General features: G+C 40.6%; 13 protein-coding genes across 23 annotated transcripts; 7 read left to right on the forward strand and 6 right to left on the reverse strand.

The window, feature by feature from the left end:
- Nucleotides 1-4,752: 4,752 nt before the first annotated feature.
- LOC106650231 lies at nt 4,753-116,725 on the forward strand. The gene is made up of 11 exons (XM_014368153.2): nt 4,753-5,257; nt 46,914-47,011; nt 93,029-93,260; nt 96,723-97,234; nt 97,310-97,468; nt 98,347-98,441; nt 98,629-98,747; nt 103,720-103,888; nt 104,099-104,253; nt 108,971-109,081; nt 115,200-116,725. Exons 3-10 carry the CDS (start codon nt 93,194-93,196, stop codon nt 109,069-109,071), a joined length of 1,377 nt encoding a protein of 458 aa, XP_014223639.1. The 5' UTR covers nt 4,753-5,257; nt 46,914-47,011; nt 93,029-93,193; the 3' UTR covers nt 109,072-109,081; nt 115,200-116,725.
- Nucleotides 53,025-53,991, forward strand: LOC106650616. Of its 2 annotated transcripts, none has more exons than XM_014368745.2 (2): nt 53,025-53,344; nt 53,416-53,991. In XM_014368745.2, the coding sequence occupies exons 1-2, from the start codon at nt 53,258-53,260 to the stop codon at nt 53,770-53,772; spliced, it is 444 nt and encodes a 147-aa protein (XP_014224231.1). In that variant the 5' UTR covers nt 53,025-53,257; the 3' UTR covers nt 53,773-53,991. The 2 variants fall into 2 exon arrangements, with proteins under 2 accessions (XP_014224231.1, XP_014224232.1); XM_014368746.2 differs by having other exon boundaries at nt 53,432-53,991.
- A 5,035-nt stretch (nt 116,726-121,760) lies between the features above and the next one.
- LOC106650232 (sodium channel protein Nach-like) lies at nt 121,761-128,865 on the forward strand. Its single transcript, XM_014368154.2, has 11 exons — nt 121,761-122,005; nt 122,561-122,703; nt 122,781-122,844; nt 123,717-123,894; nt 123,965-124,110; nt 124,172-124,310; nt 124,389-124,671; nt 126,547-126,600; nt 126,684-126,873; nt 126,966-127,072; nt 128,196-128,865. The coding sequence occupies exons 1-11, from the start codon at nt 121,761-121,763 to the stop codon at nt 128,501-128,503; spliced, it is 1,857 nt and encodes a 618-aa protein (XP_014223640.2). The 3' UTR covers nt 128,504-128,865.
- Nucleotides 128,866-130,691: 1,826 nt separating this feature from the next.
- On the forward strand, nt 130,692-137,992 carry LOC106650615 (ecdysteroid-regulated 16 kDa protein-like). 3 transcript variants are annotated; one of them, XM_014368742.2, is made up of 4 exons: nt 130,692-130,978; nt 136,998-137,240; nt 137,325-137,635; nt 137,722-137,992. In XM_014368742.2, exons 2-4 carry the CDS (start codon nt 137,156-137,158, stop codon nt 137,812-137,814), a joined length of 489 nt encoding a protein of 162 aa, XP_014224228.1. In that variant the 5' UTR covers nt 130,692-130,978; nt 136,998-137,155; the 3' UTR covers nt 137,815-137,992. The 3 variants fall into 3 exon arrangements, with proteins under 3 accessions (XP_014224228.1, XP_014224230.1, XP_014224229.1); XM_014368744.1 differs by lacking the exon at nt 130,692-130,978 and adding an exon at nt 133,536-133,597; XM_014368743.2 differs by lacking the exon at nt 130,692-130,978 and adding an exon at nt 133,545-133,711.
- Nucleotides 135,401-136,431, forward strand: LOC106650233 (epididymal secretory protein E1-like). The gene is made up of 3 exons (XM_014368155.2): nt 135,401-135,864; nt 135,957-136,264; nt 136,351-136,431. The coding sequence occupies exons 1-3, from the start codon at nt 135,780-135,782 to the stop codon at nt 136,429-136,431; spliced, it is 474 nt and encodes a 157-aa protein (XP_014223641.1). The 5' UTR covers nt 135,401-135,779.
- Nucleotides 137,993-146,733: 8,741 nt separating the features above from the next.
- On the reverse strand, nt 146,734-149,494 carry LOC106650235 (IQ and ubiquitin-like domain-containing protein). The gene is made up of 6 exons (XM_023461609.1): nt 149,121-149,494; nt 148,321-148,476; nt 147,904-148,248; nt 147,486-147,828; nt 147,179-147,387; nt 146,734-147,070 (listed from the first exon to the last, which is right to left on the reverse strand). The coding sequence occupies exons 1-6, from the start codon at nt 149,492-149,494 to the stop codon at nt 146,734-146,736; spliced, it is 1,764 nt and encodes a 587-aa protein (XP_023317377.1).
- Nucleotides 149,495-153,906: 4,412 nt separating this feature from the next.
- Nucleotides 153,907-156,428, reverse strand: LOC106650236 (IQ and ubiquitin-like domain-containing protein). The gene is made up of 5 exons (XM_014368157.1): nt 156,214-156,428; nt 155,890-156,117; nt 154,829-155,346; nt 154,202-154,757; nt 153,907-154,015 (listed from the first exon to the last, which is right to left on the reverse strand). The coding sequence occupies exons 1-5, from the start codon at nt 156,426-156,428 to the stop codon at nt 153,907-153,909; spliced, it is 1,626 nt and encodes a 541-aa protein (XP_014223643.1).
- Nucleotides 156,429-156,562: 134 nt separating this feature from the next.
- Nucleotides 156,563-160,491, reverse strand: LOC106650371 (N-alpha-acetyltransferase 35, NatC auxiliary subunit). The gene is made up of 10 exons (XM_014368329.2): nt 160,112-160,491; nt 159,917-159,978; nt 159,304-159,842; nt 159,040-159,232; nt 158,794-158,975; nt 158,389-158,721; nt 157,930-158,322; nt 157,678-157,851; nt 157,494-157,607; nt 156,563-157,414 (listed from the first exon to the last, which is right to left on the reverse strand). Exons 1-10 carry the CDS (start codon nt 160,168-160,170, stop codon nt 157,274-157,276), a joined length of 2,190 nt encoding a protein of 729 aa, XP_014223815.1. The 5' UTR covers nt 160,171-160,491; the 3' UTR covers nt 156,563-157,273.
- Nucleotides 160,492-160,651: 160 nt separating this feature from the next.
- LOC106650358 (probable methylthioribulose-1-phosphate dehydratase) lies at nt 160,652-162,287 on the forward strand. Of its 2 annotated transcripts, XM_014368307.2 has the most exons (6): nt 160,652-160,716; nt 160,781-160,961; nt 161,022-161,116; nt 161,339-161,607; nt 161,666-161,867; nt 161,935-162,287. In XM_014368307.2, the coding sequence occupies exons 2-6, from the start codon at nt 160,914-160,916 to the stop codon at nt 162,053-162,055; spliced, it is 735 nt and encodes a 244-aa protein (XP_014223793.1). In that variant the 5' UTR covers nt 160,652-160,716; nt 160,781-160,913; the 3' UTR covers nt 162,056-162,287. The 2 variants fall into 2 exon arrangements, with proteins under 2 accessions (XP_014223793.1, XP_023317361.1); XM_023461593.1 differs by having other exon boundaries at nt 160,665-160,961.
- A 74-nt stretch (nt 162,288-162,361) lies between these two features.
- LOC106650357 (CWF19-like protein 1) lies at nt 162,362-164,596 on the reverse strand. The gene is made up of 4 exons (XM_014368306.2): nt 163,715-164,596; nt 163,148-163,637; nt 162,928-163,065; nt 162,362-162,700 (listed from the first exon to the last, which is right to left on the reverse strand). Exons 1-4 carry the CDS (start codon nt 164,326-164,328, stop codon nt 162,404-162,406), a joined length of 1,539 nt encoding a protein of 512 aa, XP_014223792.1. The 5' UTR covers nt 164,329-164,596; the 3' UTR covers nt 162,362-162,403.
- A 515-nt stretch (nt 164,597-165,111) lies between these two features.
- On the reverse strand, nt 165,112-166,758 carry LOC106650430 (smad nuclear-interacting protein 1). The gene is made up of 2 exons (XM_014368416.2): nt 166,332-166,758; nt 165,112-165,782 (listed from the first exon to the last, which is right to left on the reverse strand). Exons 1-2 carry the CDS (start codon nt 166,623-166,625, stop codon nt 165,210-165,212), a joined length of 867 nt encoding a protein of 288 aa, XP_014223902.1. The 5' UTR covers nt 166,626-166,758; the 3' UTR covers nt 165,112-165,209.
- Nucleotides 166,759-168,426: 1,668 nt separating this feature from the next.
- Nucleotides 168,427-172,109, forward strand: LOC106650421. 6 transcript variants are annotated; one of them, XM_014368401.2, is made up of 4 exons: nt 168,427-168,660; nt 169,549-169,698; nt 171,086-171,213; nt 171,285-172,109. In XM_014368401.2, the coding sequence occupies exons 2-4, from the start codon at nt 169,666-169,668 to the stop codon at nt 171,517-171,519; spliced, it is 396 nt and encodes a 131-aa protein (XP_014223887.1). In that variant the 5' UTR covers nt 168,427-168,660; nt 169,549-169,665; the 3' UTR covers nt 171,520-172,109. The 6 variants fall into 6 exon arrangements, with proteins under 6 accessions (XP_014223887.1, XP_014223892.1, XP_014223889.1 ...); XM_014368403.2 differs by lacking the exon at nt 168,427-168,660 and adding an exon at nt 168,742-168,759; XM_014368402.2 differs by lacking the exon at nt 168,427-168,660 and adding an exon at nt 168,825-168,977.
- Nucleotides 172,110-178,686: 6,577 nt separating this feature from the next.
- LOC106650338 (protein single-minded) lies at nt 178,687-205,682 on the reverse strand. Of its 2 annotated transcripts, none has more exons than XM_014368275.2 (6): nt 205,412-205,682; nt 186,556-187,194; nt 184,620-185,005; nt 183,302-183,510; nt 183,109-183,215; nt 178,687-180,958 (listed from the first exon to the last, which is right to left on the reverse strand). In XM_014368275.2, exons 2-6 carry the CDS (start codon nt 187,076-187,078, stop codon nt 179,403-179,405), a joined length of 2,781 nt encoding a protein of 926 aa, XP_014223761.1. In that variant the 5' UTR covers nt 187,079-187,194; nt 205,412-205,682; the 3' UTR covers nt 178,687-179,402. The 2 variants fall into 2 exon arrangements, with proteins under 2 accessions (XP_014223761.1, XP_014223760.1); XM_014368274.2 differs by lacking the exon at nt 205,412-205,682 and adding an exon at nt 188,368-188,697.
- Nucleotides 205,683-209,253: the final 3,571 nt, after the last annotated feature.

A 209,253-nucleotide genomic window follows, 5' to 3' on the forward strand; every position in this document is an offset into this window, starting at 1 on the left:
GGATGTTGACGTAGAAAATACTTGAAGCTCGACTGTATACGAGATGCCTATTTTAAATTACATCTCAAACAATTTAACATAAGTTTAGTTATTTTCTAATTTCGAAAAATGTTATTATTTGAATAAAGAAAACCTTACGTAATAATGTTTACATTTTTTTATAAGTGTTCAACAATCAAATTATTTGAAAATTGTATCTCACGCAGTTCGATTGTACAAAGAAAAGGAACTAGTATGAATTTTACGGGTTTAAAACCATAGTATACAAAGATAAACCTATTGGATAAGAGACATGTTGATTCGAAGTTTTTTACAAAGTTTCGCGGTAATTAGACATTCATGAGCAGTTGATTATTTATTGTAATGAGATGTGCTTTTCTGGTATAAATTGACAACGTTTTTTTTTTTTTACTACATGTAAAGTGTTTTTATCTACTATATTTTTTTTATTCAAATAATTATTTTAGAAAAGTAATTTAAATTGAATTCTTTTCTTTGATAAAAAAATATCTCTTACACATTATATACGAGTAAAATTATGTTTTTTACCAAACTAAAATTTTTATAAACAAGCTCGTGTGTTCAATATTCATATAATGATCATAATTAATGTATGCGAGAAAAATAATTGTTGAAAATCGACACTATGAAAATATGTTTGTGAATACTTAATAATACTTGAAAATATTAAGCTTGCATAAGGAAATGACAAACGCTTTAATATTAGGAACATAACAATATCGAATCCTAGTTTTCACAACTTGAATTACTAATTATTTCAAATAAAAAATTATTTTCAACAGTACCTGAAATAAATGTGATATATTGAGCTTGACATGATAAAAATGTGTTAAAAGAAATATTTGATGTACTTACAGAGTTAAATTTATGTGTGCGAGTGCGCTAAATTGTAAACAATATTATTTACCAGTTTTATAAAGTGCCACAATTCATAAGAAATCAGTAACAATTAAACGATTACTATATTATTAAAATGTTGGAATAAAATCTTGTTCATTCGTTTTATCAAACCCTGAACGTGATTAAAGAGGCTTCTGAATTCAAGAGGTTCCAAAAAGTACATTCAGCATTAATGTCTATTTTCGATAAATTTTATACAATTACGTCTAAAATAATATAATTTAAATTGAAAAAGAGCCAAGCCGAGGAAAAATTTCGAATAATAATTCAATGGCCAATGTTAGTTTTAGATGTATGCGTAGGTTTTTTAAAAAAACTTTGAAGCCTCCACTCGTCGAATATCTGTTTTTATATTTTAACTAAAGGCAAAAATTGGTTAAAATTTTAGTTTACTCAATACAATTTTGAATTAGCACAAAGCGTATGAATACTTTTTTTGCGCATGACATCTCTATCTGTACCAACGCCCTCTCTGGACCACTGATTGAGGTTTTCACAGAAAATGTTGTATATTATATTGAGTGTATACATATATAAAAATTAATAAAGATGGGTTCACTGTTATCGACAATACATCTCCACAATAAAAGTATTGCAATCGAATTTATCTCAAAATCTATCAATTGCGCATTGGCAAATCAAATAAATTAATTATTAAATTTCAATAAAGATCCATTCCTTACCTTTAAGTGCAAGGAAGGTGTAATCAGTTTATGCAAAAAACGAATAAAATATAAAGTGACATGAATACAAATGGGTTTTTTATTTTTTTGCTTTCAAATTTCTGCTTATGAAGTATTACGAATATGCAATTATCAGGTACTTCGATTCTGATACTCCAATCGGAAGTTCACAAAATGGTATCGCGCGAGAAGTTTCCACGCATGCTGTAATATGCACAATTAAAGGGTTATAAGTATAATACGCAGGGAAATCGAGAAATTCGAAGTACGCCACTGCAATCTGCGTTTACTTCAACGCAGATAGAACTTCAAGCTCGAACAAGTGGAAATCTTCCTGCTCTATAGCTACACCTTTATTGCTTATGTTTATTGCTATCACCCCCTGTGGCCTCCTCTCGTTCTCTCTCTCTCTGCATCGTTCCATCCCCTTTATCATCCCGATCTCAGAGATTCTTGGTGGCATGGCATTGTTGCCGCGCGCGCGCGCGCAGACACATAATCGCGACCCGGCGCATCGGCACTGGCACATTTGCTTACACGTCTTTTGTGGAACTTCGCCATGAGCATTTGCGAGAACTCCAAGAAGTGAGGTACTGTAATTGTAAGTGAATAGCGAGGATTTTCGAAGAAGTACCGTTTCGAGAATATCGCGAAGCCGCATCGTTCCCATATGGTTTATTGGATTTTTCGACCATCGATTGTACTTGAATCGAGAGTTTGAGTTATCTCTTTGAAGTTTTTTATAACGTTTATTTTCTCATGAGTGGAAAATGTGTCGTTTCGGCTTGTATACAAGCTTTAATAAATTAAAAGAGAGAGAGAGAGAGAGAGAGCTGAAAGAAAAAAAACGCAATCAATTGGATGTGTCCGTATCTACAAATAGCGTAGATACGGTTTAGAAATATTTTTTGCTCGCGCTCGGTCTGGCTAGTAATCTAAATCTATACGTACATTGAAAAAGCTTATCCGATTGCGCCTACAGCGTCCGAAAAATACCATGATAAAGAATGACACGAATCGCAGAACGAGCGGGTATCCCGACCTCGCTCGCTATGCGATTCAGAAAATCCCATATATAATGCGGCCAACAAGTTTTTCCAGGCAAGCCGTCGAAGCTATACGTACGTATACATCTATACATGGACGCAGGGACCTATACATGTATACGTGTAGGTATACGATTTGAAATCGTAAAATCGTGCGCGAACTCTCGTCGAAGCCTGGCAATGTGGGAGAGAAAGAGAGAGTGAAAAAAAAAAGAGGAGGTCGACGAAGAAAGCCCGGAGGAAAAAAAAGGAGAGGTGAAAGAATGAAAAAAACTTGCATATACAGCAGGAGCCGAGAAGCATAGCGTTGGGATTGCGACGCCGAACTATATCGGCTCTCGGCTGCGATATCCCTTTTATCCCATGGAGCTCGGGAGTGCGTATAAGAACGGGCAGTGGTGGCGGCGGCGGCTGCGAGAAAATTGAAAATGCCCAGCATACCCGAACGAGAAGGGATTTCGGTCACCGGCAACAACTCTCGCACCCACGCACACACACACACACACACACACACACACACATGCGAGCGGATATAGGACTTACCGCACCGCTGCGCATCTTACGATGTATATATTTGCCAGACGATATACTTGGCGATTTTTGCGAGACTTTAGGAATACTTTGCCGGCTTGAATTGAATTAATGCGGCGCGCGCCAACCGAGGCCTTGCTTCCAGCCAGTCGTCATTCAGTTTGGTCGGTATATGACGCGAGCAGATTTGGATTTTTGTATAATACCGATTCAACTGGCGTGCGCGGATTTGAGATTAGTTTTCGAGGCGCGATCATTTTATTGAAAAAGATAAAAACGAACGGTATGAATATGGTTGATGAAAAAAGCTTCGTTCGAGGTTTCAGCCGAGCTTTATATACGCATTGATTAAAACTATCGATTTATTTTTCATTCGAGCTCGCGCGAGGACCCGCTGCATAAAGCTCTCCTGCGCACACGACAGCGATTAACGGATTGAGAAAAAAAAAGTGACCGGGGATATTTCTCGCGAGTCGAAGAGCACACCGAGCTACGGCAAAGAAGTTATTTCAAGAGACGAGAGCAAACTCGAGGATAGGAATAGGCGTGGCTGCAGTTAGTGCGGGGGAGCCTCGGCGCTGTATACACCGTCGCTCTATACGTACACGCTTGAATCTCTGTCAGTTGCGAATGCAGCGTGTGCGTATATAATGCACGTTTGTATTGGTGCAGTGCGCGCGAGGCAGTTTCGCTCCGACGAAGACGAAAGACTCCTCGAACTGCGAGGACACATCGGCTTTCTCTCGATCTCGGCGGGCCATTTCGAGCTTTACAGCGCGATCTCGTGCCTCGATAAAATAACCCGAGCGCAGTTCTCGTAGTCTCGCGCGACGATGGCCCTGAATATAGGTGTAAATTTTGCGAAAATTCAGGACTCGGTTTTTTAAGCAAGTTTTCATTTTTCATTCAATTTTGTACCATTCCTCATGTCGCGAAAAAGTTGTCCGTTTTTTAACAAAAATAGAAAAAAATTTGTAGCGTCGTGAAAATTCGTATTCGAAGAAACAAGGCGAATAAAAGAATTCAAAGAGTCAAAAAGTGTAGTCACTAAAGTTGACTACTCGAATGAAATTACATCAATGACGTCGCTTAATATAATATATATCAGCTGCACATAATGTGATACGCAGCGTCACAAGAGGGAAACGCGCGAGAAGAGTGAACTGGGCGAAAAGTCGGCCACGAAAAGGGGGTTAGGAGCCGAGAAGAGAGAGAGAGAGAGAGAGAGAGAGATGGAGACGCCGCCGCGTGCGTGCAAAGCTCGACGTACAGAGTGCGGTGCACGGCGCGCGCCAGCTGCACACGACGACGGCTCAGTCACCGCCCGATGCTCGGCGCGTACGGTTGCCAAGCCAGCGGATACGCGCTTATACCCTATCCATACTCGCCCGTTGTCGCACGTTGCAGACGCACGAGATTGGGCTGCAGGCCGCGTGTCGCATACATATAACGCTTCATTCCCTCTCGATGACGAGCCGAATTTTCGAATGATGACAAATGTCCATGACTCGCAGCAGATACAATTTTTTGCTCTCTCTCTTTGGCTCGTACGACGACCGAAAACGTTGGGATAGCGCGTAAATTTTACCGCGAATCGTTCCAACGATTTACAAGAAATAAAAGCGAATGATTGCCATTTGTGCGTGACCGATTCGAGTTATTGCAATAAAATTGCCCCGCTTAAGCTTCGGTTGTACGAAGCGATACCATGACGTGATATTTCGATATTGTTGTTCGACAAAAATGTGAGCTCTCTCGATTGATGCGTAGAATTATCGTGTACTAGCTGTGCGAACAAGTGCGGTAAATTGGTGTGGTGCACATGCAAAACAAAAAATAAACAGCCTGACGAACATGACTCGAGGACGAGGAAACTAACTTTGAACCGATAAAAGAAAGCCAAGAGAATCGAGAGAAAAGTAAAAGGCAGCAGAATCCGGATACATGTAATCGAGCCGCAACGCAAAGCAACGGTTCAAGGTGTAGTCTGCTCCGGACATCGACCAGCTATACTGCCGCTTCCGAAACTCACGAGTAGTAGTGCAGCCTGTTTATACCGAGTGCAAAGGTACAGCGGTGAGTTAATCTTTGCATATAATTATGTGTAAACAAAACACCGGTACATTTTTTTCTGCCCCTTTTTTTCGCTCGTCCGTTTCCGTTCGTTAGATTAACGTTTCGAGTGAAGGGCAAGTTAGTTTTCGGAACTTGGGAATGCTCGTGTAGCGTTTCTTGCTGCTGCTGCTGCTGTGCATATACCTCGGGATGTATACATTCAGCAGCTTGGGGCGCATCTAGCAAAACTTTAGCCTTTTCTTTTTTTGCAGAGCGACGATATGCTTCGTACCTTCACTCTCTCTCTCTCTCTCTCTCTCTCTTTCCTTCTCTCTTTTTAAATATATACGTATATATATATTTTTTTAAGAAAACTTTCTTATCGAGACTTTTTCAACGGTAATGCTTAAAGTTTTTCCATTCTTATATGTGTTTGGCGTGTTATGGTTAGAGCTTGATTTTATCGCGATAGTTTTTGGCCACGTTCGAAGTTTGAATTCCAAAATTTCAGTTTGTCCAACGTTATCGATAATTTCGCTTTATTTGGTATCTGGAGAAGTATGAAGCAGCATGGTAAAATTCGTACGAAAAAATGATTCTAAAGCATTCGTCGGCGAGTTTACCATCATGGATCTCCCTATGTATGCTTAGACAACAATCGCACGCGTGGATATGTACGAGCGTACGTCTACGAATCCAATCATTCGTACTGTGGTCTCAGAGCGAGAGGGAGAGTCTGAACACAAACTCACACGACGCAATTGCACAATGCAACGAATTGTCGCAGCCGCGCTTGTGGATTGTCGAAACGTGCGCGAAATAGAAAATGCGCTTTTCACGGGGTCGGCCCTCGCACGCGCCGGGCTAAAAAATTTCGTCGTTGAACGTAAAAATTTTAAGCTGACAAAATAAAGTACGGCTCGAGGGCCGCGGACCATTTTACACCGCAAGTAAGAAACGTTTATTATTATTATTATTATTATTATCATTATCATCATTATTATATGGCTGGGCATTATACCGAAACTTGATGAAAATAAAAAGTTTTTCATCGTGCGAGTACGAGAGCCCTGGGTTATATAGCTGCGAGAGCTGCTACTGCCAGGCGGGTGTAACGAAGAAAAGAGCTTAAAATCAAAATTGTTGTTAACATCGTGGTGTAACGCCGAGGAATGATTCGGCAAACGCGCGCGATTACATTCATAATTCTAATAATTAAGCTCAAGCAGTCTCTGGGTAAATATGAAACAACTGCATTATTCCAAATTAAATAGCAGGACTTCGACGCAGGCATAGTTTAAGCCAAACTTTGCCAGGCTCGAACTCGCGTCGAGTCCCGCGCGCAGAATTCTATGTAATTTTGCGTCGCGAAAACTGTACAGCGCGGTTGTCGAAGCGCGCCTAACAATACGGATAGTGGCGAGAGGCAAAATCTCTCTCGCGCAATTTTGAAATTTACCAGCAGTTATAAACTCGACTGCTAGTTTATCCGTCTAATAAAACATTTTGCCAGCCATACAACTTGCTCAATAATGCCTGCATGTTTGACCAAAATATTTTGCCCCCGTGATAAAATGGCTTCTTCGCGTTACGGATATTTGCTTGCATCGAGTGCGTGTAAGTTTCCGTTTTTAGAGATTTTTCGCGTAAAATACATCGTTGTTTGAATTTCATCGTTTACGGCAATCGATATAGCCGGCGTTATGTACGAATGAGGAAAAAAAGGCGCAGTCGCGTCGTGTACGCGCGGGCTATAGGAGAAAAACCGAAAATGCACCCGTTGTACAATTTTCGCCTTTTCAAAAATCCATCAAGTTGCTCGAGGCAAAGAGGCAAATAAAACAAGCAAAAACGTTGAATTTATAGATTACAAGCGTGTGCGCGAGAGAGGGTGTACACGTACTGCCTCGATGCATTTACTTAATGCTCGAGTGGAAATATAACCACACGCGCGTACGCCGGCCCCGTTGTCACAAAATACGAGTCTATATTTATAAATTCAACGTGACAATGTATTTCATTCGCAGCTCTCGGCGCTCGACCTTTTTTTTTGCATCCCCTTGAAAATGAACGTCGCCAACGCGCTTGTAATTTGCAGATTTATATGACTTTTTCGTATACTTTATCCGGTTGTTGGCTTTTTTTTTTACTCTCTTCGACACTGCTGCGTGCGCCGCGCGCCCTTGCGCACGTTATAATTCGAACTGATTTTTCGTCGTCCGAAGTTTTATTTGGCAATGCGAAAAAAGAGCAAGTAGGGAAGAAAGAAAGAGAAGAAAATCGAACAAATGTCTCCGCTAGACAGAAAGGCGAGCAACAGCGAGAGAGCCGAGGAGGAAAACACATATTCACCGTCGTTAAATTGTGCTTTGAACAGTGGAAAGGCAATCGCTTGGGCGACTGGCTAGTAATAGATCGTTCAGCGAATTCCGAAAAGGATGTCGCGTACCTATATCTTGGCTCGCTTTCCAGGATGTATTTATCCTGCTGCTGCCACCATTGTTGTTGATGTTTTTTTTCTCCCTACACTTTTCTTTTTTGTCATTCTACAACTCACGCGTGTGAATGAAAAAAACTTTTTCTCTTATTTTTATACACACGATCCCGCTGTAAACGTACATAGTCAATTTATTTCTTTAGAAATATATATTTTTCGTAGAATTGCAGGCTGTCATTGTAAAAAAACCATTATCTCTCTCTCTCTCATTTTTGTAAAAAATAAAAAAGGCACGCAAGTCCGGGCGAGAAAGTTATATATTTTTTGCCTTTCTCTTTCTTCGATCAAATGTGCAATGGTCATTGACTTTTAAGATTGTAGAAATGGTACTGCATCGTAAGAAAAGATAACGTTTACGAGTGATTTTCAACTACCACTCGTCGAGCTTTTCACTTACTGTGCCTTGCTTCGAACTTGGGTCGCGATTACGATCTAAAAGTGCTCGAGAACACCTCGTTGATTTCTATATGCCAGCATCAATCTTAAGCAGCAGCTGCTCAAACGCACGGCCTCGTGATAGTAATGATTATGGATTAGGCCCTCGAGCGCTCTACGAAGCATTAACATTTGCATTTGATTTACACACATTGAGCAGCCCCAGACTTGTGTATATGTGTGGTACGTAAGTACAGGTCAGTCGCGTCTATATACATCCCTGCTAAATCCAAGTCGATGTCGCTACTAATTTGCGCGAAACTTGTATATGCATCTGCGAGTCCTTTGAACTCGCCTCCCCGTCGTGGCCCTGTGTGGTGGCGCTCTGGATGCTCCTCTCAGCGTCCGAAGAGTTGAGCTCTTTAATTACAGCTGATGCCGAGCCGTGTGAAAGCATCGATGTACGGGCCAGTCGAGAGTCATCCTAAGATTTAGTTTCGTCCTGTGTATGGTTAATTCTCCAGAAATTTACTTAATTTTAAAATGAAAAAAGCTCAGTTTTTTAAATTTTTAGTACGAACTAGTTTATGTAAAGCCTTAAAATAAAAATTATCGTGAATCTAAGACCTAAAATTTCGTTGTTTTCAAAATATGTTGAGTTTTATGCTTAATACAACGTCATTCTTACGGAGATTATACTAATGAGAGTCACAAATCATTACATTGATTGAGTTAAAAAATTGATGAATAAACAACATTTTTCAAACAGCCCAAAATTAGGTAAAGAATTAGTTGTCAACAGAAGTAGCAATTTCATTGAGATAGCTAAAAAATTGTGTAGAATAAAGATAAATACAGCAATATTGAATGAATGATTGATATAGTTTTGTTTTACTCGCACTAGTTTAAAAATGTAGCATAGGGACACGCAACAAGCATTCTTATAGAGTACATTAAGAAATAAAAATTCAATTTTTAATTTCAATAAAGCTTAAAAGTTGATAATGCAACTCTGAGCCCCTATGAGTATACGAAAATATCATATAAAGCTTTTAAATTTTTCAGGATGTTCATTTTTTAATTTATACATCATGGCCATTTTTTGGTTGCACCGCACGGTTGACGCGATACAGGCCATATGCAGTACGTTGACGCACGAGCAGGTCAGCCTACCTCGTGCACACGATGCCGAGTCAGCTTTTAGGTAGCTGGAAACTGCGAACGTGCGTTTGAATTATATAATCGGTGGCGCAGCTCCAGCCGAGAACTTGAGATATATAAGTGAGTTTGAAAAACGATTCAGGGTGAAAAGAGCTAAAATTACGCGCTTCGGCACAGTAAGTGCAAACGATTTAATACGAACACACGCTTTCTAGCACGCAGAGAGAGAGAGAGAGAGAGGGTTTCTCTCGGCAATAATGCGATATTTCATTTTGCTTTAATGAAGCCACATAAAGAACATCTTCACGTGACGACGGCGGCGGCGGCGGCAGCAACGAAAAAACCCCGCACGCTGGACGCGAAAAATGCTTTCGTTAATTACGCCAGCAGTAACTGCTGCAGCGCACCAAGCTGTGCTTCGCACCGAGTGACTCGACACCCGCGCAACACATATACAACACCGAGCATACACGGTATACATACAAGCACAGCCATGCGCAAAAATAACCTACGTTCACATGCGCTCGTCCGCGATATGAATCGGGGCGCATTTTTCTTGCACGCCTTTTTTTTTAATTCAAAAAATTGAAGCCATAAATTTTGTATAGATTAAAAAAAAGGAAGCGGCGATATCCGATTTCGGTGAAAGTAGTCGATCGAATCATAAAGTTTCGAGTTGCGCGCGCAAACACACACACATACACACAGGGCATTTCGATCATGAAGATTTATGGAAAAATCGTGACAATGTATGTGTGCACACGAGCGAGCTGGCACATATAAAGAGCCAATATCTCACGATTTATTCGAGCGTGGCATAAAGTGGCTAACTAACTTTTCGAGGCGCGAATCTTTCGCAACAAGGCGTATCCATCTCACCACGGTATGTATTGACGCAGTCTCTCGGCGTCGTCGTCGTCTTATTTTCACGAAATTACCTCAGCTGTGCGGCGGCTACTTTCCACTGGAAGTTTTACCAATAATCCGATGAAAATCTCATTAGAAGCCGCTTCCGCTCGCTCGTTCTATAACTTCTTGTTACGAGTCATTGGGGTAATTGTTCCGCGACCGCATTCTGATAGCGGTGGCGCGCGGGGGCAAAATATAGAAGCCACTGACGCGCGATGCTTTTATGCCTTTTTAGCGAAGAATATTCAGCCGCTGCTTCTTTTTTTCGATCATCGTATACGCGCGCCTACGATGTCTATACGTATACCGCAGTCAAGCTTTTTTTTCATTCATTCGGCAGCTGCTCGCTCGCGTATAGCGTCTATCTGCACAGAGTAATACAGCAGCGCCAAAGCGAAAAAGAATCATTTCCAAAGAAAAATTCAATTGTAATTCGTGCAGCTGAGCTTTTTATTTAGTCCACGAGTCTCTAACAAAGATCAAATGGTTAGATAAAAGTTTAATTGATTCCGTGACGCTCTCTGTACCGGCCGACTGTGCGAACGCGAGATCGTCGCATGCAGATAGGCAAATCTGCTCAATTAACAATGGTGGATTTTTTGCACCAGTTTGTTTGATATATACATCTATATATCGGCGGGGGGNGGGGGGGGGAATAGCGAGTTCAAAGCGAAAAAAGCCCGGGCCCCTCGTCGCGACGGAAACAAAATGTATTATCTGCCGCGCACTATCGAGAGGAGAGGAGACGCGCGGCGCGATCCGCTGAAGCTATTCAAAAGCTGCAGACGTACGCTACGCGAAAATTCGATTACTTCTCGCGAGCACACGTGCGATTAAACTTTCATCGAGTCGAGATAAAATTGATAGGGATTTTCTGGTTTAATGTAGATGAAATATCTATTATACGGCACGGGGGTGCTGCTCGGCAAGTTTCAAAGAAACTTCTCAGCTGAGCGCTGCTCGGTGCGCGGCACACGTTGCGCCAAACATCAACACGAAAGCGGGAGAGAAAGAGAAATTCTGCGTTTGTCTTGGTAGTCCCTGTACTCGCGAGCGGAGAAATGAACGCCTAGTCTCCCCGCCACTATACTCTCTCGAGTTAGCGCTAGACGACGACCACTATACATACCGACGTCTGAACTTGCTTAGAGATGTAAATTCCTTGGTAAAATACCAATGTCAATATAATCGAATTCCCCGTCTTCGGCAAGTTGCCCCGCTTTCTAACCGTGAACCTTTCCATACGTATAGACTCACGCACATATACACACATACACTAGAGCAGTATGAGAGAGAGAGGCGGTATTTTGAAATTTGACTTACAATTTCCTTTCGCTGGACCGGAATAACCGTGCGCGGCGGCGGTGCCCTCCTGCCAACGAGTAATTAGTTTATCGAATCTCGGGCGCGCGCTGACTGTATGCTTGGTTGGCCAATCGGAATGTACAACCGCCGCACAGACGATGTCACGGCTAACTGCTACAGTGTGCCGCCCGACGACATCGCAACGTACGTATACGATACATGCCACGCCGCGCCACTGTTGACACGAGAGCTTCGCCTACTACCTGCAACAGTTACCTCACAAAGTGATATCCTTAAGCTATGTAGCGTTGATTAAAACCGTATATGGCTTTGATCGGTAAAAATCAAATTTACAACTGCTGCTGCTGCTGCTGCTGCGGTGTGCCGTTTCCTGCGCGCGTTTGAAAAAGTAATGACCAGCGGTTTCATCGTACGTGATGAAATTAAAAATCGATTGGACAGCAGCGCTAAAAAAGCGGATTTTTTTCATCAATTCTTTAAACGAAAAAGGGCTTCCTTAATTCATGCGACTCGAAGTCGTATCGGTATACCCGATAATTCCATCACCAAATTTTTCCAATTGCATCAAGTTTCATCCGTTACACTAAAGTTTAACTATACTCTCGTCAATCGAGTAAATAAGTTAAGCGCATCAATTTGCATTAAAATAGATTCGATTTAAAGGAGCTCGATAAATATCGTGCATGGAACTTCTCTACAATCAATCGATCACGGCCCGAGAGTCTTTTGTCAATAACAGTTATATTTTCAGGTGTCACAGGCACGGCGATATAAATATACAGGGCTCGAGATAGAAAAAACTTGTCCGAAGCCAAGTCATCCAGTAAAAAGATAACTGCTCGGTAGCTGCTCGTTGATTTTTCCTTCTCGCGCTCTCTTTCTCTTTCTCTCTCAAAGTAGTAAAGAATCGTGCTTCACGCTCGAACGATATCAATCCATAAAGAACTTTGGAAGCAAGGGCTTGGACGCGGAGAGGGCGAGAAACGATCGAGTAAAAAAAAAAGGCCAGCAGGAGCGAATTGACCCGCATACACTATAGTTTGAGGAACATTCGTCATTACTGCACACGAGCTGGGGAGCCCCCGAGTCGGAGAAAAAGCCATTAAACTCGAAATTTTCCAACATTCGTCACGCTTTGGCTTAAGAGCAAGAACTTGTTTGCGCCTGTGCGAGCGAGTCCGTGTGTGGCTATGCATATGTGTGTGTGTGTATGTGTGTGCGTGGATTATAACACTGAAACTTATGTAGCGGCATCAACGAAATCCAAATATATTGGCTTGATCTGAGCCACCGTCCTCTCGAGACGAGTACGATCGAGAAACTCATTGGAAATACATTTGACAATGTCGCTCGAGCGCTCCGAAATTTTTCATCAATTTCTTCTCACCAATTTTTGTGTGTAATGTACGAACGATCCTGACCCAATGTATAAATGCGATATGCGAACGAAACTCGATATCGCGCAAAAGTTTTCAGCTCTGTACTATGGGCGGCGAGAAACTTTACGGAGTACTTTTACGCTTGCACCTAATGTCATCGCTTTTTGGTCAAGTCCCAATAGATGCCATAACTTTAATAAAATTCGACTTTGTCACTCGATACATAAACCATAAATTTTCGACGGTTGAATTATTTAATTTTTCCTGTCCCGAGTCACTAAATTTCACAGGCTAAACACTTTGTCGAACAATTACAACAGCATTGAAGCTTAAAAGATTTTGGTATATGTACATAAAATACGTTGGAAAGCTTCCTATTTTTTATAATTCCGTGTAATTGTATTTAATTCGATGTAACATTTTTTTCAGTCGTTTATAGGTCACAGTATTTTAAAGGAATTCTTGCATTATATCCTGCGCATTGGAGCCACATTTGATCAAACGAATTTGCAATTAAATTTGACTACACTCGTGGGCCCCGGTAAACAATATTCACGATAGCATCGTAAAACCGTATTTTCGTTGTGAAAAAATTCACAATGGTTTGCTGGCAGCGCCACGCTGATCCAGAAAATTAATTTAATGCATTGTTTCCCGAATTAATTGACATATTTCGCTCTCTTACTCGCGAAAGCAAAAAAGCAATCCTGCTCGAATGCGAGCATTTCGAAAAACGATTGTAATTTGTCTGCGGCAAACAAAAGAAATTAAAAAAAAGCGCAACAGCAAATAGCTTAGAGTACGCTGCCTGGTTTGGCCCGGCCGGTATAAAGAAAAATTATCACCACGCACCATACTGTTATTCTTATTCGCCGTTTAGCTGTCATTGTCGCCGGTCGCTCCTTTTTCGTTCCCGTTTCGCTTCACCACTGCGCGTTCCTCTATTTTTGCAATTCTGTATGTAGTAGCACGTATTGTGTGTGTGTATGTGTGTGTGTGTAGCATGCACTCCTTTTCCTTTCAACAGCGGTGGCTTGTTTTCGCTCGTGCCTTACTCGGCGATGAATGCGGCGCTGGGGCTGCCGCTGCACTTCGCGGTGTTTTCCTCCCGCGGCGTCGAAAACTCACTCGCGCAAGTACTTTTCTCCCTTTCGACATAGCTACTAGCTCTACCACTCTTCGTCTTCTTCCTCCTTTTTTCTCCCTATTTTTTTCTTCTCTTCTTTTTTTTTTTTTTTTACTTTCTTCTGTTGAAACTTTTGCTCGCGGCCCTTCCGATTTCCATTCTCGGTTGCCTACACATGCACACACCTACACACACGTATACACACTGCACGCGGGTGTACTTCTTCTCTGTCTCTCGCGCCCTGACTGAATTTCTCGACTTCTAGCGAAGAGATGCATCTTTTTTCGGGCTTGGTGGTACAATTGTAGGAGTTTCGAGTCGATCGCAAACGTATGCCACGGGAGATAAGAGATTTTGTCGACTATGACCTGATTTGGTTAGTAAAAATGACCAGCAAGTAGTAGTTTCGCTGCTTTTCGTCTTAACATGCAAATGTCCTTACGGTCGTCGTTCATAATTAACAACTGTAAAGTACATACAAACAACAATGAGTCGTGGTAAACCGGCGAGGCAAATTTCACTTTGACTCGCTGCTTCTACACTAATGCGATCGGCTAGCTCTTGCCCTCCATCATGCGGCAAATATTGCGTTAAAACGTTTTTGCCCCTCTCGCCCAGTTTACTAAATATATATACGCGCGGGTCCATGCAGTATGTACGCGGGAGCATAGTAGCTCGCAGGATATTTTGCGAGGGCATATCTGCGTTATGTGCATGAGCTGTATAGATATAGGTGAATGTACGTGCTTGACCCCAAAAAGAGGGACACTTTATACCGTGAGAAAGGAAGGGAGAGCAGAGCTCGAGACGTCGTTTGTTTTTATATAGAAAAAGTGCGCTGTATAACGCGAGTGGAGGCGTTGTAGCGGCGTTGGGCTACTGCTTTTGCTGTCGGATGCTAAAAACCATTTCTGTCCTCTTTCTCTCTCTCTCTCTCTCTCTCTCTCTCTCCCTCTCTCTCTTTCTCTTTTACGAGAACGTGTTCGCACTTTAAAAGTATCGCGCGCGTTACGAGCAAATATGCGGCAAAGTAGTAAATCGCGCATTTCGATGGGATTTGCATAATTCCAGCTGTTTGTTCTTGCTTATAAAACGCGCGGCTCGCTGATGACCCGCTTTGCATGCGTCCCTTCTGTAATCCACCTGTAATTTCGCCGTCTGATCGGATTTTATTCGTTTCGATGATGACGTTCGTTTTTTGATTCTGCATAATACTCGACTTGCGCGATACCCTTTATGCAAATGCATCGTTTACGAAAGTTTGTAATTGGTGTGAGTGTACTCGTGCGAGTGACTTTTTTGTGCCTTCCAGACGCTTTTTTGTTATGCTCGCAATGAAAGAGCTAGTAGCGTTCTTTTTGTTTCAAAATGTCAAGTTCACTCTGTGTGCTGTCTACCTTTTATAATTGTTGAATATGAAATTCTACAGTGAGAAATAGCCAAAAAATTATTGTACTTTTCACTGTTCAAAAAAATTAGAGAAAGAGTTTGTAACGGCAAGCAGGATCTTGAAAAAACAATGTGATATGGTACGGTAAAACCGTCAAATTTAAAGGCTGAGCGAGTGAAACGAATTGAACATATTACAAAATTATAGACTTTATTTAATCCCATTGAGTTATAATCTGCCTCTGATATCCCGTTACGCGAGTAGAAAAATACTCACTTTTCGTACGATAAGGATTAGCGTATTTCAAAAACGAACCGAAAGCCTCAACTACCTTTTCTTCTTTTTCTTTCCTTTTTTTTTTCGTTCTCGCAAAGAAGTTCGTTAGAGGTATAAGCGCGCGCGTCTGTTGCTCCGGGGGTAGTGGAAGATTACGCGCAGGGCCAGACGAAAGCACGATACTTTTGCTCTACGGCTACGCATATAAAAGTAAATTTTATAGACAATTCAGCTTCTTGATATGCCATTTGTATGTATTTTCCATTATAGTAGCGCGGGTATAAGGTGTCCGACAATGAAATGTATCGAATAGGTAGTGCAGGACGTCTGACTGTACACTTTGCCGTACTACTAGCACGAGCACATTCGCGAGCGATCGTGATGCACCTTTTTTTGCTTCGAGTTACAAGAAAATGATCGCAGTTTTTTCAGCGGCACCTAGTTTTTTTTCTTCATTTTGTTACGGTGAAAGCCTTGGTAAATTTACTATAACAAGTATTAAAAGAGCTTGGAAGTAAATATCACATGCAAAATTCAGCCAAGGTGCATATTATCCGTGTATCGCATAATTAAAAGATTAAGCAGCGATGAGAAGGTTAAATTCATAAGCCATTAGTGACATAAATTCACGCAAGTGTCACGCGCGATATAAGTCGCTATTGTGTTGTTCCGTGGCTACGCTGCCGCTGCAGCTACATTATATACCCACCGAGCGCATGCATTATTTTTTTTTTTTTTTACGATATAAGTACACTTTGGAGGTAGAGTTAAAATGTGAGATATTTTCGACTAAACGGTCCTGAGTTTAACTGTAACCGCGCGGAGCGCGAGAGCTGCCTCTTGCTTCGCCAGCAGATAATTGATGAGAAATGGTAGCTCGAGCTCGTCGGGGGAGGATTTACATATTAAATTTCTTTGGTCGTCGTGGACCCACGGAGTAGTAGCGAAAAAAAAAGTAGATGACATTCATTTATGTTGATTTTATGCTATGCGCATTTTGCCTTTGCACCCGGCCACGGCCAGATGCGATGAACAAGCTCATGACGTGTAGCGTGTAGTAGTTGCCGCTCAACTCCATTGCTCGCGCGGAAAGTTATAATAACAATTTTCTTGTAGTTTCGTGGTTGCATCTGCAGGTTATCCCCGATAAATGGGCCGGGTATTGAGTTACACGCACGGCAAACGTTTGAGGGAGTGCGCGCATAATATGTGCATGCTTACGTTCAAAAATCAAACTTTACGGTCGCGTCAAAGGTATTATTCAAATTGATTATGCTTCTAGTTCAGCGCTTGTTAACGATATTATTTAATAATTTGCATTATTTATACTGTACATGTAAAGTATCCATAAACATCGATGAAATTTTTCAATCTAAGCTTACCAAAATTCACGATAATAGAACTATTCGTTACTTTCTATACCTACACGTTGATCGTAGCGATTGGCTGGTTACACGGGGAATCGTTGCATGACAAGTACCTGCGCCCATAAGAGCATAGTGAGCGAGTTGACTCTCGAGTACATGGCAGCGATTCCGGTTGTCCTTGACGACTGTTGAAAGCTCGAGAGAGAGAGAGAGAGAGAGAGAGAGAGAGAGTAAAGGGGGTAATAGAGTTTACGGCTTCTTGAAATTGTACACCGCTTCCTCCTTTGGGTTACATTGTTCTACGTAGGTATATCTACGAGGTTTGTCTGCCAAGGTATTACATATGCTCTAAGCAAAGCCAGTGTACATAGACACACATCCATGCTACAGTGTGGGCGCACGTCTAGCAACAGCGTATGTATGAACAGCTCCAGCTGCAACCATGCACCTTATACACACACACATTCTGTAGAGTATAGGGCTTGTGACTGCGAATGGACATCAATCGTTGTTTGCTTTATAATGTGTCTACATAACATATGTATTTGCTATGAGCCCTTCGTTGTTTGTTATGTTGTTATGATTTCTAACGACAAATTGTTTTCACTAGTACACTATATGCAGTATTATTTCCATTTTATAATGGTTTTATCGACATTACAAGAATTTGTGTAATTAACAAAGTAAGAGCTTTCCTATTTTACGTATAGTAATTTTTAGACTTCTGATTCACTAACTGACATATTTTTCTGTTTTACATTTATATGATATGTAATATCCTCTCTTAAAAAAGTGATGAACTTAAAAAGCGCATCCAAAAGTTACTATTACATTTTATCGAACAGACAGTGCTCAAGGAAATTTTTTAGTAGAGGTTCGTACTAACGAGGCGATTCACTGCATATTTTTTTTGAGCTTATAAAAAAGAATACATAACTGAGACTGATAACTTCGTATTCTGTACGATTTTCTTCTGACAGACTATAACGTATTTCATTATTTAATAGTATTTAAACGAAAAAAATAAATTCCTTTTTTTTTGGTATAAGCTAATTGACGATAAATTGGCTGTGGTTTTCAATATTTACTTAATCTTTATGCCGTTGCTGAATTTTAATATTTAATATTTAATATTTAATATTTATTATTTAAGGCTAAGGACTTAAGTCCAACGTAGCCCAAGGCAACAATACAGTCTCCCGGTTAGCAACGCGAGACACGGGCACGAAATGATGAATTTTACACGTATTCCAGAGGAAACGATGGTACCCGATCACAGCGACTTTTCAAGTATAATCTTATAGTAATAAAGGCTATCATATAGTTCTTACTGGTACTTTCTACTGTAGAGGGGTAAAATCTAAATCGAGCAATGAGTGGATCAATTTAGACGAGGCCAAGACACGCCGAAGATTGGAAAAGTCGATTAAGTACGTGGCCGCGTCATTAGCGGTACTTGTGCGACTTTTGGAAGCTCGCGAAATTGGCAAAAAAGGGAACTTCATTAATCACTCGTTCGGCTGAATGGGCAAAGCTTTAATTCTTGATTAAAGTGCTATTTCATCGCGGCCCGAATAGCTGCAGGCAGAGCCTCGAGTAGCCGAGCTTACTTACTGATCCGCAATTCCGTTTGGCTTTTGAAGATTTTCTCTCGACGAGCGCATGCACGCGAATAGTTGAGCTCGTTACATAATATGTATCTGTGGCTGGCTCTGTTTTAGGCGTATCTATGTACAGCCGGCAAACTGCACTGCGTCGAAGCGAGTCTCGGGGGCTATAGTAACTCTGCCCACGCGTACGTATACGTATGTATGTCGCGCGTGTACGTACGTGCATTGTCCCTGTGTTTACTAGTTAACCCGATGCTCGGCTGAGCAAAGTGTGCCCTCCCTACTTGGGAGAATAACCACAGTGATAGTGGCTTCCATAATACACGATGAAAAGCTCACCGATGTGTTACATGTTTAATTATCGAATGGACACACAAGAGGAGAGATTGCACGAGTTTGTCCTATGTGCGAGTTAGAGCGAGAGCGAGAGGGAGGGAAGGAAGCGCCGTGAGCTCTGGCCCGCGACTTTGTCCAGCTTGCCAACTCTCTTTGCATGCGACAGATACTTTTACGTACACGTGTACGCGCGCGTGAGGCAAACTAACTGGCTTACGGTATATCTATGAGGCGCCGCTCGAAAGTACTTGAAACTTATTGGGATAGTCCGTCCCCGAAGCGATTGTCTAACGATTGTATAGAGTTCCGAGTGATTATGGACTGTATTTGTGCACGTGTAAATCTGAGTAGTCGCGTTCCTCTGCGTACAAAAGATTCGTTCGAATCGGGACTTTCGAGTTGTTCGTAATCGATTGTGAAAGTATCGCGAGCAATAACCATGAATTATGACATTGTTGTGTGTGTATTCGTCGAACGCATTGCTGGCTCGTTTTTATTTATTCGGGAAAAATTGTTTGCGCCTTAAACACGCCACGTACGAATAACTACTACACTTATGCATTCCGATTCGATAAATCAATTTTTCAATAATGCGGTTCATAAATTATCCATAAGTTGCGCGAAATTCTCTCTGCTCGGGGTCTCTCTCTCTCTTTCATCGCAAACGATACCAATTGATCACAAGCTGCTGCAATTGTTATCCCATCGATTAATGGTGAAAATATACGAGGCTAAAAGACCGAATAATAATAAAAAAAATATATCCTTCGCCGTGAGTTATAATCGGTGTATTGCTCCGTTCGGTATTATTAACCTTCGCGGTTACAGAGGCGGCGGTTCACGACAACTGGCCTCTCTACTTGAAAGCGCGCGGGATACGCGTCGTGCTGTGTGCGTATTACATTTATATATTGCGCGCAATGTAAAGCAGAGCTGCGAGAGAGCGAAAAAGAGGAAGGTTTATATACCTATAGGAAAACGGAAATTCAGTATAAAAAATAAAAAGAGCCGGCCCTCTTTTATGTACGCGTGCGGCGAACAACAATGAACGCTTGGCAATGCGATCTCGTTGATTGCAAAAGCACGCGCATATTTATTACGTTGAGAGTTACGGCGATACACGCCCACTCGACGCGCGACTGAAATATAATAAAAAATAAAAAAAAAAAGTAAAGAAAAAACACAACGACAACAACAACGCGCTCGAGAGAGAGAGAGAGAGAGAACGAAACAGCTAAGAGTATTATATATGTGTACGTAGGAAATCAGCGCTTGAGCACATAGCTCGGTGACATAAATAATCGGAAAAAATAAAAATTCTTTGTCTGCTGAACGGGGCTGATTCAATATACATAAAACAGAAGAGTGCGTGTATATGGACCACTATCGCGGTAACACGAGGTAGAGAGAGAGAGAGAGAGAAAGGAAGAGAACGATATACACGACAACACACTGGTTTATCTGGGCTTGCCTATATGTGCTCGCGAAAGACGAATTATAACCATTGGACCTATATATCGCGCGTGTATACGCGCGCACTAAGCTCCTATATATTTTTGCCCTTTGCCTCGACGACGACGCACAAACCTGTGCGGGTGTAGCCAGTGCTACGCTGCGTTATGCGCTCGTTTCTCTCTCTCTCTCTCTCTCTCTCTCTCTCTCTCGCAGCAAGTACATGCATATAATACTCGCGCGTGGAAATCTTTTCCATCTCTACCGTTTGTTGGTATTTCTCTTTTTTTTTCTTTTATTCGGAACAAGGAATTTCATATAAGCGTCCTGTTATTAGCGCTTGAGATGTTTATATTTTCCCCGGCTAGGCCAACGGGAGATTTATTAAAAAATATCACTCGTTGCCGAGCATTAATATCTTTTTTACTTTGTGATTCAATCTTGCATTTCCTTTAATTAACTTTGCTATCCATGTTTTATGAACGAAGAAGCTAAATTATCAATATTCATCCCCGTGAAAGATAAAATAAATAAACTCAAGGTCTGCAAAAGGTTAGCACAAGTCTTTTTTATTTGAATTAACATGAGTTGACTTTCTTGGAGTTTGTATGAAAAAATTAATAATATTCTGAGCCGATCATCACGGACAAATGTTGTTAATCATTCATACAAAAAAAAAGCTACAAGCACGCAACTATGTATGCATTGTGGCTAAAGCTTAAATCTACATTTAATCCTTTTCAACGCTTGAGATCACAGTTTCCTTTCGAACCTTTTCCCCGTACACGTATGTACTATGCTAGTCGCGAGCAATCCATTACACATCCACTTTGTTTGTTTATCTCTTCAAACCTCCTACCCCTCCACCCGACTACTGTTACGCCTCTCTTTATCTTGTCCATTGCCGCGTTTGACCGGAATACACCTAACTTATCTCAAGCTGTTAACGTACTGAACTTTTGGAAACGGGCCAGATTTTCGGCTGTACGTGTGCGTGTGTGTATGTAGGTGCTGCCTGTCCACCACTGATGCCTGCAGCCTCCTCACTCGGTATCATAACAGTTCAATTCTCAAACAGTAGCGTCGTTTCGGTGCTGTATGTACACGGGTAAAGTTTAGGTTTTTTTATACAGTCAAAATAAAAGAGGCTACAAACTCTTTAGGTATAAAAATACGTCCAATATAAACAGGAAAACGGAAATTGATGTAGACGCAAGCCCATATCAATAATTTGGCGCTGATTTCGATAGATACAGCTCTGCTTCTCAGCTTTTTTAATTTACTTGCGCCATCGTTGCTTTTAGGAAATGAAAGTTTTCCGTTCGAGCATTATAACGATGAAAATATCGTGATAGCGTACTTTTCTTTGAGGTATATCAAATTCGAGAGTATCAGCTCGTGGTCCAGCCGTGTATGCCGGTACGTTTACTCGCACTACTGCGTTCGATTTATATACGAGGCGCGATCACTCGTTGGGCGAGTAATGCAGTCTCGTATGCGACTTTCTTTTGCCGTATCACCGAGAAAATTGGCCGCAAAAATTGCTCCAAGTCAATTTCTCGTAAAAGTGCTGCACTGCTATTTTAACAAAAAAATGTAACTTCGAAAATCGCATCGGGTAACTGCTTGGAAAACATGGTGCTCTATTACGCTCAGTTTGCATTGACGAATGAATTCAACGTATAAATTTCAGTAAAATTAAGTTTTTCTGTTTGTGACGCACACATCAGTGTTACGACAAAGATCCAGTCGATTGTCGAAATTGATTTCTCGTTATGAAGTCGTTGCGCCGATTAATAATTGAAAATCGGGTCAGAGGGCAGACCAGGGCGAGTTTTATTTACGTCTCGTTGCTGCTCACGACTGGCTGATGCACGAGCTTTGTCGCGCGCACGGATAAGGATAGAAGCAGCTTTGAATAACGCAGAAAGTCGAGGGAGGCGAGTAAACAATAAGAGGCTGCCGTAGTTTTGCCCGAGGATTAAATGGCTGACATCGTGTATAATGCAGCTAGCTGGCCCTGCTGCGCTGCTGCTACACAAAAGCGTGACACCGAGCTGAGTCTTAACGAAGCGAATTACTATACTGAGACACGTAAAATTTCACTGTGGAGCTTTTACACGCGTTCCTTTGGAATATTTAGAGCCTCAAAGTAGTCTGAGGATGCGTAATATAAGCAGATTTTCGAACTTATCAATGGATAGATCTCGAGGTTTTGCTCTCCGAGGAGCTTGGAAGAAAATGTTCTCAATAGCCAAGCAAATGGCATAATAAATGCTCTCGCAAAGGAGCTTCGTATACATAGATTTTAAGCATAACGTATCTAATGTATATGCGCTAAGGCTCGGGAGTGGACGTCGAGACAGGCGAAAATTCATCATAAGTATGCTCTAATAGCTTTTTCGTGTTTTGTAATATTGAAGATGAGTGGTTTGCAACTCCCACCTTCTTTTCATTTATATAATACAAAAGAAAAGGCTGTAGAAATTTTTTCTCAGCGGCCTTTAGCAAAATCATGATCGAATATGGATGGAAGCCACTCACAAAGTAATCACAGTGCGCTCACGTACAAAGGCAGTCTATTTTCAAGCTAGCTTTTTGAGTTCGATAAATACTTTACAGAAAGTTTTGCAATTTCAACTGAAGATACACTTGTTACGTTTCGCGATGTGATTAATATTACACTCAAAAACATTGATTTAGCATTTTATCGTGTACAACCTTGCAATAGCGTGTACTAATCGGCATAGTGAGATAAAATAATTCTGCATACATCGTTGATTAATATGTAAATTTCATTTCAATACATCAACAAACAGCTAATTTTGCACATGCTGCTTAAAATCTTGAGAATTCATGATTTTCGACTCCGTAATCATGAAAATTTTATTCGTATATCCATTGACCTGAGTATGCAAGTAAAATAAATGGGTAGCTAGACACAAGAGACCAAAAATTTTCCTTGCTAACACTTACCCGTACATCTTCTAAGCGTTTTGTGCCGTTTTTTTATTCATTGAGAACGAGCCAAGGCCAGCGAAGATACATAGCTGGTGCTGCTTATGTACGATCTCCTTCGTCCGTTTTCTATACATATTACCTAGTGAACTCAAGGAATCCAATTCAGAGATTACTCTGGTCTACTTCGACTCTAGCCATCATCTTATTTCAAAAATATTTCCGCTGTCGGTTTTTCGCCAGCAGCCAATCGAGTGCGACTATTTCGATCGTTGATCGCCCAGATGATTCTTTGCGGATGTAACATTTCGCTGGAGCCAAGTGTTATTGTAACAGTAACCATTACGTTTTTATATATTTTATAAATGGCCTTAATACGAGCTGTGAGCCTTAATCAATGTAATCCTGTATGCGCGGGAAAGCAAAAAAGTCGCTCGCTCCATCGAACTATCGTAAAAGTATAGTGCGTAGCGCGCATATAAATTGAAAGTAATACAAATTCACTTCAAAAAACTCGCGAATTGAAAAGTGCAAGTAAACATTTTCTAACTCGCAACATTTTCCAACGAAGAGTAGGTATATCTTATCGAAGCTTGATGTGGGAAGAGTGAGGGAGAAAGAGAAGGGGAAAGATGCGAATTTATGAGTAATCGAAATACGACCGCGTGTAAAGTAAAAAAAATGTGACAGATCAGCAGATCTACATTGCGTGAGCGCGCAAAGGTGTTGAAAAAAACTACGAGACAAAGGAGCAAAGAAAAAAGGGGGATGGATAAAATAAAAAAAAATCTTTTTACAGGTAATCCCGGGAGCTCTTTGACGACTGTATTTCATTTGAAATCCCTTGGCAGATAAAATACGTATTTATAGCCAATAGATGTAGATACGTGTATATATATGTATGGATTGAAAGGAGAACTATAGCCAATGTAATATAGCTCTTTCTCTATGCTATTGTATTTATGGACGAAGCATATCCTGAGCTGCCACCGTCGCTCGTTGTACTCGTAAATCGATAACAGTTTTGGTTATGTCGCTGAGATTTTTTTCACCTATCAGAAGTAACGAATAGCTTTTGTCGCCTGTACACTGCAGCTTCGCGCAAAAAAGTCAAAATGTCCGCACAATTATTTCAAAATCACTAATCGATAACGCGCTTTGATTTTTGAACTTGACTTCATTCAAAGTTTATAAACTTTCGCATTCATTTTTAAAAAAAGCAAGAAAATTTTCATCAGCTATTTTATAATAGTTAATATCGTGAGCTTTTTTAAGAGTATAGCTGTTGAGTTAGGTTTGCTACTAACACCAGTAAAATATAAAGTGAAGTTATTATAGTTAAAATTTACAATTAACTCAAATCTATAATCAAACTGATTAATCTTTGGAAAGTTATTTACAATATACGTAAAATTTTCGAGTGTTTTGTTGATTCATCACATATTATCTTAATCAATAATAGGTAAATTTTTGGCACATAAAAACGGTATTTTTTTTTACTTTTTTTACTACAAGTTCACAGCTAATATGTGCAATGTAGATTAGCGAGAAGTTCAACCAAAAGTTACCCGGATGTTCGATGAATTCTAATAGGGATCAAGTTGCTTTGATTAATCATGACATTTGCGCTGGACGAAATCTACCAACTGGAATAAAAGAACCGTTAGTTGCAAAATAAATATTCACGGTGTGCAGTGTTGATTTCGATCCTGTACATAGGCTATTTATTCAGGTGATTTTGGGAACGTTTATACATTGGCTTTTTTTCGACAGTTCTCTGTAGAGCAATTAAGTCCTAATTAAGTATTATATTCTATTTGAATACATCGCCTTTGATTAAGGAGCAAAAAAAGATTCTGCCACAGGGCCATTAGGTTATACACTTTAAGGGACGTTAAGATAAAGTGTGAAAGTACACGTATATAATTCATTAAATATGCATAGCCAGTGTAGGAGTTAGAGAGATTACCCGGTAACATTAGTAGTGCATAAACGTTAGTGCGGTTCGTTTGTATGTGTGCCGCTGCTCTTCACTCGTGACTAATATCCATGGAATTAAGCTCTCATTCGATTAGAGCTGCGGGCTTCGCTGCGCAACGTATGATACAATTTCCCAATCCGTTTTTGGGGTGTATCCATGCCCGCGTGTACTGTCGAGCGTTTCGATGAGCGATAGACGGAAAAAAATGGGCCAAGACGAACTCAGGCTCACGTTGCACGATTCAAAATTTTTTTCTCTAGAAATATTTTTAAAATTAAAGTTGAAGACATTGCTTTACAAGATTTAGCCGAAAAAAAAATGGGTCAGTTTGTTCAAAGATTTCCCTGGGGTGGTTTACATCATGGGAGCTAGTGCTCTTTTACTTTTGCTGTCACCAGGGTTAGCGCACACAAGTCTCTTGCAGTTTTCTTTTACTACAAATCTTTCTTGAAGGCCAGTTCTGTCGCATTTTATTAAAATATACATGAAAAATAACCGTTTATCCAACTGAAAATCTTCCTTTTTGGTAGCTGTTTGCAACAATTTTATATCAAGTTGATAATTAAAAATCGTCGATTTATAAACTGTACACACTCTCTTGTTAAAAACAAACATCTTTTCTCCCTCTATCTTTCTCTCTTTTTCTTTTGCATTCGCGAAACAGCAATCTAAACTCTGTAATAGGTACTCCGATAGACAGAGTAAACTTGAGAACTGGGGCCTGTTAATATATAAGCTATTTTCAAGCTTATCGGCTTTTTTCTTGGAAGGAAAGGGAAAGAGAGAGAGAGAGATTCCTTGGAAAGTCGTATATAAAAAAGGAGGGAGTAGAGAGTCTATACGGGTGATCGTACAAAGTTCCGCTTTAAGTTTTTTAAGCTTCTAGCCGATTGGTGCCGGCTGCGCTGCGCATAAGAGCCGTATAAGTGCGCAGCAGCGAAATAAAGCATGTAACAAGTGCTGGGAAAGGAAAACTTTTAGAATCCAAATTCTCCGTGTTGTGTGTTTATATATAAGATGACTTATCTTTTCACATAAGCTGGTATATGCATAATACCAAGAGTCAAAGTAGAATAGCTTAAAAAATAGTAATTTATAACAAAATGTTGTGAATATAAGGAAGCGAGCTTTATGAGACCATCCGTCACCGCGTCTAGACGTTTATGAGCATAATTTTATTCAGCCCCGGCTAGCGCAGTGCAACCCCTCGCGCGTCATGTTCATCCTGTGCGTGCCTATGATATTATTATTATTATTATTATTATTATTATCTTTATTGTTATACGCATTTTGTAATTCGTATTTTGAACTTTCGGGTAGAAAAGGAGAGAGGAGCTGGCCTAGCTGGTGTAATGAATTTGCAGCTACTCATGACTCAGTTCTTATTCATTGTGTGCTTGACTCGCACTTTTTTTTCTATTGCTTAACATTTGGAAAGCTCGTGGAAGAAATCATGCGGCTTAAATGTTTAAAGGGGGTATAGGGAGAAACTTTTCTCGTTAGACTTTTCTTCTTCTAGACATTTTTAATCTCGAAAAATACAAGCTTGGCCCATCCATCTGCAGCAGCGCGAGGCTTCTGTCGACGACTGCGCAGATTTGCATCGCGAAAACTTAGCCCGCGCTCGCGACAAAAACAAGTCCTTCTATGCACTGTGCGGTCCGCAAGTACCCGAGGCTCGAGAGTATATTGCCTCGCGCGCACTTGAAAATATATAAAGAAGAAAAAAAACGGGAGAAGTAAAAATATATTTCCAAGCCAAGTAGCTGTTGCTGCAGCTCTCGAAGAAAGGAAACTTGAATATTCTTCATTGGCTCACGTTGCTGCTGCTGCTGCCCTGGGATTCGCGAGCGCAAGTACTCGATTATGGCACGAGCCACGGTGAATCTCAATAGAGCCAGGACTCGCGCGACTCGCTGCTGCTGCTGCTGCTTCTTCTTCCTCTTTTCCATCCTTTTTTTTTCTCTCTTTCTTCTTCTCCTTTTGCTCTTCTTTCAGGCTAAAAGTAGAGTATCGCGCCAAGGCGGATACTACGTGTTTCTGCCAAGGCAGTATAGATACGCTCTGAGAATACAAAAGAGCACGTTTTTCCCAGGGTTCGGCTTACGCGGCGCGATCGCGAAGCCAGGGTGTGTTCATCGAGCGAAACTGGAGACAACCGCGAGAGTACACGCGTTAGAATCGCACGTTGGATTCGAGCTCCGAGCGTGAGCGTCTATAGATACGCTCTATGTATGAAAGACCACGCGACGAGCATACGAATTTGATTTATTTAAATTATATGTATCCGAGAGATGCGTTCAAGTGAAAATAAGGAAATAGTATATGGGCCCGTTCGTGTCTAATAGAAAACGCCATTTAAAAATGGTCGAAGCTCAAATACTTTCGATCTTATTTTATAATAGAAATCTTACCCTCGTCGTGCTCTCATTTCAAGGTTAATCAAAAACGTCGAATACTGGAAAGCTTGGGAATTGAAGTATTTTTCCATTTCCGTGGAAGAAAAAAAATCAAGCAAGCAGAAACGCGCGCGCGCCACTGCACGTAAACAGTCATAAATAGACCGTGCGCATGGAACAGAATGGTATAATTAGTCACCGGGACCAATTAAAATGAGCTATCGAGCGAGCTACTTGAAAATCCGCTAATTGCGTCGCGCATATGCTGCAGTGCACGCAATGCTGCACCACGAGGGATTACCACGTGCTGCTGCTGCCGCTCCCTCGATGTGCGGTATCGATAAGTCTATATAGTTCAAATCCAGGCGAAACAAATGATTTATGACAATGCAGTTGGTGCGCGCGTGGCGCTGGCTGTGGCGCTGCTGGTTCTTCTGTTGCTGCTGCTGCTACTGCTTCTTTTGGCCGATTTATGCCGAATTATTCAAGCCTTTTGTATGCGAAGATTGTATACAACGCTGTCGTTGAATAATGCCGAGATATTTCAATTTATTACGCGGGCAAAAAGAGGAACTCGTGTGTACACGCGGCCGCCTGCATTTTTCATGATATATAGCTGCGCATATAAGCGAGTCCGGAGATCGAGATTATTCGATGATTTTAATCATCGCGAGCGAATCAAATATTGATTTTGTATACATTATATAAATCCAATAAAGGCTATTCTTAACGGCTCATCAGTTTTCTGCAAAGAAAGTTCAGCTCTATCTCATTCTCACTCTTACTCGGTCTATATACATCTCGCTGGCATTTCAATCAGCTCGAATTCCGAACGTTTGGCCACGTACCCATATATCTATATGGGTACATACAGTCTCGCGTCATAAAGTCGCCTGCGAGCCCGATAAAGTCTTGTGTGCTCATCCGTCCGGAAGAGAATCGTCCAAGACAGGCCCGTTAGCGGCGGCGACGGCGCTGCGCAGAGTATGAGAGAAAAAAAAGGAAGCCCCGCTGTATATAAGCTCGCCTGCGAAGAATAAGTGGAGCGTCGAACTGCCAGCGACAACTTGGCCATTTATTGCTGCTCGATATGTATGACTGCGTGGTCGCGTATAATTTTTTATATATATCTGGGTAAGCGACGCATAAATGCGTATTCTCCAAAGACGAACGTACTTTTTTTATCCATGTTGTCAAACTTGGTCGGTCTTGTAATTTACATTCTAAGCTCAAACTTAAATTATAAACATTTGCGTTGATTTAACTCTAAATGATGCATATGAATTTTAATGGTCTTTTAAACGATTGATTGAGTGCACACTGTGAGCACATCGACTTAAACCTTACTAAACTTTTAGAATAATTAATCTCCCATTGCAAGTCGATAAATCATTCCCGAACATAAGCTTATATAAACTAGCGAGTAATTTGAAAGCAATGAATATTCACGTATGCAATATTACGATATTAAAGTTTACATTTGCAAGAGCCGAGGCATTACCGCGTAACGTCACGATCATGTTTTGCTTTTTATTTCCACCAAGTAATTACAATTTCATAATTGCCGCGAGTTCGAGCATAATAACGGCATGATCATCCTGGATTATTCTAAATCGCATTTTTAATAACACGGGATACGCAACTATGCCGGTCTATATATACTTTGTTTGTTTTTTGATCAAGAGCCCTAACGGTCATCGTCGTTACCTCGTCTGTAGAAGGTAATTTTCTAGGGATTAAACAAGCTATCGTAAAGTCCTATGAAGGATATAAATCACCCGCGCTTACACTTTTATCGATTTTAAAGGTTCAGACTTGAAATTGAATTTACATGGGACACGCTACATTTAATACAAGCTTGAATACATGCACTTTGCTTATTAATTTTGGAAAATTGAAAACAAATCAATCCAGTTCTTTGTTCTGTTTTGCATTCGAGTGTAAATGATTTAAATCTCAAGGAAATTTTCGTACCCCATAATGTATTAGGAGCAACAATATATTTTAAAAGGTCCAAAATGAGTTGAATAATCACTTAACTTTTATAATGTCATAAAATCTCAACGCTAAGTTACAGTCTCAAATTAATTCAAATAAGCTCTAGCACATAAACTTGTTCATTATCAAGCCAGGGTTTTAAGTAAAGAGCTTTTTGTGAAATTTTTATAATTGCACTTTACTTTAAAAGCCAAATGGTTAATCAAAATTTAATCTAAGATGTATAAGGAAATATATCTGATTAGTAAACAAAACGTAATAATCTATTTTACCTAAGCTCTTATTTACATTCCAGGCATATCTTTCAGTCAATTGAAACCACTAAAACTTTGTTGGAGCTGCGTATACATGAACCGGCCAACTGAAGCTAGAGAATCAACTGTCGTAAACTATTTTCCATTTCGGCAAAAAGCAAGAGCAAACATGCAAAAGTTCGATATTTATATCTATTGAGTTTCTCCAACTCTCCAGCGCGGAGTAGTGGTTCATTCATTTTTTCGTAAATCGTAAGAATATGTATCTAGGCCATAAGCACGGATTTCTCGTATGGGTAACCTATGTAAAAAAGAAGTAAATATTTTTTTCGGCGATGGAATTCTAGTTTGAGCCCTTGGGGCTTTACTGACATCTTTCTTTGGGTATGCACCGATAACACCCAAGGTTATAAGTAAATAAACCGCAACACGTTTGAAATCGGAATTTATCTCTAGTGAAAATATAGAAAACAGTATAAACTTTAATTGTCTTGAAAATTCAATGGTGTGAAAATATCGATTTCTAATTTGAATTTGTAATGTGAGCTAAGAGTTGCAAAAAACTAATAAAACTTCAAGTAATTAAATATTTTGTAATCTTCAAACTTCTAAGCAGAATTAGCCGTTTCTTTCATAGCAAAAACAATTAAGCGTATAAATTTCAACAATTCGAGATAGACAATATATTTTTGTTTCTACGTGATACTTTTGAGCTTGACAAACTTCGTCAAGACACATTGAAGAATGAAGCAAAAAGTTCATTATTCTAGACAGAATCGCGGGCAAAAACTTTTAGTACGTCTGAAAACGTAAACACCGGGAGCGTCTTGCGGGAATCCCCGCTCCAGACTATACACATGTATACATCCTGTAGTTGTGTACGCGCGCACGTTTGATAAAAACAACTGGCGAATACAAAAAATGGCGTAATTTTTCTGCTTCCTCGGTCCGTCTTTTGGTGAAAAAGTCTTCTCACGTTTTTCGTCGCGCTATATATACACACGCGCTCGTCTGTGTATAGAGTTGTTGTAGCAGCTCGTCTCGTTGTTCCTTTGTCCGTTTTGCGGTTACAGAGCCCGGCTCGAAGAATCGCTGATGCAGAAACAGGAGTTTCCGGCGCTGCAACAGCGAAGAGCACAGGAGCCAATCAGCAATCAGTTGATTGTACTTTCGGATATTGCCGCGCGCGTACATAGCTAAAGCTTTATTGATTAAAACTTTGCATTTGCATAAAGTTAACACAAGTAACTAATTAATATTCGATACCATATCTATGCCGCTGTGTATGCGGCAGTTACAGCTCGTTCACTTATTTTATGAATTGCTATGCTGCTATTGTTAGTTATTATGCGAGCAGGTAACTATTAAATTTATAATTTGAGAGCTCAATTTTAGGTGTGAAATTTATAGGCAGCCCTATTATTTGGTAGTGAGTTCGATACAGGTAGAATGTTTTTGTTGTACGTAAACGGCTTAAATTAACTTTGCTTTAATTCTGTAAACGCGATACAAAAAAATTGATCCATATTTAAACTTTTTTCTTTCCATTTTTGGGTATCTTAAGATTTAGACAAATAAGTAAGTAGACAAATAAAATTATTAAAAATTTTAAATTATATCACACATCTAGGGGTCACAAGAGGGTACAGCAATGGTGTCAAAATAATTATTTAATTGTGATACACAAAAAAAGTTTACATAATAATTTATGAACTATACGTTCGTTTCTATTTGAACTCAACATTTTCGATAAGAAAATAAATTCATAGAGTTAATAAGTAATAGTATTGACTGAATTCTAATTCGATATTTACTGGATGTGATAAATTTTCTAATTAATTTCAAAACTTGATGTAAAAATAAGAAAATGTCATGAACGTTTGACAAAAAGGTAATTAACTTACTAATTATAGATTAAAAGAAAAATCTACACCGTGATCCCTTTGAAGTTCAAACAAATTACTTCATTAGTCTCTTCAATCATGTATAATAAAGGACAAGTATTTTTCGATTAACGATACTACTTTATCTGCAACAAAATGGCGTAAGAAAAAGGACAAATGTTCGTGCGATAATCCAATGTAAATCGAAGTGCGTTGAAACAGATTTTTAGTAGTTATGCGCACCCTGAAAGAGAATATTATTTGATTTTAAACCTCAATGCAAGAGACCTTTCCATCACACTTTCAGCCCATATTTAATCAAGTTTAATTATATTCTTTAGCCTGAATTCTCATGTAATTTATCACTCAGTAAGCTCATTAGCTCGTTCAAACACAAGCACATGTTTAATAATATTTGAGCGTATTACGAGGTCCTTCAGTTCGAAGTATTTATTGATTTACATATTGTTTTATTTGTTCTCATAATGGATTTTACACAATACCTCGTTGAAAGTTAGATTTAGATCGAATTGCAGATGAATTTCTATATACTATTGTTTGCATTGCACGCACTTTCATGTGTACACGCATCGGAGGCTGTATAAGCTCAAAAGAAAGGAGAGCTGAAACTTGTACGGATCGCATTATCATCGCCTTGGGATGTAAACGTGTATTTTCACTACTTTGAAAATTTCATAGTAACAGCGAAACAAGACTCGATCTCATGTTTAGTGTATACACGCAGTAAACATTTTTGATGGATCTGAGTTTCCAAAATTTTCGAATCTTCGCCGCTATCAATCTGCAGCGAAGCATCATCAATTAAGGCTCCCGGTACACGGCCTTACCACCTCCCTCCTTTTTGGTATCGCTATCATAATTCGCCTCTCTGTAGCTACTTTCTTGGAACAGGTCGCGAGAGAGATAATCCACAGTATCTTCTGTGCTGCCTCCCTCAGCCATTCTCTTCCTTTTGGTGTATATGAGCGCAACACAGCGTATATAGCCAAGGGTAGAAACTTTGTTCAAGTAGTGTTATAAGCCTTCGGGTGTATATGTACGTACAGCAAGCGATCGAATAGATTTCAAGTATTTATCGCTGCCTAGTCGCAAGAGTAAATCCTTAAGTATACACGTGAGCTATGTAGGTGCAGCGCGTACATTGCAGCTGTTGGTACATGGCGCAGCAGAATTAGGACCGAACGCGAAAAGAGAAAGAGAGAGAGAGTTTATCTGTTGAGTTAAGAGCTCAAGGCGTCAAGATATGTATAGGTATATATGTTGGCGTCGTCCGGGGCGCGAGAGGAAGATTTAGCGCCGCTGACAAGCCGTAGACTCCGGAGTCTTTAAGTTGTTAGAGAGCGAAAAGTTACATGTGTTGGGAGAGTTTTGAAAAGTATCGCACACCGACGTACGTTACGCCACGGCCGAGTTTAGTCTGTGAATGTGACGAAATTGGTTGGAAAACAAATGGGAGCACGAGAATAGGAGTAGCTAAATTTATGCGATATTTTTAGTGATATTATCTCTTTGCCAGGATTTGTCGGGTAATTTATCATTTCGAATAGCAAAAACAATTGAGACAAAGTGAGATGAGCATGTATCGATATTTGGCTGGCAAATACAAATTAATAATAGTAAATAATGCACCGAGAATAAAGCATCGATATTTATGGTAATTCAAAGCCCCTACTGGCACTGGATAAACTCGGGTGTTTATAGGATATTTATACACATAACCCAGCTGAGTTATTAAATAGCTCGTCCAGTACATACACGCTAAACCCAAAAGAGTAATTTTCGAACCTCAAAAGAGTAATCTGCGCGAATTACTCTTTTAAAAAGAGTAATCTAACGCAGATTACTCCTTTCACTTTCACGCTAGAACTAAAAAGAGTAATCTACGCACGTTACTCTTTTTTGAAAAATGCCGAGTGGGCAATTACTCTTTTTGGTAAAGATTACTTCGCGCATAAGAATATTGCGCGCAGATTACGGTCTTTGAATATTAAAGAATATTTTTTATTGTATATTGATTCTCGTAGCCAGTGAATGAAAGGTTTCAAAAAAGTTTGCTTAAATTTAGCTTTAATCAATTCGTTTTTAACATATTAAAGGCTATTATTCAGATCGATTATAATAGTAAATGTTTTTCTTTATCGAATAGAAGTTTTGCAGAATGTTTTACTTTCGACTTTCTTTAATAAAATAAGGGAAGAAAAATACACGATGCACCAGTCAATGAAGCTTTTTTACCTTTTTTTAGTAATCTGCGTTAGATTACTCTTTTTAAAAGAGTGATTCGCGCAGATTACTCTTTTTAGTTCTAGCGTGAAAGTGAAAGGAGTAATCTGCGTTAGATTACTCTTTTTAAAAGAGTAATTCGCGCAGATTACTCTTTTGAGGTTCGAAAATTACTCTTTTGGGTTTAGCGTGTATGAACGATTCTCAGTACATTTGAAAGTCCAACATTTTTTTTCTAATGACGTGAAAAACTTGTTCTTGATGCCATACATGTTCCCAAAGAGACCGTCAATAGGCCTTTTTCAGAGGCCTCAAGTTTTTCTGGAATTCAACGTTACTTTTAATCCTACAAAAATACCTTCCTTTGATGAAGAAAGTGCTGGAGAGCTTCTTTTACTGAAAATTATCAAAACTTTTCGAAAAAAATTACATTAAAAGAGTCTGAGCACTCTGGAAACTTGCAAAAAAACCTGAAGATTGAAATCGAATCGAATTTGATCTGAACTTTCATCCCCATTTTTGTATAAACTAACAATAAGCATGAGTTTTGGAAAAATGTAAGCTTTAGGACCCGTATTACTTTCAAAACAATAAGATTTCTTGGACATGTATGACATCCATAAAACAAGTTTTTCATATGCCAGCGGAAAAAATTTTTTGCCCCTCGATTTCACAGAGAATCGGCCATATAAACGCACATCTGAGGGGGTCAAAAGCGCTGCGCATTTTAGTCGTTACGTTATATACACAGGCAGGTACGCGTGCACGAGCCTGAATAGATATTATGTCCTATAGGCGTAGTCGCGACACGCGGGTCATCATATCGCGCATCCATATATAAGAAGTCGTTCATGCGTGCTTTAGGCTTTGCCCGCACACACGTACAGCCATTACACAGCAACTGTGCCTACATATAAACGCCTTTACAATAATACTGCGCCGAGGATTCGTTTGCCTACATGAGGGCTTACTCGATTTACCAAATACATATTGTATGCGGCGGTCGGCCGCATCTATATTCTATATCTATTTCGAGGGCGAAATAACGTTTGATGATATAAATCATGACTGACTGCTACGCCAGAGAGAGAGAGAGAGAGAGAGAGAGCTCGTTTATAATATACGCCTGCGTTGGACTTATCGTCGGCAATGATTGTTAATGTCTTGCGCCTGCGAGTGTTACCCCCACCTGCAGACGCGAGCTTTCCAGGCAGAGGCTTTCTGCGTTTGAATTTATTAATTGACTGAACGCGCGTAATTACAACTGTTTGTTATCTTTCGATTTCTAATTAAAAATTACTCGTGATTTATTAATACAACGCGTGTTTTCGGTAACAGCAACCGACTTACAATTACACGCGCAAATAATTATGGGAAAAATTTATAATAAAAATTCTATTAACTTTCTCGTTCAACTTTGTGAATTCTTTATCAAAATTGTGGCTTTTTCACCTTATAATGCCACGAGACGGGATATGTATGTAATAAATTTCAGTGGCACTTCGTATACAATTGCAGTTTCCGCTTGCATTTTTTCCTGTGCTCCTGCGATCCGAAATAATGCAAGGCTACACGATCTGGCATTTCATCTCATAAATAAATTTCCATTTCCGTTGTGACATCTCCACCTGAGTTGCTTAAAATTTAACGAAGAAAAAAGTCGAATGTCCTCTGGTGAATCGGAGTATATGAAAGTGTGTGAGCGTGAGTGTGTGTGTGTGTTGCTCTTTGACCTTTGCTTTGCAAAGTTCATACCTCTGGCATTTTCGTAACATAAGAAAAAATGTAGGAAGAAGAATTTAGAAAACTTCAGCTTGTGCATTTTACATAAAGAATGAACCCGCGTCATTGTCCAATATGTCAGTATTTGTTTACCATGTATTTATTTTTAATCGACGACAAGCATTAAAAAAACTTCAAAAGGTTTAGAATCACGTGATCCACGCTGATAAATTGAGTCTTTTTTTATGCATGACCCTACTTGAACCCGATGAGAGTATTTTTGAAAAAATAATGTTTTTCGATAACTCATATGTTTCACGATCGAAGAGTTTTATCTTTAACCCAGTTCGAGTAACCATATTTATGTGCATTCTATAAACGTATCTTATGTCGCTTATTCATGCACTTCAGAAGAATATCTGCCATCTTATTTCAGAATCATACTAGCCTTTCCTTTTCCATGCTGCGTGTGCCCAAGAAGTCTTTTTTCCACTAAAAATAAAAATAAACTTATGCAACAATTATAGTGTAGATTTTTTTGCAATTAAAAAATTGGCTCGAAACAAAATGTGAGTTCACCCGCTTTAGCCCTCTGTAAGCAATATTGCAAAATTACCAAATTGCGAATTCGAAACAGGCCGACTTCTTTACACTAACTCCTCTTCTAAACAGATGATTAAAATTAGTCTCAAGCTGTCAATAGAGAAATAAACCATTTTGTTATAACCACTACACTCGTAATCGTGCGCAACTACACGTCTAATAGCATGTTACTGCGAAACAACGTTTACGACCACAGCGCTTAAAAACTCTTCACCCTAAAACCTCATTATTTTTGAAAGAAAAGATTATGCAAATTAGATATTTCGTCAGCTTTTAACTCAATGTTTCTTATTTTCTGCTTCTTGGATACTCGGCTATAACTAAAACTTTGAATCTAGAATCTTGAATCATGAAAAATTTTTTCTCATAGATTTCGACTCATTTAAATTTATTCGAAATAGGTTTATCAATAACTAATAATGGTTAAATAATCAAAATTACACCAAGAGAGGCATTTCTTAATTTGAAAAAAGGTACTTATTTTCCATTTGAATTTCAACCGTACACACGTCAACGCGACCTTTTCTAGCGCTAAGGGATTCTCATTTCAACTCGAAGCAAATTTACCTTCCAGTCCTTTCAGTGCACACTTTGCAGAGAGAGAGAAAGAGAGAGACTAGTAGTACACTTGGCATATGTAGGGCTTTATTCCTAAATCTGTAGGTACCTGACGCTGGTTAATTAACAGGCCGCGTATAAGGCTTCTCTTTTAAACACTGCTAATGTGCTGTAGCGCACTGTGCAAACCATGTACAACAAAAATGTATAAGCTTGGCCTTTTTTAACGTCCCTACGTTCCATAGAAAATTTTGACTGGGAAAATTTTACGCCAGTGAAAACGAGGTCGTCATTAGTTATTGAGTTGGCGTGACGAAACCTCGCAGATTTCATTTATTGTACAAATTTTCAATAAAAGCTTTTACAGTTGAATCTATGATTATAGAAAAAAATTTTGAAAATTGATCAAAGAAATTCATAGGCCTTGGATAAATTACCGGCTTAGCTCACGGCCTGAGGGACAAAGAATGATGGCTAGAGAGGGACAAGTAATTGGAGACTGGGTTTAGTACTAAATAAAACCGTGTATTGCATATCATATTGGAAGTGGCTAGATAAAATAGTTATTCATACAAGTCTTGACATGCGAAGTAATCAAGGCATAATCGTTACAATTTTACCCGAAATTGGATAAATACCCGATTTTTAATCCTTTTCAGAATATTCGAATAAACATACGAGAAAAATTTGCTCCTTGATAATTAATTCACTGTTAGTAACTTGAGTTATAGGAAAAAAGAACAAGAAGTTGCAAGTCAGGCATAAAAAAGGAAAATTGACTTTAAGACGCCATAAAAAATTATAGACGACAATCTGGGTTCCAATTAACGAACTTAGTGTCCTAAAAATTTAAATTTCTTAAAAATCAGTGGTGAAAGGAATCGTAAGATCTTAAAATCTTACGATTAAGATTGAAAACATACATTAGTCCATTAGGAATGATAGATGTATCCATTAGTCCCCAGAACTTAGGATGCAACACCCGGTGATACATGGATATCACATGTCAATTACAAAGATAGTACAATGTAGGATAGTTTCGTACTCCATGACTACTCCTATAGCTCGTTATGACCATGCGCAACGTTTGCAGCACATACATTATTTGCAGTACAAAATAGGAGACTTTGGTTTCTCTGCTACTAACAACTTGTTTTGGCTCATGCAACATACCATACAATTTAAGAGGTCCTGGTGCACTTCTCTTTACCAAGGAAATCACGCTAAACTTAATTGTAACAACGATCGTCACTGCAACAGCGCAGTTCCACGCAAATTTAATAATTAAATTGGATTATATTCATCGATATAAATACTATCTCTGCCATTGCTCGTTCCCAAAGGCCTTCAATGTTCGCAATCCTCAGTTACAAATTTACTTGAACAATAATATAGCAAAACACTAGCTAGTTATTTACCATCATATCGTCGTATTTATCAATCCAACGATGGTTTGGAGCAATAATTCGTAACAATGAAACTATTTATGTGGAGCTTACCTACGCGTACTGGAAAAGTTATAATTTTACCCTCAGTTTCAATTTTAAACTTCGTGATTATCAAAAAATTTTGCTGAGAAATATTTATATAATAGGGGTTTCATTAACTTGAAGTTAAAACGCAAAATAGAATTATATATATTTATCGCCATTGCAGTTTTATATAACGCATTCAGCAGTCGAGTTGATTGAAGAATAATATTTTGAAACGACTAATTTATATATTTAACGCAACGAGAGCATCTACATTGTACGCGCAGAGTCGCGCCCTTCCGAAAGCACTGCGCTAATAATCATTAGTTGTAGTCGCGTCAAAGTGACGTTTTCTCTCAATACACTCGCGTAAATATATATATAGAGCAACTTTAATGCAAAGTTAATTTATGTCTATCGCTTGAATTCGCTTGTCTCGCGCGCGCGCGCGCACGGGTCCGAATTATAATTAGCTTGCCGGCTACACGCGCACAAACATTATCCTCCCAAGCGCGCGCACCGTGTTAATTAATAATTCAATCGCATTTTCTAACTTATTTATATATTTTATGTAATAGAAATCATTATGGACAATAAAGCGCGTGCGCGCCACGCCACTGCGAATAAAATGATCCAATTTAATCGCGTGCACGCGCGCGGTGCTCTCGGTAATAGAATAGCGAGTGTTTGCGCATGTAACATAAACAATAAGTCGCTCTGGCCCTCTTGTAGTCGAGGGCGGATACACAAATTTCGCGGTTAACGCCACAACGTCAAGCCTAGGGCACTGCGCGTCGACTCGACCGGGTGATTTACGAGCTTCAACGTCGACAAATGTGCTCGAATCTAAATTTCATCGTTTACTCCAGCTGCTTCGAACGCACGGCATACATTACCCACGCCCTTGCGTTAAAAAATACGTATATTATCTATAATTTTTTATGTATAACATGCTTACGTGTATTTGCGGGAAAGTGAAAGTAAAAATTTTCTCTCTGTGACCTCAGAAAATGTAAATCCAATGCAGCTTGGCTTACATTTGACTTTTCTGTACATGCACATTGATACGGAAGCTCGAAGACCGTCAGAGAAGTGTACATAAAAATTTCTGTATGACATGTACACTTACAGAGCGTACGTTGTACATCAGCTATGTGCGCGGAGTAAGGGCACATTTACACATACGTGAGCATGAAAAATATCCTCGGTAAAAAAATCCGCCAACTTTCGCAGCATTATGTGGCTGCATGAAGGAAAGAGTGCGATAATATTAACGACGCCTTGAGAAGCGGAGTAATGCGTACGCGCATAGGTCCATAGTTTACGATGGTAGCGTGGAAAATCAAGGAAAATATTATAATTATCGTTGCCTATTAATTTTCACCAAGGAAAAACGAAGCACAGGTGAGCTCGAGTAGCCGGAGAAGCAGGTCGTTGTAAATTTAAACTCTCATTTCGAATTCAATTTTAGTAAAAGTACACCGCGTTCCGCCACGGCTAGAGATGTTGTATATGCAAAACTTTCTTCCGTACTACTCGACTTATAATATTCCGATTTTTACGCGCTTAGCCTTGTTTACCGTGGACTTTATTTTTATGCATACAGATATATTTACTCTTGGCACACTGTTGATGCATAGTTCTGTAGTGCTGTAACTGGAATATAGTACGGAACTAGAGTTGGAGTATTCATCATCTATACATGCGTAGGGGGCATGAGAATTTTTCAAGAGTTGAATTTTCTGAAAAAATATCGTATTCAACATTTTTGAGCGACGTACACAGAGCAAAATGTTCGTGTAATTTTTTTTCGAAACATCCCATTTTCCACACTCAAGCTCTCGGGCATTTTCCATGTGAAGTGCGCTACCCCCGTTGCTGCAATATAGCATGTATAAATATATACATCACGGCTCTCACCCGTGGGAATTGAAGTCGCGTCATAGTTAATGGCATTAAAAAATCGCTCAGGAAATAGTCGTGTTGTCGCAGAGCACAATCAATTTCCATACAAATACTCAAGATACCGCGTGGAAGTCTAGCGGCATCAGTCACAAATGTATAACTGTAATTCACCGACTCGCCGCGTATTAATATCATATACATATAAACTTGAAGCGGGTCGTGGAAGAAAGGAATAGAATACCTATGTATATCCGCATTCACACACAGAGGTACACTTGGAAAATTAACCGAAGAGGTACTCTATTTGCAAATAAGCTCTTGCTGTTATACCTATGGAGTACGCGAGCGACCTGCTTAAAGAGAGAGAGAGAGAGAGAGAAAATCTTTCTCTTCTGGTATATCGCCGTGTGTGTGCGTCAGTCGCAGGTTCACGCACACATACGAGTTATAATTTCCAGCCTTTATTTAAACGCCGCGGCGCAGTGCAGTATATAGTATACCACGCTGCGAATATTAGGGTCGCTGTTGCTGTTGCTGCTGCTCATGCCTGTTTCGTTCTGCCACTCGGAGCGAATGATTTATGCGGTAAACTAGAGAGTTAGATAGGCGTTTTGTTCGCCATTCCCAGACACTTGCACCTTCTATATACGCCGCGCTGCACACACACATAAACTAGGTGCGTGTGTAAGCCACTGCTGCACGCTCTCTCTCCCTCTCTCTGTATGTATGTCAATCTCATATACAGTCTCAAATGCTCGTCGCGGCGCTCGCTTTCTTCGTATTTTCTCGCGCGCGCGCCGAGTGAAAATTACCCTCGCGCGGAGTCAAGAAAAAAGACGGCTACTCGTTTAATCTGTATAGTCTGCCGTGCGCTATATAACTATTTCCTTTCTCAAAGCTCTCGGTTCTGTTTACTTGCGTGAAATGTGCACTTTGCCGCGCCATCTAGCAGCATTACTACTTTGCGTGCCGAGCTTATTCTTCTTCGCGCTTTTCGAGATGTTATCACTAGGATTTAACGACCCTTGTACAACTGCCGCAGCCGCCACCGTCGCTGCTGCTGCTGCTGCGCAGTGTCTCGACGCTCGAGGAAACGAGAGCAAAGCAAGAGAGAGAGAGAGAGATATCGCGATGAAAAATGCGTATTTATGCTTTAGAAAATAAAAGCAGATGCAGCGGCAATAGGACGACGCTCGTGCTTGCAAAATATCCTAGGATCAAAAACAAATTCGATGCGCGTAGCTGTACATTCGAAAGAGGAAAAAAAATCTAGGTAATTTTACGATATGCCTCTGTAAAAAGGAATAATGCACACGCGAGTATGAAAAATAAATATTGTTCTCGCGCACGCCTCTATAAATTATTAGATGCTTTCTTCTCTGCGTATCGTCCCCTACATTTTCTCACGATCTCACTTTTAGCGATGCATCATTATGAATAAAGTATCGAGGCATTGAAAAATGTATGCGTGACCTGAAAAAAAGGTCCTCTCTATGTTTAGTCTCGGGGCAAGTCGAATCTAGCTTTTAAATCAAAAAAATGCAAAACGAGCGGCAGTGAACTACTTTCGCGAGCTTCTATTCCGATTGTAATACGAACGCACACTCACGAGCTTGCGAGAGGGCTTTCGTATTCTCTGTGTGCTCCATAAGCACGAAATTCCTGTACATTTATTTCGCCGCATGTATATGAAAGATATACACTTCTGAAGGACCTGACGAAGCGGCGGTGCTTAGCGACGCGTGTCACGCTCCTCTGACATAATGTGTGACGCGTTACACGGAGACTTGAACACGTGTTCGCGACTGCTTATATACGAACCTGTGTACATATACACGTCGCTGTATTGTATTACAAACTTACGCGCGTGGCAGCAACCCTGCCGAATAAGCAAGCAGAAAAGCAGCAAAGAAACGAGGCATTTACGGCTGCACTGTGAGAGAGAGAGAGAGAGAGAGATGCCAAACAGACACTGGGAAGAAAAAAACTAGTCAAAAATATCTTGCAATGTGAACAACTCGCTAGTTGCAAGATCTATAACCGCCTTACATACATTATGATGTGCACAACTCGTGTGTTGTGATAATGTAGCTGTATACTACTAGACCTTTTCTTACATTATCTGAACCGAATTTCAACTCTTCGTCTATTATTTTGAACTTACTTCTTGAAAAAGAAGAGGAAAATGTTGTTGGATATAGCCAGCGCACAAGTTATAATTTTATCGAATTGTCGCGCTCTGGTTTAACAACGTCGATGAAATTCATTTGAATATTTCGGGTATCGATTTTAGATATAGGGCACACTCAAATAGATATATGCAGAGTACGTTTATACTCTATATAGCGAACGTATAAAGGATTGTTAGAGTCACAGTAAACAAGATTAGCAGACTTTATATCTGCTGCTCGCGGTTTGCATTCGTCAAAATTTTTGTTTTCGCGCTCGCGCGCATACTGCACCGCATCGATATCTTTTACTAATTGGTCGCGTTAGCTAGTCATTATGGATGCCCAGTCGACCGGCCACGCGCGACAGGATCGTTAGTTTTAATTGGATAAAATTGAATTTAGTGCTATGTTTTGGCTTAAATCCTCTTTGACTAACAACTTCGAGCAGCCGCTAGTCCGCCAAGTTTCTAATATTGTTTGTTAAGAGAAATTAAAGCTCGCTTGCGACATAACATAACTTTACAGGCAACGCGAATTAGAATCTTTTTTTTTTTTTGATTTTACGAGCGTAATACGATTAAAAGGATTTTTCCTCTCGATGTGTGAAATCGCTCGTGTCTGCTTACACACTCCGCAGGCAACGTATGGACAGTAGCGATGTCAGCGCATCCTTGTGCGATCGATCAATTACAAGTCAGCGGAGCTGTAACCCATCGGTATAAACAATAAGAGAAGCGTGTTACACGCACGTGTTTATCATTCGCTCAAGCTCGTTTATATATACACAGAAACGTATGTGCGTGGGTGCATGTTTGTGTTTGTTCATCGTCGGAAATGTGCTCGCGCTCGATGCAAGAGAAAATCCGGTTGAAAGCATAACACCGCGAACGCGACAACGATCCATTTGAACGATTGCTTTGGCTTCGAGTGCTACTGCCAGCTTCTGTACTTTTGCGCGCGCTCGCCTGTGTATGTATGCGCGCGCGTGTGTGTTTACAAACAGTTACGTGGATGTTGAAGTTTCTCCGGAATCTATATATACACGTATATATGATGGAGCTTAGAGGTTTCAATTTAAATTAATATTTCGAGTCTGCCTGTAAGCGATAAAAGTTCATTGGTAAGACTTCATGATCGAATGTATGTTAGGCAATATTTAAGGGTAGCGAGATAAAAGCTTTCGCGATAGCATGCAGGTATATGCATATTCGAAGCCTTCAGCTGAGGAAATCTAAATATTGTACTTGGCATGATGTAACGTTATTTTTTTTGCTGACGTCGATCTCGAGATCTAGGCACTCTCTTTCCTTCTTTTGGCAAACATATCCTTACGATATTATGTTGACATTATAATTCATTTTTAACGAGGCGTCTGACAACATCGACTTCGTACCACTCGTAATTCGTGTACTTACACATGATTACATGAACTCGATTAAGAGTGAATTTCTCTTGAATTTTTTCTCGTAAACATACATTTATTAATTTAATTTATAATTTTACGTTGGGTATGCAAGAAGAAATAGCGAATTTACAAAGAAGCCATGCCTATGCAATACATTATACCAAACAGCGAGACTCCTGTAGAAGCAAATAGTTGCAGCGAACACAGGCAGCAGTTTTCAAGTCAGCTTCGACGCGAATGTGTACAAGAACGAAAGGGAGATACAGACAGAAAACGAGATGTTCTATATATATTCGTGGCAGTAAAAAACAGCGTACGGAATTAACTTTACGATCCCACGACAAGGAGCGTCGCGTGTCCAAGAAATGCGAGGGAAATATATATAATGGAGATGAAAAAAGGGAAAAAGAAAGTAGCAGAGCTGCAATGAAACAAAAAAGAGGAGTTGCAGGCAGGCAACGTCAGGTACAGAGGCCGAGTATCGCGAACACGCAGCAGCGCTACACGTCTGTAATTGTCAAGTAGCAGCTTTATGACGACTACAAACACTTGGCATGTCCAGATGTTGTATGTATGTATGTATATAGGTACACGTCTGTGTGCACGAGTATATATATACCGCGTCAAAGCCCTTATCGACGTGTCACATACAAATCATTCGATCCAGCTCACGTTGTATATACACCACACACGGCACGCAAGCGCCAGATTATAGTGGATGATGTGCCGAGGTACGTATGTACACATACACAGAGATCTCGTGACGTCCCGGCCTCAAACGCCACATGAGGATCTTTGGCGCAGCCAAGATATTCCACTCGATTTCCTTAAGAATTCGAGAGCTTGCATGTGACAAGTTGATTTTTTATCGCGAGATTTTCATCTTTAATCACATTTTTTTAGAGCAAGCTGCTACAAGCCGATCACTTTATAAGTACCTCCATGAGGAAAACAATTTTGGTGAATTTTAGAAAAAACATAAAATGCGTCGAATAAGAAGGATCAAATAATAAGAAAAATTAGTTCAAAAACTACGCGATTAACTGCTGTCGCGTTTTGAGTGGGGTTAAATTTACGGCGAAATGCATCTGAACAGTCTTGATATTTAGTTAGGAGCTCTAGGACGTAATCCAAACTTTCAGCTGGATATAATTTTGTTGTTTGCCAACTACACCCTGTACTACTTTACAGGAAAGTTAATGAGCCATAACGCGAGGTAGTAACTCAGCAATTATTCCCAAAAACTTCTTGAACTTGAAAAGACAAAAAAAGGGAAGGTTAATTTTGATAAACAACTGCAACGTCTAAATAGCTCAGAAACGTAGATTCGAGTGGGTATCAAACCATTGTAGAAATTTCCGAATATTCGAATTCGTTATTAGCCATGTAGAGATCAAAGCCAAGAGGGTCAGTATCAGCGGCAACTAAATTAACTTGTCCCTAAGCCAGCCAATTATCTTCGCCTTTCCTGTAATTGTACCGACAAAGCCCCGAGCCTGTGCTATTCGGAATAATTACAAACGCTTTGATATCAGCTCCGTTACCTCGACACTATGTATGTTCTATTGAGTGCCCCCAAAGTAATGAATTTCTCGCGCTAAAAGTACAATTAAAAAGGGAGCGATGATTTTTTTCCAATCATCTGTGCACTTATTACGTGAATGAATACTCATTACTACTTCGTTAACTTTATATATTTGAAAATGAAAAATTCATAGTAATAATCGAAGTGGTCTGTGTATTTTTTTTCATTGCAGAACATTTGTGCGATCCTTAGGTTCGCGACGCTGAGCTATACATGACACCTTGTGATAAAATCGCATAACGGTCCGTGTGGGCTATTAGTATTTCAGTTATACAGCAGCGCTTATGCGTATGAATTTTAGTACACGCGCAGAGTACAGCACGTTTGGGAGGTATCGAAGCTCGTACGCGTGCATTTCCGCGTGCTTGCAATGCACATGATACAGGTATTATAACGGCGTGTTTTACGCGGGCTGTTTTGCCCAAAACTGATATTTCCCGGCTTTATATTTCGATATATTATCCTTTATTCCTTGCCAAGGCAGCTCACGATCTCTTGCCTTATCCCCCCTCACGTATAATTGAGATTTTATCACTGTCTGCGAACTAATACCCGCGCGGCGGGCCCCCGCGTCTAGCTCGTTGGTAAGCTACTAAAAACACACCATACAATACCGAGGCTCTTTTGATGCAAAATGTTATTACAGTCAGCCTGAGAATAAGGCTAGAATTCATAATGTATACTGCACGAGCGAAGGGGGGGGGGTGCGTGGGCGAAGGCGCTGTATATCATAATGACGTGCGCGAGTTACATCGGGCGCGAGCGCGAACGGAAAATTGTTTTTCTTTGCTACTCGCGCGCAGCTCATGGGCGTGTTATTATAATACGCGTACGGATGACCCGAGAGGATTTCTTGCCCCGTTATTAGTCTTTACGATACGCAGCTGCAACTTTATATTTTTGCATTATATGGCACCTGTTATAAGCGCGCGCGTATTTAGAGGTGTATATAATGTAGCCAATGAGCTCGCCTGCAGATGTGAATTACGCCATGAGTCAAAAGTTTACGATACTATATTAAAAGCGTTTTCATTAGCTGATATTAAAATTTATAATATGTATTATTATTATCATTATTGTTATTTATTGACAAAAAATTCCTTTCCTCATATAATAATTACAAAAAGAACCTATAAAGATCATGTATGCCCGTACAAAGGGTTGGTCATATAAATGGTATATTTCAAATTAAAAATATATAAAATAATACAAATAAAAATATGAAAGTACATAAAAAAAAATATTTACTCCAGGCCATTCCAAAAGCCCAATAAACATAAAAAATACTTGAAATACGTGACATAATCAACATTAACTTTTTATCTTTTGTTTCAGTTATTTATACTTCATCAATAGGGTGCAAGGGACAGTGCAAGAGGAACATTTTCAAATGATGACTTTCAAAAGCAGATTGAGTTTTTCCAAGGAAATCGGTGAGTTATTTTCTTTTATCATTGTTATTATATACACACACGATCGTGAACAAGAAAATATGAAAACCATATAATACTTATAAATAAAACGATCTGTTTAGGACTTTGCGTGGCGCAATATAATGCAAGTTATATCTTTAGCGAGAGCACGAGCGCATAATCCCAAACGCGCAGCCCCAGAAATCCCCAAGAGATATTCCTCCGATGCATCTCGTGTATATTTCCGAGCTTTTGAATCGCGCCGCGTGTACAGCAAACGCAAATACATAACGAACTACGTACTTGCGCAGTTAACTTTGCCATACCATCAATTCTTTACACTGGCAATAAGTATAAGTTTGTGTTGCGCGCTCGACAACATCTTCCTCGCTCGCTGCACATTAGAAAGAGAGAGAGAGAGAGAGAGAGAGAGAGAGACTCAAGATTATTTCCTCCATAAAATCTCTCGACACTACCTCTCGACTGTCGCGCGAGCTAGGGGGGGCTCAGCGACGACGAGCTTTTCTTGCGCAATACGGCAAATGTATGTAGCTAGAGTAATTGTTACGCTAAGGTAATAATGCAAGAATCATCGCTACTGAGCTTCGCGCGGCGAATCATTTGCAAGGGTGCGCAATGGATGTCGAGCGGCTGCTATGACTTTTGGCAAAGGTCGTTATTAGCTAGGTGGCGTCGTAAAATGTCGCGCGCTACTACCGTGATACTTTTGCTGAAAAAGCATACCCCAAGCACATGATATGCAGATATTTCGTTGCAAGCTCTCTCTCTCTCTCGACGTTTTATGGCGCGATATATGCACGCTGCAATATATATATTGCGCCATGCCGTACTTGCCGCGCTCCACAATGTTATGCCAGTGTTATTATATAGGCACTCGAGACCTCTCGAGTGATGCGAGATAAGGTGGCGGTACTTTTTGCTCGCTTCTACGCGCGTTCCCATGCAGTCTGCAACGAGAATCATCGTGTTATTGGACCAAAAAAAAAAAAAAGAATCAAGGTTTTTTTCCCCTCTTGCTACACTCGGAATATTGACGAACTCAAAGCTTTCTGATAAAGAAACAATTCCAGACGACGACGGTGACGATGTGCTGCTGCTGCTGCTGCTGCTGCTGCTGTAAGCCGTTACATAAAAGGAATCCAATAATACGCCGCTCGCTCGCGCGCACATCAAAGCTGCCTCTCTGACTCTCTGCAAGTTCGCTTATTACCTATGCGTGCACACGCGTGTTACTCGTACATACATGTACATAGGTACATACTTCGCCTCGTCGCGAGCTATCTCGTTGGCGCGCGCGCGAGCGCGAGAATCACGCGCTCGCTCATTGGAAATTCGTGCGGCCGAGCTTATCTCTGCGGAAATTTACCTCGATTTAGAGCTCGCGCACTAACGCACACCGCAGCGTACCCACACATACGCAAACTCGCAAGTTGAGGCTGTTATAGGCTCCGCGCGCGGCGCCTCCTAGTATATACCGCTACTGTTGACGTCGTCGTCGTCGTCTTCGCATCGACGTCGTGTCGTGAATTCCGTATTATATGGATGAGGATGATAGCTGCTTGAGACGATATACAAGAGAGAAGTCGGCCGAGCTTTCCATAATTCAAGCTTAACTATATATCGATCCTTCGCTCGCGATGTCGTTATACTCTCGATTAAAGCCTTATGTGCGCCAGGCAGAATTTTACTCCGTGTTCGCGAGGTGCATTTGGCAACGGCTCCGCACTCGGCTTTTTCTTCGAGATAGCTCCGCAAAGTTGATCCGCTTACTCGGGCGTCACGTGTGTGACTTTTTATTTACTCGATATTCACTCGTGCGTAAATATATACATAAAAACTTTCATTTTATTATTATTTCTATAGCCGTATACATGCGCACGAGTCAATTAGTAGTTCGATCGCGATCGTGCATGAAATATCCGATTATCCCAAGAGCGTATGTAGCGAGCTAAAATTGAGTATAGGTCAAGCTGGTAAACACGGGCAACGCGAGTATGGAGCTCCAAGCTGCGGCAGAATTAATAGATATTTTCCGTATGAACTATCGTTGAGGCAGCGTTGCCTTTAACGGGAGGTATAGTATTTTTCGCAAAAATTTTCGATTCCTCTTTTTATTGTCTTATTCGATTCTATATACATTCAAGAGTATTCAGTTAAAATTTTAAGCCAATCGGAGCAAAATTACCCAAGATATTGCCATTTTAACGCACGTGCAAAAAGGAAGAAGGACTGGACCTCAAAATCTTTAAACGCGTTTCCTGAACAATAGCATTTTCAAAGACGGTGTACATCATATCTCAAAAACTTATTGACCGATCTTTTTGAAATTTTACACCGTTATTTATTAACTATTTTACAAGGTAGTGGCGTTGAGATATTTTCATTTTTGGGAAAATTTTCATTTTTTTTTCAACAATTTTCCGAGAAAAAAAAGTGTACTTTTTCGATTTTTTTCCCATTTTTTCAACTTCAAAATCACGCCAAATTTTCAAAAATGAAAATATTTTTAAAAACTCTACGTCAGTACCTTCAGAATCCTCTAAACTAATAAAAAAATGTCATTAGGCTTGTTTCTGATGATTCTGCGAGGAGTTGTCGTGTACACCGCATTTTTCGACGTGTTTTCTTCAAACCGATGCCCCAGGCTCATTTTTCAATATTTTTCAACTAAAATTTAGTTGAGTACTCTTGAAGGGATGCTTTTTAGTGTACAAATCGATATTACTACATTTTCATCACTAGATTTCGAAAAATAAATCTCAAAAATGAGCTAAAATAACTAAAAATTAACTATACCCCCCCCCCCTTAAGTATACTAAGGCTGAAACGATCACGGTCTGGCGGAATTTGAGTAATAAGCAATATAATTCTAAAGAAAATACTGACTTTCTCCCTCAGCTCCTCCGCATAAAAAGTAAAAGCCGCTCACGACTGTATCGTATATTTTTTCCAACGCTAATGAGGTGAGCTTACGTATATACGATTTCGCCTGCTTATATTTGCTCATTTTCTGTGTTTTTACTTAACAATCAGTCGCATAGGCTTATTTTGCGTTTTGAAATTGTGAAGCTTCCTCAAGAAAGTTTTTCCTATTGCAATATTGTCATTACATCCATCGACATCAAATTAGTTTGAGATGTAATTATTTTTTCCATGAACTTAAAATTAATGATAACATGGTTTTTTTAACGAGAAAAATGAGTTACCCCCGTTTAACACAACAATACGTTTTTTAAAGTATTTAGGGAGTAAAAAAATTATTCATTGTGTGTCGAAGATCTTCACAGGTACCTACTTAAAAGTGTGCTCTGAATATAAACGTTTTCTACACTCTTTAAAAATGTTGATATACTCACGCTAGCCAGTTAGAGGCTTTTAACTTTTATAATAAAATACTTTTTCAAACTTATCTGCGCACGGACTTTATTCTCTACATTTCTCTTTCTGCTGATGAGCGAGCGCAACCGCTTGTATATAAATTCTTAGTTAAAGTAAGTACATTATTACAATATGTACATATATATCTTACATGCTCATGGTATAGCTTTATGCGTAAACACTTTGCGCATTATTCGCGTATATGCACGCGTGAAAATAGAAGCAACCGAGCTTAAACATGTTCAACTCTTGCCGGAGATAAACAAAGCAACTGCGAAAAGAAAATACATCTCGTATGCCGAAATTACCATTTCGCTGCTAGTATTGTTACAAGAAAATCTTTTGTAATGTATTTCTCTTTGAGCAAGTATTTTTTTAATGCAAAAGCTGTTTCCTCCGACCGCTTCGGCAGTCGGGGATCTTCTGTTTTTTTTTTTTTTTTTGTATAAAAATAACTGTAACGGAGATGTTTTTGCGATGTTGAAGATCAAAAGCGATTTGGTCGCGAGGTTGCTCGAGCTAAAGTATTCGTGCAATAAATACGCGACAAACAACGCGGGTCATTTATGCACACAAGGAAACAGAGAGATAAAAGCGCATCCGCGGGCCAAAGAAGTACGCCCGTATAGAGCTAGCGCGAGTCGTTGCAGAAGGAGTTTTTTGTTATTTCGCAGATAGCGAAATGACTAACGTGTATAGGTACGCAGTCATACGCGTATCTAGACGCACTTTTACCGCGCTCGCGCGTATACCTAAAGCAGATATAGCACAATTGGGCTAGAAGTTCATTAGAATTTCCATTAGACTCGCGTCGTGACGTTCGTTCGCGAGACTCCGCTGCAGTCCGGGGGAGGGCAAAGTCGTATACGAGTATAACTGCGCTTACCGTCTATGCTGCACCTACACACACACACGCGCGCAGAGTCACTCACGTACGAGTCAGTTGCTTAATTCATTCGTTATACAGTTGCGCGAATGCGTGTGCCAGCGACGCCGCTGCAAACCTCCCTTCCTCTTTCGCCCAATGAATATAAATTCTAGCGACATTAATACTATTCAAAAGCTCACCCTTCCCCTAGCTAGAGAGACTGAGAGAGAGAGAGAAAGACTTAATCCTTGCATATATACATATCGGATGCAAAACAAGAGACTGCACACGTACGTACATACGTGTACGGCGTATCTGCTTTGTATGTGGTTGTATTTATGTATATATGTGTACTTGCATTACGAAGAAGCTGCTCCCGTGCGTCTGCTGGAGCTTTCCAGTTTTATCGCGTACAAGTATATGTGCGTGCGAGTGCAAAACTTGTCTTTTGTAAGTCAAATGCACTACTCGTTTTTTTTTTTTTTTGGCTCGCATGCGTACGTCAGTACCGGGGCGCTGTACAACTGCTTTTCCTATACGTATAATAAGTGAATGCTGCACGAGAACGCGCACGAATGTATATTCCAAAGCTACTGCATACATTGTCGCTGCGCTGCACTTTCTTTTATGCTTGTATGCATGCGCACTTGCTGCACTACTGCTGCTGCTGCTTTTCCACGACACGAGCAAGCCCGAGTGATAAAATAAACAGCAGCAAAAGAAATGCCGATTCTTTCATTACTCAATTATTGCGGTACATTTTCGCCTGGTATGTGCGAGCTATGACTTGTATGACGTTTGACGTATTTTGAATGAATTAATTGAAAGCTTCACTTGACAGCAAACAAACGATTGCCACTCGTATTTTATGCGCATATTTATTTGCTTTTCTGAAATGTTTATAACACTAGATTTTATATAAAAACATTGCTCATTGCTCAACTTTTTTCATTCTGCTCTTTTGTTATTAAAAATTATTCTCGAATTTTAATATCACAGATACCTTCATAACTTGACTTTATTTTTGGTTCTATTTTTGAAAGTAGGTAAAAAAAGGGAGAAAAAAACCTCAAGTACGAATTTTTCATGCGTACATGACAATCTTTATATACTATGCGTATCGTGCGAGCGGGGACTTTACTTTCGAAAAATAATTTGAATATTATGTTAATATTAAGCTACTACATATTTTCGCTGCTAGAGCTCTGTTTCGTCTGAAAAATTATTCTTGCAAACATTTTTCAAAGCTCCGTGTGTATCTTTGAAAAAAATTCCCTTTTCTTAGTCTTTTGTTCTCTCTTACTCTCTCCTTACTTTTCGTAAACAACAGTTCAATTTTACCGGTACAACCTCTTGTTGACTTAAATCGGCCTTATAAGCACGTGAAAAGCCTTCGTCAAAATAACTAGCCAAATGGGTCGATGGCCGGAGCATAGAAAGGTATAATTGCTAAATGGAAGATCGTTCGCTCCACTGTGCGGCGTAACAACGCATTGCTTCTCATTAAAATCTTGCATTGAATTTAGCCTCGTAACAGCAGTGGCAGCAGCAGCAGCAGCATCTATATATTATCTCAAATGCACGTGGCCGGATGAAGTAGGCATTAGCTGGCACTATTTACGCGTACGTGCGTGCATATACACGAGTCGCGGAGGAGTGTGTCATCGCCTCAGAAAGGATATAATTTATTAACAAGCCACAAAAGAGGCTCGGGCGAGAAACAATGTGAGGCTCCGACTTGGAATCCCTCTTTACGCGTCTCTAGTCTCTCTCTCACTCTCGTACTCGTCGTGTAATTTAACCATTATTTTCGAGTGAAGCTACTGCGAAGCTGCTGCTGTACTGCACTGATGATGATGATGATGCAACTACAGCACTCCCTTGCAGTTTCCCGCTACCACAGTGTACTAGTGCACGTGAAGCATATGTGAAGAGTAGATTTTCCACGCACGAGAGACGCTAAAAGACTTTCTTATTTACATATAGGTATACGCTTGCACATGAGCGAGCTCGCAGTATATTTATATAGATCATGCGAACGGAGTCACTTGACAATTCAGCCTTGCAATACCCCCAGCGGATTACACGTAAATATATATAATAACGTAGATTGTGCCCGGCCATTGTTAGTTCCAATTTTATTATTAACCATTGTTAGTTTCAATATTGCACAGGCTTTTGTTTACTAAACCACTTGATTCTGCGGAGAGAAACGCTTACACCGAGCGCCAGCGTTGCGATGATGCAACATCATAGCCAACGCTACGACCACAACGCCAGCGCAGACTGCCCGGTCTGTCCCAACACGGTCGAAAACGCAGAGCACGTTTTCTTCAATTGCATCCGATTTGAGGAGGGAAGAGAAAAGCTCTATCGCCAGCTTCAAGAAGTTGCCAGGCCAGAAAATATCGTCCAGCTCATGCTAGCAGACGAAAAAAACTGGCTCGCGGTAGCCACCTTCGCCCATTCTGTCATAACAAGTCTGAGAACCGAAGAGATGACCAGAAGAAGATGACCGGACGACGCGGCATGAAGAAGACGAAATAACAAACAGTGCAAACGTGACGAGCTCGGTGCACCAGCCCAGCCTCTCCCCGCGAAGTAATGCCCAACGGCGGTCCCGCGGGGGTCAAACAGGGGCTGAAGGAGATGTCGATGGGCCTTTCATTCTTCTTGTTTTATACACCATATATTTCTTTCTCCACCTTTTGTCTTACATAACATATGTAGCAAAAGCCCGCAAATGTATTGTAATACATTTTTATTTAAATAAACTGAGCCCATCGCTCCCATCAAAAAAAAAAAAAAAAAAAAAAAGCGTTGCGATGAATTTGTCTTTATGCATATCCTATGCTACGATAATATGCCGATGTTCGTCTCCATTCCGATGTTGAAACGAATCCTGTCCAGCTGTAAATAGAATGGAGCCTCGTAGTAACAAAAAGTTATACATTCATGCGAAATTTGCAGCAGTTAGAAAGTACGGAATTTGTTCTATTTTTTTAAGTACATCTCGGTACAGAAAGATGATTATCTGAGACTTGCGATTTAATTGAAGATATGAAATTCACTCACAATGTAAATGATATACAATGTAAACGGTATAAACTCGGCATTTTAAAGTGAGAAATGAAAAAAATTGAAAATTTAAATCAATATAGTCAACGCCAGACCTTGTTTGAAAAATGAAAAACGCCTCGCTGTACCCTCACTTTTATCCTCTTTTTTCTTTCTCAATTATCTTTTCTCCCTTTCTCTTTCTTTTTTTTCGTCGATGCACTAATACATACGAAATCAGTTGCCATACCGCCATCCACACATATTTTTACCTCTGGAAGATTCAATAAAAGGCGAGAGCGAAAGATGAGAAAGAAAGGGCAAAATTAGTATGCCCGCGCGGCGTGCAAAAAAGTCGATCGACAAAAATTAAATTCTGAGTCAGAGTTATAATGGCCAAACTGCGACAGAATTAAGAATCATGAAGGGACTAGATTTTTATTTTCTAATACAATGTGCGTTTTGCTGCCGCAGCTATAATTTGGAAATTGAAACAATGGAAAATGATGAAAACAAAATATAAAACGATCGAGAAACAATTCGAGTTGTATCACTATATTTTGATTGCTTATAATGGAAGGATAAACACGTTAAAAATGATCACGATGTCTTTTCATAAAACATAAAAATATTCGGCTTATACTACTTTAAAACAATTACATGGTCAGTTATTATACCAGAGAGTATGAACTAGACGGCTGATTTTTCGACGAAAGAAATGAATATTCGTAATGCTCAAGTAAGCAAACAAATTAGAAGCGATTACAACTACATCCAATTCGTTTCGTAGATTTTAAACTCAAAAAATATATATACATACAAAGGTGTATGTATGGGTGATTTCCGCTGGGACTATGCGCCTGACTTTAGAGATAGAAACCAAAAGTACGATTGGGTATGATAATGACCCGAGCCATTTCTGCTGGGATGAGAGAGATAGAGGACGATTTTCCGGATAATTTATTGTTATATACGATTTTGCGTAATTAAATTGCTTAATTAAGTAGCTATCTAATTTTGGTTTCACGCACATTTACATCGAGAGAGTTAGAGATAGAGCTAATGCAAGGCTGGAAAATTATGCGTTTCCAACATTTGATTAAGTCTCGCATGGTTGTAAGTGACACAATATATTACTTTTATTCACACGGAACAGCAAAAATATGCTGGCACAAATACATGGTATCGAAAAAAGAATAATTAAAGCTGTTCACTTATGCAGAGTAGAATTGTATAACCTATTTTTTCGGAAATTTGTTTTCTTTCGTAATTTAGATATTTGTAGCGAAGAGTCTCAAAAGTGCATAGTTCCACCATAAAAAGGGTAACACAATGATCTTTTACATGCTAAAACACGATTGTACATATTATTTCTAATGCAATGTTGAGGTTTGAAATTACACTTTGGCGCACGACTTCGAATTACTTTGCTTACAATACTTTCCTCAAGTCATTGCAAAAGCGAGGCAAGCGGTGGCGAATCTTTTTCAATTTTTGCTCGCTTATTTGAGACATCAGAGCTCGAGCTTTTGCATCATCATTGAGAGAAGGCGCGCTCGTTTTTGAAGTCTTACCCCAACGTACCCACCATCGCACGTAAAAAAGTTTTACCTTAAATATGCTTATACCATCGTACACGTATATGTACACGGATTTCTTTATATAAAAAGAGGAAAAGAGCGCAGCGTTGAAAATGTATGCTATTATGACGTTGTCGTTGTTTTTCCCTCTACCGTGCACCAAAATTCGTAAAACGTTGGAAGGAATTTAATTTTTCTTTTCTAAAGTTTGAAAAAATTGGTTTCTAAACTTTTATGGAGCGAATAATTTTTGAACTACAGTTTTGGCTTACGCACTATTTGAAATAAAACTTATTTAGGCTTGTTAAGCTTAGAGGATAAACTCGTAAAAACAAACATCATAATCGCAACTTACTAGTAAATTTAGTACCTAGGAAGTGAAAAAATAGAAAATCTCAGATTACGTGATTTCAGCCGAGACTTCATTCTTTTAGATTATACCTTTTCATGCGACTATATTCAACTCTCGCGTGTTAAATCCCTGACCTCTGATTTGTAAAAAGCAGATCTTTTTATTCTTAAAGCCAAAAAGACCACTATAGTGAGATATAATAGTGAACATTTAAAAGTCAACCTTGTCAAGAGTATTAAAAGTACTTTAATATCATATCTGTAAATGCTGCAAGCAAGCAAGTTAATAAAAAAGATTTATCCAATTTTAGCAAATAACCGCACTTTCATAATAATGAAAAACTAGGACTCTCAGATGTAATATTAAGTTGCTCTATTACGATTCAAGAACAAGAAAATCATAACATGAAAAGTACTCAGGTATGACTTAATTAAATAAGTAATCTGCAAAAGATACCAATATCGAAGCACATCCCCGCATAAGACAATCGATCGGGCGTTTCTCAGGCAAGAGGCCATAATTGTAAATCGTAATGCCATTTTTCCGCTGTCAAAGAAGAGAAACAAAGACACTCCTTCTTTTATAGGCTGATCGTTAAAGCAGGAGGATTCAAGTGGATACCAACGCGTGGATGGCAACGGGTGCCAGTTTTATATTTTTTCGCTTTCTTGCTATTGCACGATATCATCTCTCTTTTTCTCTTCCCACTATAATATGTTCCGCTATTTTTTTTTCGTAGTGCGTTACTCTTATCGCTTAAAAAAGTTATCGGAAAAAGCTTATTTATGATTATAAAGAAACCGGTAACTGCACGTATATTTTTCGTTCAAAAACAGAAGAAAAACTTTCCACGTGGCATATATAATCCAGGCTACGGTATACAGTTTATCGTCTGTTTTCAGAGCCAGTGATGGATTCGAATGAATCTTCGATGCGCGTGCATAGCAACGATTGAATGAGAGGAAGAAAATTTACTGCAGTACGTATAAATTTTCTAAAACGTGGTACTTTCATTATTTTTGTGCAGAATTAGCAGTGGCCACTGGTAAGCTAAGACTCGATGGCTCCTATTTTTTACGAATGTATCAATCTTTATGGTATTTATATACTCGACGTATGACAAGCATCGAAGTGTGAATTGCGTTAAACCAAAGCGTACAGCTCCCGGTATTATAGCGGCGTTGATGTGTATGCATAAGAGAAACTACGCTAGCTCGCTTGCTCCGCAGCCCCGAGGATGTGGTAAGCTGCAGATAGGTTGCCTTTAACGAGGCTTTTCGTGCGCAGATATATATATTGGCAAATGATAGAGGGAACGGAGAAGTCGATATTATGGAGCGGGAAAAGCTCGCGAGGTGGGCTATACGTAGCACAGTTTCCCCGCAGAGTTAAGTGCTTCTACGTGTCTCTCGCTTATAGGTTCGGCGCTATCGCGTATGGCTTTATTGCGCAGACCTATCCTCTACGATTCTATTATTTACCATACATTTTTTATACGCACGTTCGCCGAGTCATACTTTACAGATTGGCTAACACGGCTCGAGGAAAGTGCTGATTTTTGCCCAATTTCGAAGGCAATTCGAGATTATGAGCGCCACGGACGACTCACCCGATTTGAATTGCGCCGAACATTCGAGCGGCTAGGTGGAATCACTAATTCAAACGAAACAGTGGTAAGGATTATTGCGGGAGAATGGGGTGGATATTTGACTTTCTCGACGACGTTGAAACATTTCCCGTCTCTTTCCGCGAGTTGGGAGGGCGAGTTTTTTTTCATCCCTTCATCGTTCGATTTATTTGTCTTACAAATATATACAGCTCGCGAGAAATAGATAAAGTGGACTGCGGGTCGCAGTCTAGAGAGCTCGTGCGAGATATTTCATTAAAGAATGGAAATTGAAGGAGTAAGATTCCAATCTCTCGATAGGTTTTTGCATAATTTTTAATTTGCATATTCGGCATACATAATGAATCGGTTCCCGAGCCATCTTTTAATTATCCTCAATTGCATTAAGGCGCGCGTAATTCCATCGAGTACTAATAGGAGAAAAAAAGATGTCTACTGCCTCATCTGTCTATATGCACGCGTAAAATCAACTCGAGTCCTATACTAAGCTGTGTAGGCCCCGAGAGCTACCTGCCACAGAATTCATAGAGAAAAGAGCAATTTGCAAAAGTAGTCAACGCCGGGACAATAGCAATTCTTTTTCCGCGTTAGGATTTCTTTGCACGAGTTTTTATGTTATACGTATAAATACAGTGCCTCGGTGCAGTGTGAGTGAGGGTCGTCACGCAATAAAATAAAAACCAACCTGGCTATAGTAGCGCATGTAGCGGGGGCGATATTTTCCGGATAAGTTTTTTTTTGTTACCTAGTTGCAGTGCTATTAGAGATACTTTTTATCTGAGGCAGGCCTTGATTACTTATCCGCAACAAATAAAAAGTTTCGATTTCAAGGACTGATGTACTCACGAATTTTGCCTCCGACAAATGAACGAATTTAATTTAAAAAATCGATGTACTTTCTCATTAGATGCTTGTTTCGCCGAAAAGAAATATTTTGTGTAAGTAAGTTTTGAAGAGGAAAACATTTTCGAGAAAAAAGTATCCAGCTGGAGTAAAAATGACAAACAGTTTTATTATTCGAGAAAACAGGAGCGCCGTCACGTAGCTTCATTTGAGATCTGCCCTATATATATACGGTGGCAGAAAGGTGGTAAACGCTAGGCAGCTAGGGAGCAGCTAGGGAGCAGTGGCCTAGAACAAGAACAACGTGGCGAGAAGAGGACAGGGTATAAGGGATATATAGCGATAAGCCGGGCGCATACGTATAGGTGGGATTTCAAGCCTTGAGAATACAGCCAATCTAGGCGGGGGCGATGAAACCTTCTGCGGTGCAGCAGCACTGCGAATTTTATTGCTCGACTCGTGAATCTCAACATGCCAGAGAGCAACGCAGAGAGAAAGGGCGAGAGAGAGAGAGAGAGAGAGAGAGAGAGAGGGTTTTATCTCGAACGAGATTGAGCTGCAGTTTGAGAGCTGCGAGCAATACACGTCCTCGCAAGGCCATTTTTAGCCATTTTCCCACACCTCTCCACCCCTTCTTGCGTTAGTTTTTTTTCCTTTCTCTCTTTCTCTCTCTCTCTCTCGCTTGACAAGTTTCTTTACTACGTGAAAGCTTGCACAAAATTGTAATTGAATGACATTTTTGTCTTTGAATCTTGAATTACACGGCCTGGCCTTTTGTCGAATAATCAGCGAGATCCTTAGCTTGATGAAATGCGTGAACGCGCGCAATAGCAGCAGTAGCTGAAAAACATTTTTCACTCGAGACTGCTTTATTGTACAAGCCTTGGCGTGTGTATATCCGTTCGTCAGAATTTTTCGAAATAAAAAAAAAAGGGAAAAAAACGTCGTACTTACGCATTCGCATTACGACTCGTAAATACACACACTCGACGCAGCGGTGTGCGGCTCGAGCTATCCATCTCGGTGATGATGGCACATAGAGACCGACGTATTCACCGTTCATATATATATGAACTACCGAGGCTTTTTCGGCGAAATATTTTCCCTCTCTTCTTCGCTCATTTTCTCTTTCTATTTCTTTATTTGCAGCAAAAAGAAAAAGGTAAAAAAAATATGTAAAGGTATTCGTAATGAGTGAAAACTGGGTAAAGATCGTTTCTCGTTCTTTGCTCGTTGATTTTTTAATTACCTTACAAGTGTAAGAGGCTTAACGTTGAGGTTCAGAACAACACCTGAGCGTATATCCACGATATATATTATGACGCTTGCCACTCTTAACGTATTATTGTTATGCATGTCTTGGCTCATTACAATTAGTCACCCTTGTTATCGATCATAATTTCCGTAGACTGACACTTTTCGTTATTCTCGATTCAAAAACTTATTAGCTTCAGCTAATGTCACAAATACGTTATAATGAAAGTATCCAATTTGTTGGAGTCGATGCTCGATAGAGTAGTGCGGCTAACTCATCGTCGCACATAATGCGAGCACAATGGATGCTCTAAAATTCGAAAATTCCAGCGTTGAGCCGTAGTGGCGTATATTACTCACTAGCAATAAATATATTACGATGAATCTTGAATTCCGTTTATGCGTTCTCCTATACCGCTGGAGCTTGCACGAGCTGCGGCCACATGCACGCGCATAGCTATGGTATGTACTCAACAATAAATGCGTACATTTATATACGTGTTCGTAAGAGCAGGTGGTTGCTGCCAGCTGTAAGTGTAGTGTCCGTATGGCATTGTGCCTGTCCAAGTCCAGGCGAGTTTCTTTGACTGACGTTTGAATGGGCTATCGTATAATCGCGCGAATTTAATTAAAAGTGATATTAATAACAGCGAGCAATTAGTTACAAGGCCTGCACCTTCGCGCTCGCGAATCGCATACGTGCTGGCGCAGTGATCTTGCTTCGCGCCTAAGTTATTAATTACCCTAAAGTGTACGCAATATGAAAAAGGGCCGCATTGTAGGCGCACACTGCGTACGCATCTACTCGCGTATGTAATACCTAGATAATGGATTAAGTGTGTAAACGGTGAATGTTCGAGCGAGATGTGATATTTTTGTGAAAATGTTATCGAGGCATTCTATGCCGCTGCGAAGAGGAGGGATCAATATCAACCGTGAGACAGCGATGATTTATTTTCCCTTTTACCCGTACACAATCGCTAGTTGGCGCATTGCTTTTTATTTTTACAACGCGTTGAAAATAAAGCTGCAACGTGCGTGTAATGGAAAAAAAACTATGTCAAAAAAATCGATAATATTCTCCTTTCTGCGTGCGCAAGCAAGTGCGCACGTAGCGCGCACTCTCGATAATGTCGATGGTGGATGCTTACGGTCAGCGCGAGAGAAACTTTAATTCCATTTCGATATACTTTTGTGAACGAATCGCGCGACATTCAAATGTCCGAAGTTATGTCGACCAAAACGGCCGACGCATTAGATGTGTTTGCCAAGCGACTATATAGATATGTATGGACAAGAGAGCCGCGTCAGATTTCATTAAAAGCTTATCTGATTGCGATATGTAGACGCATACGAGTCGGAGCTATTAAAGGACTCGCGGCAGCTTAATGCCGTTCCGCACCTGCCGCGATCTTTACAAGCCATTTGTCATAACTCATACCTCATCTTTCCTCTCTTAAAATAATGATGGACCTGAAAGTGAAACCATTTTATACGGCCTCTGATCGGTCGACTAACTTTTGACTCGAATCGGAATTGAATAAAACGACATCTGTAGTCAAAATATCAACTATTTCAAAGGGTGACTGAAAAGCTGATGCGCACGAAGCGCGTTTAAAAGTTACTAAGTAGTATCATTATAAATAACCATCATAAATCCCTAATAATTGATATAAGATCTTTGAATAATTTAACGATTATTCGTATACATACTCGCTTAAGCAATCGTGGATCAAGTGGTAGCATAGTTACATTTCAACTTTGAATTCACTGGGTCTTTATAAATCCTCACCGACGTAAATGTATATTTGTGTATGCGCGCGTGCGTGTATGTGTGTGTATGTGTATTCACTCATTCAATCCCCCTCGGTGTGACACGCTTAATTCTCAAGGTAATTAGCCATTCAATTCGCTTTCGACGGGATGTTTGCTCGATTACGACCTGAATTTTCAGCCTATTCATTTGTCGCTTCAGGGCCACTTCGATTTGTTTGACATCGTGTGGGACGTGGACTACATCTCGTGCACCAAATAACTATTATTGGGCTAGTTTATTATTCAAAGATTATTACTAATTCTCAATCGCCATAATTAATTTGGAAAATTTCATATCCCGGTAAGGTATTTAGTCAGTGGAATATTGCGTGAACAGTAAGTTTATTTCGAAATTCGCTCTATTGAGGATAGCATTTGCTTTTAAACTTTTAATTAGACGATCTAAAAGAGACAAATTTTCTAGAACGATTGTATGAGAATATGTTATATTTAAAACTTGAAGTTATGAAATTGTATTGTCAGTGTCAGAATTAATTCCCTTTTTCACTGTCATAAGCATTGAAATAATTTCTTGCTGACAAGTAATATGTTGTATAAACGGTCAAAAAATGCAGTATCAAAAACGAAAATGTTATGCATAGGCGGGTGTAATATACTAGTGACTATATTTATTATACATTACGAAAAATTTTCTTTTAAAAAATGTGAAAAAGTGCTTATGGCGCCCTTATTAATTTGGAATTAATATAAAATTCACATAGATCTGGTATGGAGCTTTTAAACGATGCACCAGGGTCTCTTTCAGTAAAACTGATAAAACAGATACAATTTATTAGGCCGTTCACTGATTTTTTCGTGTGAGTAATTTACATTTAACTCTAAGTTCGGTTTCCTTTTGAGCATGAAAACAGTTATTTTGTAGACGTACATTGAATAAAATTATATTTAATGTTTGTGAGGATTAAAAGTTTCAGATTATATAAGCAACAAGTCTTGAATAGTCAGTGAAATTAAATAGCTTGATTAAAAATGCTATTTCAAAGTAAATAAGAACAAAACTGCAGGCAGAATCTCAAAAATACAAATCTGATCTAGTTCTCTTAGGCTCAAAGAACAAAGCTAGAAGTAGGTTTCTCATTTGTCAGATTGTCCCCCGGTGTCACTATTCTCTCTCACTGTACATGGCGAGGCTCGCGTGCAATATCCGACTCTTGGCACAGGCCATTACAAAGAAGAGTCTTATTACCGCGCGCAGTGTCTCCAATTCAATTTAATTTTCGAGCTGATGCACCTTTTTTATCCTTTGAGCACTTACACAAAAATTCTCATAGCCTCTCACATACGTATAAGGAGAGAATTAGCCATCTCCGGGGGTTAATTCTTTCCAAGCGAGCCATTGGGACAGGTGTTTATCAGCTCACGGGCTTTTCGTTGCCCGTGAAACTCAAGCCAGTTATAAGTTTCCGACATCTTTTTTCACCTCATAATGAAACCTGACGTTTTATAAAAACAAGCGTGAAACTTGCCACTTTCATTTGAATAGTTTGACCTCGACTTTTTAATATACGAGCGCACTGAATCTTTCTCAAGCGCGAGAGCTTAAAAAATTCTAATTACGATAAAGTATGCTAAAATAATAATCAACGTTTGAATGCAAGTTAAAGTCGATCTTTGTCGAATTAACACTCGTTTAATGTGCTATTTTGCCAAGAGTCTCGAGTGCAATAAAAATATCGTTGCGCAACTGCTGTCGCCTTTTTGCTTGGTCGCACAGATATAGGATCGAGCATGCCGTGCGCACGATGTCGAATGCTTCCAACGCAAAACCGTAATCCTAATGGCCAAACAATTTTTCGTGTACTTTCAACTATAAAAACCCGAGAATCGCATCCAATTTATCGTTTGTAGAAGAGTGAGGTAAAGAAACAAACGAATGAAAATGAAAGTTCAAGTTTTCAATTTCACGTGGATAGTTACTTTTTTGTTTCTTCCGCCTATAGCTGATACGCGCAGCTGTTGCGATGATCCATTGTTAATAACAGATAGACGGGCTATAAAGAACTAAACGAAAATCGACATTAATGTCGATAGAGGGGAAAAAATAAAGCAAAGTCCTCGGCAGCCATGGATGCGCATGCAGAAAGGCACAATGCATATTCATGCGATATACAGCCCCGGCTAAACTCGGAATTCGTCATCGCCGCGACTTGGAGCGAGGGATTTCATGCAAATGAAACGCAAGATTAGCGAGTTGAGCCTGATGTTGGCCTTCGTATATATATATATCCCCGCTTAGAGCCTCCCTACTTCCCGTTGCGAGATAATTAGAATCGTTGAAGTATTCGTTTGTGATATACGCGCCGGAGACACCTGGGCAGATTTTCCTCGTTCGGGCGGGGGAGCTTTGACTTTGTTGATAACTTCACATATATAAATGTATGCGGCGCGAAAGTATGACACTCCAGAGACCAACGGGGGGATAGCGAGAACCTTTTAACTGGTCTAAATTGTTTCAAATTGTCATTTGATTTTCTCTCCCTGGCTGTTGCGCGGATGGCGTGTTCCAAGCGCGCCATATACGTAGCTTACATTTATTTTAATCAAATGCACGCTGCTGCTGCTGCTGCCTGCGTCATTTATTTTTACATTTATCGTATTTTCATATACACCCTTCGCTCGTGAATATATTTTTCAATTTGGCTCACACGCATCGAACAATTTTGTACCGAATTTCGCAAAGTGTTTTTTTTCTCTCTCTCTCTTTCTTTCAGCTAGCTCTCGGTGTGCACTGGCGCAAGTGTGTAAAACCATTTTCTGGAAAATAGAAGTGATGCGCGTAAATGGTAAAGGACAAGGGAGAGCCTTTGCAACGGAGCAGGTGAGGTTAAGAGAGAAAGAAAGCACAAAAGAAGCACGAGTAAGAGATAGCGACTTTCCGTCGACTGGCAGCTTTAGTCGAAAGGAGAGAAAGGGCGAGTGAGAGAGACGTGAGCGAACAAAACGAGTCTTAAAATGGTAACACATATACGCGAGTATTCTTCTTTCTCCTGATACTAATCGTAAAAGCCAATACCAACTTGACCTGGATGTATATAATGTATGTGTACGCGCGATTGTTTGTACGGTATGTGCTTGCGGTTTAATTTCTAGGTGTCATTCATAAGTGTATACACGGCTTCTCAGCTAAAGCTCGCGCAATATTATACATGTTACGGGCTAGCTGGTATGCATACACACTTGATCGCTATAATCATTCTCCGAGTGCGCAAATAAAGGTCAAAGTTGGGTAGAAATTAGTTGCGAACTTTAGCGAAACTTGTATCCATCAGAGCGACTTGACATTTATTAATATTGTTTTCAACACATGTCGGGCCATTCTTTATTTTTTATCAACTATTAGACGCATGACGCTTTTAATTCAGTCCCTGGATTTCTTCTTCCGTTACTTCTGTCTCGCAGACGTAGACCTTTAGGTACAACTGCAACATAAATTATTGAAAATTCATCGAATTTCAGTGACTCGAGACGCCAGATTTCAAAATTCAACATACCCTGCACAAGGTTTCAGTCATTTCGTCAACATGTTTATTACCATTTTGAAATTGCTCGGTTGATTTTCGACAGTATTCTTCATAGTTGTCACAAGTAATATTATTCTAGAGCAGAAAATAATCGTTAATCATTAATTTTTCATTGTGCAGGTTAAATTTGATATAATAATAATGATATATTACTTCTTTGATTGTATCTCTCACATGCTCATCGAGATATTTTCCAAGATCAAAAGATGCCTGCAAGTTGCAAAAATGTTATTAGTTACGTTATAACAGGAACATCCATATTTTTTACTTCGAGAAATTTTTACTGTGGGAAACAAATAGTATATTTTGTAAATCCCTCAGCCTAATAGTATATTTTACACTTAGGGAGTGAAAAACTGGAAAGTCTCAAAGCACGTGTAATTAATCATCCGAGGCGAAGACGAGGCTGATAATCACGTGCTCTGAGACTTCCTTTTTTCGCTACATAGGTGCAAGTACAATTTTTTGTGAATCCCTGGCCTAAAGTAACATTTTCATTATTATTTCATTCATTCATTATTTTATTATAAATTCATTCGTAAAAAAATACGTAGGAGCATGCACACATATGAGCAATTCTCCAAATGAAACGCATTTTTCGAGGTAGAATCGCGACAAATTTTTTTTTCAACCTACGCGGATACGGACCCCCGGGAAATGTTTTTGGGGGTCCTAGGAACATGTAACCACGTAGGAACCATTGAAATTTCAATAGTGCTTATTTTTATAGCTACTTTTGTGATTTAGAGGACGAAAAATCATGTTTTCTCGTAAATACGGCTAATTACTCAATTTCTAAGTCGCTGAAAAAGTATCAAAACTCATCTAAAAAAAATAACTGGCTACTGTGTTCGATAGGAAATTTTCTCAGCTTTCCAATGGTGGTATCAGATTTTCCGATAAGTCGCACATTCACCGAGAAAATCGCCATCAAACATGCCAAGCTAAATATCTCGAAAAACTCGGTACGGAAAAAGTGATCTTTGAGGTTTAATTTCGATTTTTCCTCGTGAAAATGAAATTTATCGAAAAATCTGACTGCACCATGAGAAAGCTGAGGAAATTTTCTATCGAAAGCATATCTTCATTTATTTTTTGAGTCGAATTACAATGTTATACATGGGAATTTCTTTTACGTTGTTCGCTGTTTTCTGTTTCCGAGCTGATTCAGCGCGATCGCGAGGTTTTCGGCTCGCTACAATCAAAACTGGCTCGTAATTCCACTGAAAAAATAAATGAAGATATGCTTTCGATAGAAAATTTCCTCAGCTTTCTCATGGTGCAGTCAGATTTTTCGATAAATTTCATTTTCACGAGGAAAAATCGAAATTAAACCTCAAAGATCACTTTTTCCGTACCGGGTTTTTCGAGATATTTAGCTTGGCATGTTTGATAGCGATTTTCTCGGGGAATGTGCGACGTATCGGAAAATCTGATACCATCATTGTAAAGCTGAGAAAATTTCCTATCGAACACAGTAGCCAGTTATTTTTTTTAGATGAGTTTTGATACTTTTTCAGCGACTTAGAAATTGAGTAATTAGCCGTATTTATAAGAAAACATGATTTTTCGTCCTCTAAATCACAAAAGTAGCTATAAAAATAAGCACTATTGAAATTTCAATGGTTCTTACGTGGTTACATGTTCCTAGGACCCCCAAAAACATTTCCCGGGGGTCCGTATCCGCGTAGATTGAAAAAAAAATTTGCCCCGATTCTACCTCGAAAAATGCGTTTCATTTGGAGAATTGCTCATATATGCGAGCATGTATTTGTGTGAGCGCGTACACTTACGAAGAGGCAGCACTAGTATATACACGTGAAAAAGGCATGTGATCATATGTACACGCAAAGCCTGAACTCTTCATTATTTATACGACGAATTTTAAATTATCTTTTTCCGCCGACGAAAAAATTTTTTTTCGTTTCATACGTGATTCATAATTTTATTAGATTTTACTTTTGTCACAAGCTCGAAATTGTCTTTCCTATAAAAATTTATTCTTATTCGGCATCACTCTGGGAAAACAGTTCTAGGAAGCCTTCTTGATAAAAACTGTCCGAATTTATAGAGAAACAAAAAATTGCCAAAAGAGTCTGAGCACTTCAGACGCTTATGATTATTATATGGAAGGAAACATAAAAGTCAAAATCTAATCAAGAAAAATTCATAGAGCTTCCTTACAATTTTAACTGATACCTTCTACATTTTTTAAAGGGTATGTAAATCTAACGATTTGGAAAAATCAGACAAAATTGAAACATGGGTACAAACGGCTATTTGTAGCTATTTTTCGTCTTTTTGGCCTTTTCTACGCTTTTTACATAATTTTTTGATGTACTCTGACTTCTTACAAAAACTCCAGGAGGTATTAGCTGACATCGTAAGGTAGCTCTGTGAATTTTATGGTGATGAAAGTCTGGATCAAGCTTGATAACAGATCGACTTTTATGCTCTTCTCTATAATAGTTCTCGTAAAATGCTCAGACGCTCTAAGAGTTTTTTTTACAGGTTGTTGCAATTTTTAGTAAAAAAATCTCTGAATAAGAATTTTTTTAAAATAGTTACAATGATTTTCGGAAAAAAGCCAACTTTGGGCCTCTGAAAAAGAGCGATTCACGATCCACCAAATTCTTCTAAAATTTGGGAACATGTATGGCATCATAAAAAACAAGTTTTTCATATCAGCGGAAAAAAAAATTTTTGTCATTAGATTTTACTGAAAATCGACCAAATACATGTATGAGAGACGATAAAGATCTATATGGAGTGTCAATCAGTCCCTCGATAATACAGTAAAAGTTCTAATGTAAAGTTACTGTAGGAGAGTAGTTTAAGGAGGCTGTAGCGATGCAAGGTGGTTCTGCATTAGAACGCTACATGCGCAAGGCTGTATGCGTTACGCAGCGCACAGCGTTAGCATGACAGAACATAAGGAAAATGCGTTAGACTCTTCATATCTTTTGAAAATGATTGGAAACACCCATTTATAATTATATCATTCGAAAGCAAATAAGAATTCCTATAACTTATATTAATTTTATTAACTTCTAAAGTGATTTGAGCTCGCAGTACACTAAAAACTGCCCCTTTCCATATTATTAAAGGTTAAATGGCCAAAAATTTGAATTTCATTATTTCCCAAATTTGCATGGAAACCCCAAATTTTTTTTACCAAAAATCTTGTGATTTCATGAACTATCATTGGTTAAAATTTCACTTCGATCTAAAGTTGTTTTCATTTTCGCTACAGCCTACTTAAGTTTAAATATAAAATACAAGTTGGCATCTGTTATCAAATTATGTGAGTGTTTGTTTTAACTATTTTATCTCACGGCTCTCAACGGGACAATAATTAAATCCATTGTGCAAAAGATTTTATAACAGTTACAATGATAACCTACAATTTTTGTGTTAACTTACCGATGAAAATTGAAAAGTGATCGCCAAAACGAAAAGTATAGCAACCAAAACGACAGCTTGACGACTCATGATGCTCCTGCTGCTATCGCGGTAAAACTAAAATAAAAGAATCAACGTTAATATTGGTAAAAATAGAATGATTCTTTTGCTTGCTAGCTTCCTTGAAAATATCTGCAAAGCAACTGATGAACTAATTACTTCCGAACCTGACACTTTTATAGCGTGTGACGTAAAGTCAGTAAAAATGCCACTAACTAACACGTGCAAATCATGATCGATAGAGAACGTTTACCGCATGCCACGATGCTATTGTTTTTTTTTTATTGCCTCAGGCTAACTTTACACAGTCAAGATTTTTTTTCGTAAACACGTGTTTTTTAACGAAACGATTATTATACGTTTGTTCTACGCATTTAATCAATCAGCCTCGCAAACGAATCAAAAGTTATTTATTTTTATCATTTGGTAAATAGCGAGTCACGTTACATGCAGACAAAAAAACTGTTTTTAGATGTCTATATTATTTTTGTAATATAAAGGCAGTTATTTCTACGAACTATTTTATCGAAAAAATAACTCTCTGCTTCTGCAGTGCACAATTTTCCAAACGTAACAATTTTAATTCGCACAACGAAACGTTTTTATTGAAAAATTCATAAACTTTTATGAAACTATAAATCTTAATTTAATTTATAAAAGTTTTATAAATTGATTAGAAATCCAAGAGAATATTTTCATATTCCGATATTCAATTCTATTATTTCACACACATATGATTTAACTTGAATAATTTCATTTGTTTTATTTGTAATTCCACACGTCGTTATTTTATTTGTCTCTACCTACGAGAACGACAATCAGTTTGTTTTGCTCGTATTGATGAGAGCTGAGAATATTTACAATAACGATGATTGATTAAAATCGATCACTTCTCAATTGAAATTCAAGGTACTGCGTTTGCGCATGATCATTCAAATGCTATGAGCGAGTAGTTACATCGATTCGAGCATTTGAATGAACTATTTATTCGTAGCAAAAAAAGCACTGACTAACCTGCAAAGACGTCAAATGAATATTTCTAGACTCTTCGTTCCTATATGTACTCTTCGATTAAGAAAAGAGTATATATATGCAGTGAATAGATATGATAAGAGATTGTAAAATATTTTTACCATACGCGATTATAAATTCAATGGCTAAATTTATCTACTCTACTCAACTTCAATTAGTAATGCGGTATACCAACAAATGTTACGAAATAAAACGTTGAAATCGTTTATTTGTGCTCAATGCAGAAAATATTTCAATTTCAAGAATCACCGTACACTGTATCAATGATTTTTCGTCATGTTAGAACAAAATATTAATTTAGAGATAAGCTACATAATTTCGATTAATATTCCAATAATAGCCGTGCAATTATTACGTTAAATCTTTATTCGCACAATAATAACAACATAGCTTATCGTCGTTCAATAAAGCAAGTGCGAGAATTACAAAATGAAAAATTTCCAAACAGTAAGCACATTTATATGAATTAAAGTTAAAGCGAGCGCAGCAAGCCACGTCTGTATATACATTCAATATCGCTCGCGCTCACGCACAATTGAATGAAATTTCCACTTAGCAAACTTTGGTGCGCTCGCGAACGCGCGCGGCCAACTTTTCACCTATCCACCATGGGCGATATATTGACGCATCGACCTTCCAATATCCACGCCGTATCATTTCACTCGTGCTCGGCGCAGAGACCCTTTGACTGCCGAGCGAGAGTCCGATTAAACGATTGGTAGTGCGGCTGTAATCACGTTATATCCCGGAGCGCTCGTCACTTTTTTCGGGGCCGCGGCCGAGAAAAAACGTCGAACGAGAGAAGCTCGCTTCGATACTCTCTCTCTCTCTCCTAATGCGGCGGAACTTTATTAATCTGCAGAGTGCGAGAGATAATCTTTATCACTCGAATGAAAAAAGAAAGGAAAAAAGGAACTCGGTGCTCTGCATAAAGGATGCACAATGGGAAAACAGAAAAAGTAACAGGGCCTCGGGACAATAAAATACGATTGATGGCCGCTCGGTAAGAAATCAGCAGATGTGTGTGGGTGTGTGCATGTGGCTCTGCAACGAGATGCACACGCGAAAGTGTTGATATATACTCGAGAGTCTCTCAAAACCATTAAGGAAGTGCAAGATGCAACTCATCGGCTTTCTCTTTCTCTCTTCTACTGCACACCAGAGTATGCGCAAAAGAATATTTCCCTGGACGAATCGCGTACAGTCTATAACTTTGTTCTTTCTCTCTCTCTCTCTCTCTCTCGGCAGCTCGTTCTTCCTCGCACTCGGTCTACTTTCTCGTTTCTCACTGTTATTGCCTTGGGAGCAAACGAATGGGTCATTCCATTTCTAAAGGCTTTCTCTCTCTCTCTCAGTCTCTCTTTTTTCCTCCCTCTCTCTTTCTCTACCTTTTTCTTTATACTGCAAGTACAGCGCATCTGTCTACAATCCAAGCAACTTCATGGGGGCTAGCTGCTGCTCGGTGGCGCTCGCGCAATAAAAGCAGTAAGCGTTGAGACGTTAACCTATCTCGGCGCAAGAGTGCATGTACGCGTATAAGACTCTCGAATCTGAAGCACTGAAAGTTTATGGTTTTAAAAAAGCCATAGGACTTCTTGGGGGCGGCTGCTGCTGCTGCATCGACAACAGAAGTTTTTACACGTCGCGGCGAGGAAAGGAGAAAAAAGCTCGCTCGCGCGCGTGAGAGAGAAAGAGAGGCCTGCGGCGCACTTGAAGCAGCTCGAAGCACACACACACACTTCCGAATCGACTTTTAACTTTGCCTCATAGCTATGAGGCTGTCTTCATTTTTCTTCTTTATTGTTCTTTTTTTCTTCGCTTCGACTTACTTCTTTTCGCGCCTGCACACATGCAGCAGCGAAACGCGTAGAGCGAAGTCGAAGTGCGCTACGAAAATTCACTCTCTCGTGTACGCGCTATATTCGAGCGTCGTATCTTACTTTAAAGTAAAGTGCAAAGAATGAAACGATAGTACAAGCTGTTAGTAGTAGTTTAAATTCATATTTCAGCTGGCAAGCTATAAAATATGGCGATTTTATACGTAAAGAATTGCAGAAAAATTTGTTCGTGGCGCAAGTTGTGTTTCGAAACTTGCACCGGTTTTATAGCTTTACGAGGATTAAAAAGCTCGCTAATATCCACGAGGTACCAAGTTTTCTGCGCCCAATGCATAAGCTTTGATTTATTTTTCGGTATCGCGTGAAACTATCGTCATTGAGACGGCGACGCGTTGCTGCTACTCACTCATACTTCCGTCCATCCATCCATCCATCCACCCATTCATCCATCCTTGCCATGTTCTTGTCTTATCGAGTCTTCTCGGGTCTGTCTGTCTCTATATTTTTCTCTCTCATTCGAGGATGATGGGTAAACGCCACGGGCGAATCTAAACTCTCCTCTTGCTTCTATATATCTCATGGCCTCTTTACCTTCTGATAAACCTAAACCGCGCAAGCATCGTCCTAACAATGCACGAGTGATCTGGTACGACTGCTACCGTTAATGCAATGACATGGCCGCCCAAGGAAAAGAGAGGCAAAGCTTACTTCAAGAACTACTGGCTAGAGTAACGTATTAAGATTCCTCGAAAGTTCAAAAGGGAGACTTTTGTTCTTGCTGTTCCTCTCCCTCTCTCGCTTTCTTTCTCTCTTTCTGACCCATCTTCGCTTTTATGCAAGAGTTTGCGGATTCTTATAAAAGAAGTTTAATTTACCAAAGCTCGGAGCGCGACAGGAGCAGTGACGGGGACCAGGCGGTGATGTCCGCACTCTGCAACGTATGGACGACCAAGAACATCTATGGGAAAGTGCTTTTTTGCATCGCGCGCAGAAAGTGGATTTTGTTTTACGCCAAGTTTCCAACTTCCTCGAGAAGCTTACTTTTTACTTTTCGATACTTTCTTCTTAAAAAGTCAGTCCCTTATCGCTACTTGTTCTGTTTATCAGCCATTGCAATTTCCGCCTTCACTTAATACATCTCCGCAACTTACACGCCGAACATATGAAAAACTTTGAAATTAGTAACCTCAATATTTCACATGATTGAGTGTATTGCCGACTATTGCATTGTAGTAATTTCATCAATTCATACAGTCGCATTATATCTTGGTTCTCAATAGATGGATACAATATGCACATTTGGTTGAAGCATACTGATATTAATTAGCCTGATTAAAGCAAGTCTGAAGCACATACCGTGTTACATGTATATTAGCTTTATATGGAAGGATATATATCTGTGCGCAACCTCCAGAGCTTTGAGACAATTAAAGTTCCAAATTTTACGCGTTCAATGGTACTCGCTTCAAACTGAGAAACTTTAAATATTTTCCCAGGAGCTATCAATAAAAGTCACAGCGCGTAACGAATAAGAGTTCGTAGGAAGTTGACTCGATGTACTCTGAGCTTCTCTTCATATCAAACGAGTAGCAATTACTTATTTTACAAGTATCGAGAATTTAAAAACTCACACTTTTAATCACTCGGTCATATTTTATTGGTAAACATATGCACGCGCTAAAATAAGCAAAAAGAGGATTAGGCAAAAGTTGGTCCAAAAGCTCGCCTCGACACGTATGCGTGGCTGTAATAACACAGCTAAAAGGGAAACATGCCACGCACGTACACTATAGCGCGGTGCTGCAGGTGAAATCGCGCTCGAGGTATATACTTTACGATGGTAAGCAGCTGCAGAAGCGAAACCGCACGAATTTCGCGTGCGGCGCAGAATCATATCTAGCTTGTTGATCGGTGCATCTTTTTACCGTGTCGGGTATACTCGTTGGTGGTGTATATGAATATATTTACGCGTGTACGCGCGCGCAGAGGCAGACAGGCGCGGCGGCGGTGCACGCATTTGATATCCATAATTTGTCCCCAAGCGCGTATTACACGTACTTTGGAGCTGAGCTGCATGCGCGCACGCACTCACACACACACACACACACACACACATACGAAGCGAAGGGAAGGCTTTCGCGCGCGCACAGCTCGTTATATTCCACACACGATTTTCTCGTAAATTCGACATTAGTTCCGGACTCGACGCTTCTTGCGTCAAAACCTTTACCCTCGTCCTCGCGCAATATAGGTGATCTTTGCTTTACCCCCACATACACATACACAGACACGTACATATATGCACGCGCGGGGAGACTGCAGCTGATTATGCCAAGTTTGCCGAGCTAGAGGGAGAGAGAGAGATAGAGAGAAGCGGAGTATGCAGCGCTTCATCCGCTTAGCTTATAAGCACGCACTCCTGGCTTATGTGCATGTGTGCGCTCGCAATCGATTTCTCTCTCTCTCTGTTGCAGCTGCGTCGAGGGCGCCGCGCGCGCGCTGCATCGCAAACGCGTCGTAGTCGTCGCACTTGCCGTTTTTGGATTATATCTCGGTGATTATGCGCGGAATAAGAATGCAGAGCGAGATGCGCGCGCCTGAGTATATAAACCCGCCTGGCTGATTCAATTCTGCCGCGATGTAACGGGACGTAGCTCGTAAAATTTCCGATCGTCAATCGAGGAAAAATTTCGAATTTTCTTACATTATTCCCTCTCCTATCTTTGGGAACGTATCACGATGCTTCGAGTGGCACCCATCCGTATTTTTATACGCTGATAAGCTTAGCGGTGCGCTTATCATAATCACCCGGGCGTTGTATTCTTGGTATATATCTATCTGTAGCCGCAGCGAAATCTACCTAGGCCACCACGAGACTTGCGTATGGACACTAAATCCGTCATCACGCGGAGTAGCACGAAAATACACTCTATATATTCATCGTACCAACGATATTTCAACTCTCTCTCTTTCTCTCTCTCTCTCTCTCTCGCAGTGTAGGCCACTGCTTCCACGCGCGGTCGAAATCTCGGGGTTGCGCGTCGGCGGCGCGTATACTCTCTCGGTTTTCGCGCGCGTGCCAGGACTGTCAAAGCGACTCAGCCTCTCCTCCGCTGTATAGCACCGCAGAGCGCAGCCACACAGGTGTAAATGTACATAGCGCTTGTATGTATTCATATACAGACGCGCGGGCCAACTATAGATCCTGACACGTGGCGAGCATTTTTTCGTTGCGGTTTTACGCGAGCGCGCGACTGTGACGTTGCAGCATGGGAGCCCCTGCAAGGCAGCAGAATTTTGGCAGAAAAAAAATAGCGCGCGACTTCGGACGAGCGGTATATATGCTCGATATTTCACGAGCCGTCGATCGAGTTTTGCATTATGCGCCGTCACGCGAATATATCGAAGGCGAAATTCGCCGAAATGCATGAAATTGAAATAATCTACCTGTCAGCAATTATGCATTTATACCCCGACCAGAATTATAAGCAATATGCTCGTATCGAGATTCAGCCGCCTATAAATAAAACCTCGAATTAGAATGAATGAATTTATTTATTTGCCTATCTCCAGAGATGAGATTTCAAGAATGGAAACCTGAATTATAGATATATTCGTTGCGCGAGTTATATGACAATGGAGGCTTGTAAATAAATTATTGACTCTTCCTAACGTGCCAGATAAAAACACCGGGGGTATAGGTACGCAGAAATATTAAAGCTCTGCCAAGGAACATAAAGAAGAACTTATTGAGCCTTTTATTACTATGGCCTTACTCTCTCCTCCTGGCGTTGCAGCACCTTGCCTTCTCTACTCTAACGAAGCGATGATATCGGTGATTTTCCCTTTACCCGGCGTATCAAGTGCCGTTCAACTTTATACCCGGGCGAGAGGCAATCGCTTTTAATGACTATAATAGGTATCAGAGCAGTTGACGCCGCTGTTGACGCGACCAAAAGTTATTAATTTGGGACACGAGCTTCTTTTTGACTTTGTGCTCGCCTTTTTGGCTTTAAACTTACTTTGTAGCTGGATCATTATCGAGCGAGCCGGCAGAGTCTCTCCTCCTCTTTATATCTCACAGTTTTTAATTGAAAATTTTTAATTCTGCAACAATTTTAATATTTACTTTCAATACGCGGGCTCGCTTGACACTGGCCCTCGTGGGCCGAACTTTGTTATGTATTTCGCGCGCGCGTACGCAGAGGAATATCGCAATTTCACGCGCACTAAGTTGATGAATTGTTGCCAGTAATTTGCAAAAGTTTTCCATTTGCGACCACGAACTCGTGATTACGTTTTAATAACAAAATAAAACTTTAAATTACACGGCGCCTGCGCCACCAGTTTATCAAAATGTTGGCTGCTGCGAGCATCGGCGATTTTTAAATACGCGCACTTGTGCTTCTCGCACAAGCGCGCCACGCGTAAAAACTTTCGAAACATTTTATAATAAGCAAAGCTGCTGCGCGTCAAATTTCTGAAGGGTCAAAATGTGCAGAGCGTGCATCGTTTTGAGCACGACGCTTCAAAGTTATCTTGGTCGAGAGCTCGCAAAAGAGAGCTATCCACCTATTGGGTGACACCCTCCGATGGTCCAAGGGCGCCTGCACCAAATAACCCACTGCGAGCGGAGCTTTCAGCTCATATTAGACGCGGTAATTGTGTACGTCGGACTATACCAGGGAGATGGCAACGCCTTAGGTTAGTTGTTCGAGCGATCTCTACAGGTCAACCGGCAGTAGTGGTAGTAGTATATATAGTAGGTAGTAGAAGCAGTACTGCAAGAAAAGAGAATGAAATTCTTTAGCGCTGGCAGAAAACAATGAGTGGCGCGCGAGGAGCGGCTATATCTCTCTACGAGTAGGATGAAACTTATATAAGCTCGACTGCATGGGGTTTTATACTACGTTTCGGTGCTGTGCGCACTCGTTCGTTTTTATCAAATCGCAAGTCTGCGATTTTTACTCTTGGCTCTCATATTTCACGGGGCTTAAAATTATTATTCTTTTTTGGGGAGGAGGTTTTATAATGCTTCTTAATTAAATCTATTTGAAGTGTATGGCGATCGATTTGAAAAGTTGTTTTTTCTACGCCTACTTTTGTATTTATATTTTCGTTTTAACTTTCTCGGTCGTTTTCTTTCTACTAAATTAAACACGCAATGTGCATACATTTAATTTTCATTAAGCACTATGCGACATCCTGCACCTTGTTGCTCCACCAACGAAAGCAAAAAAAAATTGTTTCTTTCGCGTAAAACTTCTCCTAATCTATTTTGCGATTCCTCCTGGGGAAATAAGGAAAAGAGGCTAAAGCGGAAAAATTATTGACTTAAAATGCGCCAAAAAAGACGACACTTTTTTTCAATCTTACTTTCGGAATTCATTTCTTTAACAAACTTTTTTTTCTCATAATTTATCCTTTCAACGGAAAATTTAATTCCCTAACAAGTTTTTAGACTTGAGGAATAATTTTTATTCGAAGTACCTTATTTGCAAAGAAATCAATTGACTACTTTAGTACTTGATGAGTTTCAGTAAATCAATAATTCAAGCAAAACAAAAAACTTTTACACGTATAGATCGAAAATCGAAGGAAGCCCCTCGTTAAGAAATATTGTGTTTACCCATAAAACGCAGCCGTATCATCGATAAATTACGTAGAATAGATAATAATAAACAAGCAAATGTAACAAGTCCATACACTGCGGGAAAACTGCCACAAAATTGAAACGTTACTTATAAGCAAGTAGCGCGTTTCATAGAGCAGCATGCGCGGAAGGGTAAATATTTTTTCTTTCGTACCGCGAGCAATTTTTCGCTAAAACAGACGGATATGAGAGTAATACAGTAACAGTTTCAGGTATGCAAGCATAGTCCCGCCGAAAAAGAGATAAGACGTCGAAAAGTAAATTCCGAAAGAAAAAGAGCGAGAAAACTTTGTCGCGGAGTTTCATTTTGACGAAAAAAAAAAAAAAGAAACTCCACTCTGCTACAAGGGAGCCGAGAGAGAAAGAGAGAGAGACATACGCGGCCTCGTCTGCATATATCCACATAAAAATCTACTATGCCGCTAGTGCATACAGTTATAAGATTCAATCTATATACGCCGGCTCTCTCGAAAAAAAGAAGGAGGGAAAAACTTTCCCAGCCATCTGCAACTCACCGCGTACTAAAGTCAACAACGCACGCCTGGATATATATACTTTATTATTTTTTTTTTTCTATCACAAGCGCTCTCAAGGCGCTGCAGAGACATATGGTTTCATCACGCAATCTTCTCCGTTGCAATCGTCGATCTTAATTCCGCGCGTGCGCCGCGCGCCCGAGCTGCGGTGGCACTGGCACAGGCGGTGAATGGTGAAGTCATAAATTTCATTGACTCGGAAGGAAAATTTTTTCCCAAGATCGGAGGAGCCCCCCCGGTATGAAGCGAAAAACGAGCGTATGACATAGGGTTTTCGCAAATCAATGTGGCGTTTCGTCCTTGTCCTCGTCGCTGCAAGTAGCGGAACTTTTATGGATAACGCGATGCTTTTACACGGAGTAAAGGAGTTTTTTTTTGGTGCGTTTTAAGTTACCAAGCGGAAATATTTTTCAATGTTGGCTTCGAAACTTGTCTCTACCCGTGCGTGAAGAATTGATTAAATTGATTCATATGGTGATTAATTCATTTTTTTCAAGATGAATTAAAAACTTATCGCGTTGAATTTTGTTTTTGCCTTTCGAAAATACTCTTGTTCAACAATAGAAAATGATGGATTATGAATTACAAAGCGTTTTTCTTATAAAAAATTTAAAAAGCAATCTTAGTTAAGATGCTCTCGGTCTCAATACGAACCAATTTCAGTAAAAATAAGAATGAAATATCGATATTTCCTATGACACAATACGAGAGCTGATCGAATATAGTCAAAAAACGGAATCTCGGACGCGTCCATCCTATTTCGCGTTTATATATCCGCAAGATTTTTTTCACCTCTAACATATCAAATATGGCCGAGTAGATATGAATCTCGTTTGCGCGCAAGAATTTGTTTTTCGCGCAAAAGGGCGACTAAAATCTCGATGAATATAGAACGTAATAACTAGTGGTTTGACCGAGCGTGAGTTTAAAAGCTCTCGAATATCGTGGACAAAATACGTGGGGCCGAATTTTTTTTCTTATAAAATAGATGCACGCCTGGACAGAGATATCCTCGGGCACTAGTCTATACATATATGTGCGTTTCTCATCATTTTTATCTTAATATACAAAATAAATTTTTTTTCCTCTCGCTGCTTCACCGATACGAGCTACTTTGAGCAAGATTCGCCTGCTCGGCTCTTCCTCTTTTTTACATCGAGCGTAGTACGCTCGCATGTACGTATCGAAGCTTGTAAGGTCTCTTCATCTTGCTCTATCGCGCTCGACTTGACACTTGGCATCAATACATTTTGCGCGGGAAAACTTATGTCTAGCGCAGACGGAGGCGGCCACACGTACACACGTTCTCGTCGCTGCAGCTGTTCTCGCTGATACTGCTGCTTTTGTTATTTTCCACCGGGAATGACTCGCGATATATTCGATTGCTTTCTCGGGGGAATCATATTCGCTCGCTCGCTCGCGCACATGTACTGTCTGCGCCGCGTACACCAGCGAAATGGAGCTGGGATATCAAGCTCGTAAAAAAGTACATTACGCTCAGTCTCAACTGTATTTTTGTCGTGGCGTTTAGATCGCGTATATACACTATATACATAGCGCAGCGCCGCACCGTATGGCCCTTTCATATAATATGTAAGCTGCTGCCGCTCCTTGGGTGTCTGCGCTTTGAGCGATTTCGTTCGTAAAAATTTTTACGGCAATGACACTTGGAATATTATTATAACGCTGCACGCGTGCGGCGAAGGAACAAAAGAGAGGGAGAGAGAGAGGGAAATTACATTACACACGCTGCTATAAGTACTCAAACAATACAACGGAAAGTCGATAAAATTCAACTTTGAATGAACAGAAGTAGCAGCAGCGGCGGTGGCGACTGGCGCGCGCCAAAGCCAGCAATTTAACGATCGTCTCTTTGGCAATAAACAGCGTGAGAAACGCTTTTCCCTCGCGTGGCAGAGAATGCGAGAGAAACATGCTGGCACGCCCAAGCGCGCCTTGCAACACCGAGAGAGAGCGAGAGGCAAAGTGAGACCCCTCAAACCCTTTTCGTCTCACCCTCACCTTCCGCGCGTCAGACTTACTTCCATCTTATACGTACGTACCTATATATCTCTATGCACCGTTAGCAATTAAACTTTACCTTTGCCATGAGGTAGCGAGAATTGCAATGCTATGTGCGTATTGTATTATTGTGCTCACTTTTACGGTGTAGGTATGTATGCATAGTCACCTGTGCAGGCAGCTTTGTACCTCCGAATTCTGTCAACTGTGCAGCTTGCTTTAATCAATGTTTTGTCGCGCGCTAAAATCTGCCCTAATTTTTTCTTCCTCCTAACTAATATACTGAGATAAGTTCACAGCGGTAGACATTTTGATGTTTCGTTTGATTCCTTCCCTACGACGTAATCATCACTAAACGACTTTTTTTTCTTTTTGCTTTTGAAATTTTTCTCTTCTCATTTTCAAGGCATGGTGAATTCCCCACGGTAAATGTATATTGTAAGCACCGGCAGTCAGGACCTGTAAGAACGCAATGTGTAAAGCTTCTTATATTGTTTCTCTTTTATTCCTTTGCAGATGAAGTCGTACAAAATTGCCTATTTAAATTGAGAGTCTACGTATGTGGTTGGGGAGTCGATTACATTGCGAAAAGAAATTTACGAAAGCGCAAGTATTAATGTAAAATTTGCCTAAATGTTTGTTATTCGTGTGAGAATTCGACAATGTCCAGATCAATGTCATGGTTCGATTTATCCGACGTTTTTCTATAACTATATAAGCGTAGATGTACCTTTTGGTCGTTTCCGATCGATGCACACGGCATACAAAGATGCAGTTCACCTCTCGATTGAATTTCCAGCGTGGCTGTCACCGAGTGTTTCTGGCGTAGACAACGTTTGGCTTTTAGCTTTGCGCTGCAGCGAGGTCGATTAACTCACCACATGGGATAGACAGTGGATAGTCGCGCACCAAAGCTTCATCCGCGCTTAATTCGTTCTTTACTTCGTTTGAAGTTTTCTCGACCCCCGAGCAAAATAACAACTTTTTTTTAGAAAAAAAAACAAACGAAGCAAAAAAAAATGCAGAAAAACTCTCGGAGCTTGCGCAGCGACTGTCAAAACGTTAACCGCATTAATATATAGATGGCAAACGACGCAGCGTTAAATTTTGGCCTCGGAGAAGTTGCCCGAAAACCGCCAGAAGCTTCCAGGAGCTTTCTCAAGGTACAAGTCATCCTCATCCGTTGTACTAAGATGCGTAAAGGAAATTTTGCAAAATTGCTGAAACAAGAGCGAGAAACAATCGTCTTATGGCAGCAACTTTGAATAGGGCGCGGAATAGTCACGTTTAAGCTGTCGGTACAAGTGCGCGAGGCCGCGAAATCCGAAGCTCCGCAGCAATCGTTACACCCGGCACCATCGTCTAAAGATCCTTTAAAGTCTTGTTCAGCGATGAAACTAAGCTCCGAGCGACGCCGCAACAAAGACGACATCGTTAAACACGCGATACCGTTGTCAAGTTCCACTTGTACCGTCTGCGAAAGTAACAAGTTTGTTTTTTGGTTTTCTTTCGATTTCCACGGTTAATGTAATTGTCAATTTTAGCCCAGGTTAATAATGCGCAAAGCTCTCTGATTTCTTCGACAAACTCGTGTGTTTGCAGTAACGCACGGGAGGGAGGTTTCCAAACGAACTTTACCAAATCATCAAATAATTAAAACAATCAAAGAAATAAAAAAGAAGCCGCTGCAAGGGAATGGGTAAGGTTGGATAAGCACTCGTAAATGCATTATCAAGTTGAGAAAATAAGCTCACGTGCCAGACGCCCTGTACGCCATTTGAGATCTTATTCACTTAGTTATGCCACGCTGCTGCTGCTGCTGCTGCCTGTGCTACGTGTATAAACAAGAAGGTACCGCGTCACGTGTGTTATTGCTCCAGTCGTAAATTGAAACAGCCAATTACAAGTTACTTTCGCCCGAGCATCGCGCGCGCGCAGTTTTGTTGTCGCGTGCGTATAGCCAACGACACAGCGTACAGGCCCCCACGAGTGCGTGCGACGTTCAAAGTTTTAGCATTAAAAAGGACTACCAAGCCCTAGGTACAATATATATAAGCGTAAAACGCAACGAGCGCGATAACTTATTTTTCATCAAGTTCGTTGTGATTCGTGTTTGTCACGTCGGCGCTGTGTGTGTGTGTGCGAATTCACCGGCAAATTTTTCAAATATTCTCGTTACGCTAAAAAACTGCGTACGAGGATGCAGCTCTTGAACGAAATCCAAGTCGATGTAACGATTGCGGATCTATGTAATATATAAAGGGCCTAAGAAATAAATTTTCCAACAAATTGTGGGCTCTGAGCAAAAATGTGCAGCTGGTCCTTGCAGGAAAAGATATACACTTCCTGGAAATACCCAATAATCGGATGGTTCCTAATAAATCCCGGGGTTGGCTTTCTCGCTCTCTCTCTCTCCCTTTCTTCGTTGCTCTGCGCTCACGGAAAATCTCTTCTCTATAAAGCTCGAGCTCTTTACAGTCCAGCAAGCCACATCGTTGTCGCACACCTCGGCGACTGTGGCAACTGCTCTCTTTTTCTCCTTCGTCTCTCTTACTTTTGCACTGGCCAGTTGCCAGCCACCCTCTCGTTCTCTCACCGCCGAGGATCTGTTCTTTCCTCTCTTTCTCTCTCTCTCTCTATATATACGTATAAGACAATACTCTTTGCCACGAACTTCATCGTGAAAAGATCCGACGAACTCGGTGTGCACTTAGTACTTGCTGCACCAACGTCGCCGCGCTCCACATATATACCTATAGGGACACAAGATGCCTCCACTCTCATTCGATCGATGACCTCAATTTTCCGGAAATGTTCGAATGTAAGCGCTGCCTATATATATTTATACGTAGCCGTCGCTGCGAAGAAAGAAGTAAAGGGAAAGGAAGAGAAGTGGATGTGAATGTGTGTGTGTATGTGTGTACTTGCGCGTTTCAGCAGGATCGTTTATGCAGATTAAACGCGAAAAGAGTCATTAACATGATGTCTCTCTTTCAAAAAAAAAAAAAAAAATGAGCTAGTGAATTGTGAGGAAAATAGCGTTTCCCAACTATCGATATTACGTAAACCGATGACTGAATATTCACAAAATGAAGTAAGCTAGACCTGCATGTGAGGTTATTTTCCTCCATCGTTACCTTCGGTCAAACTTCGAATTTAACTAACTCAATTTAGCCGTCCTCAAAATTATTATTTTATTAGCAAAGCGTAACTGAATGCAAGCTAATTCGATAATAAATAAAAGAAACGTCCAAACTGAAGTTGATTCCTTTAACGAAGTTTATACGAACTTTTATTCAAACTGTCAAGCACTTGTGGCTTAATATAAAGACGTAGCTCTTTCAGCCAAGGCAGATTATATTAATTACACCAAACAATACAAAATACGAAGCTCATTATTAGAGTAGGACGACGTGGACTACTACGACTACGAAGGACGAGGCAATTCTATAGATATATAGAGAGAAAGAGAGAGAGAGAGTACGCCAAAGTATGTACCAGTACTAGGACGTTAAATGAAATAACCGCAGAGTCCATCAAGTGCAGCTGTGGTGGAAGCAGCAGCGGCAGCGGCAGCGCGTCTCTTACTCAAATTAAGCAATTACTATACTCTTCCTCTTTCCGCCCATCCTCTTTCCCTTCTACTACTACTACTACTACTACTACTACTACTACTACTACTACTACTACTACTACTACTACTACTACTACTACTACTGCCACTACTACTTCTACTACTACTACTACTGCTGCTTCTACTTCTTCTTCTTCTTCTTCTACTTCTTCTTCATATAGATTACAGTGTTGGCACTGCTACGGCAGAGTCCATGTCCTTATAGTCCGTTACGAAGGATTGATTGGAAGTTGGAGGTACTTCATCCTAGTGCCCTTTCCCCGGGGCCTCGAAGTATTACGGCAACTTTTCCATTTAGCGATTATCTTGTGAGCATCTGCTTAAGACTTTTCGCACTTTTTCTCCTCGTTTTCGCTCTTTGGACTTGAACAGCTATAGAGTTATATTTGGGAATCATTAATTTAGAGCGTCCGATCCGCTGTTTCTGCATAATGATAATATTTTAATTTTAACTCAAGGATAAAAAAAAACGAAAAAAAAACATTGCTCACGAAATAAATGCAACGAGCGTGTGACGTGTTTCACGCCCACCTTGACGTATCATTATAATGGGAACAATGAAGCCTAACTGCAGCGTGTGTATACGGATGTACGTGCAGCGCGACGAGCATGCAGAGAGCATCGTCGCGGTTTGCCCCCAAGGGAAATATGCTCGAGCCATTAATGCAGCCTGACAATATAAATGTTGCCATGCGCATACATAAGTATACGTATAGGCGTGCGCGCGCTTCGGGCGCAAAGATCGAGATATCACTCGTGTACTTGTGTGCCTTTAAGAACTGTATGCATATTAGTATTAAAGAAGCTCGTTGAAATTTAAATTTTTTTTTCATTTTGTTTCACAAAATTTATGAGGCATAGGTAGTATATCACAAAAATAATTTTTCCGAGTATATTTACTCATATTGAAGATTCATTTTAGTTGAGTGTTGATGATTGTAACAAAATTATTTTAGTTTTGTTATCGAAACGAGTATTCTGCATTACTAAATTGATTATAGTTTTCAATTAATTAATTTAAGTCAGAACATTTCTGAAGACGTCAGGATTCATATACTTAAAATTGTGTTATACTGAGACATTTTTAAAATAAAAATTGGTGCTTTTTCAGCAATATTCACGATTTTTGATTCTTAAATAGTATTGAAAATATGAGAAAAACTACAATGCTGCATTGCAATTTTTAATATAAAATTAATAAAAATTACACTAAAATGTTTCAATTTTTCCCATATTTTCAGTCTGTACCCACTCGAGAATCTAAAATGGTAAATTTTACTGAAAAAAACACTTATTTTTATTTCGAAATATTCTCATTGCATAATATAACTCAAACGATAGCGAAAAGAAATTTTCGCGAGAGGTGAAAATCCCGCTTGCATTGCAGATACACGAGTAGCGTTTCGCTGCAGCACATCTGGCGCACTCGTCAGCCGAAGCGCTAGGCGCACTCGTTGAATACCGAGGCGCGCATAAATGCAGAAACATCGCGACCCGAGCTTCGCAGCGGTTATTATTTTCAAATGCCGTGTACCTAAGGCTCGATTCGAAGAGAATATCGACGATCGACTGGGCTACGCGTGTAAACGGGCTCGAATCCTCGAAGGTGCATTGCGGAGCAAAGGGTGACTGCGACTCTGACTCATTTCGTCACGACATATACATGCAAAGCAGTAGTTCGAGCTCACGTACACACTTGATTTGACTCGCGGGTTGCCTCGCTTACGCTTGCGCATAGGCAATGCGCGTGTATATAAATCGAAGCCTAAAGCGCATAATTACTCAACGCACTCCCCTGAATCACCTATACGAAATTCAACATTGTGCCATACATTATTATGTTGGTTACATTTATTGGAAAGCAGGGCGATATTGAATTATTGCTTGAACTATAAACAGTCTTTGATGCACGCGTCATATTACTTAGCATGTATACAATAATATATTTAGATTGTATAATATGATGCATTCGGCTGTGATCGGCTTTGTACGGGGTGAACCCATTTATGTGCACTCTCGAGCCTTAGTATATATAACGCAACTCTCGAGACGTGATACGCGCGCATATTATAGGTATATATATACTTGAGTGAGAGCTGCATTAAATCGACGTCCTGCATCGACGGCCAAGCTCTTGATTGAAAATAGATATTATTTAAATCCTCGAGGCGATGTACACGGTGGCCGACTAATATATAGCACATACAATTCTATCGCAAGCCCGAGCTGAAAGAATGCGACGACCGCCTGGCCATATCTTGATCACGACTACTTGAGCGCACTCGAGTACGTATATAGACGTCTATATATAATGCCGAGGAGAAAAGTATTCGCGCAGCTCATATAATATATAATAGTCACCGAGGTCACTCGTTGCTCTTGAGAGCTCCTACTGGCATCTATACATATATAAGCCGGGGCTAAAACTATTGGCAACGAAATTCTCCACCGCACGGACGATTAATTAGCTATAAAGCTAATGCCAAATTGCCTCGCCCGCTTGGCAATTCGAGCTCTACCTACCTACCTACCTCTCTCTCTCTCTCTCTCTCTCTCTCTCTCTCTCTCTCTCTCTCTCTCTCTCTCTCTCTCTCTACCTCTTTCTCTACGTTCGCTAGTCCTATGTGCGTCTGTATGTGTGCGCGTGCATTTAAACCTCGTATACAGCTAGAACGTACACACGCACACACACAGATTCGTTAGCTCGAACGAGCATTGTGATTAGTCGCGCATTTAGTAGTCGTCGTTTTCCGCGTGATGAATGGAAATCAAATGCTGTGTGCGCCTCTATATATACTCAAGTGAAACTATACGAGTGTTTTCTCGGCAAAAATAGCGAAAAATACGGAAGACTGAGAGAAAGAGCTGCGGAGGGGGTAAAATTAGAAGAAGCCGTTAAGCTGCGAAATTTGAGATCGTGTCGAGGCATTCGACTGGCAATAACGCTCCGTTGAACTCATTCCGCGCGCTTTGCTCCTGCGTTGCGCTTTCTATATATATAATACGAGTGTGTTGTCGTGCAGTTTATAGAGAAAAATATTTTAATGATCTGAGTCGCGGAGATGCGAAGATGTTCGGCGAGTTTTTTTTTTGTGTAAATCTTCGATGCTCGAGAATCTGTCGTGAACTTTGTCAATTATACTTTTTCGTTTAAAGTTAAGATAAGTGTTCGATGATTCATAACTACGTAAAGCTTGGATTTTTTCTATTACAAATCGAATGATTTCGTGAATCGTATAGCGCGCAAAATTTCGTTCAAGCAATTTAGCGCGGCTAAAATGTATCGCTGAATAGTTGCTGACCATTAAAATACCCAAAGGCTAACTTCACAACGTATTCTTGCATTAAATATGTATGGCTAAGCTCATAGTCCATTGCTCAACCAATTCAGCCAACGCTTGACATCGTAGTATATACACATGGATGTGCCCGATAGTGCAGCCAGAGGCTCTGGGAAGAACAAGCCCGAATACTGCCGCGATAGTTGTGCCCTGCGGCATACATGCATACATAGTTTTCAACTTTCGGCTGTGTAGACCCTGTACCAGTGGCTGCGACGCGCTGCTGCTCTCGAGGCTCTCTCTCTGCAGCATTAGACAACTGTCTATGTACGTGTATATTGTCAATCGAAAACTAAAATCGCTTCATACGCGTTTCACATCGCGATCGACTAGAATTATTGTCTCGAAAACTTTCCTGTAAAATATTCATTTAAATGTCAATTTTTCTGCTTCTTAGTAAAAAATTTAAATTTTATGTTGATTTTCCCACTTTTTTATTATTAATTGTGTTTTCCATCTACCTGTTATGCAACCTTTAATGCAAAAAAAAATTAATTACCAAGAGTATATAATTGAGCATCATTCTTTCGGAACTGGTCTAGTTTTGTCGTGCGATTTTATCATCATTTATCTTTACTCGCGTTTTCAGGTCACAATAAAAATCACGTTGGAAAAAATGTTACATTGTCCTTGAAATAAGTGGTAAAAGCAAATGAAAAAACGGAAACGACAAATTGTCGTGCTGCGGGCGTTATTTTATTAAATACGACACGACGCGCGCGTAAACCCAAGAGTTGGAAATATTTTCCCACGAAACTTGACTAATTCCAAGATTGCAATGGAATATGTGACATTAACCTACTGTCAGTTTCAATGCAGCTGACGTGTTCAAGCACTCGCTGGTTCGTAGTTGAAAAAATGAAAAAACTGAATCGAAATTTTGCATTATGGATGTAAAATCTCTTCTGTATCACACACTTCCTCTGAAATCAACGTTCTATATTTTGTAAAAATTTACCGTCAGTTTCCTGCAGATATGTTTAATTTTCTGACGCTTTTTTTAAAAGATTAAATTATAAATTAACACCCAGAAAATAATTTTTTACAAAATTGTTAATGTTTTTGGAACACAAAAGTTGTAAGGAATTTCGAGCACCAACTCTTCTACTGCTTAATTAATTTTACAAATAACTTAAATATATTTTTAATTAATAAAAACAGTTAACATTTGTTCTAATTTCGACAGCAAATAATTCAGCAATGTTACTAATTCAGCATGCAATCGTTATCCCAAAAATGTTACATTTTATGTCGCTGATTAGAACCCACGATTCTCCTTCGAAATTGCTCAAGTAGTTTCGCAATAAGCAACTTGTAATAAGGAATGCGAATACTCGCATAAATTCGTTATGTCAATTACATGCTTTGTCAAGTGTCTAGCGCGAAACAGCAGAAATAAATGTAACGCGCAAATAATAATGATCGTGTGCGTTCACGTACGTTTGTAATACTGAATATTTCCGTAAGAATATAACAATGAGGAACACGTATTTTTTGAATAATCATAATCCATACTTTATGATCGAAGTTAATGATCAAATTTTTATTGCAGCTGAAATTCGAAGCTATTGATCTGGATTCTAATAATTAAAAAGTATTATAAATCTGAGCGAATATCAGGTTTTATTTGGGCAACACTTTGCAATTGAAATTATTACTGTCTATACTTTATAATGCTCTTTCAAAGGTAGCATCTTTAAATTCATTTCAACGTTTAGTGTTTCAACGATCGCTTGACCAATACATTTATTGAGAGTTATTAAAAGTAAATATCCAATACGTATTAAAAATTCCTTTTCAATTTTTCTGTTCGTCTGTGCTTTTTAATTAGCTTCAGAAATATTCATTGGTTTTATCATTGGCTTATATTGATTCAAAAACTTACTCGAGCATAGATAAAAAAGGCAATCTTCGAAACGTCAAAACTCATAATATCGACTCAACACATAGAGGCAATTCAAAATCCACCTGTGTCGTTGAAATGTTGTTATTATTACTCGAATAAACTGCTTGTTTGTTCACACACATGAATAACTTTCCAATAACTCACAATTTTTAAAGCGGACAAGTATGTACTATAGCCACCTGAAAGTAATACTCAGAGTTTTTGCAACCTCAAGTTATTCAAATCAATATCAATAAGGCATTTATCCATAAAGACAATATCAACACGAAAGGCACACGAAAGAAGAAAATTTTTAGATTGACAAACACTCCATGCAAAAATGCTGAAGCGATCTTAGTAATGGTGTGAACGAAAAAAATTGGCAAACGATTTCGACGGTGTCTGAGATAATAAAGTTGCACGTCACGTATTAATTACAACAAAAAAGATTTTCTGCGCCTAAGTAAAAGATCAAAGTATCTATTTCCTAAGTTTTCAACGAAATTGAGTTTTTTCGGCTGCGATTTGATGAATGTAATTCTCAACTCAAATCTCTGTTATCAAACTCCATTATAACTATGCCACAGATTTCATCAGGGAAACTCATATTATCTGCAAAGTCACAAAAGGAAATAGATAAACAAAATATGAAAATAAGCTTTTGAAATTTTAATTAAATAAATCAAAATATATTAATCTAATGCAATTGGTTTTATCACAAATAAGTTTTTTGTCAAGTATAAAAGAAATCTTTCAAGATAATTTTTTGAATATGATCCTTGAATTTATTCATTTGCCGCATTACTATTTGAATGAATTTTTATAATTCTAATTTTAATAATGAAAATAAAAATCAGTCATGATAAAAATATAATTATCTATGAAACTGTTCAAAAAATTCTCGAAAAAAAATGTACGTCAATCTTTATATTAAAATTGATTAACACTTGAAAAAGTTGAAGTGAATGTCTATTTGTTATTTGATTTCAATTTTATCGAAGGAGGGTCTTAAAAGGACAGCTTGATTCGTTAAAAGTTTTTCAGAGTTCATTCAATTTTATTTTTCATAAACTATACAAAAAAGGAAGAAAAGCAATGTAATGGAATCCTGAATTGTGAGCTATTGTGCATATCCATTGTCCAAGCGCTAAAATTTTAAACTCTGCATAATTAACATTCAGAGGTAAAAGTGGCTACTAAAATGAACGACAATTTACTGTTATTCACTATTTAATTATACTTTTTATTGTTAACAATCCTAGCCGTGAGCAATAAATGTCGAAAATGTGCGTTTCTGCTTTGCGACGTCAAAATGCCTGTACTGTAAAAGAATTAAAAAAGCAGCACTTAATTTTTTTCAAAACTAAAACAGACCCAGAAACTGCCAAAAGAGCACAAATTGTTGATTCCCCATCTATTCCGACGGAAGACAAATTCGAAAAGTTAAAAGTGAAAAAGACGATCGCATAAGTTAGGCAGCGCGAAGGTGTGCGGCGCATGAACGGCGTTGACGGCACAAAAGTCGTTTAGCCGAATAGAAGGATTTGCTCGCGAGGTTTATCGCGCCTTTTGTCAGAGGTACCACACGGGAAAAATTTGCCAAAGCTTGATCCCCTCCGCGCGTTTCGCAGAATGGTATCCGATATATTAAGACGAGTTACGGACGTTTATCGCGGCATCGTTGGGGCCGGCTTTCGAGAAGAGAAGACATGAAAAATCGATTCGCGAGCACGAGCTTATCGTCACGGCCGCCAGTATCCGTGTATAATAAAACACGTCATAAGCAGTTCACGAGCTGCGAATGGTATATAAATTCACGAAATAGGCAACGCCGCAGGCCCCCGTTATGCATAGCGGAAATTCGGACTCGCGGCGCGTTAAGTTTGTCCAAGATTCAAATTCAGTCGTGCGCAATGTATACAACGTGAATATTATATATACAGGATAATCAGACAATCGAAAATTCCACACGTTGGTCACTTACCTCGCAGCTACCCCTCGAGGATTATGCAGGTGCAGAGAGAGGAGCGCGCGCAAAGAAGATATATATATATATACACCATCGGGGCGTAGGAATGCGATTAGCGTCGAAATATCGCCCGAGCGCGGCAGTGGCAGCAGCGGCTCAACAATCTGCATAGCTCGTACAACTTGCTTCCCAAGTTTCTCTCTCGCATGGCCAATCTGTCTGGCGCTTATGTAAACACGTATGATCAGTGGCGCGCGCTCGTATGTTTCATGAAAAACTTGCCGCGCTGCAGCCAAATTTACAGTAAAATCATTGCCCCGCTTTCGGTCTAATTTTTTGGAACTGCGGGGGATGAGTTGCCTGCGGTTAACCGCCGCTTAATCTAGGGGGCTTTTCGCCAGATGTTTATTAGCGTATAAACGTCGCATCTAGCTGCTCGAGCGCGGCGCGCATAGAGATGTATATCTTTAGAAAGTCGGTCGCGGTTTCATAGTCCGAGTGTGAGCCGGCCATCGAAGCCCCTGCGTGAAGCCGCCACCCTCCCCCGTCCGACCTGCAGTAGTACTACAGTAGTATTGCAGGCAGTAGTAGTGCGGCCGAAGCCTGTAAGCGTCAGGCAACATTTCATAGTGATAAATCGTTTCTATGGCTCGCCCGCACAGACAGGCCTTCGCGTACGAGTATATTATACGCGCATGCGTGTGCAGGCACTTCTGCCGTGACCGCAGCGCATGGAAATTATAACTTCCCATCTGTTTATTGCCCTTGTTCTTCCATAGCAGCTTTCCAAGGCCCTCGTGCGCGATCTGGTCGCGGCGGATCCTCGACTCCTGGCATTTTCAGCATTCGTCATATTGAAATATCACCTATTCGCGCGTAAAGGGCATACTTAAAAAAACTAATGCTAAAATTAAACGGAATCAACTTCAATTTATTAAATTCATTTATTGAATTATACAATACCGTTTTCCTCTATTATATGAGCTCGGTAATTTTTTTACTATTTTTAAAGCGAACTCCTGATACAAAAAGATTAGATAATAATTATTATCGAAAATAGAAAAATGTATTTCAAAATCCAATTTCGCCTTTGTACAATTTTTAAAAATAAAAGTTTATGTAGGTTATTATTCAATCTACTAAAATTTAATAAAAGCAGATACCTGTAATTATTTATGAAGCGCTTAAAACGGTAAAATGAATAGAAAATAAAACTTTACATTTGATTCTGACAATCGTTATGAAGGCATTTCATCGAACATGAAAATCTAAATACATCAGATAGTTTTGTAACAATTTACGCGATTCTAAATAATTAAACTACAATCGATTGCATATAAAAACCTGACTGTGAATTTGCCTTGTAAAAAATAAAACTACCCCCTATGTTCATTCTGTATCAAGTTTATTTTCGTTCAATATGAACGCATTTTATGGTAACCATGTATGTACTTTTTTTCAAGGCTCAAATCTTTTACTTGAAACTTGCCATTATCAATGGTTGTTTCATTTTCATAATCAAAATCGAAACGAAAAACACAAATACTTTTACAGGATATTTCGTACCTAGCGTTTTAATCTGATTCTCTGACCCTCGAGCCTAAAACGCCATGATGTATCGCTGTTGTAAAGAACCGATATATTGTTTATCGTAGAATTGTTTTGATCGTCACCAATTTGTTACCCCAGTATTGTTGTTGTTCACACAGTCGAGTTTTTCTCTCGCTATTTTTTTTTTAACGACCAGTCGTGCGTGATATTGTTTTTCTCTACCTCTCTACCTCTCTACCTCTCGGCATTCCTCTCGATACCCAAACAAGAAGACACACAGCTGCGTTAACAATGCCGAGGGAAAATGCTCTCGGGCGCATGCATGCGGGGGCTAATACAGAGTTCGCAGCGCGTCAAACCTGGCTTCGATTTTTTTTTTCATGATATAACGAGTAAACGGATGTTCGTGTGGATTGACATTTTATTAGAATTGAAATATTCAGGCTTGTCGATAATCACGTAAATAAACGTATATATACTGGCGCACTTCGACTCTCTATGAGTCGTTTGAGTGAGTTATCCGATTTTCGAATCATATGCGCGCAGGAAGCGACGGCTTACGATCATCCATTGGTGTCATATTTTTATTTATTTACCCACCGCCGACATCGTTATATACAAGAATGTATGCAATCGATAAAAGTATTACATTTATGTTATTTATCGTAAGACGCTGGCAGATTTATGATTAATCGCAATTCTCGTAACGTATTCATTAGTATGAAGGAAATCAATGTTATGCGGTTTAAAAAAAAAGGTGACCATTTTATTTTTGCAGGATGAAAAGGAGCCCAACAATGAAGAAGACACCCGAGGGCTGAGCGAGTCAAGGAGCGAGCGAGAGCCTCGAAACTAAGGCGAGAGAGAAAGAGAGAGAGAAAAATAAGGTCTTACACGGTTGCGCCAGTTTTCGCAAAGGCACGAACGATAGAGGGAATTGGAAATGAGTTTGGCGAGTACGGCCTTAGGCGCACTCGCCATACTTTCGATATTACTGGCTACGAGCACAGGTATGTAACTTTTTCCCTCTCTTTTTTGTTTGTATATCTGCGTTATAGAAAAAAAAAGAAGAAAAATCCAATGAAACGAGTGTAGACCCCAACGTACTGTAATGAATAAATACTGCACGCGTGCGTGTGCGTGTATATAAATACATGAAGTACACAGAGGCAGCTTTGATAATTGCATGCGTGTGCGGCAGTGGCAGCAGCAGCAGCAGCAGCGCCGGCAGAAGCACGTCATTACCTGATTACGCCAATATGCACGTGAAAAGGACTTTGCTGGCGCGTAGGCAAACAGTGATATTCGTGATTAAGCTCGGCTAAGGCCGGGCCCTGTCGAGTTGTAAGCTTCTCCTGTCATACGCGCTCTCTCTCTCTCTCTCTCTCTCTCTCTCTCTCTTCTGTGATACACGCTGCGACTAACTAAAATGATTAATACTACGTACACATAGACACATGTGCCTCGCACTAATCTGCATTAAAATATCGACTCGACAATTTCGGCCTTTGTTCTCGACTTGCTCGCATCTTTCATGATTAAAAACTTTTTCTCCATTTCGCCGTGCCCTATCTTTCGACGTTATTAAATTCAGTCGTCGTTGATCATCGATAGATTTCGCCGTTCTTGAAAAAAAATAGAAAAAAATTATGAATTAAATACGTCTTTATGGGCAACTCGGAAAATTATCAATAGCGATCTACCAAAAATTCGACAGCTCTTTTTCCTTTGCTTCATTTTTCAACTAATGCGGAGAGAAGGAGACGAAAATAGAGGAATAAAAAGAGTAAAAATCGATCGTATATGTGCCATATACCGCGCACGGAACAAAATTGCATCCTCGCAAGAGGTCAGTAATACCCATCCTTTGGATAGAATGGCTGTCAGAGATATGCCGAAGGCAGAAAAGAACGGCAAAATATTGCACAAACAGGATAGAGAATGAAAAATTTGCAGCGAGTCTATGCGCGCTATAAATGTGCGTACATATGTATGCTTGTACGCGATTCGTTGGGATTAAAAAATATTATTAAAAACATAACTGGCCGTGTGCGGATTCGTTCGATTTAAAAAGTATTCATACGTCCATAGCAGAAGCAGCCTGCATGTACCTATATATTATTTCATTCGTGAGTCGATAATATATAACCCGATTTTTCGCACGGCATATCCGTGATAGGACACGTTAGAATACGACAGTATATGAAATTTCAAACGGCGGCGTAGAGAGAGAGAGGGGAAACGAACGGAGAAGATCCTATATATCGATTGCACCCATTTGGACAGATCCACGTACACGCATGCAGCGCAGCAGCACCATTTTTCGCCGTATAACTTTGGAAAAGAATCGAAGCCTGAAAGATCTCGACATAAAAGTTGGGCTAGAAAATTCGGGTTAGTAGGAGAATCAGCCGAAAAAAAGCCGTCACAGATCGTTTGAGCTCTGTAACCGTAATCTCCCCATATATACCTATATACTACAAACCCGCTGCTCTATACACGATCGTTCGGAATCCAGACGACGGCTGCTGTTACTATATATACATATCGAACGAAGGGGGGCTGTAAAGCGAGAGAGAGAGAAATAAAAGCTCGCTCAAGAGGTTGCGCGCAGATTTCGTTGTAGATTTGTAAAAGCTTGGCTCGTCGAACGAGTTTCGAGTTATGGTTTCGTTGTCGGCAAGAAAAAAGAAAGCAATTTGAAAAGCTATAGGGATTAAAAGGAAAAAAAAAGAAGAAATTGAAAAATCGCAATTACCGCGGCTAGCGACATTCTTTGTTTCGTTAAACAAAGATTCAAAAATCATAGGTCGAAAAATATTGAATGGAGCACTTGAGATTGATAACTTACGCGAGCTTTGTCTCTGTTCAGCACAAAATTATCGGTCGATTGCGAGCTGGAAATATTTATGAAATTGCGTTAAGAGTGTAAACTACGTGGCGATCGCAACGTACGTAAAAAGCTGAAAATTTAACATTTATGTTACAGAAAAAAATGAGACTCCAACAAAGTTATAAAATAAAAATTGTTAATTAAAAAGTATAAAAAAAATCTAAAGCGTGTCTTTTTATCGACAATATTGTGAAAAATCGTAACTTGTTTTAGTGAAATCTTGTGAAAAAGTCGAAATATGCTCGCGGACTAACGGATTACGGTAAAAGTTTGTCGCGCACGCGGGGCGTTTCTCGCTCTTTAAGAAATAAACTTTTCACCCCAGTGCTATATATACTATTAAATTACACGAGTGTATGTGCAGTGTATACTTGGCGCGCACGCACACAGACGTACGGCGCAGAGAGAAGCAAAGTCTCTTGCTGCTCGTGAGCCAGACGAAAAAGGGCTCGCGGTTAACTTATTGAGACTTTTCTCCAGGATTAAAGCTCGCCGCCGCCTAGCTTGCAGCGGATTTATTCGCGTTTGCGCGGCGAGCTTTGAGTTATGAACTCTCTCTCTCTCTCTGCCGGCTTCAGTCAGCTGCGAAAAAGACGCGCTCAGCGCCAGCCAGTTGGTGAAACGAGTGCATGACTAAAGCCGGAAGACGCATAAGGCACTGTTGTACTTGAACACGAACGTATAATATATATACGTGTTGTTTTCTCACGCGTAACATTTTTTTGTTTACCCTTTCGATACATATATACACAAAGACAAGGCGGTTGCGTCTCCGAATCACACGCTCGAGACCAGCAGTTTTCGTTATTAAATTGTCCGAGACGTAGCAATCGAAAACTTATCCTTACAACATCGGTTGTTACGCCATTGCGCTCCACATAGGTACGGCGAGAAAAGTTTTTCTCCGCTGCAAAAACTTTAATGCATCCTCCACAATACGTTTCTTTTTCCACTCTATCTGCCCATCTCTTCACGCTGGTCAGCCATCGCCTCAGACATTACGCTATATACAGCCGATGTGCTATAGTCCCCCGTCTAGCAATTGCTTATGAGCTCAGACAGAGAAAGTGACTTTAATAAGAGCACGAGCTCGCCGAGGGTCGATCGACGACACAACAAAAGAGTCTTCGGTAGACGTCGAGGCCGTCGTCTTGAGAGCGGATCATCGGGCGCGGCTCGTCCGAACGGAACCAATGTCCTGAATCTCGCCCCCAACGAACGCGGAAACTACGAGATAGCAGTGGCTGAACTAGCGCCGCTATCGAGCCAGCCTCGAGAGTAGTAATAGTCGTATTACTTCGACTACGCATCCGGAGATTACGCTCATTGCTAAGTGCACTGCCTGCACCTCTGTGTACGTGGCAGGTTTCGATCGACTAGCCCTTCGCTCGCTCTACGTGCAGTATATGATAACTAAACTCGCATATAAACGTCTGCTTAAGTTAGTTTATTTTGATAAAAGACGAGAACGAGTCAAGTACAAATTGCCCCTTGAATAATTCAACGTACGATCAAACTCGAATTTAGCCCGCGCGACTCATCAATCATTGATCAGATTTTTTTGCTTCTCCGTCTTTAGCAGCTCTCACTTCGAAAGCTCCAATCGCAATTATCGAGGAATCGTTGGTCGAGGCGATGAAGGCCAGTGCCGCCACAGCTGTTGCCGCTGCTGCTGCTGCTGTCGATGCTCCTGCGACGACAACAACAACAACAACAACAACACAACCACCGTCGACGTGGCCGTCGTCGACGCAACAGCCGCCGCCACGACAGGAGCTATTGGTGAGCCTCAACGAAAATACCACTACGCGAGACTCCCTCGAGGAACGGGCTGGCGGTGCGATAGTCACCCCCGCGACCTCTTGGGACGATGAGCCGCTGAGTCTTCATAATCACGAGATATCGCCGTCGCCGATGAGAATCTCGACCACGAGGCTCGAGGTGACGACGGCACCCGTTGAATCAATAATCACGCCGAAAGCAACAACGTCTCCGACCAATTTAGCAATAAATAAAATTACCGGCTCGAAAACGAGAAACGAGCTCATCGACGAAAATAAATTTAAGCTGCCTACGGGTACAAACAGAGGTGTAAGTATACTTAATTATATGATTGTTATTTTTTAAATTTAAGTGATTAATAATGGCATTTTTGTCTAATAAAAGAATCAAGGATACATGGGAGGCAAAAAGCCTAACTTGCAATCGGTCCTCGGCAAATACACGCCTTATTTTGAAGATGGCCACGACGTACTCAATGTGACCTCGAGAATAGGTAGTACAGTCATGCTCGACTGCGAAATCGGAATGCTGGGCAACAAAACGGTAAGATAATTGAAATTTTATGTACATTTCGATAGTGACCGAGATTCTCCGATAAATAGTCCCGTAATTTTTAATCGGTTACATTCAGTTGTTGTTTAACGAGCATAATAGCAGTAGGGCCTTGGCAAATAATAAAAACTCAGAAGCCCCACGGAAGAAAAGTATGAAGCTAACGACAGCCAATAGTCCGGATCAAACAGTCATGAAAAGCCATCAATTACACTTAGGCCAAACAAATATTGGCAAAGTATTGCCTTTCTGAAAGGAGATGAAAAGTACTTCCCAAGCCATTTTTTTCTTTTCCGCTCTTCTGCTTTTTTCTTCTTCTTCTTATTCGCCCGGATTTTTTTATTTTTATTACGTTTTATATATCTTCTGCAGGATTCAGTCTTAGCATAAGATTCTCACTGCTCCGCGAGCAATGATAATAGAATTTGAGGGTCAATATTTACACATCCCGTTTCTCGTTTGTTTTACTTTTTATCGAGATGAGTCTGAGTAAAAAAAAAAGAAGAAGAAGAAAAAAAAATACGATGCACCAGGCGCCGCAACTATTTTCAATAAATCAGCATTCGCCCGTAGAGCTCCGGCAAGCTCGAGACGCGCGTTTAAGCGCGCATCCTTCAGCTCCCTTAATATATCTCAAAATGAGAAACATGTCGCAGCAGCTTGAACGATGCCTTTAAAATGTATTCATGAGAAACTCATGTCTCGCTCTATATCACGAATCGCGCGCGAGAGAGACTCTGACACAATTTTTATCTTTTGCCCCGAAACGCGCGCCCAGCAGCCCTGAGCACGCGGGAATAGACGAATCTCATTTATTTTTTACACTTAACTAAGTTTTTTTCTCTATTTTGCTTGTGTGTTGTTGACAGGTAACGTGGTCGTATCACAGTGCCGACGTAATACGTCTCCTAACAGTCGGTCGCAACGCTTACAGCGTCGATCAAAGGATCAGCCTTTTTTTCAGGTAAGAACCGGACTATCCATGAATCGAGGAGGGTGAAAAACGAGTAAGAAATATAGCCTCGAGCTGTGTATTACACGTAGAAACTTTTTATCGTGCATTCAAAGGGTTTTTGGCAGGACTTCAAAATACCCACAGAAGAGCCGTTGCGTGAATTACAAATAATTCGTGGCTTATGTTCGTGTTGCAGATACCCGACGAACTGGAGGTTACGAATCCAGAACGCAACGCCGCACGACTCGGGCTTGTACGAGTGCCAAGTGGCTACCTATCCACCATTGGTGAAGAAAATATATTTACTCGTCACAGGTAATTGCCGCGAGTTTGTATATGCGTATACGATTTTAATTTTCCGTGTATAACACGATGACATGCTTAATCTCTCGGAATTGCACCGGACAAATGCGATCTTGCTCGCAACTATATGTATGGATGCTATTTATTTTTTGGAGTTACTTGATAAGAACGCGAAAGCAGCGAAGCTTATTAATTTCTCAAGTTTCATGGATCGTTAGTGCACGAAAAAAAAAGGGTGAAGCAAAAGCGAGTGGCACGAGAGTCATTAAAGTCGAAATGAAAGAAAACTCTCGAGCCGTGAGCGCGTTTTCCACCATTGACGACGCGACTTATAGCCCGAAATCGAAAAAATACGCGAAGCTAGTCGCGTAGGTAGATGGTTATATAGGAAAAACGGTTGACCTCGTCGTACAGTAGACCCCGTCCTTCGACGCGAACCGAGGCCGTCGAAAATTTACATGATCGGTCCAGGCGCGCACGCGCGACGCTTTTACTATGAAATTAACGAATGAATCGAATTTTTTCACGTTAATTATGGGATTGCGCCGAGAGGATGGCACGGTGTCACGGAATGCCAGCTCGTTATACGTGTACACGAGCTTCGGTGTGACCGCAAAGCAAGACACTCGCATTGCTTGATGAAATTAAGCGCATTCCATGGTCCAGGCTTATCCTTCCTTGCGTATCCTCGACGCAAATCGCGTTTAAAGCGTACGCCAGATCAGGCCATTCTTTTTAGAGAATCTTTTCGCGCGCGTAAATCTGTAATCGCACGAATGTTTTAGCACGTTCGACCCACCAAGATGGAGAAAGAGCGAGTGAGAATGCAGCTATATATGTATAGGCCAGCTACGAATCAATAAATTCGCTCTTAATGAAAGTTTTCACGGAATTCCGGCAAAAATCCCCTCCCAATGGAAATAGCTGGAGCAGTGAAAATTCAGCGAATACCTGTAGGAAAAATTCGGCCAAATCTCTCGTGAAAAATATGTATACACGGGGGGCGCACACGCGGAGCTTGGGGGGGACAACCCGTCATGCACTATCGGGGCGTGGTAATAGGCATCACAGTTATGAATCCATTCCTCCACCTGTATGACACGTATAAAAATGGGAAAGGAAAAGTCAGGCAACGACATCCAAGCCTTACAACAATTGTCTTGAATTCTTCCGCTCTACCTTGTCAAGCGGCTCGGCGTGTGGGCGCGCGCGCGCGAAATAACTCGGTGCTGCAGCGCACGCAGCGGCGCAGAGATTGCAGCAAAGCCAGCCAAAGCACCGCAAGCACAGCCTGCCTGCCCCCCGAAAAGAAATATTCGCTCGCTCGCGCCATTCCTTGTAATCCAAAGCCATATGTGTGAGCGTGTCAGTGCGTGCAGTGCTTGCGCCAGGCGGTGCTCTATCTTGCTCCATCACTCGTGCGGGCTCGTCTTGCCTCGTGGGAGCGAGCGAGCGACGAGCGAGAGCAAAGTATAGAGGACGAGTTTTCGACGCTAGCAGCGGAGCGAGCGAGACAGAAAGGGTAATCCGATCGCAACACAGTTCAAACGGAACAAAAAGTGCAGTGGCAGTAGTAGTAGTCTGGAGCTGCGCGCGCGAGAACTTCGCCGGCCCCGTGCGGAGCCCCGAAGTTTGTCGTTTGACGAAGAGAGTATCAGGACCAAAACTCACCTGATACGCGAAGAGTGAACATTGTTACTCAGAGGCGTTCGTTCGAGCGCAAAACTCACTGAGCCGAGAATATGCCAAAAGGAAAGTCTGAAGAGAGCTTCAAGAGAGAGAGAGAGAAAGAGAGCTCGTTTGAACCTTTGATTTTTGCCCCATGCTCGCTACGATCTGTGCCGAGGAGTTCGATAGCTTCGGCCTTTTATGAACCGCTGCTGCGGCTCTCCTCGTCGATGCCAGTGAATTACGTGCGCCGTGCTCTTATACGCGACTATACGGCGACTGGGCATGACTCTTTTCCCCGTCTAACATCTTGAATATACGGAGCCTCGAATTAATATCGATTGCGCGCGCCTTCGTTTGACACACTTTCGTCTCCTATCTGACGTTCCACTGATTTTTGCCCTCATAAATGAACTTTTCAAACATAGTCAAGTTGGCATTTCTCAATAAGTCGAGTCTCCGTAGCCTATTGCCTAAAATAACGTCAGGAAAGTTTCGCAACTATGGTATATATCACGCGCAGATGGTGTCGCTGTTTATACAAGTATGTATGGAAAGCCGAGGATTCACCGGCCCGAGCAAGGCGCTATCTCGAAAATAACCGCAATAGTACGTGATCTCCTGGCCACAAAACCGCGTGCACTGTTTGGCTTGCTCTCGGCTGTACTGCACAGTATGTGCCATTCTACGCCATACAGGCGGCGCGGCGTGCGCGAGGAAGCTCGACTTGTTTTGCGAGCGCGGCCGCCTACATAGAGTCGCCTTGTTACTCTTTTCATACACGTACGTACGATGAAAACCTCAATGGCTCTATATGCGCGCGAATTTTGGACTAGATCGACGAAAACAATAATATACGCTAGAGTAGCGATTGATACTTGAAACGCGATTGTTTCTATAAAAAAAAAAAAAAAAATCGACTCGCATGCGCGTCAATTTTACACGCTAACTGCGCCATTCTATACATATTTTACGACACTCGTGTACGCGCGAGTAAGAAAAAAATGTTTTCTACGTATGAAAAATGTACGCGCACGCACACTGCGAACGAGGCGCCTATATACAGTGTGCGCGCAACAAAAAAATGATCACGTCCGTCCGGGGGCTGCACGTGTAAAAGCTTCACGCGCGCGTATTTGTATAAATGTGCAATTTTTTTGTCACTCTGTGTTTTCGTACATTGCGCAATAATACCTGCTGCAGTTGTCACGCATGTGTAACACTATGGCCTCGCCGCCATACACACGCGCATACGCACACGCGCTCGAGGGTTAATGGTGAAAAATTACCTGGAATTTTCTGGGCGTCGGACTTGAGCACGCACCTATATACTATTTTTTTTTTTTTGTTTTTTGCCAAATTCGCTGGGACATTTTATCTCGTGCGTACATATCGCGGCTGCGTAACCCTCGGGGAATAAACAAATCCGAATGCGAGGATTAAAAGGCTAAAAAACTGAGCTTTCGTCAAGCGTAAGCCAGCAGTTACAATATAACTCGAGCTTTGGGTGAAAAAATGTTTCATTGTTTTAATCGGTGCGTAACCTACACACACTTAGGGGGAAAAATCTTTTAAAAGACGAAGCAATTCGGATTTCGGATTCTTGGAGAAAAAAGTACATGCCGAAACACGCGCAAAAATCACAGAAAAAAAGTGAAGCACAAGCTTGAAGTAGGTGCAATCGATGATGAACAAGGATAGAAAAGCAAAGAATGGGCGAAGATTCAATAGTTTTTGCAGACGCGTGCGCGCCGACGCTCGCACAAGCGCAAGAACTGAAAAACGGATAAAATGGCAAAAAGGAGGAAAATAAATTTCTGCGGCTACGCCGTGATCATGTTAAGTAGGTATCCGCGATCCAATTTAAGAAGCGTACCTTCTTTTTTCCGTCTATGCGCGTAAGGCGCTGTCTCGCGAGCATTTATATATAGCCGGAGAGAAAGAGCACGGACTCTCGAGAGAGGCGCCGAGACCTTGTCTCCTCTTTCGCTCCTACAGATCGACTCCCTTTTCGTCTCAAAGGGGGTTTTTCCTCAGAAACGCCGCCGGTAAATGTGTATATGCGCGCCTACGTCCGCGTGAGCGTCTTTATTCCCTATAGCTTATTAAATTCTCAGTGCCCTATTTTATTCGTTTTCTCAGCTTTTTACAGTATATCACTTTATGTATTCCATGGAAGATTCTCAAGGGTTCGGTGAAAAAAATACGAGAGAAGAAACAAAGGTATGGAGCGAAATCGCTCGTGTATATTGTATAATACGGGTGCGGCTGAAATAAACTCCTCGCAGAAGTCACTGAAAAACGCACTCAAGACTGATTTTTCGGGGAAAAAATACGAGTCTCTCGCCCGGTGCTTTTTTCGGTGCGTTTTGATCTTTTTTCATTTTCATTCGCCCTCTTCGCTTCCTTTTGCTAGCTGACAGATTCCCAGGAAGGAATTAATTTAGTACTAACAATGAAGTTTAAATTTAGTCGTTAATAAAGCGGATTTATGCACGAAGCATATATATATAGATCGAGCGATGCAGCTCCTGCAAGGTACTGCGCGTGGACCTTGTTTGTGCGCGCGCGCGTGAGGCGCGGCAAGTACTTGATAATGGTTTTCCAGCGACTCCCTCGCTCCTCGACGAGTACTGTATATTTTTTTCTTTCTTTCTTTCTTCCTCTCTTCTCTCTCTCTCTCTTCTCAGCTGTGCAGACAGATGTAGTAATCGCCCCGAAGTTAAGTGCCATTTCAATTATAAGTTTTGTAGGGATAGAAATCAACGCAAAGGCTTCGTTCGAAATAATTGAAATCAGTTTTCATCTTCAGCTCACTGCAAGACAGGCGCATTGAGAGCTCATATAGAATTAAACAAAACAAAAAAATAAATAAATAAAAACAACTTTGCCTCGAAAAAAGTTATTCGAACGCAAAATTAGTAGAGCGGAAAATAACAGTGGATTTTGCGTTAACGTTTAGGTAATTCACGGAATGCGTACATAGTAAAAAACTACTGTGTTTTTTGTAAACTAAATTGAATGAGCAGAGTCCCAAGTTCGTGCTCGAACAAAACCAAAATTACAGCGCTACCGTTAATGTTTTACTCGTTGTCGTGGCGAGTACTTGAAAGCTCACGTGTGGGGTTGCTATTGTACGCCCGAATATAAAATTTCGTTGTCCTGTGGAGGTCTATCGATCCCCTTGGAGCTGAAATAAGAGATTTCAAAATGCGAATTCGAAACTACCCGTGATTCCGAGAGAGAAACGGCGCGAGTAGGAATAAACATCGATCGAGCATGAATCGTTAATACACATCGTAATGGTAACTTGCAGCACCAATACTAGCAATAATGGACGATTCGGGACGAATAAAGTCCGGCGAGAGGCATTTGAAAGCTGGAAGTGCGCTTCGACTTCGCTGCGAGGCTCGCGACGTACCCGAGCATCACAATGAAACTGTCATTTGGACCAGAGGCGATGAAATTCTCAGCGAGGACATTAGGTAAATATGCATCTATGCTATACCGTGATATATCTCGAGTCAGCCCTTTGAATAGATAAAGCCCTGCAGAGCACCCGCAGCATCTATATATAAAAATTTTTCGTGATCACCCTTTGACTTTGTAAATTTTGCCGTCGTCGAGTGCTCGGTGCAGGGCTTTATAAGGCCTTTTTATTTTACCCGATGGCAATTTCGTGCTTGCCTTTGCAGCGAAAACAAAACGACGGATTACATGGAGGGTCGGGAGATCCAAGTGGTGAGTAGCACCATAGTGATCGAGCGAGCCACACCACGCCACGCCGGCAACTACAGCTGCGTCGTACCTGAAAAAGCCCGAGCCACCGTGGCCGTTCACGTTCTAAACGGTGAGTGCATTACGTATACTAAGCAAGCATTATATATCACGCGTAGGCTGCGTCCTTATGCAGCTATAGCTAGAAGGAGAGAGCCAGAAGGAGGCTAATGACGTCCAGCAGCTGTAAAAGCAGCGACAAAAAGAAGCGAGAGAGGCTTTCGCGCTAGGTGGCTTAATTAAAACTCGCAAAATACGGCGGGCGGTGCGCGTTACAACGTCAAAGTCTCGCTTGTATGTTTATATTTGTCAGCGTAGGTATACTCGCGTTGTATCATTATCTCGAGAGAGCCAAACACGTCGTGGCACGTACAAGATGTAATCTTAGCCCGACTCTCAAAGTGACTACCGTGCATGGACGCGTATAAAAGCCTGTTACAGCGGTAATACACATATATACAGATCAAAGAGTCCTAGAAGCGGCGAAAATCTGGGCCTGCACGGTGTGTCTAGAGCAACTATACGTTTACTCTGGAGTCGACGTTGAAACGTACAAAAGAGCGACGCTTCGGAGAGATCACAGCTCGCGTGCGCTACACCGGAAATTTCCGCTTACGTCTGGAAGAAAAGCCCCTCGTATCTGTGGCAACGAGGACGACGTCGACGAACGAGCACCACCGTGCGCACGCATCATTCGATCGAAAGAACCACCGTATCTTTTGGTTTCTCATCTTTTTGTCCTTGTACAATAATCTTTTATACCACATAAATTTAGTTCATGCACTCCTTTTCTCTCTCTCTCTCTCTCTTTTCCTTCAACTCGTCGTAAAAAATAAAAACAAATAAATAAGTAATTAGAAGCTGGATGCGCGCGCGCGTGCCTGGCTCGAAATTATATTTACGCAGCTAAAAAGTGGACGTATTAAAGCGGGAGACAACTAGATCTAGCGAAACGAGCGCGCAATTAGTCTCGGGGAAGAATTTCACTTGTGCGCCAGCAGCGATGGCTGGACAGCGCGCTGCTGCGGGTGCGAGCCACGTAAGCGTGCGCGCGGCTACGAGAGCGATGCGCTGAGCAAAGCAACTATTACTACTGCCATGCTCCTCGTTCCTCCTCCGGTATATTTATGTAGTCGACCGCACGCTTGACCCACATTTTAATATAACATTTGCTTAGCGCGCAGAGAGTAACCCTTTTCTCTCTTTCTCTGAGCTGCGAGTCGTGTCCTCCTCGCAACTCGCGCGAGAGTCGCTCCCTTTTTCTGACATGTATAGCGCTGCGGTGCGCGCGTATACTCTTTCCTCCTCCTCCTCTTACTCCTCCTCGCTCGACTCAAAGCCAAAGGTGTGATTATAAAATTATTTATACATAGTACTTAACGACTTTGGGAAAGTCTGTTCATTTTGAAATAACGAGCTGAGCTGTTGCTGCCAGCGCGCGGCTGCATATTTTAACAAGGCCGATGCTTGGGCGCGCGCGCGCACGCCTATATATCCTCTGTATCCTCTATATCTGCTACCGTCTGTATTGCTCGCGAGCCAAGGGAGATAGACTTTCAACGATTTCAATCTCTTCCGTTGGAACTTACTCATCGATCGTCTCGATGGAAATGTATTTCCCACCCGCGCCAAAGTGGCAAAACTAAACTGTAATTAATTAACGATGAATTTATCTAATTACTCGCGAGAGCTGCCTGACGCGCCACATTCCAAGAAGTTAAAACTTTTATCGAGTTCGAGAAAATTGTATAATTGACTGAGCTTCACTGCGAACAATTATTTTCACCATCTAATCATTATAATAATACAACGTAATACATTTACTTTCGATGGGATAAATTCAATTATCAATTTGTATGGAGAAGTAAAACTAATACCGTCATTTTCCTTCGAATTCCCACAAACCATTTCCTTCAATTTATTTTTCATTTTTTTCCCCATGATTGCCACACTTTTTAGGCACTTTCGTACAATGATGCTACTATTTTACGAGTGTAATACGCTCTTACTCGAATCTCATTTCGAGTCGTTGATAGCGAGAGCTTTCGGTGCCTTTCTCCAACTCTTGCCCGAAAAAATTAAGAAAGAATAAATTAATAAAGCTATCTGGCGAAAAATTTTAATGAGCACAAAAACGCATAATCAAAAAGGCTTCGAGTAGGAGAGCGAGCGAGCACGAAATATGAGGAAAAACTCCAAAGCACGCTCGAACCTTCCTAATGCAGCAAAAAGTACTACTGGATTCGCTTTTCGGCGTACAAAAAGCGAGGACGCAATTTCTGATAATAAAAAATTAAATAAGTACATATAAGCACATTTTAATTTTACAAAAAATATTACTTATTTTTACTGTTTTTGCATCTGGGTTTAAATTTTTATCCTACTTCATGACTCACCCACTGAGTACAATTTTGAAAACTAGTGAATAATTTAGCTGGCATAAAATAAAAATAAAAACAAAAAGCCGCGTCCATTGCAGCAAAGTCGTGGAATTAATTGAAAATTTAGATGCGTACATGTGTATCATCAAATAATTATGAAAGTGCGAAATTTTGACGAATGTTAACGTTTACGTTGCCGCTTGAACTGAATGTGCGAAAAGCTAATGTGGCGAGCGAAAAATGTCAGCGCGGGAAATGGAGCTAAAAAAGTAATGTGAGGTTCTTCGTTGAGCGACTAGTCATAGAAACGAAGAAGAAGAAGAAGAAAAAGAAGAAGAAGAAACAGATGCTCGGTGCGGAAAAAGCATAAGCGTTAGATTTTTAATGACGCAGGCGAATTTGCCTAGATGCGGCGGTGGTGCTCGCTCGTGCCAGTGTACACGTTGTACTCGTGCACGTATATATACGCCCTTGAGCTTTTTGTACCTTTAATTAGCCCAGGCTCTGAACGCATTTAAGAATAGTCTAATGGTTGTTGCGACACAAATGGAATTATTGTGCTCAGCGCAGCAGCGGCAGCTTTCTTTGATGATACAATGCTGAAACGAGCACATAACAGGGCTCAAAATTAAGGTAGCTCTCTCGCCGCGCTACGGCCGGTGCGCGTGCGAGCGCAGAAAAATAAAATGATTTGGAAAAATTATAATTAAACCCGGACAGGGAGAGATAGAGAGAGATGGAGAGAAGGTTTTTGCGGTGAAAATATCATTTCTGCGCACGTTACTGCGAGCTGTAAAAAAATTCATCTCCACGAACCGAAGGTTTGTTATAAAAGCGAGTACTAGCTACCTTTGTAAATATAGTTTTTTATTATATGAAGCGTACAACATGTTCGAATTTCACTCTATTTTTTCCATAATACTTGCGGGATTAAAATTAAAAGCGCGTTATTGCCATGAAAATGTAGCAATAAAAGCTGATGAAATTCGAGTTTTTAAATTTGATATATTCAATTTATTGTGTACAATTAATGAAAAATTTTTTCATATTAGCTTTTTCATGCCAAATTTTATATTGATTTTTTATTAACCCAAGTGGCCAGCAACAATTTAAAATTAAAAATCTTCTACTTGCCTGATTTCCCTGTTAATTTTTTCACGCTTAAATCTGTACTGCTAATAAGAGCGTATAAATTTTATTCATTTTTAAAGTCCACTGATTATAAAAGAATAAGAAGAAGCACGATAGAGAAAACTTAGGAGCTACGTGGCGCGAGCGTTAAATAAATGAAAAATCATTTTGCGGCTTGAAAAGGCAGAGAAAGAGTCACACGTATTTCATGTGGCTGTGCACGTGTTACGTGCTCGCGCGCAAAAAAAAAAAAGAAAAAGAAAAAAAGGGATTCTTGACCGTACAATACTCGTGCAGTGCAGTGTGCGCGCCGGTGAAAAAGTGAACGCTGAGCTTATGAAAAGAGAAGGTGCTGAATGAAGTCAGGGGTAGAAAGAAAGAGAGTAGAAGAATGTCCCAGGATTAAGACTCGAGTGCACGAAGGATTTCGAAAATTTTTTTCTTTCTTTTGCTCGACTCGCTAAAAGAGGAACGTCGACTTGCTTTGCTCAATCTGTGTAGCTTGCTCCATATACATTTTTCTTTCGCGTGTGCGCGCACACCCACACACACACACACACTTGGCTTCTCTCCATTTTTTTCTCTTGACTCAAGGTGCATTCCCTCTGCGAGCAGATATAAGCGATGCAAGCCGATTTTTTTCTTTTCGGTAGAGATTTAGCTAGACATTATAATTTAGTAGATACGTTTTATCAAAGATTATTCGCTGGATTAATCTTAAAAAAGATGAGAATTTTTCTCATCGTTGTAACATTCAAGTTAAAATCTTAGACGCGATGTTGTAAACAGAAAAGTGTTGGTTGGCCGCAGACTTGCACACGGTATTTGAAATTTCCAAAAGGCAAATCCGCCATGTGAGAAAAATTGAAAATATTACTCGTAGATGCTTAAATGAACGTTTAGTTTTTGCTGCTCTACAAACTTACTGTGAACAAATATGGAACTAAAAATACAAAATTCTCCCAGTGTAAATTAATTTAAAAAATTATATGCAACTGGTAAAAATGTGCATTTTAATAATCCGTGAACAAACGATTCATCCAAAACGGATTATGAAATACCGGCTTTGAAGATTCTTGTTTTTGACGCAAGCCATGTTTTCTCTTCCTATTTTCTAACCATAAAATTTAATTTTTGTAAAACGTTCTATCGAAAGCACTGTGGTGATGTTGCCGAAAAAACTTCTGGGTCTGAAATTAAATTATAACAAAGAATGCCTTTTGCCGCCACGAGAGCTAAGAATTTAATCAAACAGTTTCGTATTTTATTGTGTTACAGGAGAACTGCCTGCTGCGGTGCACGACGGCAACGGAGTCTCTAGATCAGTTCTCAATCTATGGCTGATTCACTTGACAGTCAGCTACGTGTTTTCCAGATGACAATTTTAAGGTACGTTTTTTCTCTTACGTGTGCGTCTTTAATGTGTCGTCCCTCGACATTTGCATGACATGATAAATGGTAAGTGTTTTTGCATTCGAAAAAAGTCTCCAGCGTAGTAATCAAAGTAACATTATGCGTCCATTTAAATATTATGCTACATTTATTTTTCCAGTCATTTTCTGGGCTTCAAGGCACATTTGTGGCTTTATTGCGTTGAAGAAAACTTTAAATTAAAAGCCCGATCTTAATGCATGCGTCACACCTACCAAAAGATGTTACTCGTAGATGCACGCTGCTCGTGTGAAGATGAAAAAAAAAGCGTTTTAATCCTGTCGATATCGTCAACGTGGTTAAATTTAAAAAAGTCGCCACCGGTTACAGACGCCTTTACATACTCGTTTTTTTGCTCTTTAAAGCCCTAAATTCTTTTCATTTCGCAAGCTAATCCTAGTTTCAGATGAGTTTTCAGACGACTTGTATAAGAATCTTGAAGCTAGAAAACTTTCTCTTCGTTCTCACTGTCTGGGTTAACGTGAAATCTACGCAGCGTGATGGGAATAAAAAATGTGCGGACAGAATAAGGAGTGAGGCCGAGCGCTAGAGAGAGCGAGAGTAAGCAAGAAAAAAGCTGGTAGTAATAAAGTCCGCTAAGTTAAAAATTTTAACTACTCTTAATTGCCTGAATGAAAAACTAATAAAAAAAGATGAGCAGAAAACTTACAGAGCTCAGAGTCAAAAATCATTAAGAAATATTGCACATATGAGAAAACGTTGAATTGTTTAACGAAAGTATGCGTGAAGGACTTTTCGATCCGGGAGCTTTAAACAAAGACATTGAAAAAGATCGCCAACTCTTAGCGACTCGGACTACAGCGAAGCGATTTACAACGAGAAAAAATGTATCAACTAGACTTTAATATAATAATAATAATGGGTTTCTGTGAATTCAAGCGGGGTTGATCCATATTATTTCCCCGAGCCCAGGCGCGCGGCGTATTATAAAGTAAAATCTTACGTAATACTCTGTGATTGTGAAAAGAAGTTTTTGAACTGCTAATACTTCTTGAAAATATGAATTCTTCCAGCTCTCTTTCAGTGCTCGAGAGAAGAAAAATAGCGAGATTTAGCATTTTGCCCTTTTCCAAGCTCATTTATAACCTCGTAAAGTATTATACGCGCTGCACTTAGCTACGGTATATATTATAATAATAACGCGTATATAAAGACAAACCGATGCTCGTCTCGTAGCGCACCTCATCTCGATTTTGGCATTTGCCGCTAGCGAGGCAACATCAATCAAGCTCGCTGCGCGCATATACTAGATATATTATAATCTTGAATAGTTAATGTTAATCCCGTGCGTTTTTGAGTAATATGATGCAAGTTAAGTTTAATGTCACGTCACAAGCGTAGAAAAGATCCTGTGAGCGACGATACAAATGTTCCTGCGTTGTGTATCTATATTTTTCGTTTTCTGTACATATGAATCAGCCGACAGTATCGACTCGATTATCAGTCCAACTCGAACGTTATTATTTCGAGTTTTTCTCGAGTTCGCAGTGCCGCTCCAATATTCTTGATTTTAAAAAACTATACGACGTTACATTTCCACCATCAAGAGTGAATTCGGCAATTGCTTTTTCTCGCGAGCGCTGCGTCGATATGAATTCGTTAAATTAACACGTATCACGGAGCTACATGCCAGGCGTTTACAGCCAAACGATCCTAATAAATACGAGAAAATCGAGTTAAAGTCGGGGCTCGTCTGTAAGCAATTTAGAAAATCTAATTCGGTATAATCTCTGAGGGATGTCGACTCGCGTACAGGCACATGCACGTACATATGAGCGCCGTAAAAAGTTCCGCTGCAGCCGCAGCGAGCTCAGGCAGTAGTCGCGTATTACGACGAGCAAGTTCGCAGTAGCGCACACGTAACGAGCTCGACTGTGCTGGGTAGCGCCGGCAAGAGTTATCGCAATAATGTATAGTATATCGCCTGTCACGTTTATGCAAGCGAGCTAGCGGAGTTGCGGCGATAAGGGCGCGCACGAATTTGATATTTCATACATGCTTTCGGGAGTCATCCGCGCCCCGCGTACATTACACGCGGTCTATATACTATATTACGGTGTACCGGGGGCCAGACGAGCAGCGGCGCACGATAGTTTCGATTGAATTATTGATTCGTAATCCCGTGCTCCAGCGCAGCCGTGCTGCAGTGCATCGCTCGCAATTACACGCGTGCGCGCCCCGGAGCAGACGCACATACGCGCAGAAATATTGCTCGTGTATACGCGTACAACAACGCGCCGGCTGGCAGGCGACGGAAGCGATCGCAAGATTCACCGATCGGACGACTTATGTACGTCGTTTGTCGTATATTTACGGCCAGATAGCAGTTGGTTGCATGTGCATTGGCCAAGTTTGCGACGCGCACGCATGCGTGTTATACTTTCGTCGCGCAGTGCACGGCTATACGGCTTCTTTTTATTGTGCTTTTCGAAAGCTGCAGCACACGCTCGGATTGCTTGATTATCAGCCCCATTCGGCATTTCAGCCTCGGCCTTCGTTGTTGCGCGCTCTGCTGCTGTTTATGTATTTATCTCCGTCGTGTATCCTGTTTTGTGGATTTACCGCCAATTCTCCTCCCCGATTCGCTCCCCGATACAAAGTTTATTTAAAATTCGCCTCGTTATTTTATTTGCATTTTTAAAGCTTTGCGCTAATTTGCAATCTCTGATTAGCCGATGAAAGCCGCGCGCGCGCGATCGGCGGATTCGAATTTGGAGCGTGCCCTCGCGGCGCGCAAATTGAGTTATTTTTATTTAGAGCGAAAATTGAGTGAGAAAAGTTGACGCGAAAAGTTCCTCGACGTATACATTATACACTCGTGCGCGCGCGGCTGCGGAGTAATAAATTATTCCGATTTGTATTCCGCACTGAATACGAGATGTGTGTGTAGTGAGTATGCAAGCCCAAGCCGAGCCGGGAGGAAAATGCACCAGCGCGCGGGCAGGCAGCTGGCTACGGAGCAGAGCGCGGCGCGCTACTTTTGTGACGGCTGGGAAAAAAGAGGAAGAAATATAAGAAGCGTCAGTAATCAATCATCGGCGCGCAGCGAGTCTTTCCAGCTAGCCTGACCGCGCCTAGCCACAAATCGATCGATCATTCGCAATAAATGTGTATGCACTCGCGCACCAGCTAACGCCTTAAGATTTTTCATTCTAATGAAATTTCTCGCGGCTCGAGCTTTGCGTATACATACATTACATTTCCTCGAAATCGCAATTATACACTGCAAATAAATTCTCACTCGCTAAAGTAAATAATTGCCTTTTAAAGCTGAAAAAGTATAACAAGAAAAAATTAACCGATACAAACATTCAATTATATATGGAGGAAAAACTCGAGCCAAACAAGGATAGTATTTTTTGCCCTCCTTTAGTTTCATCGATACGTTTCCGGGCGCGCGCGTCCTTCAGCATGTATCGCAGCTCAAACTTATACACGCTGGATGCACCGGGTACACATACACGCATACATACATAAGCTCGGGTGCCCCCGTACGTACGTGTGTATAGCAAAAAGTGAAAATCAAAAGCTGATCTTCGTTAACTGGCATTAGCGTGTAATCTGCCCCAAGCACAAATATACGTGCGCGAACCTAACGAGAATCGGATCAATAATTAAATCTCGTTTCGATCGATCACTGCTTTCTCGCGCTATCCTCACTCGTGCAATATAGCCGACGTACATGCCGTAATAATCGAGAACTCATCTTTATAGACAAATAAAACAGTTCGATAAATCAAGAGCTCGTTCTCTTCCTCCCTCTCTCTCTGTACTCGAGTGGTGCATTATATAGTGCTTTCGGCGGTGCGTGGCTTGTACACGTACGCAAGATCGCGCTGATCCGTCTGCGTTGTATCGGCATCAAGCTCGTACCAGCAGCGCCAATGGAACAAATAAAATAGTGCAACGATGTTGCTTAATGCGCCTCGTTGAATATCAATGAAACGAAATATTGTAAAACGACAAGTACGGGATACTGTTAATTGGAACGATCGTGTGCACGAGCTGAATAAATGCGAATAAGAAGCCGTGTCGCTTGTGTTATTTCCGTTGCTTCGTTCAATCTGATTTTACAACGTTCGTTAGGTGCAACTCTTGCTGTTGACTGTAAGGAATCAAAAGACTCGACGCAGACAACGTTCATTCTTTTGAAAGCTCCCTGAAAACTATTCCATTTGTTATTCCATCAAATATTTGCTCTCGCTCGAGAGCCCACTTTCGAGTTCAGACTTGCGACGAGCTTTTCGAGAATCACACACACACCCACACACATACACACATTTTTTTCTCTTGTTAAAACTCGAATGCGGTCATTACGGAAAAAAATCACACCTCGATATCCCTTTGAGCTAGCCGAGGGCAAAATTTGCCTACTCTCTCTTCTCTCTCTCTCGGACGCGTCTGCACTCGATCAAAAGAAGCGTGTTGCGTGGTGCGCGTGCTGGGCGAAAAATACGAAACCGCAATCAAGCAAGAATGAGCATCGAGCTATTTTAATCCAAACGGAGCTTGACCCAATATTGTTTTATCCGACACTCGATTTTTTGTCGCGCGCGCGCGTAACGTGTACTATACCTAGCAGCCCTTCTTGTTTTTCCTCCTCGGCAGCGGAGCAGTAGGCCAACAGTAGGAGCGGTCTTGCGCGCAGTTTCCGATTTTAGGCTATGATTGCTTTTATTTCGCTCCCCCCGATGGACGTATAATCGAGTTCGCGGAAATCAATTTCACCGAGGCATCGAATCTTTATGCATGAAACGTATAGCGCTGCATATACACATTCTGTATAACCCAGTAATACCCAGTACAGTAGTAGTAGAAGTCGTAGTAGTAGTAGTAGTAGTAGTATCTGTACGAGTGTGTGTAACTGTAACGAATAAAAAGCGAGCGAGAGAGGATGCGACAAAAAACAAAACAACGAATGGCAAAAAAGACCCTCTATTTCCGGCGAAATAGATGAAACAGTATCGATGACACAGCAGGAGCTATATAGCCCCCTGCCCGCATCCTCTTTTTTTCCTTTCTCTCGCGCGCGCGCCTGCTCTCGTACCCTTTTTTTATCTTTCTTTTTCATCTTTCCGTTGAATCTCGCGGTCGGCAAAATTTAAATATCTATTATACTCATAGCCGTGTATGCACGGCGAGATACTGCGCTGTGTGCATTGCTGCCCGCCACTGCAGTCGCACACACATTCGCATGCATACGTACTTCCGCTCTCGTGCGAAATTGGTTACAACTTTCGTCTCTATTTTCTTCGCGCGCTTTCATGACTCTACGCCGCGCGGTGCGTTGCATGCGCGCCTCTATATACCTTTGCTGTTTGTTTTTTTACTTTGCGCTATCTATATATTTCTATCTGTATACTGGGTGATTTCGCTGGTAGCAGCGCAGGCTGCTGCTGCTGCTGCTGCGGCAACTCGATTGAAATTCATGCTCGACGTTACTTTTTCTTTTTTTACTTTTTTCACGTCACAGATAAGTACGGAATTCTACTGGGATAAATTAAAAAGTTTTATTTTAAATACAATGCGTATTTGAAGCCGGGCGTATCGAATGAGACTCAGCTTTATACAGTTCGCCCGATAAAGTCCGCCATTGAATGATCCGAGTGTAATTCTTTTGATCTTGTAATTTATTACGAAAAAAAGAACGATCTCTTTTCAACTCGGCAATGAAGTTCGAGTTAATTTCATTTCTCCGGTGAAACTTTTCTAATTACATTATTTGCAAACGAGGTTGTTTATACAGTTAAAGCCGCAAGACAAGCTTCACTTCGGAAAGAATTTTTGCTTGTCGGGGCAAACTTGACAGCTAACCTGGATATTTTCAGCTTATGGAATGAATAAAGTCGCGACTACCACCGCTTCAATCGCCCAAGAAAATTCTTCAACGAATTTTTAAATACCCTCACGCTGGATGTCTCGCTTTTTCGAAACTGTGCTTGCAGAATATTTACAATAATATAATTGGATTAAAAATTGCAATGACTCGGTGTGAAATCATCAGAACTCAATTTTTATATGCATGAATATATTTTTGGTCGTTTTCTTTTTCCAGATCCCAGCCGTCTACTTCAAGACTTGATAAAAATCTTCATTCACTTCCTGACTGTTTTATAATCGGCCCAGTGCGGGATGTCTCGTGAACTTCTCTCATTGTGAAAAACGACGAACATTCCTGAAGATTGAGATTTTGCAAGGTGAAAATATTCAAATTACAACGTGAAAGCTATCATGATGAAACAAAAAAATTCTAGAGTCAAAAGTGAATACAACGCGCCAAGTATTTAATAACTTTTTACATTGTGTTCCATATGAAATTCATTAGTAAATTGCCAAGTTTCTTTCAAATTGAAAAGTGATCGCTTGTTCCACGTTGATATGACGAGAATAAAAAAATCAGCGACGATAAATGAATAAACACTAGTGCTCGATTTGGATTCGAAAATTGAAAATTCATGATGGGAATAAAAACGAACGACGATTTGTTGCTTCGCATATCGGTTCGCGTAGCACACGCGTGGCTGCTAAATTCATGAATACCGAAGCATCAGAAAAAATTTCTGTTAGCAGCGCAAAAACGATATACACGACTAAATGGCACTGCTGCGGCAGTAAAACTAACAAAAACTACGCACCGGTGGTAAGCGATCTCGATGGCACACGTTAAAATAGCGTATGATATTTTCAATATCAACCGCATACTGTAGCTGGCTTTATTTCCGCAGCAAAGGTCGCGGCATTAAACACGTCGCATATTTCATGATCCGAAGGAGTGTATAATATAATGGCTCGGTGCAAGCTACGCCTAGGCTTTATAATACACGCGTACGCACGCGGAGCTCATACGCGCGTCTGGCGAGATTAGCCGAGTGCAGGCGAAACCGAGCATCGATTAGGCTTATCTAATTAATCAAGCCGAGCGCAAAGCGCACAGGCTTAAATACCACTTGTCAAAAACGCTCATACGGATCCGAAACAGTATAGGCGAATCGATCACGAGTGATTTGGCTTTACGAGACCCGTATATAGCCGCAAACTAATAGTCGGAATTAGCCCCCGGCACCGGGCTATATACCGACTTTTATGACTATTTCGCGCTTGATTTTGTAAAAGCCTCGGCAATCGCTTGTAGGCTCGACTCCCGCTCACATATTTATTTCGCGAGTATATCCTTTTATTTCGGCACGTAAGCCCTTGTATATAGCTATATCGTGGCCGTAACGCGCACCTGCACTCACGCCCGAATACAGCTCAACTCCATTATTCTCCTGTTACCGAGTCGCTCACTGCGAACGGCTACAAATGGACTGCTCATTATTTATGGCTACATGTACAATTCACGAATTGTTATTTCATTCTGATTTGAAAATATTATACGCTAATATACGATACATTTTATATGGTATTGATTTGGAGAAAATAAACGACAAAATTATAATGAATATAGAAGAGCAAAAAGAACTGTATTCATAATCCTTCGTTTTTTTTTTTTGAAAATTTTAAGAACTAAATGATACCAGGTAAAAATTTCCATATTAATTATACGTTTTTCTGGCAATTTTATTTTTTACAGTTTTAAAATTTTCAAACGATACTTGGGACGAAAAATTGTAAATATAAAAAAAGTTGTTATTTACATAGATTCATGAAAATCTCGAATAAAATTGATATTCATTATCTATAAATAATCTTTATCTAAAAATAAACTTATTTTTAATCTTGTTAATTTTTTAGAGTTAAAATGTTAATAAACTGAAACACTCACTGTCATAAGTTGTGATGTACGAAAACGTATCATAAATATTTATACCAAGGAATGTAATTTAATGAAACAATGTGACGATAAAGCGTATAAAGTGTAAAGTACGTTCGTTTGTATGAACAATCTAGAAAACATAAATTTGAACATTAACGTAACAAGCAGTTGAAGAATATTGCCAAACTATACATACATATGATATATATATATTTTTATATGTAAATAAGGTTCCTTCTTGTTAACTTCTGATACACTAGTGAAAGCGATGTGAACTAATAGTAAGGAAAATAAGTCGAAAAAATTTTACGAATTTTTGAGAATCTCAAATTTATAAATATGTAAATTCAACCTTACATTTTAATTGACGCGCGCACGTGCCCTGCAAAAAAAGCAGCAAACGCACGACACCAATTTGTTGACCTCGCGCGCGTAACTTATATGAAAGCTGCCGCCTACGAGAAACTCGTCATAATTGAAAACTCGCGAGAAGTCGCGAAATTACGTCACATTTTGCCACGAGCTGAAAATCGACAACTTAAATAAATGCATATACGCGTGCATGTACCACTTCTCTCCCTCTCTTTCCGTCTATCCTTGTCTGCTTGAAGAAACTTTGCTCGAACGAAGGAGGACGTCGTGCGAGCGGGAAGCACACACCCCCACGACGACCTTTTGTAAAGATAAACAAACCAGGTTATCGACGTTAGAGTTGCAATTAAAGATGCACCCGCGCGCGCGCGGCAGTTAATATAAATTATGAGTACGAAACTTGATATTGTACCGGTGTACATATACATAAATGACTTGTCTTAATTTCAGCCAAGTTGGGGACGAGTGCGCGCATATCTATATACATAGAAAGCTGTAACTTTGCAGCAGATACGCGAGCTATTTTCATAATTAAGTTGAGTCTTGTTTCGCTTCGCCTATATCCACCGATCCTATATCGCGTAAATAATATTCCAGACAGAGAACGAGATGAAAAAGAAAAGCCGACTGAGCTCGATTCCGAGATTTCGTGTATCGAAAAATAAAACGCAGTGCGCGCTTAATACCCGGGGAGGCTGCCGCGTGTGTGCGTTTGTTACATTCGGGCGCGCAAACTCAACTGTGTGTCGATACCAGAAGCAGAGTCTCTTCGCTTGACGTGCACTGTACCATATATATTATATACATATAGATATATTTTAACTCGAACACATGGCACGCGGTACTGCGCTACATTTATATAGCTATAACACACGTACACCCCCGAACAGTCATTCAGTGTAAATAAGCGCACAATTGGATTTTATATAAAGGCGGCAGGCGTTCGTTACCCTCCTTATATACATACACACCCACACACGCACACAATTTCTTGAGCGTGTGTATATACATCCATGATGTCCTGATTGGTTTGATATCGTTCGCAGAAAGATTTTTTTGTTTCTTTTATGGTTCTGTCCTTATTTTCACAGAACTATCGACACGCTCTGTGTACATAAACTTTCATGTACCAGAGAAATTCGATTTTCAAAGTGTACATACTGCAGAACAGTTGAATTTTCCAAACAGATATTGAAATAGTTGTAATGTTTTTGCTTCAATCGAATAGCTCGATAATACAAATAGTCCAGTCAAATTATTCTACTTTAGAAGTAATTTACTTTAATTTGAGCCCGCCTAGATATTCTTACGGTGTCTGTAAGTCCCTGTTATTGTTATTGACAATTGAGGCGTTTTTAATAAACAAATAAACCGATTCCAATGTTACATATATCAAATTGAAGGTCTTGCAAAGACCTACAAATTTTGTTTGCAACTTTTTTTCATACAATGTACGGTTTTCAATCTGTAGCCGAAAAACCGATTTTCCTACTTTCAAAGGGCCCAATTGTTTCAATTCCAACCGACTCAACTGTGGCATTTGTTATTACTTCATTCCTACCATCGAACCGTAACGAATCCCGGTGAGAAACGCCGGTTGCGAATTTTTTCACTTTTAACGTACAGTCAGATCTAATTGGACTGGACTAAAAGTTTGATTCAAAAATATTTATGTTCGATTTCGCTGCAATAGTTTGAGCAAATTATTAGTACATTTCGACTTTGTGCACGACGTTTTCGCTCCGTTTACTATTTATAAATGGCAATGATTCTCAAGATCACTAAAAGTCGATCGGTAATTTCGAGAAATAATCAGTTATCAAATTGTTATTACGAAAATTTAAATGGCGTAACGAATAAAAGGTTAAACTATCAAAATTTTATATTATTGTTAAAAGTTTGTTTGGAGAACAATCGTATCACTTGTATTTAATATATCACTGTTGCAACAAAACTTACTGGAAATTTTCATAGTACTCTGTAAAAAACCAAATACATAAACATGAATGTGTAACTATTTTAAAATTGCGAGATGTAAAAATGCATTTTATTGAAAATATACAAGAATAAATTGATCTACAACCATAGATAAAGTGTCACATTTTATTTAGTAGTTTTGAAAGTGAATCATTATCCTTAATTTTTCTGAGTTAGTCTGTTGTTTTACAATTTAAAAAAGGTATTTTGTTTTTTCATCTGCACGCAGAAGTGAAGAGGATCGCATTTGTAAAATTAGAAAAAAATTTCCTTCATTTTTAATTTTTTTTTAACTGTACGCAAACCTTTTATAGCATTCGACAAACCTCACAAGTAAGAAGTGCTTTTTCCATTTAAATTTCAATACAGTGAAAGAACACGAGAATTAAACTACTACCCAGATTTTAAATGTAATGAGTAGAGCAAACGAAAGTATCAAGGAAACTCTTGGAGTTTTGTTTTTTTTACCAGATAAAATCATTACAATTAGACTCGTTTAAATAGAAAAGCAATTTAAATTTTTTCTTTCTCAGTCAAGCAAGTTTCAAAAGACGCCTGATTACAATTCATATGATGCACGTTAATGGTATAAACTGAATATAAGAAATTGCGCACTAAAGATAAGAAGGGGTAGGAAGAAAATTCTGCTGACAATGTGCATTGTTGTATAGGTCGTCAAGGACCTGTAAAAGAAATAGATAAAAAAGACATCAAAATATAAAGCGAATGAAAATGTTCGATTGAAGTTTCCATATAAAAGACGTAGAATTCATGTTATTTCTCAATTGACAAATGCGTTGAAGTTCACTTTCGTGTGTGTACATGTGAGCGGACGAAGCGCGCGTATGTGTAAAAGCAGAATAGACAGATTGGCAAGGGTATGGAAATCCGATCGAAAAAGATGCTCCTTCAAATTGGAATGAAATCGCAAATACCTAGCGAGCTCGTGGAAAAGTCTCAAATTTCTAAGGTAAGAGATCAGCTTTATTTGAAGACTTTCTGAATTTTGAGAGCAGAGAATCGAATTTTTCTTTCAAGCAGCAATTACACTATTTCATTTTGCAGTTACGGCGAGCAAAAGAAAAGACGTACGCTTATTTTATCCAACTCACGCTATACACTTTGATCATTTTGAATCTTCTTTGTTTTCTCTCAGCCGAAAGCTCGCGATGCACGATATACATTCTTTGGCCTTTGGCCCTAAACACACATATATGAGTAACTTTTACGGCATCACGTTATAAACGTCTCCATCGTATGATTGCAGCCCCGCGTGCATATGCATCGCGCAGAAAGTCTATTTACCTGTGCCGAAGCGCGCAAGCTCCATTGCTATACATGTACGTAAAACACACACGTACATATAGCATGTCAGCTCGTCCTACTGCAACGGCGATCATAAAGTTTTTTTTATGGTTTATGCATGATAGTCTTGACGCGAGCCGCACCTCGATGTGAACTTTATGCGAAAATATCACCCCATATACCTACCAGAGCTGCTACTATATATTTATATCACCCAAGTATGCACCCGAGTGAGAGGAAAATCGCGTAATTTAGCTAGAATTTTTTTCTACACTATTTTTCTGTTTTCTAATAGTATGAATTGTAAAATAAAGTCACGTTATGATACAGTGCTGTTTTGTACAAGCGTTGTCAAACAACGTCGAATATAAGCGTCGATCGGACGTTACGATAAGAAAAACTCATTTGATTTGCAGTTCCGATAGAGTCAAACAACCGATGCCCAACGCAGAAAAAAAAATTATCAAATTGACCTTAATGAATAAGTAAGAGGAGAGCTCAAGGTCGTGTAGCGATTTTCGAACATTATTATAGGAGATAGAGTGAGAGATGGTATCGCTCGGCATGAAAAAAAAATAGCGAAGCTCGAACACGACATTACGAACGACTACGCAGCAGAGTATATAGTAAAAACGATGATGTTCAGTTGAAAGCGGCTTTAGCACATTACTAAAAGAGAGAGCGAGAGACTGTAAATTTCACAGAAGCTTCGAGCTGATAGAAATGTAAGTGTTATTGAAGTGAAGGATATATAACGCGAGTATGGTTTTGCCATAGCCCTCCGCGCCTGGAACCCGACGTAATACAATTTATTCGAGAAAGTATTTCAACTAACTCGCGAGAAACTGTATAATATAGTTTTTTTTCTCGTTCCAACATAATGCAAACTAAACTTCTTTTATGAGCATCGTGCAGAGTTTCAGTGAATCAATAAAAAATGTAGGCTCGATTAGAATTACGAGAAAAAAAATGAAGCCAACAGCTCAATCCTCTTATGTGCTTTGTGCAAGTTTGCAATCATTACTCTTTTTGTATTATGCGGTGCTGCACATACTCTTAAGCTCGTACGAGAGCTAACGAGGATCAAAAGGCATGTATGATATTTATTGCATCCCAAAAGACTCGCCAATTATTTATTTACATTTTACGCCTGAGTCTCCTGAATTTCCACAGCTCGGACGAAATAACTACTTGTCGGTTCTCGACATGCCCGAGACAATCGAAAGCCTGAGCGGTGCGATCGCGGAGAGGGAAAAGCCATCGTCGAGCTCGCGAGACGGCAAAAATCGACGAGTCAAAATCGCATGGACGAAGGATGATTCAGCGAAACTCGAGCCCAATGATGAGCCGGTGCAGAACATCTTGCTGGAGCAGCTCAAATTCTGCTGCGATAACTCCAGCCTCACGGGCTACAAATACATAACCGAGCGCAAGCGCACCCGCTTCGAGAGGTATACAGTTTCAGCGTTGCATTTGTATAAAATTATTATAAATGGCACATTAAATAATAAATACACGAGCAGGTAGACGAATGGAAAATTACTTTTGATATCGATAACCGTAATGCGGAACCTTCCATTATACGTATACACGTGTATCGATTCGAGCGCGGAATGGGAGATAATGTTGTTTACACGGAATCATAAGAGGAGCTTTGTTTGATCACTGGAAACTGCTCCGCGCGCGCGCGGCGTTCTCGTTTACACTGTAATACGCGAAATCAATTTCTCCGTAAATTTATTTCAAGTGCCATGTTGGCTTTTCGGAGGAAAATCGTCTGGTTGAGCTGCATAATGCGCGCGTGCAACTCTGATTAATATATATACGCGTTGAACAAGCGTATCGATTACCGTCATCGACGATGCGTTTAAATATTCGCGCTTTGATTGCGAGAGCTAAAGCACGTCTTTTTTTTGGCCATTTTCAATTACACCCTTGTCATTATAACGTACATATTACCGCTTGTTTATCCTTTGATTCATGCACACACCATTGACGTGATGCAGATTGCTGTGGATAGCCTTTCACCTGCTGATGGTTTACACGCTGGGTGCCATCGTTTGGACCGTCTTGCAGGATTACAAAAACTCGCCGGTAGTGACCGTCGTCGACTCGGATCATTATCCTTCCCAATTACTCGATTTACCCGGTACACGAAGCTTTTGATTTTGACATCGAAAGCCTTCGAAGCGTTAAAATTTTGATGAAAATTTCACTTGCTCACAGGCGTGTCAGTCTGCAGCATCAATCGAATAAGCCGAAGAGCAGCCATGAAATTAGCCGAAAAAATGTAAGAGTTTGCGATAAAAAACGATCGGTATATTATTAATTACTACACACCAGCTAGCAAGGGTGGCAAATCGTCGGCTGCGAGCTCCACATAATGATTGCACGCGAGCTCGCGCTTGCTGCAGCTCATTACTAGGCATGCAGGCATAATAACTCGAGACGTATTCTTAGCCCTCGAGCATTATACGTACAATGCACTCTTATATACATATCGCAGCGAACATTTTCTCGTATCCGCGTGTTTACGCTTCGCACCCTCAGTCTGCCTACGTATGTATACGCGTATACGTATGCGTTGGCAGTGGTGGTGCTGGTGGTGATGCTGCTGCTAGTACAGTTGCGGCGCTGCGGTACTATAGCAAAGTAAATCACGGAGTAACAATGAGCTCGGCAGGTGTTCCAGTTCTGCTTCCGTGGGCTTGCTTATATATACAAGGCAGCTATAAGCGCATTGTGTGTCTCCTTCCCTCTCTCCCTCCCTGCCACCCTCTCTCTCTCTCTCTCGCTTACTCTCTCCCTGCATTATTAGCTAACTCATAAGAGTGCCAAAAAATGTATAGAGTAAGAGAGAGAGAGAATTCCATTACAAAAAAATGAAAATAAGCAGAAAAAATAGCAGCGCCTTTGCCGCTAGCTGCCGTGTAGCTATAAGAGTTTCTGTAGCTCGCCCAGCTACGGGAATGATTAATCGCTTCTGGATGGAGGGGTAAAAAATATCAAATTGGACTTTTGATTTATGTAATGCGAAGAAGCTAAGAAGGATAGAGACAGACCAGAGATGCTTTTTAATTTTGTTTACTTTAACATTATTGTAGGAAAGATTTATTTCCCGTAATAACATGTTGTTTTATATTTGTTACTTTGTGAGAAAAGAGCCAAATCGAAGATCACTGATTTACCGACCAGTCGTATTTTTGTGCTGCTGCGTCAACTTGGAAATCTCTACATGTCGACCTTTAATCTCAAACCCGACGACAAGAATCAACTCGATCAAATTCTAAGATTATACTTTACCGACCAGGAAGACGTTATAACCGAACTTATGAAAGAGGTAATTACAAGAGATAATTTTAACAACATTTGGAAGAGGTGAAGAAAAATGATCGATCTCTTTTACACAGTTGACACCACAATGCAACGAAGTAATAAGCAAATGTAGTTTTCGGTACGAAACGAAAAACTGCTCGGAGCTCTTTTCATTTAGAAAGACTCAGAACGGATTCTGCTGCACTTTTAATTATGCTCGCGAGAGAGATGATTTACACAGGTAATTAATGATTTAGCGAGTCGAGCCAAATTAATAATTAACATTTTTCTTCGCGTCACAGACCTCCTCCGATAGAAAGCCTGCCAAAACACGAGCAATACAAAATCGAAAAACTTGGTGTGATCAACGGTTTGACATTCTTACTGGAACCTCTTTTGGATGATTACTTTTTTCCGTTCTTGCCTCTTAACGGCTGGAAAGTAATGTATACGCCGTATAAGCTACGGTCATCTCGCGCGCAGTAAAAAACGTCCATCTAATTACTTAAATCTTCGCAGATCATGATCTTCAACTCGGGCGACTATCCGGACAACACGTCGGGCGGAGTTTCCGAAGCCCTCATCTCGCCGGGCACCGAAAATTACCTGACCCTCGACGCCGTCTCGTTTTATAGCGAGCCGTCAGTTCGTCGCTTCGACGTGCACGACCGGAAGTGCATTTTCCCCGACGAGATATCGGCTCTTTACGACGGCTACACGTACAGCGACTGCATAGTCGAGTGCAAAGTCGACGACGTCTGGCGAACGTGCAACTGTCATCCGTTTTTTTATCCTCAACGAGGTGCTCTTTTTTTGGGATTTTGTTTATGTAAATTCGATGAACTCGGACGCATACATTGGATGAATAAGTTAATCATAGTCACGGACGGTCGCGTTTTATCGCGAGTATTAAAATCGATACGGCATGTAAAAAAACACGTTTGTTATGTTGCTTTTGGGCATCGACGCGCGCATTGTAGATTAAACAGCGAATTAATCATTTTTACACGATTAATATGACCTCGGTACGCTGCATTACGCAGTGGGTACATAAATAAATCAGTACAATAAATCTAATGACATTTTTGCACTCAAAGAACGGCTGTTTCATCAGCAAAAATGCGTACGTTTCGAAAAAAATTGCTACCACTCAAAGGATTACTTTCGATTTTGCCAGAAAAAAGCGTGTTCGATCAAATTAAAAACGTCACATAAATTCGAAAATTGAATTGCTTTAATCATTGCAGCTCATCTTGAAGCGTAGGGTGACTCTACGAATACTACTCGAGCTCGACCCAATATTCGGCCACTTTTAATCAAGTTTTATAAACGTTTGGGCATGTTTTAATACGATCGAAATGGCTCAGTAGAATATACAATCATTCAACGAACTTATTTCCAGTCGCGCAAGTGTTTTTAAAATGAAATAATGAAAATATATTGTATTTAGTTGTGCTCGAGATGTATCTGAAGTGATTTTTCTAACGACTACTATTTAACTCAACTTTGCGACGTTTAAACTTTTTTTTTGAATTTCTTGTTGGACTCTATCAACCTCGAGAGCAATTTTCAAGTTTTTATCATTGACAAAAATTGTAATTATTTGTCTGAATTGTACTAGAAAATGACCGGATACAAGATATCACTTCTCAACTTGCTGATTATTAGTTCAGTCGCTTTTTATAGCGAGTAGCAAGTTCGAGCCTGATCGAAAGTGCAAAGCTAACTCGCATCTGTGTAGCCGCAGCGATATCCTTTTTTTCGACTTTACCTTGGGTATATACGTTATATACAGCGAGGGTGAAACCAGTCAAAGGAATTTCAGTGCGAGCATCCAATAGATAAAGAATGTAAGCCCCGATAGAAACGAGTAGCGAACTAATTCCTCTCTTTCTGCTCTGTCTGTACGTTATGTGCCTTTCTCCGGTTCTCTCTCTCTTTCTCTATATATCTTTTCATGCTTAACTTTCTGCTTCTGGTGGTAAGAATATATCCCTGGAACATCCAATAGAGCAGCTATATACTATAGATCTTTTAAACTTTTGTTCACATATATGCATAGATTCGTTGGCGCATTTCTAATTGAATTTCTTCGTCTCACTTATATTAATGCTAAGTAGTAAAAAAAGTCGACTCGTCGAGAACAAGGCGTATAAATACGGCTAGCACAAGATGCTGCCTATAAACATACACAAGTAACGAGTGAATTTAGTTTGTGTTACCTTAGTTCGAACTACTATCGAGTTATGTGCGCTTTGAAAAAAAAGGAGAAGAGAAGAGAAAACTCATCGTGGGTTTTTTCGCCTCTTCTCTTTTTCCCAACTACTGCACTTCGTAACGAGTTTGAGTAAATGTATATACGCGCGCCGCTGTGACCTCTTTGACTGGCGCGCATGCATATATACACACATGAACGAACGTGTGTGGCTGCTATGGATGAGAACCCCCTTGTATACAAGACTCGATTTGACATTATGCGATTTGCGCGCATCAATTGGATCGATCTTGCAGTACATTTTTCGATCAACTCGCGCGTACGCGTGCTCGTGTTCGCGAATAACTTACGACTTTTAGATTCATATAGGTGAAAAAGTTGATTCTTCATAAGCACTTGTGCTTCCAAATATTTTTTTTGTCAAGTAATACGTAAAAAATTAATATGCATTTATTTCCACAGATTGGCGACGAGTTTGTAATACATCCGATGTAAAATGTTTGCAAAAATATAATTGTGAGTAATCGCGCTCGTCTATTGTTTGCCTTCGAAACTCATAAAAATTCGAATCTATCATCGCTTATTTGTCCACGCTTCAGCCAAATGGTGGTCTGTCCTGCCGCATAACATGAAACAAGACGACGACGAGGCAAAAACATTTAATTTCATTAGCAACGAGTCGTGGTCGTTGCGCTGTAAAAATTGCTACCCGTCCTGCGACGATGTGCACTATTACCTGACGACTTCGAGCGTAAAGCTCGAAAAGACGAGCTCGCAAATTTCCTTTCTGTGAGTCACGTATATGGTTATTATAATGCTTAAATATGTGTACAGCGAGGCGTATCTTTCATTTATCGAAACACAAAATATCGCAATTATAGGAGAGACGTCAACATCGTAAATCAAAGTCTGGTGCACATATTTTTCTCCAAATACGGAACTGTGCGTCTCAAGCAAGACATCGCCTACTATTGGTATGAACTGTTGAGTAAGTAATATGCCAACTATTTCTCCGCGTGCTTTTGCGTGCTATATCCGATGAAATATCGTTTCGCTGAAATAACCTCACATTCTTACGAAAAAAGAAGGAAAAACGTAAAAAATCTAAGAATCAAAGTTGGAAAACAAAGCCTGACGCGATTGTAAAAGGGTACAGCTTTGGGACCGGTGATTAATGGTAAGCGCAAAACGTAGAAGCCTGAAAAAAAGAGGAAAAAAGGAGAGATGTAATACTTTAAGCAACAAAAGTGATTCGGTTAATAATTTTGCAGCGAAATTGAGCGTTGCCCGAGGTGACCCCGGTTCTTACATAGGCATCGTGTACAAGCCGTCTCGGGTCTGACTTTACCATAGATAAATCGATATCGCGCGCCATTTATTATATTGTACCTGTGGGTGAATTTCAGTCGCGGCCGAGGCGAGCCCAAACTTCCCTACACGTCGTACGGTAAAAACTAATTAATAACCAGCATATTATCGATTTATTGGCGCAGGGGGGGGGGGGNGGGGGGGGGGGTTTAAGCCCTTCGTTCGCATAGGCATATTTCAATTATAAAATATTTGCCGCATCGCTGACTAAAGAGATTCATCCTCGCTAAATTATCATTGGGAATAAAATATCCGCGCGCCTCCGACGCTTATCGTCGCGCGACCGAGGCTTTATCGTATAATATGCTAATCGCGCCCGCGCGCGCAACTTTTCCATTCTCATTCTACGGACAAAACGCGCTTGTAATAACTATCGCTCAACTTGCGTTCCGACACTGGTTTACTCGCGTCGCTCGCCAAGCGCCGAGACAAACTTTTTGCATATCGTTTGCTTGATTATGGGACAGCTGCGCGATGATACCGCGCGCGCGCGAGTTTTGCCTTCGGCCGCTTGAATAATTCACCGTTTACTCGTCGAGAAAACTTGACAAAGCTTGTATGCTTGCGGGAAGAAAAACAAAAAAAAGTAAGGGACCGGGGGAGAGGAAAAGTTTAGAGAAAATGAGATTAACGGGGGGGAGGGGGGAGCGAAATTTCAAATCCAGTTGCGGCAATTAACTTTGGCTCGATTTTTTTGTTGTTGATGCTGGTGCTGCTGCTGTTGTCGGTTTCCCGGAGCGCAGGCAACATAGGTGGCATTTGTGGCATATTTATTGGCTTCAGTCTGATAAGCGCCGTGGAATTCATTTATTTCTTTCTCGTATCGAGCGTCCATATATTGTCGAGAAAAACAAGGAAGAGACGAGGTGCCGCCGCCGCCGCCGCTACCGCTGGTGATGGCATCGATGAAATTGTCACAGATAGTCGATCTCTGTACGACGGCGTGCAACGAGTCGGCGTTGTAGCCGCAGCCACGGCCGCACCCTACGGCACCACCACCGCAGCAACAGCAGTAGCAGCAGCACCACCACCAGCTCGCCACCGCTGGTAAGAAGAACGACGGAGAGCGATTCGGATGTACAGCAGCGGGGGACATCTTCCAGTCAGCGAATAGTCGGCGAAAAAATTGCGAGTGTGATTTATGTTGCCGCGTGGAATATGTGACAGGCCTCGGTAGCAGCTACACATACGTATACGAATGAAATGTAACAGCGCGCGCGATAGTCGTCGAGCTTTTTTCAGCTTTTCTTTGTACATGTACCTTTGTTATACGCTATTTTGCCGCCCAACTATTACTAGCTATTTTCACTCTTGGTTCTATGTAAAACGTTAAAAGATCACCACTTCTCCACGTAATATTTTAATATTGAATCTTGTGTACAAGAAAAAAAGGTCTACGAGTAGGCGTTATGAATAAATCTGCACTTTTTCATTCAGCATTCATCGATAATTGTACTTTTTAATGTAATCTCCCTTTGTTCGAATATTTTTTTTTCTCCTCCTTTTCACGAGTGCTGGGCGCGCGTTTCCGATTCGAGGGTGGCTCAATAATGTGCCGCGCATGTACGCACGCAGCAGCGCAAGCAAAACCAATGATTTATAACTGCACTCTCTTTTTCTCTAGCGCGCGCCCACGCGATAATCCCGCGATATCGGAGCGAAATGGGACAAAAAAAGACGGAGCTCGGCAATATTTCGAGCTTGTTTGCGCGACCGCAGGTGGAAATGGTCCTTTTTCAGCTGCCGAAGCGCCAAGCGAGCGAACGAAGGGAGAGAGAGGAAGAGAGCGAGGAGTATCGAGCGCGTAAACAAGCGTGAAATTAACTCGCTACAATCGGGCAAGGGTTTTCCCGTGCACGCGCTCCGTACCACGCTGTATCGCGATATAAACGCAGGTTTAGAAATTGACGTTAATCGTTCGTAAGAGCGCACCGAGGCTAAATTCGACCAGATGAATCGCTCCAATTTCGCACTATACTCGCCCGCACGAATCGTAACTTCAAACTGGATTTTTAATAATCGCAAAGGGAGCAAAAATTTCGCGTGGGAAAATTTGCGAGGAAAATTTGCCACCGCGGTAATATTCCTCGCAAATGTATGCACATGCGACGCGCAGAACGTATTAGTGGCTGAGCGGTGTAAAGCAACCGTTACCATAGCGCATACCTCGAGTAGAGCTGTGTGTAAATGTACGAGGGCGTGCAAGTTATACAATACCTTGCAAGAAGCGAGGAAAGAGCATGGAGCATCAATGCCTGGAGTGCTGCTTGTCACGCTTTTAAACTCGATTTTCCACCCCTTTTCCTGGCTGGCAGTCCGAAGCAGTCAACAACTGCTGGGCAGACTCGCAACGTACTAGCCCCGCGTGGAACGTCGTTGTTCGCGAGCAAAGTAGATTAGTGGTCGGTGCTCCTTTCGTTACTCTCTTGCTCCGCCGAGCTGTCTTTGCGACGTGTGCGCGTTGTACGATGTATGAAGCAAGAGATGGCCCGGAGCAGCAATAGCATCAGCAGAAGCAACGATACCAGCTTCAGTCAGCGCATGTACGCGAGTCAATAAGTGCGAGCATGTGTACGTGTGCTTCCTGCACGAATAAACGTGTAATAGTCAAGTATGTGCTGCATGGAAATTATCTTGCACGGTAGGTACTTGTTTTTATCCGACGCTCGTCAGTTATCCCGCCGAACGTACGTTATATTATAGGTACGCACTTTTTTTCGCGCTCTGCTTATCCGATATGCTTATTACGAGTAGCGCTTACCGTTACGATGAATATTTTCCGCGCGAGCTCGAAACGAGAGAAACTGCAATTACTCGCGAAGAAAATGTATTTTTTTTTTTGTTGCTTTTTCCTTTTTTCGTTACATGAGAGTTTTCGGAGATTTTTGTAAAAAGTTTCGCTCTCGACGGCAGGAGAACAAAAGTTCGAGCTCGAGATTACGGAAAACACTGGTACGTGGATGCTTGACGCGCAATACATACATACATCGAGGCGATCTATTAATGTACGTAGTAAAGCGCACATGCATACATATATACGTGTGCAGTGCGGTAGATTATACATACGTACATCGTGTGGCTCGCGCGACAAAAGTGTCAAGATTGAATAATCGGCGCATTATGTACAAAAAGGAAATACCAACTTGTGTGCGGCGAGAGAGAGGCTCGAGACACACGCGCGAATACTTTGCGCGCCGCGCTCCTATCCTCGTGTGTTGTACCTTATACCTACCTCTGTGTGTTACACAGTGTGCACGCGGTGCGCGCTCAAGTGCGCGTGTGTGTCTATGCTTGTGTGTTGTGCCGTGCACAGCAAAATAGTCGAAATTCGCCGAAAGGTGAGTGTGTGCGCGGCTCGCTCCGCAGTATAAAACGTACGTAGGTGCAGCGAGAGGAGAGGAAAAAAAAGCTTCATAATCATCATGATAATGGGTTAGCGCGCAGCTCTCCGAGGAAGAAGGCAAAAAAAACCTCCAAGGCGGAAAAAATCTGTCATAAAAGCGGGCGCGCGACGACTACTTCACGAGTAATTATAACTCCCTCCGGGGCTTTTTTGATATTTCAGCTCGCTCTCTCTCACTCTTTTTCACATATATATTCGTGTTATAACACACTTGCATGCATGTACTTGGCCTTTTCTCTCTCACATACTCTTCACCTTCTTCGTTTCTCCTTATTCTCTTTTCACCGCTTTCAACATTTTTAATCTGCTGCATGATTGCGACGAGTTTGCGAGTAGTTGCGATGTTTCTTCGCCGATTGTTCAAGCAGCCGACACTTGTACGAGAGAGAGAGAGAGAGAGCAAGTGCGAGAGTATGTGTGTTCGACTTAAACGACGTTTTGAGAGCGTTTGTCACACGTATAACGCGTTATACACGAGAGAGCCTCTGTGTCTTATGCTTGCTTGATATGAATGTAGGTTGACACACGCTGATTATGACGATTCCGATTGATAAAACAGGAAAATGAGCGACTATTATGTGCGATGACGGAATTCATCGCGCGCGCGTCTGATCGGCCTGCCACGGCGCATCGTTGCACCGCGTTACTCGCGGCGGCGGCGGCTACGGTGCAAGCTGCGAATTCGGTCAAGTTCGAACGACTGGTGCGCGTATCGTGCCCCTGCGTACACATGCACGCAATTAACGGCACGCTGCGGGCGAGAGTTTTTTTTTCTCTCCGGTGCTTCAAAATTTCCCTCCTTGACGAGCTGTAATAATTACTAGTATATCTATAACTTGTAAAAAAAAACGTGTGCGTTGGCGCAATGTTTGTAGATCCATTGCACTTTTCTATAACGGGCCATACTCCGAACTGTTTGCGGCTTTTTTGCCCCCGCTCGAGCCATCGAAGCTATATACTTCCCCGATTGTTCGCTATGCTCTCGCACAAATACACATATCCATAAAACGAATTATCGTACGCGTACTCGTGCAGGCGCGATGCCGCACAAAAACACAGCAGCAGCACACCAGTTCCCATCGACGTGCAATTGCGTTCGCGTAATTTACGAATTTTCCAGCCTGCGTGTGTATAACGCGCGCATATATAACGCACAGTACTACACCGACTTATATATACACGCACGTGCGCATTTTAAATGTCCCCGCACTGTACGCGGGCCGAGTCTTGCCAAGTATTTTATTGTTCCGCGCGTACACTGCGAGCCATATAAATACGCCCGCGCGCGAAAGATGATTAAACGCGCATATCGGTAATAAAATGTATAAATATCGACGCCATCTATGTACACGTGAGCTTGGGAACGTGTTACGATTACGATACATAAAATATACACATGCGTGCGTGTATGTGTGGGCGCGCGGCGACTGTCACACGCTTACGACTGCGGTCCACGTGTAATTGAACGTTCATTTTCAAAGCGTATGGCTCGTTATTTATTCAACGTGACCAAAACATGTTTATGAAAATGAAGGATTTTGTCCATGCTCCGCTCTCGAGCTTTACGTGCTAAAAACAGACACGCGATACAGCTTCCGACGTGCGACATATAATTTATCCTGCGCATTTATTTTTTCAGTGATTATTTTTTTGCAAACGACGTAACCAATTCGTAATGATCGAATATGATAAAAGTCATTGGCAACATCAAAAATTCCTCATTGCTGTATTTTATCGTCCCGGACGTATCGAGACGCGCTCGACGATGTAATATAAATTGTAAATGTATCGCTCACGTAATGCGCAAAACGAACAAATAAACTTATCCGCACGTATAATAATGATCATTCGCAGTGTAATCTTTCAGGACAAAATACTCCCTCGAAACCCATTTATACATGCAAACGGAGAAACATTTTTTTGTCGTAGTTGCCACTGCGTTTCTGAAAGTACGCCCTGGAACGCAGGCAAGAGACTTTTGGACTCTTGCGGGTGAGTTTGAATAAAATAGCGAGTTTTCGCAACAACTGTACGCGCGCGCGCGCGCTGTACGGTACAGCATAAACACACAAACACGTCCGCACAATCGAAACTCGACTGGCGCGTATAAAATGTGCAAACATAACGTATATTTATTTATATACTCGCCTGCAGCCGTGACTATTCTACGACGAGAGAATACAGATGGACAATTTCGAGCGCGTACATTGCGTATGACAACTCGATGAGGCCTCGCCAACAACGCGAACAACAACGTTGGTCGCGGACCATCAACTATTCAAGACATATTGTTTTACATATTTATACGCATTCGAGTCACAGCCGAGAGAATGATGAAAAAAAATAGTCGAAAGTTTTTAATAAGGAATTAATCGTAAATTTGGGTAAAAAATAATCACCTTACTCGGTTACGCGACTCATTAAACCAGCGCGACGAAGAAAAGAGGAAAAAAATGAACGAAAAACAACGAGCCCTTGTGGAAAAGTGTCCAGTACGTATTAAGGTCAAGCTGCGCGTACGTACGCGTATACCCGCACATATCCACACACACACCCACACACACACACACATGCACTCGTGCACACGGAGGGCCGAGGTGCAATGATAATTTTCCTCGCGTGGCCAGCGGCGATGCACATACTCTCGCACACATATTCACACGTACAGTCGTTAAGTGCTCGTCGCGCCGACACCTCCTGTGCAAGCTGCCGTCGCTGCCACTACTGCAAGCTCCGCTTACCGTATGTATGCACCACACGCACACAGTCGTGCGCGGCAAGGTATTCGCGGTGCGCGCCAAAAATTTTGCTCGACTTAGTAATGATGCTGTCGACGCTTGCAGTCGAGCTTTTCGTGTAAGTTTCGTTCTTTTTTTTTTTTTTTTCTTTGGTACAAATCAAAAATCTTCAAAATCACGATTCATTTGAGATAGCAGTTACGTCAGAATGACTGCCAGACATTTACATCATTACGACAGTAAAATATATTTTTGCAGTGATGCACGGTGCATATAGTTACTAATCTTCGTTGTTATACGGTATTTTTCCTGATTTATATGCGCGAGTCACAGATGTTTCACAGGTTTGTGCGTTAATACATCCCGTACGCCAACTCGATACATTATTTATTTTCATTATCGGTCGTTTGCAAATGCCGATGGCAATGTCGTCGCAAATATATATATGGCTGTTATACGCGTACACGTACGCGTGTACATCGTGTATGTGCGACGGAGGAAAGCTGCTGTTGTTGATGTAGCTACTGCTGCTTCGCTCGTGTTTATGTTTGTCTAAGTGCGCGGCTGCTGTTCATGAATAACAAAGACGAGCCAAAAAAAATCAACCATTGCCGTTTGGCTGCATCGAGCACGTTTAGCAAAAGTCAGCACGGGCTATTGTTTCGACGTCGCGATTGACTGAAATGATGTACGTGATCGACCCAATTTTCATAGCCTATCGCCAAGGCCATTTCTATTGCCCTTTGCGCCGCCAAGGCTGACTATAAGGCAGCCGAGAACAAAAGAAAACATTCGCATGTGCGCGAAAATCGTGAATGTGTCGACGCGAGCATCGCGTATGCATTATGTGCATACTCCTTCGAGCCAGGAGACAAGATGCCTGGGAGACCATCGTTAGATATTATAACGCGCATAAAAATTCTTCGAGGCGTGAGCCGCATAGTATCTGCCAGCTGAATGTTGCTCCCCGAATGGCATTTTACTGGCTCGTAAAAACAGGCGCGAAAACGTTATGCGCGCACCTAACCAAAGACTGGCATGCCCCAACTACTACTCAAAATGTTAAGTACACGGATATTTTTGCTGCGAGTGAACTTGCCCTAGCGCATCTTGTAAATGTATACTCGCAGTAGGATGTACAAAGCGAAAGCTATCGCGCAAATTATTTTCAGAGCTTACTCATTTTTCGTTCATAGTTTTCGAATGATTCACTATCGAATTAATCATGAATTAGTAGCCAATAAAAAACATCAATGGAAAAACTTTGCAATCTTTGTTTGTCGTTATGGATATTTATCGCGAGTAATCGATACAGATAATATACATTGGATTTAGACTAAAAAATTTTATGAAAATATTCCGGACGTTGAACTAAATGATAAAACTACTATAATCTAAAATTTGCAAAAAAAAACCCGTGATAAGATAATTGTCACACTATTTGGCGAAACTATCGTCGACTATATGGTAGTAAACCACCATGAAATTACCCCAAAGCTCAATAAGATGATTAATTGATTGTCACTTCGCTTCGATATTTACTTTATTAATTTTTTAATAAGGTACATACGATTAAATTTACATAGTGAAACGTTTATTCAGATAAAAAAATTCTTCTTCTCTTTTTTAATTTTTAAAACACACGTGTATTTGGTTTGTCAATTGTTACTTCCTGAGATTTGAAGACTTTAAGGTAAGTGAAATGATCAACGAATGTCACTCAAATATTTTTGTTTAATAAACTTATTCGAATTTGAAATAACATAAATTATCGACAGAATGTATAATTAATTTTCATGCAGCTGAGATTAGGCAAAATTAAAACGGTTGAATCAGTTACCCATATCATTTTATCTATTTGCTAAGAAAACAAAGTTGGGCAGCTATTCAAAGCTTATCAATCAATTTGTGTCTCGTCTAACACTAATCAAACATCATAATCTAACGATCGGCAAACACGTTAATACAGTAAGTTATATATTCACACGCTAAATGACGTTTTGACATTTTTTCATATCTTCGGTTTTGGTTTTTGACAATATTGTCGTAATTAATAGTTCTTTTGTCCCCGAATTTGCGGAGCTTCGATAAGTAGTATATATAGCCGAGTAACCCAATCGGATTATCATCACTTTCAGTTGTGAGCTCAATCGAGAAGATCATCAGTAAAAATCTCTCAAGTAAAAATGGCAAGAATGAACCTCGTACTGTTGGCTTTGGCCTTGTTCGCCGCAGTGGCAACCGCAACCAACACCAAACATTGCTCAAATGGTGAGTTTTATCAAATATTTCACCCTTAAAAAAAATTTTTTTTCTCTGTTTTTTTAACATGGAATTTAACTCCGACGTATCATTTTCTACAGGCAAAATTCAAGATCCAAATATGGTTCAAATCGGTGACTGCAAAGCACCACCATGCAAACTAAAGAAAAATACCGATGTTACTATCCAGTACAAATTTACACCCAAAGAAAAAGTCGAAAGCTTGAAAGTCGCCGTCAAGGCATCCATGATGTTCGGAATTAAGGTACCATTCGTCGGCGTCGATGGTTCTCAAATTTGTGACAAAATCTATCGCGCTGATAACGGCCAGAAAGTGGCTTGCCCCTTGGCTAAAGACGTCGAATACATTTACAAGGACTCGTTCCCAATTAAAAGCTATTACCCATCCGTAAGTGCAAATACGATTGATTTAATCTCATTTTTAAAAAATCTACATTAATTTTTTACTATAATTTAAAACTTAATACATTTCAGCTCTCCACCACTGTCTATTGGACTTTGAAAAACTCTTACAAGACTGTCTCGTGCTTCCAAGTGGCAGCTAACATCGCTTAATTCGCATAATTTATAATAATTTTTATATTGTAGTATATTGTAAAAATAAGTTTTTCTATAAATAGTTAATAAAAACGTTTATATTTTAAAAAGTGTATTTTTATCATTTATTGAGATCTTTTTCGAAGTGAGATTATTTTAATTAATAAATTTTTATTTGTGAAACAATCCAAAATAAATAACGTTACACACCAGAATTTATGAAAAATCAATAGTTAAAGGCTCGATTTCTTTACGCCAATTACTTGCAAAATTCCAATCAAAACTAACAACACTATTGTCATTTCGGTAGCTAATACGTTTTTTTATGGCTTGAACACGAATTCAATAAAACTTGGCAATAAAATTTTAATAAAAATCAGTCCGTAGCCACTGTTTTTTGCATTGTTTCTGGATATACACCTACTAAAAAATAATTCGCACACACGAAGCTTCAGATTTGACGCATTTTATAACAAGCGCTCGACGAAACTGAATCGAACAAATGCCTCCGCTAACCTACAGACTCATCTTGACACCTTTTGCAGTGCTTGAAATAATAAATACATTTTATTGATAACTTGCAGTATTGCGCAACTTCACGACATGTTTACTCGGTGGTTTTCGACTTGATTGCCTCGTGTCATCAGCCGTTTGCGCATGAGCTTTTATAAGGACACGCAAACATTCAAAGAAATATTCAAGAGAAATTCCATCGTTCGCTACCCAAAGCTCGCAGTCTAAGATGGCGAGGATCTGCCTCGGACTGTTGGTTTTGGCCTTAATCGTCGTAGTCAGCAGAGCCACCAAAGTCACACATTGCGAAAGCAGTAAGTTTTCGACAGCGATGCAAATAATCTTGTTAAAAGTTTCGACAAAAAGCCGAACTAACGCCTCTGATCCTTGCAAAACAGACGAGCCGCTGAAGGACGACACGGTGCAGATCGCCGATTGCGAGGATCCGCCGTGCCAGCTGAAAAAGGGCACGGACGTGAACATTCTGTACAGATTTACGCCGGAACAAGACGTGCACAGCCTAAAGCTGTCCGTCCAGGCGTCCATGCTGTTCGGCATCACGCTGCCGTTCATCGGCGTCGACGGATCCGACATCTGTGATAAAATTTACCTAGCCAGCGAGACGGATCAGAAGGTCGCTTGTCCGCTCGCCCAGGGAGTCGACTACATCTACAAGGACTCTTTCCCAATCAAAAGCTACTACCCATCGGTGAGATCGATGACTCATTACTTTCTGGCAGTTTTTATAATAATAATTAAATTAACGATAAAATAAATAATAATTTATTATTGCAGATATCGACGACGGTCTACTGGGCGCTCATGAACGACTGGACGTCAGTCACGTGCTTCCAAGTACCGGCCGAAATCGTCTCCTCGTCGTCTTAGTTGTTCCCCCCGACCATCGAACTTTTACTTGTTAATTAGCGTAATTTATTTTACACGTTTAATACTACTAGAGCATGCGTAATCGTATAATTAAAATCTCTGTCGTTGTTTATCGTTAAAACTTTTGTATATAAATGCATTTGCAGAGTCTAATAACAAAAAAAGATGAAATTTCAAAGATAACGAGTTTAATGGTTTTTCGAACCCATCATCGGGCACGTTTATGATTTCCACCGGATTGAATAATTCATGTATTTGGAAATCGGCGGTGCATGTTTATGCTGGCGAAAAAAAAATTAATCTGCGCGGCCACGTTCATTCGTGAGCGTGTGTAATATATCACGCACTCAATTCGGCAAAACAGCATCGACTCATACGAGGACCAAAAAAAAAAAAGAGCCGAGTGAGGTACAGTCAAAATCGAGCGGACAAACGTGCTCGGTTTGCCAACTTAGCCCTGGCAAATGGATGCACACGTGCATTTACACACACACACACACACACACACACATCCGACACACACGCCCATAAATGCACGAACACGGTTAAGTCAGCGCTCTCGGGCATTCTTCGTGTGTCGACAGATTTTCCATCATTATCCGGAGCGAAAAAAAAAGAAAAATAGGATATCGAGGGTCGAGAAAGTGCCTATTTTATGCTGCAGGTATATTTTCCTGACCCGCGTAACGACGATAAATCATACTCTGTGCGGTCGCGAATTTAATGTTTCGTAGATATTTATGTATCGGCAGAGCTTTAACTGCGAGAATGACTGGACTTTTTTTCATTTGACATATTAATAATAATGATCAAAACGACCGCGTAAGTGTGAATAAACTCTCGAGTACGACCAATAACAACTAATGATTGATTTCGTCATCGTTCAAAATGTACTACTATGAAATTATTAAACAATTTTTGTATAAGCCTCACGTATCAATATTCTACGCTAGCGAAAATTTATTCCCCGCATCGTTTATCACATTCTTATTAAGGGGACCGACCTGTGTTAAAAGCTTAAATTCAGCTTCAGCTAAAAATAGCTATATGAATCGAAATAGTGGAAATTTTTTTTTTGTGATAGTAAAATATGTTCATTCTACACCAGATTGACGAAAAACAACTTCTACCCAAGCTCTGAAATACCAATTACATCACTTTTTTCATAAGACGAAATATTGTGTTATAAATCACTTGCCGCATGATCTTGAAAAGAGTTTTTCATCAATATTGATCTATGGGGTCTCAAAATCTTCAGAAAAGTACTCTCGTCCACCTAAGCGGAGCAGAATTTTGAAAAATTGCGTACAACTTTATATACACGTCAAAATGTGCCAATTTTTGAGAAAATTAGTATTTTATCAACACTAGAAGCCATATTAAAGCTCTTGGAAGAAAAACAAACTTTTTTTTTCAAATTCTGCTCCGCTTAAGTGGATGAGGGTACTTTTCTGAAGATTTTGAGACCCCATAGATCAATATTGATGAAAAGCTCACGTCAGAATCGCGTGGCAAGTGAATCCTATTATAATATTTTGTATTATGAAAAAATAAGCGTAATTGGCATTTCAGAGCTTGGATAGAAGTTTTTTTTGGTCAATCAGGTGTCTAATAAACATATTTTACGATCACAAAAAAAAAATTTCCACTATTTCGATTTATATAGCTATTTTTTGAATTTAAGCTTTTAACACAGGTCGGTCCCCTTAATTAATGAGATTCGACTAATGACATAATCGAACTTGATGAAAAAATAATGATTATTCAAAGACGCGTTCTCCTCGTCATACGCGTATGCACACCTGCATTATTACAATATTGACGATATACTGCACGTGGGCACGCACAAAACCGCGATCGATTTTGTTTTGGTAAAACCAATACCGAGCATATCTCTCTCTCTCTCTCTCTCTCTCTCTCTCTCTCTCTCTCTCTGTCTTGTATATTCGCTCGATCGACTTATTGATACTGTTGCAAAATCGAAGGGGGTAGAAACTTGCCGAGATCGTTCAATGCTCGTCGATATATGCGCGGGCCATTTCATATCCGTATAGTCACCAGCTATATACGAGACAAGTATGCGTGTTTACTTTCGAAAAGGATCAAATATCTTTGATACTTGGAGCTTATGTGTGTGGATGGGGGGGATACGCGAGTCAGGCTAAATTTATATAGAATCGGGGATGGTTTGCAACGAAGTTTCTGCGGCTACACGTTTTAGTCAACATGAGCGTATATCCTTTGGCATGCATAGAGGCAGCAGCAGCAGCAAGACTTGTGCGCAAGCTGTATATATATATTACTATCCGGTCGAACATTATCCTTCGTCGAATACGCGCCTATCTATTTCGGAGCTCTCGTATTCTAGGTCGGCACGTCGTGGTGTAAATACTTACGTGCTATCATGGGTATGCGCATGTGATCTTGATTGTTTTTGCTTCATTAACAGCACTTATCACGGTTTCCCTTTTTCGCCCCTAGCTTACAGATTTTTTATGAAGGTAAATTGCAATGCTTCTCGATACGTTGAGAATGCTTTTAATTACGAATAAGTTGCAGCTTTATCTATGCAGTGTTTCCTGACTCTCGGTTATGCATTAAATATTAAAAACGATGAATAATAGTCAAATAGCCGCTAATCTCTGGAACAAAAGATCAATTACGATCCTGAAAAAAAAACTTGGCATTATATTCGAGCTCTTTCCATGCTACGAAGAAAATGTTAAATCCTTCCCTCCCTCGCAATCTCGAACAATTAAATTCGCGACTCTCGACGTGTCCTTTCTCTCTCTCTGTAATATTCCAACGCTGCAACTTGCGAACATTCCCCTTGTCTCTGCACACACGTGTACTACGTATGTGTTTGGAGCAGCGCTCGTATTCGTGAATGCAGCATCTCTTCCAGAGAGCTCGCGATATCTCTTCAAGCTTAAGTATATGTGTGTGTGTGTGTGTGTGTGTGTGCGAGCTGTATGTAAGCTATAACGCTCGGCTGAAATGGACTTAGAAGCTATTACCAACATGTGAGAACAATCAGTGCTTCTAGCCTTTGGCCATACGTAATTCTCCGCCGGTACTGCCAGCGCACGAGTACTTAAAATAATCTAATATAATTCATAAGCGGGTCTTTCCTTTTATCTAAAGCTTTGCGAGCGAGTACGGGCGAGTTTTGAAAAAATAACCTATCTTTTCTCTCATTCTCCAACCGAGAAGAAGGTCGAACACTCGTAGTGAGTACCGAAAATAATCGTATCGGCAGGATAATTCGACGAGTTCTTCCACGCGTAAATATTTATGCAGAGAAAACCGCAACTTGTAGTCGGTGCTTGTAAATTCGCGTAAAACCAGTTACAAACTCAAATGTGCCGTGAATGCAGGCGCGGGGCAGGGGTCACAGTGCGCGGGGGTGGGCAGAGAGGGGACGCATATCAAACAGGGAAAAGCGGACATGTCACGGGCACCACGATAACAGCTGGTATCGTTGCAACACGCGCGTTCGGCGCTTGTTCCTGCCAGCGGATCAGATTAGATTCGCATTGAAATCAATTACAGGAATGGGACGATATCGAGCCGAGGCTTCGACCGCTACGCGCATCTCTCCCTCTCTCTCTCTCTCTCTCTCTCTCTCTCTGTAAGTGTGTGCGTGTACACAAGCAGACGTCAATTTTCAGTCTAATTAGCGATGCCAATGATTACACGCGTATACATATATCTATACACATAATATATGTATAGAGGTAGCAGCCTTCGAGCTTATGTAACTTGTTCGATCGAAAGATGAAATTTATGTACTCCTACGTGTCCTTGCGGAGCAGTGCGCGTAGCGTTCCGTTCAACGGGTATAATGTAGCAGACATAGCTGCGGCGAATATGCTCCTGGTAGACCACACGGATGGACCTTTTAACTTATTTTATTGGAAAAACAAATCAAGTCGTGTAATGTTTCGAAACAAACATCTTACTCAAAATTATGCGCAAGTCAGAATGGAAATTCCACTCGTGAAAAACAACCAATATGTCTTTATAAAATCAATCCAAATAGTACTCGCAATCAATACAGTAACGGAAATGTATGTGAACTATACTGTCAAAATTTACGATCGCATATTAAATAGGTAATTATTACCTTACATGAATGCAGTTTTGCTATCAATGGTCGGCTGATGACAGAAATGTTTTCGGTCTTGATTAGCTCTGGATCGCAATAGTTTTCTCTTTCACTGTGATACTGTGAATAACAGAATTCTAATTTAAGTCTTCTGCGCGTATCAGCTGAGCTGCTATTTGTTTTCATTTACAAATCTAGTGTTTCTTAATCTTACGTTTTATGTTTACTATTAAACCACATCAGCAGCTCAATATTCATTCGTGTTAGCTCCTAAATAAATTCCAAGACAACATGTATTTTTGAATGTTCACAGTAAACGATAACTTTTACAAATACTTATAAAACTAATTTTTTATAAAACAAAAAATTATTGCAGTAGAAAAAAAGTCTTTAAAAATTATTACTAATCAATCATAATTTTATTGTTTTCCTTGGTCAGTGGCATATCCAAAAAAATCTAAAGAAACATTTTTCTGATGTCATTTGAACAACCGGAATGATGCAATGACCTTAACGTGGTCAAATAAATCAATTTTAATTTTAAACCTTGAAAAATAAATTAATCAACTGATGCTAAAATATCAAATAGACACATTGTTACAGTCCGTTTTGGCGGTGATTATATGCACAAACGCGTTAAAGCTCACGCGTTCAACCCCAATCAGGCGCGTGCAATTAAAAATATATGCATTACACAGATTGACAAGAGGCGCATCCAGTTACAATGACCATCAATAAGTATATATACGTTCCAGTTCGTGTGTAATATATTAGGATGTAACAAGGGCATAATATGATAAAGGTATACCCAAGCGGCATGGCATCGCGCGTTTCGTCGGAGACCACACAACGTATAAGCAGCATGTATATAGTTCACGCGCACATGTACATATGGGCTATATCGCGTCAAACGTGGGAGGCCGAAAAATGAAATGCACACAGAGTTCATTGAAAAATGAAAATAAATAGACGGTTGCTGAAAATAGAGTTACAAAGACTAAAGAATGATAAGCGCAGATGTTATGGTCATAAGCATTATTTATTTTCAAATTTATTCGTTCTCGCACTCGTTATTTTTGAATGTTATTCATACACTATGTGGGATTGCCAGGGTATTTTATTCGAATAAACGTGAAAAACAGAAAATAAAATAAAACCATGTTTTTTGATCCATCGAATATTACCGTATTGACTGTTATTTGATAAAAAATTGTATTGTAGTCTTCGAAAAAACAAATTCAAATATTTTTTTGTTGTAAGGATACAAACAAAAATTTACTTTTGAACTTTTATGCTATTTTTTTTATATTGTCAGGGATTTCAGACGACGAATACGACTTTTAGCAATGATCTCGAGTTCTTCATCAAGATTCACAATCAATTGAATCATTGCTAAAATATTTTTTCCACGGTAACCTCATGGAACCACAATAACATTAAAAAGTGATAGCCCAACTTTGAATCTGTATAGATGTATGAGGTGACATAGAGACCGCAAATTTGGTGACTTTTTATTTTTCTATATACTTTATACAAAAGTACATACGATACAGATATTTAACTTTTTTTTAGCCAATCGTGGTTGACGCGATACAGCCCATATAATATAGGGAACTCAGCTTACGATCGTGTATAGATATACGCGAAGCGCATAGGTGAAGGACTCTATTAAAACACGATAATGGATTGCTGATTACCAGGGAGAAACAGCCCGAGGGGGGATGGGAGCAGCTATATTTATGAGCTCGAGCTGCTGCTTGGATAACGCCGCTCTTCGGCAAATTTACACTGGGCGAGCGCGCGTGCGGATGCATCAATTGCGCGCGCGGACGTACGCGCACAGCCTCTCCCGTCCGACCAGACACTGTGCAGCCGCAGCAATAACACTCATCTTGGCGCGCATGCCATCGCTGTTGCTGTTGTTATTGTTCGTCGCTGTCGATAAAGTTTACTTTTACACGAGTTTTGCTTTCCCGAAAGTTGCAACAAATTATTATACGATGCATATACTACGCCGCGTGGACACTTTTCTCTACGGAATCATCATCGATCCACAAGAAATGGGCCTGTATACGAGGTATCGTCGATCCAATGACGTTTTCGACGCGGACTTAATTAAAAAGAAGAATACAATACTCCGGAGTATGGCTCGGCGTAACTTTGCTCTCGAAGCGCAGCGCATCGGAGAGGGAAAGAAGGGGAGTAGCATTTATCCAACTAATCAAAATTCGCCTCACACTCGAGAAATTAACTAGCGTATCTCACTCTCTCTCTCTCGTGGGATACGAGCAAGATAGCGGCGTTTGCTCCATGTGCTTCTAATTTTCTTTCGACAAATATCCGAGGCACGCACAGAGGGCGAAAAAGAGAGAGACCAAGAGAGTACACGCGCAGTAGCTCGCAACTGTTTCGTAACTAATCCATCCTCGCGCGCGACTACTCGCGAGGCAGTGAAACTAATATGAACGACACAGCAAAACTGTTATTATATGTCACACAGGAAGAGAGCAGCGCGCGGGGCTGTGTAGACGGACGACTTATACGTACACTTGCCATGCGAAGGCTAGATCGGAATGGAGAGTTATTCCAAAGTTGCAGAAGCAGCAAAGAGAGAGAGAGAGAAGAGAGAGGAGTAAAGGAGATACTATTGCAGCTTTTCCAGCGCGCTCTCTGTCTTTCTCGCGCGAATTTCTCTTACGGATAATTCGAAAGTTCGGCGATGCAAACTTTCGCGGTTCAGCTATTTCTACCCAACGTCGACTTCTCACTGCCTTATACATATACACACAATCTTACCTAAAAGTGTTTGTGTGTGTCGTGCCGCTCGTCTGTGCGTGCAGTAAAATGGGTAGCATAATCTAAAGTTAAAGAGACACTGAGCATCAATCTTTGCCTTTCTCTCTCTCTCTCACTTTCGAGCGATGACCCAAATGCGCGAAAGAGACAAAGTGATACGAGCTCCAAGGCAGAACTATTGGGATATTACATCGATGTGAATGCGCCCTAAAAATCCTTTGGATGATACCAATATACTGACAGATATATATATATATATGAAAAATGTATGCGCTAGTTTGAAATTCTATTTTGCCTAGGTATCCTTGGCGAAAATGTACAGAGAGAATTCGAAAAAAGTGCGCTTTATGTAATTTGAAAACTGACGGTTCGCGACAAGTAACAAGGAATTCTTGGAAAGAAATTTCCGTCGACGTAACTCGAATTATATGGAGCTCAGTTTTCTCGATGCACCGGAAAAATTTGTATCGGTGTGAAAAAAACATTAGCCGAGGAAAAAGTTTACTCGAATCTCGAACGTAAAACGAGCAAGAACAGAGTTTCAACTTGGCTAGGTCATTACAAAGGTAGTTTAGCACTGCACTGACTAGCCATTTTAACATTGATTCATAGCCGTTGCTCCGTAACAAATGCCACCTTCGCTCTTGGACGTGTATTGGCGCTTGTAATCGAGTCGATGTAGCGGGCGCGCGACGTTGTGGCAAACAATCAGCTGCGACTTTTTCACCGTTCCTAAAGTCGACCGGTCAAAAAATAATCAATTGCATACCTGCACTAGGAGATGTTATTTCAACGCAGTGAATTTCTTATGATCTATCAATTTTTAAGATCTGAAATGGATTCGGAGTGTGACCATAACTTTCAAAAATCAAAGTGTTGCCGAAAAAGAGAAATAAAGAAAAAAAGGAAACGGTCGCGCGAAAAAGCTTGTATAAAGTGAGCCGAGTGAGTAAATTCTACGAGAGCCGACGTTGGTGCAGTCATGAAGTGAAGAATCGGCCTGTGAAAAACGAAAAAGAGAACGCGAGAGAGAGAGAATGGGGCTGACTGAATTCGCTTTTTATCACTGAAAAACCCATCGACGCGCGCGCGCGCCTGCACGGCCGAGTGCGACAGTTTGCGCTTAATCGAAAAAATCTCACGCTCGGACTAACTCCCTTTTTTTCCTTCCTCTCTCTTTCTCGCACTCTCTGTATTCTCTCTCGCGAGTTAAAACAGTGGCAATAACAGAAAGACGGGCGCTCTCATCCCAGTTATTTGCATTTAAAGCGGGAAAGAGACCGCGAGAAAGCGGCGCGTAAAAGACTCTTCAAACGACGTTGATAGATACCTTCTCGAGCTCGCACACTTGTACCATTGCGACTGGCCAGTAAAAAAATTCGACTCATTTATTGCGCCTCTGCCGAGGCTTCTGCCGCGTGACTTTTAAAAGTTTTTGTAAAACCGAAATATGTCACGTTGATTCATGCGTGCCTATTATTGATGCGTTTCGTTGTGCTTGAGTGATGAATGGGCTTCAATGCAAATTCACGGCATATTTTCTTCTGTAAAATGTCACCGCGAAACAAACATGAATCGCGCTCGAGGACTTCTTTTATCCGGTCTGATTTGTTAAGATCGAGTGAAAGTGACACAGCCAACTGATTGGCTAATTTCATCTATTTTTTTCAACTATTGGGACCTCGTGTATACAGAATATAAGTACAAAATTCTTGAGGAAATGATACGTAACTATTGCAAGTATCAGAAACTTCATATATTGTAAACACGAGTCCTCAATTAAAACTGTTTATATATCTAAATATTTGGTTGCGACCAAGATGAATTGTGGATGACTAAATTGTTTTTTTAAATGGTTTAATAGGTTGGACTAAAAATCTACATAATTTTCAGTCTCACAAAATGTCATTAAACATATTTTTTAACTATATTCATAAACTAACATCAACTACGGTCTAATTATATTTAAATGGAACGGTTGTAGGCCAAAGAAGGCGTTGCACGCCTTACGTGATTTACGAGAAAATCGAGGAATAGGCTGGCTTGCCGATAGTTTCGAAGTACAATCTGGCCTGCATATTCATGCGTCGGAATTTCCTGAGCAATTCCTGATCATAGACGCCAGCCAGGAGATTGTCGCGAGCCAGAGCCTCGTGCATGCGCGCCTCTCGCCTCGTCGCGAGCAGACAATTCCAAGGCGACCAGGGCTGATGCGGATCGAGCCTGGCCAGGCACAGCTCGTCCGCCTGATTGCTCTGCGAGATGGCCGATCTGCCGTGCCAGATATCCCGCACGAGATAGCGAATGGCGTTGGGTCCTAGAGCGAAGGCCAGACTGGTTGCGCCGTCGGGCCTGAAACAGATCCAGCGTTTTTTCCTCGACCCTTTCAACGAGCTACATCCGTGCGCTATTATATACGGCAAGATAGATAATTGGTTCATTTTTCCCCCTCGCTCTCACCTTGCAGCTTCGCTCCTTCTGAGCTCCTTGAGCATCCTCTCGTACTGCTCGGATGGCACTTGATTCGCCTCGACTGCAGCGCGCCTACGAGCCCTCAGAGCTTTGCAATCGATGCATAATCTCGATGGCCTCTCGCGATGATCCAACTCGAAGGCCTCGAGGCGCCTCACTCGAGTGCACGACGGACACCAGCGCGTCTTCGGCACCGCCTTGAGTATCGCCAAACGAGAGATATTTTTCACTCTTTATTTTCCATATAATTTCGAGAGAGGAAAAAAATTCATAATTGTATTAAACGTGCACGTACCGGTACAGAAACGTCGTGCTTCAAGGTGCTGCGAGCCAAGCGTAAGAATCCCAACTTTATGCGACTCCTCAAGCTTCGTAACTGTTTAGGATCGACTTTTAGAGATAAGAGAAATAATTCCTGGTCGATGAGGTTTTCGAGACTGATGGAAGCTGCGCAGGTGTGTCTGCAAGCCAATTTTTTTAAACAATACAAAGTCTCCACCCGATTGGACTCGTAATCCGGAGGTTTTTCGTCGTCCTCCTCATCGAGCATCAGGGTATTGTAAATCTTACGATATTCAATGGCGAATTGCGCGTTCATAGCGTTGGATTGATCGGTCGCTCTTTTATGTTTCGCCAAACTTTGATTGCGATCTATGATCATTAAATAAATCATTCAAATTTTTAATCATAATGTGTGATATTTCGAATGGTACTCACTTTCCAAAATGACGGGCTTGGCGAGTTCATCCAAAAACTTAGCCCGGTTCCACTCGTCTTTTCTGCGAACCATTTGAGTCTTGGCGGTCTCTATGACGCGTAAAATATTGATTTCCCGCTGCAAACGACGTTGTTGAGCGACTCGATGGGTCACCGCTTTATCGCTGCTTTTTTGCTTGGACTCTTCGTCAATTTCACGCCAACAGCGATCGATCAGTGCTCGTAATGCACTTATATCTGTTGTTTTGTGATCCTCAACTGGATCAGCGTTGCTGCTCTCGGATTCTCCAATATCGTGAACGTGACATAACTCTAAGCTTGGCTTAGGTGATAGTTTTTCTCTGCAAGCAGATTCGTTATTTATATTAATTTTCAAGTTTGAAATCATTTTGAGAAATCGAAGTAAATCTGACCGATGAAGTTCTTGAGATGCCGATGGGTAATTTGCATTTTCATGATGTTGATGGTTTTCGAGCTTTTTAACAGTCATACCATGAATTGGACAGTAGAGTTTTATTGAGTTTTTCTCCGTTAATCGATTTTGTCTATTGCGCCTTTTCAGGTAAGCTCTAGAAAAAATGTTGCAAGTTAATTTAAACTGTTAAAGTCATGAATCATCGGCAAGTACACTAGTATTTTTACTTCATTTCTTTTTATCAGAGCAATTTTCTGTTTGTATCATAAAACTTATTTATAAATATTTAGATTCAAACGATGACTTTGAATGTGAGATTTATCGAACAATTTTCAATGCGGTTGTATCGGACCATACAAGTGTGTCGAATGTCAAAAGACATTTTTTCGGAAAAAATTATCTGAAAAATGCAATTTCCGTTTTGAAAACTCAATTGTATCGAGCCACAAAAATGTGAGGTAGGTAAAAAAAACTTTGAAAGAATTAATAATTTCCAAAGGATGTATTTCACGGATAAATTTAATCTTTAAAATGAGCCAAAATGTATCGATGAAAATTCAAAGATGAAATGAATTTTTTGCAATTTAATCTAGTCTGAAATGAAAACCATAATTTTTTATAAATTCATCGTTCAGGTAATATATTCTTTTTAGCGCATCCAACGACAAGATAATTATCGCATCGACTAAATAGCCCATTTTAAGGCTATCCGTAAAAGACGCGTGAAACTTTTTTACCGAATGAAATATAATCTTGCAGATAGTCAAATTGTCGAAAAGCTAAATTGAAAAAGTTCACCTGAAGCATCGCTGTATCTTGCTGGAGGCTTCGCGCCTCCTCTTGAGCTCGTCGACATCGATGACGATCTCTCCCAGCACCGGAATCGAGCGATAACCTGGATCGGCTTGAACGGACCTCGACACTCTCGAGTTCGCGCTCGTGGCTACCGTGCGTTTCTCCACGATGGTTTGCACGCAGACCGAGCGGGATTTTTCCGCGTCGTCCTGGCAGCGATTGGAAGCGGCGGCACACGGCTTATCCTGTGCGCCGATGGTGCTGATACTCGTTTGGGCGACGGCGTCGTGGTACTCGATATCGTGCACCGCGTCGCGCCAGCCGCCAAGGAACGGCTTCGGTTCGGATTCGTCTAGGATTTCGACCATTATCACCATATTGTCTGCTACCTGCGGGCTAATTTTTTACTGAAAACTGAAAGTCTAAAAGCATTCGTAATGGTAATGCATCAAAATCATCAGAGAGATAAAAATGAGGTCACAGACAGAAGAAGAAACACACACGCATACGCACTTTCGCATTCGCTTAATTTTCTTTTTTTTCGTCTTATAGTCACACAGAGTATAAAATATAAAGCTTGCATAGCATAAAATAATGCATTCCCAAAATCTAACCAGCATGCCAGGCGCGGCGACAGCATAATACCCCAGAAAGCGGCAGGCGGCAGCGCTTGCGGCCAAGCTTTATAATGCCGGCATTCTTCGAGCACAAAATTATATCGTGTATGAGGGTACGAAAACATCTCGTGATAAGAAAAAAGAGGGTGGCGAAAAAAAGCGGAAAAGTAATTACTGTAATACCGAGAAACTTTATAATAACTGAGGGGGGAAAAGGCGTAAAAATTACCTATTTCACGCGCGAGGTTAAAAATCACTCGCAAACGAGCTCGAGCTTTTAGTACGAATACCGTTGAAAAGAATCGCATGTACAAGTAAGAGCGAAATTATTTACGCGTCGCTGCAACGGTGATCGAAAGAAAGGATTCTTTTCCCTCGAGCGGCAGAGATGGATTGTTTCGTATGGAGGCCAACGTCGAGTTTATATATAAAAATTGACGCCTCGTGATGAACGATCGCGAGACTCGAGCCACAATGGAGACTGCATCGAGTTTCGTGCCAACTAATTATCGGTTCACCGAAAATATCACAAATTATTTACTTACAATTTCAAGATTGAGCTAAAACTTAAGGGAAAATACGTATCGGCAGCGGTGAGTAAAAATAATAAAATATATGTACAAATTTTTTCGAGGCCGAAAAACCAAATTAAAAGCGCAAATGAGACAAAAACGAGTCAAGATAGAGGAAAATCCAGGCGTCGCTAGCCTCGTGGAGCTTTAACAATCACAAAAGTTCTCTCGTAGACTCGTTGCATACTGCACGTGCGCATAATAGTAATAAACGCTTGGCAAAAAGAAGAGAGAAAGCTGGCGAGGAGAGAGATCTTTTCGTCGGCCGGCGAGTGGCGAGCGGCTCGGCCATTCGAGTATTTCCGTTCTCTTTTTCCGCCTTTTGACACTCGTGTGTGTGTATACTCTCGTGATCGCATGCGGCGACGCGCCTGCACCAGAGCTTTTATGTCCCTCCGAGCGCTTGAAATTCATTTACCTATTTCGTAACAATTTCTCGACTTCCGTCCCACTCTGTTTCTCTCCCTCGCCATACGTATAGTATTTATGCTCTTTATGATTCGGCACTATAGTCGCTCGTTAAATTTCCAATTTTACACGGCGCGGCAACCCGATTAATTTTCTTTCGATCAACGAGATAACGGTGCTTTCGAAATTCAGTACGTGGAGTCGATTTTCGATACCGTAGCGAAATAATGTAATTTTTTTTAATGAAGAGCGCCTGATAAAAATTCGGAGAGAATCGATTCAGTAGTTTTAAAAAATTCATCAACGAGCTATCGAAGCGCGTTGAAAGTTTTCAAATGCAATTGAGTGTCTTGAGCTTGCTTTCGCTGTGTCCTGATTCTGGCTGACTTTGAATTTAAATTTTATTCTTGAAAGTATGAGCCATTCAAAAATGCAATAAAAAAATTCAACTTTTCGAAAATGACAAAGAAGGTATAGACCCGTCAAGGTTTGACGAAGGCGCGTTAAACAATGTTCAATCGCGTGCATCGAAAAGAGGACCGTAAAACGAAAAGGCGGCAAAAGAAAAGAAGAGTAGGGTGTCAAAAACAAACGCCAGACGGCGAAAGAATGGAGAGCTATACAGAGACTTACACAGAGCGCGCGTTATAATGCGCAACAGCAACTCTCTTTAGCGCAGCTTTTACTTTTCTCTTCTTTTTTGCCTCTTCTTCTACTTCTAAATTATTTCGCCCATATAAGTTGCTCGGGGGAGGGGTAGAGCATAGCGCTTGCACCATTCCCGAGGGTAATCTTCGTTAATGGAGTCGCACTGATGCGTGTCAGCCTCGACGCTGTGCCGTATACATATAGCCGGAGTCGTGCTGCTGCTGCTGCAGCTTTCCAGGCGACGCTGCGTACAAGTATTTATATACATAGATAAATGCAGTCGCCCGAGCGCTAGATTTTCGAGCTCTCTCCGCACGCGCGTATGCGTAGAAATTATCATCCTTCATAATTATTTGACCTCGCGCGCGCGTTTCTTGGCTTAGACTTTGCGCGTTCGAGCAACGGGGGTCTAGCTTCTCCGTGTCTGCAAATATGCAAGCGACTATGTGTGTGTGTGTGTACAAGCACTAAGCAGTCTACTACCCGATCTCGCAAATGGATTATTTAACCTACTTTGCCAGGCAACTGCAAGGAAGCCTTTCTTCGGTGTCTGCTCATCATGTGTATACGTTACACAACAGCATCAGACTAGCAGTTTTGGCAAATTTTGAACGGAGCAAAAGAAGCTGCTTTAGGGCTACGTCCATTTGCACATAGCCGAAACTCAAAGATATGTACGCGGTCCGTTTTAATCGAATCACTACTTTTTTATTTATGTCTCTCACGCGCGAGTCAATCCAAAGCGTCGTCCCTTCTGAATTTTCAAATTCTCCGAAACGTTCTGTCCTAGAAAAAAAAAGGATTCCGGCATTAATGCAATAATACATTGGTTATTGGAGAGAGAAATTGCACGCCTTGATGAATATTTGATGGAGAATGTAGCTGGCATGGTGGCGAGCAAAAGAGAGTAATAGCACGTGCGTATACCCTCCCTTCCTCTCTCTCTCTCTCCCTTTCTCTCTTGTAGTCACGCCGGAAATTTGATTTATGACGATTGTCAGAGATTTGTTATCGCCACGGCGCTGAGCGTTTGCAACGTGCTATATACCACGGCCATCGCCATCGAGCTTGCGCGTCATTATATGGGCCGCTACTGTGCGCGGCTGCATGCATACTCGCGCGCGTGCACCTATCGCCGTGTCCTACACACATCTACATATTTATTTTAAACTCGATTCAATTTGTTTGATTAATAACTGCCTTTATCGATGTTCCGTCGCTCGCAGCATTGTATTCCCCGACTCGACTGCGCGTATCGATTGTTCGAACGGTGAGCACATTTTTCCGTGCTTATCTAGGTGTTAATTTATGTGCCGAAATGAGCGACGCGCATTCTCTGCTTTTCTGGTCGAAACTATGATAAAGTGACAATTATTTAATCTCGTACTTGCGATATAAATAAAAACAAAGACTTTCAATTTGATTCCATCTACTCGAAGCACTCGCGTGGAAAAGCAAACGCAACAAAAGAAGCTTTTTTGAGTATATTTACTTACGATCTCAAGCTTTGCAAGTTGCCGTAACGGCTGCTGCTGCTGTATATAAGTACGTATTTCTCACTGACTGGCAGTATGGCTATCTTCCAGTACTTTTCTTTTTTCGGTATATATGAAATAATTTTCAAGCATCATCGTCACCATGGGTGCGCACATGACACAAGCACACAAATATACACACACACGCGCGTATAAGTACGTATGTAGGAGCGACAAACGCGCAGAGCAGCTCTTGAGCTTGCTGCTGGTGTCTTTGCAAGCTCACCTCTCACTTTCTCGCTCGCTCTTACACATTCAATGGAGATACGTGTACACAGTAACGTGGCAACGTATATATAGCTTAGGTGGCTTGGTCGATTGGCAACATAACGTATAGCGCACACAGTGCTCGGCAACTCGATTGGTACAAATCACTCTAATACTATAACTCGAGCTTTTTTCCTCTTTCTCTTTTTTTTTCTCTTTTTTCTTTTTTTTTTTTTTTTATCGTCTCTTTTTTTTCCTTCGTGGAATTGTTGCGGGAAGCGGGATGTACAGTGACAGTATATATACACTCGAGTGTCTCGAGCATTACTCGGGGGTAGAAATAAAGAAAATCAAAGCTTGTAGGTGTTATTGGGTTTTCGTGTACTCTCGAGATGACGTATACAGACACAATCACACTGGGCGAGTACTTCCAAATAAAAAGTAAAAAACAACTATCTTCGAAAGCTTATGATCCCGCACTTGACTTTCGTCGTCAAATTGCTTTCCTTTCTTTTTTCTCTAATATAGGTAGTAGATAAATTTCAAGCAACAATTAACCATGGAAAAAAAGAAGCTTACGCTTGCAGTGACACATTTATTTTCAAAAAATTTCAACCTACATCGGCCTGTTTAAGAGATGGATGGAAAAAAGAAACTCGATGATAAGAATGATATGAGCATGTTTTCTTCCTTTATTTTCCAGTATCTCTAGTGAAACTCGACGAGCGCGTTATACACGCTTAATCTCACCGTGCATGCGAGATGTGCGCTGCTACTGACTGGTTGTTATAAAAGCTCTGCTTCAATTGTCGCAGAGCATATTATTATCGGGCGGCGCTACCAAGTGTGACTGGCAACCGCCAATCTTTTCTTTCTCCATGCCTTGGCATCTTTCGAAAGCAACGAGGCCCCTGAAATTCAGTGAGTTACATATTTTTATTCGTGAAAATTGTTTCTCACAAGTGAGTTGATAGAGCAGTTCAAGATGAGAACGGTTTAGACTACTCGGCCTGTAATTAAAGCAGGACGAAATTGCTCGTGAGCTCGTTGGCTGCAAGAGAAGAGAGAGAGAGAGAAAGAAGGAGATAACAAATAACCTGAAATCTATCTTGGCGGTGGTGTGCGCCAAGCTAATCTTGCGCTGCAGGTGTTCTGCGTAATGAGCGAGGCAACCGCTGGCAGCCATGCAGTAATGAGCCTCGGTCTCCTGCTCGGTCAGGAGGACGCAGTTCCAGGGACTCCAGGGCTTGCTCGCCTCGTACCTGGGCAGTCTCAGCTCGCGCGGATCGTCGCACTCACTGAGGACCGAGTGGCCGTGCCAGATGTTGAGCACGAGGTGGCGCACGTCCAGGGCCGACATGGCGTCGGCCAAGCTGCCGCGGGACTCCTCGTCCTCGCGGATTCGCTCGAGGATGTAGGCGAAGGGCTTGAGATCGACGGTGGCCCGCGTGTTGACTCGCAGCCGGACGCAGGCCTTGCAGCGGAGCGTCTCGCGCATACGCGTCGCCGCGGGAAAGTCGCACGCGGGCCGGAACTTTTTGCAGCTCAGGCAGAAGATTCGGTTCCTCTGCAGGGGCTCGCGGAACTCGTGGCGGCTCGCGACCCGACGACACCTGCAGCTGTGCACGGTCCTCACGAATTGCAGAAACGAACCTGCGATCACAATATGCAATAATCTTGTATTTCTCGCTCGATCGATTCGATGGAGCTACGGAATTGCGTACCGAGTATTCGTTTTCGCAAAAAATCAAGTTTCTCCTCGCTGACGTCTTTCGAGAGCAGGAAAATCTCCTGATCAAGCAAGCCGCGCAATTTGTCGGCGCTGCGACACTCGTGGCCGTCGATGCAGCTTCTGGCCTTGACGAGCAGCTCCATTCGGCCCTTGGACTCGCCCGCCTCGAGCCATCGATACAGCTGCCAGAGCTCGAGGGCGGCTTGATTTCTCAGAGTGGTCATCTCGATGCGGCGCCCCTTGCAGTCCGTCCAGCGCTTGGGTCGGCAGTTGACGGCCAGGAAACGCTCGCGGGCCGCCTTGGCGCGCGCCTCGCGCACGGCCCGCATCTTCTCGTCGATCTCCTTGTAGGTCTGCTGTCGAATCTTGAGGAGCTCGAGGCCTCGCTGACGCGGCGACAGACAGCCGGGCAACGAAGGTGGCCGAGTTTCCAGATGATGGAGGAGCGCGTCGATGTCGGCCAGGTTGCGAGGCGAGTTCAAAGCTCGACAGTCCGCCTCGTCTCGTTTTCTATGCATACGGTTTTTGCTTTTATTCGGAGAATTAGCAGGGGTTCATCGCTTAATCGAGGCACGTAAGCAGACGTTCGTTCCTCCGGTGGCGAGAAATTATTTACCCTGTCATAATTCACGTAACGTTGCGAGCGTTATTTATACAATGCGATCGCGCGGCCCCTTTTTCATTCTCGAGTCGTCTCTCTTCCTTATTCGTGCAAGTTTATTGTTCATTATTGCGCACGCCCACTCACCCTCGCATTTTCATTCGACCGTGAGAAATACGAGCTCTATTTAGCATAATGAAGCAATAAAACTGTGCATAATGAAGTATGAAACGCATAAGCCGTTGTGCACGCCATACGTGAATAATATATTAAACGCGTGTCTTACAATGGCAAATAAAACGCACCGAAAGCCCGAAGAAATGCTTTTGAAAAATTCGCGCGATGCGTTTTCCAAGCCCTCGCGAGAACGCTATCTACTCGAGTCAAGTTGACGAACGATTCCCAAAAAAACGTCTCATCGACGAGAAAAATTTCGACACATCGACTCCTACTTGAGATACTCCAATTTTTCCTGCTCCAATCTGTCGCACTCCTCGCGCAGTCGTCTGTAAATTTGCGCGCTCTCCTTGATCAATCGGAGAACCCTGTAGGCCCGATAGCAGCGCTGAATCAGCCGAGCTTTTCCATCCAGATCCATGCGAGCTCGCATCTGCTCGAATGTCTCGTAAGGCCTGACGTCGAGCACTCGATCGTGGATGCTCTGTACGTAGCAATCGTCGCTGCATTTTTTTCAACCAGTCCCGAAAAAAAATCATTGTCATTATTCTCTGCGCTGCTTTCCGTTTTCTCCGGGGCGAGCTCGCGATCGATCTCACCTGTACATTTGGGTCGCATGATCGCAACGCGTCTGGGTCTCCTTTTCAACGAGCACGGCCGTCTGCACGCAGCGAGATGTTTGGCGCTCAGGGGGTATCCGAGGTGGTCTCGGTGGCGTTTGCGAGCTTTTGTCGTGAAGCGTCTTACCAGTCAGATGATTGACCCACCCGTCCGACGGAGAGTTTATCAAAGGTTGTGCAGTCAAGAACACCATGCTTAAGCCTTGATTATTTTCATGCGATTTGATTGGACTTCATTATTTAACCTAAAGATTGTTTATCGGGTGGAAAGAAAAAAAGAACGTTAAATGTTATTGTAACAAGAGTGAATAATTAACAACATTTCAGGTTTTCAATTTTCAAATTTTCGTTTATTTTCCGTTTCACTCTTTTTTTTACCATGCTCATCTACAAGTGTGCTCGTACTGTACAAATGAATTTATACTCACAGCATAAAAATCGACGAAAATATCGACGTAACAAAATCGTACCTTGTTTTAATTTAGAAATTCAACAAATCGAACCAACAATTTTAGCATTAGAAAATTAGTAAAAAAGCTAATTTGTACTCCTGTTAACATAATCATAAAATCAAAAAATATTTTTTTTTTGATTTTCATTGAACAACTCGACAAGCTCTTATTCATATTAGCTAAGTTCAATTATTTACAAAATTCAATATATCGTAATTCCACATTCACATTACGAAAACTTCTTTAGTGCCTAACTAAATTATCAAGTCTAAAAAGATGGTCTCGCTATGAACTACGAAATTTATATAATATTTACAGAAACGTTCGATTGGAATCATCGAACTAGTCCGGCTTGAAACCGTAAAAGATAGTCTAAGCAAAAGGGAAAAATCATAAAAGTATTTACTATGGAAGACAAATTATAGCAATGAAACGAAGCTATTAAACCTGTATTCAGGAATTGTATTTTTTGTAGTATTAAAATAAGTTATATAAATCTTCTTGATATAGATTAACGTCTGATACTGGATAGAGCGATCCCTGTGATGCTTTTTAAACGATCAAAATTACGCTATTTAATTGACGAATTAAGGAAGTTTAATAATGGGAAAATGTTGATGGCTTGAAAAATCAAAGATAGGGGGCTCTTTGGAATCCTTCTTATGGCCTCCAGCAAGCAACTTCAAAACAACAAAATTTGTTTTCACAACTTTCATTAAGTCAGTAATCTGAAAGAAAATTAACCAATAGAAAAACTCTCAGTTAGAGCTCAACATTTTTTTAGTTTTTTAATGACCAAGTACTTACCTCATTTACTATATTCTGGGGTGGATTAAGCTCTAGTGCACGCTCTAACACAGTTTTGGCTTGATGAAAATGTCTACAGCCTTCTAAATACTGAGGTTCACTAGTTAGTTTTTCCTAACAAAAAAAATTGTATAATATTATAAAAAATAAAAGTTGAGACTGTTAAAAATAAACATATACTTACGTTATTTCGATACCTTAAGTGGTGTGTCATTTCGATGAATTTTTTATAGTTCACGGGGGGCGGAGTAATGAGTGACGAAAAAGGATACAGTCGATGTTCATATCGTACACCTTCGCAATCAAATTGACTTTCTGGTAGCGGAATTTTTTCATCTATTTGAAAACCCACCAAAGCCTAAGAAAAAATCCACACATTTGAAAATTATTAAATTTTTTTTTCATTTTTAACCATTATAATTCTTAAGAAACTTACTTTATAAAAACCTCCACAAATATTTTGCAAGGCTTGATTCATTAAAATTTCTAAGTAGTAAGGCCTAGGCAATGTTTTACGTTTTTTACTTTTTGAACTTTTTTTACCACTTTTACTTTTTTGAGCTTCATTGTGAAGGTCTTGTTCCATGATGAAAGAATCTGCTCTGGTGATGGCTGACACCAGCCATCCATAGAGAAATTCATAAAGATACCAAAATATATAATGATACTCATGAACAGAATAAAGTTCTAGCTCAAATCCACTCAACAAATACATGACCATTGCTCTTAGAGTATGATATAAAATCCAAGTTCCAAAACAAGCCAAGTGTGGTCTTGGACAATCACTTTTTAAGGATAATGAGTGCATGTAACTATCAACACGCTCAGCCTGTTATAAATAAAATAATATTAGTAACATTTTTTAATACATAGTAACAAAAAAATGTTACTTTACCTCATCTTGTAAAGCCGCGAAATTCTCAAACAAATAAGCTATTCTATCTCTTTGTCTTGCTCTATTATGTCCACTAATTTGAAGTAAGGTACTAAAAAAATTGGCACAATGCACTAAGAAATTATCAATGCAGTCTTTTGCTTGGTGGTTTTGCAATAAATTATTTTTTGGCATTAGTACTGGAGGAGCAATAAAATTTCTAGCTGCTTCTTTCAAAACATCTGTTAAATTTTGTACACCAAACACTCTATTGGGAGTAGGCAAATAAACAATTTGTAACAATGACCTAGATAATATACATGGACTTGATCTTGAAAACTCCATGAAAAAGTCCTGTCAAATTTAAATACATATATTATTATATTTAACATTTTATAAATTAATCATTAATTTTGATATAATTACCAATGCACTATGAAAATTAGTATAACTTGTAATTTTTGTCACATTTTTAAATCTATTTATAAGATCATCCATATACACAAGGGCTTCTATTCTAGGCCTTATTTTTGTATATCTTGGTAAGGTCGGTGGCAACTGTCTTTGGTTAATCATAGGATCAAAACCCATAACATTAGGATGATCAGCTGAAAATAACAATGTTATCAAGACCTAGTACTATGATTATTGTGCAAAAAAGTCATTATTTACTTATTTCATCAGCTTTATCTCCTCTATTAATAGTTTTGATCATTAATTGAAGCATTTCAGAACAATTAGATAAAATTCGTTGACATGCTTGAAGATTTGTCGGCAATTGTTCTTTTCTACCCATCATTGTTAAAACTTGATAAAACATTTTAGTGAATCTTATTCGAGCATATAGAGCTAAATTATCATTGTACTAAAAACGAACATTTTACATGAATAAAAATAATCTTGATTATGTAACATTAAAGTACCCAACAATTTTACCTCATCATCCATTTCATCCGCAGAAGGTTTAACTCTAGTCTTTTTATGTAAATCTTCTTCGATTTCTCTCATCATGGCTATAGTCTTTTGCTCTGTTATATCAGATTGTAATTTGTAACCACCGTACATTACACTTTGAAAATCTTCCTCTTCATACACTGAAGCTCTTATTATGCATTCTTTTATCTCTTCAATGATTTTATGCACAGTAACACAAAACATTTTTAAAGTTCTATCTTCAATAGGATTTGGGTCATGCAAATATAAATTTGTGAAAACAGTTTGTGCCAAGTTATGACCTTCTAGCCAAGACACTATACATGCATATGTAGAATCAATTATTCCGATAATTTCAGCAGCAGTAAAATTGCTCAGTTTGATGACACCAGATAAAGCTGCTTGGTGGAAAGTATAGTGCTTGTTATTGCCTCTATTGCACAGCATCCCAGCATCCATTTTTGGATCCATCATTTCAATAGCTGACATAGCTTCAAATAAACCAAACAGCTCATCATGAAGCAGTTCTCCTAACTCAAGCTCTAAAATGATAAGAAATTACTTGTTAACACTTTGTGTCAAGTTCCAGAGCATGAAAAATAGAACAACTGCTCACCCGAGATAGCCTCAAAAAATTCAGATGTTACATTGACCCACGATTCACTTGATTCTTGCAAACTGTAAATTTGAAATTGTTTGTTAAAACAGCGTTGATAAATCTTTCGAACAGCACAAAAACAAGCAAGAAAAAAATTTTTGCAAATCGATAACTCGCGATTAAAGGGACTTTGAATTACGAAACATGACTTACGATGTTGGTTTTTCATCGCACAACTCCGACAGTTCTTGATTGTGCGAAGTTTCTGCCATTTTCAATAATTTTTTCGGTAATTTTCAAAATAAACTAAACGTGAAACACGAGCTGATGTGTGTGTTCCTCTACAGCTTCTTTACTGTCCGATATCTATATCTGTCTCCTACAATTCAGTCATAACCTCGAGATTATCTGCACCTTTAAAATTTCTCGACAAATTTCTGCTGTAGCAGCAGCGAGCAGTGGAGGCGCTTTTTATGACTGGCCTAGTGCCTACTGCCAGTTCACGATTTTTTCCGCGACAAAGTCACTAGGTATACGTCTGGATTATCACTAGAGTTTGAGAGATGAGAAGCTCGAGCTGGCTGCACAACTAAAGCATGAGTTGCTATACCTACAGTGGTCTGATACGCGTGCACAAACTCCATATGTAGGTTTATTGCCAATCGAACGGGTGGGGATAAGAGTGCATAGACGCACCAAAGTCTGCCCAGCAGCAGCTGGTGTATGGCATATACATCGCAATCATCGACAAAGCTCGCAAGCCGCTACTACGCGCGCCACCAATCGCAACGCCGTTGTTTGCACATTATATATCATAAGTAATCGTCAGACGTAGCTTTCAATTAACTCTTGATAAATTCGGATCTGCCTTCTACGTTCCAGCGGTTCGAACGTCGTTCCGAACAGTCGTTCGTCGTTCGAAACAGTCGCGATCGCTGCTGCATCTCGCAAGTCCGAGATCGTTCCTACAAACTGACAAGTGATAAAAGCTTCAACTGTGCCGTCCACCGCAGCGATGCCGGAATCCGTCAAGATGGATCATTTCGATGAAAATTTTGACAAAGTAAGCGACTCATCAAATTGTTTTATCCTCGACACTGATGCTTGATTTGACCCTCTTCAGGAGCATCCAAAAAATCTGATACCGGAATTATGCCGACAATTTTATCAGCTTGGCTGGGTCACTGGAACTGGGGGTGGCGTTTCCATAAAGCACGAGTGAGTTTTCTCCGAACTTTTCAAAATTCACTACTCGAAAACAGTCTCTTATCGTTTGTATGATATTTACTCAGTGAATTTTACTTTGTACGACGACTTCATTGATAATTGCCTTATCTGACTAATGTGGATAATTTAGCTATATTACATTAGTATTTGCAAGTAATGAATTTTTTTGTGGATAAACTGTATGTAAAAACTTTTTTCTTTTCTTTTTTATAGGGATAAAATATACATTGCACCATCTGGAGTGCAAAAAGAAAGAATCCTTCCAAATGATATGTTTGTTCAAGACATCGACGGCAAAGATTTGGAGTTACCTCCGCCGGAGAAGAAATTAAAAAAATCTCAATGTACCCCTCTTTTCATGTGCGCTTATACATTTAGAAACGCTGGAGCTGTCATTCATACTCACTCGAAATTCGCCGTTATGGTAACTCTTCTTTGGCCTGGCAGAGAATTTCGCTGCACTCATCTGGAAATGATTAAAGGTAAATTACACTTTCACTCGTATTTTATAATTTTTTAATAACACCAAAATTTCGAAAGGCATCCGAAACCAAAAACTTGGTAGATCATATCGCTATGACGAAGAACTTGTTGTACCAATAATTGAAAACACTCCTTTCGAAGAGGACTTGAAAGACAGAATGGCCGAAGTTATTCAAGATTATCCGGAAACATGCGCTGTACTCGTTCGTAGGCATGGAATTTATGTCTGGGGCGATTCATGGCAACAGGCCAAGACGATGTTAGTACTTGACATATTCGAATGAATTGTTAAAATGTATGCATATTACTACAATTTACTTTTACAGGACTGAATGTTATGATTACCTTTTTGATATTGCTCTACAAATGAAAGATGCTGGGTTGGATCCAATGATGACTCCAGAAAAACATGAATTGAAATATCAAAGAAAAACAACCCAGGTATAAAGGTTTTTTGGCATGTACAAAAACTAATTGTAATTGGCAACGATCATGTTTTATATATATTTATATATATGTATGTATAATGTATAATTTACATGTTGAGAATAATTTACAATTTTTTTTACTGTTTGTACAAAGTATAAAGTGCAAATACTTATTTAGTATAAATTGAGTTTCAGAATTTATAACGAAAGTTTGTCGTTACATGTAAAACATAATAAAGTGCAAAAATCAACATCTTGAAAATTCTTCAAAAACCAAAATTACATTATATTAACACTTATTTACAAAATTGTTCTACCTATTATTTGTTTTTTAACTTTTTAATAATAAAAAATATATCAAGTTATTTTACGTAGTTTTAACATCAAATGGTTGGAATTTCGATTTTATTTTCTCTGCCAACATGAATTCTTGTTCAGTACTTAATGCGCAGTCTTTCCAGTCAAATCTGTTTGGACAATCTAGAATTCTATCGCAGCAACATACTTCTCTTCCAAATTGTAGGGGAAAGTCGTGTTTGATTTTATGAAATAAACGAACTCCATCAGGCAACTCAGCGTAAAAATACAATGTTCCTGCAGGTGCCACTTCTTGCAGATCATTATTCATCTCTCTTAATGGTTTATGATACACATTAGATATTTCCTGCAAAAATTATACACATTTCAATCAAGTTTCCACACTAACAAAGGGAACTTATTTTTAACTGAAAATAGAAAATTAAAATAACTTTCAACAATAGAAAATCATACTTAATTTATAGTAAAAAAAAATTTTTAAATGTATGTCCTACACTAATTATATTGAAAAAAAACATTCACTCCGTGAATCTATTTTTAAGGGAATAGTTAAATTGTATAATTAATACTCACTATAAAAGTATCTTTTAATGAAGAGGCTTGATTCTTATGAACAGGTACAGCTTGAATTTGAAAATGACTTGATTTGAAATTTCGTTCAAAAAATACTGGTACTCGATCACTGAGAGCATAATATTTTTTAATCGCTTCCTGCAACAGAAAGAAGTTTTTAGTAAACCTGTACATGTACATGTTAATAAACTATTTATTATTATTAAAAGCCTTATTTTACCTTATATGCTTGCAGTTCTTTCCTAGCACTATCAGAAATTACCGAAGAAGCTTGATGATGTCCTATTGGTACCAGAAGAAAGTGATCTTCAACTATTCCTCCTCTTGGTAATGTTAAATAAATATCATTTCCTGTTGAAATTATAAGATGTTTCGAACAGATTTTGCTGTCCAAGCAGAACCAACACTTGTCCTTATCAAATTCAACTTTACGTCTTTTCAACTTTTTTTTATCATTAGAGTCCATGTCATAAAAGAACTGAGATTTCTCTTCTTTTCTTTTAGCAGATGGATTCTGCTGCAACAATGCAGCTGGATACGGACTTGCAGTTTCGTCTGTTGTTTTCATCATCAGATCCGATGTTTTGAATTTATCGACTGGAGTCAAATTGAAAGCAAAAATCCATTTCTTTTTATCTTGATTACCAATTGTTGCAAGAGCAATAAATCGCGTAGCTATATTGATTCCGTCTTGACTCTCGTTTTGGTTCCTAAAAATCAATACTTTAGTCAAATAAACTGTATTTTGAAAGTAATTTTTTCTGAAAAGCATGCCTGATAAAATTACCTATAAGGTGGTCTCTCATAATAAATATTTTCCATGCCACACGCATGATATCGAGGTTTGATATGTGTTGCTAACCATGATATAAGCCTCGAACCGTTGTATTCAAAAGTAGGCTTACTTTGATCTAAATTCGTTATAAAATCTGGCCATTGAGAGGAAAGCAAAATATCTACACCCCGAAAACTCGGTATTTTTATACACGTATTCTTTATTGAAATGACATCTTTTTCGCTAAAAGTACACTCTTCGGGGTCTTCGGGGCTCTTTCTTTGAACACCACTCAGATAAGCAATTTTGAGTCCTGAACTAGACGTATAAACACCAGATTTCCCCAAGTATGTCAGATTGGGGCAGATTTCACATCCGTTTTCTTTTGGATAATGTTCTACATCTTCGGGTCTGTAAGGACCAATTATATATGTTGGTACTGGTATGGTTTTGGATCCTTTCTGGTATGGTACCAGTTGGGAATTGTTGGCCCCAAAGAAATTGCCAACGCAAAACAAAAAGTCAAAAGGTCCATTTTTTTTATTTATAGCATCCACTTTGGTAAACAAAAACTTGAAATTGCCCTCGACATTGCCACAGATGAGCACTTTCTGCTTATCACTCATGTCTTCTAATGCTAAGACGTTATTTATTCAGTTTTTATAGGTTAAAATCCAACAATTGTTCTCGACTACGAATATATCAGCGAAACTGAAGCAGAACTACACTAATAAATGATAAAAAAAACAAAGCACTTATATTAATCGAAAACTTAGAGATGATTTAGATAAATATCTCCCGTATTAGAATCAGATGAAATGAACAGGCGGAGAAATTTTTGGTTGTGAAGTCACTTAATTCACACAACACAATAAACATGCTGCAGTCTCCAGACAGTGAACGGCGATTGAATAGTACTCCCGTGACCTCTCACGGTCTTCAGATGAACACATAGAATATGTTTACAGAACGAGGATTAGTAAATATGAATGTCAACACCATAAAAGTAAATAATTTTTTGAATGATTTTTAGATGAAAAATTAGGTGAGTATTAATTCGTTTAGTACCGTTATTGCTATGAAAAAAATTTACTTGACAATAAATTTCGTTTTGTATGTATATATTTGTATGTACTGCAAAGTTATTTTTCAATTATTACTAATTAGCTTATTCAGCATTTATTTGTTATATGATGAATCACTAAAATAAAAAAATTCCTCGATCAAACTAATTTGTAAAATAAAGTTCTTATTTGATATATAACTATTAGATAATGATTTTTATTCTTTTTATACTTTCATTTTAATCTTACCTTATTTAAGGAAATTCTAACTCAAATAAGTAATTAAATGATTTTTGTTTTTGTGTAAAATAAATTTATTTATAGATTATTTTTTATTTTTTAACTTAATTCAGTATGCAATTTACTTAAAATAAATATTTTAATATTTACAAATGTACAAATACTGATTCTGTCAATTCCTGATTAAGGTAGAAACTCAATACTCATTCTTTGACGTCATCGTCTAACTCTTCACCTTTACATTCTTCATGAAGTACAACATATTCTCTTGAAGAAAATCCAAATGTAACAACGTCTCTTTCTTGGAGTTCATAATATCTTTTTGGCTCAAGTTTTACTTTGTTTATAAAAGTACCATTAGCTGATTCCAAATCAATTAAGTATGGTCGTACCCGTTTTCCAGAAGATCCATTTGGTCTTTTATAAGCAACAAGACGATACTGTAACGCTGCATGCTGCTTTGAAATAGATGGGTGATCTAGTGGTAAATCAGCAATTTTGCGATCTCTTCCAATTAGATAGGCAGACTGACGATGAATATACAAAACTGGCAATGCCTTTTCACCTTTGAAGGGGTATAAACGCCATCGTCTAATTGGTTTTCTGGCTTCTTCTGGCTCTGAATACTTAATCACCACTCCATTTACTGTGTTCAAATCTTCTGTCAGCTTTCCAGAAGTTGCAAAATTTGGTGCCTCTTTCTGCTGAGGAGGAGCTTCATCTTCCTTTTTAACAGGTCTACCCCAACCAGGAGATGGTTCTTTTTTGAAAGATCCCTAGGAAGAAGGAGCAAAGCCTTTAAGATAATGTGTAAGAATCTCTCAATGTTACATAATTTGAAGGCTTAAAATAAAAAAAGTTATTGTTCAAACGCCATAAAATGCATAAGAAAAATCTTACACATGAGGCATACAAATCATCTCAGTGAGAAATAGTATATTACATGCCTAGGGAGCGAAAAACTGAAAAGCCTCAGAGCACGTTTAATTATCGTCCGAGGTGAAGCCGAGGCTGATAAACATGTGCTCTGAGGTTTTCTTTTTCGCTTCATAGGTGCGTATACTATTTTTCATGAATCACCCAGCAGAAATTAACTTTTTCGTTTTGGCCCCCGGGACGAAGAAGATTAGTTTCGGCTCGGGTAGCATAAAAATACATATTGGAAATTTAAAAGTGGAAGAACAATTTTTTCCCAAAATTGAATAAAGTTTTTTCCATTTCAAGCTTCATCATTTTGTACACAAACCGCGAGATTTTGAGGCTTTCTAACCTCAAACGTCAAGGTGGATTTGTGTTTTCGTAATACCATGTTACGAAAAACTAACCTGTTCATAGCGTGATGATCTAAAGTTCTTTTTTGGGTTTCTATCGTTATCGTGACGACGATGTTTGTTCCTGTCGAAGTCTCGATTATCAGGATAGCGAGGTTCTCTCGATCTGTCTTCTCTTGATCTGTCTTCTCTTGGTCTGTCTTCTCTTGGTCTGTCGTCTCTTGATCTGTCCTCCCTCGACCTATCGTCTCTCGGTCTTTCTTCATCTCGTCGTCTTTTGCTGGAAAATTCACGACTGTATTCGTAACGGGAATCATAACTATATTCACTTTCTCTACGTTTGGACATGATAACGATGTAGGATAACAACGCTGGATGCAGGTAATAACTTTTTGTCAGAATAGAATTAGGTGCTAACAATCGTAACGTTCTTGCAAGGTGTTCATTCACTGAAAGCTCAATGATATCTAACTATCGACTTACTGCTTAGTATATGACGTGTCTTCACACTCTCTGTGACAGTCAGACACTAACAGTCCGCTCCCACAGTATCTCAAGCGGGAACGACGCGGCCTCTCGTAAAAGTGCGCCGAAATTCAAACGTGCATCATAAAAATTTATTCATTATTTTTTATTATTTTATATTTTATTATTGTATTATATATCAAACTTATGAAACATTTTGCGTAAGCTGAAATTCGCAAGAGAGTATTTAATATATCTATAGATATTAACAGATATATAATTTAGCTTGGGCTATATGTCTCATAAGCTTGAGCTACCCTCTAAGTAGGTACTCCACTATATATACTCCACTATAAGTATAGTGGCAAGTACAGTAGTATATACTCCACTATAAGTAGGTGAATGATATTTACAATTAACGCCCACCTACTGTGTGTAAACGATTGAGCGCGAGTTTTCAAATCCTTTTTAAACGTGACCGAGTACGCTGATGGTACGTGGTCAATTTATGCATGCATGAAGCACGCTGAAAGATGCCATTATTAGATCTTTCGGAAGTTTAAGACAACATATCCAACGATCAAGCCAATAAAATACTTCTGCTACTTAGAAATTGAAAACTTAAAAAATATTGTTTTGTGTGCATTTTCGAATTAATTTTACTTTCAAATATTACACCTAAAATTTGTCACAGAAATTGAGATTTTAATTGTCAGGGAAGATTTTTTTACTCGTATGTCGTTTGTGGTCGGTTGACCTATCATAACTCAAAAACTGCATTTAACCCAGCCTTTTAAAATTGTGACTGCTTATTTCTTACAAGTAAAAAATTACCCAAAATAAGCGTCATCTTCAAGTTTTTTCAACCTATGGAATTTAGTTAGTTTTAGGAAAAAAATTTATTTTAGAGGTTCCCATAAAAGATTATTTTCATATGAATATTATGAATCGTATGTTACATCAAATCCAGCACTCATTGAACACAAGAAGATCGATATACTTAATTCTTTACGATAAATTAATCAAAAATCATGTTTTTTAGGTGGGACACACCAAAATGATCCCTTAAAGAATTTACTCCAAAAGTATTATAGTTTAATATATCAATTATTTTTATGTATACATTGATATCATATGTACATGATTTTCTATTTTTAAAGGGTTAACTAAAGTAAAATCATAAATAAAACTGTTCAATGACCTCTTAATTGCTTGCTATAACCATCTCTTTTTTATCGTCGATTGTGAGTACGTAGTAAAAAGGCGATATCTTTCGACCTAGAGCCGTAAGAAAGTTCTAAGATTTAAGTAATAAAAGTTGCAGCCTGCTTTGTTAGCGAAAGATCCTAATGTATCATTCGATCAATAATATACATATAATATTGTGAACAAAATAGATGCCACTCACCGACTTTGATACTCGGTAAGCGATAAACGAAAAATGTTCCACATCTTTACTTATAACATTATCTTATCGAGTGTGAAAAAACGAGTTGATGGAGGAGCGATAAATAAAGTCGCAGTTGCTCCTCTTCGAATGCGCACGGCGCTCGCTCGTACAAATAGCGCATAATATACAGCTATATATCGAAGCGCACGCGCTTATTGCCGCTTATGCCATGCCGGGCACAATCGCGTAAGTAGCTATATAGTCTAGCGAGCACCGGCATCGTAATAGTAGCTGCCTCGCGCTAAGCTCGGTATAATTGTATCGAGCAGTGCTGGATTAGTCTCGCTGTCCGACGCATGTGCGTTTTCAGTGTATTTTCGTCGGCGCACGTGTGCATACGGTCGTCTGCAGTTTACGTTTTTTTTTTCTTTTTTTTTCAACAGTGAATCTCGTTTTTTACTCTTTGTTTGTTCAATGACACGGTGAAAAAAAAGTGCAGTGCATAGTCGAACGTTTCTCATTTACAAAGTAAGTGATGTTTTCTTAGCTCCGAAGACAGTTTGGAGTTGGCTCGGAAACTTTACGTAGCGCGTGAAAATGTGTGTCTGCTACGACTGTATTATTCTAGTGAGTTCGTGGAAAAAAACGAAGCGTCCATTCATGCAGTCGACATCAGCTGCTGACCCATTAAAACGCTCGGATGTGGACGTTACACACATTTCACGAATTTCTGGAAATTGAATTCTGTACACAGTGTGAAAACAATCGTGTCAATTCGGACGCGTGAACTTTATCGTTTTGTACTTTGAATAACAAAAAGAGAGAGAAGCAGAAAAAGAAACGAGGTCTCTCAATTTTAATCGCATCATTCCGTTTGCTTAGGCGTGAAATATGCGCGCGTGACGCGTGTGATAAGCCGACTATTAATTAAGCCTCCTTTGCGTTGTACGCGGATCGCGGCGCGCGAAAAAAATTTCCCCGCGGTTACTACCTAGCGCCGAGCATTATATCATGTTTGTGCGTCGACCGAGATGGAGATTTTCAATGCCTGACCGCATGCAGTTATTATTAGTCACTTTTTTTTATAATCGTGCGAATTGTAATTGGTTTTTTCTCTCTAACGATAACGAGTTAATCGACATGCGTACGAATGAATGAATTATGCTAATGATCTTTCCGCGAGTATACGAGCGCCTAATGCATAAATACAATGAAACGTTCGCGCTAACGTACGCGTACGTATTATTTTATTTTTCTCGTATACAGTTTCATCCTTCATACGTACATTACATTCGGTGCAATTCTTTTATCCCCGACAATGCACGCATTCCTATCGTTCCACGCTGTTTCTGTATTATTTTTCTCGACTAAAATGTATATACGTGTGATATTATATTGGTTCTATTCGTTTTATAGGTGCGATTCGACGAGCGGTATCACTAGCAGAAGACCAACCCAAATCGATTGATAACTTGTGAAAAAAAAAAATCAGTGGTATTGATTTTTTTTTTTGATTTTTTTAATAGCGCATCCATGATCCTGCTACGAAAAACAATGGCTCCGACGGTGAGTTATAATTTCATACATCGAATGAACTATGTATCGCGTTGATTTATAATCGAGTGCACAAACTTCACATGATTGGAAAAAAGGAACGCTAGCGCGATGAATCACACAACCCACATTTTTTGTCAACTCAAGCAATCAGAGAAAAAGTAAAGTGCGTCGAGATAAAAATGATACAAATGACGAGTTTATTTAGACTGATGCACGAGTACATCGTTTCTATGTATTTATAATAATATATAGCAAACTTGATAATAATTATCGATCGTACAAAAAAAAAAACACGGATGAGCAAAAAAAAAACCACGTACAGGAGTTCGAGAGATTATTTTCGCTATTAACTTTATCGGCAATCGTTTCCATTTCATTTTTACGTTCGATTATTTATTGTCAACATTCATATAACGACTCCAATAATGACAGAGTTTCCGATGACCATGCCAGAACTGATTGCCACTCGTACACTAATATGTATAATGATCGATAAACTTATATATCTTTCGGATATATATTCGACAATTTAGCCATGGTTAATGTCTCTTCAACAATTAGTGCGTGAATACTTAGTCAGTGTCCATGAATCACGGGACATTAATAATTGTATATACGTATCGATCCTTGAAAGTGACAAAAATCCGCGAAATGTCACAGAGCTCGATCTTGCCCTCGATATAAACTCGCGCTCGCGATACATTTTCAAATGAGTTTTACATTCTTCGCTTCGAATAAGGTCGTGGCGATGCGATAATGTTGCCGGCACACGTCAAAACACATGATTTTAAGATTGTGTTCACGCTCACACGGAGTCCTCGATCGCGGAAATAAATAAAAATCTCTGTAGTGGCATACACTCGAGCCTTGAGAAATTTCGGCTGATTATTCAATCGTGTCTGACACTTGTTTTGTCACTTTAGATTAGATAAAAGAGTATACGAGTGTGTATATGTATTTGTGCATGTGTTAGGGGAAGGGGGGGGGGCACCTGCTATTAAGACAACAGTCGACGAGCGTGTACTACTTTTGAGGCTTTTGTTGCACTACGTGCACACTATAAGCCAAACCATAATGTGTACACGACACATTGTGATGTAAATTATAAATGCGACTCTTGCAATTTTAATTATTGTTTTCTTTTTTTACGTACTAGTGTTTATAAATCTACATATGCCTTTTGTCGCTAAATTAAAGTCATCTGTCAACTCGCGACTTAATTAATTTATTTGTTGTGCTTGTCTTGATTGTAATAAAAAGTAAATATTACTGCATTAGATGCTTTCGCAATGGTTTTATTATATTTTAATTAAACTTATTAATTTTAAATTTAGACGAGAAAATATTTTACATGATATATATTCAATTTACTGATCTATCATTTATTTCATTACAGATGACGCTTGAGGAGCTGCAGCTTTATTTCTACATAGCCTGTGGCATTGCTGTCTTGTTGTTCGTCATCATACTGTTTCTAATATGCGGTCTTAATGTCAAAATCAACCGAAAAGTATCCTACAGAAGGTGAGTGATCGGTAGCTAATTTCTGAGGAGTATCGATCATTATAAGTAATAAACGTGCAATGTTTCGGTAGCCTCGATCATCTGAGATCGAACCAGATCTCCCGTCAAACCCACATGATGGCGGACTTTTGTTACACCAATCCAATGATAATTCCCGGCGAGGAGTTGGCTCGGAGGGGCTTCTCAATGTACAACGGCGCCGAGACTAACGTCGATCAGGAGCCAATCCCGATGCAGCATCATACCGTCCGATCGCACAGATTCAGCAGCGCCCCGACCCCGACGGAAACTCTATCCAAGTTCTAGAGTCTATTTACAACGAAGAGAACTTGCTTATCTAGATATACGATTTTGATATACGATCGGAAGTGTGCAATTATTATTATTACGCGTGTGGCGTTGTATTTTTTTAACGCATGGCTGTGTGATGCGTGTGTTTGCGTGAGTGTGTAATATGTGTCAGTGTGTGAATTGAATTTAAGTATCTCACGTGTTCAATGTAAAGTTTTGACCGTCAAAATTTTATTATTGAAACGAACGTTCGATACGATGTTGTTTCTGATTACTTGACTTATCATTTATATGATAGGTATACGAATGTTGTTGTTACCAAGTGGACATTTTTGACACTTTCAAAAATGTAGAAAACTACTTTTACCTTCTTACTCATAAGATAAGTTACTTTACCGAGGTAAAATAGAGCTGTACACATGGGTGCGCTGTTGTGTACGAATACCCAATGCGATTCCTGTTGTACCCACATTTTTTTGTAAATCAAGGTAATCGAGTGAAACAGTTGATAAAGATTTTTTTTATAAAAAAAGTTCCTGTACATTACTGAAGTTTAATCAATATGTACCACATTCATGTCAGATGAATAAAGCATTTTTAATTAAGTCATTTTGTGCAATGTCAACTATTTAAAGCAATATTTTCGAATGATTTTGTTGGTCCGTTGATTGTATTAGTGGATTTGTAGTCGGTAACGTTGTAAAATTTGTATTGCTTTAAATGTACACTATTGTCGATGTTAAAACCTCTCTCGTATAAGCACGAACGATCGAATTCCATCCGTTAGGTGTATACGAGGAGGCACTAATTCAAGGATAATAGTCGAGCAAATTCACGGACAAAAGGAGGCAATCGAGCGAGCCGACAGGCGGAAGCAAGTAGCGTCTATATATTGGCAGAGCGCCAGGCTCGAGAGAGAGAGTTTATATCCACATGCTCGGTAGCATTCAGTCAACCGCAGCATGGCTTGGTAGCATCCAGTGTAGTCCGCATTAAATACCCCTTTAGCGCGTCTTTCGTCGAGGGGAACTTTCTACCTGCTACATCTATAATATGCGCTGCTATATAATATCTACCGCTGCAATCCATGCATGTGCGAGCTCGTGCGAGAATCGCTGCAAGCTCGTGTGTGTGTGCGCGTCGCGAGAGCTGCAAAGTATAGAGGGAGCCGCGCGCGAAAATGTCGCCGGCGAAAGGTGGGGATTATAGCTAGAGGCGGATAGGCCGGGTAATTGACGCCCGTACGGGAGCTCGGCGAGCAAACAGGAGGCGGCCCCATACGTGCCGTTACCCCGGTAACCGGTCGCGGCGCTTCCTGCTGCTGCTGCTGCTGCCGCTCCTGCACTGCAACGACTACTACACCCCTCGCAGTTCGCGCTATATCTATTTTCAACGTGTACTCTCGTATATGTTTCCCGCGAGTTGCGAGTTACCTATTCTGGCCAGCTATGAGTATGTGGGTGTAAGCGCACACACATATATATTCGCAAGTTACATGCAGAGTCGCTTTCGAGACTTTTGTTTTTTTTGTTTTTTTTGTTTTTTTAAATCTCTCGCGTTTGTCGCTCCCTTTTAGTTTTTCTAGATATGATACACACGATGCTCTCCTTTTTTTACTCGCGCCTTTTAACTATATATACGTGTACCGTGTACACATGACTGTGCCCTCGCTGCCGCTCCACATGTACACAGGTAGCTATCATACGTATGCCTGTGTACGAGTGTCTATGTGTTTACGTATATTATACGAAGCTCGGCCTCGAAGCCTTTTTTTCTCTTTTTCTTTCTTTTCGTTCTCCTCCGCCTCCTCGTCTTCTTATTCTTATTTTTGCCCCCCAAGAGTGCCTTTATTTTGCCTTTGTCTATGCGAGTGGGCACTAATTGTAGACTTTTTGCTGTGTATATGTCGTACAGTAGAGCGCATACTTTGCGTAACTTGAAATTAACTATCATCAATGTCGTCGTCCAAGTCGAGCCGGGCGCGGCGGCAAAGCTTCGTGTCTTCTTCTTTTTTTTCTCGCCAACTTCTCGTGTGTATACATTACACACGAGAGCATCGCTCTTTACTATGTATATTATACGCGAGACACTTTTTTGTTGAAGATGTCGCGCGCGCGCGCGACGAGAGATGCTGTGCAAGCCACTTTGAGATATGTACATTTTTGTCTGCCCATTCATATATTCAGCACACGCGCATGCTTAAAGCTGCGGCGCGTACGCAAATTGCGTACTTTTACGCTCTCCCGTAGTAACTGCACGTACGCGAGCTTTCGCGACTCGACGCAACTTCAGCCATTCATTTATTTTTTTTTCTTCAATCGTAGCGTAAATCCCGAACTAAGTCCGTCCTTAAAAGTTTTTAAAGCGAAGCGAGGGAAGAAACTAACGTGGCCATTTTTTCAGGAAGGAAAAGAAAAATAACATAGCATCTCGAGCGACCAAATCGATGGACATCCAGGATTAAATTGAATAAATATGAAAATGCAGCTAGAACAGGGCTGGTTTATAGCTACGTGCGTCATACGGGGAGAGCCATGAACTTTCGAGTGACATAATCCAAGTGAATTAGCCGACACGCGACTCGCAGTTAAAGTGTTATTCTAATGGCGCTCGCCTCTTATTGCGAGTATTTGGTTTACAAACATCGCGCGATATAATACAAACTGCGACGATTCGTCGGGAATTGAAGTATTGCGCACTACACCCATGATCTTTTCTATATGGGGGCTTAATATGGAAAATCCGCATATATAGCGACAGTATACAGCGGCGCGTTTGATCGCGCTAAGGATTATCGCGCTCGAGCATTACATCGCATGCTTTTGCCGAAGGTGACGAGCTCGGCGGCACACGACTCGACAAATCGAGTGCATATGCTGCCATGCGTCGCGCTGCATTCCCCCCTTTATGCTAAGTCTCTGCCTCGTGTATTATAATTTCGATGCCACGTTTATATCCATAAATGCTTGTAATGCAATGTAAACACACGCGGGTGGAACACGAAGAAGAAGCAATAATACTTATTGGCCCTACCGTACATGGAATACATTTAAGAGAGCTTATTGATCATTGCAGTGGTAATTTACACAGATTTTCGAGAAGTTCCCTGCTATTCCAAAGTTGTGCGGTAGGACTTGTATTGATTTTTTGGGCAGTATTACGATAGGATATACATCATCTTTTTTCACCTCGTTCAAATTTAAATACATTGAAATTGAATGAAAAAAAGCATCGATAAAAAATGTTCTAGAACTTTTTCAAAGATTCATTACGTATATGTGGATTTTCAACTTTTTAAATCTATATCAAAAAATTAATTAATGCATTTTTACAGCAATGCAATGGAAAATACTTGATGTTCTACCACTGATGGGTATCATACGTACAAACGATTACCGCATCAACTAAAACATTCCCCGTAAACATATCGTGCAATAAACGGGCGTGTCGTATCCGAGCTGTCGCCGCACCCCGTGGCGGCAGTTGACGAACACGGAGCATGTACGTATATCGCGACATGATATACAACAATACAGCCGAGCCGAACTTTCTCAGCGCACTCGCGTCGTTGTCCGTATATTTTTTTTCACATGCATCGCGCGTATACTCGGCACACGCTGCACGGTGAGGTGCAACGGCGTCGTGTGCCGCGCGTTATAATATCGACGTCGCGTATAACGAGACTGCTGGACTCCTGCGTGTAGGCCTAATAATGGGGTATTACGCTCCACTTATACGAGTGATCCTCGCATGCTGAGTCCGAGTCGCAAAGTCGCGCGTGGACCGCCGCGCCGCGGGTGTCTTTTTATGCATTACGATCCAGCTTTACGCACACTTGAATCTATATACTCTCGTCGACGTGTAAACGAGATTCTAGGCTTGTAAATGCCTCTCCGATATACTCGATATCGAAAATGTCGAGATCGTCCGGTCAACTTTTTCGCCTATACGAGAATCCACGACCAAGTTATACGCAACGAAATTTTCACACGGACGAATTTTTTGTATACGCAAAAAAGTATTTAGTACAGTCGATAAAGTAGCCGCTGATTTATATTCACCGCGCGTTATCACATTTTTAAGAGCGAAACAGCCTTTCTCCGAACACTCGTATTTAATGTGCTGCGTCAAGCGGAATCTCGGGCCCGATCTCAAGTTACAACCATAGGAACGTAATACGTAGTAGAGCGGCAAATTTTGGAACTTTTCAGAAATGTACTTGTAACAGCGAAGAATATAAAAAGAGCCTACGTCAAGTGCGATCGAATAACCATGGAAGGGATTTCATAATGTGTACTAATCGAAACCAATTACCACTTGTTGAATAAATCAAAGCTTTATTCCATTCCACTCGAGCCGATATAAATTTTTCTCAATTAAATCGTCAAAATAAAAATCAACGCGTCAAAATGAAAATTAAAGCGAAGCTGCCTGTAATTGAATACACACATAGGGTAATCGATTCGAGCACTTGGCCACCAGAAAAACTCAATGCGTATACATGTATAATGCATGCGCAAGCAATACAGTGGGCAACCTGTCCGCAAACAGCTTAAGTAATCGCTCGAGCGTATGTGCGTTTATGTGTGTGCCGGTGTGCAATTGTGCGTTTCGCACATTATATATACGATATACAAAAGGGAGAGAGGAAATCAAATAGCCGAACAAATAATGCGAATAAATTGTGCGGTATGGGACGACGAGAGTCAAAGATGCTCACTTTACTTATACATACGTGTATCGTGTGCGCGTCGATTAGCATCGAACACATCCTGATATATGGTTGTGTGCGGTAATCGGAAACCGTATGGGCCGTCAAATATTGGCTCCCCCTTATGCATGCGTTACATCTTTAATGGATACGACACGATATATACCGCTCATATTTGTAAGCCGCGCGGATTTCGATGGAAATTCATGAGTTTTCGCCGAGCGATGACTTATCGTCGTCGTCGTCTTATTACGAGTTTGTCTTGTTTACGTCTGGATCACAATAGAGAGCTATCGGACGGATGGCCACTAATTGTCTCAGCACGTCGCTGCTCGTTACGCGCACGTCCCGATCTCTCGACAGGCATGGGCCACAATTACGCGCTCGCTAAAGTTCACGTGCCCGCGCGTACGTTCCACGTCATCGCGCGCAATTCTCGACTACGTGTGTGTGTATATGGATGTTTGCATGCACGTATATAACAATTGGAGAAAGAGAGAGCATTATTATCCGAAGGCACGACGGTGGTACAAGCAAGCGAGACGCGCCGATCGCCACGTGGCTGCTGCTGCTGCTGCACAACCCCCCCGCCCATAGCACACAGCGCACTCGACACACACAGCGCGAGCCCCTTTTTTCTATTTTTCTGTCATTTCGCGCTATTATACTAGTATTATCCGAGTGCATATAGTTGCTATACATGTACAGTCAGCATCCAGCGGTGTGTTGATCGCGGGCATCGGCTCGTACCCGCCTGCGTAACGTATTGCTTTATTTAAATCTGTACGTATATAATATGTACGTGCGTGTGGCTTTTATCCGTATCGTGGGATCGCTTGGGCCGCAGGTACACCTCAGGGGGTATAGTACAAGCGACTCCGTTAGTTCATAATATACACGCGTGCACTGCTCCTGGCTTGACTTCGACTCATTTGACTTTTCTCGCTGTAAAGCTGTGCCTTGCGTTTAGCCGCGACCATTGTCAGGATGCTCTTGTTTTGATGGGATTCCTGACGTTCATGAAAAACTTTACAGCGATCTCGACAATTATAGTCACTCATACTTACACTTACGTTTTCCCATTAATTAAAAATTGGTATAGACGATTAGTTTATTCCTTGGAATCATCGTCACGGGAAATGCAGGTAACAAGTATTATCAGTCAAATTTAAATCAGAGGAAAATAGGTTTTTATTTTTACCATATTGTTTTCATACAGTTGTACAATATTTACAAAATCTACGCGTTTTATTATCCTGATTTAACATTAGATTAATCTTATCTATATTTACATGTAATGTACAATTGAGATCATGTTAAATTTAGTTAAATTTTTAAGTATATCTACATGATATAATTAATTTTCATAGAAAAAACACGTGAATCACCAATTCAATTGTGTGTAATCATTAAATTTTCATACAACTACCGTAATGATAAGTGACAAAACTCGAAAATATTACATACTATTTTTATAGTACTTGAGGTTGTCTATTGATTATAATTGTTATATCGATTTAAACAAAAAACCCGGTTACATGAAGATTTTTGCAATCGCTGCTTATGACGGTATTATTGATATTTATGATTGGTTAGCACAATGTCAGCTATCAGTCTTCAAATTCTTCTACGCTATTATTCACAAATTACACCTAAACTATCATATGAATTGTCTATCTACAATCTACCATAATTTCCACTCGTCGTAATTTTCCGATAAATTATATGTTGCTCGAAACCAATAATCGTTATTTCATTTCCCTAGGTTTTTCAATTAAAAATTATTCAAAATAACTAGTTGAATCAAATCAAGGAAATGACATTAATTCCAATTAAATTGACCCCTGAATTATACTTATCATTTAATTTCGAAATTAAAACTGCAATAATTTTTATAATAAACTTTATATTACCGTAGTCATTCAATTTTTGTACAAAAACTAATCTTATCCCTTTGATTTTCTTAAATTTTTTGCACTGCTGATTACATCTCACAGTGTTTCGAAAAAATTAAATTTAAGTAATTCAATATTTACTATGCTGTTGAGATATGATATCAATTCGTTATTTACTGAAACAATTGGATAGAATTTTTATACAAATTGATTGACTTTTAGATACCCAAAAAATAACGATTGAACTTTACTTACAAGCTGACACGTAATAAATTATCACTCTAGAAATTAATTAAAGTATCAAAAAAAATTTCAATTTTTGAATTGCAAGTATACAAGCTTTTCAAAATTAAATTTTTTTTTCAAGATTAATATAGTAGCGATGATATTTTTAAAACTGATTCAAAAAAACTGTGAGTATCTTTAAATTCCGAGATCTCTGATTGAATAACATTTCATCCTGAATAATTTTATCGGATACACACCCAAAAAGGAAATATCTTAAAATAAAACTTAGTGTCAAAGAATTAGATTTTCGAAAACTTGAGAGGAGTATAAATGATGATTATCGATTGATTCATTATAACAATTGTGGACAACAGTTTCGTCGATTTCGTTCCACAGCAATTTATTTACATTTGTTCAAAAGGTATACTTGTTATTCCCTTTGATTTTTATTCTAAATGGAATGTGAGCCTTGTGGAATTGTATACGAATTCCGAAATGCAAAGTCAACACATATTATAATTAAATTTTTAACGACAGTTCTAAAAAGTCTAAAGTCTAGAGCTATTCGTCCTTATAATAATTTTTCATAATATTTACAAAAGTCACACTTATTTTAACATTTTTTCTACAATAGGAATTTCAAGTTCAAAGTGTTTAATCACAGGTTTTAAAGTTAAAACGTTTTTTCGTGATGATCTTATCATTTGATTTTTTTTGGTTTTTGTATCATTCAAAGAATTCAATTTTGCTCTGGCGATCAACGACGCAAACTTGAAATTCGCAGAATTAATTGAGACTACATCAACTCATTCATACAACATTCATTCGTACATTCGTACATTCGTTTTGAACATTTGCGTTCATTCTCGTGTGCTTCTCGGAGCGCATTATTTTATATTATTATCTAATAAAGTTCATAAAACAATGATGATCACAGACTAGAACGCATGGGCGTTACGGTCGACATCGACGAAGAGGAGCTTCTCGGGGCTCGTTTCGCGATTGTCAATGACAAGTTCAAATTTGTCGACGAAGACGACGAGGTCGAGAACGACCGATTGTTATCAGTGGACGAATTGCTGATGCTGCGACGGCATCATCGAATTCGGACTGTACTGCTGCGGCGCGCCGAAGAACGACATGTTCAAATCGTGCCCGTTGCACTGGAGCTGCTGCAGGTTCTGCTGTTGCTGCTGGTGCTGTTCGTGTTGATGCTGTTGCTGCTGGTGCTGAAGCTGCGTGAGAGGCAGCTGCTGCTGCTGCTGTTGTTGAATTTTGGCGCACGCACCACTAGTCTGCTGACTCGCGTTCGCGTTGCCGTAATTTATGCCGCTGCCGTCCGAGGAGCCGTCATAGCTGAATCCGTTGTAATTCAACTGCATGGTCGCGTTACTGAACTCGTCCTGAACGTAGTTGCTAAAGTTTGAGAACATGGCTGCACTCGCGTCGATGCTGGCCACCTGCGGATTCATCTCCGCGGCCTGATAGCCATTGTTGTTGTAGCAGGTCTTCATCTGAGCGTCGCAAGCCTCGGAGCTACCGCAAGTGCTCGGCGAGGCCGAAAAGGCTCTCTGGTACTCGTGCTGCTGAATCTGCGACGGACTGTGTTGCTGCGCCTGTGCCAATGGGCTGTGTTGGAACTGCTGCTGCTGCTGCATCTGCTGACTCTGTTGCTGATACGACTGCAGACTCTGAGGACTCGGCTGCACTCGTTGCATGCTCGAGGGACTGGGCTGCATCTGCTGCAAGCTCTGCGGACTCGGCTGCACCGGCGTCATGCTCGGGGGGCTCGGCTGCATTTGCTGCATACTCGGCGGGCTGGGCTGCATCCCGTGGACGCTCGCGGGACTCGGCTGCATCTGTTGCAGACTCGGTGGGCTCGGCTGCATCTGCTGCATGCCGGTGGGACTCATCTGCTGGGAGTGCGGCGAGCTCAGATGCGGCGGTGGGCTCTGCTTCAGCTGCTGAACCAGCGGCGGGCTCTGCTGCTGGAATTGCTGCTGCATCGACTGCAGACCGTTGTTGCTCGGACTCTGCATGCACGAGGGCAGGCTGGACATGGGCGAGGAATTCTGTTGCTGCTGCTGCTGCATCGATCCCATCGAGTAGCCGGGGTAGGGGTAATCGCCGCTGAAGCTGCTGCAGTGCGAGGGCGGCGTGCTCGGGTAATTCTGACCCAGGGGTTGCATCATGTACGGAAAATTGTCCGAATGAAAGTCCTCGTCCTCGACGAGCTTGGCGCCGACCTCCTGCGCGTAGTCGTTCTCCACGGGCAGTTCCATTTGAGCCGGCATCAGATGAGTCTGCGGCTGCGGCTGGGCCGGAGGTGGGGGCTGCGGCGCCGGATGCGGCTGCTGCTGACTGTGATTGATCTGACGCGCGTTTCTGGCCCGCGGCGGACTCCTCGAGGGGGGCGGCAGCGGCTCCAGTTGCTGCAGCTCGTCGAACACGAGGCCGGCCGATTCCCGCTGGCTGAGAACGTAGTTCACGGCCACGATGCAGGTCTGGCGGGTGGCGCGCGAATTGTGCACCAAGGTCATGTAGGACTGCATCCAGACGTAGCCGCCGCCGCGCGTCATGAATCTGTAGTAACGTGACGTTACCTGACCTTTGAACAACACTGCGAACAGAAAAATGTATGCCGTTTGTGAGTAAAAAAATTTTTTGTTCAATCTCGAGAGCTTAATTAACCCGAAAATACGAGAAAGGAAATTTTTAAGTGATGCAGATAAGAAAGCGCAATGTGTTTGCTGTGTGTTGAAAACTTCCAAGTCAAGTAGAGCCGCGTCAAAAGAATCGCTGACGCTCCTAGACGAAATTTTTAGCCTGTAGTAGAGCGAGGGTTCAATAGAAAAAGATGTAGATCGATACGAATGCATCGGGGCTCTCTCGACCGAGAGCTTTTTCCTCGCTTTCGTCAAAGTCCGCAAGCTCGTCCACTCGTCTAGGATGACTAGCTCGTTTGACAAAAATATGTATTCATTTTTTCGATTCCGGTACAGCGGTTGAGAAGCTCGATGCACCCTTGGATCGATTAATTTCGTGTATGTGTATATACGGATTGGATATAAAGAAAAAGAAAAAGAAGATGAAGCGAAGAAACACCTGACGCGGCGCATTACATGCAAAATTCATGCATGAGAATTGTCTTTGATGTGCGCTGTGTATACGGAGCAGCTCTCACGTAGCTACACTTTACTAGCCACTCGGCTGCTGCTGCTGCCACTGCTGCCACTGCTGCCCCTTTTTGCACTTTCTTTTCTTCAGTCGCGAGACATCACGATTTTTCTGTAATGCACGTGTACTCGTTGTGCAGTGGCAATGCAGCCGAGTGGCGTTAGTAGTTTTTATCTTGCCTCTTTTTTTCTCATTCTCTTCTTCTTTCTTTCTTTTTTTTTTTTTTGTTTTGTTAGCCAAGTCTTTGACTTTAAGAATGAAGAAAAACTCACGGTGTACTACTTACAACTCAGACGCGGTCATATTATAATGAGCGCGTACATATATTCGCGTGGTGTTCGTAATACTAGTAGTAGTAGTAGTAGTGGTAGTAGTAGTAGTAGAAGTTGCGAGTGAATAAGCAGCCATAAAACAGTCAGGCGCAATTTTTTCTTTCTCCCCTAGACGTTTGGGTACGTGGATACTTTTGCTCTTTGAGCAGCACAATTTGGACGTTAAAAAGCCGCTATTTCTGAACTCGACCAATGGCTCGAAGCGCAGTTTTAACCCTTCGGAAAATAATAGTAAAAGCTCTCGAGTCTCCGATGGAAGAAAAAACGGCGTCTGAAAATAGTCGAGCTTGCGCAGCTGGCTGGCCGTATAGCGAGCTCGAAAATACATATTTCTTGTTTCCTGCGACTGCATGCGTTTGTACATATTATATCCGCGTGCGGCTGCAGGCAAGTGCGCATGTGTGACGGATGCTATAGCGCGCGCAACGATCTCGCCACATTATCGATTCGAAGGCAGAGACACGGAGTCAAAACTGCGGCGGCTCTATAGCGGTGTATTCTTAGCAGCGAGTCGGCCAAAACGCGAGAGCTACTTTTTGACTACTTTTTTCTATCGTGTAGCATACCTGTTTTGCCTTAAGTACCTGTGCGCTCGAAGCAAAAGAGAGCGAGTCACGCGTTGTATATGGTTTGTATACAAAACGTCGAGATAACGCAACAAAAGACATGTCACATTATGTGAAACGCACAAGAAAAGCTTACACGCGTTTGCCGCACACAACCGCGAATAATAACAAGTACAAAACGACCCGAGCCCAGGAGAAATGGAGATTTTATTGCTCGCTACGTGTGTGCGCGATATAAAGTGAGAAAGAGAGAGTTGCCAATGGTAAGGGATGAAAATGGAGGATAAATGGTAGAGAATGAAAGGGAGGCCGAGTTCGTGTTGTAAGTCTGTGTGTGTGTGCGAGCGAGAGAGAAATCTAAGCAGGGAGGATGTCGTAACTCCCCTCTGCGTGTCGCGCCGCGCGCTATCGTTGTTTGAACAGACTCGCGTGGCAGTTTCACTTACGGCTTAGTCTCAAAGAGATTTTCTATTTTATGTGTATGCACGTGTATGTGTGTGTATGTGTGTGTGTGGCTGTATAACTAAAGAAAGAAACTTGGCAACCTCGTTTTTGTTTTACTAAAAATAAACGCTTGCAGTTGTAACGTTCAAGCGGAGCTTTTTACTTGGAAAATTTAGGAAAAATGATAAAAAGAAGCACTGACGAAGTAAATTGTTTCGAAAATTGTTGTACTAAAAAGTAATGTAACTTACGTAATCTATGTGCTTGTTCCAACACCGTCACGTCCATAGGATGCACGTACTTATAAATCGTCCTGTCGATCAGCTCTTGTGGTTCGTAGTTCGTATATTGTTGGGAACTAAAATGAGCAAAAATGTTTAAATTATAAAAATATCGATAAAACAAAAGTAAAAAAGACGAAAACTCGATCTCCCGATGACTTACGCTTGATCAAGGAAAATGAGCTTGAATTTGACCGAGGCTCTGAACATGAACATGTTGGACTGCATCTTGATTTCCGTGTTGGCACTCGGTGGAAGCGAGTGTCCCAAAGCGAGCAAACCCACGTTCATGAGCTCGTAGTTGACCACCTCGCCGTACTCGTCCCTGACTTGTTTCTGTTTGAGCTTCAAGTAGCCGTTACAGTGAATGACCTGCAAGCAATAAATGTTTTGTTTTCACTCGTTGTCGCTTCTTCTTTTTTTTTTCGTTGTTGTTGTCGCTCGAGCAAGTATTCGCAAACATCATAATATTGTCGTTGCGACGTGCAGCGTGCAGGCGGTTGAGCGACCTCTCGATGCTAATAAAAAAAAAACAAAAAACTTCCCTCGACGCGATCTTTCAAGTATCCGTAGGCGCGCGCGCGTGCATGCATTTAGATGTGCAGTCGGAGATTTAATTCGCTCTCGAGGTGCTGCTCGCATCCGTATATGAATTCGCTCAGCCTCAAAGGAAGCGTCGCGGCACTTTCTAAAAAGGCCCAATTAACGACATTTTGCTACGTGTTCGAGATTACACGAGTTTGGCGCTAAAATACGCACCCGCAGCCGGTGCAGCGTACAAAGTGCAGTATATGCATGTGCATAGTAGTAGCACAGGATCGCGCGAGGGTGCAATTGGGTATTTGTTAGGCAAATTAGGCGTGTCGCGCGCACTCGACGAGGCCTGCACACGCTGACGCGATGGGCGTGTGAGATTAGCTCGAGCCGAGAGGAATAACGATTTTTTACTCGCAAAAACCTCCTTGTTCCATGTACCATGAAATACGTATAGAGAGATGGGAAAATTTATGCACGCGTGGGATGTGCAATGGAAGAGCGTCGCGATCGCGAGACAATGAAGAAATGCGCCTAGCACCCCTATTCGTATACACCGAGTCATTGAATGCGGGCTGAGTATGTTCTACGATGATGTTGGAGAATATACGTAAAGTAGCTCTTTAAAGGTTTTGTCAGTTCTTTGTCGTTTCAGTTTGCGCGAGAGGCAATCGACGTGGAAAAATTATTTGTACACTCGACGATGATACGGATCGACGTAAGTCATAAGCATTTCAGTCAGTATATCCTCGGTAATGTTGGTTATCTTCACGGAGTTTTCATTGTTTTCCAACATAAACATGGCCCTAAATACTGGACTGACCGCGGACAGTACAATTTTGTGCACTGGAATTTCATCTTCCTCGACTATCAATTTAACATCACTGAGTTTTTCACTAAAAAATGACGAAAAGAAAAAGCGATACGTGCCTTGGAAATATATTTACCTTGTAGCCTTTGAAGGTGAGCCCGGCGTTTCGCTTGGCCAAGACGCACTTCATGCGAAGAAAGAAGTAACGATGGATCTCGATCTCCCCGTTGGCGTTCGGATGGGGCATCGGGTCGCGCTGTATGAAATTGCCGTTGAGCATGTTCTTCATGTCTTGATGATCTCCCGGATAGATGTACTCGTAGATGCTGTTGCCGGTGAGCTCGACCTGCGACAGGCCCAGTTGCACGCTGGCCGTCTCGCTTATGTACATGATCTTGCCGTCCGGATCGATGACGAATATGAAGCCCTCCATGGTCTGGAGCAGATGCGAGCCGAGCTCGCGTATCTGTGTCTCGCCGTTGCAGCCCGACGACGGTTGAGCGCCCCACTCGTCACCGAGACCTGCGCAAATCCGTCGGAAACAACTGGGAATTAGAAAATTTTTTCAGTCACTACGACCAATACGTCTACCTGGGTCCCGGATACAAAGCATATACAGCATCCTTCGAAGCTCGTCAAAGGGCGCGAGGCGTATACATTTATTAGCGAGTCAGTTTCTTCGCGCACGGTTTGGCAGTCGTAAACCGTGCGTCCCTTTCTCTCTCGTCGTGGTCGTGCATTAATTCACCTCGTCGTATTTTCCTTTGTCGCGCGCTAGGAAAACGAGCGTACTCGACGACGAAAAGACGTCGGGTAAGTCGCTTTGAGACTCGAAAGCGCGTGTGTAACGAAGAAAAAAAAGGAGGAGAGCTGCGAAGAGAAGAAAGAGAGAGAGAGACGAGGAGACGAGAGTGGCTTTGACGCTTTTAACGCTAGGTGCGAAAACGAATTATGAAAGATCACGACTTTACATGCGCTCACACGGCCACAGACGCGCGTACATTTTACTCTATAATATACGTATATGTTTAATACAAATGACGATCGAATTTGCTTTGGAAATATCGCGATAAGTGTCTGTCGCGGTGACGAGTACGTCTTTATTTGTATATATGGGGTACGATTGGAATCAATCGTTCTCGGCTCTGGGCGATCTCGCAGCTCTGAAAAAGGGAGTCGTCGCCTGTGTCTGCAGCGATCTAGTGCGAAAAACGCGTAGCATGCGCGACGGCGCGTCTGCCTGTGTGTGAGAACGATCGATGACGGCGATATACACTCGCTTCGATCGATTTGTATCAATATTATCGATTTTTAGCGCAACGAGAAAAATAAAAGGAGAAGAAGAGAAGGAAAAACTTTGAAAAATAACGTATACAACTTGTTTACGCTCGTTAGGCACTCGAGGTTGGTACAGTAGACCCACCGCATCTTGCACCGACGCGACGGATACTCGCGTGCGTGAAAGCGGTGCACAAGTGGACAAATCGAGTCCGCAATATAGTTCCGCCGGAACACGTCGTTCGTTGTAGAAAGAAACCGAGAGTTGCGTAGGTGCCACTGTACGGCATAAAGACTGCACGCGAAAAAGGGATGCGGCTACTTGAAATTCAATCGAGCGAAGTCTGCGCGCGTGTATAGTCGTTGGATCGGCCTCGGCCTCGGCTGAGTGAATATACATATAAAGCGACGAGAGAGAGAGAGAGAGAGAGCCCGATGGGGTTCGGGGAGGTTGTTTTGCTTACAAAGCAGAGCGACGCGCGTTGTTGCATGGCGCCCCCTGTGTATACTCCTTACGGACTGAAAGAACCCCGAGAACGACGACGACGACGACTACAATGCATTAAGTGCGCAATCACACCCATCTCATCCGATATACTATTTGCTCCCTCAGCCCTTGCTCGCCCTATTATATGTATTATATAACGCGCTGCGTACTATGTGACACGGGCATGCTATAGCGAATCAATAGACGCGACTTCTTTCTTTTTTTTACTAGCAATTATCCCTTGCGTAATTTTGATTCGCCATTTTTCGTATAATCGAAGTACACCATGGTCACTGCAGGTACTCACCATTGGGAAAGAGATTGCGCAGCTTGAGATAACTCGAGGTCAGCCGAATGACGCTGGCCTTGTCCAACTGCGTGGTGATGGCCGAGGGCAGAGGCAGAAGCTTGGCCAGCTCGTTGAACTCCTGGTTCTCCTTTTCGCGCCTGTGCTTGGCCGCGTCACGACTCTTGGCCTTCATCGCGAGTTCCGGCCCGGTCAACTGTGGCGAAGACGATTGCAGCTGCTGCTGCTGCTGCTGCTGTTGCGTGGGCGACGGTGTACCCTGTGCCGTCTTTATCGGCGAGCTCTTTGGCTTTGGCGCAAGTTGCTGCTGAATGTGCTGCTGCTGCTGCTGCTGCTGTTGTTGTTGTTGTTGACGCTGCGAGTACGGGCTACGGTTGTGCTCGTAACTGCTGCAACTTTCTGGACTCAAGTGGCTCGGACTCAAGTGCTTGAAGTCGCGGTATCGATTCTCGATGTCCTCGTTGTTGTGGTTCTTCGTTTGATTATTGTTGTTCGTCTGGCGCGACAGTTCGATCTTGATCATCTGTTGCAGCGGCTCGGGTAAGGATTTGTTCCACGAGTACGAATCGCGCAGGCGGTTATTGCCGAACAGCTCTGCTTCCAAATCGCTCAGCGATTGTCCCGCGCACGTCTTGGCCACTGCGAAAATAACGAGTAAATGACGTTAGTCAATAACCATCTGCGGCAATCGTATATGCACGTCGAGCATACGCCAAACTCCGACGCTTTGTTGTGATATTGATATTTTAATTGAATAAACATAGCCGGACGATCGACGCGCGGTCAATGACTCACCCGGCAAGGCTGCCAGTAATAAAAATTGTTTTGACGTTTCATAAAATATACATAAGCAGACATTACGAACATATAACAATCGTCGAGTCGTTGCAAGTGTCAATTGCCGAGCGCATACCGTCGTTATTATTTTATTTTATAATTTATACGCAAATACGTGTACGCAAATACGCGGATGTATATTATACGCGTCGAGTCGAGAGAGGAGGAATACTTTTGAAATTGTAATTTATACGCAGCCACCCGTTAAAAACCCAACTCGTCGGTCTCGTCGCAGGGCTCGTTACCGAGCCACATCGTACCGAGAGTCACTCGCAGTTGGGATATGGGCGTGCTCGTGGCGAAAAAAGACGAGCATTGCCACACCGTCATTAAAAAAAAAAAAAAAAAAAAAGTACCAAGAGCGCAGTCTTTATTAATCCCAGTGCTGCTCTGCCCTACGCCATCGTACTTACGAATGGAAATTTAGACTCTTTGAATAATGTATGTTGTTGTTTTTTCGTCTCGCATTCTGCCCAATGTCGTGCACGCGTTTAGAAATCCTGTACAATGTTCATTACATGCATCTGCTTTCGTTCATTTAACGTCAATTACAATTTCCAATCTCTATTTAATAAATTTTTCTTAAATTATAAATTGATCATGCTGTAACGGAGCAACGACATAATCAGAAGCTTGAATTTATTCCACTTAAAAATCATCAAAATTTCCAGACCAAACCAACAGGCACCGGTGAAAATATTCACTTTTCGCGATCATTGCATTTGCATGCATGTAGCTTTTTTTCACTCAGTCGCGTATCTGCGTACGTGACTTTTGCATAAATATTCAATGCAGTGTAGATAATACATCATTGAGGAAAACTATACAAGAATTTTTATTTTAAACAATCGTTGATCGAAAGGAATAAAAGGAGGCGTTTGCGAATGGTATTCCATTCGATTTAGTTTATTTGATGACAGAAGTAATCGTACAATTGTCCTAATGATCGGTGAAAAATGCAAATAAAAAATGTACCTTTTCTCGGTGTGACATCGCTAATATATGTATCGTCGTGAAAAAGGTTCCTCTTCAAATTTTTTCTGGTTAGACTCTCCATGCCCTCGGCGTAAAATCGCGTATCGCACGCGACCTCGTTAAAACTGAGCTGCTTCATTTTTGCACTTTTATACGTTCAACTTTTCACACTCAAACGAGTCTATGTCGGATCACTGCATCTCCTATTTTGGCACAGCTACAATTTCAAAGTACAACTGTGTTTATGATCACAAAGCCGAGAGAGATATTTCTTCGACGCGCGAAGAAAATAAACAGCCGAGAAACGAGAATTCGATCGCGCACGCGCTCCTTCCGACGGCTGAAATGCTACTGAATAAATTCACCAGTGCCGAGCGAGAAGTCAACGCGTTGTGTCGTCTCCCCCTCTACGCCATTTCTTTCTCTCTCTCTCTCCGCTCTTGCGGTAAGAGCTTTCCGTACGAATGCATGTGTAAGTATATATATACGAGCCGCGCTCACACACTCAAAAAGTTTCGGAATGGGAGTTTTGTAAATTCTCATGACTTTCTCATTCTTATTATTGGGCCCGAGCCCCATCATTGCATCATTATGTCTCGGACTCTGTATACAGGCTGCATGTATATATCTCTTAAGCTCCTCCCTTGACGCAGCTCGTCGACGCTCTATTATACGAGGCGTACAAACGCGTCTGCGCCACTCCCCCTCCACTTTCATTTTTAAGCCGAGCCGAGCATCTGTATATATATATGATTTCTCTACATCTATAATGCATTCAAAACTCTTTACTTGTTGGTAACAAATTGTCTATGAAAGATTTTGGACGTATTGCTCGAGTCGAGTTCTTCTGATCAACTACCTCTGGAATTCATCGATGGACTACAGAAGTTCATCAAGTTGTGTTTAACAAGTGGCATTCAAAGTATTTACACGAAGATATTCATACCTGAGAATAACCTTTCATCATAAGAGTTAGTCATTAAAGTATCAACAAAAGTAATAAAATAGTTATCGTGAAAATTATCAACATCTTGAAGTAACAAGTAATCATTACTATCCGTTTTAATGAAAAATTAAATATTCTTATTTTAAAAAAAAAACATTTTTCCTGTAGTTATTATTATTGCATTTATCCCATTCCTCATCATCAAATGTAATTATAATGATTATTGAAAGGTCACCTTGGATTACAAAAATCTAATTAAGGATATTCATGATCTTGGTGAGTAGGTAAATAGTCAACAAATTGATCTTTACATTATTTTATCGACGTTTTGACTAAAACTCCCATTCCTCATCAGGCGTACTACGTTAATGTAAAAATAATGGACAACATTCAGATATGAATTTTATAATGCATAGCCAATTCAAGAACAATTTTTTAACTATTCATTTACCTGCTCATGAAGATCATAAGAATACTTTTCATACTAAAATATTGTGACAAACTAGATAAATTTTATGTATTACAAAATCTAGTTACAGAGCGATGAGTATTATTGCGTCACTTTATTAAATCTCTCGACACTTTGTCAACTTATCCATAGTGACCTTTTCAAGACAACCAATTTATTTCAATACTATACAAGTAAAAAAAATCAAAATGTTTGATATTAAATTTATAAAAAAAAAGCTAGAAGAGAAGTTGACCAAACGTCGAGAGACTTATACCAAGGAAAAGTTTTTAACTCGTGTATTGAGATTTCTAAAATCCAGAGTCATCGAGTTCAATCGATTGACGGTTTAATAATTCTTATAAATAGTTGTTGATTGAAAAACAAACAAAACGTGGTATCAAGTTTCAAATTGAACAGATGGAAGTAGTTAACCTACCACGATATTTTTTATTACACAATAATCACCTGCATTTAATTGTATGTCGACAAAATTTAGCTGAAGAGACCTGTATGCATTTCCGGTAGAAGTAGAGTAATGGTTTTTTGTTGTGACAACTATCTTTTTAAGTTCACAGTTCAACGCAGAGAGGCACACGACTGATAGATAAAGAGAGAAAATTTCCAGATGGCTACTCGGATTTCAGTTTTTTTATTGAAAACAATAGCTTGGACTTTCCTGTTAGAATCAAATTTTTGGGAATGAAATACGATACGCCATGATCAGTGTCGTGTTTCAAACATATGTACTAATTGAATAGTTAGAAAGGCTGTACAGATACTTCAACTACGAGAAAATCTAAAAAATTAAAAAAGATTGGTTAAACTTTTTTCAATAATATCTTATAATTTTCAAATTTCCAACGTCTTTGCAAGTTTGAAAAAGTGAGAAAGACACGTTAAGGTAAGTTGGGTGATCATCATAACAATTGTACTTTTTTGAGTATTCTCGGCATGCGCAGGTGGAAGCTCAACCTAAAAGTGGGTTAGAAGGCGAATATAAGCCAAAATATCAGGAATTTAAACTTTTATCGTTCAATAATTCATTAGAAAGCACGAGGACCTATATTTTTAATGCACTAATCGTAAGGTGATGACTTTAGCTTTTTAATGGATAGTTTTTTATTTCCCTAGTAACACAATTCAGCAAGCTATAGTCCTTTTATGCTCAAATTTTGACAGCTTTCCGTTAGAGCCCATGTTAAAATATCAACTTTTGGATTGAAAATCCGGGAATATTAGCAAGCAGACCTAGGCTGAAATTTTAAGGGTCAATCAGAGGTGACTTAATGAACAACCATTCAAAGTTTCAGCCCAATGGTAATTTCACATTCAATTTTCATCCAACCACCTTAAAATAACATTTTATAAATCACGAGCATAGATGTATGACATAGTGCAACTATTTTTAAACATGGAAAACTAAATAATTTTCAAAAGCGAAGGATAGTACAATTTTTTATGAGATTTGAAGAGTTTAAATTTTTAAAGACCTCGATGACTATCTGATCATACTATATATACTACTCATCACTATAAGTGATTCATAAGAGTATCATGTTCCAGCGGCTATGTTTAACAAAAAATGTTACATTTCGGTTGGTGAAAAATTGTATGCAAAAAAGAAAAGCACGTATTTATACCTTTCGGCTTCATGTTGGCAGCTTTTAATTATGGGAACTACTTTGCTTTTAGCGGCCTAGTGTAATAATATACTGTTAGTTATTCCAGTTATACATATTGGAATAAGCTGAAAACAGCCACGTGCTATGTGACAAAGTTTGATTCGAGCGGGCACATAGCCCGAAAAATTGTCTTTTTTGCCAATAAAGGCAAAGAAAAACATGGAACATAATAAGAAGTAGATGACTCGATGATATACAACGAGTTCGCCGATTACTTATAAAAGCGCGCAAGAGAGTCGCAGGTGAATTTCGCAGTTACCGAGAAGACAGAATCCACGCTGGGAAACTCGAGGCTCGTTTATTTTCGTTCCACCGATCTATAAACTTTTTGTTCTCGATCCAAAACGGGAGACTGTATGGCGCCCATTTAAAAGGGCCTTTTTCTGTCAAAAGCGTGACTGCCTCAATGAGAAAGTCTCGCATGTATAAAACTTCTAAGAAGGCGTTCAGGCAGATTCGCAACTTTTTTTTCATTCTATCGATTAGGCTAATCTGTCCACTCTATCTTCATTTTTGAGCGTTAGTTGAAAAAAAATAATATGAAAAAGACGCCTTTTGTTATTAATTAGAGTTAATTACGAATCAATTAACACTGTGATTATCGAACTGTCAACACTTTTTTTCGCTGACAGGTGCTCTTGTTTACATATGTACTTGAAATACAATGATCAACCTGTTGAAATTACTATGATTGCGGCTACTGCGAGGAAAACTGAGACTTTCCGCTCACGAGCTACTGAGTACTCAATATGGTCCAGATGCGCGTCTAGTCTTTGATATTTGAGCTCGCCTGCGCACCTGATTCTGTACCATATGTGCAGTCGCGACTCCAAAATCCACTTGATTTAGTCGTGGGTATCATCTTGACAGTAATGAACATATATTTGAGCTAAAGCGGATATAAGTTGTAATTGCGGTCGACTGGACTGTGACCACAACAAAACAGAGCGCTGATTTTATCCTTTTATTTAAACTGTTACTTCTCATGTGGCTTGTTTGATGTGGCTTGTAATAATGTGTTAACCACAATTAAGACGCACATCTATATGAGATATTTAACACTCGTATTAAATAGGCATATTTTTATTATGTTAATTTCCTATGTTATGAAGAAGCTATGCTGAAGCTATACTATTGAAGTCTCAAATGTCCTAAACGTCTAACTGGGCCAAACAAGTTTTCGCTACTTATTATCATATAATTATTATCAATGGACTCAGGATGACTATAAATTTGGTCTAATAATCCTTTATTATCAATTAATTTTTTTGATAAAGCCTATTAGATTATCAATCTTGTTTGTGATTTTTCAATTTATTATTTTTGAACCAATATGCAAGATGATACCTGTCAAAATGTTCTAATTCATGGATACTAAATATCTATTCAAGGAAAAGCTTTTAGAATCTCAATCGGTTCTACCAAAATTTCGTACACAGCCTCAAGAAAGAAGATTTTCAAATTCAAACAAAAAAATAAAGATTCGTTAGACGCGCGTGCGTAACGTCCATACGAAGCAACATTTATAAAGCAGTGCACCGATTCTGACACGCAACAGCCGCTACAGCTCACAATGTACGAAATTCGTCGTAGGTATTAAAACGATTGATCTTCGTCGAGGGCAGGGCAAAAAAAAAAGAAGTCGAGCAGATATAAATGCGAACATTATAATATAGCGACGATTTTTCGTCGCTAAGCCGTCGAACGCATGCCAACTCGCGTTCGCTGGCTATGCCAGAGTGCATTGAAACGGTCACGAAACTCGCACGCACGAGCACATGCTACAATGGTAATATACGCGTACTGCGTGGCAGCGCCTCGATAACAACAACAATAACGACAGCGATGAAAAACCCTGTAGGAATATTTTTGCCTCTTTTGACCGAAGATCTGTGCCGTACGCTAATTTATGTCTTTGGTGTGGGAACGATATCGCGGCCTATTCTTTGATAATTTTTTTGTAGTTGCATGAGATGAATCAAAATGAATTGAGGCAAGAAATGTAGATAAAATTCAATGTTGTACTGAGGTTTCAGTGTAATATATCTTCTTACTTGATTTGTTTATAAAAATGCATTTCTTTACAAGAATGGTATTAATACGGCAGTAAGAATTGTTTAATCGTAATCCAAGCGCGATTTCCTGGCATCGAATATGATATGAAAATGTACAATTTTTGATGTATCGTTTTTATCTTTTACGAACCGTGCAATGTAGCGAGATGCAGTAGTTGCGCGCGATGATGACTCACTGGCTGCAAGCTCGATCTCAGCCCCTCGAGCAGAAATTCATGCGACAAGCGGTAACACGAATGAAATATATAATACGCGCTCTGTATTAATTTCATACGAGCGAGCTTTGCTCGTCTGTATTTACTGTTGTTACGTCGAGCTTCAGAGCTGTGTCGACCGATTTCGATACTCTCGAAAGGTCTCGACACGAACAAGGCCTATCGAAAAATATGTAGCGTAAATCGATGGGCTGGTCTACGACGGGCATAGCCTACTCCGCAGCTGCTTTCATAAATGAACAGCCAGAGACCAATGCTTATCTGCATTTGGAGCTCTCTGCGCTCGTCGGCCTGCCTGTCTGTGGGTCAAATTTTTATTTCACACCCGGACGAGTCTTTCGAGTCCTTCACGCACAAACGTGACAAAAAAGGAGCAAACCCGAGCCCGTGGCAGCAATTCGTTTTTGCGATTGCGAGGACGCTGCTATACGTATATAGACTGCTACGTATTAAAAGTGAGAGACGTGCCTTGGCATAGATCGACGAGTTTAAACGCTATATGTGAGCGACGAATCTATTGAATTCGCTTGTTGCATGCGCGCATCTACAGATATAAGGTACTGCGTTCACACGTATGTAGAGCCTCGATGCGCGTCGAGAAAAAACGTTTTTTGATCTCTGCGAAAATCTTTGCTATACTCCACATGTGCGCCACATTTCACTTTCATGCGTTCCTTTTAAAATGAATGCAAAATTGTATCAATGAATACGAAATTCGGCTCTTTGCCCGCCTTACGCGTGATTAATTTGATCATTCATAAAGATTAGCACGATAGAATTTACGGCCTTTGTAAGCGTATGACGATTCGGGAGCCATGGCACACGCTTACGAAAGGTGAGCATCGCCATGAAGGTGTCAGCCATGACTCGATGCCTAATTAGATATTCCGAGTCTAAAGGCAGGTGTTAATTAGAAGGCGGGACTATTGCTGAGGGGCCTAGCTCAACACAATGGGTACGCGTGGCCAATGTAACCAACGATGCCTATTCATGATTAACCGCATCAAAATATTATCGATCGGATCTGTCATTCGTTCTTGAAAAGGTGTAAACGTAGGAAAAACAAAGTCTCGTACAAACAAACGATCAATTTCTTTCTGACAAACTATACTCATATTCATAAGACGGTACGAGCCATTTGTCGCGAGACCGACGACATATACGGACGCAGACTCAAAGTCTACGTACATCGTGGCGGCGTGCAAAAAATTCGATTCAGCAGCCGGGAAAAATTGAACGTATACGGCCGCGTCCACACAGTCGTTCGTGTAATATATAAAGTGTAAAAAGCTCGACTTTGTCGCCGTCGCGCTCGTAGCGAATGGCCGCTATATGTCTGGCCTGTATATTACGCAGCACCGCACTCGGAGAGGAGCTGACTAAATGCAATGCGCGTAAGTGTGCGCGGGGAACAAAGTCCAAGTGCTTATTTCTTACAAAGTGCGCGCATGAAAATAGAATAACTCGTGTGGCACACATGTAGTGCTGCGAGCTTTAGTCAGCGCAACACCCGCAACTTCTCGCTCTCTCGGCAAAATATTAGTGTGCATGTGTGTGTGTGTATATATAAGAAATACACTTAGTTTGCTGTAATCCGATAAGAGTGCGAGAGTCTAAGGTTTCTGTGCCGCCGTTAGTATATATTGAGAAAGCGACCCAACTGACTCGCGACGTCGACGCAATATATGGCGCATTATTATGTATATAGCTCGAGACTCCGAGCTCCTGTATACATGCATTCGACAACAATGTACTCTACTGCTCAGGCTGGCCGCAAGAAAGTGTAAACATGCGTATAAGCCCGATAGACGCAGCAGTGCAATTCGCTAGCGACTGCGCCAGCGATAATTTTTTTTCTCGCCCATATATATACCTCCGCGCAGCGAAGACGACGTTTACGACGTAATTTTTCAAAGTTCCGCAAGCGAAATCTAGGTCAACTACTCAACGCGCGATACCCTTCTTCGAGCCAGTTCCACCTCTTTTGTCTCGAGAGTCCGAGTCGCGCGCGCGCGCGCGTACCTTTTCGAAAAGTCGAAACCAAAATAATATAGATGCGATGCACAGTTGAAATTTCAATCATCCGCGGTATCAGATTTTTTGTAGTTGCGAAATAATCATCGTCCCTTTCTCACACGCGCGCGCGCGCGCGCGACTTTCTCGCAACTTTTTTTTCCCATGCATATATTGCAATGTACTACTATGTTGTACGCACACACGTACCACGGATCTTTTGTTCTCGACTTTGAAATTAGTCAGCTGCCGTTGCCCGAGACTGCATGTATATATATAGGAGAGAGCGAGAATGAAAGGAAGAGAGAGAGAGAAAGAGAAAAAGGAAGAAAAGAATCACGACACCCGCGCTTATACACACGAGTATAGATTTTTATATATTATACACTGACGGTGCACAGGGTGTCTCATTATATCCGTTCGTATATATAGTCGCGTATACAACGTAACTTAGTCTATGTCTCTGTTTCGGTGTGTGTGCGCGCGCGTGTATGTGTATGAGAGAAAAAAAAAGGAATCAGTGCAAGTCTGCGACTACGAGTGTATTATACTTAGTAGTCTCGCGTACAACGAGAACAGCAAAATATAACGTGGTCAGCATGCGATCGCAGCTTTCATACATCCATATATCCGATATATTGTTTAACGTTCACTCGATCGGACTTGTGCATTTTCTCTTCTTTTTCTTTTTTCGCCATTGTTTCGTCGCTTCTTTTTGTTCCCAGCCGTCGATTCAATACCTTCGAGGTGGCTTAAGTAAATATTGCTTTTCGAGTGAATTTGTCTCGCGCGGATGAGGAATTAAAAATCAATGAGTCTCGCAGACGTCGAACCGACTTCCGACCTCGCGGCTAATACATTTATAATATGGACATCGATCAATAACTCCTTTCTTTGCTTCTATAAAAGAAACAATGGGACGAATCCCACATCTTACCCAAGGCGTGAACCGCAACTGCGTGACTAGCTCAATTTTCGACCGATTCAATTTGTGGTTTTCTAATGCTCCGAAGACCCTGTATTTAATAAAAGCTCGAAAAATCCTTGTAAAAGTATTCTATACTCCAACCGCGACATGTTTCCAGTAATTCAACTTATTACGCGTGTCACCTTGGAAGTAATAAGAGAGAAGGATTGCGTATCTCTTCGGATAAAAAATCGTCTCGGACGATAAAATCCTTTTCTATGTATGTGCACACGGACTCATCCACTTTAACTTTGACTGAAAATCAGAGACGATGATTCACTTTCCTCGTGTGTGTGTATACATTGTACAACGTAATATGTCGCGCGCTTCGAGCATTGAAGAGTATTGAGTAACCCAATGCGATAATTCAATTATGTGTATCGAGTTCCAGGCTTGTTGGACGTTTTTGCAGATATATAAGTGTGTATTCATCATGTATCACGATACATTTATTCGAGTCCAGAAGTTTGTAGCTCTATCGTTTTTTTCATTTTTTTTTCTTTTGCTTTTTTGAAAATATTCGTATGCCAAAGCTGGGTGTAAAAGTAAAAGGATTAAATTGAAAATCGTTCGAGAGAGTTTGGTTAAAGGATACGCGGGTGATTGAAAAAAAAATTGAATAAAAAAAATATTCGTTCGTCATGTAAAATCATGTAGATTTACAAAATCCGGACCCTGTATAGACATAGAGTCGAGCAACGGGAGATTTGCACGTTACGTTCGACAATATTTGCCTTGGATTATGAGCGCAACTGCACGTGCTATAAAATAATGTTCGCATCTCGCATTCGATGCCTTCCACATCTATATACACATGCATATTGCTCGTACTATAGGATGAGTTCGTGTGCGCAGCCACATTGAATGCCCGATGAACCTCGATAGTTTGAGAGGAAAAATCACCATGGCAACTGTACAACGTAAGCGCTGGATCAAGGACTGTTCGAACGAAAAATAATGCAGCGCAAAAGCCACAAATCAAAGCTCGCGCTGGCCGCTCGACGAACATGAAAGAGTCCAGCTCGATGCGTGCCTACGATGTGTATACGCGAGAAAACATCTAAGAATCTCTCCGAATAACGAGTGTTAATAAGCAAAATTGAAGAAAGTCTCACCCTCGACTGCGACGACGATGGGCCGCACCGCTCGAACAATTAGAGTAATACAGGACGACGAGGCGAGGTGGCTGCAAAACTCCTGTCTGCGCGTACGCGACGAGCCACGTGCCGGCCCTCGCTATATGTGTCTGTGCGTCGTTCTGTGCGTGCACGCATGTAGCTGTGTTTTTTAAAGGGTATATTTTCGGGCGTTAGTCTCGCAGTTTTGCCTCGGGGGTTGAGAGTCGACGACTGCGACGTTAACTCGTACTGTGTATACTATGTAGTATGTATATAATATATATACGAGATTAATGGGCAGACGCTTTCGAATCGATTGCTGCACGCACCATCGAGCCATCGACCCGAGGGTTTGCTTTTTTTTATACTAAACTCGTTATGAATTTCGTTAGGATGATTGTTTTAATGATTGGTAAGCTTGACATAATTACTGCAAATATTCATCGTTTAATATATAATAATAATGATAATAATAATAATAATAATAATAATAATAATAATAAACGTATTTTTAGAAGAAGTAAAAAATCTTTATTAAGTAATTTATGTTTAATCATTCAAGAATTTGATCAAATTTTCCTTGCATGATTAATCTTATTTCTTTTTGTACCACCATTGCAGTAATTCCTGATTTATTTTTATTGGCAATAAATTTTAGCTGATCAGAAATGCAATTTCATTTTACGTCTTGAGTAAAAAGTATTTTTCAAAAACTTGGTTTATCTGTCGAATGGACATATCGGATAAGATTTAAAAGCTCAGTTTACAAATGAGAGAAAGACATACTAAAGTTGAACATTTTTATCAAGATACATTTTTCCGATAAATTCGTGAAAATATGCAGAGTCATCCCATGCATCCGGTTTTTTTTTTTTTTTTGTTATTCCCAACTGTCACGTTTCTTTGGATGCAATATCTCCGAGCTTTGTACAATTAAAGCTGCACGTGCATCAGCCAGTGATGCTCAATAAATTCATACTTTAAATAACGATAAAAGTACCAATTAGATTATCGTTTTTGTCATCGAGTTCAAGATCTTCAAGCGGCGAAAAACTTATGGGGTAAAAAGTATTTTCTATCTTTCTTGAGTACGCGCGACCGCGCGCACACACATACGAGCTGCACGCGGATAAAGCGAGAGAGCGTCAACGCCGTGTTGATTTAGCAACACGAGGACATCCCGCGTGAAGCGCGACGCTCCATACCCACTATGTATAACACACGCACGTCGAATATCTGTGGCTGCGGAGCTGTCGGCAAGGGCTCTTCGGGATATACGCAGGGCCACGATAATTGAATGGAATGAGCGTAGCCGGCTGTCGAGGGTTGTGCTCTCGACTCCGCACTACTCTAAAGATTATTCGGCGCAACGGCGACGGCCTATACGGAATCGATCAAATCGAGCGTATGTGTGTACGTGTTTTACATAGCAATTGCACATACGAAAGATCGTGGCCGTTTAGCATGGACTTTTTTTTCTCGACACTCGACGCCTCGAAACAGCTAATCTGCTCGTTGTTATTTTTCTACTCACTTTAAGCGCGAGAAAACGACAAAAATATCCATTGCAGTAGCGGGAAACAAAAAAAAAAGAAGAAAATACGTAAACGTTGTTTTCAGCGATAAGCCTGCGAGACATTATCATAAATCACAAACGCCTTCGAAAGCGTCCAGCCGCGCGCACAGTATTCGTATTAAATGAGATAAGGTCAACTTACATAATAACAATGTATCAACGCGTATACTCGATGTATATAAGCGTGAGTCAAAGTGCGTAGAACTGCAAATTCTGGAATCGCGATGTAGGCTAAAATTGATCGACTGCAACTGCGGCGTCGGCGGAGGCAGCCGCACTCGTTGGCCGTGTCGACTACTCCGGTGCACGCAGGCTGGCAGCAGCAACAATTCGCTTCGCTCGACAACTCCGACTATACACGTAATTCACTCGACGTTCACGGGACGATCGATCTCGCCGTAAATATCGTTCGTGTCGTTGACTCGAGTGCTTCTGTATGTGTATGTATAATATTGCTAAAACCATACAATTTTTTTTTGTATACAACATTTATTGGAAGGAAAATAAGCCAATGTTTACTCTCGGACGTCATAACATTTTAATATTTGATCAATTCGAGCTTTCGATTTCGAAATCGCGTCGTTTCCTGATGCACATTAACGATTTTTTTTTCATTTACTCTGCGGCCACGGCGCCGTCACATTTGTTCAACTATATAGTAATATAAATAAAATCAAAACGATATACACAAAAAAAAGAAGACATTGTGCATGTAGTGCAACGAGAGATATACGAGAGCAAAGTGTCACGTTCGTGCAGACGATATTTGTATATATGTGCAGCGTCGGCGCGCTGGCATCAACAACATTTTAAATCGTTTATGTTTTATTTACAACGAAGATGTGTCTTGCATGTGTACACACGGCTACGGTCGTTAACCCGGAAGCAAACGAGCCGAACTTAGTCGCCAGGATTCGTTTTACCCTGAACTCGAGAGTTCATTATCGAACTTTTCTCGGACATGTTTATGAAAATGTTTATTTGTTATTTAAACAAACGTGACGGATGTACCTGACTATTTTCATTGATCTCTATTTTGATCATCTGTACTGATTAGTGAAGTCATGAGTTATAGAAATGATCATGTACTATGATAAATGTCACCAAGTCCAAGAAAAGTAGCGATTATAAATAAAAAATGAAAGAAACTTAATCGAGGATACTTATTCCTGAAAAGCAATGATATAGCATCGTATACCTATATATATTGTAGATATAAGATGCAGAAGTTGCTCATCATCCCACTCACTTGGACCAAAAAAGGAAAAAAAATCAGATCTCTTTTCAAATTCTACGTAATCTCTAAACGATTTGACGATGTTGTGAGTATATCGCGCGCACACGTGTGCGTTTCATTATCCACAATTAATAGTGTCACCAATACGTTCTATATTTGACACATTATAATGGGTAAGGAGGGCAATGGAAAATAAGAAACAGCTAATTCACCACGAGAAAAAGAGAGAGAGGGAAAATCAACAATCACTTGTTGTTGTAAAGATGACGATGCTGTTATTTGGCGTATGCCCGGAACAATGACCCAAGTCGATTTTACTAGACGCTTTGGAGCCCGAAGACTCTCACTTTTTCATCGCAGTGGCTTTGACTGTGGCATACTCAGATACAATAAATCTGCGATAGGCTTTTTAACGGGCCACGCGCAATTCCAATGACTTCTTTTGTCGCTTGGCTTGGCTTTGTGCTGCTATTGTTTGTGCGCCAAGTGTGCGATACGTGTGCCAGTGTATAGCGCGTATATAAGCGTGAAATATGGAAAAAGCCGCAGGTAAAATATGTATACATAATTTATAATTTGCCTAGTTTCTCGTGGCTGCTGCGGACATAATCGCATTTTTAGAAATTCAGCTAATAAATGTAATCATTGAGAATTAAGATATTGCTCCCGCTTGTTTTTCAAACCTCGGGGTTTTGAAGGTAATGTGATTAAACGTTTCACTGAAACAGAGAAGCAACTGAATAGATTTCATCGTTGAAAAATAAAAAATACGTTGAAGGAAACAGCGTTAAAAAGATCATACTTCATCCTCGATAATTATGTAACAATTAAGCTAAACGGGAAGGTTCCGTTGCAGCTTTAAATCGACGATTATATTTGAGCTTGGATGATGCCGTTCGCGTTGGTCTCCGAAAATGCACGTACTCGCTATTAATCACTACCGAATTATGTAAAAAAACTAATCCTACGCGATGGAAGACATCGTTATCGCTATTCTTGTCCTGATTTTAATCAGAACCGAACCGCTCTTTCATCGGAATTTTATAAATAAAGTAAAAAATATTGTGCAGTACGAGGGCAGCCGTGAACACTGCGTAGGTGTCAAAATTCGTGCGCATTGCTCCCCGCTAGTAATGTACGAAAAAACTCGAGTAGTTTCTTCGGGCGCGAGGTATTTATAAATAGGAAGTGTCAAATTTCACTCCTACACAGTCTTGCGCTTTGTGCGCGTAGCATCAATGTAACGACGATGGCGCATCGAGGGCAAGTAAAAAAGAGGGCGTCGAGCAAGAGAGAAGACAACTTCCTACATTAGACCGATCGAGGATCTTTATGAACTAATATATGTGTGTTTGTGTGTCAATTCACTTGTCAAACTCTCGAGCTTCGGGGTAATTATCGTGCTGCTACAAGTGCCGATTAATTGGAATTGACTAATTTTTGTTGAATTTTATTTTATTTTTTCTAATGCCTATCGATAAACGAGCATTAGCGAATATAATAGCAAACTTGTTCATCAGAATTGGGTGTTGCTCTGTGTAACGAGAGATATAGCAATCACCGAGTCTAATATTGCATTTTCTAGATATCTTCGCTTATAATTATCAAGGTGGGACTAAAAGTAATATTTATATATTTAAGAGAAAAAACACATCGACTCAAGACACATAAGCTGTGCACTTGCACGTTTATTACACTGAAATAAAAAATCAGTCGGGGTATCGAGTAAAAGAGCTTTTGAGCAACTGCTTGAAATAATTTTTGCGAGCCCGAAAAAGGCGCCACATCAGCGGGTTCGAGACTGCGCTTTGTTTTGACTGCTCCAGCAGCAGCTAAGCGGTCGAGAACGAGAGAGAGAGAGAGAGAGAGAGAGAGAGAGAGACTGCTTTTCCTTAGCCAGGCGCAAATATTCGGCGTCAAAGTGCAAAATTGAAATTCGAGTGGTCGTGGCCTATTTATGTTGACTTTACTCGACATTTGCGGTGTAAAAACGACCCATAAGTTTACAGTGTATACGTTAAGCAGTCGATATAAGCAGCCAGAGCAGACCTTTGATGATTTCATGCTTTTTCATACATGGGTTCGTTGACGCTCGGAAACATCTGGTAGTCGGATTAATACCCAACTACCTATATATCAATAAAATTATGAATTATTACTGCTTTTCGATTGAATTATGAATGCCGGTTCGCCATCCTTACCTTTTTTCTGGATTTCTCTTCTTCAAAGAGACAGAGAGGGGAGACGAAGAGAAAATAATATTAAATTCTTTAGTTTTGCCTTTTCCTGGAATTTAATGCATATACTGGAGATTTGCTGCCGTATTGGAAGTAATTTCGGAATTGGCAATGGTGCAATGCACTATGTACTATTATTAGCTCAAACTTCTGCAACTATTGGAAATTTACGAGTCGCTACGTTGAGTGCGGAAGATTTTTCAACTGTAGGAGGCCGAACTCGAAGCTTTTGTACTGCGAGACGTCGCTGTGCCTCATTAAGGCGTACAGCTTGGTTCGCTATACAATCATGCAAATCAAAATACATAAAACATATAGCTATATAGGTACCCTCGGTCAGAGTTTGATGACATTCGTAAAAATACCAAAACAACAATTTCCATTAGAAACTGAATGTACTCGGCATTTTTGATAGTCACCTCGAATTGAATTTTTCTCAAATTAATACTTTGCTCGGTTTGATAAATACCGGAAGTGAAAGGCTTTCACTTGCGCTTGTATACCGCGTCGACTCGTACCTCCCTTGGTCATTAAAAAAATGGAGCTGCTCCCACACAGTAGCTTATATTATGTGCGTTCATTACAATTAAGAAAATTGTCGTTTTTCTGGAAACCGATGGAGATTTTTTTATAGAGTTGTTCCGTATTTCTCGGAATTGTAACAGACATCGAGCGCATTATAATAAACGAGCATCCAAATTAGTTCCGTTTCCCACCGTAAAATTGGCAGGTGCAAGTTTATACAAAATTGTATACGCGAAGGTCGTTAAAGGCCGATAATCGAACAGTAAAAATCAATGGGTGCGAAAGATGCAAATGAGGCCGGCTATATAAGATTCAACCTCGTCCGTGATATGTAGGATAGGATTTTGGTCGCGCAACCCTTTCTGCCTGTGGAGATACGTTCGACGTACGTCATTGAAAAGTGGTCGATTCATCAAAATTCACATGATAAAACACGATCGGCACGATGAGAGCGTCTCGCTGTATACTCTACAGTCGTGTGTGTACGCCAGAGCTCTACACAAGAAGAGGGTATCTTTGTACGTTGAGTGTATACATAGATATAAAATCGCGTGGTGCACAAAATAGGACGCGATGATGAGGCGCACCGGTGCGCCACTGCTCCAACCCTTTCTCTCTCTCTCTCTCTCTCTCTCCCGGCCGAGCAAGAAGCGTGTGATATGCGGGTAGTTGTAATATTATATTTTTCCAGCAGCACATTTCGCTGCTTGTAACCGTACGTATGCGCGAGGAAACGAACAATCGGCCAGCATAATAATATACTTTACACACAGGCGCAGTGGACAATGTGCAGTAGCTGAGTCTCTCTCTGTACTCGCGCAGGTACACTGCACGCGCTGCTACACCTACGTGAATCGAGGTGCAAGGATGTAAGCGCGCATCCACGCAAACACAGACACACGGGTCGCTTTTGGGACGCTTTCGCGGCGACGCACGACGCACCGTAGTACGCGTACTATTGTGTGCGCCACCTAGCACAGTGGTAGTAGGCGTGTGCGAGGCGGCATTTAAAGCCCCATCCGAGATGGGTAATTTTCGTCAATGCCTTTTTTTTGAGTGCGCACGAGAGTGCGTACATGCTACAACTCTTTCTGCAAACTCGAAGGTCGATTTCTCGATACAACACGTTTGCGCACTATAAAGTAGACACGCTCAGAGGCGTTTTCTCATATTTATATAGATGCTTTCCACTCGCGCTATACATCCGAATCTCTTGTGTACAATGAAAATCTATGAGAGGCTTTTTTTCTCGGTTCTTACACTATTGTACGTAAGCGCGGCAATCATTGCGTAACTTCTAGAACTGTATATATTATAATGTGCTAACTGCATACCTTGAATTTTATTTGCACAAAGGAAAACGTCTCTTTTCATGATTGTCGAATGCAAATTTTTAGCAAAAGCTCGTGCGGCAATTCCAATCGCTTTTTTTTCTTTTTTTTTTTTTTTTATCTCGCGTTCGTGACTTGCGCTCAAAAAGTAGCGTAAATAAAAGATTTTCTCGCGTTGGGCGCGATAACCACCAATCGTTCACGCTACAAAAAAAAAGTTATAAAACCAATAATTCTTGTTTTAATGGCCCGAAGAGTCGCGGAATGTATATGGCCGCCGAGAGACGCTGTCCGCGTAATCGAGTATGCACGTTTTTGACGAATTCACGTTGCCGTACACGAGCTCGGCCGTCTCTCGTGGATGCCGTCGCTTATAATTAATTTATCGTCCATTAAACGACATCCGATACACGGCAAATTGATTATTCCTCCTTTTCTCACCGAGGACACTTTTACTCTTTCATGCTCGGCATTTGAAATGACTGTCAAAGGAGTCGACGACGTCGAGTTTTGTTCTCTGGCTTTTGAATCGACTAGCGACGCTCGGATACTTTGCGTTTCGCGGAGTAAAGGAAATGTCCGTAACTGTTGTATGTCGGCATATTCTAAATGACGAACCACTTTTTGTCCTAATTCAATGTAAAAAACATATTAAATCGCTTAATAAATACCTGCAGTGGTGTAAAGTCAACAGAGGCACTGTGATTTCCAACGAGAACGCCTAACATTATTCACTACTAGAGCGCCATTGATTTTTCCGTTGCTTTAGGGTTATACATTACTGTTGCGAGGCGTTCAAAGATCCGACGCTTCCTCACCAAACAACACAGCCGATCGAATAATCAGACAGCAACACTTTTTTTTGTCGATGATCGATGCTCTTCAATGACTCCGCATCGAGCTCGTTCGCTCCGAAATTCCGTGCAAGGCCGACGGTACGATTCGCGGTAATCCGAGTCTCACACTCGACGCGCGCGAGTTTCGGCTGTCAAAGTTCGTGACGCGACACTCGCGAACGGCGCTGGAAATTACTTTCGTCGTTGGATTTGCAGGAGCCACTCGCACGAGTCCCGATTTTTCGTGAGTGCAATCTTGTTCGCGTCGTTGGTCCGGGGCCAGAATAGGCTGGCCGGCAGACAGGCGCGCAAGCAGGTTGCCGTTCGACCCGCTACTGGCTCCGGCACGTAAACACGAAGGATCCGCGCTGCTCTTTTCTGCTCGCAATTTTATACAAAGTGAGACGCGTATATATACGAGCTCTCTACTACAAGAGTTGAGCGAGCGAGAGAGAGAGAGATGTGGGTGGCTGGGCGCGCGCAAGCGAGGGTGCAATGACACACGCGTATACACGTATACACGCACAGACACGCACAGTAGCAGCGGATGGCACTGATTTACCCGGACACACAAGCACACACCTACACAACAACACACCTTGCTGCGCTGCAGTAGTTAGTGCCGCTGCTCTTTGTACGCGACGACGACGGCGAGGGAGGAAGAGAGCCGAGTATATAGCAGCGCTGCAGTTGTCGCTATCTCCAGCCGGACTCACCGCTGCCACTGTTGCTGCTACTTTCTCTGTCTCTCTGATACTGGCGAACTGCGCGCGGACACGGGCCTGCCTCGACGTCGTTGTTGCCTGCACAAACGACGAGTGTCGTCGCGATACTCCGACGAGACGTCGTCGTCGTAGCTGTTTTCGCTATACAGGATGATTATTATATAGAGAATAGATGAATAGATAGCTGCGCTCGTGTTGGTTGGCTATAACGTATACGTATATAGATTACGTGACCAAAGCCCTCGGCCGACGATCAGCAGTAGGTGTACCCGCTCTTCGCAGCCTCGCTTCTCCTCTCTCGTTTCTCTCTCGTCGCCGTGCAGCCGATCCACCAGCATCGTCACGTACACACACATACACACATAACTTCCCCTGAAGCTTTTCCGTGCACAAACTCGTACACCTATATATATTGGGCGCGATACCTCTCTGTGTACGAGTATCAACCCCTCGCTTTCTCCTACCCCCCGAAAGGTGTATGTAGCGAACCGCGCGCACACAGTTTCGGTGACCACCCCGACACTCCCCTCCCCTTTTTCCAGCTGATAATCTACGATTCCTTCTTTATTCTCTTTCTCTTTTTATTTTTTGCACGTTATTTATCAGCTTCTTTGGGTGGAGAGCGCACAGTTGTAATGGGCAACCGAATATATCGGTACGTAACGTTCACGCATTACTGCCCTCAACGATTTCTTTTTCGTTCGCTAATAGAGGAGATCTGCCTATCCTGGCGCATCACGTATTGTGGCGCACTTTTTATTAACAATGATAAGATATGTATGCCGGTATATAAATGATGCTAAAGTAATTTGTTGATACAAATAACATAGTATAGGCGGATCTTCCCTATCTTCGGTCTTCTATCGAATTTTCTTTGCCATTTTCAGAGGTTAAACTCAACTAACGGATGGGGGACTCCCCATAGCCCGAGTATGGTACGCTTTTTTAGTTCCGTGCAAGTTCATACTTATATGCCCTTTGTTTTTATGATATAAGCTCGTGATAGTGCCACAGAATAAAGTTAGTAATTGCAAAATATCTGTGTCACGCAATTCTTACAATAGTACACTTCACGCAAAGAACATGGATAAGCTTTTTTCTACCAAATTAATCGTTATACGTTATAGAGACAAGTAACGAATTTTAGTTTGGAAAAGGATTGTGCAAGTACCCTATTTTCGAGTAACCGGCTTTTTTCAAATATTTCAACTTTTTGTGCATTTTTAAACGTTGCATGAATGTTTGATAACTTTGGTCTTGATATTTTTTTGTGTACTCCTAATGAAAGTTCAAAATTCACTCACGTACGCAAATAAATTGTGTTAATCATGAAAAATTTCATTTGAAAAGTTACAATCATTGTCAATTTACATAATTCATCCTTTAAAGATATGCACTAAATATTATTATGACAGATTTTTTTCTTTTTTTCTAGCAGACCTTATAAAACAAAGTTTTAAAACTTAATCGAGTTATATTACGAATATTCGTACACCCACAGTTCAGACAACTACATAAAACGTGTATTATATTATCATTATACAAGTTTGCGCACTAACCTCATACTGCAGGACTATGAAGCAACTTGTATCGCATAAGAGAAACCATCGAAGCACTGGCTAACTTGTACTGACTAACGTGCAAACTGGCTCTGTACTCCTCTTCGATGCCGTAGAGAGTAACTTATGTCATAAAAAGTGTACCCTCAATTTGAACTTATACCGTGAAGTATTATACTATTATTTTGCATTATTCAAAGTTCATAATCATTCCGTTTCATTATTGGTCTATTTTATTTAAAATTTGTATAAATATTAATCGTAATGATTAAAGTGGGTTGATAGTTATCTATAACAACTGAGCGTATTTTCTCGCCTGGTTGACACGTACAGAACATGCGCATGTTCGTTGGTCAAGTCAAATTTAGTCAAAAATCATTTTTTTTAACTTCCATGGCAGAATTTTTAACATTTTAAAAGAAAGGTAATTTTATCAAATATTCATACGCCGTTTTTGGTTACTATGATAAAATTGGTTCAATAGATAGGACTGTAAATTTGCATATTTTTGAGATATATCCATTTAAGCCCACTCTAAAAGACTTTTAGTAAAAGTACATTATTAAGAAGCTCATTTTTAAAATTTAGTTCGCTGACCTGATCTAGAGATTTGTTTATTATCGGCGCTCCTAGAATCATTTCTGGTCTCATCGTGTTTAAAAGATTCATAAAAATCCATATTGAGTTAGTTTTTCGTATGAAATTATTCTGTAATATGTTAAAATTACCAAATGTCATAGTTATTTCAGTAAAAATGTTTCAATCTATGCAATGTGAAAAATTTTTTCTCAAAACCTGTCAATTTTCTTTGCAGTTAACAATCGATCGTCAGCAAAACTCTAACTTCAGTCTGACGCTATTATTTGATAAAGATGTCGCATTTTCTTGTCACACCTCGAGTCAAATGTTCGCGAGTACTCCGACACTCGACGTTTTTTCCTTGACCCAAAAGCCGCCCTCGGTAAAGATCGATAATTCAAGTCCTTTTGCAGTAACATCTCTCATTCTATTTCGGTGTTTTGTTTCCAACTGCTCGCGTCATCTCGTAATTCCAATGACACTGGCTTAAATACAATCGCGCGTCGAGTTGAAAAAAATCTCGGTGATTTTCCAAACGAACGCGCGCGCGTGTAAATGAACATAAGCCATGCAGTAGTAGAGCCGTGCGCATAATCCACGGCTTATCATTATACGTGGGCTACGGGATCGGAGCGCGCGCGAGCGATCTGCTGAAGATCGGAGCTTTAAATCATCATCGCATAGTCCGCGGACCGAAAGGCAAACAGTAACGGCGTGTCGAGTTGACGTTAAACACGCGCTCGTGCGAGATCGTCGACTGGCTCGGATATTATTGCGGTCTTTATTATTACGAGAGAGCCGAGCGCGCTGCTCT

The sequence above is a fragment of the Trichogramma pretiosum genome, unplaced genomic scaffold (assembly GCF_000599845.2).
Source record: "Trichogramma pretiosum strain Unisexual culture from Peru unplaced genomic scaffold, Tpre_2.0 scaffold4, whole genome shotgun sequence".
In the NCBI taxonomy this organism is placed as follows: domain Eukaryota; kingdom Metazoa; phylum Arthropoda; class Insecta; order Hymenoptera; family Trichogrammatidae; genus Trichogramma; species Trichogramma pretiosum.

Excerpts from the sequence above, each read along its gene's own strand:
- LOC106650357 (XM_014368306.2), bottom strand. The coding sequence starts at position 164,328 with ATGAGTGATAAGCAGAAAGTGCTCATCTGTGGCAATGTCGAGGGCAAT. Across the intron at positions 163,638-163,714 it reads TATGAGAGACCACCTTATAG|GAACCAAAACGAGAGTCAAG; the intron begins GTAATTTTATCA and ends ATTGATTTTTAG. Across the intron at positions 162,701-162,927 it reads CATTAAAAGATACTTTTATA|GAAATATCTAATGTGTATCA; the intron begins GTGAGTATTAAT and ends TAATTTTTGCAG.
- LOC106650232 (XM_014368154.2), top strand. The coding sequence starts at position 121,761 with ATGCCCGAGACAATCGAAAGCCTGAGCGGTGCGATCGCGGAGAGGGAA. Across the intron at positions 124,672-126,546 it reads GTTTTTTTATCCTCAACGAG|ATTGGCGACGAGTTTGTAAT; the intron begins GTGCTCTTTTTT and ends TTATTTCCACAG. Across the intron at positions 126,601-126,683 it reads ATGTTTGCAAAAATATAATT|CCAAATGGTGGTCTGTCCTG; the intron begins GTGAGTAATCGC and ends TCCACGCTTCAG.
- LOC106650430 (XM_014368416.2), bottom strand. The coding sequence starts at position 166,625 with ATGTCCAAACGTAGAGAAAGTGAATATAGTTATGATTCCCGTTACGAA. Across the intron at positions 165,783-166,331 it reads GATCATCACGCTATGAACAG|GGATCTTTCAAAAAAGAACC; the intron begins GTTAGTTTTTCG and ends CCTTCTTCCTAG.
- LOC106650358 (XM_014368307.2), top strand. The coding sequence starts at position 160,914 with ATGCCGGAATCCGTCAAGATGGATCATTTCGATGAAAATTTTGACAAA. Across the intron at positions 160,962-161,021 it reads TCGATGAAAATTTTGACAAA|GAGCATCCAAAAAATCTGAT; the intron begins GTAAGCGACTCA and ends GACCCTCTTCAG. Across the intron at positions 161,117-161,338 it reads GGCGTTTCCATAAAGCACGA|GGATAAAATATACATTGCAC; the intron begins GTGAGTTTTCTC and ends TCTTTTTTATAG.
- LOC106650231 (XM_014368153.2), top strand. The coding sequence starts at position 93,194 with ATGAGTTTGGCGAGTACGGCCTTAGGCGCACTCGCCATACTTTCGATA. Across the intron at positions 93,261-96,722 it reads ATTACTGGCTACGAGCACAG|CAGCTCTCACTTCGAAAGCT; the intron begins GTATGTAACTTT and ends CTCCGTCTTTAG. Across the intron at positions 98,442-98,628 it reads AGGATCAGCCTTTTTTTCAG|ATACCCGACGAACTGGAGGT; the intron begins GTAAGAACCGGA and ends TTCGTGTTGCAG.
- LOC106650615 (XM_014368742.2), top strand. The coding sequence starts at position 137,156 with ATGGCGAGGATCTGCCTCGGACTGTTGGTTTTGGCCTTAATCGTCGTA. Across the intron at positions 137,241-137,324 it reads AGTCACACATTGCGAAAGCA|ACGAGCCGCTGAAGGACGAC; the intron begins GTAAGTTTTCGA and ends CTTGCAAAACAG. Across the intron at positions 137,636-137,721 it reads TCAAAAGCTACTACCCATCG|ATATCGACGACGGTCTACTG; the intron begins GTGAGATCGATG and ends TTATTATTGCAG.
- LOC106650371 (XM_014368329.2), bottom strand. The coding sequence starts at position 160,170 with ATGGCAGAAACTTCGCACAATCAAGAACTGTCGGAGTTGTGCGATGAA. Across the intron at positions 159,843-159,916 it reads ATTTTTTGAGGCTATCTCGG|AGCTTGAGTTAGGAGAACTG; the intron begins GTGAGCAGTTGT and ends TTATCATTTTAG. Across the intron at positions 158,722-158,793 it reads CTAATTTTCATAGTGCATTG|GACTTTTTCATGGAGTTTTC; the intron begins GTAATTATATCA and ends TAAATTTGACAG.
- LOC106650338 (XM_014368274.2), bottom strand. The coding sequence starts at position 188,506 with ATGAAGCAGCTCAGTTTTAACGAGGTCGCGTGCGATACGCGATTTTAC. Across the intron at positions 187,195-188,367 it reads CGATGTCACACCGAGAAAAG|TGGCCAAGACGTGCGCGGGA; the intron begins GTACATTTTTTA and ends TTATTTTCGCAG. Across the intron at positions 183,511-184,619 it reads TCACCTTCAAAGGCTACAAG|GTCATTCACTGTAACGGCTA; the intron begins GTAAATATATTT and ends TATTGCTTGCAG.
- LOC106650421 (XM_014368401.2), top strand. The coding sequence starts at position 169,666 with ATGATCCTGCTACGAAAAACAATGGCTCCGACG. Across the intron at positions 169,699-171,085 it reads GAAAAACAATGGCTCCGACG|ATGACGCTTGAGGAGCTGCA; the intron begins GTGAGTTATAAT and ends ATTTCATTACAG. Across the intron at positions 171,214-171,284 it reads CGAAAAGTATCCTACAGAAG|CCTCGATCATCTGAGATCGA; the intron begins GTGAGTGATCGG and ends ATGTTTCGGTAG.
- LOC106650236 (XM_014368157.1), bottom strand. The coding sequence starts at position 156,428 with ATGGTGTTCTTGACTGCACAACCTTTGATAAACTCTCCGTCGGACGGG. Across the intron at positions 154,758-154,828 it reads TTTGCGAAAACGAATACTCG|GTTCGTTTCTGCAATTCGTG; the intron begins GTACGCAATTCC and ends TTGTGATCGCAG. Across the intron at positions 154,016-154,201 it reads ACCGCCAAGATAGATTTCAG|GGGCCTCGTTGCTTTCGAAA; the intron begins GTTATTTGTTAT and ends ACTGAATTTCAG.
- LOC106650616 (XM_014368745.2), top strand. The coding sequence starts at position 53,258 with ATGAGCGAGCTCGCAGTATATTTATATAGATCATGCGAACGGAGTCAC. Across the intron at positions 53,345-53,415 it reads ATACCCCCAGCGGATTACAC|TTTCAATATTGCACAGGCTT; the intron begins GTAAATATATAT and ends AACCATTGTTAG.
- LOC106650233 (XM_014368155.2), top strand. The coding sequence starts at position 135,780 with ATGGCAAGAATGAACCTCGTACTGTTGGCTTTGGCCTTGTTCGCCGCA. Across the intron at positions 135,865-135,956 it reads CACCAAACATTGCTCAAATG|GCAAAATTCAAGATCCAAAT; the intron begins GTGAGTTTTATC and ends CATTTTCTACAG. Across the intron at positions 136,265-136,350 it reads TTAAAAGCTATTACCCATCC|CTCTCCACCACTGTCTATTG; the intron begins GTAAGTGCAAAT and ends AATACATTTCAG.
- LOC106650235 (XM_023461609.1), bottom strand. The coding sequence starts at position 149,494 with ATGGTGATAATGGTCGAAATCCTAGACGAATCCGAACCGAAGCCGTTC. Across the intron at positions 148,477-149,120 it reads AAGATACAGCGATGCTTCAG|AGCTTACCTGAAAAGGCGCA; the intron begins GTGAACTTTTTC and ends CATTTTTTCTAG. Across the intron at positions 147,829-147,903 it reads CCCGTCATTTTGGAAAGTGA|TTTGGCGAAACATAAAAGAG; the intron begins GTACCATTCGAA and ends TCGCAATCAAAG.